This window comes from Denticeps clupeoides, chromosome 7, assembly GCF_900700375.1.
Source record: "Denticeps clupeoides chromosome 7, fDenClu1.1, whole genome shotgun sequence".
In the NCBI taxonomy this organism is placed as follows: domain Eukaryota; kingdom Metazoa; phylum Chordata; class Actinopteri; order Clupeiformes; family Denticipitidae; genus Denticeps; species Denticeps clupeoides.
Window position 1 is genome coordinate 16,365,402 of NC_041713.1, and position 233,234 is coordinate 16,598,635.

Here is a 233,234-nt window from a genome sequence, read left to right on the forward strand (position 1 = left end):
TCTATAGGGAATCACATCTATTCTTTTCCATAACAGGAGTTCAGGCTAATGGAAAATTCCTCCGCTCACCATCATCCAAAGGTGTTTGCATATGTGTGCTTTTCTCCTTTTGGACCTGAGTGTTCAGGCTTTCCATAAAAAAGAGACCCTGAAAGGATTCCCAGTCAGTCCATTTACATGATGACTGAATAAAAGCGTTTAAGGGTCAATAACAGCCACACCATGCGGAGCATCTGCTGCATTCATCTGCCATTACAAAATATAAAAAGGGTGGCTGGAACATAATAACAGTTAGTTTCCATGCAGGCAGAAGTCAGATTGGTCCCGGTTTGTTTTTCTTGGTCACCAGGCACCCTTCCTACAGTGTTTCTACAGAGGCATCGTGAGGCTAAGAGGAGTTCATGGCTTTTTCCAGACAAATTGCTGCAGTTATGTCTGATATTGTCATCATCTGGAGTATGAGGTCCTACTGTGTGTAAATAAGGAGTAGCCGAGGAGGAGAGGGGCTTCATTTTGTTCCACGTCCACTGGCATGGTGAAACAGTGCTGGTGCAATCATTCTTTCCTCTAGCCTTTTGTTGGCCTGGCCTGATGGGTTGTTGGCCTTGCCCCAGGTCTCTGGAGTGGATAAGGGCCTGTGGTGGAGAAAGGTGGTGATCCAGCTGGAGCAGGTGGGTTCTGGGCATTCACACCGAACATTTGTGCAATTTGTGCTGCATGCAAATACACTAGAGCACTCCACAATGATCCAAAATAATGAAGGAAGGAGAATTCCCAGCATCCAATGGGTATTGTAACATACCAGGCCTCTGGGAATTTAAGGGGACAGTCCCCCTGGAGACACTCTGAAAAGTGTCTTGCTCACTGACACAATGGCAATAAGTGGGGTTTGTTAGTGTGTTACCCACTAGGCTACGAACACCCTATTTGTTAGGGTGAGAACTCACTCTTTGGTTACAGATGATGTTGGTTGCCCATTGTTCTTAATATTTAGGCTCTTACTTCACGACTCTGGAACACATCTTGATAGACGGTTATCATTTTTTCAGCCGTTTTAATGAAACTGTGAATGTGAACATGGACAATGAATAATAGCCTGGCTTGTTTTGGACATGCACAACGGAATAAACCTTGGCATGGTTGTGCTTCCTCACTGTGATACAAGTTTGGAAAACCTACAGGAAAGAGTGATCATCTGTGCCTTACATATCAGCAGACCCCCTGTTTTGGTTAAGCCATTAACTTGAATCAGTGTGAACCAGGATTACTAGTGCAGACTCCTCTGCTCTTCGGCTCTGACTGACATCGTTTGATGTGATGGGAATGGTTTGTAATGGCATCCATCTGGTCCCTCCTCTCCCCTTATAGTGAGATTTACAGGGTCTGTTGACAGGATGGGTTGCCTATGCTCGAGGGGCTGGATCACCGCCGTGCACAGCTTTCCAAAAATCTCTCACTCTGATATGTGAATCCTTCCTGATATGACATCCTCATATTGGCCCCGACTCAGCTTGTCTTTAACCCTTTCCTCAGTTCCATCATATCAGGACAATTTTATTAGACATGTTATTACACACTAAAATAAAGAGCCCTATAAAAGATGCAGTGTGTGGGGTTTGTTCACTAACGTCAGGCCAAGTACATCCTTTACATAAATTGATAGATAAAAAGAAAGAACTCCTTTTTCATGATCAGACTCCATGGGAGAATACTGACAGATCAATTTTCATAATTACGGATGACTTAAACCCGCTGCCGTCATGTTACATCTGCAAAGTAGTGCAAGAAGTGTTGCCAGATACCTGATTTATTCAGCCCAGTTTAGAAATTCACACACATAACTTATTTAAACTACTTTTCCCAAAATATCATATACAAACCTACCAATACTACCATACCCATGCAAGATCCTGTCTGAATTTGAAGATCACAATTTGATCTTCGTTATTATCATGTCTGAGCCATTTTGGGTAACCAACCACTTAGATATTCAACGCATTTATTAAAGAACTAGTAAATCTGACATCCATGAACACATCCAATGTGCTATGTCTTATTGATGCATCCAGATATCTCTCAAAGTCATTTAAAAAGATCACCCACTTCGATTTTCCTGTAGCTCAGTAGATGCCAGATTGATGGAGCAGCAGATGTTGCAACAAGATAATTAGAAGCGAATGTCTAACACTGCCATTAATGATGATAAAATATGTGGTACTAATTAATGAGAAGAAATAAAATAAATGAATGAATAAATCAGGGTGTGGCAAGGTCAAGTGTCAAGATGAATAAAAATGTGTTTTATTTATATTGGGAACCTTTTAAATGATTTTTAATTTGCTTTTAAAATGCTTTTTAATGTCTGGGCATTTCCTTGATGTCACAAATTGATCACTACCACACCAGATGTTCTGAGCATGTATAAAATCTTAGCAGACAGTTCAATGTTAAATAAAAAACTTTTTGCAATTGACCTACTTTTAATCAATGACTGCTAGATTTCAAGCCAGCTCAAGTATAGAAAATGTGCTCCACACATGAACTCTGTTCTTTATCTAAACCGTTTATGAACAAAACCCTCAATTCTTGTCTGCATTTTTTTTTTGCAAATGCCAAAAGAAACAGCCCCCCCCCCCCCCCCCCCCCCCCCCAAAAGATGAATGTTTTCAATTCAGGAATACATGACGTCCAATGGCGGCTTTCACAGGCACTGTTAACATTAGCTGAAAAAAAGATGTCCAGCCACAATCTTCCTCACGCGTTGAGGAAGTTGAGGTCAGTTCAGGGGAAAGAGCCAGTCACCTGTGAACATGCTTGTTTTATCTCATCACGAAACTCTGGTGCTGTGCATCATTTTTCCCTGTGAATCTCACATTACCTTGAAATGGCGCATTTCCAACTTGTGACATGAGACCACAGCACGAGTTTTGAGCTGATTAAAATCCCCTCCATGACCACAGAAAAACAATACGCAGTTTGCTTTGCTGCGATTAATATTTAAAAATGGCCATCCTGAGACTTCGTGGACAGATGTGTCCTGAGCTGAGGATGAAACAAAAAAGTTTTAGAGAAGCTGTCACTGGATGTCATTAAAAAAGTTTCAGTTTGTCAGTACACACAGGATTTCAACTTAACCCTTACAAGCCAGTGGGTGATAGAAAAGATCAAAGCTGAGGAATCACAGCCAATGGAAGAAAAGGAGTGACTCCAATTTTTTTTCTTTTTCGTCTCCCCCATCTCTTTGATGGATAATTACAGCATCTCCAGATGTAACTCTTACATCATGAAATGCCACCCCTTAAAATATGTTTTTTATTCTTTTATTATTGTTAGTCGGGAGTAAAGTGTCTTCCTCACCTGATGTTTCCATTGGGGCAAGAGTCATCTTGTGAACTGAATCTGTGAACTGGATTTTGGTTAAGTTCACTAATTGCTACATCAGCCATGTCACATGATTCTCTGGGAGACCCACATGCAGTAGGTCAGTCTTCATATAGAGAACAGTCATTATGGAGCAGTTGGTAAAATTGGTTCAATGTAAGTTTTCCATAGGGATGCTTCTTCCTAATGCAAATGGTATAATAACAAATGATCAATTCTTGAGACTGCATATGAAAGAATAAACAAGCTATGCATCTAAATATGCCTCGGCTGAAACTCAACTCAAATTTTGAGATCCAATATATGCATTATTGCTTTATATCATTGCATAATAACTTAAGGTGGAACAAATGAAAAAGTAAATCAAATGAATTATTGTTAAAACTGTCGTACTTAATATTGTACGTCAATGCACAAAACCTTTTTATGACTCTTTACTCACCGTGTCACATGCTTGTGATTCAGCCTAAACTATGATGTAAGTCATTTTTGTGTTTTTTTTTTCCCCAACAGTCTGTGTCGTGGCCTGATTATATCTTTATGGGCCGCAAGAGCACATTAGCAGTGCCACGCTTTCCAGTTTGCACTCTGCCAGCGTAACCTCTCCCAAAACGGAGCAGGACCGGCACAGACCGGGTTCAGTCGGGCCCAGATGTTGCGCAGGCGGTTGTGACAGGTCACAGGAATGCAGCGGCTGGGTGAGAGAGTGGCTGTGGTCTGGTGTTAAACCAGTACTGGACTGGACGAGAGATGTAAGAATCAGCCGTTTTGGACCGAGAGATATATTTGGTGTGCATGCAGATGTTGCGGGTTTTTTTCTGGGTGAGTGGAAGCAGTGTGTGTGTTTGTGTGTGAGACTGTGTGTAACTCTTTAGTTAGAGGTCACCTCATTATGGGACTGTGGGCGGGAACGGCTTGCGGGATGGGTCAGGAAGCACCTATAAAAAGAGCTTCCTACGTTCGGCTCTTCCAGTCCTGCAAAGCAGCTGCAGCACCCGGGACTGCAATACGATTGGTGCAACAGATCCGCCCACTCAGGTACGCATCCAAAGAATATCATTTTATTTAGGTTCATTAAAATGATTATCTTGGAATCTGAATATGGTCTGACTGCTAGGAAGTACACCAGGGAAATACACCATTCCTACATCAGAGAATTCACAAATTTGATATTTAAAAAAGCAGAATATGTCTCTGTTGCGAGCTTTTTTATTTTACTGCTTACGTGTATTTTATGCAAGCCGGGAGAGACTTGTTTTAGATATTTTAGACTGATCAGTGGTCTTGTGTAATCGGCATGACATCATGGTTGTTTTTACCGATGAAGATGATGATGAGGAGGACCCTGGCCCTTCTGTCTTTGGCCTCGCTGTGCTTGGCTCAGAAGAAATGGACACAGGAGACGGCTGAATGGGAAGAGAGAGGTCAGGCCGCATCTGTTCACTGAAGAAAAGCTGCAAAAAAGATGTTCAACATCAGTAAACATCCGCGATTTGAATGTGAAGAAATGAACTGCAGGGTTCTGCATCTCTTGCAGAAAAACCCAACGGGAAAAGCTGCTCCAACCTGACCCAGGTTCTGGATAACTGGAAGTTCGCCATCATGACCCAGGTGAAAGACCTGCTTGTCAATGACCATGAATCTGTTCTTCCTGAATATGTGAGGTACGTCCCATTCAAATGAAAATTGAAGTTGTTGGGAGAATTTTAGAGGAGTGTAACTGTGGGTATGTGTGTGGGAATGTGGATAAGTGAAGTCCCAAGTATTACTTTACCGATGGAGCTTTGATGTGATTTTTAAGGACAGCTCTAGTCCCTGTGTCACAGTGTTTGATTGAGAAATGCATGGCGGCATGATGTGTGTGTGTGTGTGTGTGTGTGTGTGTGTGTATACTCTGTTGCTACAGTGAGCTCATTTTGGAAGCTGAACAGAGAAGAACACGTTCCAGATCCCGTGAAAACTGAGCTGGTTTCTGGAGAAACAGGGAGAACTTGAGGGGATCCAAGAGGGGCAGTTAATCTTCATATTTTAGATTTTGTCCATATCCATGTGTGTTTAGGAAAGACACCCATTAACTTTTATCTAAATTTGACTCACTTTATACCCCTTCATTCTGATGGTGAAATCTAAAATCTCCCAGAGTCTGCAAGGATTATACGAGGAATTAATCTTCCTCAATGGAACACAAAACGCACACTTTTGTAGTTCTTCCCAGGAACTAATGTCCTTTATAACATAGCAAACGGTCACTGGCACTCTGCAAAAAGGCAAAATTCCAAAACAAAGAGCGGATACAAAAGGCAAACTCTGGTGCAGACTGTGTAGACACTTGCTCAAAGGACAAAGTGAAGCAAAGACTAAGGAATCCAAAGCACCATCTAAAGATGAAGGGAACCCAAGGGACAGGTGATTCAGGTCAGCATAGTAGGAGGCCCAGTCAGACCAACTATCACAGGGATTATAAATAGCGACTACTAGTGGCAGGAAGCGCCATGGCAGGGTGCAATTATGTTTTAAAATTATGCAACATTTTAATTACACCACTAATATGACAATTTATAATTCATTTGGTTTAATGGAATCTGAAAACACGTTGTTTTACTAAAAAGTGTACAATTTTTTTCTTTCCTTTCTGCTTGGTGCATCTTCATTTATTCTTACTGAGTAACTCAGTAATAGTGACTTATATTTCTGTACTAATGTAAAAGTTTTACATTTATTTTGATACTAAAATAATACAAGTGCTTTTTGCATTTGCCTAGATGCATTTTAATGTTATATTAAAGCTGTTACTACGCATAGTATCAGTGTCCATAATAATTCATAATTAATCATACAATTTGCCAATTATTTTAAATAATAATTTATAATTATAAATAATTCATTTTTTGTGAGCAGCCATGAGAGGCAGTGTGCGGGGATGGTGCTTTGCTCAGTGGCACCTCAGGCACCTTGGCAGGTCGGGATTTGAACTGGCAACCTTAACCGCTAGGCCACCGCTGCCCCAAGTGTGTGTGATGTGTTGAGTGTGATAAAGCACCACTTGATGGCACTGTTTGATTGATTATTGGGTCAGACTGTGTCTCACAGCAAAACAGTATTTCACATTCATTTCTGTTCTCTGTTCTTTGAGCAGGATCAAACCACTGTCCAGTGCCCTGAGTGATCTGTATCAGCAGTTCAACTCACTGAAGGAGAACCTGGTCGCGCTGACTACCAAGTTCGACAGAATTGAGGCTTTTGTTGATGACCTTCAGGCAGGCAAATTCCCCAAGCCAAAGCCCCCAGCGTGGAACGCCCCACGCCAGCCAGTCAAGAGGGTACCGGGGCGTTTATCCCTGAGAGCCCCACTGAAAGCCCAGAAGGCTGGACCCTTGATTCAGAGAATGAGAGGCCAGAAACCCCCAGGGCCTTAGCATGAAGAAATGTGCTGCATCCCATCTCCAGTGTCCGATCATAAAGATAAGCTGTACATATTTGTTGTCCGACTTGTGGAAATGTCTCATCATGAAAAGACATGTGCAAACTGCACCTCTTATCAGTTTTCTGTTACTCAGTGCAAAGGCTCTTTGCAAACTAATGAATTAGAATGAAAAACATATTTAAAGGTGATACTTGTGAGTGTTCTTTAGATCTTTTTATGCATAGAGTTACGGATGTATGGTGTTATGAATTGTTAGAAGCATACAAGGGCAGCTCCCTGTTCCAGAGGGAACGAGTAAAACAGTATCAGAAACTACAGTTATACATATTCTGACCAAATGCCATTCCTTTAATCAGTCGTTTTCATAACTAAAAAATAATCCTAAGAGACCATGGTTGTTCACATAAAACTGAATGTAAGAATAACAGGAATTTTAAAAAGCTGGAGCATGTTAAATAATATAGTCCTTTACAAAAAGAAAATAACACATATTTTTCACTATCTACTGGTCTGTTATTTTGTTCCTACATAATCTAATGCATATCTTGAAGTAGAACTTCTGCATAACTCATTGCTAATGAAAAGAGTGCTAATCACAGTTTGTACAGGAGATTTCACTTTTACTCATTGCGAACACCGGTGAGTTTTTTGTCCTTGTCAGAACTGAAAGCAGATAAATGAAGTTTCATATTTACATAGAGCTATAAATACTGATCAGAGAACAGCAGGTGTATCCTGAATGAGTGAAAGACCATATTCTTTTCAAAAGAAAGAAAGTCCAGTTAAGGGAAATTATTTCAATATTACATTCTATGTGCTGTTCTATGTGGTCTGTATTGTACCTTTGAATATTAAAATCCATGATACGTTGGTATACGAATGCTAGCAATATGCTCTTTATTAAAACAATTTTAATAGTGCAAAAGAGTTATTTTAGTTTAACAAAAAGCTTTAAAATGTGCAGGTAGCATTATGCAATAGAAAGCAAAAACTGAAGGAATAAATAGCTGAAATCAGGTGCTGCAGTCAGATTTCTTCATCTTCTTAGAGGCACTTGTCCCAGCAGCAGACACTTCACATGAAAACTCCTTGTCGCTGCTCCACTCGGACGTCTGTGTGGTCAAATAGGTGCTCATTCTGAACTTTTTGTTGGGCTGCTGCTCAGCAGGACCAGTGAAGACCCCACTGGTGACTGGACTCCCACCGACGGTCCAGCGGACATCGGCGAAGCCCACGGACACGTCCTGAACCAAACACACCAGAGTGACTTGGAGTGACTGGAGATCCTCACTGGATGGAGGGAAGAGAGTCACAGCAGGAGCAGGAAGTGTGGAGTCTGAACAAAGAGAGAAACGAGCTCAGAAACAAGATTTAACAGCATTTTACTCCACAGAGAGTTATCATGAAGAAAAGTTTAATACTTAAAATCTAATCATGAAGAGTAAAGAGAATAATTATATTATATATACAATAAAAAAATAAAGACAAATTGGAACCTTTGCAAGAAAAAAATAATAAAAATAAAATTGTTCATTATTGTTCAAGAATTTCAGTGATCACAGCTCAGTAACACAAGTGTAAAAACCATTAGAAATAAAATTTCACTGTAATTTAAGTAAAATATTATTTATACAATATACTGGTTAAATTTATGTTCTTTTTAATCTGTAACAGTAATTGCTGCTCTTTTTAATGCCTTTTGACTGTTTTTCATATATTCAAACATTTCAGAATTAATTCAGATTGTAATAACAGACCAAGAAGGTCTAAAAGTAGAATATATATCATAAAGTGAGAACTGAAATGAAAGGGATGAGGTGAAAAGTGAACTTACCCGTGACAAACAGCTTGGTTCCTTTGCCGAATACCACAGTGATTCATTTCATATCTCCACCCGTACAAAAACCTCCTCACGTTCAGAACTGAGAGGAAGAAGCTGAAGCCTCCAGTTCCCTCCAGCCAGTCACTTTCTCTTCTAATTCTTCTCATCACAACTCAAGCTTCATTTTCCTGAACACTCATCCTTCTTCATACAGGACTAGTGAGAGACGATGATGAAGATGTAGAACTAAAAAACAGCAGGATGCTGCTATGGTGGAGGAATCAGATTGTCTCCAGCTGGAGCATCAGCTCATCCTTTAAAAGCATCAATTCTCTTTTCTAATGGATTGTTCAGAACATTTACTGGTGGACTGAAGATCCCTGCATCACATGAACATCTCGCAGAAGCAGAACTGTACAGAGCTGCTGGCTCTGCAGTCAGGAGGTTTTTGTCATGCTGTCAATCACTGTGATACAGCAGCACTAGCAGAGCTGTCCCATGTTCCACAGTAATACACAGCAGAGTCTTCCACCTCCACATTACTGATTATCAACTGGTAGTCTGTACTTGATGAAGCTTTAGATGTGAAGCGACTGGATGAAAAGCCAGTTCCATAAAGATCAGGTGAGCTGTGAGAACGATAGAACCTCAACACAAACTGAGGAGCTTCACCTGGAACCTGCTTATACCAAGAAACATAATAGCCCTCATCTCTTACAATGTTGCAGTGAAATTTTGCATCAGCACCAATCTTCAAAGAAACTTCTGGTTCCTGAGTTAAAACTTTCTGACCGCTGACGTCTGTGGGTAAAAACAAGACATTAAAATTAAAATGAATCCCAACATACAAAACATGTTATATTTTTGTGGAAGGGACTCTATTCATGTATTATTACATGTAATGTATACATGTTTAAATGATTTAACACAGCAAATCTTGGATTTAGGCTACTTCTATGAAAAAAAATCAGTAAATCTGTGACAAAATATGTTTTATAACATGTAGATCTGCACAAAAAAATAATGAAATAAAAAATACACTGATCTTCTTACATGCCAGAGCAGTGATGAGGGTGCAAAAGATCCCCAGCATGTTGCAGCGTGTGGTGTGAGACCTTCTTAAGATGCAGCTGAGAGATGAGCAGCTTGGAGTGAGGAGAGGAGACACTGCAGGGTCTCAAATAAGGAACCAATCAGGATGTAGTGGGGAGGAGCTTTACAAACAGCCAATGAGGTGATTGTGATTCGTTCCTGAAGTTTGTATCACACACAGGTAGACAAAATAGAAAGAGCTTGTGTGGGAGGAGATGAGAAACCCAATTATGAACATCGCAAAGAGGTGAGTAAATCTCCACCAGTTTATTCTGTGAGAGCGGGGTGAAGGACATGAAGGACAAGACGAGGATCGACACTACTGGGTTTTGAAGTTCTAGAGAACAACACAATGAGGGTGGTAGTAGCCTAGTGGGTTACACACTCATCTATGAACCAGAAGACCCAGGTTCAAATCCCACTTACTACCATTGTGTCCTTGAGCAAGACACTTAACCCTGAGTGTCTCCAGGGGGTGACTGTCCCTGTAACTACTGATTGTAAATCGCTCTGGATAAGGGCGTCTGATAAATGCATTTTGTACAGAAAGTTTTCTAAAGCTGAGTTGTTCAAACAAGGTGTGAGAGAAGCAGTTTTCTGCAAGATTGAATGACCCTCATTAAACAGAGAGACATAACCTATCACCCATTTACAATGCGGTTCTTTCAACTGTACCCAGGCAGTTTCAAAGTCCTACCCTGGTTCAGGTGGTCTCATAAACAAACATTAAAGCCAGGGAGAAGGACAACCCACAGGTGACCACCAACTACCATCTTCAGGGCTCCACAGGGTTAAACCTGCTTCCATGACCAGTCAGTCCTACTTGAGAAAACCCTCTGGAATGGAAACGTTGTCAAGGATCCATAACAAGTGTAGTAGTGCTCGGTTTTGTTCTTCTGTGCCACTTTTTGAAATGTTGGAAACGCGAGCTATCAGACGAATCTGCCCTTATCTGTCAACCCAGGCCACCCAACTACTGGTTCTTGATCGCTTCATCGATGGTAACTTAAGCACGTTGTAAGTCGCTCTGGATAAGGGCGTCTGCCAAATGCCGTAAATGTAAATGTAAATGTAAATGTAGTCCAGATCTTTTGTATAAAAAGCGTTTACTTGAATGAACACAAAGTAAATCTGGCAACTCGGTCAAAAATTGTGTTGCTTCCAACGTCTCTAGTTTCTAGTGAACTAATTACAAATGACGTGTTACTGTCTACCGGAAGCTCAAAAATAATTAAATAAATAAAAATACAGCAACACATATTAACTAAATCATTTTTATTTATTTATTTATTTTTTTTATAACTTTGCCCCTTTTTAATGTAATTATCACCCAAATGCATTAACCAATAATTGGCTCGTACAACAAGTCCAGTCGCCATGTTCTTCATAGTTTTCTTGCCTTTTTATGCCCTGCCAAAGTTACCCAGATCCACAAACCCCACGTTTCCAGTCAGCCAGATCACCTTGTCAAACCAGGACCTTGTCATTCCGTGATTTTTGTACCAAATGAATCTTGGGTGTTGGTCTGCCCTGCTGTTTAAGTCTGAGTCTCTCCTTGTGAGGAAATTTTCGAAATTAACCTGCCAAATGCAGGTTAACAATATTAACACCGTCTACCATTATGTACGGCTTGCTAGCCTGCTAGTTTCCCCTTCCACTAGATACTTTAATTATGTTAATAATTTAACTTTATAATGCTGACACAAGGAGCAAAGTCAAGAATGCTATAATACTGTTTTTATTATTTTTTTATTCAAAGAATGATTTTGTACCATCCCAAATGGGTTATATAACCAGCATGCTGTCAATCACAAGGGGGTTCCGCCCTTTATATAGACACAACAAAATGTGTCCTCTGCTTTTAACCATCACCCTTGGTGAGCAGTGGGCAGCCATGACAGGTGCCCGGGGGGCAGTGTGTGGGGACGGTACTTTGCTCAGTGGCAGGTCAGTGTCACCTTGGCAGATCAGGATTTGAACCGGCAACCTTCTGATTACGGGGCCGCTTCCTTAACCTCTAGGCCACCACTGAGATAGTCTGTTTAAGAAAGATTCTATTAAATTAATTACTTTGTGTGTCTTCTTTGAATAGCTTCTATTATGCCTTTAATGACATTAAATAAAGTGACCTTGTTTCTCTCAGTACATAATGTACACACTGTCTACATGTTGAAGGTTTCTGCATCTTCTCTTGTGTTCTGAAAGCAGAAGTGAATGTGAGCAGTGAGGAGGTTTTTGTCATGGTGTCAGTCACTGTGATACGTACTCCTCAGCAGAGTCGTCCCATGTCTTACAGTAATACACAGCAGAGTCTCCCACCTCCACATCATTAATTATCAGACTGTAATCTGACTTTGATGTGTGTTTAGAGGTGAATTTAGGAGATGAGAAACCAGAACCATAAGTTGGAGCGCTATGAGAGTGGTAAAAGAAAAGCACAAACTGAGGAATTCCTCCAGGAACTTGTTTATACCACCGAGCACCTGAATTAGTTACTGTCCCCAGATTACAGTCCATAGTGACCATTTGTCCTTTACTCTTGGTGAGATCAGGAGGACTCTGTGTCACCACAGTAACACCACTGATACCTGGGAAAGAACAAGACGAAGCGTATAACAGGCAGATCTCACACATTCAATATAAAACCATGTTCAGTCGTCCCTTACCTGCCAGAGCAGTGATGAGGGTGCAGAGTATCCCCAGCATGTCGCAGTGTGTGGTGTGAGTCCCTCTTAAGATCAAGCTGAGAGATGAGCAGTGAGCTGAGGAGACACTGCAGGGTCTCAAATAAGGAGTCAGTGCGTTAAGAGGGCGTGGCTTTTGCATTGAGGACATTTAAGAGACCAGTTCATCCCAGTCAGACACAGACCAAGATCCACCAGCTGCACCAGTCGTAGAGTCATATGTTTGTTTCTGTAAGAACTGAGAGCAGATAAATGAAGCTGCAAATTTACATGGAGCTATAAATACTGACCAGAGAACAGCAGGTGTATCCTGGATGTGAGAAAGAGCAGTGGAGTGTGTGTCATCATTACATTTTCATTTCATTATAGGATACTTGTTTTAAAAGACAATTAATGATTCCAATACTAATATCTACTTGGTTTTTAATATTTATTTACTTTTATTTTCAATTAACTCCTATAAGAAAAAATGGACTGGAAGGTGTGACATTGGTGGCCCATTGAATGTTTAATGTGTTGTGACTCTTCAAGAGGTGGTTTTATTTAGGACGTCTTTCAGCCACTGTGAGGCAGCAAAACTCCTGATCATGAGATTTGAGTATAAAAACCATCTGTGGGGTTTTTGATCAAAATACTTTAATTGAGACAAAGCAACATGTTCAACAGAACACGAACAGCAACAAACACTCAATAGGAGACAAGAGCAAATCAACAAAACTTTACTGCAGCAGCAGCAACTGAGAGAATAAAACGGTGAAATTAGGTGCTGCAGTCAGATTTCTTCATCTTCTTAGAGGCACTTGTCCCAGCAGCAGACACTTCACATGAAAACTCCTTGTCGCTGCTCCACTCAGACGTCTGTGTAGTCAAATAGCTGCTCATTCTGAACTTTTTGTTGGGCTGCTGCTCAGCAGGACCAGTGAAGACCCCACTGGTGACTGGACTCCCACCGACGGTCCAGCGGACATCAGCGAAGCCCACGGACACGTCCTGAACCAAACACACCAGAGTGACTTGGAGTGACTGGAGATCCTCACTGGATGGAGGGAAGAGAGTCACAGCAGGAGCAGGAAGTGTGGAGTCTGAACAAAGAGAGAAAAACAAGCTCAGAAACAAGATTTAACAGCATTTTACACCACAGAGAGTTACCATGAAGAAAAGTTTAATATTTACAATCTAATCATGAAGAGTAAAGACAATAATCATATTATATCTACAACTTACAACGGACTTACCCGTGACAAACAGCTTGGTTCCTTTGCCGAATACCACAGTGATTCATTTCATATCTCCACCCGTACAAAAACAGCAGGATGCTGCTATGGTGGAGGAATCAGATCGTCTCCAGATGGAGCATCAGCTCATAATTTAAAAGCATAATTTCTCTTTTCTACTTTATTTTTCAGAACATTTACTGGTGGACTGGAGACTCCTGCATCACATGAACATCTTGCAGAAGCTGAACTGTACAGAGCTGCTGGCTCTGCAGTCAGGAGGTTTTTGTCATGCTGTCAATCACTGCGATACAGCAGCACTAGCAGAGCTGTCCCATGTTTCACAGTAATACACAGCAGAGTCTCCTACCTCCACATTACTGATTATCAACTGGTAGTTTAGGCTTGATGCCAGTTTAGATGTGAAGCGACTGGATGAAAAGCCAGTTCCATAAAGATCAGGTGAGCTGTGAGAATTATGGAACCTCAACACAAACTGAGGAGCTTCACCTGGAACCTGCTTATACCAATAAACATAATTATTATCTTCTCTTCTAATGTTGCAGCCAAATACAGCTTCTTCACCCTTTTCATTGACCGTCCTGGTGTTTGAGACAAAACTTTTTGACTGCTGGCATCTGTGGAGTAAATTATAATTTTTTTAATACCACATTAACAGAACTGACAGAATCCAACTAAAACCACAAAACTGATCTCCTTACATGCCAGAGCAGTGATGAGGGTGCAGAGGATCCCCAGCATGATGCAGCGTGTGGTGTCTCTCCTCTAAGGAGAGATGAGCGAGAGTGAGGAGAGGCGACACTGCAGGGTCTGAAAAAAGGAACCAATCAGGATGCAGTGGGGAGGAGCTTCAAAAACAGCCAATGAGGTGAGTATGATTTGTTCCTGCTTTTTGTAAGATGAAATTATTAACAGAAGATCTTTTGCATAGAGATCATTGTAAAACTGATGAGTGGTGACAATGGTAACATTGTACTAAACATTTGTTTTCATTAACAGTTTAAAGTAAATTTACAAAAAAGTTAAAGGTATTGTAGCTAACGGCCTCTATAATGGCTACAGCATTATAATGTTGCCAGGTCACTTGTCATGTGACTCAAGTCATGTGACTGTTCAGAATGTGGAACCGGGTGACACTCTCAACATTTAAATCATGCACATTAGTGCGGTGTTGGCCGCTTCGGGTGGCATACGTCCACAGATTAAAAGGTGACACGCTCTCTCTCACTCTTCTCCATGTTCCCAGCGTGACAGAGTCATTAGGCCTAATATTAACCCAGCAAAATTAGCGCCTTTATGTGATACGATATCACAACTGTTTCTCTCATTTCTGAGCACCTGAATCCACATTAGAGACATGCCTTCTACCTTTGAAGCCCTTATCCAGCTGGCTCTGTGGATCGATCTCCACCTATGATCACAACCCAGACCGGTTACAGCCGGACCAACTGTGCCTTCATGATGACAACAGCAACTTCCTTCACCACCACAAAGACCCAGGACAGCTCATCCAAAGCCCTTGGGGGAACCCATGAAACTCAGGTGTACCACTCCCACCACAACCGAACGGAACGCCACAACCGGGAAGGGCCCTGTGCCTGTGGTGTGGCATGACTGAATGGACCCCTCGCCACAAACACCCCAACACCACTGTCCCGTGTCATCTTACCAGTCACCCTGACATGAAGGGCTCCATCATGAAAAGACCACTGCCATTGTGGATTCTGGTGCAGCAGGTAATTTCATGGATTGGGAGTTCGGCAGATGCCATAGATCAGATCTTTCACAATCACCTTGGTGGATGGTCAGCCCATGACATCAGGCCCCATCACGTTTCAGATGTCGAAACTCCAGCTACAGGACACAAGGACACCTATTACAAAATCATCCTTTTTTATCAACATCTCCTGGGTCAACCCTGGCTGGCCATCCAGGGCCTGGTGCTGGAATGGGGACCCCCACCAAGCCCGCTGGGCCTTGTTTTTGAACAATTAAATTTCCACCTCTCTTACTGCCCAGGCAGTCAGAACACCATGGCATATGCCCTATATCACCAGCATGCCCGAGACACATCCCTGATCAGCCCATTGCCCATCCTCCCTTCATGTCAGCTGCCCTACATGACCATCGCTGTCTGGTTTGTTTTCTGTTTTGGGTTGGTGACCGGATCTGGTTGTCCACCCGAAACCTCAGACTCCTTTCAGAATCCAGGAAACTGTCCCCCGGTTCAATCCAGTCCCTTACTGAATCCCTCCCTTCTCTCTGAACCATTCCCGTCTTCTGGATCCTCATATGTGAGTACCAGCAGTGCTCCTACTCTGTCCCTGGGCTGTCGGGGGTCAGCCCTGGAGGGGGAATACTGTCATGGGACCCTGGTCATGTGATGGTTGAGAATGCAGACACTCTCTGCATTTAAATCAGTGCCAGCCAGGTGCTGTTCAGTCATATTGGACTTTTTAACAAATCTACTAAGACTGATCCTGGACTCCTTCACCTATTAATTTCTCCGTACACACAGCCTGCACTCTCGGACATGAACATCACTGTGGTATTCGTCCGTAGCTTAAAAGTCAAGTACTCACCCACTGTTTTGCGTCTTACTGCAATTTGGTTTTACGTACCTCGCAACACGCGCTCCATGTTCCCCATATAACAACAATAGATGAAAAAGATAAAAGAACAATTATGATAGCAATGCAAACTGTCAGGATTGCCTGCAGCTGGGCTCCACACCGGAATCCAATCCTGACGCCCCATAAATGCCGGAAGTTTCCGCCCGTTCGGGGTCGCTGGCATTTTCGTGAACTCTCTGCACGAACTTGACCTGATTTAGTTTTATGTGTTTTGAGTTCTGGCAATCGCCACACGCCTACGGGTTTGTTTCAGTTCATTATTTACGTTAAACTGTTTTCGGCCACCGCGCCATTGTTTATTTGTATTTCGTTATTGTTTGTTATAATAAAACCCCTTCCCAGCATGTCAGACCTCTGCGCTTCCTTTCCCCGTAAGTCCGTAGTCGTGACACAAACATTATTAGGTATCGACTGAAATTAGAGTGACTGGGAAAGGTTTGCTTTACAATTTGGAATGTGGTGAGAAGCTGTGAAGACATTTTGGCTCCTTGAGGCTGAATGATCTACAAAGATCATTTGAGCAAAACAGAGTCAGAAAAAAATAACAGAACAAACAAGGGTGCAGTTCTGGGTGCAACATTAGTGATTAGAACAGATTTTTTTGTTTGAGTAAGAAGTCAGAATAGGATTCTTGAGACAGAAGTTTTGAAAAGATCACCTTATGTTCTGGTTGAAGGGGAAAAAAATCAAAACACAAAACATTTCAGGTAAAGAAATATGCCAAATGGTCACAACAAGCCGGAAGAAGATGAAGCAATGAATAAAATACAGAATGGAAGGTGAAGATGACTGGAACTGGATCATAATCAGGAGTTTCTCTCCAAACAATGGTTTGAAGGTAGAAATACAAGGGGCCTTCACTTCTACCTTTGACCCTTGCTGAAGATCCTAGCTGTTTGTGATGCATGATTTTGTCTGGGTTTGTCCTGATTCACCTGTCTTCCTCTGTGTTGGTTGTTTTGTCCCACCTAATTTCTGATGGTGTGCCAGGAGGATGTATCGTGGCTCAGCTGAACTTCTCTTTATTAAAGTGCTACTGATGTTGACAGATTATTGACTGTGTGAAGTAACAAGAGATTTCTTGAAAGGGAATGAACTTGTTGAAGAAAAATTCAATGAAATCATTCCATTTGTTTGCAGGAGTGTCTTCCATCATCTCTTTAATGAATTAAGTTAAAGGTGAACTTATTCCTTTCATTAAAGTTATCCTATTATGACATTTTATTGCTTTTATATATGTCTTAGTGGTCCCTTAATACTATATCTGAAGTCACTTTCCAAAATTCAACCATGATACACAATTACAGCCACTTTTAACCAGTCCCTCAATGAGCTTTCCCCACAACACATTGTTCAGGTGTGTCGCTTTAAGTGCTAATGAGGAGGAGAGAGGCGGGGCAAGGAGGAGAGTGGCCTGTAGAAGTGAGTAGGCATTTGCGGAAATGGCGTAATCGACACCATTCACCAATCACAATGTTTGGTGCAAACAGGAAGTCATATCTGTGTTTTTATAAAAAAACATCTTGTGTGATGGAACTTTTTACATCCAATCACCGAGCTACGGCAATGCTTCGCATGTTTGGAAGCCATGACAGTAGGTGGAGCATGAGAAAGGGGAGGTAACTTTTTCCCTTATGATGACATTAGGCGAAAAATTGCAGATCCAACCGTCTGAGCTGCCGCTCTACATAGATGCTTTACGTCTACCGCCATTTCTAACCATTGCAGGACTACAGAAAGGCTTGGGGAATTATTAATGTTAAATAATAATAGTCATAATAAGGGAACTTTTAACTGTCATGGCACAGACTACATGGCAGAGATAGTAGGACACATTCACACAACTTTACAAAACAGGGGATTTACTACAGTAATCAGTGGTTGGGGCAGTGGTAGCCTTGCGGGTAAGGAAGTGGACCCGTAATGGAAAGGTTGCCAGAATCCCAAACCGCCAAAGTGCCACTGAGGTTCCACTGAGCTAAGTATTGCCTTCACACACTGCTCCTTTCATGCATGCCCACTGCTCACTAAGGTGATGGGGAACACATTTCGTTGTGTGCACCACATGCTATGCTGCAGTTTTTTACAATGACAATCACTTCACTTTTTAATAAGATTCAAAGACAACGCATGGCAAAATACAGCACAATTACGCAGCACCATGGATCCAGAGATAAATATAATGACAGGGCAGCAACAGGGCGAAAACAGGGTACATTAATCCTGGACACAGCAGGTAAACACACAGGAAATTAGGGTAAAACACACACACACAATGCAAACTCTGTTCTGGAATGCAATGCCGGAGCACACCCCCCAGAGTCAGGATTGTGACCATCTTTTAACTTAGCTAGTGTTCAGACTGACTAGTTGAAGGTTTCTGCATCTTCTCTTGTCTTCTGAAAGCAGAAGTGAATGTGAGCAGTGAGGAGGTTTTTGTCATGGTGTCAGTCACTGTGATACCCACTTATTAGCAGCCCATGTACTACAGTAATACACAGCAGAGTCTCCCATCTCCACATCATTAATTATCAGACTGTAATCTGACTTTGATGTGTGTTTAGAGGTGAATTTAGGAGATGAGAAACCAGAACCATAAGTTGGAGTGCTATGAGAGTGGTAAAAGAAAAGGACAAACTGAGGAATTCCTCCAGGAACTTGTTTATACCACCGAGCAGTTGAACCAGTTACTGTCCCCAGATTACAGTCCATAGTGACCGTTTGTCCTTTACTCTTGGTGAGATCAGGAGGACTCTGTGTCACCACAGTAACACCACTGATACCTGGGAAAGAACAAGACGAAGCGTATAACAGGCAGATCTCACACATTCAATATAAAACCATGTCCAGTCGTCCCTTACCTGCCAGAGCAGTGATGAGGGTGCAGAGGATCCCCAGCATGTCGCAGTGTGTGGTGGAGTCCCTCTTAAGTTCCAGCTGAGCAGCTTGGAGTGAGGACAGGAGACACTGCAGCACCTCCTATAAGGTGTCAGTCTGGGTGTAAAGAGGGCGGGGCTTTTGGAACAGCCAATTAATGATAATGAATTAAACTGCTGAGCACTAATAAATTCTAAAAATCTCACTGAATCACAAAGATATAGACAACATTCAGTCCCTGTAACAATTGAAAGCAAATAAACGAAGCTGCACATTTACATGAAGCTATAAATACTGACCAGAGAACAGCAGGTGTATCCTGGGTGAAAGAAAGAGCAGTGGAGTGTGAGTGTCCTACACACTCATCATTACATTTTCATTTCATTATAGGATACTTGTTTTAAAAGAGAATTAATGCTTCCAATACTAGTTTTAAATCTGGTTTTTAATATTCATTTACTTTTATTTTTGATAAATGGACTGGAGGGAATGACATTGGAGGCCCATTGAATATTTAATGTGTTCAATTGTGACTCTTCAAGAGATCAATATTATTTGAATTTAAATATCTGCTCTTAGACATTTTTCAAAATGCTGGGCTGATCCTCTAGTTGTATATGAACCTGCTGAACATTTTGATGGTTTTATTTAGGACGTCTTTCAACCACTGTGAGGCAGCAAAACTCCTGATCATTAGACTTGAGTATAAAAACCATCTGTGGGGTTTTTGATCAAAAGACTTTAATTGAAACAAAGCAAGAAACATTCAATAGGAGACAAGAGCAAATCAACAAAACTTTACTGCAGCAGCAGCAACTGAGAGAATAAAACGGTGAAATTAGGCGCTGCAGTCAGATTTCTTCATCTTCTTAGAGGCACTTGTCCCAGCAGCAGACACTTCACATGAAAACTCCTTGTCGCTGCTCCACTCGGACGTCTGTGTGGTCAAATAGCTGCTCATTCTGAACTTTTTGTTGGGCTGCTGCTCAGCAGGACCAGTGAAGACCCCACTGGTGACTGGACTCCCACCGACGGTCCAGCGGACATCAGCGAAGCCCATGGACACGTCCTGAACCAAACACACCAGAGTGACTTGGAGTGTCTGGAGATCCTCACTGGATGGAGGGAACAGAGTCACAGCAGGAGCAGGAAGTGTGGAGTCTGAACAAAGAGAGAAACGAGCTCAGAAACAAGATTTAACAGCATTTTTCTCCACAGAGAGTTATCATGAAGAAAAGTTTAATACTTAAAATCTAACCATGAGTAAAGACAATAATCATATTATATATACAATTTTTAAAAATTGTGACAAATTGGAACCTTAATAAAAATTAAAATAAACAAGTTCATTATTGTTGAAGCATTTCAGTGATCAGAGTTCAATAAGTGTAAAAACCATCAGAAATTTAAGCAGTAATTTAATTAAGCAGTAATTTAATAAAAATATTATTTAAATAATGTAATGGTTAAATTTATATTCGTTTTAATCTGTAACAGTAATTGCTGCTCTTTTCTGCCTTTTGACTGTTTTTCATATATGTAAACATTTCAGAATTAATTCAGATTTTAATAACAGATTAAGTATGTTCAAAAGTTGAATTTACAGCATGAAGTGAGAACTGAAATGAAAGGGATGAGATGGAAAGTGGACTTACCCGTGACAAACAGCTTGGTTCCTTTGCCGAATACCACAGTGATTCATTTCATATCTCCACCCGTACAAAAACCTCCTCACGTTCAGAACTGAGAGGAAGAAGCTGAAGCCTCCAGTTCCCTCCAGCCAGTCACTTTCTCTTCAAATTCTTCTCATCACAACTCAAGCATCATTTTCCTGAACACTCATCCTTCTTCATACAGGACTAGTGAGAGACGATGATGAAGGTGTAGAACAAGAAAACAGCAGGAGGCTGGTATGGTGGAGGAATCAGATCATCTCCAGATGGAGCATTAGCTCATAATTTAAAAGCATAATTTCTCTTTTCTACTTGATTGTTCAGAACATTTACTGGTGGATTCTTGCATCACATGAACATCTTGCAGAAGCTGAACTGTACAGAGCTGCTGGCTCTGCAGTCAGGAGGTTTTTTGTCATGCTGTCAATCGCTGTGATACAGCAGCACTAGCAGAGCTGTCCCATGTTCCACAATAATACACAGCAGAGTCTCCCACCTCCACATTACTGATTATCAACTGGTAGTTTAGGCTTGATGACAGTTTAGATGTGAAGCGACTGGATGAAAAGCCAGTTCCATAAAGATCAGGTGAGCTGTGAGAATTATGGAACACCAACACAAACTGAGGAGCTTCACCTGGAACCATGTTGCAGCGTGTGGTGTGAGACCCTCTTAAGCTGAGAGATGAGCAGCTTGGAGTGAGGAGAGGAGACACTGCAGGGTCTCAAATAAGGAACCAGTCAGGATGTAGTGGGGAGGAGCTTTACAAACAGCCAATGAGGTGATTGTGATTTGTTCTTGCAGTTTGTATCACACACAGCGCTGGTAGACAAAATAGAAAGAGGTTGTGTGGGAGGAGATGAGAAACCCAATTATGAACAGCGCAAAGAGGTGAATAAATCTCCACCAGTTTATTTTGTGAACATGAGTCAACCAAAGCTGCAACCCCCACCGGTGAAGGAGGTGAAGGACAAGACGAGGATCGAGCCTTCTGGGTTTTGAAGTTCTGGAGAACAACACAATGACTGAGCAAATGACAGCTATCACCCATCAGCTTCAATACCGTGTTCTCCTGGTCAGTGCAGTGGTGCAGTGGGGCAGTGGTGGCCTAGCGGTTAAGGAAGCGACCATGTCATCAGAAGGTTGCCGGTTCGATTCCTGATCCGCCAAGCTGCCACTGAGGTGCCACTGAGCAAAGCACCGCCCCCACACACTGCTCCCTGGGTGCCTGTCATGGCTGCCCACTGTTCACTCAGGGTGATGGGTTAAATGCAGAGGACAAATTTCACTGTGTGCACTGTGTGCTGTGCTGCTGTGTATCACATGTGACAATCACTACACTTTACTTTTATGTGCACGTGATCAAGTGAGAGTTTGTGGAAGTGAATTAATAAAAGAAAGCATTTTGTACAGAAATCATTGTAAAACTGGTGAGTTTTCTAAAGCTGAGAGAAGTTAGCTGCAAGATTGAACGACCCTCATTAAACAGAGAGACGTAACTTATCATCCATTTACAATGCAGTTCTTTCAGTTTCGGGAGAAGGCCAGGGAGCGGGACAACCCACAGGTGACCACCAACTACCACCTTCAGGGCTCCACAGGGTTTATAAACCTGCTTCTATGACCAGTCAGTCCTACTTGAGAAAGCCCTCTGGAATGGAAATGTTGTCAAGGATCCATAACAAGTTTAGTGGCACTCAGTTTTGTTCTCCTGTGCCACTTTTTGAAGTGTTTGAAATGCGAGCGAGTCCAGATCTTTTGGATAAAAACATTTAGTATTATTAAATGTTAGATCCCTTACACCTAAAACGCTCATTGTCAATGAAATTATTACAGACCAGGGGTTTGATGCACTGTGCCTGACCGAAACTTGGTTAAAACAAAACGAATTTGTAGTGTTAAACGAGTCTAGTCCTCCTGGATACAGCTATGTACACCAACCTCGCTTAACTGGAAGAGGAGGTAGCGTCGCAGTAATTCATAATGATAACCTCGGTATTACTCATAAACCCGGACATGGATTTAACTCTTTTGAGACTCTACATACTAACATAACCCATGTAGTCTCACAAAATAAAAATCATAAGTTAATTCCATTGATTATCATTACAGACCCCGAGTTTCTTAGTGAATTTACAGATTTTGTCTCCAACTTAGTTGTATCTTTAACATCCACTGTGATAAATTAGAGGACTCACTAAGAAAAACATTCCTGTCTTTACTAGACTCAGTTGGAGTTAACCAACATATAACTGGACCTGCTCATGAAGGTGGTCACACGCTCGATCTTCGGTTTAAATACCTTCGGTTTGTTGTGTCTCAGACACAACAAACTCAACCCCCCTCGTTATAGAGACAAACGGACAATTACATCAAGTACAGAGCAGAGGTTTATTAATACCTTACCAGATTTATCAACGCTGATAAACTCACCGTCAGACCCCGTTGAATTCGACCAAGTGACCAAATGTCTAGAATTAACACTGCGTAGTACATTAGATAAAGTCGTTCCCCTCAAAAGGAAAATAGTAAGAAATAAAAACTTAATTCCTTGGTATAATGATCACACGCGCTCACTTAAAAAGACCGCCCATAAATTAGAACGTAAATGGCGTCGAAGTAAATTAAACGTATTCAGAATAGCGTGGAAGGAGAGCCTACTTAACTATAAGAAGGCTCTTAGTGCGGCTCGATCTACGTATCTGTCCACGTTAATAGACAAAAACTAAAATAATCTCGGATTCCTGTTTAACACTATAGCCAAGATAACCAGGAAGAAGACAGAAAAGGATACTACCACTCAATATCATCATAGTAGCGATGATTTTATGAATTTCTTTAATACTAAAATAGTCACGAATAGAGATAAGATTAAAAACACAAAAAATAACTCCACCGATATTTCTATGGAAAATAATCTTCAAATATCCGACCACCGATTAGAATGCTTCAACCTTATTAAAGAGCATGAATTAATCAAACTAATCTCATCATCAAATCAATGTACTTGCGCTTTGGATCCGATTCCAAGAAGGTTCCAACAAATAGCACCCGATATTATAAATTCTATCCTCAGAATTGTTAACTTGTTGCTTAGCACCGGCCACGTACCAAGTTCGTTCAAGGTAGCAGTCATTAGACAAAAAGCCTGATCTTGATCGCAGTCAGCTTTCAAATTATAGACCGATATCCAACCTTCCGTTTATATCCAAAATCTTAAAGTCGTAACCCAGCAGCTGAGCGCATACCTAGACAGCAACAATATCCAAGAAGTATATCAATCGGGATTTCGACCTCATCATAGCACTGAGACAGTGCTGGTTAAAGTGGCCTGCTGTTGGTTTAAGTGACCTGCTGTTGGCCTCTGATCAGGTACGCATCTCGCTGCTTGTCCTGTTTGATCTGAGTGCAGCGTTTGACACTATCGAACACGCTATTCTCCTTGACAGGTTAGAGAATGTTATTGGGATTAAGGGAACAGCCCTTGAATGGTTCAGATCATATCTGACCAATCGGTATCAGTTTGTGGACATCAAAGGTGTTTCGTTTTCACATAGTAAAGTAGAGTTTGGTGTTCCACAAGGTTCTGTTCTAGGTCCGTTACTTTTTTCTCTATACATGTTATCTTTAGGTGACGTCATCCGCAAACACGGTATTAGCTTTCATTGCTACGCTGATGACACACAGTTGTATCTATCAGCAATGCCAGATCAGAGGCAGCAGCTGAACAGAATAGAGAATTGTCTGAAGGACATTAGACAGTGGATGCTCGCCAACTTTCTCCTGTTAAACCCTGACAAGACAGAAGCTCTTGTACTTGGGCCTCAAGCAGCCAGACATAATCTGGCTGACTACACCATAACCCTGGATAGCCTTTCCATTTCACCAAGTATTGAAGTAAAGGATCTAGGTGTCATCATTGATGCAGGTCTCTCATTCAATTCACACGTAGATAATGTCACTAGGATAGCATTCTTTCACCTTAGAAATATTGCGAAAATAAGAAATATAATTTCAATGCATGATGCAGAAAAGTTGGTCCATGCATTTATTACATCAAGGTTAGATTACTGCAACGCATTACTGTCTGGATGCTCTAGTAGGTGCATAAGTAAACTCCAGCTAGTTCAGAATGCTGCAGCCAGAGTTCTAACTAGAACTAGTTACCCACTGGTTACCCATCAAATTTAGGATTGACTACAAAATCCTACTTTTGACCTATAAAGCTCTAAATGGTATTGCCCTGCAGTACCAGAGTGAAACTTTTAGTTCTTTACGACCCGCCATGCCCCCTTCGATCAATGGGTGCGGGGTCAATACTGGTACCAAAAGTACAGAAGGTCACAGCAGATTCTTCTCATATAGAGCTCTGCAGTTGTGGAACGGCTTGCCTGTCAGTGTCCGGGACTCAGACACAGTCTCAGTATTTAAATCCAATCTCAAAACCTATCTGTTTTCTCTGGCTTTTTGTTAAAGTCCTAGACACTCATTTCACTTCACTTTGACACAGTGTCAATTATAAAGTCCAGTTTATCACAGAGTCCCCCTGTTAGACACAGACAAAGTTAAATTAACCCTAGTTAGGCTGTCCTAGTTAGGGTACCGGGCCACTGTAGCACCAATATACCACTATAACCACATATTTTAGTATCGGTCGTACAGTGCAACCGTCTGCCGCTGCTTCTGTTTGTTTTTTTCCGAGACACGGAATCAAGCACCCAGACTAATGGCAGACCCCAGTGAAGAGACCAGCAAATAAATCCTGGTTCCTGACAACTGCTAAACGAGGACATAGCATGAAACAAACCAAAGGGTCCTCACAGCCACCACCACCGTTACAGCTACAGCTTCAGGGATCTTCAAGTGGTTTGTAGAATCATTATGGACACGTAATCTAGACCATGACAGTGGACTACATTCTGGATTTCTCCAACCCTACAACTTTAGGACTTATTATTATGTTTTTGATCTTTCTTTCCTATTTTACAAATCATAACCAACCCTGCACTGACACCATTTGCAGGCTCACTCTACCCTGGGGGGTTGCCTTCCCCAGGTTTCTTCCTTTCTTTTTTTTCTCTCTCCTAGAGTTTTTTGTGTGGAGTTTTCCTTGTGTGCAGAAGGGTCAAGTGTGGGGGTGTCAACTGTAGGGCTTGTCAAAGCCCATTGAGACATACTGTATTTGTTTTTGGGCTATATAAGAAATAAATGTTGTTTACTTGAATGAACACAAAGTAAATCACTCTGGCAACTCGTGTTACTTAACTGTGTTAACTGTGTTGCTTCCAACGTCTCAAGCTTCCACTAAACTATTACAAGTGACGTGTTACTGTCTACCGGAAGCTCAAAAATAATAAAAAATACAGCAACACATAAATCATGCAATTCAACAAATACAATCATTATGTATTCCCACAAATGATCCCCCTTTTAATGCATTTATCACCCCAAATGCATTAATCAATAATTGGCTCGTACAACAAATTCAGTCGCCATGTTCTTTGTAGTTTTCATGCCTTTTATATGCCCTGCCAAAAATACCCAGATACCCTTAAACCCCACATTTCCTGTCAGCCAGATCCTTGTCAAACCAGAACCTTGGGTGTTGGTCTGCCCTGCTGTTTAATTCTCTCCTTGTGAGGAAATTTTCTAAATGACTTTGCCAAATGCAGGTTAACAAAATTAACTTCGTCTACCATTATGTACAGCTTGCTAGCCTGCTAGTTTCCCCTTCCACTAGATACTTTAATTATGTTAATGATTTAACTTTATAATGCTGACTCAGTCAAGAACGCTATAATATTGTTTTTATTTTATTTTTTTATTCCAAGAATGATTTTGTACCATCCCAAAACAACACAGAGTGCAGCAGTTTGTCTTACAACTTAACCTGCAAATCTGCATAAAACTGAACTCGATTTGAGTCAGAGTATACTTAAAACATGCTTCCAAACATGCCCACTGATCCACTCACACCCAGAGACGCTCAGATTATCCGATATCTGCTCAGTTATCTGCTGTGAAAAAAGCTCTTCTGTGTCATGAGGCCAAAATGTACAGACCCTCAGGAGTTACAAAATATTTTCCTAAACTTCTTCCCAGTGTTTGCAACATTGATGAAACTTGATATGATCAAACTTTTACTAATGCTATTTAGACCAAGACAGAGTCATGGAGTCATGGAATTCTTCTTTCTGTAATTTCCTTGTAATTCTCCGTATTTGCTGATTCACTTCTCTTCACAAGGCCCCTGAATAGTAGAGGCTCATACTAAAGGCGAAGGCTATACTGCCATCTCCAAACGATTCACAGTGTCTACACTGAGAAAAAAAAATTGTATTTACTTAATTGAATAATAGACATTGGTTCTACATGATTCATTTGATTTAAGCTGTCCAAATTTTTTTGCATTATTTTAAACCACGCATATTACGTTATGTCAGTGTCACGACTACGGACTTACGGGGGAAGGAAGCGCAGAGGTCTGACATGTTGGGAAGGGGTTTTTATTAACAAATAAACAATAAAGAAACACAAATAAAGACTGGCGCGGTGGCCGAAAACGATTTAACTTAAATAAAGAACTGAAACTAACCCGTAGGCGTGTGGCGATTGCCAGAACTCAAAACACATGAAACAAAACCAGGTCAAGTTCGTGCAGAGTCCACGAAAATGCCAGCGACCCCGAACGGGCGGAAACTTCCGGCATTTATGGGGCGTCAGGATTGCATTCCGGTGTGGAGCCCAGCTGCAGGCAATCCTGACAGAGCCCCCCCTCCAAGGGCTACGTCCTCGGAGCCCCAACAGTACCATCAGTGGAGGCGGCGGGGCGGACGGCGGCAACCACAGGGCTCCTGCCCTGCTGTATCCTCCCCTTGGAGGACCCGGTCCCTCGGGCTGGCTCCCGGCGTGGTCAGGCGTGGCGGCCCCGGTCCCTCGTGGCTGGCTCCCCGGCGTGGTCAGGCGTGGCGGCCCCGGTCCCTCGGGCTGGCTCCCCGGCGTGGTCAGGCGTGGCGGCCCCGGTCCCTCGGGCTGGCTCCCGGCGTGGTCAGGCGTGGCGGCCCCGGTCCCTCGGGCTGTCTCCCGTGGTCAGGCGTGGCGGCCCCGGTCCCCTCGGGCTGGCTCCCCGGCGTGGTCAGCGTGGCGGCCCCGGTGCCTCGGGCTGGCTCCCCGGCGTGGTCAGGCGTGGCCGGCCCCGGTGCCTCGGGCTGGCTCCCCGGCGTGGTCAGGCGTGCGGCCCCGGTGCCTCGGGCTGGCTCCCCGGCGTGGTCCCGCTTGGCGGCCCCGGACCCTCGGCCTGGCTCCCCGGCGTGGTCCCGCTTGGCGGCCCCGGACCCTCGGCCTGGCTCCCCGCGTGGTCCCGCATGGCGGCCCCGGACTCCCGTACCTGCACACAATAATCAGGGCCGATCCATCTGGGTACGTGTGGGCCCTGTCTCCACATGTCCCCTCTGACACGTCTTGTGTCACCCCCTGCACCGCGCAGGGAGATTGTCCCAGAGCCTCCGGCGACTGTTCCAGGCACCCCAGGCTGGTGCCTCTGGGACTATGCAGCCCCTCTCGCTGCACGGCCCTGGTGCCAAGGGGGGGGCATTGCCAGACCATCCGGCTAGCCCCCTTCTGCGTCCGTTGGGACAAGCAGGCCCTCTTCCTGCCTGTCCCAGCTGGGTCCTCATGCCTACCCAGGGGCTCTATGGCGCTCCACCCCTCTGGAGGCAGACGCAGGCCCATGCCTGGCCCGCCCTCCTCACTGGCTACCGGAGGACCCAGCTCCATCGCTTCCCCACCTCCCCTCCCCTCAGGAGGAGTCCCCAACCCGAACTGCACCCCCCCAAAAAATTCTTTGGGGGAGCACCCCCCCCCGGCTGGACTTAGGGGTACCTTGGGGCTTGTCCACCTCGCCTTGGACCAGCACATTCGGGTCAGGAACCTCCTCCCTGGGGTTCGGCTCCGCGGCTGGGTCGCCATCTGGTGGACACAAAGAGGGGAAGTGGGGGCGACATACGGACACATATGCCACACAGACACACACAGACAGAGACAGACAGAAGAGAGGGTCGTCTGGCTCCCTCTCTGGGCTCTCCAGGACCTCCTCAGGGGGCACAGCCAGGATCTCGGGAGGAGCGACCTTCTCGTCGCCCACCAGTGCTGGGTCTTCTTGCCCCGGATCCTGACTGGCACTGGATGTGGTGGAGGGGCAGAGTTCGATCCCTGGCTCAGGCCGATCAAACTCCGCCCTCAGTCTCTGTTGGAAGTCCCGAAAACTCCTGTCTGTCTCTCCCTGCTGCCAGAGGGTTGTGCTCCAGCCCCATGCTGATCCAGTCAGACACGTGAGGATGGTAGTGATCTCGTCTGTGTCTGCTGCCCCACTGAAGGGTCCCGGGACAATTGGGCGGTCCCACACGGGGCTGGGCACGTCGCTGGAGATGGTGGTAGGTGTGTGGTGTGGAGGGGGGTGGACGTCTTCTCCAGCAGGTGTGGACGCTGGTGCTGCGCTGCCATTTTGCTGGGGAACGTCCGGGCAGAGGGAAGGCGGGTCGGCGACTGGAGCAGGAATGGAGGATTCCCTGCGAGGCAGTCCCGGCAGCGCAGTTGCTGGCTGGCGACCTCCCGTCGCCCTCTTCCACCAGCTTTCCTCACACTGCTGGGAGGGACGTGGGTCTCCACGGACCTCGTGACGCTCCTGGATGGGCGCGATGGGCGGAGCCATCCCGGCACCGACTGCCCAAACGGCGTCATCCTGGTCGTCGTCCGTGTCAACCTCGTACCCCCGGAAGTCACATGGGTCATCACGGACGCCGCGATGATCTCGGACGCGCACGCTGGGCGGAGCCATCCCGGCACCGACCGCCCACCGAAAATCCACGTCATCATCGCTTTCGTCATCCGTGTCCTCCCACCGGTGACTCCAAGGGTCGTCCACCCTGCGGACATCCTGGACCCATGGCGCGATAAGCTCCCATGGGCAGTACTCTGGCCATTCGGGCTGGAGGCTGCCCACCTCCTCGCTGGAGGAACGCCGCCGTTGTTGTTGCCGCTTCTCACCCCCCTGGAAGTGACGTGGGTCCCCACGGACCTTGCGACGATCGCAGACTGGCGCGATGGGCGGAGCCCAACTCTCGTCTCCCGTGCTCTCATCGTCGTCCGTGTCGTCCACGGGGAGCCTTGCCAGCAGAGCGCAGAGTTCTTGGCTCGACATGGCGAAGATCGTGGGGGTCGCATCTTCTGCGCTCGCTGCCCACGTCACTTCCTCGCTGCTGCCGACGCCAACGTCCTCGCTCCGCCCACTCACCCGCCGACGTTGCCGCTTCCGGGTTTCGCGGAGTTTCCCGGGGGTGACGTCATCACGCGGCGCCGCGTACCACGGCTTCTCGGGGAGAAAACGCTCCACCAGAACGGGCGGCGCGTCTCTCCCCTGGCGGCCGCGTTCGCCGCGCCGGGCTGCGTCCTTCGCGGCGTTTCTTCTCCTCTGCTTTCCACCTCTGCGCTTTTGGGTGGGTCGCTGGCATTCTGTCACGACTACGGACTTACGGGGGAAGGAAGCGCAGAGGTCTGACATGTTGGGAACGGGGTTTTTATTAACAAATAAACAATAAAGAAACACAAATAAAGACTGGCGCGGTGGCCGAAAACGATTTAACTTAAATAAAGAACTGAAACTAACCCGTAGGCGTGTGGCGATTGCCAGAACTCAAAACACATGAAACAAAACCAGGTCAAGTTGTGCAGAGTCCACGAAAATGCCAGCGACCCCGAACGGGCGGAAACTTCCGGCATTTATGGGGCGTCAGGATTGCATTCCGGTGTGGAGCCCAGCTGCAGGCAATCCTGACAGTCAGCTTGTTTTTTTATGAAAGAAATTATTTTATTAAGTTGATCAAACACGATTTGGCATTGAATGTAAATTGAAACATAATATTCCCACCTTATCAAATGTATTTCTTTTAACTGCGGTGCAAAACTGTGAAATGAATCCATGACCTATGACTAGACTATGATCAGATTTTTGCATATTCTCCCTCAAAATGTCAACATAAATATTTTGCAGCTTCAGGCACAGAAAGCTGTCCGGGTGCATGGAGTTATGCTGACATAATGAAGGAGAATATGCCAATATCTTTTCATAGTCTAGTCATAGGTCATCAATGGGTCTTCCAATAAGACAATGACCTATACATTGAAATGAGTCCAACATTGTGAAACACTGCACAGCACACAGTGAAACAACGAAATGTTTCCTCTGCATTTAACCCTGCTTCTTGGTGAGCAGTGGGCATCCATGACAGGCACCCGGGGAGCAGTGTGTGGGGACGGTGCTTTGTTCAGTGGCACCTCAGTGGTTCTTTGGGATATAACAATTTTCTGTACCATGGTCTGTGGCTTCAGGACAGTTATTTAATACTTCTAAATCTGACCCCACAGATTCCTAACTTCTATTTTGCTTTAAGGCCATTTTCTCTGCACTTAATGAACATCTACTTATAACCATGCACTTTCCCCAGACCATGTAAATGTTCCTGGATGGAGGTCAATAACGTGAATGTTTCATCCTTCTGTCGGCTGAGCCTGTTATCTTTCAAGGAGCAGAAGGACAAAACAAGAATCAAGCTTACCGGGTTTTGAAGAGGCCACGTCGAAGTTCTGGAGAACAACACAATGACTGAGCAAATGACAGCTAGCGCCCATCTTTCATCATGTGCAGAAAATGAGTGCGGCTGATTACAGTCCTGTGTCTCTGTGCAAGAGCAGCAATTATTTCATTGTATGACATTCCAAAATGAAAATAAAACTTAATTAGCTGAGTCCTCTCCATCATGAGGTGTGTATCTTTTTTAGATATGTAAATGAATTTAGAGTAAATTATTTTAAATAACTTGTGCGCAGTTGATGGTACTTTATGGTGTCCAAACACTACACCTTAAGTCTGTAGATCAGTGAACCAGCAGTATCTTACTAATGTTAATTTGACAAATATGCTAGAAAAAAAATTATTTAAGAATGTCAGTGGCCATTTAAGAGCCAAATGTCCATTGTCTTTATTTCAAAGCAACGGACCATTACATATTCAGGCCATATTCATAGCTAACCTGAGACCTCTGTTCATGGTATAAAAGACTTGTGAACATCTTTCTCGTATCACTTTAAAACGATCTCCCTTTAATGTGTATCGGTCTCTGTCTCCATCTGGGTCCCCTCCAGTCTCAGTAATGTCTTATCTCGGTTTAGGCAGTCTTTACTACAACACTAGAAGTGACAAGAGATTTGGGACAGATAGAGAGATAGAGTGAAGTGATTTTCATTGAGATACACAGCAGCACAGCACACGGTGACACAACAAAATGTGTCCTCTGCTTTTAACATCACCTTTGGTAAGCAGTGGACAGCTATGACAGGTGCCCGGGAAGCAGTGTGTGGGGACGGTGCTTTGATCAGTGGCACCTCAGTAGCAGCTTGGCAACCTTCTGATTATGGGGCCGCTTCCGTAACCGCTAGGCCACCACTGAGATAGTCTGTTTAAGAAAGATTAAATATTTTCTTTGAATGGCTTCTATTATGCCTTTAATGCCTTTAATAAAGTGACCTTGTTTCTCTACCTAATGTACACACTGACTACACGTTGAAGGTTTCTGCATCTTCTCTTGTCTTCTGAAAGCAGAAGTGAATGTGAGCAGTGAGGAGGTTTTTGTCATGGTGTCAGTCACTGTGATACCCACTCTTTAGCAGAGTCGTCCCATGTCTTACAGTAATACACAGCAGAGTCTCCCACCTCCACATCATTAATTATCAGACTGTAATCTGACTTTGATGTGTGTTTAGAAGTGAATTTAGGAGATGAGAAACCAGAACCATAAGAAACAGAGCTCCGGTCATAATAAAAACGTAACATGTACTGAGGAATTCCTCCAGGAACTTGTTTATACCACCGAGCACCTGAATCAGTTACTGTCCCCAGATTACAGTCCATAGTGACGGTCTGTCCTTTACTCTTGGTGAGATCAGGAGGATTCTGTGTCACCACAGTAACACCACTGATACCTGGGAAAGATCAAGACGAAGCGTATAACAGGCAGATCACACACATTCAATATAAAACCATGTCCAGTCGTCCCTTACCTGCCAGAGCAGTGATGAGGGTGCAGAGTATCCCCAGCATGTCGCAGTGTGTGGTGTGAGTCCCTCTTAAGATCAAGCTGAGAGATGAGCAGTGAGCTGAGGAGACACTGCAGGGTCTCAAATAAGGAGTAAGTGCGTTAAGAGGGCGTGGCTTTTGCATTGAGGACATTTAAGAGACCAGTTAATCCCAGTCAGACACAGACCAACATCCACCAGCTGCACCAGTCGTACAGTCATACGTTTGTTCCTGTCATAACTGAGAGCAGATAAATGAAGCTGCAAATTTACATGGAGTTATAAATACTGACCAGAGAACAGCAGGTGTATCCTGGATGTGAGAAAGAGCAGTGGAGTGTGTGTCATCATTACATTTTCATTTCATTATAGGATACTTGTTTTAAAAGACAATTAATGATTCCAATACTAATATCTACTTGTTTTTTAATATTTATTTACTTTTATTTTCATTTAACTCCTATAAGATAAATGGACTGGAAGGTGTGACATTGGCGGCCCATTGAATGTTTAATGTGTTGTGACTCTTCAAGAGATCAATATTATTTGAATTTAAATATCTGAATTTAAATATATATTTTTCAAAATGCTTGACTGATCCTCTAGTTGTGTATGAACCTGCTGAACATTTTGGTGGTTTTATTTAGGACGTCTTTCAACCACTGTGAGGCAGCAAAACTCCTGATCATTAGACTTGAGTATAAAAACCATCTGTGGGGTTTTTGATCAAAAGACTTTAATTGAAACAAAGCAACATGTTCAACAGAACACGAACAGCAACAAAAATTCAACAGGAGACAAGAGCAAATCAACAAAACTTTACTGCAGCAGCAGCAAATGAGAGAATAAAACGGTGAAATTAGGTGCTGCAGTCAGATTTCTTCATCTTCTTAGAGGCACTTGTCCCAGCAGCAGACACTTCACATGAAAACTCCTTCGCATTGCAGGCTCCAAACCACACAGTGATGCAGCTAGACAGGATGCTCTCGATGGTTCCTCGGTAGAATGTGTACATTCAACACAAACTGAGGAGCTTCACCTGGAACCTGCTTATACCAAAAAACATAATTGGCCTCATGTTTTACAATGTTGCAGTGAAATTTTGCATCAACACCAATTTTCAAAGAAGCTTCTGGTTCCTGAGTTAAAACTTTCTGACCGCTGACGTCTGTGGGTTAAAGCAAGACCTAAACATTAAAATGAATCCCAACATACAGAACATGTTATATTTTTGTGGAAGGGACTCTATTCATGTATTATTACATGTAATGTATACATGTTTAAATGATTTAACACAGCAAATCTTGAATTTAGGCTACTTCTGTTTCTAAAAAGAACAAAATATGTTTTATAACATGTAGATCTGTACAAAAAAGTAATGAAATAAAAAATACACTGATCTCCATACATGTCAGAGCAGTGATGAGGGTGCAGAGGATCCCCAGCATGTTGCAGCGTGTGGTGTGAGTCCCTCTTAAGATGCAGCTGAGAGATGAGTAGCTTGGAGTGAGGAGATGAGACACTGCAGGGTCTCAAATAAGGAACCAGGATGTAGTGGGGAGGAGCTTTACAAACAGCCAATGAGGTGAGTATGATTTGTTCCTGCAGTTTGTATCACACACAGCGCAGGTAGACAAAATAGAAAGAGCTTGTGTGGGAGGAGATGAGAAACGTGAGTAAATCTCCACCAGTTTATTCTACGAGCATGAGTCAGCCAAAGCTGCAACACCCACGGGTGAAGGACAAGACGAGGATCGAGCCTTCTGGGTTTTGAAGTTCTGGAGAACAACACAATGACTGAGCAAATGACAGCTATCGCCCATCAGCTTCAATACCGTGTTCTCCTGGTCATGTGAACGTTATCAAGTGAGAGTTTTTCGGAGTGAATTAACAAAAGAAAGCATTTTGTACAGAAGGTTTTCTAAAGCTGAGTTGTTCAAACAAGGTGTGAGAGAAGCAGTTTACTGCAAGATTAAACAACCCTCATTAAACAGAGAGACATAACCTATCAACCATTTACAATGCGGTTCTTTCAACTGTACCCAGGCGGTTACAGTTTTTGGCCATCATGCCCTGTTTCTTTGTGTTTATTAATAAATCCTTGTTTATATTATGTCCCGCCTCTGCGCTTCCTTCCCCCATCAGCTCGCCGATGTGACAGCCAAGGAGAAGGACAACCCACAGATGACCACCAACTACCACCTTCAGGGCTCCACAGGGTTTATAAACCTGCTTCTATGACCAGTCAGTCCGACTTGAGAAAGCCCTCTGGAATGGAAACGTTGTCAAGGATCCATAACAAGTGTAGTGGCGCTCAGTTTTGTTCTCCTGCGCCACTTTTTGAAGTGTTTGAAATGCAAGCGAGTCCAGATCTTTTGTATAAAAAATGTTTACTTGAATGAACACAATGTAAATCACTCTGGCAACTCGATAAAAAACCAACGTCTCTAGTTTGTAGTGAACTAATTACAAGTGACGTGTTACTGTCTACCGGAAGCTCAAAAATAATGAAATAAATTAATAAATATACAGTAACACATATTAACTAAATCATGCAATTCAACCAATACAATCATTATGTATTCCTACAAATTTTTATAACTTTGCCCCCTTTTAATGTAATTATCAACCCAAATGCATTAAACAATAATTGGCTCGTACAACAAGTCCAGTCACCATGTTCTTTGTAGTTTTCTTGCCTTTTTATGCCCTGCCAAAAATACCCAGATCCACAAACCCCACGTTTCCAGTCAGCCAGATCACCTTGTCAAACCAGGACCTTGTCATTCCGTGATTTTTGTACAAAATGAATCTTGGGTGTCGGTCTGCCCTGTTGTTTAATTCTGAGTCTCTCCTTGTGAGGAAATTTTCTAAATGACTTTGCCAAATGCAGTTTAACAATATTAACACCATCTACCATTATGTACAGCTTGCTAGCCTGCTAGTTTCCCCTTCCACTAGATACTTTAATTATGTTAATATTTTAACTTTATAATGCTGACACAAGGAGCAAAGTCAAGAACGCTATAATATTGTTTTTATTATTTTTTTATTCAAAGAATGATTTTGTACCATCCCAAATGGGTTATATAACCAGCTTGCTGTCAATCACAAAGGGGTTCCGCCCTTTATATAGACACAACAAAATGTGGCACGTCAGTGTCACCTTGACGGATCAGGATTTGAACCGGCAACCTTCTGATTACGGGGCCGCTTCCTTAACTGCTAGGCCACCACTGAGATAGTCTGACTAAGAAAGATTCTATTAAATTAATTACTTTGTGTGTCTTCTTTGAATGGCTTATATTATGCCTTTAATAACATTAAATAAAGTGACCTTGTATCTCTCAGTACCTAATGTACACACTGTCTACACGTTGAAGGTTTCTGCATCTTCTCTTGTCTTCTGAAAGCAGAAGTGAATGTGAGCAGTGAGGAGGTTTTTGTCATGGTGTCAATCACTGTGATACGTACTCCTTAGCAGAGTCGTCCCATGTATTACAGTAATACACAGCAGAGTCTCCCACCTCCACATCATTAATTATCAGACTGTAATCTGACTTTGATGTGTGTTTAGAGGTGAATTTAGGAGATGAGAAACCAGAACCATAAGTTGGAGCGCTATGAGAGTGGTGAAAGAAAAGCACAAACTGAGGAATTCCTCCAGGAACTTGTTTATACCACCGAGCAGATGAACCAGTTACTGTCCCCAGATTACAGTCCATAGTGACGGTCTGTCCTTTACTCTTGGTGAGATCAGGAGGACTCTGTGTCACCACAGTAACACCACTGATACCTGGGAAAGAACAAGACGAAGCGTATAACAGGCAGATCTCACACATTCAATATAAAACCATGTCCAGTCGTCCCTTACCTGCCAGAGCAGTGATGAGGGTGCAGAGGATCCCCAGCATGTCGCAGTGTGTGGTGGAGTCCCTCTTAAGTTCCAGCTGAGCAGCTTGGAGTGAGGACAGGAGACACTGCAGGGTCTCAAATAAGGAGTCAGTCTGGGTGTGAAGAGGGCGGGGCTTTTGAAACAGCCAATCACTGATCATGATTTAAACTGCTGAGCACTAATAAATTATAAAAATCTCACTGAATCACACAGATATAGACAACATTCAGTCCCTGTAAGAATTGAAAGCAAATATGTGAAGCTCCACATTTACATGAAGCTATAAATACTGACCAGAGAACAGCAGGTGTATCCTGGATGGGAGAAAGAGCAGTGGAGTGTGAGTATCCTACACACACATCATTACTTTACATCAAATGGGTTTTGATTCAACTTTAAGCCTGTATTAAACTGAAACTAATCTACTAACATTCAGACTTCTCCTTACTGTCACATAGAATCAAGGTTTCAAGCGTCCTGAAAAGAGAAGATTGTAAGAAATTTTGAATGATACATAGAACATTGAAAGATAAATGAATGCAAGAAACCAGTGAATCTGGCGCAAACCATGCAAAACATAAGGGGAAACAGACAAAACTCCAGACAACTAGTGGAGTAGTTGGAGTATTACATAATGTGTTGTGACAGAGCCTTGTTCACCACCACAGCCTGTACACATGTGTGAACTGAGGAAACCGGTCATATGGAGTTTGCTGGAAAAAGGAATCTTGTCTCATTCTTGCCAGATGTAGGATTGCAGTGGCTCGGCAGTGCTGGGTCTTATCCTTCATTTCACCACGCACCAAACGTTTCATTCAGCGAAAGGTCTGGACTGCAGGCAGGCCAGTTCAGCACACGGACTCGTCTATTAAGAAGCCATGCTGTTGTAAGACATGAAGTATGTGAGTGGTTGAGAGCTTTTTAAGAGTCACAGGGCTGAAATTTGTTGTCATTTGCTGCTTCATCCTTTTTTAAAATCTATAACACGATGACATCAGCGTTCTCTTTTATTATCGCAAACTTGTTCCACTTCTTTAAAATGGCCAGGTATTAGTAGTGAAAGAATTGGGAAGGCCTGCAATAGAAACCAATTCTCGTTCGGTTTCTATTGATTTTGAGTTTAAAAAACTAAGAGTCCTGATAAGGCCTAATTTGTCAGAAAAAGAACATGGTAGGAAATTGTTAAGTGCTAGACGAAATATATATTTTGTGCAGTGTGTGTTCATGTGCATGTGTTAGTGTTTGACTCGTCTGAAATACTTTTTGAACAAGTGAGTTCTCAACTGCTTCTTAAAGGTGGTGGTGGTCTCGGCTAGTCGAATGGAGCAGGGCAAGTTGTTCCACCAGCCAGGGACAACAAAGGAGAACAGAGTCGATTGGGATCGGAGACCCCGTGTAGAGGGAATTTTCAGTATCATTTCATTTGCAGATCTGAGAGGGCGTGCAGGAGTGGAGCTAGCTAGTAGTGTATAAGAGGGTGCACTTCCATTTACAGCCCTATAGGCAGCATCAAGGATTTGAACTCAATGCGAGTGGCTACCGGGAGCCGGTGGAGAGAGGTGAGAAGAGGATTTTAATCCAATGTGAATTGTAGTAAAGTGCTGTTCATTGTAATGTGTGTGGTGGGAATTGTTTGGTTTCAGGAAGCTTCTTGGATTCATCAGTATTGCGAGTGAAACATTTCTCCTCACAGCATTTTAAAACGAAGCCTTATATGTTAGTGGTGAGAAGTCATGTTTACGCATTTTTTTAACAACTAAAAAATTGCTTAGGTCCATACAAGGCTATCAACAGAGATATTCCATTCATGTAATGTTAATATGGAGCCTAACCAGGTATGATTCTGACAGCCAACTGTTTATTAACTTAACATTTAGGATAATTTCCTGTAATTGTAACTGTTGACCCAAAGAAGCATATTGTTGGCAGCCTGACAACTAACTAAATGTGATATCAGATCCTCAGGTCTTGATAAAAGGTATCACAAGATCACAAACTGATGGCAGGATGCAGAATGTCATCAGCTTTCATGCTTCCATGATTGAATACAATATATATAATATCTGACCTCATGCCACCAATCACTGTTATTATGAGGCGATTTTTTTTTACCTTACCAAGCTATTCTTGTGCCAAATGTGAAACAATCTGTCAGATGGGGGAAAAAAGATGGAAAGATTAAAATAAATCCCAATATACAAAACAAGTGGTATTTTTGTGGAAGGGACTCTATTCATATACTATTACATGTAATGTATACATGTTTAAATTATTTAACACAGCAAGTCTTGATTTTAGGCTACTTCTGTTTAAGAAAAAAAACAGTAAATCAGTGACAAAATATGTTTTATAACATGTAGATCTGTGCAAAAAATAATGAAACAAAAAATACACTGATCACCTTACATGCCACAGCAGTGATGAAGGTGCAGAGGATCCCCAGCATGTTGCAGCGTGTGGTGTGAGACCTTCTTAAGATGCAGCTGAGAGATGAGCAGCTTGAAGTGAGGAGATGAGACACTGGAGGGTCTCAAATAAGGAACCAATCAGGATGTAGTGGGGAGGAGCTTTATAAACAGCCAATGAGGTGATTGTGACTGCAGTTTGTATCACACACAGCGCAGGTAGACAAAATAGAAAGAGTTTGTGTGGGAGGAGATGAGAAACGTGAATAAATCTCCACTAGTTTATTCTGCGAGTGCGAGTCAACCGAAGCTGCAACCCCCACCGGTGAAGGAGGTGAAGGACAAGACGAGGATCGAGCCTACTGTGTTTTGAAGTTCTGGAGAACAACACAATGACTGAGCAAATGACCGCTATCGCCCATCAGCTTCAATACCGTGTTCTCCTGGTCATGTGAACGTTATCAAGTGAGAGTTTGTGGGAGTGAATTAATAAAAGAAAGCATTTTGTACAGAAATCATTGTAAAACTGGGGAGTTTTCGGAAGCTGAGTGGTTCAAATGAGGTGTGAGAGAAGCAGTTTACTGCAAGATTGAACGACCCTCATTAAACAGAGAGTGTCACAGGGGGAATTCGATGACGCACTTGCAGACATACTATGGGCGTGGGCATAAGCCGTCGTACCGGTAGAGGACACTGGGCGAGGAAGCCAGGAAGTTCCGGTCGGGATCCTTTCGTGGTTTCCAGGGGATCAGGCAATTCTCGTGGGCAGGCGAAGATCGTATTTCATGAATCACAATTATCTTGGCTGTGGGTGAGAGAGCTAGCGTCTCTGGCGAGTAATCTCATACAAAGAGTGGGTGTGTCTCCTTGGGGTTACCTCACTTTTATACTTGCCACTGCTCGTTTCCATTTCCTCTTCCGGGTCGTCGTCTCCCAGGCTGGTGAGGCGCCCTCTAGCGGGCTGGAGGTGCGTTGGCCATGACAGAGAGACATAACCTATCACCCATTTACAATGCAGGTCTTTCAACTGTACCCAGGTGGTTTCAAAGTCCTTCACACCCTGGTTCAGGTGGTCTCAATAACAAACGTGAAAGCCAGGGAGAAGGACAACCCACAGGTGACCACCAACTACCACCTTCAGGGCTCCACAGGGTTTATGAACCTGCTTCTATGACCAGTCAGTCCGACTTGAGAAAGCCCTCTGGAATGGAAACGTTGTCAAGGATGCATAGCAACTGTAGTGGCGCTCGGTTTTTTTAAGTGTTTGAAATGCGAGTGAGTCCAGATCTTTTGTATAAAAAAAGAATCACTCTGGCAACTCAGTCAAAAACTGTGTTGCTTCCAATATGAAATTCAACAAATACAATCCTTATATATTCCCACAAATTATCCTTTATATATATAATTTGCCACAAATTATCCTATATGTATTTGTATTGTATTTAATTATTGCATTAAACGGGGGCAAATTATATATATAAAGGATAATTATATATATATATTAGTGGTGGGACATTATTGGCGTTAACGTGCTGCGTTAACGTGAGACTCTTATCGGGCGATAAAAAAAATATTGCCGTTAATCTATTCACAAAGTTGGGTTGGGAGCTGGGTCTATACTACGCAAGCTATGATGACTTTCACCTTGATATTTTAGCGCGGGTGTATACCTAGCTGAATTGTGAAATTACCACATCAAACGTGACGTGGTAACATGGATGCAGCTATGAAGCCACCGTGTTTGCTTCAGGGAAAATTGTAGGAGTTCTTCCAGTCTCAAGTACCACCTAAACGCAAAGCATCCATTAGCTAATGCGGAGGATGCCGGGCCAAGTACTGATGTAGTGCAGGGGAAGAGTCGTCGTCAAACTACTATGTTTGAGTGCAACCGAGGCAAGCCCGTCAGCACAGCTCTATCAGCCAAGCTAACTAATCTCCTCACTCAATGGATTGCCACCAGCTGCCGGCCTATTGGCGTGGTTGAAGATGATGGGCTCGAGCTTGTTCTCCAGGCGGCCACAGGTGACTCATCTTACAAACTACCTGCGAGGCGAACTATCATGAGGAGAATACATGACCAGCATGCCGCAGAGAAAAGACGAGAAGATGGTAGAGGCGAGGTGTGTAGCACTGACTGGGGACCATTGGACATCTATCAACAACGATAACTACCTCGGCGTTACTGTACACCTCATCGATGCCAGCTGGGAACTTCACTCCTTCGCTTTAGGTAGGCTACGTTATGTAATTTTAAATGACATAATTTAATTACTTAGCCTATTAATTACCACGACACCACAAATGACCAGCACATTATGTTTGCTTCTTGATGACTGCTAGTTGTTTACTACTAGTAGTAAACTTATTCTGATCTACTTTGTCTGTCCGTTAGGTGTTACGAAAACAGAGGAGCGTCACTTTGCAGAAGCGTGTGCCAGGCAGTTTCTCGACGTTGCTAATCAGTGGGGGATAGCTGACGAAATCAGCACTATTGGAACAGACAGCGCTCCTAATATGGTGGCAGCAGGGAGGATACCGTCATTCAAGCATTTGCCCTGTTTTGCGCATGTTGTACAGAGAGCTATTGTAATGTCACTTAGGAAAGGTGGTTTTGATGGTGCACTGGCCAAGTGCCATAAAGTGGTCGGACATTTCAAACACAGTCCGGCCAACTCAGAAGAGCTGAATGTCCAGCAAACCTCCCTTGGACAAGTTCAGGAGCCACTCATGCAAGATGTTCCAACACAGTGGAATTCCACCCTTGAGATGATCAAGCGCATGAGGCGCAACACTGCACACAATGCTGTCTCAGCAGAAGCACAATCTGGCCCTCCCAACAAATGCTGAATATGAGAATTTGGCAAAGCTAGATAAACCGCTGGAGCCATGCAGGTATAGTCTACAAATATGGCGTGTTCTTAAATTGGCATACAAATTCTTTTAAATGTCACTTTGTATTTAAGAAACACATGCCCTTAAATGTAATGTGATTAAGAACTTTAAAAATGTGTAATCTGAGTTAAATGAATCAGTCATGAATTATTTATTGCTCTGTTTCTGTGTGTGTGTCTGTGTAGGTACATCACTGAGCTCCTTGGTGGGGATAAGTATGTATCCTGCTCTGTGGTCCTACCTGCCCTGTGCCACCTCCAGCACACGATGAAGATCTCAGATGATGATCCTGCCTTTATTGGGTGATTCAAGGCTGCCTTCACCAAGGACCTCAACTAGCGGAGGGAGAATATAAACCTGGAATGGCTTAAGGTATGTCAGACTGACCAGAAGATAACTGCATTGTTTGACCATTATAGACTGCTCTAGATCCACGATTTAAGGACCTCAAGTGCTTGCCCAGAGCAGAGAGGGAGCCAGTGTGGGCAAAGCTAAGTGAGTTGGTGAAGGGAGAAGAATCTGCTCTGCAGCCACTTGGGGAGGAGAACCCTGAGCCACCCAAGAAGAAAACAGCCCTGCTACTGATAAGATCAGACTCAGAATCAGAATCAGATGAGGAGACACCAGAAGACAACACTGTGGAGAGGTGTCAGTGTCCACTGAAGTGGTGGTCGGAGCACACTGCTGTCTATGGTAAGATGGCCAACATTGCCCCTAAATACTTGGGGACTCCTGCCACAACTGTCCCATGTGAGAGACTTTTTTCTTTAGCAGGCCATATTGTGCAGAAGAGGAGATCTACTTTGTCACCAGAAAATGTGAACAAGCTGGTCTGCCTGAGTGACTGGTGGAAGAAGGAGAAATAGAGCTTGGACTGATTGACACAAAGCTACTGACAGTAAACAGTTCATCATGACCTCTTATGTAGGCCTACATTTCAAAATTCATGTTTAACTGAATAAACAGTCGGTAAACACAAGTACATCTTATTGAACATAATTTATTTTCATCACCAATTATCATAGTAGAACAGCTTTCTCAAGCAGTTTGTTAGGTGCTAGATGAAGAAAAATTATTATGTATTATACATTTTTGTATTGTTTGTGCAATTTGTACGCATGTGCGTGTGTAAGTGTTAGATTTGTCTGTAATATTTTTTGAACAAGAGGGTTTTCACCTGCTTCTTAAAAGTGGTGATAGTCTCAGCTAGTCGTGTGGAGGAGGGCAGGTTGTTCCACCAGCCAGGGACAACAACGGAGAACAGAGATGATTGGAATCGGAGACCCCGTGAAGAAGGAATTTTTAGTCTCCTTTCATTTACTGATCTGAGAGAGCATGCAGGAGTGTAGCTAGGTTAGAAACTGGAGTTCCTAGAATTTAGTTTGTTTGTTGTTTTTTGTTGTTTTCATTGATTTGCCATGTTCACCTTATATTTCAATATATATTTTGCTTGTGGGGGTAGAATTACTGGTCACTCTGGCTACAGGTTTTGAGGGTTTTGTTGAGTTCCCTTCTGACGAGTTGTTAGCAGAGTTAACAACGGAGCAGCTACTGGGTGTAGCTGACTTTTATGACATTCCCATCACCAGCACTGATACAAAGTTGAAGGACTTATTAGTAAAAGCATTAAAAAAGGGGTTGGTAGAAAAGGGGGTCCCGTGTGGTAAAGGCTTTGATTCTGAATGCCTACGAACTTGTCCAGGAAGTGTACCGTCAAAAGTTCTGGAAATCTAGGAAAGGTGAGCAAATTAATTATTTGCCAGAGAGAAAGAAGCTTTGTTTAACCGGTGGTGTTTCCAGTAAAGTCAGTACGTGGGAACAGCTTCGCGAATTATTCCTTTCGGAGGAATTTAATATCTGCGTTCCTGAAGCTGTTGCCACTCATCTGAACAACCAGAAAGTGTCAACGCTGGCAGATGAATACGTGCTTTCTCATAAAGTTGTGTTTTCTACAGTCTCACGAAAGCCAGATCGGGATGGGAGTATTTCGATCCTCGCCCGTTTCATTTAGTGACGGTCACGCATGTTTTTATTGTCATGAGACCGGCCACCTCATCGCTAAATGCCCAAAACTTATAAAAAAGCATATGGTTCACCTCCTAAATCCTCACCAAAAGGGGTTTGGTTTGTTCAGTCTGCTGCGAGTGACCCCACTATTGTCCATTCTGTTTACGACTCTTTTCTTCTTCCTGGTACCATTTCCACAGCTGCTGGAAACAGCAGTGCAGTGCCAGTGTGCATCTTATGAGACATCGGCCTCTTCAACTTTTCTGGTGATGTTCTGTGGCTCTCATGTATTGGTGCGGGGTATTGAATTAGGCATCGTTAAAGTGCCACTGCACGTTGTAAACCTGCACTGTGCTTTATTTTCAGGTTTGTGCAAAGTCGCAGTGCGCCCCGAACTGCCTATGCAGGGAATCGATTTTATTCTTGGGAACGATTTAGCTGGAGGGAAAGTTCTTCCCCTTCCGGAGATCATCAATAACCCTACGGTTCCACCCTCTTCAGTGGTGCCGGGTTCTGAGTCTGTTTTTCCTGCTTATGCAGTCACCCGAGCACAGGCGCCGGCAGAGTACAGATGATTTGTGTGATACGTTTATGGCTGCTTCTGACCCTCTGGTCTCCCGTGCAGCGCCATCAGATGGCGGAGAGGTGGAGGGAGCACCGCGGCCACACCCTGTTACTGTCCAGTGTGATGAGACAATATCGCTGCCTGAGGAAGTGGAATCCTCCAACTGCTGATGAAGTAGGTTGGAATTCAGTATATCAAGTGGTGGTTCCTCTTAAGTTTCGGTCTCAGGTGCTGTGTTTAGGGCATGACAACGTGATGTCTGGACACTTAGAATTAACAACAACATATAACCGGATTTTGCGCCATTTCTTTTGGCCTGGTTTGAAATCCGATGTTGCTCAATATTGTCGATCGTGTCGCGTTTGTCAGTGGGCTGGTAAACTGAACCAGTTGATTCCACCCGCGCCACTGTGTCCTGTGCCTGTCCTAATCGACACCTTTTTAATTGTAGATTGTGTTGGTCCACTTCCTCGTACCTAACCAGGTTTTAAATACTTGCTGACGATAATGTGTAGTGCCACACGTTTTCAGGAAGCAGATACGCTGACTAAAGGCTAAGAATATAGTGAGGGCCTTAGTGAAGTTTTTTCTACTTTTGGACTTCCAAAATTGGTCCAAACGGACCAATTTCCTGTCTCGCCTCTTAAAGCAAGTTTTGGAACAATTAAAAATTAAACATCTGGTATCAAGTGCGTACCATCCTCAGTCACAAGGAATATTAGAGCGTTTTCACCAAACTCTGAAGTCAAGGCTCTGTACTTATTGCTTAGCTTCGGTTAAAGAATGGGATGAGGGTCTCCCACTATTGTTATTTGCCATTCGTTCAGGAATCCTTGGGATTCAGTCCTGCTGACCTTGTGTTCGGTCACACCATGCATGGTCCTCTGAAGCTGCGTAAAGAAGCCTGGGTAGCTGAACCATTTAAGACTAATGTGCTGGATTATGTCAATTCCTTTCGTGAACGGCTTCATAAGGCTTGTGCTATCACTCGAGCTTCCTTAGAAGGGTCTATGAAAGCCCAATATGATCAGAAAGCAGTCTCTCGATCTTTTCAGCCGGGTGATAGAGTTCTGGTTTTATTAGCACTAATTGGGTCTGCTCTCCAAGCCAAATATTCAGGTCCCAGTTGAGTGACACTGATTATGTTATTCGCACTCCTGACCAAAAACATAAAATGCATGTGTGTCATGTGAACATGCTCAAGAAACACGTTATGAGAGACAGTAATGCAACACAGGACAATGTAGATCCACCGGGAAAATGAGCTGCTGGGTTATCTGTGGCTTCTATACCCCTGCTGGATAAATATTCTCCCGAGGAGGATGGGTTACAGCTGGGAAATGTTCCTGTGTCTTCGCCCCGATTATAAAACAGTGCGATCTTGCAAGACTTAGACGCTCATCTGTCACATTTACCTCTTAACGAACAGGAGCAGGTTATGAGGTTAATTCTGACATATAAGGTGTTGTTTGGTGATGTTCCATCATCTGCTACAGTATTGAAGCATGACATTGATGTTTGTGAACATGCCCCAATCAGACAGCACCCGTACAGACTAAATCCCACTAAGCGTACGGTAATGCAGTCTGAGGTAGATGACTAAGCCTGATGGTACAGTTCGTTTCTGATTACAGAAAAGTAAATGCAATAACTAAGCCAGATTCATTTCCATTTCCCCGAATGGAAGATTGTGTTGATTGGGTTGGTTCAGCTCGTATTGTCAGTAAATTAGACTTGCTTCGTGGTTACTGGCAAGTTCCGTTTACTCCCAGAGTTGCCGATGTTTCTGCTTTCGTCACACCGGATAACTTCTTGCAATACACAGTAATGCCTTTTGGGTTACGTAATGCGGCAGTGACTTTTCAGCGTCTAATGTCCAAAGTGCTTTGTGGAATTCAAAACTGATGACATTATCATCTATTCGTCCACTTGGTCCGAGCACATCCACACTGCTGTGTTCCAGCAGCTGCAGGATGCATCGCTGACTTTGAACTTGGCAAAGTATGAGTTCGGCAAATCCATACCTGGGTAAAGATGTGGGTCAAGGCCAGGTGAAACCTATGATGGTTATTATTCAGGCCATTCTTGCCTTCCCAGTTCCCACATCTAAAAGGGAACTGCGCCGATTTTTGGGAATGGCTGGATACTACTGGGTTTTTTGTAAAAACTTTTTGGAGGTAGTGTGTCCTTTGACTGAAATGCTGTGGGGCAGTGTACAGTTTAGTTGGATCGATGAATGCAAGAATGCTTTTGTTTCTGTGAGAACCCTTTTTTGCAGTCCCCCTGTTCTTGCTACTCCTGACTTCCAGCTCCCTTTCAAGCTGGAGGTGGATGCCAGTGCTGTTGGAGCTGGGACTGTGCCGTTACAAGAAGATGCGGATGGAGTTGATCATCCCATCTGCTTCTTTTCAAAAAAGTTCTTGAAACATCAGGTGAACTACAGCACCATCAAAATGTAGAAGAGGTTGTTGGTGAAGTGGAGATGTTGTTGGTGTGAAGCGAAGGATTGTGACCAGAGGACAAGAATAACATATACTTGAGTCATAACTCAACGGACCAGACCTGTTTTGTGTGTGTTTTGTTTGTATATCTTTGTTTGTAATAAACTGTTAGCCATAAGTGCTATTGCGTAGTTTTGGAGTTTCTGCTCCTTTATCCCATTTGCTTTGTCCCTGACCCTAGACAAGGGACGTAACAATGTGGAGACTGTGTTTCGCTCAGTGGCACCTTGGCGGATCGGGATTTCAACCGGCATCCTTCTGATTACGGGGCCGCTTCCTTAACTGCTAGGCCACCACTGAGATAGTCTGTTTAAGAAAGATTCTGGCTTCTATTATGCCTTTAATGACATTAAATAAAGTGACCTTGTTTCTCTCAGTACCTAATGTACACACTGACTACATGTTGAATCTTCTCTTGTCTTCTGAAAGCAGAAGTGAATGTGAGCAGTGAGGAGGTTTTTGTCATGGTGTCAGTCACTGTGATACCCACTCTTTAGCAGAGCTGTCCCCTGTACTACAGTAATACACAGCAGAGTCTCCCACCTCCACATCATTAATTATCAGACTGTAATCTGACTTTGATGTGTGTTTAGAGGTGAATTTAGGAGATGAGAAACCAGAACCATAAGTTGGAGTGCTATCAGAGTGGTGAAAGAAAAGCACAAACTGAGGAACTCCTCCAGGAACTTGTTTATACCACCAAGCAGCTGAATCAGTTACTGTCTCCAGATTACAGTCCATAGTGACCGTTTGTCCTTTACTCTTGGTGAGATCAGGAGGATTCTGTGTCACCACAGTAACACCACTGATACCTGGGAAAGAACAAGATGAAGCGTATAACAGGCAGATCTCACACATTCAATATAAAACCATGTCCAGTCGTCCCTTACCTGCCAGAGCAGTGATGAGGGTGCAGAGGATCCCCAGCATGTCGCAGTGTGTGATGTGAGTCCCTCTTAAGATCCAGCTGAGCAGCTTGGAGTGAGGACAGGAGACACTGCAGGACCTCCTATAAGGTGTCAGTCTGGGTGTAAAGAGGGCGTGGCTTTTGGAACAGCCAATTAATTATCATGAATTAAACTGCTGAGCACTAATAAATTATAAAAATCTCACTGAATCACAAAGATATAGAAACTGGGACTGTAAGAATTGAAAGCAAATATATGAAGCTGCACATTTACATGGAGCTGTAAATACTGACCAGAGAACAGCAGGTGTATCCTGGATGTGAGAAAGAGCACTGGAGTGTGAGTGTCCTACACACACATCATTACATTTTCATTTCATTACAGGATACTTGTTTTAAAAGAGAATTAATGCTTCCAATACTAATATCTATTTGGTTTTTAATATTAATTTACTTTTATTTTTGATTAACTACAGAAAATAAGATAAATGGACTGGAAGGTATGGACTTCACATTGGTGGCCCATTGGTGGTTCAAGTGTGACACTTCAAGAGATCAACTTTATTTGAATTTAAATATCTGCTCTTTTTCAAAAAGATTTTTTCAAAATGCTTGATTGAACCTCTAGTTGTGTATGAACCTGCTGAACATTTTGGTGGTTTTATTTAGGACGTCTTTCAGCCACTGTGAGGCAGCAAAACTCCTGATCATTAGACTTGAGTATAAAAACCATCTGTGGGGTTTTTGATAAAAAGACTTTAATTGAAACAAAGCAACATGTTCAACAGAACATGAACAGCAACAAAAATTCAATAGGAGACAAGAGCAAATCAACAAAACTTTACTGCAGCAGCAGCAACTGAGAGAATAAAACGGTGAAATTAGGTGCTGCAGTCAGATTTCTTCATCTTCTTAGAGGCACTTGTCCCAGCAGCAGACACTTCACATGAAAACTCCTTGTCGCTGCTCCACTCGGACGTCTGTGTGGTCAAATAGGTGCTCATTCTGAACTTTTTGTTGGGCTGCTGCTCAGCAGGACCAGTGAAGACCCCACTGGTGACTGGACTCCCACCGACGGTCCAGCGGACATCGGCGAAGCCCACGGACACGTCCTGAACCAAACACACCAGAGTGACTTGGAGTGACTGGAGATCCTCACTGGATGGAGGGAAGAGAGTCACAGCAGGAGCAGGAAGTGTGGAGTCTGAACAAAGAGAGAGAAACGAGCTCAGAAACAAGATTCAACAGCATTTTACACCACAGAGAGTTACCATGAAGAAACGTTTAATACTTAAAATCTAATCATGAAGAGTAAAGACAATAATCATATTATATACAATTTTTTTAAAAAGTGACAAATTGGAACCTTAATAAAAATTAAAATAAAATAGTTCATTATTGTTGAAGCATTTCAGTGATCACAGTTCAATAAGTGTAAAAACCATCAGAAATTTAATTAAGCAGTAATTTAATTTCACAGTAATTTAAGTAAAACATTATGTATATAATGTAATGGTTAAATTTGTATTCTTTTTAATCAGTAACGGTAATTGCTGCTTTTCATATATTTAAACATTTCAGAATGAATTCAGATTTTAATAACAGACCAAGTATGTTCAAAAGTTGAATTTACAGTATAAAGTGAGAACTGAAATGAAAGGGATGAGATGGAAAGTGGACTTACCCGTGACAAACAGCTTGGTTCCTTTGCCGAATACCACAGTGATTCATTTCATATCTCCACCCGTACAAAAACCTCCTCACGTTCAGAACTGAGAGGAAGAAGCTGAAGCCTCCAGTTCCCTCCAGCCAGTCACTTTCTCTTCTAATTCTTCTCATCACAACTCAAGCATCATTTTCCTGAACACTCATCCTTCTTCATACAGGACCAGAGAGAGACGATGATGAATTCTCTTTTCTACTGGATTGTTCAGAACATTTACTGGTGGACTGAAGATCCCTGCATCACATGAACATTTTGCAGAAGCTGAACTGTACAGAGCTGCCGGCTCTGCAGTCAGGAGGTTTTTGTCATGCTGTCAATCACTGTGATACAGCAGCACTAGCAGAGCTGTCCCATGTTTCACAGTAATACACAGCAGAGTCTCCCACCTCCACATTACTGATTATCAACTGGTAGTTTAGGCTTGATGCCAGTTTAGATGTGAAGCGACTGGATGAAAAGCCAGTTCCATAAAGATCAGGTGAACTGTGAGAATGATAGAACGTCAACACAAACTGAGGAGCTTCACCTGGAACCTGCTTATACCAAGAAACATAATTATTATCTTCTCTTCCAATGTTGCAGTCAAATACAGCTTCTTCACCCGTTTTCATTGACCGTTCTGGTGTTTGAGACAAAACTTTTTGACTGCTGGCATCTGTGGAGTAAATTATAATTTTTTTAATACCACATGCAGAACTGAACAGAACTGACAGAAGCCAACAAAACTGATCTCCTTACATGCCAGAGCAGCGATGAGGGTGCAGAGGATCCCCAGCATGTTGCAGCGTGTGGTGTGAGACCTTCTTAAGATGCAGCTGAGAGATAAGCAGCTTGGAGTGAGGAGAGGAGACACTGCAGGGTCTCAAATAAGGAACCAACCAGGATGTAGTGGGGAGGAGCTTTACAAACAGCCAATGAGGTGATTGTGATTTGTTCTTGCAGTTTGTGAGAGTGATTAAATTATGATTAAAAAATAAAGATCATTTGTACAGAGATCATTGTAAGACTGAGTCTTCTAAATATTTCTAGTCACATTGTACAGAACATTCATTTTCATGGACTTTTTCAGGAAAGTTCAAGTTATAATAAAGACCTCCAGGTCAGAGAGGGCCAGGAAGGGGCACAGAGTAGATACGTGACTGCCAGGGTGGGTTAATGGCTGCAAAATGCCATTTAACCGTGTAGGACGTCCGTAATGTGATAATCGGCTCAAAGTGGCCTATAGAAGTGCACTGGCATTCCTGGAAATTACGTCATCATCACTTCATCAGTCCTGCTTTGCACTTTTGGAAGCCATGTTTGTTGCAACGTTAGCGCGTCTGACTCCCCAAAAGGATACTGACCCTGACGTGAACAAATTTGAGCAAAGCACCGTCCCCACACACTGCTCCCCGGGCACCTGTCATGGCTGCCCACTGCTCACTAAAGGTGATGGGTTAAATGCAGAGGACAAATTTCACTGTGTGCACCATGTGCTGTGCTGCTGTTTATCACAAGTGACAATCACTTCACTTTACTTTATGACGGTCGGTGGAGATAATGTTTTAGGGGCGGGGTGGGAAATTCTCTGGGTGGACAAGGCATGAGAAAGGGGAGGTAAACTTTCTCCTTATGACGACATAAGAGGAGACATTCCATACCAGACCGTCTGAGCTGCCGCTCTCTGAACGGCAAAGCAGAATGACCAAAATGCTTTTTAAACATTTCAGCATTTCTAGCCACTGCAGGAACACAGACAGTCTGTGTTCTCACTGAATCACAAAGATATAGAAACTGGGACTGTAAGAATTGAAAGCAAATATATGAAGCTGCACATTTACATGGAGCTATAAATACTGACCAGAGAACAGCAGGTGTATCCTGGATGAAAGAAAGAGCAGTGGAGTGTGAGCGTCCTACACACACATCATTACATTTTTATTTCATTATAGGATACTTGTTTTAAAAGAGAATTCATGCTTCTAATACTAATATCTATTTGGTTTTTAATATTCATTTACTTTTATTTTCGATTACAGAAAGTAAGATGGAATGGAAGGTGTGACTATTTTGTGATATTAAATGGCTAAATAAAATACATCAAATGATTAAAGCAAATGTAATTTTGAATAACAGCTTTTGTTTTGGTGAATTTATTTGGGACGTCTCTGAGCCACTGTATGGCAGCAAAACTCCAGCAAAAAACTTGGTGAGAAAGTATAAAAATAATCTGTGGGGTTTGTAATCAAAGAACTTTAATTGAAACAAAGCAACATGTTCAACAGAACATGAACAGCGACAAACACTCAATAGGAGACAAGAGCAAATCAACAAAACTTTACTGCAGCAGCAGCAACTGAGAGAATAAAACGGTGAAATTAGGTGCTGCAGTCAGATTTCTTCATCTTCTTAGAGGCACTTGTCCCAGCAGCAGACACTTCACATGAAAACTCCTTGTCGCTGCTCCACTCGGACGTCTGTGTGGTCAAATAGGTGCTCATTCTGAACTTTTTGTTGGGCTGCTGCTCAGCAGGACCAGTGAAGACCCCACTGGTGACTGGACTCCCACCGACGGTCCAGCGGACATCGGCGAAGCCCACGGACACGTCCTGAACCAAACACACCAGAGTGACTTGGAGTGACTGGAGATCCTCACTGGATGGAGGGAAGAGAGTCACAGCAGGAGCAGGAAGTGTGGAGTCTGAACAAAGATAGAGAAACGAGCTCAGAAACAAGATTCAACAGCATTTTACACCACAGAGAGTTACCATGAAGAAATGTTTAATACTTAAAATCTAACCATAAATCTATTACTTCAATGAAAGAAAGTGTAACCAATTTTTTTTTTTCATATAAAACAGTCATTTAGCTGTTTTTTTTTTTTATCTGTAACAGTAACAACAACTGAATGGTTTCCACAAATTTAAACATTTGAGAATTAATTAATATATTAACAATGGACCCAATATTATTCTAAAATGTAACTTTAAGTATAAAATGAGATCTGAAATGAAAGGGATGAGATGGAAAGTGGACTCACCCGTGACAAACAGTTTGGTTCCTTTGCCGAATACCACAGTGATTCATTTCATATCTCCACCCGTACAAAAACCTCCTCACGTTCAGAACTGAGAGGAAGAAGCTGAAGCCTCCAGTTCCCTCCAGCCAGTCACTTTCTCTTCAAATTCTTCTCATCACAACTCAACAATCATTTCAAAGCCTAAACTCTCATCCTTCTTCATACAGGACCAGAGAGAGACGATGATGAAGGTGTAGAACTAGAAAACCGCAGGATGCTGCTATGGTGGAGGAATCAGATCGTCTCCAGCTGGAGCATCAGCTCATCCTTTAAAAGCATCAATTCTCTTTTCTACTTGATTGTTCAGAACATTTACTGGTGGACTGAAGATCCCTGCATCACATGAACATCTTGCAGAAGCTGAACTGTACAGAGCTGCTGGCTCTGCAGTCAGGAGGTTTTTGTCATGCTGTCAATCACTGTGATACAGCAGCACTAGCAGAGCTGTCCCATGTTTCACAGTAATACACAGCAGAGTCTCCCACCTCCACATTACTGATTATCAACTGGTAGTCTGTACTTGATGAAGCTTTAGATGTGAAGCGACTGGATGAAAAGCCAGTTCCATAAAGATCAGGTGAACTGTGAGAATGATAGAACCTCAACACAAACTGAGGAGCTTCACCTGGAACCTGCTTATACCAAGAAACATAATAGCCCTCATCTTTTACAATGTTGCAATGAAATTTTGCATCAGCACCAATCTTCAAAGAAACTTCTGGTTCCTGAGTTAAAACTTTCTGACCGCTGGCGTCTGTGGGTTATAACAAGACATAAAGATTAAAATGAATCCCAACATACGAAACATGTTATATTTTTGTGGAAGGGACTCTATTCATATACTATTACATGTAATGTATACATGTTTAAATGATTTAACACAGCAAGTCTTGATTTTAGGCTACTTCTGTTTAAGAAAAAAAACACTAAATCTGTGACAAAATATGTTTTATAACATGTAGATCTGTACAAAAAATAATGAAATAAAAATACACTGATCTCCTTACATGCCAGAGCAGTGATGAGGGTGCAGAGGATCCCCAGCATGTTGCAGCGTGTGGTGTGAGACCTTCTTAAGATGCAGCTGAGAGATGAGCAGCTTGGAGTGAGGAGAGGAGACACTGCAGGGTCTCAAATAAGGAACCAATCAGGATGTAGTGGGGAGGAGCTTTACAAACAGCCAATGAGGTGATTGTGATTTGTTCCTGCAGGTTGTATCACACTGTCACGTCTACGGACTTACGGGGAAAGGAAGCGCAGAGGTTTGACATGCTGGGAATGGGTTTTATTAACAAATAAACATTAAATACAAATAAACAGCGGCGCGGTGGCCAAAACAGGAAATAAAGGGGAATAAACTTAAACAAACCCGCAGGCGTGTGGCGATTGCCAGAAATCACAACATAACACATAAAGTCTAGTTTGTGTAGAGTCCACGAAAATGTCGTCCCTTCCGAAGGGGCGGAATTCTGTGGTCTTTATGCACCGTCAGGATTGGCCACCGGTGGTGAGCCCAGCTGCAGTCAATCCTGACACACACACACAGCACAGGTAGACAAAATAGAAAGAGTTTGTGTGGGAGGAGATGAGAAACGTGAGTAAATCTCCACTAGTTTATTCTGCGAGTGCGAGTCTACCGAAGCTGCAACCCCCACCGGTGAAGGAGGTGAAGGACAAGACGAGGATCGAGCCTACTGGGTTTTGAAGTTCTGGAGAACAACACAATGACTGAGCAAATGACAGCTATCGCCCATCAGCTTCAATACCGTGTTCTCCTGGTCATGTGAACGTGATCACGTGAGAGTTTGTGGGAGTGAATTAATAAAAGAAAGCATTTTGTACAGAATTAATTGTAAAACTGGTGAGATTTCTAAAGCTGAGAGAAGCAGTTTACTGCAAGATCGAACGACCCTCATTAAACAGAGAGACGTAACTTATCATCCATTTACAATGCAGTTCTTTCAACTGTACCCAGGCAGTTTCAAAGTCCTTCACACCCTGGTTCAGGTGGTCTCATAAACATACATGAAAGCCAGGGAGAAGGACAAGTGACACCCAACTTCCCACAAATGATAATTTTTTTTATAATTTTGACCTCTTTTAATACAAATAATCACCCCAAATGCATTAACCAATAATTGGCTCGTACAACAAGTCAGGTTGCCATGTTCTTTTTAGTTTTCTTGCCTTTTATATGCCCTGCCTGTCACGACCATGCAGGCATGGCAGGTCAGTGTCACCTTGGCGGATCAGGATTTGAACCGGCAACCTTATGATTATGGGGCCGCTTCCTTAACCGCTATGCCTCTGAGATATTCTGTTTAAGAAAGATTCTATTAAATCAATTAATTTGTGTGTCTTGTTTGAATAGCTTCTATTAAGCCTTTAATGACATTAAATAAAGTGACCTTGTTTCTCTGAGTACATAATGTACACACTGACTACACGTTGAAGGTTTCTGCATCTTCTCTTGTCTTCTGAAAGCAGAAGTGAATGTGAGCAGTGAGGAGGTTTTTGTCATGGTGTCAGTCACTGTGATACGTGCTCCTCAGCAGAGCTGTCCCATGTATTACAGTAATACACAGCAGAGTCTCCCACCTCCACATCATTAATTATCAGACTGTAATCTGACTTTGATGTGTGTTTAGAGGTGAATTTAGGAGATGAGAAACCAGAACCATAAATTGGAGAGCTATCAGAGTGGTAAAAGTAAAGCACAAACTGAGGAATTCCTCCAGGAACTTGTTTATACCACCGAGCAGCTGAATTAGTTACTGTCCCCAGATTACAGTCCATAGTGACCATTTGTCCTTTACTCTTGGTGAGATCAGGAGGACTCTGTGTCACCACAGTAACACCACTGATACCTGGGAAAGAACAAGACGAAGCGTATAACAGGCAGATCTCACACATTCAATATAAAACCATGTCCAGTCGTCCCTTACCTGCCAGAGTAGTGATGAGGGTGCAGAGGATCCCCAGCATGTCGCAGTGTGTGGTGTGAGACCCTCTTAAGATCACTCTGAGCAGCTTGGAGTGAGGACAGGAGACACTGCAGGGTCTCAAATAAGGAGTCAGTCTGGGTGTAAAGAGGGCGGGGCTTTTGAAACAGCCAATCACTGATCATGATTTAAACTGCTGAGCACTAATAAATTATAAAAATCTCACTGAATCACACAGATATAGACAACATTTAGTCCCTGTAAGAATTGAAAGCAAATATATGAAGCTCCACATTTACATGAAGCTATAAATACTGACCAGAGAACAGCAGGTGTATCCTGGATGAAAGAAAGAGCAGTGGAGTGTGAGTGTCCTACACACACATCATTACTTTACATCAAGTGGGTTTTGATTCAACTTTAAGCCTGTATTAAACTGAAACTAATCTACTAACATTCAGACTTCTCCTTACTGTCACACAGAATCAAGGTTTCAAGACTGTAAGAAATTTTTAATGTAAGAAATTTTGAATGATACATAGAACATTGAAAGATAAATGAATGCAAGAAAATGCAACCCGATATTTGGGGTTGTGAAATATTGCAAATATTGTTATGTTTATTACAAAAAATAATTACATTCAACCTTATTCTACCTGGTCATTACCTGGTGCCTTAAATGCTTGACTGGATCTGACCAAATAAATAATACATGTTTTGGATCACTAATCACTAATATCACACATTTGGCCTGACTGCACCACAAGGGCTTTAGATTTGGGTTTTGGTTGTCCAGATTTTATTGCAAATTACATAATCACAGAGGACAGTAGAAAGGAAACTAACCTCCAGTTAAGAGGTAAACATCCACCAAACCTGCATGTTCTTAGACTGCGGGAGGAAACCAGTGAAAAACATAAGGGGAAACACACAAAACTCCAGACAACTAGTGGAGTAGTTGGAGTATTACATAATGTGTTGTGACAGAGCCTTGTTCACCACCACAGCCTGTACACATGTGTGAACTGAGGAAACCGGTCATATGGGGTTTGCTGGAAAAAGGAATCTTGTCTCATTCTTGCCAGATGTAGGATTGCAGTGGCTCGGCAGTGCTGGGTCTTATCCTTCATTTCACCACGCACCAAACGTTTCATTCAGCGAAAGGTCTGGACTGCAGGCAGGCCAGTTCAGCATACGGACTCCTCTATTAAGAAGCCATGCTGTTGTAAGACATGAAGTATGTGAGTGGTTGAGAGCTTTTTAAGAGTCACAGGGCTGAGATTTGTTGTCATTTGCTGCTTCATCCTTTTTTTTTTTATCTATAACACGATGACATCAGCATTCGCTTTTACTGTCGTAAACTCGTTCCACTTCTTTAAAATGGCCAGGTATTAGTAGTGAGAGAATTGGGAAGGCCTGCAACACTTGATCCCATTGACTTTAAAATATTTCCCATAGTAGAAAAAATGATAAAACCAAACTTCATTCATGTCCAGGTCATAGACAAATAATCTTAAACACAAGAAACAAGCATAAATGGTAGACGTAACAGTACACTTTACACAATGACTAAGGAATACCTTCCATATAGAGAATGTGAAGTTGAATTGTGGGTAACCAACTTGATTAATGGAATTAATTAATACATCAACAGGTCCACTGATCATCATAGAATGATGAAACGAATGCGGATATGAGTGAAATGCAGTCTTTAACACAACACGGGTGTGACCAGAGAAGAAGGCAGCCAGTAAGCTCAGTGCAGACTGTACAGGAAATATAGACACATATAAAGAGGCTAATCATAACCATGAACCAGTGGCGCCCTCTGATGGTCATGGAATGCCAGGACATCACAATGGAGCTGCTCCTGGAATTAATCTTTACTTTACTTTACTTGGCAGAAGCTTTTATCCAAAGCAACTTACAAGAGGATGACACCAGCAATTCTTGTTCAGTTTCTATTGATTTTTAGTTAAAAAAAACAACTAAGAGTCCTGATAAGGCCTAATTTGGTAAGAAACTGTTAAGTGCTAGACAAAAAAAACAATTATTTTGTGAGTGTGTGAGCATGTGCGTGCGTTTGAACAAGTGAGTTCTCAACTGCTTCTTAAAGGTGGTGGTAGTCTCGGCTAGTCGAATGGAGCAGGGCAAGTTGTTCCACCAGCCAGGGACAACAAAGGAGAACAGAGTCGATTGGGATCGGAGACTCGTGAAGAGGGAATTTTCAGTATCATTTCATTTGCAGATCTGAGAGGGCGTGCAGGAGTGGAGCTAGCTAGTAGTGTATAAGAGGGTGCACTTCCATTTACAGCCCTATAGGCAGCATCAAGGATTTAAACTCAATGCGAGCCAGTGGAGAGAGGTGAGAAGAGGATTTTAATCCAATGTAAATTGTAGTAAAGTGCTGTTCAGTGTAATGTGTGTGGTGGGAATTGTTTGGTTTCAGGAAGCTTCTTGGATTGATCAGTATTGCGGGAAAAGCATTTCTCCTCACAGCATTTCAAAATGAAGCCGTATCTGTTAGTGGTGAGAAGTCATGTTTTTTTAACAAGTAAAAAATTGCTTAGGTCCATACAAGGCTATCAACAGAGATATTCCATTCATGTAATGTTAATATGGAGCCTAACCAGGTATGATTCTGACAGCCAACTGTTTATTAACTTAACATTTAGGATAATTTCCTGTAATTGTAACTGTTGACCCAAAGAAGCATATTGTTGGCAGCCTGACAACAAACTAAATGTGATATCAGATCCTCAGGTCTTGATAACAGGTATCACAAGATTACAAACTGATGTCAGAATGTCATCAGCTTTCATGCTTCCATGCTTGAATACAATATATATAATATCTGACCTCATGCCACCAATCACTGTTTTTTACTTTACCAAGCTATTCTTGTACCAATTATGAAACAATCTGTCAGATGGGGAAAAATGTTGGAAAGGCCATGTGAAAAGTCCAGATCAGGTTAAGTCATTATATTTAGACATAAGCAACATGGACAAAATCATGTTGTTGTCACACCCACCCACCCACCCACTCTGTCCTCATTATTGTTTAATATTGTGGTAAAAATGGTCCCACCTCATTCTATATGTATTTTATAGTACAACAAACCGTTGCACAGTATCACACCTTTTTTTTGCTCAGGTGTGGGGAGGGACGGTGAACACCAATGTAGGGGAAACATAACAGAGTTTATCTGGTACGCACTGAATCAAGTCCTGCTGGTGTGTGTCAGGGTGGTAGTAGCCTAGCGGGTAACCAGAAGACCCAGATTCAAATCCCACATACTACCAATGTGTCCCTGAGCAAGACACTTAACCCTGAGTGTCTCCAGGGGGGGACTGTCCCTGTAAATACTGATTGTAAGTCGCTCTGGATAAGGGCGTCTGATAAATGCTGTAAATGTAAAAAGTCCTACGCCTTTGTAGAGATGATGTGCTGATCCAACAAGGTCAGGACTTCAGGGGGATACAGGGGGAACAGCTCCGGCTGCGTGTCGGAGATCTGCTCTGCCCTATCTGTGGCGCCGCCTGGTGATATGGAGCCCCGATCACGCCAATGGTAATCAGCGTCAGCCTCCTCCTGTGGCGTCCAGAGGAAGCTGAACGTCACACTCAATCATCATCTCACCTGCACTTTCACCCACTGCTTACTTTAAATTATATATTGTAGACTGAATAATTAATTTAAATTTTACTTATATTATATATATCTTTTTGATAACCCTAGTTTAAATGTGCATCTGCTGGTTTGCTCCAAACGTTATCTCGCTGTAGTTGTATAGCGACAGTAAAGGCATCTATCTATTTATGCATTGGTTCCTGATGCCCATATGTTCCTTGGAAGGTTAACTCATAGATTTTGGGTCATAAAAACAAATAAAACTAAAAATTGCAGGTAAAATGCAGGTCTAAGCTGGTGTGAACAGGTATGTAAAATTATACTTTCAAAGGGTCAGCAAGACCGAGTGTCAATTTTACACTTAAAAAGTTGATTTTAACACCGTTTTCGATAGCATCCCACTTAAAATTAGAGTAAAATTTACTCTATGGCCAGTGTTGAGTTAATTCTACTCAATTTTGTGACAAAATTAACTATGAAATGTATAAAAATATTTAACACTGAGGTAATATTATTACACCGTATAGTTTTTTTGAACCCCCGAAATTAATTTAATAATAACACTCTAATGTGTAATTATATACCATTTTTATTTCCCTGTAGTGTTAGTGCAGTAGGGCAGTGGTGGCCTAGTGGGTAAGGAAGCTGAGGTGCCACAGAGCAGAGCACCGTCCCCACACGCTGCTCCCTGGGTGCCTGTCATAGCTGCCCACTGCTCACCAAGGCTGATGGTTCAAATCAGGGGACACATTTCATTGTGTTTCACTATGACAATCACTTCACTTCACATATTTATCATATACTACAAAAGGCCTGTGACGAAACCTATATTTTGTAGCATGTCCTCACTTGACATCAGTGAAACTGTTAATACACTTGTAGGACAGGGCAGGAGACTTTGTAGGAACAAGTCCATTTTTACTCCATTTTAGGGTGGTAGTAGCCTAGTGGGAAACACAACCGCCTATGAACCAGAAGACTCAGGTTCAAACCCCACTTACTACCATGCTGGTACTAATCCACGCTGTGTACAGCCGAATCTTCACTGTGTGTCTGCAGAACTTTACACTGACATTTAAATCGGCTGTTAGAGTTGGTTTAATCCTCATAGACTTGTAAACAGGTTTACTCTGAACTAGATGAGTAATAAAATTCTGTACATTATATGATGCGGCCTTCACACAGTGTTTTTGAGAATATCTCCGAATCCAACATCTGCAAATACATTTTGAGTCCGGAGCTGGAAAGGGGCTCCCAAGAATGGCTAATTATGTACTTACATTTAATTCATTTAAAAATGAACTGGAAAATGAATTTCACAGAAAGACGGACTTCCAAATAGTTAAAAAAATATTCTATTAATCTCTTCAGCTATGTACTATCTAAATATATTATTGTTCAGACACTATAGACTTGTTTTTAAAAATAATGATTTTGTTCTATCTATGCATATTTTATGCTAAACAGCTAATAATGTTAAATTTATGCACAGGGTGGTAGTAGCCTAGCGGGTAACACACTCGCCTATGAACCAGAAGACCCGGGTTCAAATCCCACTTACTACCATTGTGTCCCTCAGCAAGACACTTAACCCTAAGTTGCTCCAGGGGGGGACTGTCCCTGTAACTACTGGTTGTAAGTCGCTCTGGATAAGGGCGTCTGATAAATGCTGTAAAGATATTTTTACTGCCTAAGACGTCGTACAAATCCATTAATCTCGCGACGGGTGTGCTCAGGTGGTGTCACCCCAAATATTCGAGGCGGCCCTGGTTCGGTTCGATGCAGAAGATCCATTCGCCAAAGTTCCCCGCTGGTGCCAAGCTGTCCAGAAAGCCTTCAGATGGCTCCTGGCGCTCCTTCCACGGAGGAAGCGTGTGCCAACGTGCGCCTGAAAGGTGGCGCTGTCACGCTGTCACCACCTCCGCGCTCCCCGAAACCGATTCTGCGCTTTTCTTTTCTTTTTTTTTTTTTTAATTCAATTCATTAGACCCTTGCGTGCAGGATCAGCAAAGCGCACCACCGCTCGGCAGAAGAATTATTCTCCGTTTTATCTTCCGACGTAGAGAGAGAGAGAGAGAGAGAGAGGGGGAGAGGGAGAGAGACACCAGCACAGAGAGAGAGAGAGAGAGAGAGAGGGAGGGAGGGGGGCAATTAAAAAATAAATAAATAAAAAAACGACGCCACCGACTCGCCACCAAACCGAATGGACGCGCGACGCGCGACGGAACCCGGGCCGCTGATGTCGCGACGCGGGCGGGTCGCCGCTCCCGGTCCCCAGCTCCAGAGCCAGGCAGCCGAGCGGGAATGTTCCCCGCGGCGTCCGCGTCAGCTGTAAGCGCCGAGGAGAGCACGCAATGCCGCGCGTCGCCCGTCCCCTGGCCCTCCTCTAGACGGACGAGGCGTCGTGCCACATCGTCGCCCGTCAGCGGTGTCGCTGCGCGGCGTCTTCGGCGGGACGATGAGCGCGTCCGCGCTGGTGGTGGCCATGTCCCCCGTGCTGCTCAGCCCCAGCTTCGCCTTCAGCTCGCACTTCGACTCAGGTGAGGAACAGCGCGGCTCCTTCCCCTGTCGCACTGTGTGACATTTCATTACAAATCTACGTGCGCATTTTTCACGCGTCCAACGCGGCGATGGCTGCGGGACGAGCAGAGGGTTGAGGAGCGTCTCGGAAATGTTTCTCCATGTGATCCCTTCTGCTCTGGGTCTTTATGCTTATTCTATGTCTGTGTGTATGTATAAACAGAGGTTTTTTTTTTTTATCGTGGTCACCCCTGGGAGTGTAGGAAATTTGGTGTGTGTGTGTGTGTGTGTGTTCGGGATGTGCTTGCTGCCCTGCAGCCGGAGGGTCTGCAGTGCAGCACTGGGGCCGATGTGCCAGGGTTTGGAGCCTGTGGTGCTGTAACACGCCGGGACCCCGGAGGGGAACGGGACGGGTTCGGGTATAAACAGGACCCGAGCGGGTCCCTGTTGAGGATGGTGTATGTGCCCGGCATACAAATGATGTTGGAGGCTCTCACTCAGGCGTGGAAAGAAAGGAGTCTCTCTCTCTCTCTCTCTCTCTCTCTCTTTCTGCCCCCTCTTTTTAAAACCGCCGCCCCACCGAACCGGTGCTGCGTGTTGAGGACCCAGGCCGGTGGGGCAGGGAAACTATGCGGCCTGCCTTTATACAAAACCCGCCACTGAAATCCACCGCCGGTCACGCCTGCGGAATTACGGCCGTCCTCGGCTGCCTGATTAAATCTCCCGCAGGCATCCAGCTCCTCGGGGGGACAGGGGCCCCCCCCCTGGAATTGCGGGAGGCAGGGCCGGGGTCCGCCGTTTCGGATTCCTCGCACATTCGTCGGAGTGCGACCCTGTTGGCGGCAATCTGTCACCCCGGCCGGTCGAGTAATAACACTGGCAATCAATGTTGCCTAGGCGATGGATGGGAGGGCTGTAAGAATCAGTCTCACGCCGAGCTCCTCCCACCTCCAGCCCGCTTGGAGAGCGAATGGAGGCTCATTCGTCACCGTGGTCTCACGGAGCACAGATTTACATACAGCTAAATCATAATGAATCAGTTTTATTTAGTGTCACGCATCATATGGCTTCAACTTTTTCGGCTCAAGTGATGAATGTCGCACAGTTAAGTGGGACGACCAAGCGGCCAAAATGATTGTACGCCAGATTGTTTTTTTCCACTTCATGCTCACGATTGTGAATCCAGTATTACACCGACACAGAGTTAGATCAATTAGCGGTTTTCATCAGATTTTTATACCGATCGATTTTTGTGTTGCTGAAGTTTCAGTGAAAGTCTCTGCCTTCGCTGCAGTGTTGCTTGAGAGCATTTGTGGCGCTTTGACTGAAGCCGAGGAAACCAGGGTATCCACGGCAACATGCAGCATCCAGTCTAATGCGAAATGCTGGGAGGCAGGCTGAATGAATGTTGTGCTGGAGGAGGTAAATACTGAGGAGGGGAACTTGCAGTAAATTTGCAGTGCCTGACATAAGGATGCATATCTTAATTTGAGACGTAATACAAAGGGAATTAATTTTTTAATAGTTGTTTTAAAACAGGGGGGGGGGGGAGTCTGGTCGTTTAGACCAGAATGAGTTGGCCAGTTGTGATTTTGGGTGATTCGGGGAGCCAGGTACCTGTGCAGATTGTGTGCTGAGGTGATGGAGCTCATCGGGATGGCCTGGCCACGCTCCAGACTGCAGGCTGATCCAGTTCTGCTGTGCCCGGATCAGACATGTGCTGCTCCCTAAACTGTAAGCCCAAATATGTCATCTGAACTAAATAATACACATGTCTATACATCATTAAAAAATATACATAATTCAATAACTTCATGGAATAAATGATCATTATACTTAGTTCCTGGTAGTGATAATGCGTATGTGAAGGACTGAGGAGGCGCAAGCGCTTGACAATGACAAAAATAAAACCCGGTAGCATGTGAACTAACCGTCATGCAACATCAATGCAGGAACAACCCGTGAGTCCTGCAGGGAGAACTTTAAAGGGTTCTGATCACTCGAGCCCAATGTACAGTGCTGTGATCTTTCAGGACACAATAACCAGGCAAACAGGTACCAGCTGGAAAAGCCCAGTGGCACCCGGGCATCACACCTATTAGAAAAGACACACACAATACTCAGTGTTGTATGTGTGTTGGGCAGCAGTGGCTTAGCGGGTAGGGAAGTGTACCCACAATTGGAATGTTTCCGGCTCGAATCTCGAACCACCAAGGTGCCTCTGAGGTGCCACCGTCCCCACACACTGCTCCCCGGGCGCCTGTCATGGCTGCCCACTGCTCACCAAGGGTGACGGACACATTTCGTTGTGTCACCTTGTGCTGTGTTTGCTGTGTATCACAATGACTTTCACACATGCACACAAACGTTCTCTTCCTCCATCTCTCTCTTGTTCTCTCTGTTGTGATGAGGGTTGATCCTTTTTTTTTCTATGTTAAAATAATAATAGAATATTGTTCACAAGTATAATCAGATTTTATCCAAATAAAATGAAATGCACGAATATCCACATGCACAGAAAATCTGGTTTGTTTTGAAAGCAAAAGACCTGATTTGCTTGATGAATTTGAAGCAGGATGAACCTTAAAAATCCCAAGTGATTTGAAAATCAGATTGCACCTCTTTCTGTAGGCTGCTCCGAAACACACTTTACTTCCTTAGACTCAGTAATTGAATGCTATTGATTTATTCAGGTATTCATATCTGCAGTTGGGCTCCGCCAGGGTCCTCAGCAGTGGATCAATGCTAACTGTGATGTCAGTGAGGCCAAAGCAGATTGATGGACCTTATAATACTGAATTAAATATGACAGAATACACGCACCCTCACATAACAAACAACCACTTACGCTTTCGACACACACACACCCACAAAAAAACCCCTAAAAATTCACATATATTCTAAAAGTCTGTTTTTGGAGCCTTGTCCAAATGGCACTCCGTCTCCAGTAGCATTTCATCCTCATATGCGGTGACGAGCTGCGAAATGTCCCCACAATTTCAAGAGATTCATTCTAATTAAGTCACACTAAGATACATTTAAAAGCACACACTAATCCCACAGAATACATTCACATTTTTATTTCGATGGTTTCAATTTTTTCACAAATAATAAAAAACTTGGCCAGACACACAGAATCGCAGCTATGCACAAGCTGAAAGGGCTGTATTTCCCTGGGTCTGTATTACAATTGGGGCGTATTTCTTTTTTTTTTTTTGCAGAAATAATTAGATACAAAAAGGAGCACTAACTACCTACCGAGCACATTTTTGTTAATACTGTAATTAATGAAGAATTGAGTCGTGGGGGGAGGGGCTACCTTATCATCAGCACCATGGACAGCAGACGGGGTTGCGACGTCACACAACTTGCCTACGCTGGCACGTCAGCACCACGGTCTGGTCTAAAGCTAAAAGGTGGGGCCGGGATGGTTTGAGGGCATGTGTGGCGGAGCTGAGCCGCCAAACTTCGCAGCTGGAAACAATTCCGATCTTAAATCCAGGGGGGCGGTGCCGAGGACTGGAGGACAGGTGCTGGTGCCGCTCATTCCATTCCCCCACGGGCCTGCGGCCTGAAGGAGAGGAGCAGATGGGTCTCGTAATTCCCTCATACTCCGGCCGCCATGCCGTGGCATTACGTAAGCCCACTTCCGGGCCTGCTGGAACTGGAATGGAGTGGATTCGTCTCGGAAGAGGGAGCAGGAGCGAAAGAGGGAGTGTGAGACGGGAGAGGGGTCCAGACACGGTAAACGGCGGGTTTGTTGACGCCGGAGATGTGTCACGCCCGGTGCGGCAGCCCAGCTTCTGCTGTCTTTTCGGCATCGCAGAGGCAGATGAGCTCATGCAGTATTTAACACGCCGCCTTGGCTGGGATCATTTCTGCCCAATCACAGGTTCCCCTCTCTCTAACTCACCCAGGAGCTTGAGCCATGTCGCAGAACACAGGCAACAGAGGCGGGAGCAGATGTGCTAGGACAGAATTTTAAAAGAATTATGGCCTGCAGCATCCATGAACAATGCTGACTGGTACTCATTATCAACATTTTTCCTTTAGAAAATGTTAACATATTTGACAATTTTAACAGCCATATTAACAAAAGCACATTAAAATATTTAGCTGATTCATTTACATGATTAACAGCTTTCATTACTTAGTTTTTTTTTTTTTACATAACAGCTTGGCGAACTGAGACATCAGATATCAGGAACAAATGTCTGCAGTTAGTATTTAGTATCCTTGGTGGTATCCTATGTGAGAAAATCTATCAAATACACAACAATGTGCTTTACCATTCCGATGTTGCATCGGAATCTGGCGACTGGGGCAGAATTTGTATCACATCCAAAAAATGTTCTTTGCAGTGGAGTCTTTTTTCCTCCCAAACATTGTTGCATGAATTTGTTCTCGGAATGCTCCAGTGAAAGGGGCATGGAGAGCAAGCAGCACTAGTACAATATTTATCAGTTTATCAGTTAATGCTTGTTTATTTCCATATTAAAATGCAGATATTAATTGATCTTCATTCTATGAATTTTCATATGATTGATTCCTGAACAATGAATGTATTTTGACACTTGGGGCCAATACTGTAAATCATAGGGGTGTTAGAAAATATTGATACAGCAACATATCGTGATATTTTATGTGGTGATACTGTATTGATACAGGGATATGTTGGTTTGGCTGAATTATTAATATAATATGATCCACACAGATCATACAAAATGTTTTTACATTTTCAGTGAACTGTAGAATATCGCAATATGTTCAGTATCACAGAATATCAGAATATACCAGAAAGGGAGGGAATAGATGGATGGTGTAGGATGTGTGAAAGATGTATTTAAAAGGATTTAAAAAACCTAAGTGCATGTTAGAATTTAGAAAGAGGCTGTGTATGTGATATCTGTGTGTGTGTTGCTGTTCCTGATCTCCTATCTGTAGCACATGTTGTTCCCAGGGAAGCGCTGGGTATGTAAATGCAAGCCGAGCACCTCTCCATCCTGACTGTGGGGCTGAACGCGTTCTCAGGCCGCTCCGTAATTCCGGGTGAACAGCCCTCTGTGGGGGTCCTGATATAAACACAGTGCTTTAAAGGCAGGAAAATGGGCTGCCAGCATGAAATCCGGCGCAATCACAGGAAGCAGGAAATCCTGTTTTATTTTGGTCCTCTGTTGGTGTAGTTTATCCTGTTGTTTTTTGAGTGTTTATTCTCTCAGCGTGACTTCGAGGTAAAGACCGTAACATTAGCAGAAGAATGGTAGTAATTGTAGGAGCACACCTGTGCCGAAAAAAGCCTCTTCCTCAAAAGTCAAGTCATGTCAGTGTCTATGGCTGTCCGGTTACCATGGAACTCTCTCTCTCTCCCTGTGTACACCCCCCCCCCCCCCCCCCCCCCCCCCACACACACACACACACACACACACTCACTTCTGTTTCCATCCTGCCCCCACATCTGCTGTTGTTCTCTCCCACCATTGTCTCTCCTCACCTTCACCGTCTTTCACTTGGTCCACCAGATCCCCCTTCGGGCCGCCTCTCTTCGGCGTGTCAGAAGCCGCCGCGCTCCCTTTCGCTGCCGTTTTCCCCGCTCGCCCTCTCGGCGTGTATGTGTTTGACAGACGGCTGCTGTCAGTGCTGCGTCTTCTCCAGGGGAGCAGGCGGGATGAGCTGTGGAGTTTTTCCACTGAGGCAGCACATCGCTCAGCAGCCATTTAATGACGAGCCTTGAGGCCTCACACTACCAGACAGGCCAGCGGACTGCGCTCGGCACAGCCACACACTCGTCTCCTCGTCGTTTTCTCTTAACTTGGGTGGATTGTCGTGATGACCTTGGTGTACGTGGCACAAAAACGATCAAATGTATTTTACCATACTAACCAATGTTGGTTTTTATCTGCTAATACTGCCTGTTTGAGAATGTGTCGACTGAAGCCTGAAGAAACCGGAGCTAAGAACATGCACACACTTGGTTCTACCATAATGGCCGTCAGCTTTGAACGGTAACTTCCGCTGCGTTCACCTTTCTGCTCTTTTCTCATTTTACTCAGACTATGAACAAGTGTGACATGTATATAGTACTTGTCCTGTTAAGGTTAGTTCAATACAAAGTTATGACAAAAGCCATACAAGCAGTTAAAAAACTTGCCATGTGATGCTCGGGTTTAACAAACTAGTCTCACTTGTTAAAACCAATAGCATTAACAAAATAAAATGCACAATAAAATTGCGTGAACTCTATAAGCAATCAGACTAAACTATTGCACAAAATGTATAATGGGCGTCAAAATTGCGCAACATTTCAATAAAATAATGTTTATGCAATACAAATATATGCAACTAAAATGTCGAAGATGTTTTGATGCACAGGACAACAATGTCCCCTGTCTAAAAGCTACGTGAGAAATTGAAAAAGGAAAAATTTAAGCTATATAAAAATTAACTATTTACAATTCCAAGAGTCAATGGAATAAATGAACCATATCTACATTCTTGTGTTTCATGCCATTGCTTAAGTGAGGCACAGTGGCACCTTCCTCTTTCTGCAGTGTATGGCTGTTCTTCGGTGCACAGGAGAAGCTCTTCATCATATGAAGATTCAACAGGACAAACTGCTGTCCTGCACCAGAATATCCAGCACCTCCTCAGTCGTAAAAACTCGCCTTTTTGCCGTGCGGTCATAGTTCTTTCAGAATCTACAGAAACGTCTGTCGCGTGTTCTGGACTGTTGTGCGTTTTACCTGTAATTCTGTGGTGTGGTTTCTGCATTACTGATTGGATCCTGACAGTTGAACTTTATTTGTTGCACAGTGCACATTGTGGACATCAAAGCAATTCAAGAAACTCCAGATATTGGGGCAGTGGCGGCCTAGCGGTTAAGGAGCGGCGTCACAATTAGAAGGTTGCACCGTTGCGCTGTGCTGCAGTGTATCACAATGACAATCACTTCACTTTCACTTGACTATTTCACTATTGGTATTGGAACTCAGAAAACCGGACTGGTGCATCCCTAACTAAAACCATGTGATCATGTACAGAAACCAACTCAAACCAATTTTACTGATTATTTCATGTAAATTTCTTCGCGGGTTTACCTGATTACCCCATTGTGGTAACTTGATGTTTGAGTATATATGTATTCTGTTGCCACCCTGTAATAGCTGTATCTTGTCGTGTTATGTGTGTCGTTGTTTCCTGGTTGTCCAGTAAATCCCTTATCCTGTCATGCGAAGGCGTCTTTTTCTCTGCCACGTATCGCACCCTGACATTATCATGAACAGGACTTGCTCACCAGGTTTGCCACTTGGCCCTAAAGTGGAGTGGCAGATGAAATGGCCGATATTGGTCTTATACTGTATATGACAATACCTGTTTTCTATTTCTGCTTCAGCTGCAGATGCTTCTGTGGTTTTTATTGTTTCATTAGATATACGTTTATAACATTCAAGATAATATTCTCCAGTATTCTTCAGTAATAAGGCCCACACCATCTGTCGTGTTGTCTGTAATTCACAATATAGTTATAAGCATATATATATAAGCATCTTAAAAACCTGAAATGTCCCCATGGATCTCAGACCTCCTGAAGATGACAACAAAATGGCAACACTTTTTATCGTTTTTTACTCTCCATAAAATCTTATTATACATTGCTATATATGTTTTATTATTAACAATGAATATTTATTTATTGCAAATAAGATGATGGTGAATTGAGGCCCCCTTGTGGTTGGAGGCCACAGTCAATTCTGTGAGGACTGTTGGAAATGGCTGTTGTGAGGACATTTGAACGTCCAGTGCTGAGACATGTTCATGTTTTATTAGTCCAGATGTGGAGACCATTGCATACGGTGCTCAGTTTGACTACGATGTTCATTTCTAGGTGCAAGTGTTTCTGCTCGTGAGCAGTTGCGGTAAATGACCCGTGTATTTGATCGAGGAGTGACTTTTGTTTTTGATGGCGGTCAGCGCTATGCGTGAAGGCCAGGCCGCTCAGCCAGCTCCCGCTCGGGCAAAATGCCAGCTGCCTCTCCATGGCAGGCCTGCTGCTGTTCCCCTCTGACAGCACCCAGGCACGTTTTAGCTCAGAAAGGTCAGGGTGGCCCCGGCGTGGTAACCCGAGCGCCTGAACGTTTTCCCGTCCCTGCACCGCTGTTGCGCGTACATTCTTCTGGTGCCTGTGTGGTCAGCGCCAGGATCAGTGTCAGCCTGGTCCTGCAGTTCTTGGACCTTCTCCCCCTGCCGGCCCAGCCTGCTGTGCAGACGTCGCCGGTCCGCTGCTGCTCGGAATGTGCAGCCGCCCCTCCACTTCCACTCTCTCTCGCGGGGATTTGATTGCAGCAGTGTTTAGGCTGGTGCAGCGCCTGTTCTGCGGCACTGTCAGCACCAGGTCTTCTGAACTTAAGGGAGGAGATCTGCGATTGGTCCAGAGAGGTTTATGTGGAGAACCGTTGTGCTGCCTCCTTTGTGTCCGAGAGCGTAGCACTCAGCTGCATGTCTGTGTTCTGTATGCCAGAATCGGGGACGAGGAGAGCACCAGTGGGCACCAGTGGGTGGGCTTGAAATGAAAGAGAACACAGGTGGTCTCTCCTCTCCACTTCTATCCGAGCGTGTCACCTTTTCACTGTCCACTGGTGTGTGAAGAACCGCAGCGAGAAGGAACCCACAGAGAAATACAACAGTGAGGCATCTTTACACTCTGTGTGTGTGTATGTGTGTGTGTGTGTGCACGCATTCCCACCAGCCCGTCTTCTAAAGCCCTCTTTGTGTCTCCACATCTCTGAGTGGACCCTGACAGTGTATCTTTTGTGTACATGGAGTAGGAAAGTTCAGGTTATTCGCATGTGATGTAATGAATGGAGTGAATATCTGACACTGTTCTCCTAACTCCGCTGTAATGCGCGCCGTACGGATCCTTAACAGTGCACTATTCTTACCCAGGGAGGGGCATTAAAATACTTACCTCACATGTGATCCTCAGTTCAGGACCTCCTCTGTCCATTCATCACAATGCTGATTCTGATAAACTGAATCAATAAACAGGATTTTTTTTTTAGGTCAATTACAGTCTCTTGGTTTTGCGTCAATTCCTGCAAAACCAGCATGTATTTTTGTGAAACCAAAAATTTTCAAACCTATTTCACAACACCTGCTGGTGGCAAAACAACACCGCTGTCACTGCCGAACCATTTTGACCAGGCGTTTGTTTGAGCTGTTTAAAAATTTGTCACATCATGGGCATCTTATGCGCCTGTCCACTCCCAGCTGGGTGGGCCTGCCTGAAAGTGTTGTGCAGTATCTGCACATCAGCTCCATCTGTAGGACCGGGGAGCTTGACCAAACCCTGCTGGGCTGGTGCTTTTGACCCTAATAATGTTGTCCAAAAAAAATCGATTCTCAGATACGTATCAATACTAAAATTTCTTCCAGCACTGGTATAAATATTCTGGAAATCAACCAAATGAACAGGAAAAAAACAAAAGATGTGGACAAGCCCATTTCAAGAAGTGCTTCAAAGTTGTCGCTATTCGCCACACCGAATTATACGCAGTTTTTTTTTTGTTTGTTTGACTCGGACATTTCTTTCATTTGTTTGTTTAATTATTTATTTGATTGTTTTTTTTTCTATTTATCAATTGATTTATTGCGCATTTCGTTACGTGGTGTGTGGAAACTGACATATCGCTGCATACACGCTGACTATTCTCCCTGTGTCCAGTCAGCCCAGTACTCGTACAGGTGGTGGGCATGCTTGGACTATTTATGGAGGACGGAGTCTCTCCTGGGTGCAGATGGGATTTATAGAGACGGAGAAACCGCTGTCGCATTGGGAACACTGCACAAAGCACCGACGGTCAGCCAGGCCACAGCTAAAAATACCAAAGCACTGTGGAAGCGTACCTGCATTGAGGACCCGTGCTATGTTACGCTTTAGGACGCTTATTGGACAAATTCTGCATAGGATTCTGGGATTAGCTGTGGTGATCGGGGATGCAGTGGGAAAATCCCACACCAAATGTTTATAGCGGAGTAATAGTGTGTGTGTCTGTGTGTGCGGTTAAGATATGTGTGTGTATATGTAAGACAATAGGATTTTTGTGCGCTTTTATGCTGATTCTGACTCACTCTGCCCTGATGCGGTGCAACCGGATGTCTCATCCCCTCCCCCGCTTCCACAGATCTCCCTCCCTCCCTCCCTCCCTCCCTCCGTCTTTAAGCACATGCCTCTTCCTGCTCCTCCGCAACTCTTCCTCCTGCTACTCCACCCCCCTCTGCTTGACAGGCGCTCCTTCCTCGCTCTGTTTCTGGAATGTCACCCATTTCCCTAACGGCTGCTCCGTAATGACATTATCCCTGAGTGGCTCTATTCATACCTTCACCGCGGAGCAGGAGAGAGGGAGAGAAAAGCTGTAGGGGGACCAGCTGTTAAAGCATCAGCAGAAATCTGGCAACATGTTGTGAATAAAAAGGGGGGTGGGGGCAGATTTACTGCACCGTGGAAGGCGAGCAGATATGATGGGTCAGCCATCCCGTCTGTTGCCATGGTAACATGAGAGATAATAAAAGATTGTGGCTTTAGTCCAATGCACTACACATCCGTGACCTGCCATGGTGGAAGTCCCTCCCAGTTATGACACACACACCCACAATCCATAATCTATAACCATAGATATTTTGCATTTACATTGTGGGTTTGAATATTTCAGGAAAAACTGCTCGACAATTTAAGTATTCCACTTTAAGTACTCATAGCAATTAAACACCCGTCATGTAGGTTTAGTCGTTTCGTGAGATTACCTGGGAATTTTCAGATGATCTGGGGACAAAATCAACTGTCAGGTATTTGGTAACACTGAGCGCCTTTCCCACATCCCACTCAGTCCCACTCCGCACACTCCGGGCCCGAGCCGGGATTTATAAAAAGTGGTACAGCACTGCTTATTTAGCACTGTTTTTATATGTAACACACCGAATTACTGAGCGGTGAGTGTTATCTAACTGCTGAACTCGGTCCCGCGTCATGTACTACATGTCCAGCGGACGTCCTACTGCATGGGGAAACCATCAGCCAAAACAAAACAGTTTTTCCCAAATTCTGACAAAAGTATTCGTAAAAACTCTGTTTGTGCTTTTCTGAACACCATATTTGGATTTGCCTCCACGTCTAACACACACACCACAAGTGTTTTGTCTGGCCTGGCTATTACTTGTGTTTTCCTGTTGTTCTGTGCCTCTTTACCACATTTGGTGTAAACAGAGTTAATCTTGGACAGCTACACCCCCCATCCCACGTGAGCTGTTACGTCGTGTTCCCCGCTGTGTGTGTCAGAGCTGCTGTGTGTTGGTACTTTATCAGGATTCTCCAACCACACACAAATCTACACAAATCCCCAAATATGACATATTGTATGTTTGTTTGTGTGTGTGTGTGTGTGTGTGTGTGTGTGTGTGTCAGTGTTGTTTGCTGTCTGTAAATCACATTCAATCTAACCGTCCCGATGAATGACACATGACCCTGAAACCAGTGTGGCAGCGTTCAGAAAGTGTCCACCGTAGCCACGGTCACCGTCACCTGCCTAATGTGACCTACGTCACCTCTGTCATCACTGGTTAACACGGTGCTAATCAAAGCCTGCTGTCACTCGGTGCAGGGGCTCCTCATTAAGCACCGTGTAGCGGCTCTTCAGTTTTAATAAACCCGTCTGAATAAGTGACAACCGTTAGCGGATAATGAATATCACACACACACACACACACACACACACACACACCCTGCGGTGTGTATACCACCGCAGGGTACACACACACACACTCACTCACACACTCACACCTATGGTATGAAGTGGTTGCGTGTGTGTGTGTGTATACCCTGCGGTGGACTGATTAGGATCCAGACACCATGGATAGATGAGTGAGTGAGCGAGTGAGTGAGCGAGCGAGAGATATATATACATTTAATATTGCTCATTGCATACAGGCCATGGCCGCAAAAACTCAAGTCCTCCACGTATGGCGTTACACGCCCCCGCATTCAGTAAACAGATGACACGAGCCGGACTGAAATGAGGGTACCGCGTCGTTTTGGAGTCATTATTCTTTGTGTCCTGCAGGCGGCGCCCCCTTGAGTGAGCTGTCGTGGCCGTCCTCGTTGGCTGTGGTGGCCGTCTCGTTCTCGGGACTCTTCACCTTTGTCTTCCTCATGCTGGCCTGCCTGTGCTGTAAGAAGGGTGACATCAACTTCAAGGTGAGTGTTTTTGTCTTCTTCTATGATGGGGTGGATGTCAGAACCCACGTGTATCTGCTCCACCATCAGAAATCAGGTATTACAATCGATTGTCATCATATTTCACATTCTGTGTTCCTCACGAAGGGTTAGCTGGATAAAGTGAGTCACACTGACAGATAATTAGAACATCCTGTTCTGTGGGAGTCTGTGACGAGCAGACGTGAATCGCAGGTTATCAGCGCAACATGGCAGCACTAAAAAAGATCATAAGACCACCATGGCACGTACAGGGACATACAGACCGAAAGAAGGTGTGAGATCTTGGAGTGGAGCACACACACTCCAGCATAACAGCATCGTCTTTTGGGGGGATTTAGCGCTCAGTTGTAGCAGTGAGGAGCAGATAATGGACGGGCGCGTGGTTGCGAATGGGGCTGAAGGCGTGGATTACAGCGGGCGGGGGATGGAAGTCGGAGCACTTGGGTTCATGCTAAGACACTCAATGCTTTCAACTCTGGCAGCAGGTGCCTGATGCATATGGTATCGGCTGTACCCAGCATGCATTCTGTCTCATTGGCAATATTCCATTGAGACTGAGGACGATCCGGGTGTGTCTCGCTGACGGCTGAGAGGGGAACTGGTGGGAATGTTGGTAGCACAGCACCCCAGAAAGCCATTAGAACATTGTTATATCTACATCATTACATGTAGATACCAACATTAAAGAAAAGTTGTGATGTTTTCTGTTTTGCATTCGAAATGTTTTGCAGTGGCTTGAATGTAAATATGTTCTACTATTAAACCATTCTACTGCAGCCTGCAATCCATATCATCAGTAACTTTTCATGTAGGATTTTAGTTCGGTTTTAATTTGCTGTTCTTTCTTCCCCCATACTTTTACCATAAAGTATGTACTGTAAAATAAAATGTGACCAAAGAGATTGAAATTGCACTAGATTTAGTGACAAAGTTGGAAACAATGATGAAGCTATGTCATCTAGAAAGTGCAGAATCCATACGCCATATCAACGCTAATTGGAAATGAGAATTAGAGACAGAGGATAATAGAGCTGGGTGGTCCAGAGCTTTTTGGTGACTGCTGTCTAGATGGCCGTGCCTGCGATGTCACAGTGCCACTGATAATTACGTTCCTTAGCTGCACTGAGGGACAGAGATGATATTTCTGGTTCAGTCTTTACTGAGAATAGCGTTCTATTGTGTGTGTGTGTGTGTGTGTGTGTGTGTGTGTGTGTGTGTGCAGACAGTACATTAATTAAATGCCCTTACCAAGTGGAAGTGCAGAGAGAATAACGAATGTGAACGTGTGGGAGAGTGTCATGGCGGCAGGAGAGGGAAGAATACTGATTCCTTCTCTAGTTCTTCTGCCACTTTTACACCAATCCTGACTGAAACATTTTGTGGAGTGTAGGGGTGGATATGATTTTTTTTTTGCATTTCTGCCCATGAAATTACTCTGAAAGCCCCCACAAAAAAACATGGGATGAAACCATTGAACCAATGGTGGCAGGAACCCTACATTTTTACTTTAGGTCTATAGGACGTGTGTTTGCATCATGTATCATGCCAACGCAGAATTCCTTTTTAATGGTGAAAAGTGAAGTGATACACTGCAGCACAGCACACGGTGACACAACAAAATGCGTCCTCTGCTTTTAACCATCACCCTTGGTGAGCAGTTGGCAGCCATGACAGGCGCCCGGGGTGGGGATGGTGCTTTGGTCAGTGGCACCTTGGCAGATCTGGATTCAAACCGACAACCTTCTGATTACAGGGCCGCTTCCTTAACTGCTAGGCCCCCACTGCCCCCTACGAGCAATTCAGTTGCAGTCTCAAAAGTAGATAAATTTGGTCCCCAGGCCTACTGAGGGGACCTTGTGTAGTGTTTGGTGGCTCAGCATCAGCAGAGACAGCCTTGTGTGGTTGTTCTGTGTAAGGCACGATGCTGTGAGCAGAGGGAGGGCTGAGGCGACATCTGTGCTCTGAAAGTGAAAGAAAGTGAAGTGATTGTCATTGTGGTGGAGCTGTGGGGTGGCTGGGGGTGGCCGCGGCCACCTCACGCTTAATCCTGGCCACCTCAAGCACCGCATCACAGCCATCAATGTGTTTTTTGGGGTTTTTTTTTCCACGGTTTGACAAAAGGCTTGACTCGGGGTGGGGTCTTCGTGTTGTTCCCCAAAATCTGTTTATTATTCTAGTCCAAAAATCACCACCTAACTGGCGAGATGGTCAGGTGTACAAAGATACATTTGAGATCTTGTCAAGACTGACGTTTTGACATGTGACTTGCGTCAGTCTGACTTACGGATCACTCACCATTTCGAAAAGGAAAAATGAGTCAGTGGGGGAAGGGAAGTGATTGTCATCAATCACAGCGGGCACAGCACACGGTGACACAAAATGTGTCCTCTGCATTTAACCCATCACGCAAAGTCCCAAAACAACGTCTGCTGCAGTGTGTTAATTGGACTCTGGGATACTGCCCTGGCTCAGATTCTGTTTCTCAGGTGGAGGATGGCTGGGTTCCATTATTCACACTTAGCGCTTTATCTGCACTTAATCACATTTCTGTAAAAACCACAGAGAGCTGCTATAAGTGCTGTGAGGCACAATGCAACACCTGTACCTGTGAGTACGAGGCTTCGGCCGCCCATCAGTTCCATCAGAGAAATTCATACTAATACAGCACACATCACTGTGGGGCACACACACCCATCAGCCATAACAGTAGGACAGGTTAAGTTAATGGGATAGGGTGGGACATATTTTACACCTGGTGAACATCTTGATGTGTTGGAAGCTAAAAAAGCTAATTGTGATCTTCAAAACTGGAGAGCTCAGTCTGCAGTGGACACAATCTGCCAGAATCTGCCATCCAAAGAAGGAAGAAACACTGGAGAAATTTGTCCTTCCTGGCTTGGTAAGAAACATATTGGGGAAATTGTGAGAAATATAGTTTAGACAACGAGCAATGAATTGAAACACAATAATTTGCTTAAGATTTTTTTTTTATTTTACCTTGGTCAATGGAGTGGACATCAGACTCTGTCATCTAAATAGACAAATAGCCTATATGCAGACACACACAGTACTGGGTGTGTGTGTTTGTGTGTAATGGCTACAAGTTGTCATTCGTCCATATTTTAATCAAACGTGACAAAGAGGCACAAATCATCTGACTTCGCCTTGTTTGACTACCTGAGGACGTCACTGACAGACTGCATGAATACGGATCCGAACCAACATGCATAGAGAACCTGTAGCGATGAATGCTGCATCTGGACACTCATCTGTAGATCACTGTACTGTTTTCCATTTTCAGGCCAATTATATTTTCAGTCAACCTCTGTTATTCATATGTTTTTGAACCCTTCAGAGGAGATCAAGATCCTATACAGCAATGTCGGTGTTGCATCATCCATTATGAGTTATGAAACATCCGCATACAGGAAATATAATGAATTTATGTTCCTTTTCAGAAAACTCATGGAATTAATTATAAAAGCATTAAGGTGCATTGAGTGTGTTAGACATGCATTACACGTGCTTTAAGTACCTACTGTAACCTAGTCCTCTTTAGGCTCTGCGGTGATATTAAAAGAAACAATTTCTCTCCCACGGTTGTGAATGATTACAGTCAGGAAATTGAGGTCATCTGCAGGAAATGCCTGTTGCTAGAGAAAATGGCCCAGTGCAAACAACTTATAAAAGGTAATTTCAGATGAGACATCACCGTGCAGTGAACGGGTTTGATTTATGAGAGTTTAATAATGAGTTTACCCCCCCCTCCCTTGAGTGGAATATTGAGCAATATTTTCTGTAGTACAATGTCAGGCTTCACCAGATAGGCATTTATGAATAAGAACGTAAACGCTGGAGATAAAGTCTTGTTTTTCCATTATAGCTACTACTATTTTTTAGGGTGGTGACTGTCTGGTGAAAAGTATATTTTTTCTTTGTTATATTTGAATATACCAATAAATACTCTCATTGACCATAACTGCTGAATCGCAGTGAGGGTCACACACCCACTCACACACACCTTAGTCACCAATACACCTAGTCAGCCTACCTTCGGGTGGTGTGAGGAAACCGGATAACCGAGAGAAAACCTGCATGCAAATTCCACACACACACACACACACACACACACACACACACACACAGCTTGAACTCTCAACTTTGGAGGCGTGAGGACACGGCATTAACTGTCACATCACCGTGCAGCCCCATCAATAATTCATTCATATATTGTTCAACTTCATTATATAAAAAAGTTCAACGTCACAACTCATATCCTAACAAAGGATATGCATGATATGTAGGTGGTGATGGGCAGTAGAACCTGCTGCTTCCATACATGATGCAGAATGTCACTAACCATTTCACTGTCCATTTTTAAAATGAATTAATCCTAAACATAATTAACATTTCATAGTTGTGTCATTAAAACAACGTATGCCAATAACACTGGATTGAGAACAGTCCTATTTTAAGGGCCAGTGGTGGAAGCGGCCCCATAATCCAAAGGTTGCCGGTTTGAATCCCGATCCACTGAGGTGCCACTGAGCAAAGCACCATCCCCACACACTGCTCCCCGAGCACCTGTCATGGCTGCCCACTGCTCACCAAGCAGAGGACACATTTTGTTGTGTCACCGTGTGCTGTTCTGCAGTGTTTTACAATGGCAATCACTTCACTTTCACTATTTGGGCCCAATATTTAATGCATATTCATTGCTCTATGTGATACAAACATCCCTATGTGATTTTAAGGGCATTTTGACTCCACATTACGAATTACGGCTTCTGTGTTTTTGGTTTGTTCAAATGTACCATGTATCTTGGTACATTTAAATGAATATTTGTATGTGTGGTCTGCCCATGTCCTTCAGGAGTTCGAGAACACGGAGGGAGATGAATACCAGGCTGACATCTCCACCTTGGCATCCCCAACCTCTCAGAATGGGCCGGAGGTCTACATCCTTCCCCTTACCGAGGTGTCCCTTCCTGTGTCCAAACAGCCAGGTAGATCAAGTAAGAATGAAAATATAATGAACAATAGAATTTGTTTATTCTTTTCTCACTGACCACTTTTATTTCCATAAATTATTCCATATAACAGTTTTCGGTTCTCTGAACTCATACCCTGGCTTTTATGATCTAGGTTAAAGAGCACGAAAGGTCACTTATCTAGGAAGAGTTCCTAATCTGAAAGGAGCTTCAGCAGCACAGTCAACAAAAGGGCAGGCCTTCTATTAAAGCTCTTGTATCATAATGTGTTGCATTTAGAATGGAGCTCAGGGTCAGGATCACTCAGGGTCTAATTAAAAAGCTGAAATGGCTCGTGAGAATTAGCTTTGCTTACCAGTAGATTTTCACTGGGAACAGTTCATAGCATTTTAATTTAACATCAGCCACAATACTACAGAATCCTGTGTTCGGAGTGGCTTTGCAACTCCATTGCAACTCCCGACTTATCAGATCATAGGGAAGCTCCTCCCCCTCAGAGGTGAAGATCAATAGGTGAATTTATTGATGTGAAAATAGAAAACTGCATGAAAGATCTGGTAATGATTTATATTTATGGCATTTATCAGATTCCCTCATCCAGAGCGACTTACAGTGAGTAGTTACAGGGACAGTCCCCCTGGAGACACTCGGGGATTTCCTGCAGCACTTTATAGTTCAGGTGCGTGTCCAGAAAAAAATAAATCCTTCTCCACAGCAGCATCGACTGGTTAAATATGCTACTGCACCATTCTGTTGCAGCCTGTTTTAAAACCAACTCCAGCCTGATTGCTACTGGGTATCAGCTAGAACACAAAATAAAAAAAAAAAACTCATACTCATAATGGTTTTTAGAATAAGATCACAGAATAAGAATAAGAATAATATCACAGATCCAGATCACAGTCATGAAAGTACAGTGGAACTTATTTACATTTATGGCATTTGGTATACGCCCTCATCCAGAGCTTTGAAGCCTTGATCAGAGGCATTCACTGGGACACAGACTAAAACAGGGAAGCGATTAAGAACGCCAGCAGACAATGCGTTTTTCATGTGTTGACAAAAGACTTTTTTTATACGTATGTATTTTACGAGTAGAGAAGACAGCGTGGCCTTGTGCTGCCATAAAAAAGAGCGTCAGAAGTGAGAAAAAAAACGAATTTCAGCACCTTTCTTCTCGGTCATATACCCTGAATGAAGAAGTTTCTGGCAAGGGAGGGAATTCTTCACTGGTCCACCTTGATCCACTGCACTCGTGTGTCAGTTCTGTTTTTTTTTCATCAGTATTGTGTGCCAGTATTATGTCAGAATTACTACATCTGTGAGAGACAGACGACCTCCTTACCTTTTAATCCCTACTATGTGGACGGAATGCGGCTGCAGCAGTGCGGTGTGTGTGAGGCGAGGTGTGTGTTTGGAGCCTCTAGCTGTCTGCGGGGGAACGGACGAGCCTCGCTTCTCCTTGGACTTGGAGCGTGACTCACCCACTGCTCCCCACTATGTTCGTTCGCAAAGGGGAGGAAGGGGACTTAATAATAATGGGGGAAAATAATAATAAATGGAGGTGAGAGAAAAGAGGCGGGGCCTGTGTGGACGAGAGAGCACGTCACACTGCAGCCAATCGTGTCCCTCTCTCTGCTTTCCTTAGTTACTGATCTGCAATTGGTCCAGGTGTTGCAGGGCGACCGCGCGAATGGTGAGACTTTAGTCAGACCGACCCCCCTCCTCTCAATTGTCTGAAGCTAGACTATAGAACAGGGATGATTCACTTTTTTCTTTCATTACCCATAAAGCAGTGGGGCATTAATATTGTGAAATGAAAGCAACCCATCATGGTCACAGTCCAAGAGCGAAAGACAGAAATCAGATCCGGCTCAAGCAATATTGGCACTTCTGACGCATTTAAACATGACCTCACCCCACATTAGAAGGTTTAAGGATGCTGACCGGATGTAAACCCGCTCTGGTCGTCTGATGAAGGGACGTTTTTCCCCCTCTGACCGCGTCCATCTGCATGGGAGTGGAGGACCTCTCTCGATTTCGGTCCAGCATGGCGCCGCTCGGTAGCCGTCTCTTTAATGTGATGCCAGGCACTGGCTTCGGCTGTGCTGGGAATGCCAGGAGTGGGCTGGGAATGCCAGGCTCACAGATTCCACTGGCATAAAAAAAGGCTTTTTTGTGTCTTCAGACATGGATGGGGCGAGGAGGGGGATTGTCTTGAGTCGGCTGTTGTTGTTGTTATCACTGTTCCAATCCGAATCCCAGAAGAGCGGAGAATGGGCCTTGTGTCCGAGCTTGTAGCCCGGTACCAGGCAGCGCCGCCTCTGGGGACAAAGGCCACGATTTAGATGGCGCTGGGAGCGTGAGCGTGCGCCCGGAATGACTGGCCTCTGGAACAGTGGGCCGGAGGAGGGCTTCTGATTGACATGGTATGGGGTGCCGAGGGACGGGCTGTGTGGGGGTGGCTGTAGACCTGGGTGCAGGGCGGGGATGTGAGGATGGCTCTGTTTGTATGACAGAGGCCATTCTGAGGCTCACAGTGGTCTGTTTGTTTACTGCCCCCCCCCCCCCTCCTTTCCCCACCTCCTCCAGTCTTGAGGCGCGCTGGCGTGCCGGTGACAGGACAGGACGGAGAAGAGAAAGGGTATTCTGTGGTTGGCTATGTCACTTGCAGCGTGTCTGTGTAGAGGACCAGAAGCCGTTAGCAATCGGAGGGCTGCGGAGCCGACATCTGGAGCCGAGCTAAGGGACGATTCTCAGAGACGGTGGGTGAAGGTCCTGGGACAGGGACTCGACCCACAGCGTGAAGATGTGTCGAATTAAGGACGAGAGGACCAGAGACGGCTGCTTTCTCAGCTGCCTGGGGGCTTGGAGGGTTAAACCCCAGGCGGACGAACACGCAAACATACACACATACACCATCCGCACCGAGACATGGGAACTGAGGCATGGGCTGAGAGAGCGGTGGCCCTGGGACCCTGTCTCCTGGACAGAGCTCAGAATGGACATCCGCTCCTTGTCGGTGTCCTTACCATCAACGTCCTCCTCCTCCATTTCATCCTTAGGCTAAATCATGAGGATTAGTCAAGGTATTTGGGTTCCGTCTGTCTTCTGTCGAATTAAATACAAAATGTTTTTTTTGCATTTCTGCTTCAAGGATTATATTTTTTTGCTTTTGATATGTCCTTAAATCCTGAGACTCTTCTTTTTCACCTGTAACTTACAATATTATCTTATCTTAAACTCTCTTATCCGGTCTCTCTCTAGTTAAACTCCTGAAATCGGCAGACCTTGGACGACACAACTTGTTGTATTTGAAGGAGATTGGCCATGGCTGGTTTGGCAAGGTGAGCGACAAAATAACATTTAATATACCATAATTCATATTTTTTTATGGTTTAAACTTGCCACAATGTTCACTTTTGTAAATAACCTAATTATTATATGTAATGTATAATATAAAATGTAATTATTATATGTCAATAGTATAAAGTGGGCACATTCAAGTCAACCAAAAAAGATGATCATTGTAAACTTGCACTAGAAGGAGAAGAATGCTAGAGCGAGTTGGCAATTGTTTTTTTGGAAAATGTGATAATTACACAGAATTACACAGCAATATCTGTCTAATGTGACTAATCTGTCATTCATAAATTAATAGATTCATTAATGAATACATTTCATGATATTCACAAGGTCCTTCAAGAGGCATTTTTGAAAGATGTCTCTGGACACTAAAATATTTAAATATTACACAAATCAGTCAACCATGTAGAAAAATGATAAAAGATTGTATGAAAACTGAGAACCCAGAATACAGAAACATTATTATGCCAGTTGAAAATTCCAGAGCGCAGCTGTTTGTGCAGCACAACAAACTAATATCCTCTAATATTCACAAATCTTTAAAATCCTCATAACTGCACTTTCATCAAGTTTCTCACATAGAAATACATTTTAATTTGGTTCTGGGGCCAATTTCTGAAACGCAGCGCAAGCTTTTATTATACCCGGAATGAGAAACCTTTCTAGCTGTCAAGCTAATGCTATGACTATTAACTGAAGGTGCTTGTTTTTGTCATTCTGATACAGACAGCACAGCACATGGTGCACACAAAAAAATGTGCCCACTGTATTTCACCCACCACCTTTAGTGAGCAGTGGGCGGCTGTGAAAGGCACCTTGTGTGTTCAGGAATTGAACCCTCAACCCTTCGGTTACGAGTCCCTTTTCTTAGCCGCCAGTCCACCACTACCCCTGAAATACTCTTTGTCACCTTGTGATTGTCACCTACGCTCTTAGTTTGGCACCAGGACTGTGATAACAGTGCTGGTATTGTGACAGCTAGTTGAGTTGTTATGTAAGGTATGACACAAAATATGGATTTTTTTTATTCATTCTAGTTATTCAATCTCTATGTTTTGAGGCATATAGTTAATTCACTCAGTTGCCCTTCCATTTATTGCAGTCTAGAATGACGGTATTCACAGAGCACAAGGGCTTGAAGGCCTGACTGATCAATTTCAGTCCAGCAGCTCAGTCTAGTGGTGCTACATTATATGACACTGATTTGAATACCAATAAGCCTTCGGCTCTTGAGTGGAGTGTTCAGGATTCTGAAAAGCAAATCGAGAGATTAAGATGATGTTCACTTTATTCCCTCTCGTTCCATGTACTCTGTACGAATCTTTGATGTATGCCGTTTGACAGGTTCTGCTGGGGGAGGTGAACGTTGGTCTCAGCAACACCCAGGTGGTGGTGAAGGAGCTGAAGGCCAGTGCCAGCGTGCAGGACCAGATGCAGTTCTTGGAAGAGGTCCAGCCTTATCGGTGATTCTCCAATTATTCCTTTCGCTCTTCCTTTTAGACCTCAGACTGCGGACTGACTGGTTCTGGTTGTGTGTTACAGGGCGCTTCAGCACCCTTCTCTGCTGCAGTGTCTGGCTCAGTGCACCGAAGTCACTCCCTATCTGCTAGTCATGGAGTTCTGCCCTCTGGTGAGTAGGACACCCGACTCAGCCCACTGTTGAGTTGTCAGGCATTGTGTACACTCGGGGCGGTAGTAGCCTAGTTGGTAAGACACTGGCCTATGAACCAGAAGACCATTGCGTCACAGGTTCAAACCCCTACTACTACCTACTTGTGTCCCTGAACCTTGACTGTATTTAAAAAAACATTACATTATATTCACTCAGCAAAGCAACTTTAACAAATATGATATTTTAGCTGTGCAACGTGCGGTTGAATCTCAGAAGTAAGTTTTGAACTTATGGTCATCTGTGTAAAAGAAAACCCCCTTTCAGTCAAGTGTGCTTTGTTTAAATGTGCTGGTTTGAATGCATGGTGTCCCTCTTGTACAGGGGGATCTGAAGGGCTACCTGCACAGCTGTCAAGCATCTGAGACTGTAACCCCGGACCCTTTGACCCTGCAGCGAATGGCGTGTGAGATAGCTTCTGGCCTCATGCACCTCCACAAGCATAACTACATTCACAGGTAGGCAATAGAGAATTGGGATTTTTTTTTCTTTGATGTCATTAATCCATTCCAGAGACAGTACTGGATTGGGGATTGTGGGTAAAGTGCCACTAGAAAGATGCTATTGGTCTTTCCCCGGCAACAATATCCTGGTGCTGCCTGAGTGCATGTCGCAGACTCCAGCATCAGTGATTTTGTTGCCGGTGGGGAACCTTTCTCTCCCTGGATCCATCAGCAGCAGCCAATCCTGTGGTTTCCACGTGCAGGAGTTGCAAAGAGGTACATAAGTGTCTTGAAAAAATGGAGAAGAAAATTGCATTCAGGGTTTTTTTTAGATTGGCTTTGACTAGCTGGGGAGCCACAGGCTATAGGACTGTTTTTGTATTATGCTGCATTATTGCATTGTAGTTTTATGTGCCATTAAATGCTTTATGCCTAAACTTTACAGAGCAGAGGAGCCAGGATGTCAACATATTGACAAGAGCATGTGTAAATGCAGAAATACATATTTGAGTTATGACTATGGGAACCTCCCAATTAAAAGAGCATCCTCCACTTGGATTTGAAAATAATTACACACAAACATGAAAGGGTGGCTAACCTCTCCAATATACAGATAACTAACAGCCTGTCCTTTCTTGGATGTACAGTTGTTTATGGCTGCCTTTAGGTTTAGTCTAGTCTTTGAGTCAAGCGGTCACTTTAGTTACTATTAGTCTTAATCACGTTCGTATTCGTGCACTTCTTGCATGTTTTACATTACAGAACACAACTGAAGGCACAGGACTATGAAATATCTTCATGTTTGTTATTTCATAAATAATAGCAAAACGTTATTTGAGGCTCTCCAAATCAGGGAGCTTTTGCTGTGATGGCAGCATTTCACACTCTTGGGTTCTCTCAACTACCTTAAGTGAGACAACGGAGATGGTTTTTAGCAGTCCTGAAGGTTTATGCTGAACACTTCACTCCTGTCATTCACTCCTGTTAATGAGCATCTCATTAAGTGACTTTTGATGATGGCAATAGTGAACAAAGCAGTCATGAAGGTAAAAAGAGGCGACTGAAAAAAACCCCCAGATTCATTAAACATGCTCCGCTTTCTCCTGCTACAAAAAAGTATTACATGTGTTTCTTGCATTGGATTCTCCAAAATAGCCTCTAGCTTAGGCTCCATAACTGCCACAGAGTAGGCATGACCAAACTTGGAAAATGTACATTTTTGAACTGGCAATTTTAGTCTTGATGGGTGATCACTGATATTTAAGCTTTACTACTTCTTTCACCGCGAACCACCTTCAGTGATCTGGCCCTGAGGAACTGTCTGCTCAGCTCCGAGATGACTGTGAAGATCGGGGACTATGGCTTCTCCCACAGCAGGTACAAGGTAAGGCTTGAAGACCTACATGTTTTTTTGTCCTTATAGACCAGCCCTACACTGTCTAATGGGGTGTTTCTCTTTAGGATGACTACTTTGTGACTGCAGATCAAATCTGGGTGCCGCTGCGTTGGATTGCCCCAGAACTTATTGATGAGGTCCATGGCAACCTGTTAGTAGTGGACCAAACAAAAGCCAGCAATGTTTGGTAATGGAACAGACACCAACTTTTCTTACCTTACAGCCATAGCAGTCCAAAAAAACACTTCTATTTACATGTGACAATAGTATTTTCATCACTAATTATGAAATGAATTTAATTGTATATTTGTTGATATATTTCCCATGATATTTTGTGAAAGTAAATTTTGAAATAGTTAAATACCATTTTGTGGTGCTCAGGCTAAACATGAGTTGGTGTAGATAAGAAATATAACCCGCCAAAAAAAAAGTGTATATGGGGTGAATTTACTGAAGTAATAGAAAGGACATGGCTGTTTGTTTAAGGGATAAACAAATTAGTTTTCCTTGTCAGATTTTGGTTTTCCATGTATGGCAGAATTTAGCTCATCATAGCTCATTTGTTGCACTCAATCAGGCATTGTTCTATAAGTTTCACCATAACATCTACAATTCAACATTCACTTTTAAGATGGTCATTGTAACACAGACAATACTGGATGAGCTATTCTGTATCTAGTCCCCCGTTGACACTCATTTTAGAATTATATTAGAAAAGTTTTAGCTGCAGTGTTTGATTGAAGTTTTATGTCTCTGCAGGTCCCTTGGTGTGACAATCTGGGAGCTGTTTGAGCTGGGCAATCAGCCATACAGGCATTATTCTGACAGGCAGGTACTGACATATGCCGTGAAGGAGCAACAGCTAAAACTGCCCAAGCCACTGCTGAAGATTCCCCTGTCAGAACGCTGGTGAGTCCCTTAGTTGCTCTCGCTGGGACACCAAGCACGGCCACTCATTACTCACAACACTCCATGCAAACAAATTCAATTTTTGTTACCTTTGGCAAATCATAACTCTTCTAAATGCAAAAGAAATCAATGTCATTTTAACCACAGGTACACCACAAAATCATTAGGTCTCTTTCTTGGCAGGAGCAACAAATCAATTGCTCCTCTGCCTGGTATGGGTGATCATTAATGCCTCTCTTTTACAAAATCATTAATAATATATTCATCCTTTCCTAAGGGCATGCCATCGTTATTCCCCTCTCTGACACACTACCAATCATTCTCTGTTTAATTAAGCAGTGTGCTAAAGGCAGATATGGCATTGCCTCCCCTTCGGCCTGCCCGCTAAAGACTATTCTTTAGCATTCACTGGCATTATTCTAATCTTTTTGGAAGAAAACAGAGGAGTGTCTTGTTTTTTTAATACAAGTAATTTACTAGGACTGTCAACCAATTACAAATCTTATAACAAATTAATCACAATAGCTATAATGCACTCTTAAACCTATGACAGGGAGAAGTGTGGGAAAGTGGCCAAAATGTGTCACAAGTTACTGTGTGCATTCAAATATTTTCATCTGGTCATGCCTGATACCCACTGTGAAGTTGAAAAAAGACAAATACAGACACACTGCAAGCACATTGCTCCTGTGTTTGAGCCATTTGAAGTGTCTATTTGAAAATAATGCACATGCACATAGTATAGTATAGATAAATCCACCCTAAAACTCTCGCTGTCCATCTCCATCTTCATGTACTGACTATCTGAAACACATTAGTAAACATTAGTTTAGAATGATTTATTTTGTCACCTGAAATAATTATGAATTTGTCACTGTGATTAATGTGTTTAAATTGACAGCCCTATTATTTATTTTTACCACATGTAACCAGGTACGAGGTCATGCAGTTCTGCTGGTTGCAGCCAGAGCAGAGGCCTGTTGCTGAAGAGGTGCATTTGTTGCTGAGCTACCTGTGTGCTAAGGGGGCGAGTGAAGCTCAGGAAGACTTTGAGAAGCGCTGGAACTCCCTCAGGCCCAGCCTGGGCAGCAACAGCAGCAGCAGCTCCCATCATGCTCCAGCAGTGGAACTGGGCTCTTCTGCATCATCGTCCTTCCCATTGCTGGAGAACTTCACTGCTGACAGCTTCCACCCTGAAGCTGGGGACGACATCCTGACAGTCACAGAGACCAGCCATGGCCTCAACTTTGAGTACAAATGGGAGAAGGCAAGAGCCGAACAACCCTACTGTGCCTCATCGACTACAGGTACTCTGGGACAGAGCAACCCAGAGTATCAAGACATTTACTACCCTCTAGGTAATGTTGCAGGCAGCTGCTCCCCACCTGGAGTCTCCCCTTCCTACTATAAGTCAGACCATCCAGGCGTTGTTCCCGTGCTGAGTGCACACAGTCCATCAGTGAGCAGCGAGTACTACATTCGCATTGAAGAGCCGGTGGAGTGCAATATAGACCTGGAAGACAGGAATTTGGACTTTAGCCCTGGGATAGAGGCAAGTAACAGAAACTTTTCCATGGGAGGCAGGGAGTGCATGGCTGACGGTCAATCAAACATGTACTGGTCAGCGGCAGATGGCTGTAAAACTAGTGCCTATGACTCAGATACAAGCCCAGATATTTCTCTCAGCATGGAGTCTCTCCATAGACGTGTGTCAGGTGCTAGTGCTGGAGAACAGTCCATATCAATGCAGTACTTTACACCCAGAGAAGCTGAGAATTTGCACATTCTACAGTCACCACAAGATGAGGAGGATGGTCAATACACAAAAGATCACAAGGGGACCTGGAGGTCCCGCAGTCACACTGAAGAAAAAGGGAGTCGGGAAAGCCCTATGGTGGACCGTCATGCAGTCAGCAGCCCTGGTCTGGAATGCTGTGATCCATACTTAGAGGGAAGCCATGTTGATAATCACATTTCCAATGAAGGCTACTATGACCTTATGGGCCCTCTCCAAAAGTCTGTTCCCAGGTCTCATTACATCAGTATTAATTCCAGCACTGGAGATGGACTTCTAGTTACTCAAGGCAGCAGAGAGTCAGGGGACAACGATGATTTTTTCATCGAGACAGAAGCCTCCAACTGGTCCTCAAACCGTTCTGCCAATAACAACAGCAGTCTGGATGGAAGGCAGATAGGTGGTTCCCAAGATGTCTATCTTGACTTGCATTACACTACACCATCTCCCAGTGTAAAAAGCTTCATGTCAACCAAATTTGACTTCAAAGACAGTTCCATGGTTCATAACTCCAACTTGCTGTCTTACTTGGAAGCAACAGGAAATAGCAGTAGGACATCCAGGAGAAAATCTGCAGATTCTACTGCTGAGTGTGGCACATACATCCATTTGTGCCAAAATAGTGGCCAAGAGGACACATCATCTGTCATTTGTCACCCAAACATAAATAACTCCCAAGCTCATGAACAAGTCTCACATTCTGTGGAAAAAAATGCCCTAACCCTATCTGTGGAAGAAAACATGTCTCTTCTTGGAGAAAGCGTTAAATCCAAAGTGGTTCAGCCAGGAAACCTCCAACCCTCAGACGACTATACAGAGCCTGACAACAGCCATACTCCACAAATGAGTATATCTGAAAGAGAGAGGAGAAACCTTTGGGGGATCGATGGCCAAAATGCCAAGCTCACAGCAGCTAGTTCTGCCCTTCTTTGTAGCAAGAAGGTGTCTCATCCTGAAGTCTTGTCAGAGTGCATCTCAGTTTCAGATTGCAGTAGAGGAGCAGACAGTGGGGTGGAGGCGGGGGGCTCCAGCATCAGCCTGGTGGACGTTTACGATTGCAGTGATGATGAAATCACTGATGTGGCTTCTGGAGTCTTTGCAGATTCTCCCTTGGACTATGCAGGGGTTGGAGAGATTGGTTTGGTCCAACGGTCCATGACAAGGCAAGTGAGAACATCTGGCTCTGAGGACGCCATCAATCTGGCATCCAGTAGCAGTCCCTGTGAAAGTTTCAGTCCTGATTCCTTCCCTCCTATCCAGCCCAAGTCCCTGGACAGTGGCTATGATACTGAGAACAATGAGTCTCCTGAATTCATCTTTAAAGACCTAGAGGCGAAGCCCATGCTTTGTGGAAGCCTGGAATCAGATGATCCTGAGATGGTCCTGCAGCTTGATTTAGATGAGGGCATTGACAGGGTCCTCTTATCAACTTCAAGTGATGGAGACTTTCATAATGAGAGGAACAATTACAGAGACTCTGCTTATTTCTCGGACTATGACAATGAAAATGACAGGAGCCCCTGTGATACTGTTGGCAAGTTCTTCAGCACCCAAGAGGAGGACACCCAAGAGCTCAAGCACAAAAGTGAAAAAGAAGAATGTGTCCAGGAGATGGAGAAGCAGGGCAGATATAATTTTGCAGGCCTGAAGAACATCAGAGGCACAACATCAGTTGAACAGGCATCCACCCTAAGAGACATTGAGTCTGGTACATCTCCTACGTCAACCCCCCGCATCAACACGCTGTCCCCATTCCCCCCGCAGATGGGAGGCTGTTTGACAAAGGAATCTACACCAGATGACGGTCTCGGCCTGGAATCCGAACACTCAGCCGAGGAGGCCACATCAAATTGCTCTACCTCTACACCATCTGAGGGCTCCTCTTCATCACAGGAGCCCTCAGCTTCAGTGGAGGACCGAGCCACTGAAGACTACTCCCCAACTGAATCGCTGGGCTCCAACTCCACCACTGTGGACTTGGAGGTTTACAAAGAGAGAGAAGAGAGGGAGGATTGCACAGACGGCGAAGAGAACCCCGTTTTGCACGTAAAGATGAAAGAGGAGAGCCATCTGGAGGACAAGGATGGAGAGAATGAACAAAGTGAGGAACATCATGGCTTTGAGGCAGTATTAAATACAGTGATGGATGGTCCTCTGGAGGCAACTCTAGCCTCTCCTGATGCCGGTCTTGATGTGGTACCAATAGGGGATGGGGACGAGGCAGACGAAGAAGACTCTGATGACAGCGAGGAATCTGACGAAGAGCTCCGCAGCTACAACATTCACGAGCAGAGCGATGAAAGTGAAGAGGAGTTCACCACGGTGCCTGTGGTAGTGAGTGAGCGCGCCAGCGCTCGCCACCTGCGCAGCCTCCTCAAGATGCCGTCCTTGCTAACACAGTCGTTCTGCGATGAGCTGGAACGCAAGAAGAAGGCCGTCTCATTCTTCGATGACGTCACTGTCTTCCTCTTTGATCAGGTCGGTCCTCAATGCGCTTTTTATATGCACCTCGGTGTACATCTAGCATCAACCATCGCCATGTGTACTTCTTTATAGGAAAGTCCTACTGGTGAACTAGCAGATTACAGCTTTCCATCCAGCACAGAAGGTAATGGACACATCCTAGAGGAAGGACAAGCCCAGTCCAGTCAACCAGAGAGTCTGTGTGTCTCTGATAAGACAGAAACTAACATCTCAGAAGGTAAGCGTCTGTTTACCAGTGGGCATTAAGAACAGCATCTCTTCATTTCTACATGAGTTTCTGTCATGAATCTGTTTTATTATGTATATATGTGTGTATGGATGCTTGTATTTATCTTCTCCCTTCAGGTGCTGGGTTTGAGTGGGAAGATGACTTTTCGTTTCTGTCCATTCCTGAACCAGACCCTGATTCCACGGTACCACCACCTTGTCCACCCCCTAAGGCTGCAGAGGAAAAGTCGGCAGTGCAGTACTCCCGTTTCAGCGTGTCCCGTTTCTCAATTACAAATGTTTCTGACACTGACGTGGGTTCCATTGGAGGTCAGAACATTATCTACCCAGAAAAGATAATTTCCCCATGTGCATGTCCAGCATAGTGGTTAATTAGTCTGTAGGTGATTGTCTTACTTGAGATAGTTTTGCTATTTTATTGAGCAGTTGTTCTATTTTGCAACTTCCGTTCACGTTTCTACCATGTAAGAGCATTGTGCAACAGTAACAATAATCCATGCTAAACAACGTCACGTAAATCGCTTCAGCCCTAATCCATTTATTGCTTTCAGCATTAACAGAATCAGTGTCAACGCTAAATTGGCACAAAAATGAACTCTTCCTCCTTATCTTACAGGTGGCCCTGAGGAAAGCATCCGGAAGTGAAGAAAGATTCCAAGAGGCTGGCCACGGCTCGCCCTCAACTAGATTTTTAATTTTCTGAACATGGGGTCCCCTGAACCTGGCAGGCCACTTGAAGACAGTGCCTCACATCGTAGTGGAATGCCATTAGCCACCATTACCACCGTCTTCACGTCTTCAGTGAGAGACAGTGATAGCAGCGACGTAGTCTGATGTGGGACAGCAGTTAAAAAAGCAAAATGAATATATAAGATTAAAAAGTATTATCTATTTATTATAAATATGATATGTATGCAGAGTATAACTTATTTGCACAATTCAACATTCATTGGTAACAAACCATCTTTTTATGGAGTACATAATGTTTTCCGGTGGAGGAAATATGAATTTGGCTACATTGCTGCTCTTCCCATCACTCCCATCCTCGACTCGTTCATTAGTCAGATCTTCCAGAGGACCGTCATTGTTCTCTGTTTTGTTTTGCACTGCTTGAGCCAATGAACAGAATCCTAAGTTGCTGCTGTGGAGACCCAAAGATGACAATCCCCTGTCCTTTCAGATGAAGGAGCATGTGGGGGCAGTGTGAGTGGGGGGTGCTCTCTGTGGAGAAACACAGCGACCCGACAAAATCTCAAATTAACCAGAGACATACGTCTCACGAACACATTCAATCAAAATCACACCTAGATAATGTGTGCCGTGTGACATTCAATCCGGTACTGTTTAAGTCTTCTCATCCCCCCCCTTTCTGCTGCTACCTATCTTTGAGAAATGGTGAAGACTCTGGTACACAGTACCTGGTGGTTTCTATAAAAAATTCTATCAAGCCTTTTCACTCATTAAGCATTACCGTATATAAATATATATATATATATATATATGTCTTCTTATGGTCCAGAGATTTCAAATATATTTATAATTTTTTAACATACTGTTACATAATTCACTGAGTGAAACCCTCAGCATGTTACTTGTTTCTGTTCCACTTCCCCTTTGAAAGAGATAAAGAGACTTGTTATGAGCAGACTTGGCCGAGTTGGTTCCAAAGTAGCAGCCGTCCTTGGTCAGAAATGGTCGCAACATGTATATGACACCATACTGTGGAAGGAAATGTGTTGTTTCTGTGAGTCTCAGACCTCCTCGGTGAACAGTCCAGATCACTGGCACCGTCAGTATATATATATATATATAAAACGTCGGGAAAGGAGACACGTGGGAAACACAGCGAGTAGAGTCATGCACCTCATCTCCTCCACAGCGCTCACACTCCTGTTCATGTGTGGCTCCTACTGCAGTCACCTGGTGTTTCACAAAGAGCAAGTCATGGTGTGTCTTACATTGCAAAAAGTGTATGAATTGTTATTAGAAAAAAAAAAAAAAAAAACACAGAGTTACAAGGACCTGATTTTACTAAAGGGGCAGCAGACCTTCCCACTTCCCTTACGCTTCCTAAAACAGCCACTGTGCCAAGTCCAAAATTTAGCCAGGATCCCGCAGTTGTTCCTCTCTGTCTTTCGAGGATTTTATATTCTGCCAGATGCAGCATTGGCTACTATTTGTTTCATACCTGACAAATGAGGAAACATTTTATTTAGGACTAAATGTGCCAGACACTCTTGAGTTAATGGTTGCCAAAGAGCTCGACGTTGGCTCAGTCACTTTTTGGGGTGTGGGCGAGCTGGGTTTGTTCTTGCGCCTGTAGTAATCTCATGGTGGTGTCTCATCCTCCCAGTTGCTGTACTATTAAAAAAAAAAAAGAAATGAAAAATAATAATAATAAACCAGACCAGAATCTGTAATTGTGCTTTATTCTTTTTTTTTTTTTTTTAATTAACAAAAACCTTACTCACACATTTTGATCACTTACTTCTGATGCAGACACATTTTCCATTCTTAGCAATCACAATTAAATTCACACACGCATTTTGTGTTCAATTTCATGAAAAGTACATCTTCATTTTAGGTATTGGGGAGAAGAAAAAGAAAAAGTTGTAACAGATGGATAAAATGGATCTGAACTTGCAACAGTCGAGTGGTTGAAAGTGAAAAATGCACGTTCCTGTATTAGTCCATCTCTCAACATGCACAATATACACAAACAGTATCTATGGGTCTAACGGTTACACATTTCTGGTGAGAGGTAATAAAGTATCATATAAGACTGTCTAAATAATTAAAAGAAAGAAATTGGCTGTTACTTGTACTCTAATTTGGCTCTATAGCCTTGCGGTTCATAAACAGTATTATTTGAGCAAAATATTTACAAGGTCCTCAAATGTAGATGAAGATAAATGAAAGAATAAGCCTTAGAAAGGAAATAGAAAAGACATACGAGACATTCTAAAACAAAAAACACAAAAAACTTTTTTTTATAAATACACATCCCCTTATCTTCTTCCTTAAGGAACTCTGAAGAGACCATCGCAGAAGGCACAGTTTCCATGAACACTTTTACATAAGCACTGAGCCACTGTGAAACAATCCTGGTATTGCAGTGGAGTCACTACAGCCTACGAAGAAAAGAGAGCTGGAGCAAATACTGCTGTACTGTAAGCATCGGGAAAAAAGGGTGAATGTGTTTGTTTAATTACAAAAAATGTAGATGTACATAAAATGAAAATGATCCTCGGCATTTCTGTACATTCAGCAGAGCGCTATGATTGTTACTTTGATACCTAAAGTGAATTCTACAGCAGTCTCTTGAATAAAAGAAAGCATAGATAATTATTTTGGTGAATGAAACAAAAAAAAAAAAAAATTACAAAGTGATTAGGTCCACATTCAACTCCAATTTATATATTAAAAAGGAAAAAAAAAACTGCAGTATTCATCGTCCACATCTTGAATGTTTTTAAACCTTGCCATGAGGGGCCAACTCTCCACTACAGGGTCACTTCGGCTACATACAGGCAGATTCAACAGGCTCTGGGCGTCATAAAGTGTCACCCCAAGCGTGCCACGGAGAGGGCAGGGCGCGGCGCCGGCCTGGTTTTTAATAGAAGAGTGAAGCGGATCGGTCGTCGGTGTAGGTGGGCCTGAGGTAGACCTCCAGACAGCGGTCACTGCAATCAGAGATGAGGGGAGGGGGGTTTGGGAACACATTACATTAGGTTCCATTTCCATTACCACACATGCAGGAGGGACCCCTTTGGCTGTTTTTTTTTTTTTTTTTTCTAGCTGTGGAGGGGATAGGACAGAGCACATCTAGCTACATCTAAAATTCTAAATTTGAGAAATAAGATTTTTTTTATTCTCCTTTTTTTGACTGCTTAGAAGGCAAACAATGTTTCATTTAACATATAATTATGAACTATGGGCTTTTCTATGGACGGCGTCTGAGGCAGCATGCAGATGGTGAAAGAAACCCCTGTTTACTGTGATGTGCATGCAGGTGAGGTTTTTTAGGGTTACCTCCAGGACTAAGTGCCTCCCATGAACAGATCCCCTGCAACCAGGGCTCCCTGATTGGTTCTCATTGTTCAAATGTTAAGAAAAAAAAATTAACACTCAGGATAATGGCACCAAATCATAGGGACCAGTGGCTGCATAAAAGAGAAAGAGTCCACCACCCTCCCCAAGTTAAGCAATGGGAGTCTAGACAGAGAGCAGAAAGAGAGCGTGTGATTGGCGGACAGTGAGGATGGAGGCTGGTGACTTACGGAGGTCCTGCCCACTCAGAACCGGGAAAATTCTGGACCCAAACTGGAAGGTAAAGAGAGTCCTTGGGTTTGTACCTGAGAGCTTATATGTATGGCTACACACTGGCAGGAAGGCATTCACTGCCGCAGCTGGTTAGTATTGTGAAATGACATTAGTTCACTCATATTTTAGTGACATGACAATAAAGTCTCTGGCAGCAAAAAACATGAGTGAAGACAAAACACTCATGTCTGTAAATGAGCAATATTCAGAGTTCAAAATATAGTGTGAAATGAAGATTCTGCCCGGAGCAGTGACATTTCCTCTTAAGCCTGAAAGAACTAATTAGGCTAAATATTTCTAATCTTAAAAGAAAGGGAAGCACATTGGGAATAGAGTTGGCCAAGTCGGAAGAAATAGAGAATATCTAGAACAGGGGTGGGGAATTTTATCAGCGAAGGACCAATGGGCCTGAAGGTTTTTTTTTTTTGTTCAACTACCAAAAATGTTAATTAAGGCCTCAGCCGACTGAGTTTAAATGCCTTAATTAATGGATAACTGAGGCATTATCCATAAAGAAAAAAAACCTACACACACACTGGCCCTTAACCATGGATAAAATAATCCACCCTTGTTCAAGATGGAAAAAAAAAGAAAAAGAGTCCCTCCACACAGACCTACAAATCTATATCTATCTCTCTCTATATATACATAAATGCATACATACACAAAAATAAAATGCATTCATATAAAATATATTTCATTCATTAATGAACAGACAAAACATATAAAAAGAAAAAAAACCAAAAAACTCAGAAAACGAGGCAGGAATGCAAGCAACGAGCCATATGAAAGCTCTCTCACACACACACACACACACACACACACACACACACAAACTGAAAACACACCACACACTGTACACACAATCCAGGGGACATGTGGGGAATGTGGGCCATCCGGTGGGGGTGGTGGGGGTGTAGATTTCCTGCTAGCGAGGGCAGATGGAAAAGGCAGAAAACATTGGGCCATTATATTATATTATATTATATTATATTATATTTCACTATAACAGCTCTAAGGTCTTTCAGGCCTTTCACCAGTTTATCTCCCCCCAATCAATTTTCTGTTGCTTGGGTCAGATAACAATATTTAGCCAGCGCTTAACTGTTTGTTGCAATAAATCAACATCGCCCACTACCATTTGTGAATGGAATCTTATCTTACTGAACGTAGACCAGATAAATGTCAGCTGAAATCGATGTGTGTCTGACAGGCCGACAGGCGGCAACAAGGCCGATGCTTGCAGGAAATTGATGCATCCCTAATTAACAACAATCTTCAGTGTTAAATTTAAAATAAGATGGTTTTTTCTCTTTCGAAATAAATATTCAGACAAGTAAGGAACAAAACCCTCTAATTTGAACAAACTGTTTATTAATATATAGATATATATATAATATATATATAACCTTTTTGTAAAAATTCACCATACATTCAAAAGACAATTTTCATAATGATTCTGATCATGTTCCATTGCATGCATATCTTGGATGTTTTTAATTCTTTTAAAAACATTTTCAACGCAATGACTCAAAAGTACACGGTCACGGTTGGTAACGTTACACCAGCAAAGCTCCAGAGGATTTGTCATCCATCACTCGAATAAACCAAGAGGCCTGGGCTTATCTACATCAGCGGACCCCCGGAGATGGAATTACGGAGCCTGGGTTGAGTAAACGAAAAATTATGGGTGTGCAGAGTGACCCCCGAGGCAGAGGAGACCTCAGGGCTGGGCTGTCGAGGTGGTACCGGCCTTTTCTTTCATGCATGTATGGTAACCTGGTGCTGACATCAAATGTTTTTACCTAAATTTTGTGTGTTCTTTGAAACATCACAAAATGTTACCGGAAATTTGACTGGCCAATTACGTAAGGAAATCTGGCAAAGCATGACACACCCTCTGGGCATAATAAAATAAAAGAATAAAATTTCCATGTACGACGTGAAGCAACACAAAGCAAAACGGCCTGCAAGAAACAGTGAGAGAGGCGTCCGCACAGCTGAACTACAAAAACAGATTTTGGAGAGAGAGAACATTCCTTGGTCAGCAACTGGATTGTGGCATCGTGATCTGTCCACACAGGCTCTTAAATTTACAGGAAAAAAAAAAAAAAACGACATTTTAGCACGACATCCTTTAAAGACAACTGCTGCAGGTTTACCAGCATGGCTCTTTTTTTTTGGCACTTTCACGTTTGGGGAAACAAACAAACAAGAAAAAAAAAAAAAGAAGTCTATTTTTGTCAAAAAGACAAAAAGAAATGCTTCAGAAACTTTGTACATGCATGAAAGACAAGCAGAGGTCAGCAGTCTCTGAAGAGAAGACATCCACTGCAACGACGTCACGAGAGAAGAGCCGGAGTCCGAAAAGCTGCAAGCCGAGCAGACGGGCTGCGATCGGATTCTACAGGTGGGCTGCGATCAGGTCGTCCCCCTCAGTGTTACCCCCCGACCCACCACACACCACTGCCAGAATAGTCCAGACGGGGGGAGGAAGAGGGGACAGAAAGGAGGGATGAGACCGGCCTCTTCTCCTGAAGAAGGAGGGCTTGCGTGGAGGCGGGGGGGTTAGGGAGGTAAAGGGGGGGGGCGTGGACTAAAGAGAAGCAGGGGGACGGGCGTGACACCCTTGTGCTATCCGGAGCTGTCTGTGTCTGATAGTCTGTCTGTTCTCACACGGTCGAAATCAATTTGCCATCGGAACTGTGGAATAAAGAGAGAAGGAAGCTTGCCAGGTCGGACACAAATCAGAGAAAGAGGAAGAGAGAGAATGATAGAAAGGGGCATGGTGAAAGACAAGACAGCCACAAGAGGGCAGGAGAGATTTTCGCGAGGAGAGTTGGATGGAGAACAAGAGAGGAAGGCAGACCTCCACCAATCCCTCTCAACGTTCTCCAGCATCCAGAACATACACTTCCACCCGATTTCCACTTCCGCCTAAACACTCCTCGGCTCATGTTATCGTGGATAAGTGACGATTGGCCTCTTTTAATCAAGAGGTTTGAATCTTAACAGCTAAAAGGCTCCTAAAGGCTTCAAAAAGGAAACAAACATGGAGGAGAATTTCAAAAGACCAAATTGGAACAAGGATGAACACCCATTTGGTTTCAAGACACCGTAACCTGATTTCACGGATTAGCCAGTAAGCCAATGAAATGGCGAGCATGGAAGGTCATTTAAGTTTAAAGACTTTGTCATTGAACACTCATACATAGTACAACGAAATTGAGGTTGTACTCGATTTGAAAATTGAACCCATCGGAAATACCACATTTTCGTATACAAACACCAAAAGCTGTGGTAATTTAGCATTAAGACATTAGTGCATTTGCATAGAGGGATATGTAGTGAATGTGGAGTGGTGTAAAGGACAAGTAGGTCAATTTTATAATCAACGATGATGGCACACAGTGGTTCAAGGCAAACAAATTCACTCAAGGTCACAGGTTTTTGCCCCAATCAGAAATGTATTCAAGGTATTGTACCATGTTTTCCTTCCTCTTTTTACCCATGTAGGGGCACTGTTAGCAGCAAAGACGTAGCTGAACGGCATTTGATTTCATTGTACGACTGCACTGTGATCTACAATGGGGCAGAAATGAAGACACAAAACTACCGACAATAGACCCCCAGTCATACAAGGATGTCCAGATGACAAAAAAAAATGGACGTTACTCTCCATAGTGACATATATAAATGTACCCCCAGGTTTTCTCACTCACTCACTCACTCACATAAAGACATAAGGAGACAGACAGGCATGACAGACATGTGCAGATTAAACCTCTCCACCCAATGCCCCCAGGGTGATTTTGGGCAATTTGAGGACAGACTAATAGAGGGTAAAGGGAAAACTAGTGGTGCTAATTTTCCCTTAAATCACCTCTTATTACTGAAATAGCATCAGTAGAGCTGGAAGCACAAGCCGGCAGGAGCTGAGGAGGAGTGAAGGGGACGAGAGTTTTGCCTATCAGGGCCACTAATTTCAGTAGCACCTTACACATCTAAAGATTACGAGAAACTAACTTACCTTGTGACAAAGCGATTGTCATAGTCATCAATTGGGGGCTGAAATGTAAAAAAAAAAAATTAATGACTCCAGTTGAACATTTTGCAAAAGCACATTTACAGCATTACTTGACATAAATGGGAGGAAATCCAGGCGCATTTCCTACCAACAGAGGGCGCTCACACTACACACTGAAACCACAGTTTCTGCCAAATTACTCATCAATTAGGTAAACTTCTCCACCCCCTCTTGTCTGAGCTCCCATCACCCAGACTGAGGTCGACGGGAGCTTTTCAACTTCGGCCAATTAGGCCGACATCCAGCGTGGCATTCGGAGAGTCACATTCTTGTTGTGAATTTTTATGTCATGACTAACAAAACCGCCATTTCATTCCGACCCAATGCTGAACAAAACCCACATGGGCGCAGCCCAGACATGTTTCCTGCTTAGCAAAAAAACGTGTGACAGGACCTGAATTATTTAGAGTCAGGCCTCACCATACCTGGCTCAGCAGATCCACCACCCTGCACGACTTTTTACTGTTTTTACCGTTCACAAACAGCTCCTTCAGCTTACAAAAACTCTAAGAATATATGACTTATATGATTATGTGATCAAAATAAATAGTAAACCATATTTATATGACTTCTGTGTGAAAAAAACATAAATAAACTATCCACATAATTATGTATAAGTATTGGCTTGTTCCCATGAATTAGAATTACAAATACTATATTAGCATTTCTCTCTCCCCATTTTTCTCACAGAACACACGCACATATGTATAGTAATTGAATCCTAACATTAAATATGATTAAATAAATATTACTTATGAAAAAAAAAAAAAAAAACAATAAAAAAAATCCAGTGCAGGATAAAACAATGAAAAAAATCCCTATAATTGTGGGAATTATTTATTATGCCCCATTCCTCATTTAAATGAACATGCACAACTGAGCACATGCATTTACGTGATGGCATACCAAAGTAATCTAAGAAAATTAGATGAATTATAAAGGGATATCTGTACACTACACTATTTGTGCCTCAACTATTTATTTTTCTTTGATATTCATATTGGAAAACATTATATGAGAGTGAGAATAAGAGAGACACTGAACCCCCACCTGTGTGAAGCCGGCCATGCTGTATGGACGCGAGCGGCTCTGTGCCAGCAGACGGGCAGTCAAGCCATAATCAGGGGTGGGCAGTGAGAGGTCGTCCCTCTCCAGCAGGTTCCCTGTACTGCTGCTCTTCCCATGGTGCAAACTGATGCGCGCGCACACACACACACGCACACACACACACACACACACACACACACAAAGGAGAAAATCATAGAGGTGCACGTATGTTTAAAACATACACTGGCACACAGGAGTAAAGACTATCCACTGGTCTGTTGATGTGAATCAAACAGTCAGGCAAATTCAACCTTGGTTTTGTTACAGGTTACTATATATATATAATTGCATTGTTATTATTGATTAATGTGCAAAAGAAATACTATTGTAAACCAATTTTTGGTTTAAAGAGGAGGCATTTTCAAACTAAAACGATTTTAAGCAGTCTATAACAGGTAAACATCACAGCCATTTTAAAACAAAAGAAAGAACAGTCATACATTTAATTGTATGTAAAATAGCTTTAAGAGAGCACTAGTAAAATATATATAATAATAACAATAATAGTGATAAATTGATCTTCAATATGACATCTAAATGAAATTAATACATTGTTTTCTGGTCTGGACAGAAGTTAATATTTTATATTATTTCATATACACAAATAACTGGGGCTGCACATGAGCTTGTTTTTGGTGCTACTTGTACTTTGGCTCACATATTTTGTCCCAATTCTTCAGAACATTATTTTAGTTAGTTAGTTGATTGTTTACCAAGAATTGACCTGTCAGATTTTTTCACGTTATATTCAATAAACATATATGTTCATAATAGTTCATACATGAGTTTGTGCCATAAAAGGTTTCAGTGGTACATGACTCTGTGGATATTATAATGGAATTTATTTCCTACAGAAAATATCAAACCTTTTGACTGCATAGCTAATGTAATCTTTGTAATATTTCTTCATTCATGTTGACAGTCGACCCTTAGGTGCAGAAATCATGTTATTTAAAATGACTTACCATAAAAAAGAATAAGTGTTCTGTAAAACTAAAATTAAAAAACCTCCCAAAATCAGACATAAACCATTCTACCACACCCATTTTTCCATTTTTAATTGAAATTCAAGCAGATTAAAATCTCTTGCAGTTCACAAATTACAAGAATTGAACAAAATTGGCTTTTGCAAAGAACAAAAATGGGTTAACATCTTAAAGCTGTAACAATGGAGTTCAATTAAGTTGATGCTACCAATTTCTCCTGGAGTGCCAACTGTTCTTTTCTTATAGCCCCATCATTCTAAACAAAATCTAGTGGAACCTACCCTTGTGAGCATTATTTGAACAGTATTACACTGCAAAAGGCAATGTGTTGCTATAAAAATATAAAAAAAGTCAGTTCATGGAAGAGAGACAGACCATCATAACACTCAAAAACGTAGGAGAATCCGTGTAGTACGGCAAGGTGTCAGGTAATATAGTCTCCTTCACCATAAGAAACTGAGGGAAACTGACAGGAAAAGGTCCATCAGCCCCAAAGCCACAACATAAGTAGAGTTTCTGAGTCACAGCTTCGCAGTGGTCATAGTAAGCGGAGTCTCAGTTTGAACTCTACAGCAAGAAAGCCACTGCAAAGACATCAGAAAAAAGCAAATAACACCGACAATGGGCTACTGAAGACAGGAAGGTGTTATGGACAGATTCATCAAAATTTGATTCAATTTCGGATGCTGCCGAGCAGGTGAAAGGATGGTTCCTCTGTGGGACATCAACTGTCAAAAATATGGAAGAGGAAGCATGATGGTCTGGGGCTGTTTTGCCGGTTCCCGGATCGGTGAGTTGGACAGGGTGAGAGGCACCCTGAACCAGTACCCTCTGGTGAGCGCCTAGATGGTCAGGGGGTCATCCTACAACAAGATAATGACCCAAAACATAAGTCCAAGCTATGCTAGAACTACCGAATGAAAAAGATTTACTTAAAAAAAAAAAAAAAAAAACATAAGCTTGAAAACATGGAGAGAACAGCAGAGTCTCCGGACTTAAAACTCATCGGGCTGGTTCGGAATGATCTGAACAGAAGAGTGAAAGCAAAGCGACTGGCAAACGCCACACATTTATGGGATCTTCTGTAACCGAGTCAACAGTTTAGAAAAGATTTTGGTTTATGGTTGGGTTTCATGATTTCAACCGTTAATTTGATTATAAATACATTTCAGAGTACAATGCAACTTTAAACTGCTTGAATTCCAAAAATGGGTGTTTTCTAAAAATGTTTCACCGTTAGGGTATATATACACACACACACACACACACACACAAATATTGTGCAGCAGAACAATAACCATTTCTACACATACTTGACTCTCAGCTTGTCACTGTCACTCTCTGGCAGCACACGTGTGTAGGAAAATGGGAACCATCCACGCCTGTGGGTAAAAGTGGTGGGGAGGAAAAAAAAGGTGAATGTAAATTTACATTTCAGCAGAAGGAATTTGTTCAGAAATGTCACTTTCATTTAAAAAATAAAATAAATAAATAAATTACATTTTGTTCTTCTCGTTCTCGCCATAGTGCCAGCCATCACGCGCCTCAGGCACCAGCAAGGTGATTATGTCCCCCTCGGTGAAGCTAAGCAGGGTGCTGTTGTCCCCGGCGGCGTGGGAGAAGATGGCCTGCACACGGCTGCGCCCGTTCCGCTCCAACCCTGCAGCCATGGAGCTGGACCTGGGCAGGGTGCGTGTCTCTCCTGCGGAAGATTAACATCATCATCATCACCAGAAGCACCTCCCTCCTCAATCCTGCCCATAAACACGGACGCACAGACCTCAGCACTGAAGCTCCTTAATAATACTAATAAAAATAATAATAATAATTTTCCCCCCATTATTTCAGATGGGAATGTATTGTGATTAAGTACTATTATAAATTAATTATATAATATATTTCTGACATGCCTCGGCTGCACAATAGAATTCACAACTGAACTAATCTAGTAAAGAACTTACTAGTATAACTTTTGCGTGATTCCAGTAGAAAGGATACTTTAAGTGAAGCAATTGTCATTGTGAGACACAGCACACGGTGACAAAACGAAATGTGTCCTCTGCTTTTAACCATCGCCCTTGGTGTCACTCCCTGACAGTCACTTGCAGCTCACGTCACAAAGTTGAACAGGTTTGATTGGGTTCTAGGCTATCGAGAGAAGGTCCCTTGGGGGTAGTCGGGGGTGACCATCAGGAGTGGAACTCCTCGGGAATAATGCAATAAATATTCTTGATCTCCGGCTCCCACGATTACATAAAAATTTGTATTCGTGGCTCGTCCGGAGGACGGTGGTTCGGGGCTCTTACCCACGGTTGTCTTGTTCTTCGCGGGCGCGGGCCTGCGGACGGGCAGGGTGTTGGAGTAGACGTCGCTGACCTGCCTCTGGGGCTGCGTCTGAGGCTGGGGCTGAGGCTGAGGTGATGGGGGGCGGACCACACTCCCCTCCGACCAGTAGTCATCGGCGGGCACCCCGGACGTTCCATTCACCATTGACATGCCATCAGGACCCATGAGCCTCTGCAGGGCCACGCCACAAGGAAGTAGTCACACATACAGAATAACACACACACACACACACACACAAGCAGGAAAGGGCAGCACGACTTCCAAACAGGACTTAGACGAGTTGAAACCAAGTTTCAGCACTAAGATGCTTGTCTGCATCTTGCCACACAAAAAAAAACACACCACGTGTTGCAACGTGCACCTGGACTCATCGCTCCACGTGCACCAAACCACCATCCCTGACGAGCAGCGGCACTCACCCCCTGGTGTCCCAGGCCACTGCCCATGAGGGAGGCCAGTTCTGGGGGCATGGGCAGTGGCTGGGCTCCTGGGATGGGGTCTGAGATTACCAGGTTGCCCTTGGAGGAGTGCAGGGGGCTGGAGAGCAGTGTGCCCGTGCCGGCCATCATCTGCTGGACCAGGAGCATGGCGCGCTCAGGCAGCTTGTTGGGGTCGGAGCACGCCTGCTGCCAAACCGGGATCTTCTGCGTGAGCAGGTCCTTCCCCTGGAGAGAAGAATGCACAGGAGCGTCAAAATGGGCGTTTTAAAGCGCAAAGCCGTGGGCGAACACAATTCTGCTGTTTTGGTGCAGCTACCCTTTCAGCGAACTGTTGCCTTGGCGACGTGTTGTATGCAAGCTCTGTCCTCTGGTCCCTCATTGGCTCAAAGGAAAGTTCCATTTTTTTGGTGTGTTTCTCTCCTCTATGCAGAGAAGCTTCCTTTCAACAATCTGTTTATTTTCCTATGATCTCGTAATATTACCGTCTGACCATTTCAATCCTGTGTGAATGCTGGGAGGAATGTTCTAGTAAGATCTGGTCTCTACTCGCTGCTAACCCTCCTCTCCAGACCTCCCGCACAGTCGATGGGGTGTGGGGGCGTGAGGGTGCAGAGGTCTGCGTCTGAAAACACCACACACCCCCTCTACCAGGTGACTCAAACTGTGTGTGTGTGTGTGTGTGTGAGCGCGCATGTGTGTAAGCTTACGGAAACATCTCCACACACAAAACACACTCATGCCAGGAAGAGAGCTCTTCAGCGCGCCCTGAGCAAACCCTGCCCACACACACCCACATGCCGATTAGCTGCTGGACGGGATGTTCTTGGAAAAGAATGGGACGGCTTCTCTGACTCCCTCCGTTTCATCTGGACTATCAGCATCAGAGCAGACCATGCAGACATCTTACTGAACAGGTGTAACCCCCCCCATGCACACACACACACACACACACACACACACACACACACACACTCGGTACATAATACGCCAGTCTTCTCCCACTGACACAAATGCATTCAGATGGTTTCCAACTTATTGAGAGGGGAAATCATGGGACAATGATGGCAGTACAATTAGATTTTACACTGGCAATTCCTTAAAATGTGCATGAGGGATGACATTCTAATAAATGTGGACATATCTGGCAAGTCCTTCATTTAATATTTTATTTAGTAGGAATCTATTACAGGAGCAGCACCATACTGACAGGTTAGGGAGCTTAAAACCTGAAATGCATGGAAGTCATGAATATTAGATTTATTTTAGATGGTACTGTGTTTGACACCTACAAACCTATTCTTAAATTGAAAAAAGTTACAACATCTACCAGTTCTGACGCATGGCAGTGCTAAACATTCTCTAACCTCAAACAAAAGAAAAGCCAATGAAATTGCAATATATTGGAAGCAATATTCCATATTGGAATGAGATTCCAACTACTACGGTGTAGCTGTAAATTCATTTTGTTAATTTGGTGTAATGCCAGGCAAAAGGTGGATGGTTATTCATGTACTCTGTGCTTTTGTCAAAGGTGAATTAAATAGAATTATAATAGCTTATAATACTTCCTATTAGACCATGTGCCAGTCAGTGTGACAAATAAGAACAGTGTAAATAATTATGATGCAGAGTTATGTCTCATTATGAAAAGGCACATAAAACTCTCAATATGGGATGCCTTTTGAAATCCATGGAAAATCCTTGTGACCAGCCACTTTGATTCATTGCAGGCCAAAAACCCCAAACCTGTGGTGAAGGGTGAGGGCCTCGGCGCTCACCTTGCCGTGGTACGCACAGTTGTTCTTGGCCACCGCACACTGCCGGTCCACCAGGAAGCAGTAGCGCCGCCGCTCCTCCGACAGCGCCGTCTTGTAGCCCTCAGCGATGAAGCTCTCCAGCTCACCCTGTTTACTGCTGATGGTCTCCACGAACTGGGGAGGGAAAAAAATGAACAAGAAAAAAAAATTATTGCTCAATTAAATGAACGTAACAAAACAGAACAAAACCAACAACTATTGGCACACAGAGCACATCTAACAATTCAAATAAATTAAAAATGTGAGGATGGAGTGAAAAACGGCGTGAACGCCATGAAAGCCTGTGTTTATTGTGCTATCAGTGCGGCTCAGATGAGATTCCCCCTCGCTCTCGCAAAATGTCAGCGGCATTATGAAGCTCATTACCGTAACACATCCAGGTGTTTTGGTGCTTTAATGCAATTTACCCAGAATGCACGTGGGGCTCCCCGACGTTGCTGCGTGTGTGTGTGTGTGTGTGTGTGTGTGTGTGTGTGTTATTATCGATTTCAATCACCTCGAGGTACCGGAGGCGGCACGTCGCCCAGGGAGAAGGAGCCATGTCTTAATGAGACGGAAATTAATAAATAAATAATCCGGCCGTCGCCACGGCAGCAGTCAGCAGTACCTAACAACTCCGGAGAGGTCGGAATAAATCCCGCAACAATGCGCAAAACAGGCGACAACCTTGGGCTCCGGCGTGACAGCATTAGTAGTCATCTAATGAGGATTTTTCCTGGTCAGATGAAGACAGGAAGTGGAGGGGAGACCTGGCCTCTGGTCTACCTCCACCTATTCCAAACAGAACTGGGTTTTCCATCCCGGGTACGGTGGTGATGCCGAACACTGCGGTTTAGGTAGATGCTTCTGGCTCCTCAGTCTGATGAAATGGAGCGAAACGGCCGCTCTGTAGCAGCAATTAAAAGCACTCGCATTTCGCCTGTTTGAAAGACAGGTTTAGAAACGTCTCCTCGGTGTGGCAACTGCAGACATGTGCTTAGATATGAGTGGAATGTCTCATCAAATCCATTTAAGCGAACTGGCTACAGAGGACTGAGTAAATAAGAGAAGAAAAAAATAACAAGAATGAAGTAGCAATTACATTCTGACAAATGTATAAGAGATTATTATTGAGCATGGACATGACCTAACCCCCCAGACATTTCTTCACCCCTGCACAACAGTACAATTCACAAATTTGACGCAAAACATTTCAAGCACAAATTCTCAAAGAAAAATATTTGCACATTGGACTCATTCCTCTTTCGTAATTAAGAAAGGAGACACGGCTTGTGGACATTCTTCTTTCCTTTTGTGTAATTAAGTCATATTACTTGAATTTTGTCATTTTCTTTAAAAATATTTTTCTGCGATTCTAATCAGGCAGTGCATCATGTGACCCAGGATGGAGAGATTTGATTTTTATTTTCAGCACAAACTATTTAAACATGATTCATGAAGAACTGTGGCTTGATTATGGTTGATGACTTTTCTTTGCATTTAAAAAACTGGGCTCTGCCTCAAATTGACTAAGAAGATCAGCACTGAGTTCTAAATTAATACAACTATGCTTTAATATTAAGAACATATGTTAGTCATTTCACTATGGGACAGGACAACCGGTGGGACCTCCCAAAGTGTTACTGAGCATTTTGTGTACGTGCAAAAAAAGCACATCTAACATTACTGATACTATTTTAATACAAATTTTAAATATTTGAAAGCAAACCTTAAAATCTGAAAAACACTGTAGAGATCAGTATATGTTGCTATTGGATTAATAAACTTTGGAGCACTGCTCATTTCCACCACCGGTTGTCACTGTCCACAAAACTACAGGGATTCATCCTGGAGAAGGTGAAGCTGCCTTGAACAGAGGAGGTAGTGCACAATTAAAAGAGCCGGAGCTCGAGGGGGGATAAAAAAAAAACCAAAAATCACACAAAGACGCAGTGTAACTGGATGTGATGGCGCCTGTGGCACCAGAGCTCAACTCCGCTGATCCCAGCAAAGCCTAAGCTGCTTTAAACATCTTAGCTGTAGCTGTTATTTCCCCATCTTTTCCAGAGCTGAGCAACACTGTATCAGGGATTACTACTGGGGTGAAGGGTGCGGGGGTAAAATACTTGGTTTAGGAATGAATGAAAAAGCAGACATTGTCAATATGGAGACATTACTGACAGACTACTTCCACCCTCCTTTCTTTAAAAGAAAAGAGAATGTTACGGGTAGTTGTACATCATGACTCATGAATCACAATGCAGCACTCCGTGTGTATGTGCATGACAGAGGCAGACGCAGGAAAAGACAATGATAGAATGGCATGCGCATTAGTACACTAGAGGTCCGAAGCTCTGCGCCCGCAGCCGCTTTCTCTTTCCAGAAAAAACAACAACAAGCCACACATAGCAATAAACTGAGTCATGTAGCATGGAGCACTGCGGAGAAATGACGAGAGAAGCCAGCAGACACCATCTCGTGCTTGAGACGTTGCCCTCTAATGCACTTCTGCAACTCCAGATACCAAGGCTTGGGCCACAATCAGACAGATGAAGGTCTGAATTGGACACACAGCCTCTGACAGACAGACTCGCATAAAGGAGGGAGGACAGAGAGAGCTCCACATCATGGTCTGTACACCCTCTGTGACTGTGAATGAGCCCTGATCATTATTACGTTTTGAACATCAGAACATTTGCACCTAAAATTTTAAAAATCACCTTACAGCACTGCTTCTGCAGACACTGCAGGTTCAGTCCAAAGCAGAATAAAGTTTAAAGTTAAAGTGAAGTGATTGTCACATGCGATACACTGCAGCACAGCACACAGTGCACACAGTGAAACTTGTCCTCTGCATTTAACCCATCACCCTGAGCGAGCAGTAGGCAGCCATGACAGGTTCCCGGGGAGCAGTGCGTGGTGCTTTGCACAGTGGCCCCTCAATGGCACCTTGGCAGACCGGGATTCGATCCGGCAACCTTCTGATTACGGGGGCGCTTCCTTAACCGCTAGGCCACCACTGCCCCTGACCAGAGAATACCTCTGACAAGTGTAGCAGGGTGTATTATCCATGCTATAGACCATGCTATTCCAACACCAAGAAGGTGTGTAGGTGGTCAGCAATGCTATTTAGTAGGGATGTTGAAATTCACCTCGTAAGCGATGCATCGCGATGCAGATGTAGACGATGTTGCATCGATGTAGCGCAGAACCTAATCGATTCGATCATAATGACGTTGCTTGGTGAATTTGTGGTGGCGGAACTAAGTAGTGTTGCTGGTAGTAACTGTGGCTACAGCGCCGCTCCAGGTAGAAGTTTGGCCTCCTCAACACCAACACCCTCTGAGCGCCATTACATGTCTTTGCTGCACTTCATATCCGCGTTTGACTGCAGTTTCACTGGCATTCGCCTTATGCTGTTTAACGTCAGGATTTCGGCAGAAATTGAGAACGTTGCACGCGGTGTTTAGTTGACACCATCCGGATGCGCATATGACCGAACGTTGGTACGTCTAGTAGATTCAGTCCGCGCTCACCTGACTCCTCGAACACCAGAACAATGTCTGGTTCAGATGCTAATAATTGTAACTGAATCCAAACGTGAGACCAGTGAAGGTGCAGAGAGAAGGAAATGCAGAATTTTACCTACGCAGAGGTTGCCAAAATGACCTTTGTAAATATTTAATGTATAAAATCACAATAATCCTGTACCTTCATGACTGGTTTCACTGGTTTTTAGTGCGGTCTTATTCGTATTCTGCTATTTTTGCACTTCACGTCTTGCACTGCCTGTGTCCCGTGTTTGCACTTTATCTAGCCGGCTTGTCACACACGTGCACTTTATGTCAGTATGTAACGCTGTATAATTGTTACATGTAGCACCAGGTTCCGGAGAAACGTTCTTTCGTTTCACTATGTACTTTCTAACATGTATACAGCTGAAATGACAAGTTCAAACTCTAGTATCAGCGGATTGTTGACGAGTTTATAGAATATGTGTGAAAAATCAATGATTCTTTCTACCTGCTTCTGGGCATCCAATGACATGTGGTGCCCCTCTAAGCCATAAATCACAAAAAGCTTGCGCGACAACTTCTTGCACATGAACCAATTTTGTCTTGCACATCCTTGTCAAAAGCTCATTCATATTGTTCTTTTATTTCACACATTCAGCACTTTTGTTTTGCACATCTCTGTCAAAAGCACACACACACACACACACACACACACACACTACTTTTATTTCATTTTGCACATACACTACCTGGCCCCACATAAACTCTAAAATGTAATTTGACATAAACGTGTTATTAGTATAATTAATGATGTGTGCGTGAGGCAAAAGTGGTGTGTGTGCGCATAATTTTTTTTTTCATTAAAATTTTACACAGCATCCCAAATTTAGGGTTGCAGAGTACTGCTAGCAGTCAACACTAATCCTCATCCTCCTCCTCATCATCATTTCCCCCTAATCAATGCCACATCTCCTGAGGCAGTCTGCTTTTTACCACGTCGGTCATAATTCAATAGCAATAAAACACAAGGCCTTGCTCTCAAATAATCATAATAATAATAATGATAATGCCGCTCCGGAGCTGCTTAGCTCGACAGTTCCTCTCCTTTGACATCAGCACTTCTTCAGCCCCTATAACGTACCCACCACCCCCACACCTCCGCACCGCACTTCAGCCCAATGCCGGCGGCCTGTTTGTGTGTGTGTGCGGTACACAATCACTGTGCTGAGAGGCTACATTCCTATACTTGCGGGGTGAATACCGCGTTCGGTACAGTGTGGTTACACCAACGCGGTGTTGTTACACAAGTGGCTGGTTGCAATGCCTGTGCCCACCTCGCCCACCGGAGACAGAGTGCAATGCTGCTCCACGCGTGACCAGTCGGCTGAACGAAATAATTAGCTAATTAGCATCTTCAGAGGGTCTTTAACGTTTAATGATCTTGGAGGCAGCGGGAGCTTGTGAGAAGAGGAAGTCAGGACAAGGAGGAGAAAAAAAAAAAAGCGGAGTCGTGGCAGAGGGTGAGGGAGGGAGGGAGAGAAACGGTAAGAAATAAAACTAATTATCAATACGGTACGCCGTTTTCAGCATTGTGAGTAAGTAAGAGTGTGGGTACAAGCGTGAGTGTAATTCTGCTGGTAAACACAACGCACTCCTCTTGTCTCTCCATTTGCCCTCAAACCTCCCAGGGTTCTTGGGTGTAAATGAGTCGATCTCCTGTTTCCTCTCCCAGGGCTGTAGTAATATTTACATTAAACCAGCAGGCCGGTAAAATGAAAAGGGGATATAGAATTTTTACCCCGGCGCCGGCGGGGGCAGGCAGGGCTGTGGTGGTCCCCCCACCACAGCTGTACCCCATCTGCTGGAGGTGCTGACAGACCAATCACCTCCCACAACCTGTAATCCAGCCTTGGCAACAGAACAGGCAACCAGAAGAACCTACCGCTCGAGGATGAGGAATCTTATTCATTTGTTTATTTTTAAAAAAGTTTCCCTATTATTATTATTATTATTATTATTTAGCTGTTATATAGGTCTTAGTGGTCCCCTAATACAATATGTGAAGTCACTTTCCGAAATTACGATGTGGTGCAGAATTACAGCCACTTTTAGCCAGGTCCACGCCGTGTCAGTGTCTGTAGTGTCGGTGTCTGTGCAAATGAGGAGGAGGGACGAGGAGGAGAACGGCCTATAAAAGTGAGCGGGCATTCGTGGAAATGGCATTTCCTGTTTGGTGCAAACAGGAAGTTGTGTCAGCATTTTTTTCAGAAGAATATGTAATTAGCACACTGGTTCTCTGGTGTCTCACATAACTAAATAAAAAAAAATACATCTGTGCTCATTTTTATTTCCAAATCACAGACCAACTGCAACATGTTTTATAGCTATGACTGTCCATTTTAGGGGAGGGGTGGGACATTTTCTGGGTGGACAAAGCATGAGTAAGGGGAGGTAACCTTTCGCCTTTATGACGACATAAGGGGATAAATCCCAGAACAGACCATCTGAGCTGCCGCTCTCTGAACACTGCAGGACCTCAGACAGGCTAGTGGAACTATCATGGATAAATAATCTCACAAAGTGACATTTTCATAATAGGGGACCTTTAAATCAACTGTAGGTGTGTAGACCGGAGAGAGTTTACTTTCTGGACTTGCTTCAGCCATGAAAGTAGTATTCACTAAAACAGCACTATTTTCACTATTTCTAATTAAATAGTAAACCACTTTATTGGGGCTGACTGTCAGATCAAATCAAATTCAACAACATGTCTGTGTCCAACACCGTTAACATGGTTACCACAAACAGTTAACACAACCTGGTTAATATGTCAGGAATAAGTGTATACATGTAAAACTTTATGATACAAAACCAGCATTTCATTTAAAATTTCCTAAAAAAAATAAAGGGAACGAAAATTAAGACAATTATGAATGAATGAAATATTCTTATTAAATACTTTATTCATTACATAATTGAATGGATAAAGAAACAGATAAAGAAACAGCATAGTTATCAAAATGTCCCTTGCATCACATCGAGAGGAGTCCATGTTTTCAACAGCTATTCGTAGGGTGAATTTATGGAATATTGAGATTTCTACAACGGCAAACATATATTACGTTGGCCTAATTTTGCAGGATGGCTCCAGAACTCCCCTGCTACATGGCATCCCACAATGCAACACGCACACTACCACTACACTCTCACATTTTATCAAAGCAGAAGGCAACAGCGTTAGCAAGAATACATTTTAGCACAACGACTACTTTTATAAAGACCTAATAATTTACCCTACCAAACACTTGCCTCTAGAGGCAGCTCAGTTAATTGTCATCGCTAAGCTAATGAGCTAAATGACCTTTTAAGATAATTCTGAGATTAGCATTCACCAGCTAGCTCATTTCTTGGTGTAAATACATGGTATCAAAGTCAAGAAGAAACATCTCCAACAACAGAAGTCAGTTTACAGCATCACATTGTATGCAGAGGAGCCAAACGCAACATTTAGCATTAAACTGAACAGAGTTGAATTTTTGTATTGCTGAAGTGACTTTTGGAGCACAAACTGGCATGGGGCTTGTTCATGATTACATCAACAAAAACTAAATATGATCTTTAATGATGTATGCACATGATGTGTTGAAATCCAGAGTGATGAAGGACCGTGCTCGAGAGCACTTAAAATGCTTCTCCCCATTTTAAATGACATTTGTCAGATTTTCTGCAGGTTTAAGGAAGCCAAATTTAAGACTTTTAAAGACCTTTAAGGCCACGTTCATGAAATGTAATACCCTGCACCGAGGGTAGTTTGTTCCACCTCAAATACAAGAAACTAGAAAACGTTTTTTATTCGTATTACACTTTTATTCAAGCAAATCCTGAGTCCTACACTTAGTGTGCAATACTGTGGTTAACTTCGAAAAATAGTGCCCTTTGTCTCCACCCCCAAACCCACACAAATTAGATACCCACAGTTAAGGGAGGGGTAAGGCATAGGGGGACATTAAAGAGCTACACAATCACCCCGAAACGGGTGACGTGGCCGGCGAAGGCTGGCTTTCATAGCCAGTAACCCATGAAAACACTGGTGAACCCAGAGCGAGAGCTGCGCAGCATGGAGAAATCAGGCTTCAGATCCTCACTGAGGGGGACCGTAATAGAGAAGTCACCAGCAGACACTCCCTTCTGTCTCTCGCTCTCTCTCTCACACACGACATTTACAGCACATGTACAGACCTGCCCTACTGCACACCCCAAGAAGGTGAAGACTCTGTTTAACCAGCTACTTCTACACCTCCGTTGCTGACATGCCCACTCAGCAAACTCTCAGAGAGAGAGAGAGAGAGTGAGAGAGAGAGCACAGCTGTAGGCTGCTTCATGGTGTGAAGCAGCAGTGCTTATGTACCCCTGCCTACGTGCTGCTGCCCACTCGCACAGAGTGGCGCATAAACCACACATCGCACTCCGCACAACCACCACAACAGCGCACCATTTACTTTCCAATGCCGCTTCTTCACGATCACGGAGGGGGACGTACCCTGGTGGGTGGCCAGCCCACCACTGCAAGTATTACTATGGCTATACATATCGACGTTAGTCGTAAACACAGTCTGGACATCTTTCATATTTCACTTACATGCCCACTTTGGTCTGAAAAATGCGTAATTATATTAAGGATGGTGATCAAGTATTTTATAGGAGTGATGCGCATCTAGATACATGGGTTACAAAACGATTCAAGCCTTATACTACCAAACACTGTATGTTTCTAGGTTTTGCACAATGAAACGGGCTGCTGAGGATATTCATATCTTGGCTCCTTACAAATATTTTGAATACAAATGTCTGTCCCGCCTTGTCTGCACTACTAGCCTTGTCATTGGCTATTTCACCATGTTCTACTACTATTGTGCTTTAATGCTGTTTTACACAAAGTATTGTTGCCGTAGGGCATGTTTGTATCTCCCTAAGAAGCAGAGAGTTAGTTAGCTTAACATTCCTGTCACTACTTTTACAGAAGGTGAGACTGAGGAGACCACCAGCCCTGGGTTACCTGTAGCTCCTTCTCGCCGTACTTGGCCGGGTTCTTGCTGCCCTGGCTCTTCCTGCGGAGCTTCTTCAGCTCCGCCTGGCATTTCTCCAGACTCTCCCCTTTACTCTTGTGCTCCATCTGGTATTTCTTCAGCGCTGCCTGTAGGAGACAGCAGAGAGGCAATGAGAGCAGACCGATGAGAAAATGCTCGGCACAGCCATGCACCAACAGGTCCAAGACTGGGAGATCCTTCACAACGCTTTGATGTTGGGTTTTCTCAATCTGACTTCGTTCAAAATTTATTTAGCGGATTTACGTGCTTACCTGAGGCATGGGGTGTTTAATCTGCATATTTCACAATTGAATCATTAATTTAGAGAAGCCACACCACCGATGTACTCCTCTGGATGAATAACCATATGCTCATTTTTTATGAGATTGAATGTAAGTCTTAAGACTGGGGGAGGCAAAGGAAGCATTCTAGAAGATTCTCCTCATTAGAATACTGCATCGCTGCAGGCTCAGGTTCACAGTAGATCACATGACATTAGCCATTGTCAGCCCTATATTGCCTAAATCCATAAGCATGGGTTTCAAACAGGACGGGGTTCCGAAGCCCCTTATTACAGCACCAGCGGGAAGACGACATCAGACTCCGCTAACAGTTTGTGCGCTCGAAATGCAACACTTTGCATCGCAGGAATACGGCCAAGAGCCGGCATCTGCGAATAAGCGGGCAGTGTCTGTCGCCAGACCAGGAGCAGGGCTGCATTTGTCAGGCAGACGGAGGAGGCTTTGCCTGATTCTGATTCGCTCGGCAGCGCGCCTTGCTTTTCATTCTGCAAAATGACTCATAATGCACATTAACACATTAACGGGGCACTGCACACAAAAGCCACAAAAAAATGGGAGAAAAGAAAAATAAACGAATAAATACATACAAAAAATAATGAGAGAACTATCCCTAATAACGGAGTCTTTAGAAGGGACATCAGTCTTTGGGAATTCATTTGTTTGAATGGGAGACAATTTTACATTCAGAGCTGGCGAAATGAAATTGCAAGGAGGAGGGAAAGAAGACGGTCTCCAAACTGCTTCTTATTACGCCTTCAGAGCGCTCACGGATTCAGGAGGAGATTATTTAACCAATTCTGAGCCACTGCGAAAACTGAAATAAATAAAATAAATGTTACCATAGCAGCAAAAATAAATAAAAAAAATACTTTGTCGCAGTCAGGAACACAAAGCAGCATTTCATTACTGCGCACCACTGATCTGGAGTGTAGTGAAATACCTCTTTACCCTGATTCGTAGAAACACAATGGCTGCACAATTCCCCCCTCCCCAAAAACACAGCGGAGCCTCAGCAGGGCCGTACACCAGCCCACTCGTTCTAAAGATATCGCTGCCAGGCCTGCTTTACACGTACTCACAGCTCTCGTACAGACGCCGTAACTCCGAGCGCCTGCGCCCCCCCTCAAATTCGTAATGATGCCTGAACATGGCAGGTGTCAGAGGATGCATGTTGCAGCCTTTTATTGAAACAGTCAGTCAAGTCGGCCGTCAGGGCTAATGCACCTAAAAGGGTGTGTAATTTAGAGCTGGTGCCAGACCAGCTCTGCCACGGTGGGTTTTTCTTCTCTTTTGACTAGGTCCATTGCCTGATTGGTTATTTAAGAGAATGCGCATGTATGAGAACTTGACCCTTCGGTATGTTGGCGGCCGATAGATTTGTTCATGCCACCGATGGGTGGGACAGGCTCACCGTCAGGTATCTGGCATCCAGCTCTACCTTCTTCTCCAGTTCGGACAGCAGCTCGTTATGGAAGGACTTTAACTGAAGGGAGAGAGAAAGAGAGAGAGAGAGAGAGAGAGAGAGAGAGAGAGAGAGAGAGGGAGACAGAGAGGAGAGAGTGAGAGACAAAAAGGCCTCAGGGTGTTTTTGTCATTATCAACATCACCACCACAGCTTGCTATTCATCTTCATTGTGGTCACCAGAGAAATCTGTGTGTGTGTGTGTGTGTGTGTGTGTCAGTTCACCTGTTATAAAAAATAAAAGATTCAAACCAGGGTCCCAAAGCACATGGCTTTCAACTGGGCGGCCAGAGTTTATAGCATGGTTTCAATTGGCTGACCTTTCCTTGACCCCAGAAAGAGAGAGCAAGAGACCCACCATTTCCTCCAACTGCACCTGGATCTGTCGGTGGACCTCGGCCATCTGGAAGAGCACGTCCCCTGTGAAATACAGAGTGTGAGAGTTGCAAACATCAAACATCGGGCTAGAAATGGAGTGTGAAAGAAAGAGAGATAGATTAGAGAAGAGAGAGAGAGGGAGGGAGAGAGAGAGAGAGACACACACACACACACAGAGACAGAAAGAGCCTGACTGTTTCTGCAAAAAAAAACCTGACGTGCAGAGACATCATGCAGTCACACAAGAAGACAGACCAACTCAGGGGACAGGATGGGACATTACGTCACAACACATTAACAGACACAAATATGCAATTTATAAAAAAACAACAACAACAACAACAAACAGACATCAAACAGGGTGACAAGTGGATGGGGGTCTCTGAGATTGAAAGCTATGAAACGTGTAGGTCAAGCCAAGTGCTGAAATGAAGGGGGAGAGAAATCAAACTTCTCAGACTTTCAGAACTGCAATTTCCGGAGGCTGAAACGATGCCTTAGCGGGTTTAGATTTTTTTTTTTTTCCATTTTAAATGTGACTAATGGAAAAGAGTCAGAACAGCATAAAACCAAGAACAAAACCAGAGAGACAGAAAGAAAAAGTGGAGGAAAAAAAAAAAAAAAAAGAGATCCATGCAGCTGGAGGAAATTGTGTTTTTATATCTGTAATTTATTTTATGTTATACCTACATGCTGCCTCTTCTGAATGTGCAGCGCATTGTAAAGAAAGGAACAGAAAGATAGAGTTTGAGCCAGAAGCAGGAAGAGAGACCTTGAGAGACTGTGTGTGTGTGTGCGTGTGTGTGTGTGTGTGTGTGTGTGTGTGTGTGTGTGTGTGTGTGTGTGTGTGTGTGAGTGTATGTGAGCGTGTGTATGTGAGCGAAGGAGACAGAAAAAGAAAAAAGAAAAGCAAATGGGAGAGACAACAGTACTTTGGACCCCATCCCAACACGTCCTATGTCCAGCGGTGGAACTTCATCACTCTCGGGTCTGATTAAACATACTAGGATTGAGCAGATGACCCCTTTATTCATTTTATGTTTCATCAATGCTAAATATCTTGTTGTGGCCACAGGTCAAAATTCATTTTTAGCAGACTTAATACTGACTAATCAAAATACTGAATATAAAAATCAATAATGGGCACCTATGTGCTGTTTGACGTGTCCAGACCTCATTATTCTGTAACTGCAGTGGTCATTGATCGGCTTCTCGAGAAAAAGGTCACTGATGCATCTTATTAAAATAAGATTCCGCATTGCCACACTGTCATGTGACCGGTTGCTTCATGAACAACTGAACTTCTAAGCCTTACAGTTTCATAATCACAAAAGCAATAAATCGATACCGAAGTTACATGTGCTTGAAAAACAAGTACGCGTTGAAAACCAGACCCGAATTCCTGTCCGGATTTACGCATTACAGCCCCGGACTGAACCGGGCCCTCTGCTATGGGGTAATAACAGCAGTTTTCATCTCACAGTCTTTTCTGCTGAGGTCGTACCATTGAGGTTGTGACAGGTCTCTTTTCTAAACAAGTGCATGTAATGCAAGCTGCTACGCGCAGATGACACTTAAACTGAAGCGAGCGGCTCAGCAGCACACACTTAAGTCATCGGCTCCACACCGAAAATAAAACCCAAAGTAGGACAACCTGGGTGATGGAGCAGCAAAAGCTGGCAGTGGTTTTTCGGGGAAATGGAGGACAGATGGAATTTCACAGCGACAGTAGACAGTAGCGCTTGTTCTCGGACACTTCTGTGGGAGGCGCTGTAAAACCTCGCGAGATGAACGACAACTGGAGCACTCGGGTGACCGCTGTCCTGGTCCTGTGCAGAGCTCTTCCTTCAAGAGAGTTTGGGCAGGCCGAACAGAGACGACCCACAAAAAAAAAAAAAAAAAAAAAAAAAAACCAACAAGGAGGCCATGTTACCCTGCCAGCACCCAGCAGCTTCTAAGCCTCTTACACATAATCAGTCTGATCACAACTCACGGGGCTTAGAGACCAAAACGCCCTGCTGACTCCTATTAACGGCCCGGTCAATTAACGGTCGCTAAACTGGTCCAAAACAACGAAAGGCTCAAACATGCCGTCCTCCTCCTTGTCTTAAGTGATGATATAGGTGTCTAACATGTGTCTAAAATAAAAAGCATTTGAAGAAATTCTCAGCAGGCTTTGAAATACACGTATAGGATTGTGTGTTATGCCAAAACGACCATTAAACTACAACGCTGACTTCTGTGACTAGAGATCATGGTTCTAATTCTTCCAAAGGATGGAAGTTAGGGGCACGATGGGGGCCGAGCAGGTATGGAATCGGACCCATAATTGGAAGTTTGAGGGTTCAAATCCCAAACCACCAAGATGCCACTGAACAAAGCACCGTCCCCACACACTGATCCCCGGGCGCCTGTCATGGCTGCCCACTGCACACCAAGGGTGATGGTTAAAAGCAGAGCACACATTTTCGCTGTGTCACAGAGTGCTGTGCTGCATTGTATTTACAATTTCACCAATTAAAAAGCATTGCTACTATGGTACATTCCAGGGACTGCTAGGACACACACACACACACACACACACACCGGTGATTCACAGGCCCTTCACACTAGTGCAAGAATAAGGAAGGAGCCACACCCAGAGAACAATGGAGGCTTGTCCAACTGTAGGAGAACTCAGGTGAGTCAGCGCCTGCAGCAGTGCATGTTGGCACGTGTGTGTGTGTGTGTGTGTGTGTGTGTGTGTGTGTGTGTGTGTGTGTGCAAATATGTGTGTGTTGCTACACCTTTCTCTTCTTTACAGCACGCCCTCCCTACCTCACCATGGATACTGTGTGCTGCGGTAAACAGCTTGTACTGTTTAAGGTCATTTATCCATGGGTGTGTGTTTGCGCATTTGTGTGTGTGTGTGTGTGTGTGTGTGTGTGTGTGCATGCTTGGAACAAAATGAAAGGGAAATAGGGAGAAGACAGAAGTCAACAGGACAGACCAGTCTGAAAGGGAGGCGTGTGGAGGGAGTGACAGAGTGAGGGAGAGAAAAAGCAATGAAGGTCAAATGTGTATCGCTGCCGTTGTCATGGAAGCAGCAAAATGCCCATGCACTGCCAAACGCCGAGACGCGCCGCTCGTCGGCACAAAATGGAGGCCGCGCCACCTCGCCTTACCACCACAGAATGAGCGCGGCGGAGGGATGAGAAAAGATAGCAGGACAATGGGAAATAATGTTAACTGACGACCTTGCCTCAGATCCCATGATGCACTGCTGGCGTGTCAAATCTGAAAACGTGACGATCTGCAGCGCAGTGACTACGGGCCAGAGGGCAAAGTGTGAAACAGACCTCCTGGTGTGTTCCTCCTGGGCGGAAAGTGGGCTGTCAGAAGACTCTCATTCTCCCTCCTTCAGTGTCTAGAAATGTCCTGCAAGGTGACTGCAGTGAAGGCGTCCCAAGAATAATGAGTATATTCACTGTACACACACACACACACACACACACACACACACACACACACACACACTTGGCCTTTAGCCAGGTCAGACACCTCGGCCTACTGACCCACTCTGAGGATCCCGTGTGTGGCGTCATGGCTGCCACATGTAGGCCAGTTGCTGTGAGGCCTTGGGGGAGGGGGGACGGGGGTTCGCCCACACGGCACAAGGCCGAAAACCACCAGCGACATCGACAACGTTGCGCTCACCCAGAGCAACGTCCAGTACACACGCTCCCGCAGTAGTGGGCGGGTGCGAGGGAGACAGATGGACAGAGCGACAGGCCGATATATAACACTCTGTGCAAATACATCAATTCGTAAAAACCACAAGATAAGAAAAGATATTTGGCAAAAATACTTTTTTTTTTTGTTTGTTTTACACTCACTGACACAGAGAAATGTTACAATCTATCCCTAACTATGAACCCGAATAACCAACAACAGGGTGCAATGGGTCAAAAACACAGAACGTAACCTGGCCCATTCACAGCACCGTGCAGCACCATGCTGGACGTGTTAGGTCAGTGAAGGACTTTAATGCACTCGGTTGACGAAAATCCATCAGAGCAATGGAAAACTTTAAATCCATGCATACATCGGCGAACCACAAAATCAGCAAAAAAGTTGACATCCATCAATGGTCGTATCCCGAGTTGATTTGCTGGGACACATCAATACCGCACTGGATGAACTGTGGCCCACCCGGCTTCAGGGTCCGTTCTCTTATGGCTGTGACAGCACATGCATTCGTATCAAATGGTCACAGCTGTGCACATGCAGTCATACGGAGAACACACGGTGAATGTGTGGAACCAAATGAACGCGGAAACCAAATTTCCATGCGCGTTTCACACGGAAACCTTAAAATGACAGCCTTTAGCCGCAGGCTAAGCAGCAGGAATAGAGATGATATTTTACCAGATTCCGGCAGAGACGGTAGGGAAATGTTTGGTACCACTGCAGTAATGGAGGAGTGATGGGTCTGAATGAACTGAAAATGCCCATAGCACTGCTTTTCAAAGTCAGGCAGCAAATAGATCAAACACCATAAACCAGACTACATTCCTTCATAAACTGTTCAAAAAGTTGTACTTCCTGCATGCCATGTGACGTGATGGCAGAGTAGTGTAGCACAAATGTCTTGTTCGGATTTAAAAACGAGCATGATTTAAAACAAACAATGCACAATGTACAAAGCTCTGCTGATCTAAATCGGCCCCACCCCCTTTCTGTTCTAAAGACCGCCTTACCATCGACATACATGCATCTGAGACTATACTTGTTTTGTAAAGTTCTTATATGAAGCTGAACATTGCTAAAGTTAAGGATAGTAAAGGTCAAGCAGAGGTATTTAATTTACCTGACAATATTTCTCCTGTTCCTATAATTAGCAGGTTGTATGGACAGACACATTTTTAGAGCCATACCATGTTCATTAAAACAGAATGGGGGAAGAAAAAAAAAAAAAAAAAAAAAAGAAGAAAAACTCCCAATTGGACTTTAAAGCCAAGGTATGTACCAAACTCAAAACACACACACACACAGATTTCTGCTGATTTCAATGGAGACAGACAATGAGGTCAAACAAGCACCTAAACAACAGCCTATACCAGGAGACCAGACAGTTACAGGTTGGGTGGTGGGAACCTAGTGGGTAACACACTCACCTATGAACCAGAAGACCCAGGTTCAAATCCCACTTACTACCATTGTGTAGGGGGGTAAGAAACTGTCCCTGTAACTACGGATTGTAAGTCGATCTGGATAAGGGCGTCTGAGAAATATTGTAAATGCTACAGGTTAAAACCCCACTTACTACCACGGTGTCCCTGATTGTCTCCATTTACCATTTACCTAAATAAAGTTTCTAGGCCACATAATGCATTGACGTGGGTTTTTTTGAAAGGTCAATAGTCCAGTGCATTTAAACACTTGTTTGTACTGGTGTGTACTTTGGGTTGAGCAACCGGGTCACCTTCCTGGGGAATGAACTAACATGGCTGGTACATTCAGGCAATCCTTAACATCACATCAAATTTTAGTCTGGATAATAGGGATAATTTTTCAATTCGTTTTGAAATTGGTCCAGAAATGTCCACAGATTGGACCCTTGGACAGATTGGACCCTTGTTAAGCTGTAAGCGCCAATGGGCAAAAAAAATGTCCTCCCCATGAGTTCATGTCCAATCACTGTTGTGCCTCCATCCACTTGCCTCCTCTTAAGACTGTTGTAACTTGAGCTGAGCTGGAAGTGCAACTCGCACAGATTCGGGAAAAAAAGACGAAAAGAAACAGGCATGGCGAGTACTGGCGGAGGAGCTGAGAGACGAACGCTTGAAGGAGCGCAGTCAAGTCGTTCAAAAACGGAACGGCAGCGAAATGGCAACAGTCTTTCAATGATGCTTCTGAACAGGCCTAACGTGGCACCTTGTACCAAAAACTAAAAAAAAATAAAAAATACCGAGGTACAGACCATGCGGTGCGATACCTGTACCATCGCACCCATACTGGATAAATGCACAGATATTTAAATACGGGTCATTATTAAGTGGCATTTAATAAACATGTTATTTACTGTCGTAATTAGACGCACTTTACAGTGCCCAGTACACTTGATGCAGGCCTGTTACAGCATCACGATTCAGACAGCAGGAATGCTGCAGCGCGTCTTCTCACAGCTACACAGCAGCCAGTCGATTCCCCGCCGAATACTCAACGCCAGCATGTGGAGTCGGGCAGAAGTTGGGCGGTTTTGAAGACAAATGCACCAGAACATGACCTCCGGGCGGATCTGCACCAGCACACATACACTCACATAGCACACAGAGGGGTGGAGGAGGCGGCGGAGAGAGTGGAGGGGGGCATAATAACTGTAATTATGAAGGCAAGTGTTCCAAGTCTAAAAAGCTGCACTGTGGTGGAAAAAAAGTGCACAACAGCAAGTCGGTCCAGATATAAGATGATAGATTCTCTAAAACAAAGGAACGTTAATTTATACTTTTGTACCAAGAGCCTTTTTGGGCACCAAGTGTGGGGCTTGTTCACTAGTGTAATGTCAATGGTGCCCACAAGATTTATTAATCTTGGGCAGGGGTGGCCTAGTGGGTAAGGAAGCAGACTTGTAACCAAAGGGTTGTGTGTTCAAATCCCGAACTGTACAAGGTACCCCTGAGGTCCACTTAAGCAAGAGACCGTCCCCACACACTGCTCCCCGGGCGCCTGTCATGGCTGCCAACTGTTCACAGGGTGATGGTTAAAAGCAGAGGACACATTTCGTTGTGTCACCGTGTGCTGTGCTGCAGTGTATCACAATGACAATCACTTCACTTGGTAGTGTTAGTAGGAAATAACTAACGGGTAGTTGTCTGTATCCTGCCATCTTTAATGCTGTTAAGAATAGAAGGAGCCCTTTCACACCATACTTCCTCATTCTGAATGATTCTGATGAACTTTAATGATAGGTCAACGTCAAAGACACGATCGCTTTACATTCTATTTAATCTATGCAAACCCTGGGGACACATTTGACCTTAGACTAATCAAACAAGCCACATTATTAGCACCAATCTGTGCACCCTAAAAGTTAACAAAAAGGTACATCAGCTTTTTAAAAAGCACCAAAGCCTTTAAAATCCCCAAAACCTCCACACAATGAAAGACTGTCATCTGTAAGCGTTGATTTTCGCGATGTGTTTAACGTACACGTTCTCGTACGTGTCAACATTTGGCTCCAATGACTTGTAATGATGTTCTCAGATCCGTTGTTCGGATGAAACGTAGGTGTTTTAGCCACAGTTCAGTTTGTATCACTTTTTTTCCCTGTTCTGTGATAAAGCAAAACTATTTCCCCCAAAAGCCATTCACGTCAGAGGTATGAAAACGTTCCAAACATGTTCCAGTTTAGGCCCAAGCCTGGTTCCTCCCTGGTTCACACGGTGAAATAAAATTAATTGTTCAGCACCACTAGTCACGACAGCCAGCTTGTGCTGCGCTCATTTCTAAATAGGTCACTAAGCTAGAAGTGACAGCAAATAATGTTTAGACCAGAGGAGTAAAAACTTAAACACGAGTCATGAATCAACAGAAACCCACACAAACATCGAAATATACCATCACAGACAGGTTTTACGGCCTAATATGATGGATGTTTACACAGAGGTTTGGTGTCGGGTGTGTGTGCGTCTGAGCACACAATATGTATAAAAAAAATCAAGGGCATTGCAAGCCAGTGTGTAGGCCACCGTGCTGCTCTCCCAGAATGCACTGCAGCCCTCAGAAATAGACCAGGAGAAAGCAGGGCTCCTGGGAGCGTGACGCTGGGCTAAGAAAAGAGCCTCTCTGCTCCCATTCTAACAGGGCCAGGTACCGACGGAAGAGTAGAGCAAAACACACACACACACACACACACACACACACAAAGTGCTCATTAGACACAGCTAACCCCCCACATACATTAACCCACAACACACAATTATGCTCGATTTTTTTTTTTGTGTTAAACCCCTTGTGTTAAACCTCCATTCTCATAAAGTAATTACAGGGGATGCTATTGGATTTTGCTCTAATGTTGTTTCTCTAACGTTGCTTCCTCAAGACATAAACCTCATGGCCCTCACAAAAAATACTGTGTACGAATGACTACAAAAAAATGAACCATTATCCTGGTGGGTAAAACTATGAACCAGAAGACCACAAAGTCACACGTTCGAACCCCACTTACTACCACTGTGTCCCTGAGTAAGACACTTATCCCTGAGTGTCTCCAGGGGGACTGTCCCTGTAACTTCTGGTTGAAATTTGCTCTGGATAAGGATGTCTGATAAATGCGGTAAATGTAAATGTTACAGAACACCACATTGCAAAAATAATAATGGCATAAAAAAAAAAAAAAAAAGTGCCATTTGCTTTGGGTGGATCGTCATGGCGCCACTCTGGTGACTGACAACACAAATTCACATGGCTGTCGCTGGAGGTCACAGACATGCCTGTGGTCACTTGAACTTCCTGTGCATATTCCCCTATCCAAAGCAGTCACTGAAAAGGCTATGACTATAACGAAAAGGCCAGAAGAAGACAGTCCGCTGGGGATCGGGGGCGATCCCTGTGGAATTCTGAGCGTTTTCTGGAACGCTGATTGAGCTAAATGAGGTGTGGGAGATCCAAAGGGAAAAGGGTTCCTCTTAAGAAGAGGCTCGGGCCCAGAGTGGAGAGAAGCTGAACCAGATTGAGAGCACTGTGTTCCAGGCACCCAAGGGGTAATGCAGTGGAACCACAGAACACAGCAGGGACATTGCAGGAACTTCTTCATGGCCACCTAGGACAATCAGTAAACAAATGTGTTGTAAATGTCTAACAACCTGTATGTAACGTAACCAACAGTCAAAGTTGGTACGATACGGACACTGGTCGGGAGGAGCTAAGGAAGGAGGGTCTGACAGGTATCTCTATTTAGAGAGCGTTAGCACTGCTTTATTTACTTTGAATGTTGAGGCATACAGAGTCAGCATAATTTTTTATATGAACAAAAAAATTGCAGTTTTGTCTATATTTACACCAGCATAGCAGGGTTTCGATACAGTGAAGCAAGTCCTATCGCTTCTATTTAAAGTGTCCAGTATGTGTATGTATATGTATGCGCATCAGTGGTGGCTACAATGGAAGCTCTGCTTTCTCTAAGAGGTCAGAAAATAAATAAAGATCGTATTTATATTAGTTTTAATAAAAGGTTTGCTAGAACGTGTTCATGACGAGCTTGTTCAGAATTCCGAATTTATTGTAGATCGTTTGAAGTGCAGCTTCACTGGACCTATTTGGCACAGCACAGAAGAGCTTTTATGCCAAAAAGCTGGATGATTACTGGACAAATGCACCAAAATAGTGACTTCCAGGGAATCTCAGCATCTCTGGGTGTGAGTGGATCAGTGGGCGGGTCAGGATGTTAGGCTGCTACATGATGATTAATGATTGACAGCATGTTTAAAGTATACACCAGGACTTGGGTTGAGCCGTTTGGTCAAATGTGGCTTGGGGATGTGTGTGATTTTGACAGGGCATACAAAAGGCATGTTAAAAAAGTTCACATTTTGAGACAAGCAGCTGCCACTGATTGTATATATTAGTACAAGTCAAAAGTTTAGGGACACCTATTCATTTATGAGTCTTACATTACAAAACAAAACTGTTGACACAGGACTATGAAATAAGACACATAAGATTATGTAATAAACTTCATGTTTCATGTTAATGAGCATCTTATAAAGCGGCTTTGGATAATGACAATAGTGAACAAAGTAGCCATGAAGACAAAAGGAGGCGACTAAATTCAAAAATACTTCTCTTTGTCATGCTACAAAAAATAAAAAATAAAAAAATACGTTTCTTGCTGTGGATTCTTATAAATGGCTCCATCCTAGTGTCCATAGCTGTCAGAGTGGATGCGTCCAAACTTTTGACTAGCGGTGTATAGATCTAGAAAATGTCATGGTTTCCTATATCAGTAAACTACAATGACATGTGCGAGACCACACACACACACACACACACACAAACACACACACACACACACACACTCGCCTCACATCCAGTTTCTCTCATATCAACCCACCCACAGTCAATTCTATACCTTCAGACACATGCGTAAAAATAGGTCAAGGTAAACGATATCTACAGTCTGAATAGTCCATGTAGCATCACTCGTACCAGCGCAACCTTATTGGCCGTTTCAGAGCCGATCAGGACAACAGACAAAATCCTGCCTGCCAGAAGGCCAGATTACACAGCAGCCTGCATGTAAAAGACAGAGAGAGCAACCCACCAGTTGATAGCAACGGAGTGAGGGAGAGATGGGGGTGGGGTGGAGGTGTGAGTGGGCGGTGTGGTGACAGGGAATCATTATTCCGAACAGAACATGGAGAGAGTGGGTAGTGGGTGTGTGAGGGGACGGGGGCAGAGAAAGAGGAGGTATTGTAAACACACACAAAGAAAGAAATTTGGATTACACCAGGGACAGTGGTTGGCCTAGCGGGTAAGGAGAAGGACCCTTAATCGGAAGGTTGTCGGTTTGAATCCCTTGGGTCCCCACACACTGCTCCCCGGGCGCCTGTCATGGCTGCCCGCTGCTCACCAAGGGTGATGGTTAAAAGCAGAGGACACATTTTGTTGTGTCACTGTGTGCTGTGCTACAGTGTTTCACAATGACAATTATTGCACTTTCAATTTCATTGTGTCAACGTGTTGCAACTTTGGCAGAGCCCAAGAATGACATTTACATGATATTGAAACATGGACTGGGAGAATTTGAGATTATTAAAATATTCCCTTATGAGCTAAAACGAATGAAATGAAAAAGTTTAATATAGAAAAGCAGAGAGAAACTGCACAGAAAAGATCATAAAAAAAGCATGACCGAGCTAGGTTCAGGTGGCGTGAGATCTACCCGTCCTTCACATGGACTTAGTTGACAGTAGTGTTCGTGAAAGTCAGTTCAGACAAACTCCATGTGATCTGGGCCTGAATAAGAAATAAATGTTGCATCTTGCCTAGCCTTCCCTGCGTTGCTCAGGCACTTCAAAGCAACTTTTTTCTCAGCGTTTAAGATGTTTTGCCAATCAGGGTCAATTAGATTGGAATGGACCAGATAGAAACATTTGAATTTATAGTACTATTTGACTGATTGTTCATTGATTGATAGCCCTCATTTTTACATAAGATTTCTTGCCTATGTAGGCAACATCGCTGACATTTGCCTGATGCAGTCACTGTGCATAATGTTGTCATCGCTGTTGCACAACAATTCAGCAAGCATCTCGTGGCAATATGTTCAGACGTTGAATTAGGTAGTCTGTCATATTTAACAGAAGCTCATTGATGAAGAAAATAACCTTCATTTTGTTTGCACTAATAAATGCTGCTGCCTGCAACTTGCAAATTATGAAAAGTCATAAATAATGTTATACATTATTCATAAAACTGTGGAACAATTTTGAAGTCCCTAATACAAATCATATCATATCAGCTCGGAGAGGGAGGCGGGGCGCAGATCACCAGCGGTTTCGGTGCCATTTCAGATGTGTGGGCGGAAGTCATTTACAGTCCGTCAGCAGAACCCCCTCGGCTCTCCTGAGCGCCAATCAGATAACAGACAAGTGCAAATTGGCCAGAAGAGCCGGTGTTGTACAGCGCAGGGCAGCGCCACTCAGCACGGCGGATCGTGAAACGCCCCCAGATACAGCATCCTGTTCTAGCCTCACAGGAAAACTCGATTCAAAACACACACACACACACACACACACACAATCCAACCAAAGCAAGACAAGCTTCCCATCTTCAGCCACAGCAGGTTGGAATGGGGGGGGGGTTGTGCTGTTTGGGTTTGCTTGGTTGTTTAAAATGGAACGAAAATGTTGGAACATGAAGAGAGTTTCTCCCCAAGGACCGAAGCAAAGGAAACAACCCACAGAGAGGGGTGTGACCATTTGGACGGGACATTGTGATAACACTGTTACTGTGCACGGCATATTAACCCTAACAAAGCAAAAGGTCAGTCAGAAGGGCAAATCTGCAGACTCTTGTGGTGTCTACACTCTGAAGCACAAAAATAATAATTTACAAATGAATAAATAACTAAAAAGAAAATACAAGGAGCACAAATGTCACACACGTGGTTAGCGAACATCATACAGGTTCAGTGCCAGAGGGATGTAAACATCAGTCAACTTGAAGCTAAAATCCACAGTGGAAATATTATACATGTTATATGCGGATCATGTCCCACCGCTTACGGTGCTCTTTACAATCACCTTTTCAACGTTAGTAATCTGTAAACTCAAACCTTAGTAAACGAAGGTGGACTAAAGTGGACTAAAAAACTATGGGTCACTTTCAAATCCAAATCACAACACAAGAAAAAAAATCCTTTCACAAGTAATAAATGTTTGGTAAGCTGTAATAAACTAATAAATAGGTGTTAATATTTGTGAGTATTTATTTGCAACACACACTTTAATTATATTTTTTTGACATACCTGCACTTAATTCACTGTTTGTATGTCTTATTGATTACTTCTCAAAAATAACCATAGAGATTTTGGGGCGTCATTCATACGGAGCCATGGCTCATCCACTACTGCGTTTGAGTGCATGGTTGGAATGCTGAAGAATCACTGCTGTTCTTCATTTAAGTGACACCACTCTAGGTCTGAGCACGATTTCCTAAATTGGCATCACAACGCATTGAGACGTTGATTATAAAATGTTAAAAACCAGGACTTGGCATCTAAAAAACAAAAAGAAAAGCAGCAATGCGCGGCTTGTGGTTGTGACTTTTGATGTGCATGAGTAAGATTGTTCCGTTGGTAGTTCTGAAGCGAGCGTCAGGGAATAATGATTTCATGACTCACCGCTCCACTGAATTTGCATAAGAAAAGTGGAAACAACTGCTAATTACGCAATAAACGTGCAGCTTCAGCCATAGCATGATCCTCACAACATTTACTTGTGACTACACAGCCTTACCAAATTCATATTAAAATACAACATTTGTATGTTTATGTCTCAGCCCTACATCATGTTTATTTATGAATAAATTAGATGATTTTGTCCGAACAGTCATTGTTCTCATGAGTACAGCACACACAGGAACCTCTCCACCATTCCAGACAAGACTGCTTTACTGTGGAAACCGAACTGCGGCAGTCTGACACCCGGATCATCATACCATCATGAATGATGCATCGCTCAGCGCCTGCCCAGGTATAGAGTCCAACTCCGTGCTTCAGTCCGAGGGCTTAGTCTGTGCACGTGTGTGAGAAACGTAAAATCCCCCCCCGCCTCCCTGCCTGCGTCTGCCCGAGCACAAACAAACAGCTCAGCAGGGAATTTGATTTGGGGCTTAAAAGGTCGAGAAACAAAAGGTAAACGGAGCCCAAAGGGACATTACAGGGCAGCACAGTCCCATGGGTCTGCTTGCCTAAAACAATCAAAGCGGCAGAGGCGTGTCAGCATGTGTGGACGGTGTTTGGAGGGTCTGGCAGCATCTAGTCTGGGGGGGATGCATCACTCACCTAAGTCTTTAGATCCTTGGCTTTCGCTGGCCAGCTCTCCCATTCGCACCAGAGCATCAAAGTAGCCCTTCGCAGCGAACGTCACATCTGCAGAGATGAGAGACGACTCACAGTGAACCAGAGGACGACAATCGCACAGACACACACAATTCTGTGAGAATTCTGGTAATAGATGTGTCTTTTTTTTTTAACTCCTTTCATTTCCCCCATTAACCCATATAACACACTGCCTTTAGCAAATCCTCACAATGATCAAAGCTGACACACCTTCACAGTTCATAAATGTCTTGCAATAAGATATGTTAGAAGCCTGTGAATGTGTGTATGGGAAATTGGACTCAGACTAAACCTAAACTTTAAGTCAGGTGAACAACCTTATGGATCCACGGTAACTCACATGTACAGCATGTCCAGAATGTACAGAGTTGCATAACATCTGCAGATCACCCACATTTATGGTCAGTTTCTCCATTCGTGGATGAAGCCTAGTACTAGACTAAAAGCATTTTTGAATGGAAAACTTCACTGAAGTTCTTTTTAGCCTAAGACTACGATTAATCCATGAATTATAAACTGACCTACGATCGATTAATTACAGTTGTAGACACCCACCAAGGAATAAAGCACCTTGGTATAATATAACTGTTACTACGTGCTCTTTTTCTTTATTAATGGTGTAAGATGTTCGCCCAACTCACTCCCAACTCTGAATCATTCCCTACTTGCAAAAAAGAAAAAAAAAAAAATTATTACAGATAATTACAATTACAAATCTGTACAAAATAGCAATATCACGTTCACACATACAAATGATTGTGGACATTTAGATAAAGAAATCTCTGTTCAAATGTTTAAGAGTAAGGTCAAAGGGTGGTAGTAGCCTAGTGGGTAAGACACTCGCCTGTGAGACAGAAGACCCAGGTTCAAATCCCACTTACTACCATTGTGTCCCTGAGCAAGACACTTAACCTTAAGTTGCTCCAGGGGGGGACTGTCCCTGTAACTACTGATTGTAAGTCGCTCTGGATAAGGGCGACTGATAAATGCTGTAAATATAATGTAAATGTGACTTATTTTGCCAGAAATTATGCACACAAATCTCAGCTAATCTGCACCAGCAGCCTGTCATTTTTTCAAAAGCAGATCTGAGGGTGACTGGGTGGGGCAGTGTGAGATGGAGCGCTGCATGCCAAGCGAGGCGCAGTGAAAAGCCACTGGGCCTCAGAGAGTCACAGCCAGATAGACAATATATACACAGGATGAACATTCTTTTTCCATAAACACTGACGAAAGAAAATAATTATCAACAGATGCTTGTGGGTTTATTTATAGTATCAGGAGGACAAAAATGAAGAGGAAGTCGCTAAAGTTCTGGCACAAGCCGAGCTGACAATTCATTTAAGGTGGCAGCCGTCCTGATAATAAAAAGTTGGAGACAAAGTTGGTGGCTGCCACTATCCCCCCATGGGTTATTATGCATGTCTGAATTGAGGATGAATTGTGCAGAAATCTGTCTGACAGATGGGGCCGTTGCCTGCAGACGCCCGCGAGGTGAGACGGCCCGACTTCCCATCACACTTGTCACTTGTTCAGTCTCCCTCTCGATCTCTGAAAGATGGCCGTCAGCCCACAATGACAGAGGGAAGACGACCCGTATGTTAATCTCTGCAGCAGCGAATGCTGAGACTACAGCTGGCAACACTGCGTCCGACGCACCAAGCAGAACAGGATGGAGAGCCGCTGGATCTCCCCAGGGGCAGTGGTGGCCTAGCGGTTAAGGAAGCGGCCCCGTAATCAGAAGGTTGCCGGTTCGAATCCCGATCTGCCAAGGTGCCACTGAGGTGCCACTGAGCAAAGCACCGTCCCCACACACTGCTCCCCGGGCGCCTGTCATGGCTGCCCACTGCTCACTCAGGGTGATGGTTAAAATCAGAGGACAAATTTCACTGTGTTCACCATGTGCTGGGCTGCTGTGTATCACATGTGACAATCACTTCACTTCACTTTAACAGTCCATCATGGAGGTGGTCTGTGTTTGTGGAAGGATGAGATGGGGGGGTGTCTGGGTACTTGGATTTTGTCAGCTGTAGAGCAGTAGGTCCGGGAAGGGGGGTTTAAAGAGGATTTAGAGCTCAGACTGAACACAGACACACAGAAGGCTTGAGATCGGGGTAACCCTGAACAACCCCCTCAACCATACATTCATTCTCGTATTGGGGGAGGGGGTGGAGACGGCCGCCGCTCACCAATCTGCCGTTTCACAGTCATACAGAATTATTTCACTGTGACAGAACTTCAGGTACAGCTAGAACCGGAATACCGGGGTACCACACCCAGTCTGTGCACTACAGGGGCATGGACTAACATGGACCAGGCTGCAGGGCAATGTGCCTCCTCACCCCTTCATAACTGGGTATTCAAATCGAGACAGAGAGCGGGAAGCTACTGGGGGAAACATTTAAACCAAAAATAAAAATGCTCCCATGAGCACGAGTATTGCATATTACAGTAATTAGTTAGGTCCACTTACAAAAACATTACAAGGAATAAAAGGACCATGGTCACTTGCACTGATAATAACTACTCTTTAAACAACTAATAAGGGTAGGTTAAAAAAACTAAAATCATGATAATTATTCCTGATAATCCTATTATAGTATTAATTTATAACTGAAAATGGCGCAGAAAAAGATTGTATAAGAATTCATGACCAAACGCATTGGCTTGGCTCATATTCAAATGTAAAGCTGTGGCTAATTCATATTAATTAGACCCATTAGGTATAAATAAAATCAATTATCAATTAATGAGAAGCAATGCACAGAAAACGGCCAGATGATCAGATAACTACTCAGAAAGTTATTTGTTTTTTGTTGCTTTTATTTATTGAAATATAGACTGTGAAAAGTACTAAATAAAATCCAGCTTCTTGTTTATTTTTGTTATCTAACAAAAACAATGTACATTTTAATTAGTTTTTACACAATGTTGTCTGGAAAAAATTAATTACAAATTCATCTAGAGCTATGAATGTGCTCTAGCCTAAATTCATAAAACAGAAACTTGCCATGCATTAAAGTTTCATCTGAACAAAAGACCCCCGCACAGGGGGTCCTGTAAGAGACATTATATTTAATTACATTTTAGAAAGCCATATTTGTTTGTATCGGACCTGTGCAACATCATAATAAAATGTACGACCCTCAACCCTCACATTTGTAACCATCAGCTGTTTCTGACACACGTTCAGAACAAAGGGAAGGTCAAAACGACATGGACATGGATGTCCTTGCCTGTGTCTGGAGACCATGGTGGTCTTACAGAGCTCCTGAACTAATCTAGCTTCGTTTATCAGAGCCTCCACAAAAGCTTCATGCGGCATTTTATCTTATCGACGGTCAATCGGAAAGGGCAGAGGTTATTATCTGCGCTCGTGAGGCTTCTTATCGTGTTTTCGGAACGTTCTCTGTGAGAAACAGCCTCTCAGGGGGATTGCAGCTCATGTTAGAGGTGCCCGTGGCAGGGTGATAAGAGGTTGCAGCTATCGGTATAGTGTGATAAATACGGTCTTTTAGTGGGGGGGGGGTGTTGAATGAAAGGACACAAAAGAAGCTGGATGTTGGCAGATTGGTCAACTGCCCGGCAGCCCTGTGAGGGGGTGGCGGTGAAATCTGGAGGTACTTACTGGAGAGGGCCTTCTCATACGTCTTCCCCATGGCAACAAAATTCCGCAAGCAGGGGTTGAACTGCTCCATGATGGACTGAAAAACCCAGGGGGGGAGAGAGAGAGAGAGAGACCAGATTTAGCTGTCAGCAGTGGAGGGAGGCAATGGCAGCAATGAGAAAAGCAGTGACAACAGCATGCATTTTACACACACACACACACACACACACACACACACACACACACAACAAACACACAAAATATGCATCTGCTGCAGTGTCTCTGAGACTGTGCCATGGCGGCTGCAGCCTGCTGGGTTGTTCCTTGCTGGGTGCAGTGTGTTGGGCTGTAATTGGTCCTGTCAGAGGGGTGGGCAACACAGGCAGCTGCTAGTGTTGGAGGTGGAACGACAACATCACACACACAAACACACACACTCCACTGGGGCCAATAGACATGGATGTGTGTGACAGTGCGAGCTGGTAGGAAAATCAAATATTATAAGATTCACACCTGTGTGTGTTCATACACTAAATCACATGATGAAAACATGAAAGGAAAAAAAAAGAGAACAAAAAAATGAGACATAAACATGTTGTGTCATGTCAACATCCCACAATCCAGTGGGGCGGATGTTCAGTCAACCAGACAATGTTCATAAACACCCACACCTCCATCCACACTCACTACAGGCCTCCCTTCAATTACAGCAGCTGTCTGGGAACACAGGGTTAACACACATGCCGGGACGCCGGGACGCCCTCCGCTACGGACCAATTTGGAGTAAATCCCACCAGAGTCCGCTGGCCTCCACCTCCTCACTGCCTTCAGTTTACTAGATTAATGAAGTGATTGTCATTGTGATACACAACACAGCACATGGCGCACACAAGAAAATGTGTCCTCTGCTTTTAACCATCACCCTGAGTGAGCAGTGTCTGGGGACGTGTGTGGCACCTTGGCGGATCGGGATTCGAACCGGCAACCTTCTGATTACAGGGCCACTAGGCCACCACTGCCACACAGCAGAGCTGCATTGGCCGGCAAGCTGTCGGCCCATCCAAGGCTGGGGTCACAATTCAACTAAATATTGGGGGTGTGTATTGATACACGGGTCACCATACATTTATATCACAATTTATTGAAATTCTACAGCTCGCTGAAAATGTAAAAGCAGAGCTTAAATACAAGATGCTGTAATTGGTCGGTCATGTTCTGCAATTTCACTCTGCCTGAAATGCCAAGTAATTTTAAGTACCCAGCTGTACAGCGCCATCGACAGGAGGGGAGGTTGCAGTTGCACGCCCATTCTAATCTCTGATGACTAAAAATGTTTGACAGATATCGATAAAAATGTCAATATTTGATGTACCTGTATTGATACAATGTATTACCATGTAAAACATTGTGATATGTTGATGTTTTATCATGATAAATGTCATATCGTGACAATCAATTTTAATGCACAGCATTAGGCGACTTACAATTATAGAAGTCTATATCAGAGCTGTAATTGTCCCAAAAAATTAGACGGGGCCCGACTGTTATGCTGTGCGGGGCATTTAACTAAATGACAGGCACACAGCCAGCGGTTTTACTGCGCCATTTCTATACAGCCATAACCCTGTGAGCTCTCGCGATGTTCAGCTTTTTAAAAACCAGGCATTCTTAGCGCAGGCTATGGGCAGAAAATTTTAAATACATTGCTCAAAAAAAGCAAGACATTCTAGATCTGAATTAATGAAATATTCTTATTAAACTCTTAGTATGTGATGAAAGCCAAATTGTCATCATGTGACAATGTAGAAAATGTATGGGATGCATCGTTATGCATCAATATCGAGGTACTGATAACCGTAATCAAATTGAATCGTGAGGCCAGTGAAGGTTCACACCTCGACTAAGCATATAGCTAAAATAACGAAGGCGTGGCTTCACAACAACTCCATGACCATTCTGGAATGGTCCAGCCAGAGCCCTGATTTAAACGCAACTGAGCATCTCTGGAGAGACCTAAAAAAAAAAAAAAGTTTACCATCCCGATCCACAAGGAAGAATCAAATCTAGGTGTGAAAAACCTGTTGCATCTTTCCCAAAAGAAAAATGTATTACATCAAAAGGGCGCTTCTACTAAATACTGAGCAAAGGGTCTGAATACTTAGGACCTTTTGATATTTCAGTTTTCTTTGTTAGTAAATCTGCAAAAAGTAAAAAAATTCTGTGTTTTTCTGTCAACATGGGGTGCTGTGTGCACATTAATGAGAATAAAAGCAAACGGCTGCAATATAACAAAGTGTGGGAAAAAGTTAAGGGGTCTGAATACTTTCCGTACCCACTGTAGCGGTACATGGTAATGGCATTTGTAATATCAATCCACCACCAGCTTTTTTTCTTTCCAGTTGACTGGCTGGGTGCAGTTTTGGGCTTTCCTCGTGTTCCATTTCCTATGCATGCACACATAACGCCGCAAAACAAGATCAATTGTCTTTGTCCTTTTCAAAATGCTCTATGGACAATGCAGAATGACTCACGATGAAGTCCTTCCTTCCTGTGGTGGGAGATGCTCAGTTTTAGTTTGGACACGATGGTGATGAATGTGCTAAAATGTACTGCGGCACATGATAAAACTGAAACAAGACAAACAAGTAAAAGCCAGTCTAGTCTAACAGGCTATTTAACAAACTTTTAACAGAAGATAAACTGGCAACATGGAAACATGAGATGGAATTTCCTTCATTGATGTTTGTTCTGTAGAATAGATGTAGCTCTGTGATTTGTTATGTTTGTTACACAACATAACACACGAATCTCTATTTATACGCCAATCCACCGTATTTCATTTGCTGTAACGTGACAAACATTGATTACCTGCCTGACTGCTGACTGAAGGATGTTGCTTAGCAACAATAACAACAGCTGGATTATGTGTGGAAGTATTTCATCATGGAGCTGGAGGCTAAAATATCTCAGCATTTTTTCCGTCCCTTCGCCGCATATCTGTTCTTACATATGATTACAATGGTGCAAAAATCAATCAATCAAAACACAGACCGATACGAAATACGGTCTTACACTGAATGGTGAACGAATGGCTTTAAATCAGCCATTGGTAAAGACTCTACAGTCCACATAGGTTCACCTACGAAAACACAGTGGACAAATCTTTACTTGGACAGTCTCTGACAGTGGAGGGGACATCAGAACGGTTTGGATTGGGATTTCAGTCGGGTCAGACTACATAAAAGAGATTTTTTCCTGAAAGTATATCTGGCCATGTTATCAAAGGTGACAGGAGAGAAGGGGGAAGAAGTGTATACATTTTCTAGCGCTGCTCTTGGAGCAGCACGAGCAGGAAGGTTTTCATTCCAATCGGCGCGGTTTACAACCTTCCGTCCACGCTCATTATCGGCCCATTAAGGCACGCCAGGGCCGAATTAAGGTCAGGCTGGAGTGGTCCTTCAGGAGCAGGGCTGAGAAATATTTTCAGGCTGAATTTATTATGGCGGCTCTTTCACATTAAGCAACACCTGGGCTGAAAAAGTCCATCTGAAGGCTCCCGTGTGACTTCAGCCAGGAGAGCGAAGAAGCTGCCGCTGTAAAGCTGTTTGCTCAGGCCAGCCGCTTGCCGAACGTCCCCGTTAAAGGGTCACAACCAAAGGTCACCTTCCCTCATCTGCCAAAAGTTTCTCTCTGTGCTTCTGAAAGTGGGTCTGGCCCTGACGGGAGCTGAGGAGCCTGTGGTGACCCAGCATGTGTGAGACAGAGAGTATAAAGCATGCATCAACATGTTCCAGAAAAGAGGAGGGAAGAAAAAAAAAAAGCTCTACATTTAGGAGGTGCTTCAGAGGAAACCCAGATTAATCAAAAAATGTGTTCTGAAACCGAGGGACTGTGTGGTCAAAAAAAGCAAATAAATAAATAAAATATCCAAAACACACACACACACACACACACACACACACACACACACATATATATATATATATATACATCCAACAATTTCTGGAATTCTCTCTCCCTTTCCCTAGTCTACTCTTTGTCTCCTGCCTTACATAATTCTTCCTCTCCGGTCTATCTCGTTGAGGTGGTCGGCTGCAGGAGGACTCGGCGCTGAGAGCTCGTTCTCCGGAGGTGGGAGGCTTACGTAACACGCAGGCCCAGGTCTATGCAGCGTGGCGGCAGGCAGAGCCGAGCCACAGCAGGAAGCAGCTCGACAGAACACGGCTTAGTACACACACACACACACACACACACACACACACACACACACACACACTCACGAAAACAGAATACATATTACACAGGTGCATGTACAAGGATACTCTGTAACACGTATTACACTTCCATACACATGCATGCTCACACCTGCCATCATACACTTACATGCACACTCACTGGGGCTGCAGCGATGCGTAAGCGAAGACCGAAATTGCGACTTAACCGTCCACGGTCCCATGTCACAGCTCCGGGAGACAGAACTGGGACACATGCTTCCCATGTCTTATTATCACTTGAACAAACGTGCGTTTGAGTTCTGTTATAGCCCTAACACTCACACATGCACAAACTACGTCTGTGCTTGGTAATGGAAAATGTACTCTTATGATGGGTGACCCCATGCGTCGCAACACTGGGTGCAAATGTTCGATTCTAGTGCACAGCTACTAATGCAACAAAGCACAAAAGCCATGATCTCGTCGTGATGGTGGTTTCTTTCAGCGCCGTCTAGATTCCAAAATGCCACTCCTTCATTAACACAAGAATCAAGCGGACAGCCTGGTGTCAGGAAGCATATGTTTATAGAATGCAAGTTCAACCATGAACCGTAACACAGTTAGAAATCAGTTTAATGCAGCTGATGTACCGAGTGCCTTCTCAGTGTGTAACGCGTCGGACAAACAAAAAAAACTTGGGGTACTTCTCAACTAGGGCGGGGCAACGACCACAACGATATAATGTATTTAACCAGTTTAAATATATTAAATATACGTTTTTCTTCATTTACATTTAAGGCATGTGGCAGACGCCCTTATCCAGAGCGACTTACATCGTGCTTTCATGTTACAATCAATGAAGAGATCAATTCTGGTTCATTGGGACCCCCAATTATGAATACACTTATTCACTCTGTTGTAGTTTCTATACATAAATAAGACAATAAAAAGGTTACAAGTTAATCTAAATATTCTCTAAAGAGAAAGGTCTTGAGCTGCCATGACTGAGCTGTTCTGACCTCGAGGGGAAGTTCATTCCACCACCGAGGGGCCAAGACGGAGAAGAGTCAAGATGAATGTCTTCCTTTTACCTTCAGAGATGGAGGAACCAGGCGAGCAGAACTGGATGCTCGGAGTATACAGAACCAAGTAGTCCGAGTCCATCTCCAAATAATGTCTTAAATCTCCACAGAATCCCTTCTCTCCGCTGTTATTCTGGGCGGAGCGGCAAATCCCAAAGTACACTGTTGTCCGTTTAACAAATTTACACTCAACGTTCACTACACAGTCACGTGGAATAAGCCGCGATACGTCAAGAATATTTTGCCCACTCCTAATCTCAGCATTCACATGAAATGGCAGACAAGGAGGCTCGCAGTACGGCTCGGACATCTTTCTACAACTCGACTTGACGGCCCACGTCATCGTGCGAGACCTAAGACCACTGTCCTGGCAGTGTCTTGGGCCTCGTTTACACTGCAGGTCTTGATGCTCAATTCTGATTTCTTGCCAATATCAGATTTTCTTTACCTTCTGTTTACACGTTTTCGTTCATTGTGACCCATATTTGATTATCTTGTTTACACTTGCTATAGAAAAGTAGCAAAGATGGGTGAACGCAAAATATGCTAGCTCTGCGACGTATACAAAATTCACCAAATAATACAATGATTTTGATGCGGAGGAGGAAAAGGGCAATTATTGCAGCCTGCACACATGCTTCAGTTGTTATGGCCTCGACCATTCAGAGGAACGTCTGGGTGGAAGAATATTGTGGCGGGCTTTAGCGGGGAGTCAAAAATTTTAGAATGCCAACTTTCGATTTGCCGTGTCAACGTTTGTCCGCATTCCTATCTTACAACACGACATGTCGCCGGGCCATCCCTCTCTGGTGGCTTGCAACAGGTGCGGCCTTTTGCACATTGGCGCATCTGTTTGGGATGTACAGATGTTCGGTAATGACGTACAGAACGCAATGCCTAGGAAAATCCGATCTGCCTGTTTACATGACCGTCGCAGTGGCACGTATCGGATTTATTTCCACATATAAACAAGGCCTGAAACTTCACTTCACAAACCGATCTCAAAATGTCAGAAAGAATTCGTTTTTGTCCTGTTTACGCGGTCATGGAACAGATCCGATCTGTGTCACATACGAGCAAAAAATCGGAATTGGGTAACATTTAACTGACAGCATATACGAGGCCTTAGAGTACAAGCCAAACTGAACACGTCCATACAAAAATGTTTGTGGCTCCTTGAGCCACAATTCATGATAGATCGTCACGTACAAGTAACTTTCATTTGATGAAAAGAAGCATGTACATTCAGATGCCCACTCCCTGCTGCAACAGAGACTGGGAAGCTCGTCAACAGTAAGCGTCATAGATGTTTTTAAAATCACATACATCTTCTCACGAGCAGAAATTACAGAACGCGTCACTCAGAACAAGTATCAGGGGCTCAAAAGGAGCGGCGGGGCAAGAGAGGAGCGGAAAGAAAGGCAGGTTTGCTTTTCGTCATTGTTACTAATTTTGCCATCCCAGTTCTCTTGTGCTACATCTGCCACCCTAATTGTCAGAAGCTAATTGGAAACGGGGGCTGGGAGGCACTTGGTGACAGGGGTGGGTTATTCCTGACGTTCAGTAAGGGGAGCATGCGAGATTTCGGTGACGCGGCAGGAAAAAAAAAAATGTAATAAATATCTAAATAAATGTAAAAAAAAAATGTAAAAAACTCTGTGCAGCTCCTGAAAACCAGAGGCCAGGTAGAAGAGGCTCTTAATTGTGCTTCAGGTCTGCACCGAGGCGGCTGACGTTTCAGCTCCTGTTACTCAACCTGAAAGGTCATTCATGGCCGTTGGAGGAATCCCAAAGGGGGAGGTGTTCCTTTTTATTACCCCTTCATTTTTCATATAGGATTGTGCAGAAACAGGAGAGGAAAGGGCAAAGGAAACGGGACAAAGCTTTCAATGAATAAAACACTCAAGCTTGGGAGGGAGGAATAAACAAGCGGCAACAATTGTGCACAGTTAAAAGTGCTCCTCTCAAAATGGCTGCTCATCAGGGGAAATCGATCAGCTATTGCGGTCTTCAAAAGCAAACTACTAAACACCAGGTTTCTTCCAAAAAAAAAAAAAAAAAAAAAAAAACTTGCTTTTTGGGTAACATCTTGGGTAAATGGTATAAGAACGTCTGAATGGGTTCGTGTTGGTGCAAATTTGGATCCCAACCAGCATGTTCGTCTGGTGAAGAAAAGATCCTGTGATGTCAAAAAAGGTGGGTGGAGCAAATAGTTTTAATAGAAAAATAAAAAAAGTTTAATAGGCTTGGCTTTACCTGGCCTTTTCTCTGTTGCTCCCAAATTCGGCACCAGCTACCTCTTTTTTCCAACTCAACTGGTGCTGGCTCTGGTGGATCCATTTATTCGTTTTGTTGTACAATTCTATTGTTCAAAAGAGACGTTTTTCTTGAGAAGAAGACATAAGCTTATAATCAGAATCAACTAAAAGAATGGAGAAAAACAGATTTGGAATATGACGTTTTGCTTGATTCTTATATTAATTAATAATAGTTAATTTTAAATGGAAACATACCCAGCAAAAGCTGAACATACGGCATTACTTTTTATGTAAAAGCAAAAACAAAACGTATTCCGGCGCTATCGGCAAACCTTACTTTATCTTGTCTGGTTATACAAACTCAATGGATTTAATGATGGTGGGGAAAAAAAACTGGTCATTCTGCTATATTAACTCTGGAGAAGACACTTTGTCTGGAATTCCAATCAAATAGTTTGTCTGCTGCTCGAACATGAGGGTGTTTGGCTAGAAGATGAGTCTTTACAGTGACTGAAATCACCGGTCTGCACCGCATATTCGCTAAACCATGAGAAATATTTCTATTACTTTAATCTCAGTATCATGCAACTTTTAGACAGACAATCATCACAACTGCCCTTTTTAAGAACTGAGGGAGGGACCAGACACGATAAGAGCCGTACAACAACGATGATAAACTGCTCTCTCCCGCTGGCTCCAGAGTAGAAGAGTTTCGATTTTCAAGTTGCATGCTGTGCACCTTGCCTCCCTCCCTTGTAGGCCCCATTTTCCTACAAGTCCTGCAATTCATTCTGATTTGTGAAATGAAAAGCCCTCCTCCTCAGAGAAAGCGATCGCAACAGATGGGGAAAAAAAAAACATCTATCTGCGCCGTGGTAGTAAATCCCGCAGCGACTGGTGAAAGCAGCGCTCTACAGCTGGGGAGGGCGGGGCACGTGGCACATGTACTGGAGCGAATGTGAGTTAATCAGCGAGGAATGCAGGGGGGGGGTTATTGGGCTGATGATGGGCACGCGGCGGCGGAATACGGTTCTGCGTCCCGAGCTGAAAACAACAACGCAGAACCGAGCACGAGTTAGTTGTTATTATTAAATTGCGGTGCACAAAAGAATTGTCTGAAAAATGCATTTGTTCACTTTGGAAGAAAAAAAAAAAAAAGTTAGAAACATAGAAACTAGGGGCCGGGTGAGTTAATATGCCAATAGGACAGAAACGCAATTCTGATTCAAATGCCTTATATCACTGTTCCAGGAGACAGGATTGTGATGCAGACTTCAAGTCCCCAGTGTATTCAGCTATCTTTAAAACACCAGTGCGCGCGCACACACACACACACACACACACACACACACACACACACATACATATATATATAAATATGAATATAACATTCATACTGTAACGCTTAGTTAAGTAAGGGGAAGGTAAAAAAAAAATGCATCTGAACGTGAAGTGATTGTCATTGTGAAACACTGCAGCACAGCACAAGGTGACACAACGAAACGTGTCCTCTGCTTTTAACCATCACCCTTGGTGAGCAGTGGGCAGCCATGACAGGCGCCCGGGGAGCAGTGTGTGGGGACGGTGCTTTGCTCAGAGGCACTTCAGTGGCACCTTGGCGGGTCGGGATTCAAAGATGGAATCCAAGCATTTTTTTTTTGTGCAATCAGTTTTCAGTCTCCTAGATCTGGAGTATCGTTATACATGAAACACAGCGAATAAAAACACTCTTCTAACAGTTCTAGATGACTTACTGTTACCCGTGTAATTCTGTACGTACCTTTTTTTAAAGGCTCACGGGATGTAGTGCATTTTTGTTGTGACATTGTTTTAAGGTTAAATGTGGACCAACTTCACTCCCCAGAACCGTGTTTGGTGCGTGTCGCCCCGCGGCCGAGTGACAGCGTGCGGGGGTTAATGAACTCCAGCACGGGAAGCTGTGTTTACGAAATGCCTGTGGCACAGTCGGGATCTGAGGGTAAAACTCCACTGCTGGTTGCTCCGTGTCTGCATGTCGCTGGAGCACAAATGGAGAAATGAGCAAGTTTCACACACTTGAGTGTGAGCACGGTGTATTTTTAGGATTTCTGCCTTCAGTCTGGCTGCATTCCACAAGATCCAAGATAACAAATACCAAAATAATATATCACTGTAGCCATGGAAGGGGACAGAAACTGGAAAATGGCCCAAACCGAACAAATATGCACAGCGGCGTGGATCGTGCAACGATAATATCGATTAAACCCACAATATGAACAAAATATTTTTTTCAGAATATCCTGAATGTTAAAACTGACCATGGGCAGGCCGAACTCGTGACTTACTTGGAGATAACAGACAGCAATGAATATGGAACCAGAATGAATGGTGTTTCAAAATCCTAAACATACCCACACACATTTAGGCATATTTCCTCCTCATTTCCTTACTTAAGGAAATATCACGTTTCTTTTGGAGATGCAATGATACACACAGAGCATATTTCTCTCCAGCAATTAGCACTTTCATTTAACCAAATCTCAAAGCAGCTCTTTATTTCATCTCGATCTCTCGCCAGTTGACACCGAAATGGTGGGTGCGGTGCCAACTCACCTCCCGTACCCAGCAGCTGAAGGACACTCGGCTCAGTCATTCTGCTCAGGAATGCTCCACAACGCGTTCAATGAGGAACATAGAACACTCTCTGCCTCACAAAAGAACCAAGATGCGCATGGTGAGCGGAGGAACCACATCGGCCAACTCTCATAACGGAGGAACATCAGTCTTCAAAACATGAATTGTTCCTTCAGGATCCTGTCAATCCGTACTACGCCCTGGTGTCATGGAAAAACCCATCACCTCCTTCACATGTTCTCTGTGTCCATGACGCCGCTTGTCCACTTGACATTACAGCAACAAACTCTGCTGTACGAATCTTGGGACCACACCCACAGTAATCCCATCAATCCAGGCCTTCCTGAATCTTATTTTCCATTCGGGTTCGTTCTGAACAGAAACACGTCTCTTTCCAAAATTGGTGTAGAATTGTGTATCATGGTGTAGAAACACCATGACTGTAGCTTTAAATACTAATGAGGAAGAGAGCAGCCAATAGAAGTTGAGGGGGCATTCGCAGAAATGATGTCATCAACACCATTCACCAACCACAATGTTTGACGCAACCAGGAAGAAACGAGGTATAACCTTTCCCCTTATGATGTCATAAGGAGCCAAATTCCAGAGATGGCGATCTGAGCTGGCGCTTTCTGAATGGCAGAGCAGAATTACCAAAGTACTTTTTACACCTATCTTCCCATTCTTTTTTATTCTGCTGACAACCTGCTGTGCTTGTTTTGAGTGTGACCGACGAATGGGTCATTATGCAACGGGAAGCAAAGCAAGGGTTAGTACTACGGATTGTAGTTTGAACTCAAAACTGAATGTTGCGTAATCAAAATTTAGGATTAGGGGGACGAATAAGTATCATTGCCCAGTTGGTGCATATGTAACTGCATGTTCTAACATCCTGCCAATCCTACAGAAGCTAATGCTGCCCTCTTATTAGTCAGTGAACGGACACAGCGATAGGCTGCAGAATGGAGCTGAAAGGCACCACTCGTGCGCACACACACACACACACACACACACACAAAGAAGGATCATTGAATGTCTTTATTTCTTACAGCAGTGAGCCTGTCCTCTGGTAAAATAAGTTTATTTTTACAGCATGGCCAAATCTAGCACCTTTAAGACACTCTTGTTCACGGAATATTATACCATATTAAAACATCAGTACACATAAAAAAACTGAACTTTATACCCAGATATTTGTACTGGTTGTCATGTTCTATTGCTTCTGCAAATGTATATAATTACGAAGAGATATTGTCACCTCGTCCTTTTTAGGCCGTGTCCCTCAACCCAGCGAAGCCGTGAATGACCGTTCTGGATAGTCACCGCTCTCATACCACATCCCATGAGCGCGTATGCTGCGCTGCTCAAGGCCCACGCTATTTGTTTCCATGGGAACCCCTCGTCCGTGTTTCATCCTGCCTTTTTACTTTGATTGATCACTTTTCTTTGAGCCGTTCATTGAGCGCTGATCTGGAATTGATATCTCCTGCCTGGTGGCTTATGAAGTCTACTGAACAAAAGGACTTGTTAGAGTCCCAGTACACGAGTTGAAATATTTTGAAATATTTTGAATGAGGAGACACCGCAATATATATTTAAAGAGGTGTACATGTGCAGATTGCGCTCACATAAACATCACAGCTTCTTTTGAAATCTTTCTGTGCATCATTGTTCGGTTTACGGTAGCTTCTGGATGGAAGTCCAATCAACACTGCTGGTCAGAAGCTACCAAAAACTGAACAATGAAGCAGCGGAAGATTTCTTAAGCAATAGACAAATGAAGCTGGGTTGTGGTCTCTAGCTCTATACACACACACACACACAAACACAAGCGTTTCTAATAAAGTGGCCAGTGCATGAGACTAGACTTTATTCTGCCCAGTGGGTTTGGTCCAGCGCAGCCTCCATTCTTCTCAAATCAAGATGAAAGCATTACTGTACAGTACAAGGTTAAAGCCGACTTTTCAGAGGTCGCCTCCTGACCCCTTCTCCCCCTCAGCTGCTCATCAGCTTCGTCAAATTCCCGGGAAAAGGAGAGGACGTCTCAGGTCCAACAGCAGCCCACTGGTCCCCTGGCTAATCACAGGCCTGCATTTCTCATGTAGTAATTAGAGGGCATTTCTACAAGGACGGGGACGCCTTTTTCTCTCTCTCTACGGTGCAGACATGCACACATACACAAGGAGAAGGTCTTGTTAAATACATCCCTTGGGGAGATCACAGAAGAGAAGGAAAAAGTGACCTTTATCAGAAGGGGCGAGCCGTTTGTTGTTTAAAAAGACGGCCCTTCTTTTAAGGCACATTACTGATCATCCAGATTGAAAAAAAGACAGTAAAGTGCGCGGGAAAGTCAGAAAATGTAAAATAAACGAATAAATATATTATGAAATAAAAAGTCTGTTTGAACGAGTGTTCGGAAAAATGGCTTTCCAGGCGCTCGTAAAATCTGAATCCGCTGGAGCGCCTTTCAGCGCCAGTTCTTTTGAAGAGAAAGCACTCGACAATGAGACGAGCGCAAAGCCTCCCGAGCTGCCCGCCCCCAGAGTCTGCGAGAAGGTGGGTGTGAGGAGGCCATCTTCACCTTGTCTTACCAAGCAGCCACAGCACAAATCGCACGGAACCAAAAATTAATACCACCACGCTCCTGACACGTACAGTTTTGCAAAAGCCTCAAGTCGCTCAAGATAAAAAAAAGGGAATTAAACCACGAACACACACGCGCAGACTTTCATCTGTTCTAACACAGCTCAAGTGAAGGTCTGAGAACCAAGGATCAGGCCTATGGTGATGGTGATGGTGATGGAAAGGCAGGGCTCCCAGGAAGACAAGCAGGCATTAAGAAGCGTTCTGAGATGATTAACAAAATGTCTGGTTTCTCATTGGTTCATAAAGAGAGTGGGAGTGTGACCCACGCCTATAAGGAAGCTGCTGCATACTGTACACTCACACACACACTTTTCACAGTCTACTCCATCACAGTCCCTGTATCTCACCAGGGTGACATGACAGAATTGCTTAATAGCATGTTGTTGCTAAGAAACCACCAGTCCAGATCACCCACAAAAAAAAAATAAAAAAATAAAAAGATAAGCAAAGTGCAGCCCTCTCAGCACTGGAGAAAAGGGGTGGAGGAGGACGTATGAAAATGAAGGAACTACTGATGGAAATCGGGCCAGGACGCTGCGGACGGGAGCGCAGTGGGGGAGGTCGTCGGTCTCGTAAGACTCCGCCCACAATAACTAGATTTTGGATAAAAATGAAATAAATGTAAAAAATGCGGGGGGGGGGGGGGGGGGGGGGGGGGGGGTAAAGTACTCATTGTACTGATGTCGCAGGTAGCACTTCGACTCGACGGGAGCGGAGTAATATTTGCCTGGGCAGACACGCCTTAACCACAACAGGATGGGAACGCAAGACGACTCCGCCCTACTGGGCAGAGAGAGGGCGTGTCTTAAATTCTCTCTCGGCAGCTCACGGTCACTCGCAAGTAAGTGGGAGCATTTAATTCCCCTCCTCCTCGTTTTCATGTCTGTGACTGTAAGAGGCTCGAGTCCAGGTGGCGAGTCCGGGTTGCCATCGTCACAGTCACTCACCTGCCTATGACACGGCATGACGGGGAGCTGGTGTCACCTTTAGAGCACTTACCAGCAGAACAAAGAGACGGAAAATCAGAAAAATGAATAGGAAAGGGAGCGAACTGGAATCTAGGATGCAATGTTTCTCCTACATTCAGAACTAGGGTGTGTACACACCTCTCTCATACACACACACACACACACACACACACACACCCCTGGACCTGATCCATGAGTCACAGTCCCGTGTTCGGTGCCTGATCCTCCGCCACAATTACTCAGCAGCTGTTTGACCATTTCACCACGTCCCGGTCTCCGGCCGTCCTACGGACAGTTTACGCTCGTGCTCGGGTTCAGGACTGATTTCTAACCGCCAGGCTGGCAACCGGAACGGACATTTTAAAAGGAGGTCTCACTGCACTTAACTCAGCTTGCACGCAGTAAACTCTGACGATCAAAACAGCGGTTGGGGCCACCATACTCACTGCCTCTGGGGTAAAATAGAGTACAAGTACACACACCGCGGCGGGTAAGGCCATCCACGCTTGGTTACACCCAGCCTGCTGGTGAAAAGGTAGGGAACCGAACAGACTTTCAGGAGGAGGACTCACACCCACACCAGTCGTGAAAGGCCCAGTCTGATCAGGGTAAAAGAAAGGAAGCCATGATCTCCTTGCTTTCTCTCGCTCACACACACACACACACACACACACACACACCGCCCATGCAGAGGCGGTCCGAGAGAGCAGAATTTCTGATAACTGTGAAATCGACTCAGCGCAGACGTCTAGGAATCGAGCGGAACGTAAAAAAAAAAAAAAAAAGGCCCCAAAAATGCTGATTCCAGGTCAGGGCCCCAGAGGCGACATTCCCCAGAGCGGCTCGGCCCTGCAGGACACGCGGATGATCCCAGGCCAGATGGTGGTCCTAATTCCACTAGTCTCATGGGTCAAGCAAGCAAGTTCCTCAAAATAAAACGACAAGAATTAATTAAACCCGGGGCCATCCAAAACCCCCAACAGACGACAAGGGGGCAGATCCACCTCTGCAGCTTCCAAGCCACCCTGGACGCTCCTTAAAGGTCAAAGGTCACAAACCACGGAGTACTTATTCTCGGGGGGCAGTTCGGAAAAAAAATATCTGAGGCGGTTCTCGGGCAGGACGAGTGACCACTGAACGTCACACGGCGTTTCGGTGTTGAAATCGCAGCCGAAAATCCTCAGGGCAAAATCGCTGCTGTACCTGTTGCGACATGGCAGCCAGATTAAAGCCCGGAGGGAGGGAGGGAGACCCCGCAATAACCCCACGGCTCTTTACTGGGGGTGCAAACAGTTTGCTGCGAGTTCACCTCGTCGCCCCGCGAACCGAACACACGTCCGAATGAAGGACCTCCGGCGGCGGCGCGTCGCGACAGGGCGAAGGAACGAGAACGCGCGAACTTGGTTTTGGCGGCATATTAAAACCACGCGAGCCCGACGCCAGCAAATCAAAACACCGCGAAGGAAACGCGACGCAGACGAGGTCCTGATGCGCCACATTTAGGCGACAGATTTGTTTTTTCGTAGAACCCACGTCAACACGGCGGTCGCTTCTCACAAAATAAATTAAAAACTTGTTCGGACACTTTTCTTTTTACCTTGTAGACATTCTCCGTAACGCGGTGGACCTCGTCGGTGCGAGACATTGTGAAATCTTCCGCCAGAACCATAAACGTGCTCAACTCCGGGGTTCGGGGGGGACGTTTGGTATCCGAGCCGAGCGCAGCCTGCGGAGGAGCAAGAGGAGCCTGGTGCCTCGTCGGAACCCGCACCGACTATCCGAACCCGCGTCTCTCCCGATTCGCGGCGGACACGCCCCTCGCGCAAGCCAGGCCACGCCCCTCGCTCCGCCCACGCCGCCGTCGGGCGCGTTACCTCCAGGTAAAACGTCATTTACATTTACAGCGTTTACCAGACTACGCCCTTATCCAGGGCGACGTACAAGCAGTATTTACAGGGACAGTCCCCCCCTGGAGACGCTCAGGGTTAAGTGTCTTGCTCAGGGACACAATGGTAGTAAGTGGGGTTTGAACCCGGGTCTTCTGGTTCACAGGCGAGTGTGTTACCCACTAGGCTACTACCACCAGAAATATCAGAACGCTTTTGGAATTTTCTGCGTGTAAAGCCATCATCCTTCACGCCATGGCCGTTTTTATCAGAAGCAGCTCTGACAGCTGTGTCATTAATGATGAACTTATTGAATCGGTACATGTGTGTGTATGTGTGTGTGTGTGTGTGTGTGGCTGCACCCGATAACTATTAAGTAGGGCATTCGTGCAACGCAAAGTAGGGTAGAGCTCCTGCTCTCCACCTCCGGTGCCCTGCGCGGTGAAGGCCGGACAGGCGGCGATAAATAACCCTTCAGCAGTCTGTCAGGTGGGTGGAACGTTGCTCTGTTCTTCCTACGCCCGAGCGTGACTCCTTAGCAGTGTGTGTGTGTGTACGGACAGTCAAGGAAAAGTACAGGTTATCACGCTGGCTGCGGTCTTCTGTAGACGTTCGTGTCCATCAGAAAGTCGCATGGCCCTCAGTGGTGCATGCTGGGAGCCCGGCTGCTAATAAACCGAAGGAACAATAAAAAATAAACACACACACAATTAAATAATTATGTTTACCAGGGCAAAAAATGGTCTCTACTAAAGCAAAAAAAAAAAAAAAAAAAAAAAGAACGGCGACTTTGCCCTAATAAAAGCGATCCGGCAGAGCAGGAGTTACGGGTCGCTCCCTCCCCCTTTCAGACGTGTGCAGTTAACGCGGTAAACGCCAATAAACACCACGTACAGATTTAAGACATTTTGCTAATTTCCCTTTGGAGGCCAGCGTTCTCGTATTTGTTTATATTGTTCCGTGGGTGAGGAACCTGCGGTGGATAATTAGCAATTGGCATTAGGCGCCTGGCGCATGTTAATTAAACTCGAAGTGCTCGCGGAGGGCAAAGCAGATTATTATTATTTTTTTCTCCAACAGAAGCTTTTAGGCTCGAGCGAAATTTCTCTCCCACACGTGGAACAAAGCGGGCGCTGAAGAACACGGACGCAGAATCGTGTCAGCAATCAAGCAGTTCATTAACCGCGGGGGCAATTAGGGGAAGTTGCCTGCAATCAGGCCTGCCTGCACAATAGGGCGCGCATAGTGCGCCCCCTTGTGGCCACACTCCCATGCGTGCCAAAGTTACAAAAAATGAAAGAATGCAAAACAAGGCTAAAATTATTTATTTTACAAAATCTAAAAGGAGGAGCAACGTATTATTAGTGTATAAATTAAATGTGTATATACAATATGGTTGGACAATGTTTTTACAGCTTGTACATTCTCCACCTGGAGAAAAAAAAAAAAAAAAAAAAAAACACGCAGACACACAGCAACTGCAATCACATATTTGTTATGTGCTTTTTTTTTTTTTTTTTTAGAAAATTTACAATTTGCAGATCAGTCTTTAAGTCTGATAATGGACGCTGGCTGTGAATGGGCTAATCGGTCTAATTTAGTTTTAAAATTGATCATGTGTGTTGCTGATCTCTTTATATGCAACTTGTAGCAAAAACAAACTGTAGTCGATGGAAGAAAATCATTTTGTTTTCTGATTGTTAATAACAGTAGAAAAACTAAACGTGTGTTCATTACATTTCTGCTTCTCTTCAGAAAGTTGTCCTTGTAAATCCTTTGCTAGTTTTTTTTTTATCATCCCATTCAAAATAGTTAAAACTATACTGATTAAATGTAACGGTTAATCGGCTGTTAGCAGAGTGTCTTGTTTAGGAATAAAATGCGTACTACACATTACACCGGTGATGTCTGAACAAAACCATTACGTTCTATAGTTTCTGAACTTTCATGTCCCAGCATTTTATATTTTTTGTTTACACCAGAGGTGCCATAAAGCCAGAGCAAAGCGCTTATCTTTCGCTCTGTAACTCTCTGATGGCTACGCTGCCAGCATCTCTGAGTTGGGCTTGATTTGTGCTCGTTTCCTCTCTGAAAGTAAGACAAAAAGAAGAGGAGAAAATGGGGTCAAAGCAGCAGAGAGAGACTGGCAGGACATGCTCTGCACCGTGAACTTCAAAGGGGATGCAGAAGAACAGATCTGGGTCAAACCTGTCTCAGCACCCTGGGCTTCAGGTAGCGGCTCAGTGGGCACATTTGGAAGCTCGACATCTTCTCCCTGTTCGCAACACAGAAAAACACACAAAAAAATAAAGCAAAGGAGAGGGTCATCAGAGAACATGAGGTATCTATTACTAGAACATTTAGCGGCTGTGTCACAAGGTCTCACACTGGGCCAAATCCAGAAGGGAGAGATGGTGCCATTCCTGATTTCAGAACATACCTGAGTAATGGCCTCCAGCTCCAAAAGAACAGCCTCTTCATCTTCCTGCGTCAGAGAGCCTGCCAGCAGATCGTCAATTTGCTGCCAGGCCAAGCATTTGAATGAAAAATGATAAAATCAGCAAGAGCAAAAAAAAATAATAAAAAAGTGAAAACTATGAGACAGACTGAGGAGAGATGAGTGGCACCTTTTGATATTCAATAGCATCATGGGTCTCTTCCATGATTCGCTCGACCTCCTCAATGGACATAACCTGGGGGCGATGCATTCAAGTTTAGCAACATAAATATACACAACGGCTCAATTTGTTAACAAATGTATTTTTTCAAAAAATAAAAACAAGAGTCATTACAATGTAGGAGTGGGAGTCTACGCATACCTCATGCATTTTCTTCAAGCAGTCATTGCCAGCCTTAAGCCCTTCAAGGACTTTCATCTCAATCTGGGCAAATTCAATGTCTTGGACCTAGAAAAATAAAATAAATAAAATTATTACTTGCATAGGTAATCTATAACGTAATGCAGAGAAACGATCAGACAAACCCTCACCAAGCGTTCAAGATTTGCTATCTGGTTCTCTGTCTTCTCCAGCAACTGGTCTTGATAACGTTTCTTCTTGAGCAAGAGAAGTGCTTTCCTGTGAACACAATATATATATATATATATATATATATGAATAATTTTCATGCAACAAATTTATTTTATTTATTTTTTTTAAAGGGGATTCTCATCGGTCTCGACTCTGCTTTACCACCTGGAACTCTTAGTTACAACTTGTGTCTCACATTTTTCCAGCCAGTCATCTGGGCTGCATGGATATTTCTGGATGGTGACACTGACACTGAAGTGTCACCAAATCCACAACCGACGAGCATGTGATCATCGCACATGTTTGGAAGAAACACTCTGGGAATTCTGGGAAAAGCACATCTCGTACGCGTGTGTCATCACACAACAATAATGAAAAGGGCAGCTTTAATATAAAGGGGCCTAATGGGCTGGACACAGCACAAAAATAAAAACTAAAATGGACATGATGAACTGCCTTACTCTTTCTTTCCATCCTTGAGGAGCAGCTTGGCGAGATGCCGCTCTCTCTCCAGCTGCAGCGTGATCCTTTTCTGATACTGCTTCAGCTTATCTCGCTGCTGTTTCAATTGCTGAATGTGATCAGGGAAGGAACGCAAAAGAAATAATTTAAACAACTAAAAAAAACAGAAAAATCAGAAGAACAATAATGGCGGCAGCGAGCAGAGCGACAGCGCCGGATTACCGACGACCGCTAATCTCCGTTCGCGCCTTCAGATGAGCGAGGAAGAATACAAGTCTCACCAAAACTGCCCGGTCCTGCTCGGTTATCCGACTGGGGCGTCCCTTTCTGCCAAAAACGGCACCCATTACGCAGCCACATCCCCGCCGCCGCTGCTCGGGAAACACGGCAGCTCTCGGCACGGCCGCTGCAACCTTTCCGCAAGGACCAGGTGACGAGGGGGGGAAGAGAGAACCGCCTTCCCACCAGCCTCAAGGAATCCTGTCTGTTTAGCGGGCGCCCACCTCCAAAACAAGAACGGAGGCTGAAAACCGACACGCCGCGGCTTCCATAACAAACGAGCTCTTCTTCTTCTTCTCCTCCTCCTTTTCCTCTCGATGCCGTTCAGCGCCGCGCTGTAGTGCTGACGGGCACCACAGCGCGGTGCTGCCGCCTAGAGGACGGGAGGGTGTCCAGCGCCTGGAGATTTCTGGGTCAAGCTCTAAATACCTGCCGCCTCTCCCACTTGCTCGCTTTAAGCCACCGCTTAACACACTTGGGTCGTGGGTGCCAGAGCCGGTCCCTGGACACGGCAGCTCACCACAGTACCAGGGCGATGGTGGCCTAGCGGGTAAAGAAGCGGTCCCTGAGGTGCCACTGAGCAAAGCCCCGTCCCCCACACTCTGCTCCCCGGGCGCCTGTCATGGCTGCCCGCTGCTCACCAAGGGTGATGGTAAAAAGCAGAGGACACACTCCATTGTGTCACCCTGTGCTGTGCTGCAGTGTTTCACAATCACTTCACTTTACACTTTTACCCACTTAATCCTAATCATCGTCACAACTGTTAAAGCCATGGAGACCCACTCGGGGCGGCTTTATTTCTATCTTATTTTATATTATTGTATTACATGATATGAAAGTGATTGTGTTTTGTCATTGTGATACACAACACACCGCATGGTGGGCAGCCATGAAAGTCAATCGGGGAGCAGCGTGTGGTGCCACTACCTGGCCCATAATAGATGAGGAGCTAAAACCAATATGAACAATTTATCAATTACACTTTTATCTTAAATTATAGGATATTAAAAGTGATAATAAAACAGGAGTAACACGCAGAATTGTTTCACAGTGTGATTGAGCACAATTGTGCAAATGACATTTTTTATAAATGCCTGTAAAAGTCTAAATGAATGAATACTGTGGTAACCCTGTAACAGGTGTACACTAGTGGGGCAGTGGTGGCAGAAGCAAATAAATACAAACACAACCACTTACATAAAAAGGACATTTTAATTTGATGCATACAGAATAATTACCCCCAAAAGAAATATAATGAAAGACAAGAAAGAGAGAAGAGTACAGCTCTATGGTTTGGACTAAACAGCATTTAGGCAACACTGACACTACAAATTCTCTCCCACCAGGCGGTCCTGAGGGACTTATTTTACCATCAATTTAAAGGAAAACAATTTCAGCATGAACAATGACACGCATTTTAAAAGTTGCATTTCAGATATTTACAATTTACACATATAATCGATTTTACACAACTTAATTTCCACTCGGTGACATTATGTCAGTGATTAAAATTCACCAGGAACACCCGACATTGTCCATTCATGCCCATCACGCAACGTATTTAGATCACAGATCAGTTTCTACACTTGAAATCACTGGTGGACATTTCAAGAAGGAGCAGGAAACAGACTTACAAAGATCAATTAACAAATCAGGCACAAGGAAGCATGCTCACATGTTCTTCAAACTCTGACGGAGCTGACGGAGGTCCGCCTTGTGTTCAAGTTTTCTGTAAAAGCTGTCGTGTAAAACATGTAGTCAGGCTGGTCTTAAATGAAAGGAAATTGTACTTTTAGAAGGCTAGTCTAATGTGAGGATTTTCAGCTCTTTCTATTCAGAAACGTCTCAAAAGGTCTGTGACAAATTCTCATCACTGTACTATGATCATGATAATGTAATATAATCACATATTCAAACATATTAAACGTTTTTGGGAAATGTTTGATGTAGATATTTTATACGTATTAACTTTGAATTGAGTAATGTTCTCAAATTCTCTAAATTTCTCACACTTTTGTTAGCATAAAGATGACAAAGTTTTAAATTGCATTCTGAACTGTTTACAAAAAGTACTTAAAGAGTAAATGGAAAGTTCCGCCTGTTCCGTCTTCAGTATTCCTCGCACGGTCCCAGTAAGCGGTATTCACAGCATAGGAAGTAAACAAGGTTTGTATAGCACAGAATATTTAATGGCTCTTCATTTATGAAAGAGAATATTTTTTTTCCATACAATTCAAGAGGGAGTATATATGTTCAAGGACATAATAATTGCCGCTTTGCTCAGACAATCGTGCGTAACGCAGAGTCCTGAAGGCTCCCGGCAGCATGTGGCACCACACGCCGTTTTTGTTGTCTTGACAGACGCTTGTTTCCTGCCAGCGTGTGTGCAGAGATCAGAGGAGCAGGATGAGAGGATCAGAGAAGAATAACCATGAACACAGCCTTCCTGCCAACTGTGTCAGTGGTAGCATGTACAAACACACACACACACACACACAACTGAGATTTTCCCACAGGAGGAGAGGAAATGGATGCATTTACACCTGGAAGTCCGTCCCAAAGTGTCTGATCTGGGCATCAGTCATAGATAGGTAGGCGGTCCTCATGCTGGGTGAATACTGCAGGAAGGAGAAGAGAAGCATGGTCACTGGGTTGACACTGAAACACACACACACAACTGTCACAGACTGGCCTAGACGTCCATGCATTGGATGAAGATGTGAAGATGCGTGTTCCCGGAATCACGGCCCTCGGTTTTCAGCACAATAAAGGAGCGGCGCAAGCACGTGTGAAGAGGTGAGCTGAGGTCACGTGAGAAAGAGTCCCAACCAGGTAAAGGGTGCGATGGCACCCTGGGATGGGGTGGGGCGTCACACAGCTGAAGCACGGCACTCGGATGCATCACTTCAGCATAATGACCTGGCAAGATGTTATGTGCATTACCGGGAGGTGGGAGTGCAGCGAAACGGGCGTCAGAGCGCCCAGGGGCAAATGAGATGGGGTGGATGACAAAGACGGGAGGTTTTTCTGCACCACTTACTGTTCTTAAATGTCTGAGGGTATATCTCCAGAAAAAAACGATATGAATAAAAAAGATGAAGAAACCAGAAAGGGAAAAAAAAGAGATACGATTAGCATCTGGTTTGTAATTTGATATGAGCAAAAATTGCCATTAAAGTGGGTTCCTTTCAACATCAAATAGTAGATTCCACCTCTCTAATGCCGTAGTAACCTACGCTTTCCGGCAGGCTAGAGGTGGGTGATGTAACACAATCGCAACAGAGGGCCAGACAGATAATACCTGGCAAATCATCGGCCCCTAAATAGCCCACAGGAAGTAATCCTCAGCCCGCGGGGAGGACTCGGGCCGCACCAGGCCTTTCCTCGGCCGTGGATTACACGTGTTCGTCTTTAATTCAGCCATCTACCCAGGAGACGGGGAGCACCTAAGGACTATCACCAATCCCATTAACCCTGGAGCTCATAAAGCAAGGAGGCGAGCGAACCGACCTCATGCAAACTTGACAAATTACAACAGCATATCGGACCATGTATAACGATGATCTGTTTCAAACTGCGAAGGATCTTGAACACTTGTTACCGGGCAAATATCTTTACATAACAGATCATATAAAATCCTAGATTTCAGAGCCATAATGGTACATCACCAACCGAAGCTGCATTGTTCAAAAATTGCTTTCCTCATTTGCTACTTATTTAAATTTAATATTTTACAGAATAATGCACTGTGATGTGGACACTAGTGTGCAACATGCAGATATGAGGCCAAAGGATTTTTATGCAACAGTGAAATAAAAGGTTTTGCTATGTTAGACAGCAGCCGGTCATGTGACACTGTGGCCATAAACAATGTTAAAAAAATAAAGGCGAGATGAGAGATGCATAAGAGTGCCATTACTGTGAGATATTGCTGTGCTCAGAACTCCTCTCAGCAAATGAAAATATCAGCTGGGAACTGAAAATGTGGATAAAAGCTACAGGTTGTGTGAGACAGCAGGGGGCAGTCTAGTTCCAATTCTACATGCCATCGAGAGCCAGGTCGATGATTAAGAATTAAGCTGAGCTTTTTTTTTCTTCTTTCAGATGTTCATGAGAATAACATCAGAATCACACAAAACAGGATGAACATACTGAAGGTGGCGGCGAACCTCGGCCAATCAAAGGAACGTTTTCGTATCGAGGATTCCCTCCGAACAGCATCGACTGATTCCTGATGAGGCAGATAAGGAGAGAGGAATTGGCAGCAGCATCTAACCACTTATGGCAATGCAATGATGTAATATCACATGCACACACACAGACACACACACAGAGTGATACAGCATACACCTACATCCAGTCAGGAATTGTGATTAGATGTGAGTGTGAAATAAAAGAAGGGCACACACTCACATGTACTCTGAGGTGGGTGCGTTGGAGGCTGTCTGTGGGGAGGGGTGCAGGCTGTTCTGGCTGCCCAGGCTGCTGCTGTAGCTGCAGAAACTGTGGATGTTGGCCCTGTTGGGGTTGTAAGGTGCCATCCGCCTGGTCTGCGGGTTAAACGGGTCTTCCTCGTCTATGTCATCGTATTCCTTGTCCCTGCTGTTGCACAGAGCCAGTGTTTCTCAGTCTGCTTTTGTATGGACAGATGTGCAGGTTGATAAAGGGAAGGGGGCGGGGCCAATACCTGTTGGCCATAAGAGTCCAGGCGTGGGGGACGGCGCACAACAGGGCACAAAAGGCACTGCCTGCCAGGAGGGAAAAGAGGCACAGGTAGAGAAGACCCTCCACACCGTCATAACACATGCCCATCAGAGCATCTAGGTAGTCCTGCAACACACACACACACACACGTTACTCTGGACTGTAACACCATACCAAATCAGACAGCACTTGAAAATGCTCAATTATGTGCTGAAATTGTGAATTTTGTGTATTTATAAATCATTGTCAGAATTCGGTCCGGAAGGGTTTCATGTTCATCCTGTTATGTTCCCTGGTTGTTTTAGCCTGTGTCTTATTGTATAAAGCTGCCCAGTTTGTTCGCCATCGGGTCAGTGTTATAGGATGTCTCCCCTGTCCTGTTCACTATGTATTAAACCTGTTTCGTGACATCACGTCCTTCTTCCACGTCCTGTCCAGCCAGTGTGTCAAAGTATATATGTAATCCAACTACCAGTCGATGCCCACCCACACCAGAATATGATTAAATTGCATAAAAAAAAACATGATTCCAGATCAGTCACATTTTAATGTGGACTCTAATATGTGTGTGTGTCTATATACTGTACATACACACTGCTCTCTTTATGTTACATTGTGCATTATTTTCACAAGCAACATGCATTTTTCATAAAACAAATGAATGAAATGAAATTTTTGAAAAATTGAAAACAATTTTCATGTCGCAAATTATTTTCATGTAAATTTGTGACAGTGTCCATGCTAAATTATTAGATCAGATTTCCAAATGATTGCCAGCATCATCCCCTTTGGAAGGTTTTCACTTCATGCTGGGCTCACATGGTTCATCAGGTTTTTAATCTGTGGAGGCCCTGCAGAGGCTCTCATTAAAGCAGCATGGGGACCAAACGTTACAAAAATTCTCATTACCTTTAAACATCACACAGAATTTGCTAATACATTATATTGTTAACCTCAGACATTTGCTCCCCACAGCACATAAAACTACATAATGGAGATATTAAAAGACGTTCCATGAATGAAAGTGTTACAGGCCGTTAGGCAGACGATAATTACACAGTCTGATCGCTCACCTTGTGCAAACTGCGACAGTCAAGCAGGGCAGTCAGCTGATGCAGATTAAACTCCGTCGAGTTCAGGATCCGCTGGATTCCCAACAAATCCCTCTGAAGAGCAATCAGACAAGACAGACAGAGCACACGCTCATTTCAGTTTAAATAAAAGGCCTAAAGGCTTCAACGACAATACAAATGGCTTGGCAAGCAAGCGCCCGTCAATAGCCAGTATGCTGTTATAGTACAATTTGACTTTAATAAAGATTTGCCCATATAATATATGTTCAGATCTAACTGCAGTTAGGTGTTAGGTGTCACCTCAGCCGTAGGGAAAATGGGCAAGGAAAACTGCAGCAGCCCCTGGACCTGGATTTGCATGGTAGTCAAGGATCTTTGGAAAAGGGTCAGCGGCTGCAAGACACAACAGCCAACAATGCAAGTCAATCAGCAAACGACTCACAGTACTTGTTTTTATTATTGCAAATTATAACATGAATCTGAAGAAGACACGAGTAGTTTGTTGTAATAATTAGTATGGAGTCATCATCGCAAAAAAACATACATTTGGTCTATGCAAAAAATATATAAGCAATATCAAGTTCGAGACTGTATATGTATGCTTGTATCATACTGCAATATTTTCACGTGTAGTTTCACCCAGTCCAAATGTATATTTGCATATAACATCACACAAAATTATACAAGAGAATTAAATGACTGACCCATAATCCTAATGTTCTTATTATCTTCCCAGCAATGACATATTTACATCTGTTACTGGAGCCCAGATTATTATCACATACTTAAATAGAGTAAATAAAGCTCTTAATGGGTATGGATTTTACCCATAAATGTTGCTCTTAGAGGCTTTAGATTTTGCCCACAGGGATGTTTGTTTAATATAAAAAAAATCCATGTTAAATGTTTAAATAATGCAAAATGAATGTATGAATATGTATCACTGGAAGAGCACCACAGGCGGCATTTGGAAGCTCAACACAGCTAATCAACCAACAGACAACAGAGATTCACTTTGATAAACTTCACCTCAACTCTGACTAATTAGATTAGCGTTTGAAGCATTTCAGTGCCGTTAAAATGGATTTTACACTTTGTCTGTTTCTTCATAATAACTATTTAATAATTATTATGCAAATCTTACAGTCCAGTATTTTTATGTCACAGGATCAAAGAAAGGGTGATTAAAGAAATGAGTGGTGTAGGCGTACCTGCTGGAACGGGTTGACCTGACTCTGAGTGCAGTATAGATAGTAATGGGCAATGTCTGCAAAGCAGGAAAGGGGCAAAAATGAACAAAATGGAGCAATTTTTAAGGACAGCAATATGTCAAATTAGATGAGTGTCTGTATTTCTTTTTTTGGCAGATTCTGTTTATTTGAGGAACTGAACAAAAATACACTACTCACAATAAGTTAGGGATATGGTTCTTTAGATGAGTGCTTCTCCTATTTGCTCTGAATTTTAATGAAATAAAATTCCCTTTGATATTACTAATTATGTATGAGAAGAAACCTCAGTTTCATTAGTTTAATATTTATTACCCCAAAAAATGAGTGTGTCTATCACCCCAATAATTGCCTCCCTATCCCAAAAATGTCTGAAGTGAAACAAACACTAAGTCTGTCACAATGTCCCTAACTTATTGTGAGTAGTGTCGTTTCATTTGTTCCTAATGAGGCAAATATGCATCCATGTCAACTTGCCTGCGCTGAGAAAGTCCTGGGTGTGGTTCACTATGAACTTGTCCGGAGAAACACAGAAATCACTCGCACCCTGCAGACGGAACAACACATATGCAGCACAATTAGAACATCACACCGATTCACACTATTCCAGGGCGGGGTGGGTACACCAGGACCAGGAAAAACTGATTGCACAGTAACATGGCGATTCCCAGCATGTGTGGAGATTTTAAAAACCACACCTACACGCAATTTAGCATTCGCACCCCAAATGACATGTCATCAGTTCATTTATCTTGCCACGATGGTCATTACTCCTGCTGGAAAGGCACAAATGACTACAAAGACCGGGGAGAGTTCTCTTGGGTTGGGATGAGTGCGGAACATCTGTGAACTTGCACACATGGGTGAAATCTGTTCAGAACGGCAGGCACTAATGCTGAATGACCTCAGTAATCCATTTAGCAGAGTTCATGGGACCAGGTCTGACTGTGCAGTGTGTTCATGCAGGCTAATTTCCCAGTGTGTTGCTGCTGCCAGGCCGCACCTAAACAATTACCAAAGGTAGGAAAGCAGAAAATTAATGTTTCCTGTTTTTAAGGGAGTTAACAGACATGGCGTTGTCTTTTTAAGAGGGCAATAGAACAAGAAGCATGGGGGCTTCTTGTAGGGGTAAAGATACAGAGGACCCTTTAGAGAACTACTGTGATAGCTCACAATGAACTAAAACTAAGTACAAATATAAACAAAGTAAACACAAAATGCAACACAAACTCGGAGATGCAGTGGGAAGCAGGTGCGTGAGGCACACACACTCCCACAGGACTCCCTCTCAATACCCGGAGCCATCTCAGTAATCCACTTTCTTCTGTGTCACTGACCCCTGACTGCCGCCCCCCCCGGCGACACGAAGCCTTAACATCCGGTTGACAGCCGGTCCCCGGTGTCTGGACAGTGTCTGACCTGCATCAGACCAGTCAACTCTGTTGTCACCTGAGCGCCTAAGCAGCTGCATGGGCAAGTGCCAGCTTCCCCGATCTCAGGCATATCCTAATCCGCACGACCCCGGCCTGGTAAATGTTGTTCGTCATGTTGCAGCAGATCAGTTTTAGTGCTCAGTTTAGACTGTGGACTCCAAAGTGCTGAAGGGGAGAGTGTTAATGTGACGTCTGAGGATATCAGTTTTCCTGCATTGGCAGTCTAATGGTCTCAAATGAAAACTACTTGTGCAAACTGGAGTTAAAGTGACTTCAAAAGCATCCTAGTTGGCTCTGATTACAAATTTAGGTACATCTATAACCTAAAATGAACGTTCTTGAGCAATTAACAATAAAAACTGTCTTTAATATGTGACTAGGATTTTTTTATCTAATTAAAATGTTGTTTATAAGACAGAGAAGTGTTCTAGATTCACAGACGTCCTGCTGACAAATTCAACAATCTAGACAAAAGTCCAAATTTTGAGTAAAAGAAAAGACTAAAATAAAACAATAAGAACTACGACTACAATTATGAAATTAAATTAATTAAAAACAAACCATGAAAATGGTCATGCAGTAATGGAAACACCAGAAAGCACACCTACAATTTGGATGCACAAAAGTGAAAGTGTATTATTGTGATACACCTCTGCATTTAACCCATCACTCTTAGTGGGCAGCTACGAAAGCCGCCCGGGAAGCAGTGTATGGGGACGGTAGCTTGCTCAAGGGGACCTCAGTCTGGTTCAGAATTCAAACATGAAACATTCCGGCTTTGAGTCAGCTTCCTTATATGAAATACCATGCAAAGTAACAAAAAAAAAACTTTGTGGGAAGATGAGTATTTCTTATCAGGTCAAGACAGTCTCAGCTTTACTGGACTCTTGGTCTAGCGTGGGAAGACCCTCTCAATGGGGACCTGTTCACCATCTTAAAACGGAGCCTCACAAAAAAACCAAAGGGTCAGAGAACAAAGTACCGATGGAAGTAAAGGAGTCTCACAGAAAAAGAAAGGCAGACATAAACAGATGAACAGATTGGCCTGCTTACTGACACTGAGGCCAGTCCTGTTTACAACTGTGCAGTCAGCCCAAAGCCCAAAGCTTAAGGTACAACTCTGGTGGCCAGAGGGGCCCGTTCCAAAGTACGGCTTAAAGTGAATTATGGTCACTTAGCCGGGGGTAAGCTGGCATGTGACCAGCACTCCGCCGCTGACCTAAAAACAACACACACATTGTGCTTAAAACGTTAAGACTTTAAAAGGACTCGGCAAAAGGTCACGCCTTACAGTAACGTAGCTGTGTGCTTAGTGATTTTACAGTATGCTCACTGGCATCTAACTCACCACGGCTGTGGCAGTGCCCGCTCCCAGCGACGCCCAGCTAAGAATAAGGGTCAGGATGCCAAACACCATTATCCTGCAATCAGATAAAGATAAAAACAGATATATATGGATATAATGATTTGGAGAGAGAGAGAGAGAGAGATATCTCTCTCTCTCTCTCTCACTGCAATATTTACACCTCATGGGTACTGTTGTTAAACTAAGTGCTAAGCGTACAATCCATGGAATCTATTGGACTCAATCAACGGGATCTGTTGCTAAAAGAATGGTATGTAGAGCAATAAAAATGCTATCTGCAGATATAAGATTGAATTGTGTCTTTGTGCATGATTGAGAGGTGAAAGACAAAGGGCAAGAAAGAGAGGATAGGCCGATAGGACAGCGGTCAGAATAACTCAGGAGAAGAAAACGACTCCCAAATGAATGCAAAAAGCTGGCCAAGGCTTCCCTCTCCCTACTCGCTCACTTGCTTGATGGTCTTAAAAGCACCAATAAAGCAGCTTGGAAGCACTTAATAATTAGTTAAGGGCGCACGCGTGTATCCTGGCACAGGGGTCGATAGGCATTAGAGGGGATAGTAGGAAGAGCTAGCATGTCCTCCAGCCCGCCAGGCCAAGAAACAGCCGAACGGGATGCAGCCAGCATCCCGGATTCATAATACGCCCCAATCGGTTCCACAGAGCAGCCAAAAAAACGCTGCCTTTTTCCCATTTTAAAAGCGGCAAAACTGTGCCAGCAGCATTGTGTTGCTAAATGCTGCGGTGTTTTATATCAAATCTTAAAAGGGTCTTTATGCTGTCTGCACTATTTAAAGGCTTCTGCATCACTGCTAGGATGCAGGCGGCGGGGCAGGCGTGGCCAAATGATTTGGACTGGTCCCACATCCCCAGACACTACAAGACAGAGAGAGTAAATGGGCAGGGATGGAGTAATGTGGCGGCCAGACTGGTGCCAGGGGGTGGGGGGACTGGGTTTCATTCATTCTTTAATGTGTGACATTTAATCCAGAAAATTCACATGAAGCTAAAAAAAAAAAAAAAAGACCTTAGGGCTTTAGAAAGAGCTTTAGAAGGCAAACCAGCTCTAACAAACCAATGGGCTGGCTGTAACCCCCCCCCCCCCTGCCCAACAGTGCACAGACTTAATACCAAAATGAATAAAGATACTCACGTTATAAGCAACCATCTCGACTGCTTAGCCAGGCCTAGACATGCCACAAGGCAAATTGCCAGATCCAGAATGAGCAGCAGCAAGTACGTCAACCATCTAGATGAAGACGAGGTAATCTAATGTATTAATGCTTTTTAAACACAGCAGCAAACACACATGTAAGACACAGAAAGGCGTTATGAAATTAGAAAACATTCAACAAGGGCACGGTGCATCAGCGTTTATTATTTTCTTCTTCTATTCCAGAGCAGCACAGGGTCAAGGGTAGTATGATATGTGAGGGGGGATGTGAACTTTTGACTTTGAGGGTCAGTTAGTTGCTAGGCAACCAGGCTGCACATAGGGCATTAAGATTAATTCTGAACACAGAGGAATATAAATAGGTTATGTTCAATATTTCATTGTAATTCTGTTTAGAGAAATTAACATGAACTTGATTTTCATGATATTTGGTTTGGTCGCCTCTTACTGCATGGACTATGGTATGGCATGGACTATCTATGGTATCCATGTATGATCTGAGTGACATTGTAATGGATTCTGGGAAATCGTATGTCATTAGCACAAATGATATGGTTACAGGTCAGATTTCTACAACTTGCCAGAAAATGAATTGATAATCAGTGCATATACATGACATTGTGTGTGTGTGTGTGTGTGTGTGTGTGTGTGTGTGTGTGTGTGTTTAGAATATGCCCTTTGTTTACACTTCAGCATGACTCCATTTGCTCCTCGTCACTTCCAGTCCAGTCTGTTAATAATTAAACAGAACAAATCCATAGGAATGAATATTTCATGAGGGAAGCGCATGGACAGGCTGCTGGAGTTTCTTGTCGACACACTGTCCCACACGAGTCACCGTGTCCTTCTACATTCTAAATGCAGCCGGTGAGGGACAGCCAAAACCCAGCAGGGTCCCAAAACAGGACACGGGACAGCAAGAAAGTCCTGCAAGTCACAGTAGTGAAAGCAGGCATGCACGGGAGTTGATATGTAATTTTACTCCAGGAGAGAAAGGGAGGAGAGGACAGAGAGGTCAGTGATTAGTTACGTTGGGGTGCTGGGAGACAGCACGCACTTCCACTCAATACACCCGGCTGTGAAACACAAGCTCTACGTCCACGACCCTGCTGCTCATAACACACTGACCTACAAATGGAAAACCGATCTCCTTGGCGGATGTGTAGGTACGACTTGGGACCATTTTAATGTGGAGGAGATCAGAGGGCAAACTCGGAAGGCCCTTTCACTGACTACAACAATGTTCTCTTGGCTTCTCTCGCTCACACGGTTTTGGAAGAAGTGGCCAATGTGAAATGAAAATTGTTCTTGTGAGAACTACCAGTCCAACATTTAAAAAAAAATGTAAAAATGTATGATTACTGAGTACGATTTTTCGCCAAAACAATCCAGGTAGTTGCTTTTTGTCAGTGCACAGCTCACCTGTAGTACTCAACATAGGCCAGCTTGTCTGCAAAGGCTCCCAGGTCCACCTTCATGGCACCGAGGTCCGGCAGGCTGGTGAGTTCCCTGACTATGTTACCAGTCATCTGCTGCATGAAGGTCAGTGTCTGGAGGTAGTCCCTCCGCGTGGAGAAGATCTCCTCCAGCCGGGCGAGGTGCTCCTGCACACCCTTCTGCATGCTGTCCAGTGAGCCAGTCACCTGGGAATTATTAAATCATTCAAGTAAAGAGGACGTCATGCAGTAACAAACTCTACTTTGCAATTTTATTTTGATTTTGATTATTTTGAATTTTGATTTTTTTTATTTAAATGTTTTTGACATCTATAAAGTTTTTTTTATGTGTGTGAAAGTGCTGTTGTCTTACATTTGGAGTCTAGACAAACAAAGGGAATATTAATAAACGGTATACATGAAAGGCACCTGCATCTTCATCACTTGTACATTATTCATCAAAAAGATGAATAAATTCATACAAAATATGAACAGAATTGATTTAATTGTATCTTTTAAAGGGTGTTACAAACAACACCATGCCTTATTACCTAAAATATATTTTCTGTATAAAATATTCTTACATGTAGGTCAACACTGTAAACTGGACTCACATCATTAATTTGTGTCCCTCTTGGTACACAAACTGCAGCACTATTCTGCAACCATAAAGTGGCATCAAATGACCAACCCTCTGGTTTTGTCCCATTTCCTGGTACACATTGAATCTTGGGATATAATGATACATGCATGACAGAGAAAAGCAAGGACACATTTTCGGAATGAATCTGGGTTGTAAGTGTTTAGGCAGAAAAACTGACTGACCTCATGCTTTTCTTCCATAGCACTGAGCGTAGTGTGTGATTCAGAGGAACATGAAATTGTTTTAAACTTTGTATAATTTCACTAGATTTGGGAATTTCCTTTGTGACAACTTGTCCAAAACATTCATGACCCACATGCCCTGTGGCTCGACTGTGGCATGTGAATTAAAGTGATTGTGAAACATGGCAGCACAGCACACGTGCACACAACGAAATGTGTCCTCTGTTTTTAACCCATCACCCTTGGTGATCAGTGGACAGCCATGACAGGTGCCCGGGGAGCAGTGTGTGGGGACGGTACTTTGCTCAGTGGCCCTATAGACCTAGGCCTGCGCTTGAGGTCCAGTTCAAGTTCTGTTAGTTCTTGTTTTGAAACGAACCTGAAAATCCAGCAAGAACCGCTGGATTCCTGTCATACCTCCCTGGACTGTGTAATCGTAATCATGAGAATGAAGGCTGATCTACAGTATAAAGGGTCTCTCTAGGGCCTGGCTGCCAGGAATGGCAGGCAGCACCCCAGGGCATCACATCTTCACACATAAACAAGCCCTCTTCTATTAAAGGTTGGGATGACAAAGGACCGCTTAAAAAAAGTCACCGGTTTGTCTGCACCTCCAATTAAACCACTCTTTAAAAACAAAAAAAAGCAATCATTTTAATGAATCCATCTAGACACGTAGGGGGAATATTCTCACTTCCCCTTCGTGTGACAGCTTGCACCTGACAAGTTTATTAACACAGCGGTGGTGTTCTAGCGGTTAAGGAAGCGGCCCTGTAATCAGAAGGTTGCCGGTTCGAATCCCGATCCGCCAAGTTGCCACTGAGGTGCCACTGAGCAAAGCACCGTCCCCACACACTGCACCCCGGCAGAGGACACATTTCATTGTGTGCACGTATGCTGTGTTGCAGTGTATCACAATGACAATCACTTCCCTTCACTCAAAGAAGTGCGCGCTAACAGGGACACTATTTACAACCCTGTTGGTCAATACACTCTGGGGATGGAATCCAGACTGTTTTATCACTTCAAGTTGAAAACAAACCTTTCCTTTCATTATTAGTGTTTGAATAACCTCACTTTTCTTCTCATCTTGGCTGAGGTGGGGAATGTGTGTTCAGCACTCATGAGAAATGGAGTGATAAATGGTGACTTGAATACCTTCGTTGCTTTTCTGCAGCAAGGTGACAAAAGCCAGACAGAGAGAGAAAGAAAGAGTAGCTCTGTGTGTGTGTGTGTGTGTGTGTGTGTGTGTGTGTGTGTGTGTGTGTGTATGTGTGTACTAAAGCAGGTACTTCAAAAAGTTTATAGGGCAAAAGCAAACTGGGGCACACTTCATTTTACAAGACCTAACAAAAGGTTACTCAAGTTTCCTCCCATCGACAAAAATGCTGGCAAAGTATGTGGCCAAATGTGTGCCACAGCGGATCAGCACACCCCTCCCCATTGACCCCAGGTTTGGGACTGGCACCAAGTAGTACACTGTCACGTGCCTCCCCAGTGCCTTGGTTTCCATAATGAATCATTATATTTTATTTTTGTCTAAAGTAAGGTTTATGTGTCTCTCTATAAGAAAATGAGAAGAGGGCATGCAGGGTTTGTTTTTTTCCTGCACTCAATGCCATTTTCTTTTTAAATATCCACTTAAACAACACAATGTAACTCGAAGTCAATCACACTTCTATGAAATCAAACTGTCCACTTAAGAAGCAACACTGATGGACAATCCATTTTACATGCTGTTGTGCAAATGGAATAGACAAAAGGAGGAATTATAGGCAATTAGCAAGACGTCCCCAATAAAGGCGTGGTCCTGCAGGTGGTGACCTGCAGGTCAGTTCCCACGCTTTCTGGCTGATGTTTTGGTCACTTTTGAATGCTGGTGGTGCTTTCACTCTAGTGGTAGCCTGAGACGGAGTCTACAACACACACAAGTGGCTCAGGTAGTGCAGCTCATCCAGGATGGAACATCAATGTGAGCTGTGGCAAGAAGGTTTGCTGTGTCTGTCAGCGTGGTGTCCAGAGCATGGAGGTGCTACCAGGAGACAGGCCAGTACATCAGGTTTCATGTGACAGACGTGACAGAGTCTGGAGATGCCGTGGAGAACGTTCTGCTGCCTGCAACTTCCTCCAGTTTCTCCACTTTAATTTTGAATGTTGGCCAGTGGTTGGCCTAGCAGGTAAGGATAACCAGTAGGGTTATTACACGGGTAATTGTAGAGCATTCACTGGAAAGCTTTACCCGATTGAAGAAAGTAAATATAGAATGTTGTCATGATCCGGACCGGCAGGGGTTACTCCAGGTCCGGAGTTTCATGTTGGTCTTGTGTAATGTTTCCTGATTGTTATCACCTGTGTAGAATTGTATAAAACTATCCTGTTTGTGTCTGTTCACCGTCGGGTCATTGTTTGGTAGGTTTCCCCTGTCGTGTGTACTATGTATTAGTGTTTCGTGACGTCGTGCGTATGCGTCCTTCTTTTTCGCCATGTCCAGCCATCATGACAGAATGACCTGGGGTTGAGAGAATCTGTCACGCTGTCCATGTTTCCCCTGGCAATTCCGGAGGCGGGGAGTACCGATGAATTCCTGCGGCCGGACCTCGACAGACTTGAGGAGACCTGTCGCGCAGTTCAGGTGCTCCCGTCGTTAACCGGGACGAGGAGAGCGCCGGAACTTCCCAGCAGGGTGAGCCAGAGACTGACGGAGTGATGGGTGCCTGCGGACGGCAGACAGGATGCTGTTCCGCCATGGATGAGGCGTGCTTTGGCCCGGGCCTGAAGCCATCAGTGCAGGACAGCCGCCACTCATCCTTATGGACATCCTCCCCCACTTTCATGGACCGTTTTGTGTGGGGGTAATGTCATGATCCAGGTCCGGAGTTTCATGTTGGTCTTGTGTAATGTTTCCTGATTGTTATCACCTGTGTATCATTGTATAAAACTATCCTGTTTGTGTCTCTTCACCGTCGGGTCATTGTTTGGTATGTTTCCCCTGTCGTGTGTACTATGTATTAAAGCCGTCTCGTGACGTCGTGTGTATGCGTCCTCCTTCCTTGCCATGTCCAGCCATCAGGCCAGAATTTGTTCACTTTGTTGCACAGTATTTTTTTTTTTTTTATGTTTGTTAAGGAATAATCAACAAAGTGCATTCACTGAAAAGAGCGAACAAGAGAAAACTGTCACATGCATATTGACATTATATTTTGAATTCTATGTGAATAACTTTTTTTCTAGATTAACACAAAAGCCCCATTTATAACTGGTTTGGTACATGTGGTACATCAACATGAAGTAATTTAATCCTCAAAAGAAAGTTTTGTCAGAAACATAAAGTCATTTTGTCCACGAAATGCATTTAATCAACAGAAAATCACTTCATCCATGAATATACAAGACCTATTTATAGACCATTTATTGTATTTTTAATTTTTTTTTGTCAGAATGTGAAAATCAAATAATTTAACAGAGGTTCAGTTTGTGGTTGTGTTTGACATGTGTGACTTTACTGCTTTAGATTATGTATGTGGAAAGAGGGAGAGAGTAAGAATGTATCTGACAGGGGGGTAGTGATGCAGATTCAGGAAGTTTAATCGTTATTAATGCTGATGGATAGATAATCCCCTCTGCCTTCTTACTGTGATTAATGCTTTACTCCCAGACTGTCCAGACTGGACGTGTCACAAACTCAGGATCAGGAGAGGGCAAGCTCTGGGGATATTGGGGAGTTAAAACGAGGACCCAGATGGAGTGTATCCCCAGGGGCCGTTCTTTCGATACCTTTTGCATCGAGATCTAATCGTCCTGCTCAATAACAAAATCACATCCACGCAGTGAGGAGGCGAAATTGCATTTCGGAGGGCAGCTCGGCATTACGGGCTGCACATTCACAAGCAGTGACCTCAACAAATGAGGCACAAGACAGTTGAGCTTACCAGCCTGTCGATACCACCCAGGGTGTGATTGCCATTGTAGAGTGAATATGTCAACTGGTACACCCCATCATTGGTCTCGCTGTTTCCATAGAAACCAACACCAACAGCAGAACTGGGAAGCAAAAAAAAAAACAACAAAGATTATTTGTCATATTTACAGAATTTATATATGACAAAAAAGGGAATAGGTCTGAGCCATGGTACATAATATCACATGATTCCTCAAGGCAATATGTCCTAGAAAGGTGGGAGTGAGGAGGGCTACATGTGAGCATGTGACAAGAACATGATCAATATTTAGCACAGCATTCCATAGTTCATATGTAGAAAACATTTTAATTATGATGGCTGTATCTCTTTACCAATAGCTGTGGAACATTTCACACATTTACTGATGAACTACACCAAGAACATATTTTAACATAAGATGGAGGAAATTGTGCGGAAAAAAGACATGCATAGTTATTATTAACTATACAAGAAAAATGGTGATTGGGCTACATCACAATATTTTATTTGAGACATAACCCAGTTCTATACTGAAACAATAAATCCATTAAGTTCATAAGTCCATCCAGTTCCCTTTTTTTCAGTCTGAATCCAGAACAGTGGATTCCTCAGTGTTGGCACAAGTGGACCAGTGACCACAGACATTTTGAGACGTGACCTCAATCAATCACACTGTGGTACATGAATGTGCAGAAGTAAGCAGGGACTCAGACTCTGGATCAGCTATGAGTAAAAGAAACACAATTTACAATCTGCAAAGAACAATGAAATTTGACAAAATTTCGAATGAAATTGGTGGGCTGTAAATAAGAAAAAACTGCAAAACAGAGAGTCTCATCATGTTGCTTTTAATTTTTTTGTCGGGGTAGTGGTGGCCCAACGGGTAAGGTAATCAAAAGGTTGCCAGTCCCGAACCGCCAACGTGCCACTGAGGTGCCACTGATCAAACCATGTCCCCACACACTGCTCCCCCGGCGCCCGTCATGGCTGCCCACTGCTCACCAAGGGTGATGGTTAAAAGCAGAGGACACATTTTGTTGTGTCACAGTGTGCCATGCTGCAGTGTTGACAATGATAATCACTTCATTTTCACTTTATAATACTTATTTTGTCCAGACTATTTGAACAATGAAGTCACTAATATCACACGTACGCAGGATGTAATTTTTAGATCTGTAAAAGTAATGATGTTTAAAATATCAATTCTATAGAGAGTTGAAACAGATTTTTAATGAAAACTTTTGTTTTGTTTTTTAACACACAAAACAAGTGAAATAACCCCCCCCGAACTCACTGTGCCAAGCGAGGAGCGGGGCCCATACATGAGTATCATTAATCACAGACTTGCACGCGTAAACAGGGACGGGACCAAGCTTCGTTCTACCCTGGAAGCCATCACAGGAGGGAGCATCATGGGGCTTAGTGATATCACAATACAAAAAAGGCGGGATGTCCACACCTGGCACAGCCTTACCAAAGATTATGTCTTTATTCAGGTTCTGGGGGATGTCACACTGTTTTCACACTGCTACTAACAAAAGAGGGGGGATAATAAATAAATAAACAGCAGACCCTAAAAATGGGATCTCCACAGGAAGACAATGCAGCTGAGCAGATGGCGCCCGCAGACCGGCTGTTATCGTTCCCCCGCGGAGCGTGTGCTGGTTCGGGGGGGGTATGTACGGATGAAAGGGGACGTTGGCCCACGTCTCCTCCCCGAGACGGAACTGCTTGACGGAAGCTCAGCTGGCTCTTCGCCTCTGGGCGCCTCCTGACTGTGATGGATCCCAGGCCCATGGTCGGTCCGGTTATTCCAGCTCCCTGGGGCCACTTGGGCCGCAGTCCGCATTAGCAAGGCGCACCCAGGATGTTCCTCCTCCCTTTCTCTCCGTCTGTGGCCAGGGAGGATGGTAATGAGGATACATTACCTCACACTCAGCGGCCAGCCTACTGACCACTTACTTCGCCGGCAAATCAAATAAGACATCAGCAGGGGCCGGCCTGAGTAATGGCCAGTGGTTCTGCGCGCCTAGCGGCTCTAAATGAGATAATAACGGTGATGAGGGAAGTCTTGTTTTGTTAAACATGGCGTCAAAAATTCGCCACCGGGCATCTAAATCATCATTAAACCAACAAAAGCTGCATGTGTCCGGCCACTGGGTTCACACTGGGGGGTGTGAACGTGAGGCAGTGGCGATGTCCAGAGTATTATCCACTCGCCAGTTTTAACCTCATTAGCATACCTAAATGCCCATCGTAGATAAATAAACCACTAAATACACCATATGCTGTTGACACAAGCACGCGGAAAAGGGCCAAACGAGAACATCTCCGGGCCACAGAAATGAGGTTGTAACTGACAGCACGGGAGCGGATATCAGCTATAGTGCCGCAGCTGGCAGAATGGGGTCAGTTATATCATTAAAGCTCCAAATGCAGCGGAGGACGAGTAGCTGTGATGTCCCCAAAACATGCTTGTGTCATGGACAGGTTCGTCAGCACCCCCAGCCTCCTCTCATTCGCTGTGTTGATTGGTCAGTTGATCAGACATTCAGTCCAGGACAGGGATTGCACAACCTGGTCCCTGGAGGACCCCTTGACTGAAAGTTCTCATTCCAACAACTGCTTTATTACGATCTGGATCACGTGAATCCTGTCAGGGGGTCCATCAAGAAACAAAGCAGAAGCAGGAAGGATCAGATAGCACCATGCCATTTTAATAATTATAATCATATTTGCTCAGCAAAAAGAGTAAAAACAGGGTAAAGTCAATTGTGCTTCAGTTAAGTTCATTCCAAACTGCTAGTGAGTCTATGCTTTTCATGACAGATAGATGGTTTACACTCCACAAGATTCATACACATCAAACATTACATACAATCAACATCTGTGGTATGCAGGCCTTGCTGTTTTTCATGTGAAATAAAAAAAATCTGAAAATAAGAAGCAGCTTAAGGTAACATGACCCGAAAAGAAAGAAATGCCACTAAACCAGCCACTGAGGTAACTTAATAAAAACCAATAATGTGGCAGCTGAACGACAAAAAAAGATGCTGGTTATGTGTTTTATTAGAGTACTTTGTCACTGTATGTACCCACAAGAGTGAAAACAGCACCCAGGTCAACACGATAAAAAAAAATTCAGAACAGAAAAGAGGTTATGCTGCAAACGTAATGAATCGGCAGAACCGCAAAAACAAGCATACTATTTTTGACAACTGAGGGGTCAGTCACATTTTATATATGGCTAGTGGAAGGTAGGTTCACAGACACCCACCAATAAAAGACCTACATTCTACAACCAAAATACAAAACAGTGGCCACGGCATTCCAGTTCTCACACACGGTTGGAACTAGGAGCTGAAAGATCGTCAGATCCCCCAACCCCCAGCGATACGGAAGGGTTAAGGGCCTCTCCTGTTCAGCAGCATCATGATCATGCTGCAGCACTTAACAGCACAACAGTCCTTGTGTAAGGAGATGGAATGTTGACAGCAAAATAACTCAATCAGGACACGGCACTTAGATGACTGTCACAAGATTAAGCCGAACCCTTCTCCAATTCAATAAAGCAATCCGACAAAATCATTAGTTCCGTCCCTACCTCACATTGTTGCGACATCTGGATGCTTTGTAGATGGCAGAAGACACTAGTAGGCCTGAAATAAGGTGTGCCAGGTCACACCGAAAAAGCACTTCTTCAAAGTTCAGCTCATGCTGATGAAAATGAACTAGTTCACCTTCATGGTATTGATTTTATTTTAGATGCTCTATGCGCTTAAACTCATGAACTAGGTGTGAACCCCACTCACGTTCAACTTCATCAGTTGTAAAACAATTAATTCTGTTCGGTGATCAGTGTTCAATGATCGTGTTCAGCTCATTGATGTTTCATTTTTCGGTGTGGCATGGTGTGATCCTAACACAGTGAGATTATTCTGTGTAGGGTCAGATTTTAAGATTTAAAATACTCACTCGCTAACTAACAAGCCAGCCCATTCAAACTTGGATTTATTTCGGTGTCACGTCCATGCGGGCATGACGCGGCGGGTGTACGGAGAGCAGGACGAAGAGTGACGAGGAATGAAGGACGCTATCACCTGACATCACGAAACAGGGGTTTACTGGTGAATCACAGGACAGGGGAGACATCCGTGACGTTGACATGGGTGAACACGGAACATAACGTTAAAGACCTGACGGCGAACAGAAATGAACAGGGCAGCTTTATACAATTAACACAGGTGAGAACGATTAGGGGACATTACACAGGACAACCATGAACGGATCCCGGACCGGAGTAACCCCATTTCGGACCGGATCGTGACATTCGGAAGGCAAACTCAATGTGACCTTAGTAAACGTGACCTGAACGCTAAACCTTGTTCAGCCAGAAAACTACAGCCCTAACATCAACTTAGCATTACGATTATCTGCAGGTCCAAAACTATTTTCAATAAGATTATATTGCACTACACTAATATCAACACGTCTGCAAAGTATATATCTGTAAATAATAATCACCTGCACAGAGGGCGGTCATAAGAAGCTCTTGTCATAAGAAGGGAAAACATTGTGATTCTGTGCTTGTGAGATGCATATTTACGAAATGTGACATTTTGCAGCAACTGTATATGCAGTTCGTTCACTATATTTCCTACATTAGGATGCAGGAAGGCCGTTGAGGTGGAAGCACAAAATTGTCCAAAATGTCTTGGCATGCTGAAACACTGACCATCAAATTTTACACATGGCACAATGGTGCCATGCAAGTTGCCATTGACCAGGCATCCACAAAGCCTGCACATGTCCATTAGACTTGTCCATCAGACTGAGAGGAGATTCACTCACCGGTGATGTAAGGCTGGATGCTGCTGTTGGGCCATGGAAACTAATTCCATGAAGCTCTCTACACACTATTCTTGAGCTATTCTGTAGGCCACTCATATTTTAGCAACTTCTGCAAACTTTGGCATCCTGCGAGGCTGCTCTGTTATTTTATTTGGCCTACCAATTCTAGTCTGAATTTTTGCTGTTCAATACCACAGTTATAATACCACTTGGTCACAGGTCACTGTGGAATATTTAGCAGCAAGGATTTTTCACAAAGGGATGTTTTTTTGTATTGTGCTGGCATGACAGAAATGCATTGAAACATCTTTCATGGGAAACGGTATAAAGACTTCTTTTTCACCTCTGACGGACACTCACAGGAACATGAGCCAAATTCATGGCTGAATGCACACACACCTTTAGAACTGTCCTCTGAATGACTGGCTTAAAAGATCCTCGGGTGATCTTTCAGCTCGTAACATAGTCCAATCACTAAGCAAATCCAATCCAAGCTGCTGAAAACATTATTAATTTCAGTCAAATATACCGTGCTGTCTGGGAGAACGTCAATCTCTTTATTTTGCCTCCCAGCCCCCATTTACCATTCAATGCTTTTGAATAAAGAGGTCCTGTCTAAAGATAAAGATACCCCGTGTCAGGATTGGCTGCAGATGGGGGCCCAATAAGGACAGTGGTTAAAAGGAACTTTGGAGCAGCCGGTCGGGGCTACGATCTTCTTTTGTGGACCCTGCAACGTATGTGTAGTGTTTTTCTGAGTTCTGGCAATCCTGCGGGTTAGTTTCTGTTCTCCCCTTTGTTTCCCCTGTTTTTTGGCCATCGAGCCTGTTTTCTTTTTCTGTTTAATAAATCATTGTTTTCAGTATGTCCCGCCTCTGCGCTTCCTTCCACCGTCAGCTCGCGGACATGACACCCTGACTACAGGTAAACATTGGAAACAACCTTCAGCACTGTAGCATCTGGACCTTCAGCATTTGAAATTATTGAAACATCATTGGACTTCTGTCCAAACAAGTGACGTGAAATGTTTTAATTGGTGGAACGTCTCATTTCAAGTGTATTTCATGGTCATGTGCATACATTCCTTGTGAGGTTGCAGAAAATCTACTAAAAAACCCAGCATGAATCAGTGTGTGCTGGTTGTGTGGTTCTCCAACTGTGGTACCACCAATCAATATTTTTCTCGTATGGTGCTGGTTTAAAGCTGTCTTTTCCTGATTGTTCATAATATTATACATGAAGCTGGTTCACCAACAGCTGACATCATGCAGAAGTCAAGAAGAGACGTCCACTCACCATAAGATCAAGCCGGTGACCACTGCAGCCCAGGTGACACAGCAGGCATCGTGTCTCTCCTCCTCCCGGCGGCAGCAGCACAGGCAGCTCAGGTAGACGGCCAACACCAGCAGGCTTATGCCCAGGCCCACGACTGACAGGCAGGCCAGGAAGATCAGGGACTGATGGTTTCGCAAAACAAACAAAAAAAACACTAAGCTGGGCAACATTAGGGAAGGTTTCCAGACACCTTATGAAATCCAGGCACAGATACAGACACTGGAATAGCGACTTGGATACGCAATAACCCAAATATACATATATGGATATATAAAGGAACATGATGAAGCATACTCTTTAAAGATTAAGGGAAAAGTAGAAACCGGCACTGTCTCCCTGAATCAGGCATCATGTGACAAGGCTGCAAAAAAGTGCATCAACCCTCCAGTCTTGTGATTCCTGAGCCTAGAAAAGCCTTCGAGCATGAGGAATGGGGAGCGTGGGGAATGTAAACATGAAAGCTCTTATTCTGAGAATGTTTCAGAGGGGAAACGTTCAGTATATTTCCAGCCTAAACAGACAACAAATCGCCTCTTAATAAGGTAGCGTTGCAAAAAAGAAGAAAGCTAATGTTTGGTATGGAGCTAATATTTAGTTGCACTGTATCCATCCATCATGCTGACGGTGAGAGAAACCATGGTACCAATTAACCTCAGTTTCATCAGAATAAGTCTCACGTATCCCTTTATAGCCTCAGTTTCTCCTTAAAACAGCAACTACACAAAGACAAAGACATAGAATGGGTGACGGGGCAGACCAACTGGTCCTTGTCACACTAAGGGGTCAATCTCAATTGATTTGATTAACTAATTATGGCTCTAGAATCAATCCCTAGCTTCTGAATCCCTTCAGGAAGTCCTGCTACTGAAACAGAACCCTTCTCTTTTAGACTCTCTTTAAAGAAAATCTTGTGCCTTGTTGCTGTATTTGTCACAGTAATATAAATCAATCAACATATATTAAATCTATAATGCAATTTATTCATGTGAAAAACTTCACAAATCTTTTTCAATTTCAGCAGTTTAGCTTGATGCCTTGCAATATATGACCAGGATATTCCAGCAACCAGCAATTGATATTCACTGTGTTTTCTGAGGTAAATTTCACAGTTTTAAAACTGGGATTAGCTAATATATAATGTTTAGTTAGACAAACATCTGACTAAAGAAACAGAGAAAACAAGACCTTTTTCATTTTAATATCCTTTTGGAATGCACTAAACATAAATCAAAATCAAAATATTCATCAGTCCTGAACAAAGTGAAAAGTTTTTTTTGATGTATTTGACCTTTATTTTGATGTTTCTTTTGTTCTTTAATTGTGTGCATAACTTTGTGAATTTGATGGCTTTGCAGATGTTTTTATGAATGCAAATCATTCAATGCGAAAACAGTGGAATAGCGGTTCTTGTATTATTAGTGTGGGTTTTTGAGGCAGTTGAGGTCCGGGAAAACGAGCTATAAAACTAAGTAGGAAATTAAATAGAATTTTCTAAGTCTTTCTGTCAACAGCCTGACCAACCGAGTCACAAGCCACATATAAAAATGACCACTTGTTAAAGACATCTATAAATAATGTGCTCTCTTAAGCCTGTGACATCTTATGATCCATAAAAATAGAATGTGTCCAGAAATTGCCCACTGAAAATGCAAATCATGTGAACACTTACTACCCTTCTGCACGTCATAGGAGCCTAACTGTCTCAAATAACCACTTACAATTCAGACATAAATTCTGGCAACATAAAAACATTTAGGCCATAAAAAAAGGTGATCTGATTCATAGTTTTATGGTTGAAGTTCCAGCACTTCAACCACAAAAACAAGTTTTAATAATTAATAGTAATCCTTGGACTTGACATCCATAGCAATTGTATTGTGATGTGAAAATGATATTTACTAACAAGCTTTAATATTGAGTGCAAATGATGTTAAGATATGAGTCCACTGTTGAAGAAAATGTTCATATACTGGATATAATAAATTTACAATACCAGTCAAGACTCACCTACTCTGTAGCATTAATGGGGACTAAGATGCAGCCAGTTTGAAGAATCCAATGCAAGAAACATATTCAGTATTTTTGTAGCAGTAAAAATTGAGGTACGTTTGATGAATCTGTTTTTTTGTCTCTTTTTACCTTCATGGCTGCTTTGTTCACTATTTTTCTCAAAAGCCACCTCATGAGATGCTCATTAACATGAATGAATGATCAGAAAGTGTAGAGCATAAACCTTCAGGACTGTTGGAAAAAAAACACCACCATTGTCTAACTTAAGGTGGTCAAGAGATGCCAAGAGGCAGTGTTTGATTTTTAAAAAATCTTTATTACATAACCTCAAATTAGTTATTTCATAGTCCTGTGTCTTCAGTGTAGTTATATTAATGCAAGACACATAAACAATAGGTGTGTCCAAACTTTTGACTGGTAGAGTCAAGATTGGTACAGTATTTTATATTCTGGACATGTTCTGCACATTTTGCTCAGGCATATTATCCTACACTTCTTCTGAACTTGAAACAACATCTAAAGCCTAAGGACAGACAACCTTACTACGATAAACCATACATTATAAAGTTCCAGAGTTAAATGATGTGGAAAATGGATTTCATATTAAATTTTAAATATAGCCTGCACTCCACCAGCTCCTCAGGTCAGTCTTTGTCCACAGTATACAGGATATCATTACTCTACCACTAATCATGGCAGCACAACACATTTCAGTATCAGAACATGACTCACAGGAATTGCACAATCATTTCTCATAGTTATGTATTCTCGGGTCAAGGCAGTAGTGAGCGGGGCCTTAAATCAGAAAACGAAGCGTTTATGCTTCATACATTACTAACCAATCCTGGGCAAAGGACGCAAAGAGCAAAAGCACATGCTGATTTATTAGCCTGCAACCACCATTTCCAGCAATTATTGCATGTTATTGCTTTTTAAGCAGTGCTGGGGTCAGCAGCCCTGGTGTAAATCAGATTCTGCCAGTCTATCATTTCTTTTTCATTTCATTCAGTCAACTGGAAAGCACTTACGTAGGGAAAAAGGCATCATAAGTAAATTCATCCAATGGTCAACTATACAATATAAACAGTTTTTAGGTGATTATTGATCATACCAGCAAGTGGAAGAAACAAAAACTGTATAAAATTTAGAACAGGGCATCGGTTTCACTCATGTGCCCATTGCTTTAAAGCCTTTCAAGAAGACACTCTAACCAATTATCTTAATTTATGCCGGATCCATTAAAGGTCACTGGCAATGAGGGCACACAGCCTCATTCTGGACCTCCAGACTCTGCTTAGAACTTTACACAGATCATACATATACATAAACAGCATATTCAAACAGACATACATTACATTATCCACTCAATCAATTATCAGTGGTCCCCCTAGAGCAAATTAGTGATAGCAAGAGATGATCGAACCTGCAACTTCTGTGTCCTTCTGGTTTGTAGCCAAATGTCTTTACCAGTAGGCCAATGTCACCCAACCGGCTACCAATTCTATGGAGTCAAACCTGGTTCAGAGTCACAGTGGACTTCTTGTCAAGGTTCACCACACCTTCTCTCTCATTTTACATGATCCCACCCGGTTATGGGTACCAGCACCAATATAACTCAGCATCTAAGCAGCACTGCTTGATCTCGACCTGCCAAGGTGTTCACATCATCTCTCCTTCCCGGCTAAGAATAGCTGCACACATCAAGTTCAAGCCCCGGCTGGTTTGGGAGGCGTCAGCGGGAGTGACCCCAGCCTACATCTGAGCATCTATCAGCAGCGATGGTACAAATCCTCCCTTTCGATTTGCACAGCTACGAGGGGGAAGGTGTCTCTGTGTCTCAGTCTACCGGCCCTTCTCACAGCTTTCTTCCACAAGCAGGTCGAGGAATCAATGCAAAGTCCCGATCAAACAGTTCAATATACACATTCCTTCCTTGACACTCACCACTTCTGAATCTACGTTATCTGAAGACGTCAGTTAAACTGTGAACTTACGTTTCAATGGCTATGAAATCTCTCTTTGCCATCAAGATTACCATGTGTTCTAAGGTTTGCATATGCTTAAAGGTCCCCTGACGTGTCCCTTTAACCCAGTCCCACAATGAACTTTCCCCAGGACGCACCGTTCAGTTAAGTTAGGGCCTTCACGGAAATGATGTCATCAACACCGTTCACCAGGCGTTTTTCCAGAATTTTTTTTTTAAATGAACCCTTCAGTCTCTTCAGACTCTCGTGAGATGGAACTAGAAAAATAAATTTATGCTCATTTTAACATTCAAGCCATGACAGTTGGTGGAGAGAATGTTTTAGGGGAGGAGTGGGAAATTCTCTGGGCAGACAAAGCACAAGAAACGGGAGGTAACCTTTCCCCTTATGGCGACATTAGGGGACAAATTCCAGACCCGACCGTCTGAGCTGCCGCTCTCTGACCAAAGCACTCTTTCTACACATCGCCATTTCAAGCCACTGCAGGACCATAGACAGGAAACTTGTATTAATGTTAAACAATCTCACAAAGTGACACTTTCATGGAAGGGGACTTTTAAGATTGAAAAAAAAGTCCAGGACTGTACTTTTTTTCTTGTTCCAGTCCGAGGGAGCTCCAGATAATTTATTGCAGCGATTATTTTTAATTCACTATATAGAATATGGGACAGCTCTCTTTTCACATTTAAACTTGAAACCCTTTATTCAGCGGCTGCAGCTTGAATCATCTTGACATTCCCCACTCATCTCAAGAAATATATTATCTCAGCATTGCATGCCCTGCTACTATGAGTAATGGGGTGAATAAAAAGCATGTGAGTACGAATCTTAAATCCAGGAACCCGGCACCTCCGAGTGCGAAACTTTGAAGCGGCCTTTCAGGCCGGATTCGAAGTATTAAACCCGGGAACCAAGAAAAAAGCTTGTGGTTATGAATAAAATTCCAGGCTTTTAAACAGGAAGACGCTGCGGTCAGGTGACCGTGCCGAGTAAAGGACAAACGGTAAAAAGTCTGCATTTACACACGAAAGGACTCATTTCAATTTCCAGTATGATCCACCGTTTTTAATATCTTTATTATTTATGACAGTTTCACTCGTCAGAGGACTATGTACTAAATTTTTACCATACGTTTACCAATATCAAGGTTTTCCTATGAACTCAATTGTATTATTATCGAATTATTTCCTTACTGTAATAGTTTTTATGATTATATTGTTTTAATTTGTTGTTAATTTCTTGATCATGTTTAAATAATCATATTTAATCCCTTTTGGTCGGCACTTTGGTGTTGAAAGTGCTTTATATAAAGTATGAATGAAGTGTGCTGGCTCAGGGTAAATAGCCCTTTTTACCCCGGTAAAGGAGGCTCACCTGCTGGTACCCCGCGTCCTCCGGTCGGAACGCGCCGTCCACGGCCTGGAAGCTCAGGTCCACATGCGGGAAACTGTGCAGCCAGTACGTCCACCACGGGGCGAGGTACTCCTGCCTGGCCAGAGCCATCCCGGCCCGAGTGGAGCGAGAAGGGACGCGGCGAGATCGGCTCACGGGGACGCGCGGCACCGCGGGGACGCGCCGGCGACCTCCATGTCACCCCCTCCGACGCGGGAGTGGAGCGGGTGTCGCTTCGCGGCGGCGTATGAAAGAGAGAGAGAGAGAGGGAGAGAGAGAGGAGGGGGAGGCGAGGGCTTCTTCTTCTTCTTCTCCTCCTCCTCCTCCTCCCAGACAGACTCGGATTACCGTTTTAATCCCGCTTTCGTTTCTTCGCTGCCACGTGATCGCACCGCCGAATTCAGGTCAGGTTAAATCTCGGGGGTTCTGGCCGCATTAGAGGTTAAAAACGCGGCCCGGACACCGGGGACGGTGGCGGGACGCATCGCGCGCGCCCCACTTCGTCCCCGGCCACGGATGGACAGTGGACGTGCAGCCATGTTTGGACATCGGACATGGTTGCCTATGCACTTGATGTCGGGGTCAAGCTACAAGGAGATGGAGGTTCGGGGTCGCCAGAAGGCAGGTCGCCAGCTCCCTGTCTCCAGTGAAGTGAAAGTGAAGTGATTGTCACACGTGATACACAGCAGCACAGCACACGGTGCAAACAGTGAAATGTGTCCTCTGCATTTAACCCACCACCCTGAGTGAGCAGTGGGCAGCCATGACAGGCGCCCGGGGAGCAGTGTATGGGGACGGCGCTTTGCTCGGTGGCACCTCAGTGGCACCTTCCTTAACCGCTAGGCCACCGCTGCCCCCTAGAAACAGCACGTCGCGGGTCCATTTTTCATCGCAGCTAAACAATGCGCAACAATGGGACTGTTTTACTTTCCACTGCAGGTTGCTGTCTCTGTCCACCAATCAGGCCCCCAGGGGGACACTGCATCCGCCTGGTCCCTGTTCTGTCCACCGACCACCAGAACCTTCCATGCACTGCAGCAGGGCAGGGGAACATATCAAAATATCGTTGGCCTTGATTTAAACATACAGAAGCATTTGAAAGGTCACAGAAGCACAGTTGCAAATTGTAGGGTTAACATTTTACAAACTCCAGCGATATAAAAAGTTTTAGGTGATTATTGCTCATAACACCAAGTGGAAGAAACAAAAACGGTATAAAATTTAGAACAGGGCATCAATTTTACTCATTTTCCATTTCAGGATTTGGAGTCTGTGTGCACACATGGAGAAAACTGGCCAGGGGAATGGACCCAAGGAATCTCTGAAATTGAAGGTCTGTCCTCATTCCTGCAGGTCACAACTCAAGGCTGACATCTGCTGGAAAACAAAGATAAAGGAATGATGTGTATGAGGCAGATCCAAAATGATGATTATAAAAGGATGTAATAAGCACTAAACAGTACTCACACGTAAAAACTGCATATTACACAAATAAACACATAAACACAGGGGCAGTGGTGGCAGGGGCAGTGGTGGCCTAGTGGTTAAGGAAGCGGCCCCGTAATCAGAAGGTTGCTGGTTCGAATCCCGATCTGCCAAGTTACCACTGAGGTGCCACTGAGCAAAGCACCGTCCCCACACACTGCTCCCCGGGCGCCTGTCATGGCTGCCCACTGCTCACTCAGGGTGATGGGTTAAATGCAGAGGACAAATTTCACTGTGTGCACTGTGTGCTGTGCTGCTGTGTATTCACTTTAAATGAATAGCCTCGAGTAATAAATAGCAACGAAGATTCAATGAACTGCATGATTTCATTAGCCAACATACCATGTCTCTGCATAAAGAATAAAAAATATTTAATTAATACATTTAAACTGAATAAACAGTTAAAATGCATCAAATGACAGTTATAAAACATTCATCTATCATTTGAGACTAGGAGACTTCCAGCAATAATTGTCCATTTTGTGCAGTCACAAAATAGTAATACATACAAGTATAAAAGTCGATGTTTTACATCATTCCTAATCTTCGACAGACACATTTATGATTATGAAGGGCAAATCATGCACTTGGGCACCAAGAGGTGGCAGCACTGGACTGTCGTGTGCCAGCAGTGACTGTGACTGACTGCACTTGTGGAAGCTGAACGGGAGGCCCTAAGTGTCAGAATAAGTCGCAATCGATCATTTTTAATGGCTTCATGAATTCTTTGACTTCAAATAAACGCCGTTTGGCCGTGTACGCGTCAGCCAAGATAAAATCTGCAGCTGAATGGTCAACAAAGCCCCCCGTTTTCGCAAACCCGCATATCATACGGCCTGTGTGATTTTTTAACTATATATATATATATAGTATAATGAAAAAAGTATAATGAAATCATATATATATATATATATATATATAAATATGATTTCATCATACTTTTATGGCTCTGCAGATTGTCCAGCTGGAAGTTCGGAATCGACAGCTTGCGCTCGGCCATCTCTGTGTTTCAAGGCGGCAAAGCGGCTGTAATGGAAAAATGCTACAAGGACCACTGGGGTAATTATGAAGCACATTTCCATTAACGGCAGAACAACAAGGGACCCGGCCGCTGCTACGCTGCATTCAGCCAAACTGATTTTCAATATTTTGGGAGCGATATTGAAAATGGAGTTTGGTTTATTGGTATATGGAGGTTCATTTGCTTTGGTGGTCCATTAGGGGCTATCTAAATGATTGTTGTGTGCGCTGCTGAAGCAGAGCCTGTTTCTGGCTATTAAAGGCTCCACAGAACCACAGCATTTTGTTTAAAAAGAAATGTGTTATATGCTGGGATTATTAAGCTTGTGGAGTTAACACCAAGGGTCATCCGGCACGTTCAAGGTGGTCTGACGCGTCTCAACAGTAAATATTTCATATGAGATTATTTTCACCACTAAACATTTGGGGTTATTAAGAAAACCATTTATCTTTAATACCATTAATTCAGGTCTGGATTTCTGGAGTGAGTTTTTTTTTTTCAGTTCCTTTACAATTATTATTCTTGAGCCATGCAAAAGCTAATGGTCATTTGGAAATGTCACTGTTTTTGATATATATATATATATATATAAAAAATGTTGTCGATTAAAATAACATCTACTTGTCCAGACATTGTTCATGTTGTAAATGAATCTGATTGCTGGAGATGGATGCTAATGGTGGAATTACTGCATGAGTGTAGAGAGAATCAGTATCTTGAGCAACAATTAGTCTCCAGTTCCGTGATGAATGCCCGAGGTCTGCCATACTGTAGCTGCATTCTTTGAAGTAAAGCTATTGTTTAAAAAAAAATATATATATATATATACATATATATATATATACACACACACACACACACACATACACATACACACACACATATATACGGTTTTATTTTGCACATATATACGTCTCTGTGTGTGTGTGTGTGTGTGTGTGTGTGTATGTCTTGCCCCAAGGTCAAATGACAGGCAGTGACCACATTGTTCTCAGAGGATCCAATTGAATTCCACATGTTGAGATGGACGCCCCCGGGATCACGGTCCACTGCCACTCTGACTTCTGGTTGTTTATACACCAGGCCGGGCGGGTCCGGCCCCGGGTTCCTGCAGGAACTGGTAATGGGCTGAGAGGTGGATCTTTCAAGTCATCCTCGCTTTGCTTTGTCTCCCGTGACCCTGTAAACTCACTACAAGCTGTCCTTGAGCCATGCTGAGTGGACCCTTATGAAGTTTATAATAGCTGAGGGGTATGGCCACGTTTCCTCTATGCTTACAAATGCGGCCAGATATCAGTAGTGTTTTCATTTTAATCTTTTTTTTTTCTCTTTTGGATATATTAGGCTTTTTTTGATAAATCCCATCAACTGGGGCTGTTATAGGCTAATCCCACAATTCTTGGTCCAGCTGCTGGGGCGTGTCTTTGATGTTGGGAAACATACAGCATTAGGGGCTTGTCTTCCCTGGTTATTGCATTTGTGGATTTGTGCCGCAAATCCCCCCGTTGCGGAGTGTGAATTATACATACGAATGCGGAGTTTCTACCCCAAGCTCAGAAGCGCGCGCATTATTCAATCGAACCGGGCAGCTCCGTGGCTCTCAATATTACATTTAAGTGTAATACCCGGCGCGGTCCCAGAGCCACAGCTGCCTGGAGATTCTCGGAAAAGCGAGGTCCTCTTCCTCTCACCTTTTCCCAGCTCAGGAGGGAAATGGTAATGCTGAGCAGTGAATAAAAAACGAATTCTTTTGTTCGCCGCTTAATTAGAGGTAAAAAATGACCCCGGCCCACCCTCTCTGTAGGCTTTGTTGTTGCTGCAAAATGCAGAGCAAAAACGAATAAAATATAATAATCTGATTACTTTTCTCTCTTTTTTTCTTGATTTTGAAAAAAATCGGAAGTATTGTCCAATGAGCGCATGAGGCAAACGGCAAGTGACTCATTTTGTGTCCTGTCATCACTGTTCCTTTCCCAGGAACCGATGCCTGTTTATTTGCAGAAGGCCTTGGAACAATACAATGCGCTTTTTTGTGAGTTTGACATGGCCATTACGAAGTGGTCCATTACCCGCCGCCATAAGTTCATGCTGCTACTCACAATAGAGTCGCTCTAATGCATGACTGAATGGCTGGATATTTTGATTACCTTTTACCACAAAAGTAGCAAAAAATGGTGACAGAAGGGTTGGTTTGAATGAAGCCAATTGACTCAAATTGTTCATTTAAGTCCATATGCTAGTTTCGATTTTTAATAAATTCTCCTCAAATTTGACACAAATCTGATCAAACATTATGACAAATGCGAATCACATTGATCTTGTACCAATTACACCTGGCACCTTATTACAATTACACCTAGCAGTAGGTCTGGCCATGTTAGGCAGCAAGTGTTGAAGTTCATGTACTGGAAGCAAAAAAAAAAATAAAAAATTGTGAGTGTCAGAGGATCTGAGTGACTCTGACAAGTGCCAGGTTGTGATGGCTAGACGACGGGGTTTATAGACTTTCTTGTGGGATGTTCCTGGTCAGGACCTACCAAAAGTGGTCGAATGAAGGAATACCGAGCTGGAGACAGGGACGTGGGTTAGCAAGACTCGTTGATTCACATAGGAACTGAAGGCAGGCCTGTGTTGTCTGATCTAAGTGAAGAAAACTGGAGAGAAAAACCATGCTGGTTCTGGTGGAAAGCTGTCAGATCACACGGTGCATGAAGGTTTGTTTTGCTTGGGTCTGTTTTGCCGCAGACCCAGGCTGACTCATGTCCACCACCAAAAGTGCCTACAGTGGGCGCAGAGGCATGGGAACTGGAAGAAGAAATGGACTCTCTTTGCCATTGTGCGGATGTCCGGGTGCGTGCGCCTCGCTTACCTGGGGAGGACATGGCACCAGGATGCACCGTGGAAAAAAGGCGGGCCGGTGGAGGCAGTGTGATGCTCTAGGCGATGTCCTGTTGGGAAAGCTTGGGCCCCGCATTCATGTGGATTTGACTCAGGGCTGTTTTTTTTTTTTTTTCTTGCCTTATTCCATATTCCAAGTGACCCTGACTGGGAGAAACAAGAAAATGGGACGAATAGCTTTCTTTTTGAACTAAACATGATTCATTCACCTACTTTGTTGCTATAGAAAATCTTTTTTTTTATCATCAGGCATACCAGTCTTATCATCCAATATTGATATGGTTACCTGCAACACAATTACAGCAAAGCAAACTCAAGTGGAATGCGGCGTAACTCCATTTCTCCGCACTCGGAACAAATGGACTCACGGCAAGCAGCGGTTTGCGATGACAATCGCCTCAGCATTGTATCGATCCGAAAGAACAATGGTGAGGCCGTCTGGCAAAGGAAGAAGAGAAGCCTAGTCGGAGAGGATTGTTGGGCTGCAGCTGAGAAAAAAAATGTTTGCAGGTGTCTCTGGGATTTCCGAGATCGCTGGAAATTGAGAAAAACAGGAGCGAATTTTGTGGTAAAGCGAAAGCTGTGGGATTTGGCGGGCAGATGCTGTTCATCCTGCGTTTCCTCTATATGATCCGGCCACTGAGGGGAGGAGGAAGGGAGCGCCGTAGATGGTGCAGTGCAGCATTAGATTGCATGCTGCGGGTGATTATGGAAAGTGAAGTGAAAGGTTTCAAACGTATCTTTGCCAAATTGATGGGTCTGAATGCAATCTGCCATTCATGATATCCTGTTAAACCCGTGCTATTACGAGAGAGATTCTGATAGCCCCCTAATGGTCCCATTCTCCATTGCCAAGGCGCGAGCATGCAAGGGGAAGAACGCAAATGGCTCGTTATGACTAGGATGCTTCACATATTCAGATTTTTGTCTGCGTCCACCCCTAAGGACCCGATCGGCAAAAAGTATGGCCGGAGGACCTTGAAAAAGATGTTGAATTTCTTCGAGTTCCTCTGTCAGAACCACGGCGACTGAAGGGAATAGCTGTTGTTCCCCAGTTCATTATTTCCGCTTTACGTCGGGAAGTTCTGCAGCTATTGGCCTTGTGGTCACAGGCCGTGAGGATAAAGAAATAATAGTCAAGCATATTTTCTGCACACCTGACTCTCCTGCCCCCACTTACAGCCCACGTTCAATTGCAGCACTCGTGGTGTCGCGGCGAATGGCAGAACTTTCAGCAGACTCACACTGACTGTGTCCCTTGTGTGGTGAGCGTAGCGCTGGACCTGAAGGTTTTGTATGTGTGTGTGTGTATATGTGGTTTTTTTTGGGGGGTTTTTTTTGTGTGTCATTTTCATTCTAGAGAGCTGGCAGCCATTAAAGATAATGGCTCCGCCATTCAAGAAGGACAAGGTTTTGGATTTATTGTGTTAAGTGCTTTTTATTTGAGTCTGAGTTTCAGCCACATTAAGCCACACTGGGGAAACTGGGGGCCTTTTAAGATAGAGAGGGAAGGGGAGAGAGATAAATCAAGTGAATGAATGTGGAGTGATCTTTGAATCAGCACCACAGGTTTTGTTTGCTAATTTATGCAACAGTCGCTGCTCCCAAATCTGCTGATAATATTCAACTGGCATGAATCGCTGAATTTTAAGCAGTTTATCCACGTTTAAAATGCAATGAATTGTATAATTAAAATAGCTAAGAGTGTAAATCAATGGTCTGGAAATGCAGTAGGTAATTAAACAGATTTTCCCTTGTGGAATAAAGTCCAAGTGTCTCAAAAAAAAGAGAACAAATGTTGCTGCGCAGCAACAAAGCTTTAGCAGAGAGAAAAAAAGTCACAGTCAGGAGAAAATGTTTTAAATCATTTTACTTTTCCCCGTCATTGTTCATCAAAATACATACAAAAGTACACAGTCTAACCAGGCAGCTGGATGAAAAACCGCAGAAACAGATAGAAAAAGGCAAACATATGGATTCATATACATTTGATTAAGTATAAGACAATTTGGAATACAGATCAAATAGATGCCTCAGATGTTCAAAATAATGAAACCAAGAAATTAATATGTTGGTTTATGCATTATCACAAGAGGTAAAATGGGTTTCAGTAAACAATATAATACTAAGGACAGGCTTGCTCAATAGAAAGAAACTGGGCACTAGCTTGGGACTTGTGCGCTACTGTTTGCTAAAAGGCGTCCTCAGGATTTACATAAATAAATTGTAATTATCTGTAATTCTGTGACTGACAGCTCTAACACAACCTACGTCATTCTAGATGATTGGAACCCAGGCTGGCCGTACATCACATGTGCTTGTTTCTCTCTTTCTCTATGTATTAATGTAAATTCTGAGGACGCCTTTGACCTTGTTATCAGGATGCCATATTATCAAATCCCAGAAAACACCAACAATAATATGAGAACGTACATGGACGGGAAAATATAAATAATGCATACCTGCCTCCTTCCTGGACTGTTCCGTTGGGTGCACTCCAAATGCTTGCAAGGAGCCTTGTTTCTGAAGGAATTTGACTTTGAGGAGCACCCATTAACTGTAATAGTTCTTTATACTGACTGAAGAATGCTAGCTGATGGAAAATACCCACGTCAATGCCATAATATAAGCTCTTCAAATGTTGGTGTCGCCATATGAGAGGAAACATGAAATTAGCATAAGTCTACAGCAGTTGAGAATTCAAATACATTTGGCACGTGCCAAATATATTTTCTCACAAGGGCGGCCAAGATCAGTCTCAGTAATGACAACTTTAAAACTATTTAAACTGAATTCTGCAGATCCGTCTGTAACCTGCTGGGTTGGTGCTTGATCTGAAATCCATTCTCAGCCATTCATCAATGCCTGATGTGTTCCAGATATCTTTTCAAGCGCAAGTGAATGCCGACCGGATCGGGCACACAATACGTGTCACTATGGAGATGTCATGCATCAAAATCCCATTTGCCAATTGTTCCCTGTATACAGCTGTATAATATTTTGAACGAGTGTTCGATTACAGGTCTGGTCACTGTCTGCCATCTAGCTCTCGGTGCTGACCTGACCGAAGAGCACAGGACCTGAGCTGAATGCTGGTGAGCGTTCCACTTGGTGAAGAGTCGTAACGCGTCACACCGAATCATAATTCACTATCAATTTCGAGGCCTGTAATTGTTTCTTTCTGGCTGGGAGCAGGATGGGGAGCTCGCAAGCTTGATTTAGTGGGGCCCTGGAACGCGGGCCGCTCTGGTATCTGGACGCGCAATTTAGATGGAGCAGATGGAGGCCCGGCAATCAGGGAGAGGTGGTAATCAATTTCTCCTGGTGTCTGAAGCTTGGAGTGCAGCCATGGAGAAAAGGCCCGTGGACCAGGCATGGCTCAGAATGCGATAAGAGGCACTGCTCCGTAGAGGCGGCGTGACCGCGCCATTGTGTTACGTGGTTGTAGGCATATGCCTTTCCTTCGGCCACTTCTCTAACACAGCTATACTGAGCACAGCTCTGTGTGGCTTGTTTTCTTTTGCCCGTGGCTCTTTGCTTGCAGCAGCCCTTCCAGCCAAATTCCAATATTAACGCTCAGCCTGCATTTTGTCATGCCGTAAATTTTAAATGCAGCAGTGGGGTGTGTTGGAGACTGTATTGCAGCGCTATATGTTTTGATAATATCTGGCAGGAGCATTACTCAATGTCTTTTTAACAGCAATGGGAAAATATGGCCGGAAAAAAAAACATTCCAGGTTATTTTCAGTCCAAAACGTTCACATTTAAATAATTCATTATTTAAGATGAAATGGACGGGATTCATAAGTGCCAATAGAGGCGCAACCATTTCCCACCACATACAAGCCTGAAAAATAAAGTGCTCTTGAAATATAAGATGCAAATTCTTTCCTTTGTAGCTGTGAGAGTGTGTGAGTGTGGGGCTGATACGTTTTGAAATGGGAACCTTGGGACCATAGTTTGAAAAAGAAAAAAAAAAATCCAATCTCAATTTGAAAATGCATCGGATTGGTTACACTTTTTGTTGCTGTTGTTGCTCGTTTCTGTACTTAAGTCCCTTTGGCAGATGAGCCCATGTTTGTACTGGGTTTCGTGGTGCTGGTAGAGAGTGTGGGGAAGATGAATGGCTTCTCGCCAAGGAGTTGGTTTTCACCTTGAACATCCCATCGCTCTTCCGACTAATCCCTGGGCCGGTGAGCTCGGGTGGTGCCAGGCGTCCTTTACTCAGTGGCACATGGAGACATGGGCAGTGTCTGGGATATGCTGCTCACATACATCAATCACCGGGGAAAGCTCAGGGGAGCGCTTAACAGGGCTTAGCGGTTTCTTAAGCGTGTGAAATACCCCATCAGCCCGGCAGGTATACAATATCTCCCCGGGCTCATCCATTGTTTCTCCTACCCAGGGTGGTAGTAGCCTAGTGGGTAACACAATCGCCTGTAACTACCGATTGTAAGTCGCTCTGGATAAGGGCGTCTGATAAATGCCGTAAATGTAATGGGGGGAAGAAAGTGTAGTGTAAAGCTCTCCATTGTCCCTAGGGCACTTACTTTCCGTTTCATTTTTGATGCTTGCTATGAGGCCTATGGGATAAACATACATTCATCATGGGCATAAATGTAAACAAACAAAACAAAAAAGACGGGTATTTGGTACACATATTTAAATGTATTCGGAAACGAAGACAAATTATACACGTCCCATCGAACGTTGCACTTCACTGCTTTGGCAGCCATAAACAAGACTCTAGCAGAATTGGTAGGTTGCATTTGTAGAGATTGGCAGAATTGTTTAATTTTTTTTTTTGCTTTTATCTATAGTCCACAAATTATTCAGAGGGTCGAGGTCAGGGCTTAATGTTTTATCTGCTTTATGCATTCCAGCACTAGTTTGTCAGGAATCATTATCCTTTTGGAACACCCAACTCTGTCCAAGATTCAGCCGTCTAGCTGTTGAAAAATGTATGAATTGTTCATTATTCCATTCACTTTGTTTAATGTACCTGGACCAGTGGCAGCAAAGCAGCCCCAGAGCAGGACGCTACCACCATGTTCCACAGTTTGATCTTAGGTCTGAAAAAAACTGGTCACACGGGACAAGAAAGTTCTCTCCCAGGATTTCAGTTGATCTTGATGGTGTTTATTCAGGAGCTTCTTTTCAGGGGCTTCTTTTCTTCTTTTGCGTGCCTCAAATCTTGATTAAATAAATCACTTCACTGTAGACAAGCGGCCAGACCCCATGTGTTGCTGTTATGTTCCTGAACATTCTAACCAATTTCCTGTGTTTTCTCACAGGTTTTGGCACCTCTTAATACATTGTAATTTCATACAATTTGTGGAGCACAAACAAGTTAAGAACACTTGTTTCTTAGATCTTCACTGAGTTCCTTGGATTTTCCCATTGTTATGATTGTTGGCCAATGAAATCCCAAGAGCACCACGACACTGTGAGCGTATGTTAATACCTGACCGCAGCTGTACGATAAAACCGCAGTATGGATGTAATGAGCCGAGGACTTTTTTTTTCTGACCGGCGTCAATAAAACCGACAGCAGGGGCGGCGTACAAGGGGTGTTGTCAACACTGCGGAGCAGAGACAGAATCATTGGGCACCGTGACAGACAGATGAGGGAAGCAGCTGGTGATGGCCTTCACCGCGGCCAGCCGAGGGGCTCTGGTCTGTCAGGGTTATTTTCATTGTCAGTGAAAGAATGGAGGGAGAGGGGAAAGTGATGAATGTGTGATGGGAGCGCTTTCACCATCTCGCCACGGCGAGTGGGGCTAGTGGACCATTGTGTTCGGGCAAGGTGAAAACGGCGGACTCTCGAAGTTACTGTGCAGGGTCTTTATAAGTCATTAAATAATCCTTGGCCACACAAAAGCTCCATAGTACGTTAAAGGCTCAGGCGTAATGGGGTTCCTTCCAACAAGATATGCACAAGTGGATGATTTCCGTCTGCCAAAAGGATACTGTCAGAGTTTGCACATGTAATTCAACATACATAACCACACCCCCCCTCAAAAAAAAAAAGCAATCCTGTCACTTTCCCCATTATGGCTGATGCACTTTTTGGCAGGGCACCTTGGACACGAGCGAGTGGGATGTGATAATGGCAGCCAGTCCGGGAAAGCAGCTGGTGATTGTTCGCTGGCAGATGACGGCTGATGAAAAGTGAGACGTGAGCGCAGAGACGGACCAGAGTGGCTTCATTTCATTACGTCCCCCGGCTTTACCACTGTAAGGGAAAGAAGTGTGAAATCTTTTATTCCCTGTTAATTATGCATGTCTTCCCTTAATGAGGCATACACGACGGGGCCATTTAGCACATGTTCAAAGAGGGAAAAAATGTGGCAGCGTGGTGTTTTATGGGAATTCTTGGGGCAACGGAAATTTCCCATCATGCAATCCTGGTCGTCTCACCTGGGTTCCATCTTTAGAGGTTAAGAGCGCTGCGTACGTGAAGAGATCCGACTCCCGCTGACATGAAAGGTTAAGAGTTTCCACAGAGGAGCCGACTTTGTACCTCTGAGACGGAACGGAGGCTGAGAGAGGGAGCGGGGAGGGAGGAGAACCGAGGTCTCGCTGCATGCGGCATCAAGCCTGACACCCCACCCTCCGTCTCGGACCAGTCATGGCAAGAAAAATGTAACAAATCGAGGGCGAGACGGAAGAGAGGCGCTGACCTCTCAGTGGTCATTATCAGAGCTGCAAGATGCCCCGAGACAAAGGCACTAATGAGATCCCACCCACACAGTAATGGATTGGACTCTTGGGACAAAGAAGACCTGCATAAATTGCTTTGTTTACAAAGAGCAGGAGCGTCCAGACGGACAACGTTTCCGACAGAAAAGCTGACTGATGCCTTATTACAGCGATCAATCTGCTCCATCTCCATCCACTGGCCGTTAAACAGGGTTAAATCCCTTTCTTTCTTTCTGTCTTTCTTTCTTTTTCTCCACTCACTTCGACGTCTTCTCTGCCACATTGGTGGCCACAGAGACGTCTGTTGAATGAGGGCCAGTCGGTGGTGGCCGTGGGCAGGTTGTCGGTGTCAGGAGCCGAGGTGCGGTGAAGGTGTTGACCCCTGGGGCGTGGTCTAACCCGCCCGGCCAGCACCCCGCCGCTGGCCCGGCCCGGGGTTGTTGCGACTTGTCACGGACGCATGCCACGAAAGGGGGAGCCCTGGAGCGCTTCTCCCGTTTTTTTGATTAATGGACCTCTCTCCCCCCCTGAGTGAGCAATTATCAGAGGGTCGGCAGACTCGTTCATCACTGTTACCGAGCCGCGCGGCCACGCCTCGGAAGCGGCACGCCGGCCCGTGAGCTTACCTTCCGCAGGCCGCGTCTGCGGAGCTCCTCGCCGAGGAACGGCAGAGCGGCAGAGGAAGAAGATGAAGTTAATTTGTTGGAGTGGGAAGCGAGGGTAGATAAGATTTCCCCAGAGGAGCCGCTCAAATGGCCCTGGCATGAACCCATCGCCTGGCTCCCTGATTGAGTATTGTGTCCCGTTCCCCGGCTGTACTCCCTAATTTTCCGTGGGATTCAGCCGCTGGTCCACGCGGTGCTCACAAGGCTCATGTGGCGTCAAAGAATACAGGCAGCGTGGCAGCAGAATTACCATAAATTGGGCTGTAATGAATTGATTTATTTCACTCCAATGCATAACTGTCTAGCGGATGAGCACTCACCTTATTGAAAAAGGATTCCACAGACAGTCCTCAGTTGGCCTTTGGATCTCTGCATTCCGATGACATTTGTCCCAGAACCACTTCTGATCATGACGTTTATGGCAGCAAAGTGTGAAATAGCTGAGTGGTCTGAATTGTAATCTAATAGCATGCGTGCAGTGGAATAGAATGGATCTAATTTTGGATGTTTCAACAATGGAACCACCAACTTTACTTTTGTCGCCGCGGCACAGAGTCACTGCATCCTTTATGTCATTTTGAAAATGAATTTTGTCCAAAACTCTCCAGCTCTCCAATGGAAGTTGCTTTTGATGTGGAAGTCACACAACAGCCCGAACCATTGTCACTACAGACTGCAAATATCGAAGAACGTTGAAGACAGGTCCCAGAGTCCTTGGTCCTCGAGTGAAACTGTTGACTGAACGATGTTGCTAAGCAACAGATCCAGTGGCGGGCAATTTTTGGTATGGTCAGAAGCGAAGTTCTAACAACCATGCACAGTTATAATAGTTTTGGATTTTTCATTAGTTTTAGTTTTTATTTCGTTTAGATTTTTTTTTTCAAATTCAGTTAGTTTTAATTAGTTTTTAGAGGCAGATTTACTAGTTTTTATTAGTTTTGATATTTTGAAATTGCTTAGTTTTAGTTTAGTTTTTATTAGTTACAGTGTTAGTTTTAGTTTTTTTTTTTGTAAATTAGGATATTTGTCAGGTGCATGAATCAAAATCACCAGAATAGCCTTATCCATCTTAGCTCCGATAAGGTTATTGACTCTTGCAGCTCCGGGTGTTTTGAATTTTGGTTCGAGTGAAGTGGTGAACTTTTTGAAGGTAATCGAGTCACACAGTCGTGTAGACATTCCAGTCTTAATAAACATATTTACCAATGCTTCTTCTCATTTGTGGTGTTCCTGCGTATTTACTAGCCAGCAGCTACTTGGTCCATTATGGATGCTGTCGTATCACGTTCCTTTCCCATGTTACCTGGCCTGGCTACCGCTTCTCTTTCGGGGGAGGGCGGGCGAGAGGCTAGCTTGTTCAGGTACTCTTGGTTCGCCTTTTTGTGTGAGCTTTTCAAATGGACTTTCAGATTCGTGGGGTTTTTCCCCTTGAGACGTATTCCACATATTGTATCACCTGCTTCTACAACAAGGCACTTACTTTTATTTTTGCCACTGTCATAATCAAAGAAATCCCAAATAGGACTTTCTTCCGCTTTCTTCCGACTTTCGCTGCAGCCATCACCCTAGCCGGCGGCGTCACAGACAGACTATGGACACGTGACGTCACAGACCACGTGTTACCATAATGGTCAAAAACCTGGCTTAAAACTGGCAGCGTGAAGTAAATAGATTTTAATTCAACCCAAAAGGCTTATTACAAAGACGAAAACGAAGGACGTTTTTGCTATAATATTAGTTCGTTTAAGTTCGTTTTGCATACACACAAAACAGTTTCAGTTAGTTTTCGTTTTTTTTTTTAACTCTTTATTTCAGTTAACGAAAATGCTTTTTCAATTCTAGTTTTAGCTTTATTGTTCGTTTTCGGTAACTATAATAACCTTGCAACCACGAAGAATTATTTACAGGAAAGCTATGGCACCATTTCACCTACCAATTCATCCATCCTCCAGGCCTATGTATCCAGGTCATGGCACTGGGAAGCTGGAGGTGGTCCTAATAAATCTCCGGGCAGGATCGGGCAGGCCATCATGGTGTCTGCCATTTGAATTTTCTGTTTGACTCAATTACAGCCACAGTCTCAGAAATATGATGCCTTTTTTCTTTATTTTTCAGCCAGACTCCACAATTTTGTAATATTCTGAAAAGAGAAAAAAAAAATGTCTTGAATTTGATAAATTCAAGCTTAGCTGCAGGTGTTGCAGGGACCTTCTGATAGAGAAAAATCGTATTACCTTTATCTCTAAAACTGCTGTGGACAGCTGGCAGTATTGTGTATGAATCTATAATTCGTGGACTGGGACAGCTTTATTAGATTGCGAGTGAGCAATCAAAAATCCCAGTGACGTATGATCAATATGTAATTTGTTGAAGTATTATTTCTCCACTGCGGCAACACATTAGAGTTTAGCGTAGTTTGAATAAGACCTGGCTAAAATAGGAGCCGATCGCAGAGGAGATCGAAGGGAGGCGGGGGGCATTAATGAAATTAATTCACGGTGGTTCCTCCACTGTCACCCAATTAGTTGCACATACTGATCCGGCCTGTCTGAGCTTTTCGTGTCAGGTAGATGCACGATCATCCAATTTCACCCCCCAATTTACATGAGTTGGTTTGAGGAACTTTCTCGCCCCCATCTTGGAATTTTTTCCACGTCTGAGGCCATCATTATTTTTGGAGGAAATTACCATTTCTTCCAATGAATCATGCTTAACAAGGCTCATGGTTAATAGCTTGGAAGATTAATATGAAGTGAATGAGAATTAATTGTCCCACCATCTCTGCTAGCGACCGGAGCCAAGTGACAACACTTTCATCTGCGGTCTATTATTGTCTTATAAATATACTATAAAAGACGTCACAGCGTGCCGCCGAACCCTACAATTTACCTGCTATTTACCTGAAACTATTAGTCAATTACGGCAGTGTCTTCAGTGCGACCCCATAAGTTAATGGGTTTGGGAGAAGGCCAGGATCTGATTTCTTTTAAACACAGTCTAATGGGCTGTCTAGCATTGCATTATTAATGTCCTGCACTGAACACAAACCACCTCTCCTTGCTATTAGACTCTTTTTCCTTCCATCGATTTTCCCCCCTTTATGTTTGCGTAATGATTTTTTATTTTTTTTTTTTTTACAACGCAGCCTGATTATGTATGCCGTTAAATCCCTTTTATGGGCTGTTGAAAAGAACACAGACGGGGATGTGTTCATTTGACTGTGGATTAGATGAGAGGCGCGGCCTGTCTGCGCTCTTTGGTTTTACAGTGGGACGTCAGCTCAGCGGTTGACCCGCTCTAGGCGAAGGGGGGAGCGCTAATGAGCCAGACGACTCGCTGCTCTGCTGGAGAACCAGGCAGATGTCTAGAGATTCAGCCAGTCCACCCATAGGAAATGCTTAGTTTGCCGCGTGATGTGATTCGCCCATATGCTACAGAACGCAAGTACAATCCATAGAAACCCATGTCCCAAGAGAAAAGAAGTGTAAATCAGCACCAAGACGCACTGTAAGTCCACCAGTCACTCCACTACTCGCCGATTTGGCTCGCTGGTTCTATAAAAGCTAAGGCATTCTGACACATTACCTAATAAGGTTCTCTCATTCACTTACCAAAACCAGAGAGACAAAAACAGATTCCATACATTTTCATTCATGGCACCAGTTCACTGGCAATTTGAAGGGCCAAGATGCATTTTAAAACCAGGTGTGGTAGTAGCCTTAAAAAAACAAAAAAAACAGGTGGTAGCCTAGTGGGTAACACACTCATCGATGAAGCAGAAGACCCAGGTTCAAATCCCACTTACTACCATTGTGTCCCTGAAGAAGACACTTAACCCTGAGTGTCTTCATGGGGGGACTGTCCCTGTACCTACTGATTGTAAGTCACTCTGGATAAGGACATCTGATAAATGCTGTAAATGTAAATGTAGGTGTAAACAGGCCTGGAATCAATGGAGAGTGTGACACAGGTCCTTATAAGACATCACCTCTCATCAGACATCTAAGTAACACTCTTGGCCAAATATTTCAAGTTCAGGCCTCACTTTCCGTGACCTACTCAGGGTCACAACTACCAGAACCCATACTGAATGCTGGGTGCAGAGCGGGGAGTCAACTTGGGTTCAAACACTCCATTCACCCACAGAGTCACCAAATTCACTTAATGTACATGTGTCACGGTGGCTGGACATGGCAAGGAAGGAGGACACATACGCACAAGGTCACGAGACAGACCTTTATTACATGGAGCACTCGACAGGGGAAATATGAGGAAATAATGACCCGATGGCGAACAGAGTAGATTCAGTTTAATTAAAAAGAAATCAAAGCTAACAGCTAAAGGATGTATAATAAAATGAAAACAATATAAACAGATAACTGAATAATGCAAATGTGAAACAGAGAATTTCTCTGTAATCTGCAGTGCTTTTTTTATAATGTTAGGGGCAATTTCCATAAATTTCTGTAGAAGATCCCTTCGGTGAAGCACCTCTTACTTTGTATATGAACCCGTCTGTTTATACCTTATAAAGTGAGAAACTGTTTAATGGAAAGCCCCTTTACCTGGACATATAAATTTTACCTACTACTGTGAAAAGTAATTTTTTTTGTTGGAAAAAATTTGTGGGAAATAAGTACACACAGAAAAAGGGAAATTTGGGTGAGTGGGTGTGAATGGCAGCAGGTTGTTGTTTTTGAGGGAACTCAACAATAAATGGCAGAGATTTCTTTTCTTTTCACAAAGGATGCTACACTAGTGATGTAGCATGACCAGTGAGGGAGGAGTCATTACTGACTGGTATTTCAATGTTGTCTATTTCTCTGCATGATGTACGCAATGTCTGTGGATTATGGTTTTTTAGATGTTGTGCAAGTGTTCTTTTAAAATTCCCTCTCACTCTCATCTCTAGCTCACATCTTTATTTTGCTCCAATTTTCGGACACTGAGATGGAAATTGAGTAAGGGGGCAGGAGAGCCGGATCAGATAGAGGTGTCTTGAAAAAAGTACAAAAATAAAACCCAATTCCAGCAGTACTCCATACCCACCGCCACACAACTCCAGGAGGGCAGGCGCTACATCTCCAGAATTTCAAACACTGTCAGGGAGGACAGTCATTTGACAGTCTACACAGGGCTGAAATGTGACAGCACACGCTGCCGTAGGGTCCACTGCAGCATGAAGATCACTCATTTCGACGTGGCTAATGCTCATAGATATAAACAAGGAAGAATAGGAAAGAGAGAAAAATAAAGATAGTTACAGAGAATGATAGACAGACAGACAGACAGACAGACAGACAGACAGATAGATAGATAGATAGATAGATAGTACTAATTCTCTAACAGAGCCAAATATAAACTTTTGTCTATGTCACGTCTACAGACTTACGGGGGAAGGAAGCACAGAGGTGTGACATGTTGGGAAGGGGTTTTATTAAGAAACAATGGTGCGGTGGCCAAAAAGGATCTAAGCACAGGGGAGAACTAAAACTTACCCGCAGGCATGTGCCGATTGCCAGAACTCAAAACATAAATACATTCACTCATGGAGGTCAAATTCATGCCTTCGTTCACGAAAATGCCGGAGATTCCCAAGGGGCGGAAATCTCCGAGTTTTAAGCATTGTCAGGATTGGCCACCGGTGATTAGCCCAGCTGCAGTCAATCCTGACAGTCTATGTGTAAACTTCTGTAAATGTGCTTCTGTCTACAACCCGTAGTCTAATTCCAAATGGACTCAAACTAGAATGTCTACACAAAAAATCACGACAAATGTGTGCAAATTTGTGCACAAATTGTTGGTTATGACGGCACAATGCTGCACCTTCTACTGTACATTCCTGGATCTTGTAGGCATATGATTTTTCAAAGAAAAATGCAAAGTAAGAAAAGGTCACGCTAGAAAGAAATGAGGGCTGCGGAGGGACATAGGAGAAAAGGCTTTCACACCACTTTGTGAAGGATCCATTTTGATGTGAGTCCATAAGTCCATGGGCCAGATTAAAAGTGAGGCCCCCGTCTGGCAGAATGATCTGCCAGTGAATCAGCCCTCTCAGGTGTTCTTTGTAGCTGTGGCCATGATGACAGCAAATTACTGTGACAAAGTAGCACCAGGCAGCTGTCAGGGATGGACTCTCATCAGTCACTCGCCAGAAGGAAATGAATCTCTTCCTCTGATGCACTCCACGACCCGGTCAAACCTTCCAGAGGGTTGCTGAAAGCTAATTCCTTGTTGAATCATTTAAAATGAGGTGCACTTTTTAGGGTTGATCCTCCCTGAAAATGATTGGTTTCATTCTGAGATGTGAGGGTTGCCTAGTTAATGCAGAATTTGATGAGTGACCCCATCTTCTTTTAATTAAAAGTGTCTGCTCAGGGGGAGCAAATTTTGGGCAATGGAGACAGTAGTTTAATTAAATTCTGCAAATGCAAAAAATAAAAGTTTGGAAACATATGGTTATATTCTATGGTTAGTTTGTACCCGCAGAATGTATTTTACAGATGTGATATAATCATGTTTAAGATCATGTCTAGGGACTGGAGTAATGGTTTTTGCTTCTTCAGAAATGCAAAAATAACAAATACTGCATATTGTGCATATATACAGTACAGGCCAAATGTTTGGACACACCTTCACATTCAATGTGTTTTCTTTATTTTCTTGACCATTTACAGATTCTTACTGAAGGCATCAAAACTATGAATGAACACATGTGGAGTTATGTACTTAACAAAAAAGGTGAAATAACTGAAAACATGTTTTATATTCTAGTTTCTTTGCTCTGATTACTACTTTACACACTCTTGGCATTCTCTCGATGAGCTTCAAGAGGTCGTCACCTGAAATGCTTTTCCAACAGTCTTGAAGGAATTCCCAGAGGTGTTTAGCACTTGTTGGCCCTTTGCCTTCATTCTGCGGTCCAGCTCACCCCAAACCATCTCGATTGGGTTCAGGTCCGGTGACTGTGGAGGCCAGGTCTCCACTTTTTGTTAAGTACATAACTCCACATGTGTTCATTCATAGTTTTGGTTCCTTCGGTAAGAATCTACCAATGTAAATGGTCATGAAAATAAAGAAAACACATTGAATGAGAAAGTGTGTCCAAACGTTTGGCCTGTACTGTACATTGTATATTTTGGATTATGATCATAAACGATTCATTAAAAAATATTAAAAGCATTTCTGTATCTTTTCATCTTGTGACTAACCAGCTAATCATGTTACCATGCTACTTTTCTACACACAATTACTCACAGCAGGGCCCATGCACACACACCCCAAACCTTCTGCATGTGAAACAAACTGGATATAATTTGCAATACACTGTGGGTTACATGACATTACTACCTGTACCTACCCTCAGGTGGAAAGTGAAATATCAGCTAAAGGTCCTACAGTGGGACAAACAAGACCAGCCACTCCAGCCCTGCAATAAGACCTTTACAAAGATTACCCAAACGTCTGACCAACCGTGGTGCAATAAATTTACATTAACACTTATGCCATTTGACCTAAAGAGGAAGGTCTAAAGATGCTGTTTGAAAATAGTCAGCAACTGTGCTGTTCTGATGACAGGCACCCAGGGAGCAGTGTTCTGCTCAGGGGGTTCTGCTCAGTGGCACCTTGGGTTTGGGTCTTCAACCCACAACCTTCTGATTACAGGTCTGTTTCATTACCCGCTAGGCCACCACTGACCGAGTACTGAGCCCTGAGGGACAACAATGGAGAGAGAGTCTGTGTGAAGCAGATGTGGATCCTTTCCAAGTAACTTGGTCAGACTGCTCATGAAGGTATGAAGCAATACCATTGCCATGCTGAGCCCTGAAATCCAAGTCTTTTCAGTATTGACAGGAGAGTCTTGTGGTTAACTGTATCAAATGCTGCAGAGAAGTTCAGGAGAATAGGAGTTTGTTTTGAGACAGATGAAGTGATAGCTGATTATAGACACAGTGCTCAAGGACTTTATAAAGAAATAAGAAAAGAGACACTGGTTGTAATTGTTGATGTCTGCAGGATCAGTGGTGGGTTTCTTTATTGAAGGCAGTTGGCACATGACCAGATGTAATTGAACCATTTATGACGTGAGAAATGATTGTTGTGGAGGGGATTGAATCCAAATGACTGAATACCAGTTCCAGGACCTCCATTATCTCAATTTCCTCCTTAATATTAACAGCACCTTTTGATTCTTAGATTTTTGTTTTATTTGTTAATGATCAAGTGAATAAAAAAAATACTGCAAATGCATACAATAATAAAGAATAAAACATGATTAACAAGGCTTCGTTTCATTAGTTCGGATTTATTACATTTTGTGAACATTAGTGTTTTTTTACCCTTAAGAGTCTTGAATAAATATAATAAATACATCTCAGAAACACAATGTGAATGTCTGGATAGATTTAATTTCTTCCATTCTTCCACTAGTTCTGATGCTCACGTGGCCATTGTTAGCAGTGCACATGACTCGACACATTTCTAACATATTATTCATGTCATAATATTCTGGCTGATCAGTGTGTTGTTGTTCTGCTGTTTTCCTCATGATTTTTTTTTATTTTTAAATGAAAGTCACATTTACTGACTTCCCTTATTCTGCAATTTGTGTGTTGAATCCTCAAATCACCTTTAGCCATCACAGAAATAGTTATTTTTTTCCATAATACAAGATTAGAATTAAAATTAGAAACCAAAATGGATTTATTCTTGTTCGCAGGGCTCTGATTAATCAAAATGCAGCATTTTCCGCAATCCGGCACCCCTGCTGCTCCACCATGAAACATTCACCCAGCCATGTCATGCAGCTATGTAAGAAAATCTTCTGGTATACAAATCTGTGTTTTTTTGGAGACGTAAGACTCAGTGCCACAGTCTTTCAAAATCAAAGTAAAAGTCAACTTTATTGTCATCTCCCCATATACAAGAACGAGATTGTGAAGCTTCGGAGATTCACAGTATGCAAATGAAATATGACAAAGGACATTGTGGACATAAACTAGAAAACCAGGATATATTTTGTATATAGTATGAGAAAAACGTTCTCAAGTTTTTTACACACTTTCAGCTGTCAAAGAGCCATTCTTGACATTCTTGAGAGGGGTAATTGTGGCGTAGGCGGAGGTTCTGATGGTGTTCAAAAAGTCTTCTGATGTCAGAATGGTGTCATCTGTGTTTGCCCCTGTGGCACAAATAAGACTGAAGCTTTGATAGCACCTGACAAGATTTACGGCGAGTCCTCTAGAGACAATCAGCAGACCATGTCATAATGTCACATTATGTCTTTTGTCCTGTGATGTCAACGGCATGTTCACTGGTAAAAATCTGCAAACTGAATGACCGCATAGTTAATTCGCTGCCGTGTATTAAAGCAGTTTTCTTTTCTCAGCACAAAGATCAATCCCACAGATCAGCAACTACATTTCAATAATGAAGTAATTGCATGGACTACATACATGAAATGGGGGTCTAGGGATGATGTGCAATGCAGAGCAATAGCACTAAGGGGACTTTCACCGAAATGGAGCAAAGTACAGCACTACATGATAAGCCTGGGTCTAGTGTAAAAAGCCTGTCCGTCACCCCAACAACAAAATCCAACTCGGATGTGAAGGGTGGACATCAGAAATTGCATTGACCTTTTTAATATGACTGCATTAGTTGTTAGCAATGTATTTTAAGAGAAAAGGAGAAAAAGATGCAAAGGGAAAGAGTTATCAGTCAAACTCCAGACAGGGAGCCTATGCAGTATAGTTGTTTTGGTGACCTGTCTTAATTTTGCATCAAGCTGTCATTTTAGTCTTCTAAAAAGTCTTCTAGTCCACTAAAGGTCTGAGCATTTTGCTCATAATTTAGTTCGTTTAGTTCATTATCCATTAATATTTTAGTTTTAGTCTAATTTTAGTCAACAAAAATGCAATTATATTTAACGTAGTCAACATAGTACAAGCACCTAGTAGAACAGACAAAAACTAAAAACAAGTAAACCAGAGAATTAAACGATAGTAAATTGTAGTGTGGTTTTTATCTTGTAAACCAAGACAATCTCATTTTATTAATCAACAATATAACATGGTATATTTCATAATAGTTATGGCCACATGACCATTTACGTCTCGTCTCATTTAGGTTTGTTCTCAGCTACTCATCTAGGTTAGTTGACACAGACATTTTGTCTTAAATTTTGTTGATGAAAACAACACTTCTGTGCAGAAGATGGGGAAAAGAAGAAGAGAAGAACCCAGACACTTGGGGAGAATAACCTACAGCAGCTTGGGGGATGAAAGAACCCTGGACATTGGGCTTCTTTCTTGGCTTGGTCTGTGACAACCTTTCTTGGTCAGATTGTCCTTTGATGTTCCTGCTTTGTCCAGAGAGAACCCCTGATTACAGTTATGCATTTGTTGCCATTTTTTCTGCATGGTGATATTCCTTATTTGGGAGGGGAAGGACACATTTTGGGACCTCATCATCCAGAATAAGGAAGTACCGTGCCCGAGAGATACCATTCATCAGGTCCCTCCCATTTGAAACAGTTTATAGTCTGTTCATGAAATAGGAAATAAACAGAAAACAGAAACAACATGAACAAAATGGTACTGTCAGTGCTTTGGAATGGCCATAGCAGAGCCATGTGTACACAGCAGAGAAGGTGGCCAACGAACCGGATTCAGTTACACCAGTTCCGTCTGGAGGAATGGCCTCAATTCCAGCAAACTGCTGTGAGAAGCTGGTGGAAGGATACCAAACGCATTTAGCCCAAGTCGTTAATGTCAGACAGTCAGAAAAACAGGATAAATGTCTTTTCATGCAGTGCACATAAACGTCTGGTTTCAACTGTATGTAAGTCCTTACCTTACCTTACTCTAGTGAAGAAGCCACACTCTACGCTCTATGCTTAGGGCACAATTGTTCCTTAGCTTGAAAAGAGTGCCCTAAATTCCTGTCTCCAACTAGACTGCACTAGATGTCAACACACACACACACCCACATACACACACTTTATTCATATATATAACACTTTATGGATGAGGTCCCTCACCATGGACATATTTCTAACTATATAAAGTTTGTCTGGTGCCAGGCCATGAATTCATTTGAGACTGATAATCTGTATTCTTTTGATATTTTGCATCACAAATTTGCTGGTTATCATGGCTGGTTATACAATTGTAGCAGATCTGTGATGAAACCCTGTGCCGATACAAAATATTTTTTGAACTGAACAAATGCTGGTAGAGTTCACTAAATGAGCCCATGTGCTTAAAAATAGAAACCTCAGTGATGAGTCACAGGTTTACAGTCCTGTTACAGGGAGCAGCACAATTTAAAAAGAGCCTCTCAGAGCAATTTGTGCTGCACCTTCTCTGATTCACTGAGTGCCCACACCGACCCCATTATTATCACACGCCTGTAATCAATGCGAGGAGTCAAAAGTTTAATTAAATGGCATTCTTTTTTGTTATGACATCAATGCATGATTACTATCATAATTTAATTTTTGCTCTGCATTTTGGTCACACCCACAGACCCGTTCTTGTAATCTCTTCACTCCGCTGCCTTCTGAAACTTCACCCAGGAGCTCGGCGAAGGAACAATAAACACAACGTGGAGATGATTTCTTAAAAAGCGTGGCCTAATTCAATTTTGCATTTCCCTCCTTTTAATCCGGTGGAATGTGTTCTCCTACTGATATAATTTGTAGATTATTGAACTCTTTAGTAATAGGTTTCTTGTGGAGCGTTGGAAATAGCCTTTGTTACACTAAAAAGAGAAGAAAATCAAGGTTCTTCATTAAAAGGACCCCCTAGTGGTCAGTGCCAGCCACAGGAGAAAAGTTTTGCTTTTAATTATATGCATTGCATTATTTATTATATTTTAATGAATTGGCCAGTTTGCGGTAGCATTTGAAATATTTTCATTGTGAATGCATTGGTCATTTATTGTCATATAGAAAATATAATTATTGGAAGCTGTTGAGCCAACAATGAAGGGAAATAATATCCCTGGGAAATTTGATAGATAATTATGTCTATGTATAATTATAGAAAAACAAAATAATGATATTAATATTAATACTTAAAAAAAGTTGCAGCTTTGTAAAATAATGGCTTTGCACAGTTCAATGGAAACTGCTTTTTGTTTCTGGAAGATTCCCAGGAATCATTGCCTATTAAATGGATCAGACCCGAGAACTGTATCAGCCTGCATATGAATCCAGAGACAAGTGTTTTAATTTCATTTTAGGAACAACGGATAAATAGCAAAAAGATAAAAGATGCAAAACAATGTAGAAGGTCACTTGCTGTGACCAGGGCAGAGCATCCAGATGATAGTGTACAAAGCACAGAGGACACAGGGTCGGGGGGCAGGGACTACAAAGGCATTAGACCAATTACTGCACGTTTTTCAAAGGCACAACTTGGTTCTGAGAGAAGTTTCCAGTCCCTTCTGTTTAACAACTTAACCAATCAGAATTCATTATTCTCTTATATCGTTCCTGTTTAAAAATGTTCAATAAAGATCATGGGGGATTTCTGTATGATTTAAAATTAATACTCACACACATATAATTATTATTATATATGTGTGTGTGTGTTTTAGGGATTCATTACTGCAGGCTACATTTTAGCTTGTTTGCTGAAGTCTTCTGGGATTTTGGAAACAAGTACACATGACTGAGAACATGCTGAAGTGGCTGCCATAGCTGGGAGAAGAGGGACAACAAACATTGCATCTTGGATCTTATGATGGTGCTAGGAAGCATGCCTGTAGTCCCAGGCCAAAACCATTCGTCCTTAGAGCCAGTGAGGCATTTATGTGATAATTCTATGTTAGTGTGGTATACGGTGCGTGGAAAACGCTGTGTTATTTTGTTCCCGAGGTTCCCAAGTGAGACGGACTGAACCCCTCTGCAGTCACCATCCTCTGTTCTTCAATAATGCATTCAGCCAAGAACCCAGAAGCTTGAAGCAAACGGTGTTAGACAGCAGTTTGCAGGGAGACGTTATAATGACGGTGCTCCTCCGGTCCGCACTCGGGCAATTAGCATTCGCTCCTTAATTCTGATGCAACGAAATGTAGTGAGCAAATTAGAGGAAAACGCTTAAATATTTTACAAAAAAAATAACTCTGTTTCACTGGCTCGTACCGTGTCCTCCTCTCTCACACACAAACTCAGGAGTGTCACTTCCTCATTCCAGGCGGCATGTTGTCCCCAAGTGGAATGCAGCTCTTGGTTTTTTGGAGCTGGAATGCAGAATATATATATGTGTGTGTGTGTGTGTGTGTGTGTGTGCGTCTGTATATAACTGGGTGGTTTTCGGGTCACTGGGTTCACCGGGGACTTTAGATGGCGTCAGCGAGAAAGCAGGTTTTCTTCTGAAAAGGGAGGCAGATGGTCCGCCATGTTATTGACATGATGGTTTAAGGATGAGAGTTGAGCGGTTCGGTGAGAGTAACACACTTACATGTCCACATGCGGATGCACATGCCACACATGGCGATGACGTTGGCAATGCTGAGGGCGCGGCCGCACTCTGGACTCATCACGCAGTTCCTGGTCTTCAGGCAGCACTGTCTGCAGCCGTCGCCCGAGGACTGCTTGCTTTCCTGCTTGTTGGCGCTCTCAGGCTGGGTCCGCTTCACCTCCTCAGTGTACGCCTGCTTATGCATGTAGTCCGGATCCATGGCTACGCTCAGAGCAGTGCGTCACACTGTGCATGAAGGACATTATTTGAGTCTGTGTCAAGTTCTCTATCTCTTTCTGTTTTTGAAAGAAATGCAAGCAAACAAAAACACTGGGCGGGGCTATCTAGCCAACCAGGCCTTTCTTGTTAGGCTGCATTCAGTTTCAGTAACTCAGCTGATGCTATTATAAACACTCATAATGATGAACAGCACTTATACCAAGAATTAGCAAAAGAATCTTGTGAATACCTGCAAGTTATGACAAATGACGCTGAATTATGGACATAATATGGGGATGACGTGAAATCATTCATTCATTCACACACAAGACCTACGTCTCAAAGTAAACTGATTTATCTATTAAATGCTGCACAGCAACATTGAAACTGGTTTCAAAGACCCAACTGACCATTCTTACAGCATCAAGTCATTATTATTAAAGAAGTGACCAGTGGTGCTGCTTCCAGAGGAGAGGTTTTTCAGGATCTGGCATCATGATTTTCTTTTTTTAGTTTCAATATAGCTTCACAGTATTTTTGTAGTTTTTTACAAGCACAAATATGTAAAAAATCTCTTAAAGTGAAGTGTGAGGTAATGTGCAAACCCACGGAAGTGGAACCTACCCCAAATTTCTCATTACTGGGGAACAACAGTGATCCTGGCCGTTGAGCCAGGTCTGACATCAATGAAGGTTTGTGGTGTGAGGAATTTAGAGAGGAGAAGCTGGATAAAAAAAATGTTTTGTATTACCTGTCCGACGAGCCTCTGTTCTTTTCACCGTTCTCTTCTCACTGTTCTTGTCTTTTGTGACTTCCGCCTCCGATTATTTGGCTTGCAGTCGTCCAGTCTTTACTCTGTGTGTGTGTTTTCTCCCTAAAGAGACCTCATCTGCACTTTTTAATTTGTGCCTTTGCTCGTTTGCATCAGGGTGTGAGTTCAGGTTCTTCCGGTCTGAATGGCACAGACTTCTCAAGGCACCAATAAGCTGCTGAAGTTTACTCATTCGGAATGGTGAGCGCTTGAAAAACTGTCGGTATGGCTTCACCTTGCTCACACGGCAGCACTTTTTAAATTAATTCACAATACAGCGCATATAAAGGCATTTCTGTGTAAATAGCACAGGACTGTGAGGAAAATTACGTTGTGAGGGGGAGACGCTTTTTTCTTTTCTGCTCACGCCGTGCAAAAAGACATAACTGCGAGGGGGAAAAAAATGTTTTTTTTCGATTATGTTCTGAATTAGATTTTTATATAGAGTCCATGCTTGAAAAGGCTCCGCTCTGTCTCTGCTGTTCTCTGTGAATTGAAGTTCTTTTACTTATGCTCATATTTATTCATTTATTCCATTTTTGAAAAGCAAAGCAGTTTTTTGTCCCTAAAATATATCCAAATGCGCTGAAGAAGTCCACTTGGACAAGACATTCCATGAAGATTGTCTCCATCAGTCCTCTGGGATTAGGATCTGTTTTAGTCCAGATAAAATGACGAGTGTCTCTACTGATGTTCTTCATTTAACCGGGCATCTGAAAAACATTGTAAATATATCAAATGTGGAATTCCAGGGCCTGGAAAATACAGCAGATATCAACTGAAACAAGATGATCAGTGCCTGCATTTCTGCGTTTGTCATTTTTTATGAAATATGTTAATATTGTGCCCAACAACCTTACAAGTACTTTCTTGTTCAGCTGCATTCATTTCCAGGATCTCAGCTACTGTAAAACTTTTAAATGATTTCATTCAATTCAAATTCAAATTTTATTTGTCACATACACAGTCATACACGGTATGATATGCAGTTAAATGTTTCAGCGACTGCTAAAACCCCAGTATTGCAAATATTGCAAGTATTGCAAACATAACCAAATATTACACTTTTATGTTTTTAACGTAAAATATGTGTAACAGGTAGGGTGAAGGTGTGCAAATGAGTAAAGTAAAACATTTGTGCAAGAGTAAAAAAAAAAAAATTTTTTTTTAAAAATTGTAAATTTGTGCAAGGATTCTGGGGGGATTAAGTCCAGAAATGATTGAAAGTGAAAGTGCTGGAGTTTATTAGAGTTCTGTCCAATGAAGTGTTGTTGTTGAGAGCTCGTAATCTCAATTAGACTCCTGTCAGTATTTTTAAAGAATTGTTTTTGGTGGCAAGATAATTGGGATTTGATGATAGAGTAGTTCACACGGATTTGTTTAGGGCTATTCACAGAGTTATTCACAGCTTATGGATGTCATATTGTAACTGATGTCTTTTTTTCATTTAACTTTAAAAATTAAGTTGAAGTTTACATTCTGAACAAGACTCCACAGAGGATCAGAAGACCAGCATGGACGTTGCCATGGATAATTGCAACCCAGGCAATTGAACCAGGTCAGGCATACGTGAAAGTGACCCTTCCATGAAATTTACTGATTATGTATATGTGTAAAAATAACACATTAGGTTTCAGCTGAAGTCAAGCTGGATCTTTCAAAAACCATAAATGGAGATTGTAGAAAACAACAGAAAAAAATTTGTTAAATCATCAAATTATTTTTTTTTCACACACAATTTGTCACATGACAAAAGGTCAAATATTCAGTAATTCTTAACCTAAGGCATTGGCGAACAGCCTAACAATAAAATTGTTACTAAAACTAAAAGCTGGTTTGTCCTGTTTAATTCTAGCAGGGGCCACTGCTCCAGTGAGCAGTAAATTATGCCCCAGGGTGGTAGTAGCCTAGTGGGTAACACAATCCGCATATGAACCAGAAGACCACAAAGTCACAGGTTCAAACCCCACTTACTACCATTGTGTCCCTGAGCAGGTCACTTAACCATGAGTGTCTCCAGGGGGACCGTCCCTGTAACTACTGATTATAAATGCTGTGGATTGGAATGTAAATGGATTGGAATGATGTAAGCAGCACAGGTATGGAGAGGACTCACTGTGTTGCAGTGTAGTGGCATGCTGATCGGACACCAGAATGGAGCTCAGATACTGGACCAGGTGGGTGCACAGGGTGCAGAAGGTGTAGCGGCAGTCATGAGGACAGATGCAGCAGCAGCCATCCAGACAAACCTGGCAGCAGAAGTCGCAGCAGCGATCGACGCAGAAGTCCGTCCGATGGCAGGGACAGGAGCAGGATGGGCAACAGGTCTCCCCACACTGGGGACACAGCGCTCTGAACCACCCGGTCCCCATGGCTCTCTCACACACCGACACACAACTGCACTCTTACAAAACACAATCACCAGATGCCTACAGCCTGACACACGCTGACAAAAGTAGACACACGTGTTGAAAAATCATGGAATCCCACAGCAGAGCTGCAAAAATACAGAAATAAGAAAATTATTAAATACAGAAAAGAAAAAAACAGCCGTTCTGTCCGCAGCTGCCTAGTATGCATTCGCATTAACAGCAGTCGTCGAAACAAACAACTTTCTGTCTGATCTTTAACCCTGTGTCACATGATACCCATGTCCAACTCCCACTGTGAAGAGTCAAATTTTAGACCGAAGGACCCAAGAACGCAGCTCTGTTCAGGCAGATAAGAAAGAGCCCTTAGTCCAATTCAGTGCTTCAGAGCCATTCGTTCAGCACCATGGCAACCATTTAAACCTCTGCTCATTCATCTAGCCTTACTGAGCAGATCTAAAAACCCGTTTGCTTTCTTTATATTTTTTGTATATTTATTGTCATTTATAATTACTTTTTTTTTTTTGCCAGTCACAGCGTCATGGCATTTTCTTTTTTTTTATTTTATTTTATTTTATTTATTTTGGGTGGAGGGAGGGTACTTTACACTTACTGCAGGGGTGATTCTGTAACTAATTAAATATGCGCTAGGTTGCCGAGTGCATTATTTCCATTTATACCAATGGAGGGTAAAGTTAAACACCCACATGTGGAAATTGTGAGCCGCAATTTGACATTTAGTGCAGCGTTGATAATTAAGTATAATGGTACTTCACAAACAGACTAATTGAAATCACAGTTACTGTCAAGTATAATTGCTTTTTGTAATTAAAAAGAAAAAGAAATGAAAATAGAACACAGCTCTGTTCTGTTTTTTTTTTTTTTCCACCGAACTGGATTCATTAAAAAGAGGGAATTAACAAGGAACTCATGGAACTTTCAGATGTTTTACAGTTTCTGACCACACACATCCCTAGAGCTGACCTTGGCCATCCCAATAAGGAAGAGGCGGTAATAAAATGCCCGAGTGTGCTTCTTGAGTGCACTGTAATGAATGGCATGACATGGCTGCGAGATATAGGTGGTGTTGGTGGTGACACAGGCTGGATGGAGGGAGGTTGACAGGCAGGGACCGGTCCTCTCTCTCACCCTTTGATGGGTTCTTGGTTCAGCCCTACCCAAACCTTACACTGCCTGAGTGCTGCTTTTACAAAGGAGCAAATCACCCCTTTGTGAAGCCCTGGGCAGCGTTTGATAGGAATGTTGGGGCAGGGCTTCCTCTACCTCGAAGTAGCACATAAGATTACAGTCAGTCATTCACTAGACCTTTGGCAAAAAAGAAAAACTGCCCATACTTCCTTTAAACCTAACTAGTGATGAATTTAATTTTCTTCTCCCCTTCACTTTCTCCTGATTGGTTCTGTTGGAATGTATTCTCAGCCACACTGTGAAAAGCCCATGCTGGCTGAATAACAGTGAATATGAAATGCCTGCACCCTCTAATTGAAATTTCAGATCTTGTTTGATATAAAAATCTCATTGCACTCAAACTGAATTATTCAAAAGGGCCTATGCTTTTAAGAAAACAAAGCTCATTTTTCCCAAGATTGTTAAAAAATGTTCCACAGATTCTAAACTGGATTTGTGATCTAGGGCCTTATTATTCACTCTGTGAATTTAGGGAGGGAAATCTTCACACAGTACAGGCCAAAAAATTGGACACACCTTCTCATTCAATGTGTTTTCTTTATTTTCATGACCATTTACGTTGGTAGATTCTCACTGAAGGCATCAAAACTACGAATGAACACATGTGGAGTTATGTACCCATCACCCTGAGTGAGCAGTGGGCAGCCATGACAGGCGCCCGGGGAGCAGTGTGTGGGGGACGGTGCTTTGCTCAGTGGCACCTCAGTGGTACCTTGGCAGATCAGGATTCGAACCAGCAACCTTCTGATTATGGGGCCGCTTCCTTAACCACTAGGCCACCACTGCCCTAAATATATATATATATGACAAAAATTTCCTGATGCTACATAAAACGTAGTGCATTGGGAGTGTTCGCTCATGTCAGTCTATGGTTTCAACACACATTCAAGATGCCATTCATTTGGGGTTTGGGGTTCAATCACTTTCAATCACTTACAATCAAACCTCACCACACTATTGGGTGAAACCAACTGGTAAATATTTGACCAACTGTTCAGCTGAGGATAAGCCTTGTTCATCGCAATATATATGTTAACATCTGAACTAAAAAATATTTCCAGTCCAGAAAAAGTCTCAATGTGCAATAAAAAATTTTTTTTAGGGCATTCATTGAATGTTTGCAATGGTCAATGCAAATAAACATTTTCAACTGAAAAATAATTTAGTTCTTCAATTTCTATAAGACAACTTCAATAAGCATGATAAGACAGGATTCTGTGTTTAGATAGGTTTTAATTCTGGATTACCATGGGGTAAATATCTTACGTTCTCCACATCTTAGTTATAATGGGTTCTTTAACTGAGCCACTGTATGACCAATAAACACTAGATCAAGCCTATTAGAAAGTTTGTCTTCACACTTAAGCTAAAACAAATTCAAAATATAGATTATCTTATGCTTTCATGTCTGCCACTCTGCATTCGGGCCCTAAATAATTTCCTCTTTATTTCCAGTGTCTCATCAGTCGCATTTCACATGCTTATTGTCAATAATACACCACACTGCTTGTCATCCATTCATGTGCAAAGCAGGTAAGACTGTGCCCGAGGGTAACTTTCATTTGCAGTCTTAACTTACATAGACACACACTCACACCGCCAACTTTCACACTTTTTACGTGCAAGTCAAGCCGATCCAGAAGCCCCAGAGAGGCTGTTATGCAAATGGATTAGCTCACCCCCGATTTGTTCTGTACTTCGGCTCTCGCAGCAGTTTTGGAGGTTATGGCATGACGGAATGTCATCATTTTGGGTATCCTAATTTCATGCCGTAGTACAAGTGTTGAAACTGACTGCAGAGCCACTGCCAGTTATTCAGTGCGGGTGATAAGCGTTCCTGAGCTAATAAAATGCACTTCTCTTGGCTGAAATGCTACACCCTTAACGCTGAGGCGATGGGTTTATGAGCTGATAATTACTTCATCACATCTTGGCACCGTCAAACTGCAAGTTTATCACTGCTGTTTTCTGTACTTTCGTGGGCTGAGCTGGGTAGCTGTGAACTTTGACATGTGACCATCAGAGGTTGCATGGAAATACATTTCATCCATTTATTGATCCATTTTTGCAGACTCTCTTTTTAGACCCAGTTAGTCATTCACTCATTTTTAGTGACTACTTAATCCACAGTAGAGCCACAGGTCGCAGGGGGGCAGGGTGAGGTCGTCTTACTCACAATCACTCGTAGTCCTGGAGCCCAGTGGCATCTGCAAAACTTTACTCCAGATGGGAGTGTCTCTGCGCGTGGCGCGATGAATAACAGTTTTTACTGTAGAACGGAGCCAGATTTAGTGCCGCTGTCAGGCACGGCATCAGCCGGTTGGGTTGAAATATGACAGAGGAGGTGGGGGGAGGGCACCACGTGTAACCAGCCACCACGCCAGCATTTCATTTGGGCTGGCAACAGGCCACCAAGGCACTCGTATTTTACCCCATCGTTCCTGGGGGTTGTGTTCCAGAAACCCGCCATCACACCCATGGGATTGGTGGTGGATGGACTCTCAAGGATGGAGAGAGGAGGAAGGTGGAGGGCTTTGCCTTTAGGAAATGCTCCTTTTTTGACAAACCTCCCAATTCTGCCATGTTTTGTGCAGAGGCATAGAAGAGCTATAGACAGAGTGAATCTTTATGGAACACATGTCTACGGATGTTGTGCAGAAATATAGCACTGTTGCATTTTCAAGGTAATGGAGAGATGACCCAATGGCTGGCCTCCAGCCTTTATAACCCATCCTAAATCTCCCCTGTTTTCCTCATGAATGTGACACGGGTTATACTCAACCCAGTGTGTGTGTTTGTTCTCATGCCTTTGGCATCATGCTTCATTTGATGTCTCTGAGTCATTTCCCAAACTGAAATGTGGGGGAAAAACAAAACTGTTAGTACCCAGGCACAAGTAGCACAAATTCTTTATCACAGAACGTAGTGAAGTGTTACACAATTTCACAAGAGTGGAAATAGTTTACACCTCTGTCGGATGTAGTTTAATGTTCTGCTATGTACTAATCCATGTTAAATTAGTATATTTACTGCAAACTGTATACTGCAAATGATATGAATGAATAACAAATAACTATAATACTTGCAATACCTTTATGTACTTTAACTCAAAACTCTAAACCTTTGTCACAAACCAACTATTGACTATAAAATGGATATTATATTTCATTTATAATTTATGGATAAATAAAACATTCAGAATATGAAAATTATTGCTGCTTGATTGTTGGTAATATTCAGAAAAAATCACATAATGGATTGTATCCATATAAAACACAAAAGGAATTTTTCACCTATGTAATGTACACAACACATTAGTACACAGACACTTACACCAGGGTGTAAATAGCACAGCCCACATTATTTATTATATACCCCGGAATGAAAATGTTTTATATTGCTGTTCTATGCCAGTGCAAATGGGGAAAAAATGAAATCAGTTGCATAGCCTTTGGCTAATTTCTAGATGGCTAAAGTGGTTTTTGAACCTTAATAATTTCTCAGCATTAGCCCTGACAGATGCTGAAAGGCTCTGTTTGAGCTGTAAGTCTACCCAATGGACTTGTTAATGTTTGTCGACACCCAGATTGATGGAGAATGTTTCTGCAACTTATACTTCATTAGCCACAAACCAAAGTGATGTGGATTTCACCCAGTGCCATAATGAACCGTTGCCTTAAAAAGCTCCCGCTGAACCCGCTTTACTCTTCACGAATGTTAATCATGTAGATTTACACGGACTGACGGCTTCATTAAGTGATATGGGGGAGAGAAATATTTGCATGTGCAAGTGGCAAATGGAATCCCTCTTATACAATAAGAAATAAATACAAGTTATTCAGTAAATACACAATTAATTAGTCAAGTATATACAGAGAATATACAAATGGAATGGACGTCTGATGGAGTGAATCCAAGAGTGGAGAAATAAATCAAAAACTGAGCCTTTGTGTCTGATGTCTGCCAATGTGGCTCTGCAAGTGTGGCCCCCTGCGTACAAAAAAGAAAGACTGACTGCAGTATCTTCCATGCATGGATTTGTATTAAATCGCAGCAGCACCATCCTGCAGCAACTTGAACTATGGAGGCAGCAAGTTCTTCATCCTCAGCTTTGCTTTTCTCATTTCAACATTGTTACTGGCACAGTGGGTGTTCTATGTGCAATGCATCAGATTGGAAAAGAGTAAAAAATATATATATATATATATATACATATATATAATATAGTGATAACTCTGAATATATATATCAGTGCATATATATATATATATATATATATATATATATATATATATATTTTTGCTGGTCAGTGCAGTCATATTTACATTTACAGCATTTATCAGATGCCCTTATCCAGAGTGACTTCAGTAGTTACTGAAGTAGTTAACAGTAGTTACAGGGACAGTCCCCCCTGGAGCATCTCAGGGTTAGATGCACACAATGGTAGTAAGTGGGGTTTGTACCTGGGTTTTCTGGTTCATAGGCGAGTGTGTTACCCGCTAGGCTACTACCACCCTGGAAAATATAGAGTTAACACTGCCTTTCCAGTTGTTTTTTATTGCAGTTCTTCTGATTTGTGCAGAACCTTGTTTTAGAGGGTGATTAGCTCATTATTCCACAATATCTAAACATTTGTCCATGTGACAAAATTTGGAAAATGACTCCAAGAGGTTGGTTTAAGAGTAATGCAGCTGAATAATGCATGAATTCTTTGAATACGCCTTATGAGCAACTAATGTATGAATGGGTTATGAAAAATAAATGACTTCTAATTGTGTTCATATATTTAGCTAAGACGCCCCAAGTGTTAAGCCTTTTGTGTGACGCATCGTGCCGACCCTGGAGAAGTTCCTAGACACCCACTGCCCTTTTATATAATTCTTTTTGTGCTACATTAATAGAATGTACTAATTACACGATGGAATGTGTTTAAACAAGGGCTGTCAGTGGCACTGATACTTTGACTTAATAATACCCGTTAAAATGCATGCCTCATGGCTCCATGCCCTCACAGCTACATGGCCACCAGAAAGGGGAGTATTCATCTCCCCAACTCCATAACTGACTTGTTTTATTTTTTGAACTTGAACTGTAACATTCAGTTACAGCAAAACACTTCATCACTTCAAATCTTTTAGTTTATGGTCACATTGCTGCATTAATTTTGATGTATTTGGAAAGGTTTTTTATTTGGAAGGTTTTTGAAAGGTTTGGTCTAAGTATATGTCCCTTGTGTCTTGTCAGGTACATTTGCTTGGTTTGGTTCGTTTTTCTGTGGGTTTGGATCTTAGCCTACTCTGACTCTGTCGAGTCTGTGTTTGGGTCATTATCTGTTTGTATGTACTTACACCTTGTTTATCATGTAAAATCATGATTTTCCATTGGTGACACTGACCCATTTTATGATTGATTTTCATGAAATAATTACCTTTATATTTAAACTCTCATGTGATATGCTATCATCACAAGTTTTCATCTCTTGACCTGAGACTGACTGATGTCATGGAAATTGTCATGGTTCTGAATCTTCCTGGAACTTTATAAACCCTCAATTTTATTTGTCATCTTGCAGGGCACTGTGAGCTGGAAAAACTCTGCATGCTGTGAATCGTCTAGAACTGAAATTCAGAGCAACGAAATGGGGCAAACACTGCAAAGTTCCTGACTGGACTCTGTGTTACAGAAGGAAATCTCTGTGCAGAGGACAGACCCAAATAAGCTGACATGAAAAATTATGACTTGTTTACTTGTTTCCCAAGCAATTACCCATTATGTTGATCCCCTCTCTCCCCCTAGCCACTGCAGGACATTGCTTCTGAGGTGTCAGCAGCTCCCTCACCTCATCCATCAAAGAGGGAAGAGCACACTGATACTGAGGGGATTTACGCCGGATGCAGGTAGGAGCCGAATGGCCCCTGATTTATGAGGGATGACTGTAAGGAGGCAGAGAACCTGCCACCCCACACGTGTAAATGTGGGGTCAAGAGAGATGGGGACAGAGGAGCGCTGGGTCGGGGGTCTCCTGTCACATGACCTGCGAACGCAGCCTCCAGTGATGGCGAGACACTGCAGAATAACCCAACTTCCATAATGTCAGTGACAAGTGCAGTACAGCACACACCGTGCATCTAGTACTTTGTCAGTGTGTGTGTGTGTGTATGTGTGCTCTCTCCTGTCCTAGTTTATCTGACATGATTTTAATGCCCTGTCCGCCAGACCCCAGGCTAACAGCGATGATTGGTGCCTGGAGATGGGTGAAGTCCTGCAGGGAGATTTATAGGTGGTGTAAGTGGCTGTGGGCGATGCTTGCAGGGTAGGGGATATGTGCTCAGAGGCATGTGTCTAAGAAACCAACAGCAGCCTGTGCCAGGACACCGGCTCAGGGGGGAATCTGTTTGTGCATCTCCTCATTTTCATGCAAAATTCATGTCCGGTCCTGGCAGGTGTTTCACATATAAACTGCTGTAATACCTCTGTTTAATCATTACAACCAAATCAACCCTTTTTTTGGAACAGGCACTAAGCCTGGCAACCTCAGGTGTTACATAAATACATAAAGAAAGAAAGAAACACATGTTTGCACATGTCTTGACTGGTGTGATGGGCACCAGAATGATGTGACGTAGTAGTGTGTGACGTTCAGCTTCATCCACAGGGGGTGCAGGCGCACCTGAAGAACAAGCCATTATCGTGCCCAGCTCGTGCAACGGTTCTCCAACACCCAGCCCGAGGTGCTCCCCATGTGTTCCCATGTTCCCCTGATCTCCTGACCCGTGCTGTGCGTGACTGAGTGTGTGTTCTGTCATACGGGAGGGAGAGGGAGCAACTTAGGGTTAAGTGTCTTGCCCAGGGACACAATGGTAGTAAGCGGGATTTGAACCCGGGTTCATAGGCGAGTGTGTTACCCACTAGGCTACCACCACCCTACATCTCTTTAAAGGCGTAGGACTTGTGAAGACTGAAAAGAGGACCTTCCCTTTGTTGCATGACAAGAGGACAGTTTTCCCTTTATTGCATGCGTCCAAAAAAGAAGTTCGATTATTAGAGGTGTGATCAATTTCTCAGCTGAATCTAACAAAAAGAGAAAAAAAACAGACAATATTCGAAGGGACATGTACCATGTGTGATTTTTCATACTGACCTGTCACCTGTTACGTCCTTTAGGCCGTAGAATGGCTTGGGGGGTGCTCTGTGTTGTGCATGTTTCTATTTTAGGCTGTCTGCCGGGGCGGAGATTTGGTTCCGCCCACCAGTTCCCTCATCAACTGGCAGCCAATCAATGCACAGAACCACTTAAGGACCATTCCATCCAGTGTTCAAGGCTCATTATTGTGGATCCGGAGGAGGAGCAGGAAGCGAGAGGAGAGTTTTGAATTTTGAGTTTTGGATTGTTGTAGAGTTTGAGAAGCATTTGTTGAGTGTTAGTGATTAGTGTGGTTAGTTGTGGCTTTGTTGTGTATTTGAATAGTCTCTCCTTTCATGGATTGTTGAAGTGGATCTAGCACTTTAGGATTGGTTGGTTATTCACTACTCACTGTAAATAAAAGCACAATATTTCACTTGGGCCTGGTATCTGTGTATTCCCACCGCACACATTCCCCTTGTTTGTTGTCATGTTTCCCCACCCCTAGCCGGGGACGTGACACACCTAATAATTCTCAAGTATTACGGAGGAGGAAGCGAAAAGCAAATCTTGGGGTTATTAAAATGCCTTATTTACTTATTCCCACCCCTATGGCCATGTATGTGATCAGAGGAACAAAGGTGCGACATCTGTAACCCCCTCCATCCAACCCTGCGAAAAGAAAAGAAAAAGTTTTTGGTTTTTTTTTAAACTGATGCAAAAAAAGTCCCCTTATAATCCACAGGCAATTAAATGTGATGGAGGAAACAAGTGTTTCAAGCGTCATTAGCAAGGCCATCATGGTGCTATTAATGCACTATGCTCTGTTCCCCCTGTCCTATTAAGGGCTTTTTACAGCGCTCCCTTCAAAGGTTCCGACGAGCACGAGCCCGCTCTCTGCGCAGATTAAAGCTTCCCCGCCACATTTTATAATCCCAGGGATGTTTAGCCTCTGCATTCGAACAGTCTATTAGACAAAATGACGGCTTGTTGGATACGATGCCTTTTGTTTGGAGAGTTTGTCCAGAAAAAAATAATAAAATGAAGCCAGAAAGACAGACAGAGATGGAGACAACATAAACACTTGGGAGTTTTAAAGCAGGTCTCATGACGGGGCATCTCTGGTGCAATTCTTTTTATTTCGTGCTTCTGGGGAAGCCTCACGTGTCAAATCTCTAAAGTCCTGGACTAAAGGAAAAAGGCAGACAATGTCTCGGCACACTTTGGCCTCGTCGTTGGCCTTGCGGATCGGATGCCACTGGATGAGCCAGCAAATTGCCAGGGAGCTCTGGGATATTAATGGCTTGGCATTTATCAAGAGTCTTTTCATCTGTTTTTTCGATGGAAGAGTCTTGCGCCAGGGCATTTCTCGGGAAGAAAGATGCCCCAACGTGCCCCGGCCTGAGCTGATGTCACTGATCTCCCCGCTCGCGCAATCGGTGACGCAGGAGACAAAAAAAGGTCACGCTGATAGCGCTCGTCTCCAGCTTCATGGTTTCATTAGGCACGATGCTAATTGCGTGTTCTGGTGCTCCGTGGCCTGTTAGAGGGCACAAGCTCTCCATTTCATTAGTGAGCACAGCAAGCGCTTCATCTCGGCTCCAGCACTTTCTCACCACAAAGAGCTTCATTAGAAGCAAAGCCCGGCTTGCAGGGCTTAGCCCCCGCCGACCTCTGGAGTTGCGAGAGGGTTTGGATCTTAGCCTGCTGCCTCTGTTTGAACCCGCAGCGGTGACTTGCTTCTTCTTCAGAGCGAGTTCCCCCGAAACACACGTCTCCTGCCCGTCCTGGAACATTTTGAAACAGCCATGCATGCTGCGAAATGCCATACTTTGTATTGTTGGGTATAATTATAATATAATTACGTGTCTTCATGTGTCGCGCCACCTGCACGTGGGCTGTTGAAGCTGCCACAGCATACAGCTTGTGTCGTCAGTCTTCGGCGCAGCCGACCGGGGTTCAAATCCCGGCTTCGTCAATCCTAAAATCTTTAGAGGGCAGTGGTGGCCTAGCGGTTAAGGAAGCGGCCCCGTAATCAGAAGGTTGCTGGTTCAAATCTCGATCCGCCAAGGTGCCACTGAGCAAAGCACCGTCCCCACACACTGCTCCCCAGGCGCCTGTCAGTTTGGTGGCAACCGACATTTCTGTCTGTCATCCTTGCTGGTGTACGTCAACCGTAGAACTTGTAATGTTATACATAGTAGAGGGCGGGCGCCGACTCTTGTACGTTTTAGAGGGACAGGTCAGCCAGCCCAGGGTGTCCTGACTACTGAAGTATAGGGGGTTATGTTAGGGAAAGACGAGTTCTTTCTTTCCTTTAGCACCACCCTGGGTCTTCGCTGCGGTGGTTTTCCACGACATGGTAGCAATGTACATTTTTTCCCGGTCAATAAATGGTTGTCACTTTTTCTCCACGTTTTCTGTGCCTTTATTTGCTTGTCCCAGTAGTCCTGCCATGTTCTCTCCCCTGACCTAGACCAGCGGGAGGGTAACAAGATGACAAAGTCGTGACTTACCATTCATGATTTTCGGTTCAAATCATTGTCTGTGTGTAAGGAGGAGGTCAGGAGAAAGTTACGGTGAGTGTCTGTCGCCATCTATTAAACATGCTGGAGCTTTGGTGCTTCATGTCAGCCAGTGGTGTAGTGAAAAGTACTGTCAGATTTTGAGGCACCGTGCTGTATCAAATACTGCCTTGTAAACGTAATTTATTGCAATAAAATTGAATCTGTTGCAATAAATCACTGTATCAACTGCAAAAAATTTAATTATTATATAACTCTATTATATAGTCGTATAATAATAACAATAGTCTAATAATATACTTTTATTAGGCTAGTATTACACAATTCTGCAACTCTTGGTTTTTTTAAATCAAACAAATTATTGGCACTTTTTATTTGTATTTTTTACAGATACTTCATGTAGATAGATAGTTTGTTAACTGCCTAAATGTTTAATAAAAAACAGTGTAAAAAATATATAAAGACACTCCATCTGTACAGAAACATCAAGTTTGATCCGCCTACGAGTTTCTACGTTGTTTGCTGGACTTGCCCCTCGTGGGAGCAGCTAAACACGTTTGGGCAGTTGCTCTTGAACGATTGTACCGCGTTATCTTTTCTTATTATTATTTTTTGGAAGTGATTAATCTTTTCCTGTACCTGCACCCCCTTGCAGTTTCTTGGGAGTTTTGCTTTTCCCCCGATCGCTGAAGCTGGCCGCAGACAGTGTGATGTAGCACCAGCACGGAGCTTTTAATTAACGCTGAGACTGGAGCTCCCGCTCCTCCACGGGGAGCGAGCCTATATTAAATTCAAGCAGATATTGATTGCCAGCTCGCTCCTTGTTGTTGTTTTACTTATACGGTGTACTGTATATTTAGGGGCAGACGATAAGAAGCTGAGTGTGATGTTCTGGTGTGAGAAGATCTGACAGGTGAGGGAGAGAGAAAGAGAAAGTGAGAGAGATGACATCAAATAGCTGTTAGAAATTTTCGTATTTATTTTGGCCGGAGATGAAAGCGAAGTAGAGGGGGGTAGAGGAAGTAGACGAAAGGGAAAAAGTGAAAGTAATGTGAAAATTGAACTATGGATCCACCTCTGGGAAAAAGAAACAAACATAAAAGACAACTTCAAGAAAGTTCTATTCTGTTTCTATGGGAGAAATGCAATGGCCATTACTTGGCCATGAATTTCAACACTCTCACGCCTTCTTCAACATAATGATTATGTGGTTACATGGTCAGCTCAATCAAAACCCTACAGATAAGTAAAGGTTTGAGACTTTCTTTCCGTGTTTCAACATGTTAAACTATTATTGACACATTATTTAATAGTGGGTTCGAACATATTTACTTAGTTATTATTAGTTTATTTATCATTACTGAAGCTAGTGGCTTTTTTATGCAATTTTCAATTTTGACTCAAAATTTTTGTCAGCAATTTATTGGATAATATGCTCAACATTTAACAGGGACAAAACCCTAGTGAAACGGAGTATACGGTGCCCATCTGTGTGTGTGTGTTTCTCTCAGTTATGCATCATGTTCATCTGGGACGCGTTGTCTCCAGCACCTGAACGATGTGATACGCGGGTGATGGATGTACTTACCGCTCCCTCCATCTCAGACTGTGTCATCTTTCCGTAGAACCGCAGTACAGGTGCGTTTTTCCATTACCGAAGTGCTGGAGCAGGGGCTGGCGACGTGCTGTGATAACGTAGTTAGTAAAATGACAGCGGCTGACAGAGGCGTCGGCAACTCGGCAGGTTCGGCCGCCCAGTAATTTGCACAAATGTGCAAATCAACCCAAGGAAGACGTTGGACTTGTGCCATGGGGGGGAAGAATGGAGGAGAAAGAAGTCGTGCCATCAGGCTTGCACGGCTCCCATTTACAAAGGCACCGCTTTAGCTACTCTGAGAAATAGTACAACTCGATATTGCTCCATGAAGCACTTTAACGTGGCCATGTTTAATAAGCAAGTTGCTGATAGGAAGCGAAAAACTGCCGCGTGTCACTTCCTCTGAGTGTTTATCGCATGTTGCCTGTATAATTCTCATAGAGAGCAGAGAGGAGAGGGGACAGGAAGGAAGCCTCCAGCCTCATTTTCCCCTGATATCCCCACTCGCTGCAAACAACATGGCAACACGGGAGACTTCAAACGCAGAATGTACTTCAGCGAGAGGAGGACGCGGAAACGGAGGAAAGGAGTGAGGGAGATAGAGAGTAGGGCGTGGCATGGGGACAGTAGGGCATGGCATCGTGGAAGGTGGGGTAACGTTTCCTCTTGATGGAATATAGCTGCAGGTAATGCAGCGGCTCCCCGAAGAGGAGCTCAGCCTGGTGACAAAACCCAGGCTCTCTCGCGCCTTCCGACATTCTCTCTGAGGCGAAGAAAGAAAAGAAAAAGAGGGAGAACATGTGTGAATGTGTTGTTTGGCTTTGCCGTGCCTCTCAGGTATTCTATTTAACCGTTTTCGTGATTAAATGGGATTTGGAATCTCCGGCTCCTCTCGAAATAAAGCCTGCTGTCTGAGTCATCACTGTGGAAGATGCCGGGATCAGCGTCGAATGATGTCCCTGGTAGGGCATACAGAGCGAGAATAATACAAATTCTCAGTCCAGGGCAATAACTTTAATGAACAATGCAATAAATTGAACATTTTCCTTTGTTCTGTTACAAAGAGTTCCAGTGACTATATTTTGTGATTCACACTATATTGCACGAGTATCATGTTCGTGGAACCGATAAAAGGCAAAACACAGGCCTGTCATATGGGTGGTAGTGGCTTAGTGGGTAACACACTCGCCTGTGAACCAGAAGACCCAGGTTCAAATCCCACTTACTACCATTGTGTCCCTGAGCAAGACACTTAACCCTAAGTGTCTCAAGGGGGGACTGTCCCTGTAACTACTGATTGTAAGTGACACTGGATAAGGGCGACTGATAAATGTAAATGTAAATGTAAATGTAAATGGTATTATAGATGGAGTTTTTCAAAATCTGTCTCTCAAGCATTGAACACATGACTCATTCAAACGGTTGTCAAGTCCTCAGGCCAAACTTGCCATTTCTTGCAATTAAGATAAAGTAAGCTGCTAATATAAAAAAGGGTATAAAAAGGGTGGAAACCCTTGAACCCTTAACGCCCCAGGAGTCAGCACCATGAACAGCTCCTTGTTCATAGCCAGATCTGGGTAGCTAATGAGTATTCAATCTGAACAGGAAATTAGCCCAGTCAGTCCACAGGTATACACCAATTATTTATAACATCATGGGACCCACAATAGGTTGATTTCAGGTGCCATCAAGGCAAGGCGCGAAATTCAGGTGGAGGGCAGGAAGTGACGTGGTGAGGATATGCCGCATAAAAGGTTGCCCATGCTTTGTGTAGTTTTATGGCTGATCAAGTTGTTCTAACTGAGAAAAAGAAAAGTGGTTACATCTCACAACCTAAACATCAAAAATGTCTCACTGTCGCGGCAAGATGTAGGTTGATATGGGGTGTGACGAGTTCCCACCGAAAGGTCACCTGACACTGAACACACAAAGGGGCATCACCAGGTCAAAGACCCCGAATAAAAAACGCGAGCATTATCACATGTGGTAGGTGGTAGACTAAACGCATTTTAGTTTAAGTGGAATAATTAATAGTAAGATAATACATTAAACATGGTTTGATATAACCTGATTAGAATTATAGAATTTAATTGAGTTAATAAGGTTAATCATTTTTGATTAAGGGAGTTGGAAACAAAGTATAAAAATTTCCTGACAAGATAGCTCTCGGGTGTTTATTTTTTAACCTTTTATGTCATGTAATGAGTTAACAGTTAAAATGTAATTTTTTTAGCGAGTTTTTCAAGGCGGAATGAGAGAATCTTCAAGAAGCATTAAGCTTAACTCCAACAGAAAACAAGAACCTATACACACTATGTGGACATAAAAAAGCAAAAATTGAAAACACTGAACTAAAAATTTGGAATTTCGGTTGTAGTTGCATAGACAATTTATGCATATACAGTACAGGCCAGAAGTTTGGACACATCTTCTCATTCAATGTGTTTTCTTTATTTTCATGACCATTTACGTTGGTAGATTCTCACTGAAGGCATCTAAACTAAGAATGAACACATGTGGTGTTATGTACTTAACAAAAAGTGGAGACCTGGACTCCACAGTCACCGGACCTGAACCCAATCGAAATAGTTTGGGGTGAGCTGGACCGCAGAGTGAAGGCAAAGGGGCCAACAAGTGCTAAACACCTCTGGGAACTCCTTCAAGACTGTTGGAAAACCATTTCAGGTGACGACCTCTTGAAGCTCATCGAGATAATGCCAAGAGTGTGCAAAGCAGTAATCAGAATAAAGGGTGAAGAAACTAGAATATAAAACCTGTTTTCAGTTATTTCACCTTTTCTGTAAAGTACATAACTTTTTTTGGACTGTACTGTAAATCATTTTTGTGTGTATATGTTTATTGTTTTTGTAACACCACTCCTGTGTGAGAAGCTTTGCACACAAACATTTCTCTCATATGCACCGTGTATCGGTGTTATTTGATGTGACAATAAAAGCGATTCGATTTTATGACACTTTTTTTATGTAGTCTCGGTAAGCCGTGTAATTCAGTACAGTAACATAGAGGAGCAATGATTTGTAAACTGTGGCCCACCGCCTAAACTATCAGCCATATATTTAATGAAGGACATGTTTTTAAGTGTAATGCCTGTCAGTACGGAAGCCGGTGAACAGGAAAACTGTAAATACAGATTGTAAAATGTCTCTAATAAATGCTGTAAATGTAAAGAAGCCTCAACAACCTCAAATATTGCCAAATCTTTGGGTTCTCTCAAAAACTCTAATCATCTCATCTCAGCTTGAAATACGGGACAATACGGGATTTGGACAATGGCTCTAAATGCAAGACTCTCTGCATCACTTTCCTCCATAGACGTATCCTCCATTAAAGTTTAAAGTGAAGTGATTGTCACATGTGATACACAGCAGCACAGCACACAGTGCACACAGTGAAATTTGTCCTCTGCATTTAACCCATCACCCTGAGTGAGCAGTGGGCAGCCATGACCGGCGCCCGAGGAGCAGTGTGTGGGGACGGTGCTTTGCTCAGTGGCACCTCAGTGGTACCTTGGCGGATCGGGATTCGAACCCGCAACCTTCTGATTACAGGGCCGCTTCCTTAACCACTAGGCCACCACTGCCCCTGTGTGAAATCGTGCGCGATCATAACCACGTGACTGAAATCAAGCCGTTCACCTGGTGCACATGCCTCTGGACGGGAGGAGGAAACCAGAGAACTAAACACACACAAACTCACAAGCTTGGACCTGCAAGGCCACACTGCCGTGGAAACACTGCTGGAGCTTTCCACAGCGACCTCAATATTTTCCCAAAATCTCAAGCACATCATACCACATTAGTGACATAAACTAAAGAAGATTGTTTCTGGACACGTTTAAGTCTACAAATTCTTGCATTATGGGTCCTTGTGGGTAATCTGACTGAGAAGATGTACAGTCATCAGCGAATGTAAAAATATGTCTTTTATCGGTATGCCACAGTACTTTCTCGCCTTAGCTTGATTTAGCTTTTTATCCATACAGCGTTTACTACGAGTTTGGAAACGAGTACCAGACGCCAACAGGTTTTGCAAAAAGTTTCATCAACATCATCGAGACTCATTCAAACTTGTCATTTCTCTCTTCATCCATTATACCAGAAATTTGAACCCAGGAATAAAATATTCTGACAAACGTCCAGGAGCAAATGGGCTCTTGTTGCCTTTGTGGTTGAACTTGGCCGGTGTTTCTCTGCGGTTGAAAAGGACGGGCGAGTGAATGGCTCCTGTTCTTCGTTTTTACAGTATCTCTCCCCATCTCCAATTTGAATAGCGATTCATCCAAGGACTCGCCATCGGGCCGCGCCATTGTGGCTTTCCTGCGCATCGCTGGTTCGGCCCATCTCACATCAATCGCACACAAATCAAATATCAAATAGCAGCGGCGTGCTCAATGGGACTTAGGAGAATGACATTTTCATTTCTTTTCCTCGCGGTTATACAGGGAGCAAGTGTTGTCACTGCACCGCCTCACCGCCGAATGCTCTTCCAGGCCACTTCCGTCTTGTTCGCAACTCACGGACGACGCCGGGAGTGTTTTATCATACAGAAGCGCCATTTTTCACCTTTCAATTTCCAGCATGGCTTCATAAGCATCTCAGGGATGCTGCTGTCGTCCGCGTGAGGGATGATCCTCTTCCGAGGGGAAATCTGATCCCCTCCACCGCCAGACGGCCAGTGCAGGCACACAGTAATGCAGCGGAATCAAATAATCACCTGCTAGCGTGTCGGTGTTGCTTTAGCGTCACACATATGGCGAGTGGGTCGCTCTCTTGTGAGCACAGTTTCCGCGATGGAAGCATCTGCAGCACATGGCAGCCGGTGGAGCCCAAATAAAAGACTCCCCGCGGGTCGCGGTTAACTACACCATCAGCCGCAGCAGCAAATCAGGACATCATTACCGCGCCGCACTTTATCTGATTGAAAACACAAGAAAGCCACGCATTTGCTTCACTGTGTCGGTTGGGGAGGGGTGTGGCGCCGGTGCGAGCCCGCTCGGCCCAGGCGATTTCTGCCGCCAAATAACGCCAGAACTTAATGGTGTTTGGCAGCAGATTCGCCTGTTTATAGCGCTCCCTCAGGACCCCTTTCCCCGGCACTGCAAAACGTAATTTGATTAAGTGTGACGCGGAAATTGTCCCGGATTGGTCATGCTCGGATTGGAAACGCCACTTGGCTGCCAGGCGCCGGCTTCCATTCCGCATCCCGCGCGGCGATCTGCATTCGCACCGCGGCGCCGCTAATGAAATGGCAGAAGCTGGAGGTGGGCCGGACCGTCGTGGTTCCTGCCCTCCTGCACAGCCGAGCATGGGGAGGCGTCCTTATCCTCCACGGTCCCCCAGGATGGGACGTGGAACGTGGAGCGATGGACCCAGGAAAGTGGCGTATGAATCATGGGCCACGCTTGTATTACGGATTCCTGCGCCGCATGGTTGGCTTTGATTAAAGTGCAAATAATTGCGCCCGAGCTGGTGGCGTATTTTAACACCGTGACGGATCTTGACGGATCTTGACGGATCTTGACGGATCCGTTAGGCTTTGGTGTTGTGCTGTGCCTCGTGCTCATGAGGGGTCTCTCTCTCTCTCTCTCTCTCTCTGTCTCGGCCTCGCTCAGACTGTCTCTCGCCGGTCCTTGTTCGGCGCTGCCACCTGCCATGTCTAAATGGCGGATGTGCGCGGCGGGGGGCGCGGAGCTGGTAATTTTCCCCTGCATGCGAATGAGGCTGGAGAGCGGCGTGGCCGGCCCGGGCGCCTCATAATCAGCACATCATTAGTGCAGGTGAGGAGACCGGGCTCGGCCGGCCCCGCTGCACCCGATTCCCCGCCGCTCACCGTCTAGAGTGTGACAGCCGCGCGCGCACACACACGCACACACACACACAAACAGAAGCAGGTATCTCAGCCACACATGAACACACAGTGAAGCGGTAGCAGGCATGTCACACGTTCATGTCACATGCTTCTGAATATACAGACTGACACACACACACACAGACAGCTATATTAGCCTCCCACACACACAAACAGAGCACATTTTACACACACACACACACACACACACACAAACAGAGCACATTTTACACACACACACACACACACACACACACACAAACAGAGCACATTTTACACACACACACACACAGAGCACATTTTACACACACACACAAACAGAGCACATTTTACATACACACACACACACACACACACACAAACAGAGCACATTTTACATAAACACAAACAGAGCACATTTTACACACACACACACACACACACAAACAGAGCACATTTTACACACACAGAGCACATTTTACACACACACACAAACAGAGCACATTTTACATACACACACACACACACACACACACACACAAACAGAGCACATTTTACACAAACACAAACAGAGCACATTTTACATACACACACACACACACACACACACAAACAGAGCACATTTTACACAAACACAAACAGAGCACATTTTACACACACACACACATACACAAACAGAGCACATTTTACACACACACACACATACACAAACAGAGCACATTTTAGACACACACAAACAAAGCACATTTTACACACACACACACACACACATACAAACAGAGACATTTGCATGTTTGGACACACATGTGAGGACAGCAGTAACAACATCCTCTCTAAAGCTAAACTCCTAAGCTTGATTTTAACCCTACCCATCCTACACCCTACATTATAAATATTCATCACCCATAACATAATAACCACTGGTGGATTAAGCGATTCACAATGATTATTTTATTGCAGTGGGTGCAATATGTCAACTTTTTGTTCTTGAAACTGATGAGTTGGAAGCAAAGCAAACAGTCAAATTGTGACATGGACCCAATTCTGATTGCTGGGTCATGCCATCTCCAGAACTGCAGCTCATGTGGAATGTTCATGGTCTGCAGGAAGAAATCAAAACAATAGCTACTGTATCTGAAATTGCTGAAATGTCAATGCAGGTTCTGATTGGAAGGTGTCGGAACAGACGGTGCATCAGAGTTCGCTGTGTTTGGGGCTACATAGAACACTCAATGGTGGCACAGTCAGGACACGACACGACATGACCAGAAATGGGATCTACTCAAAATTAGGTGGAATGTCATGTAATGGATGATTGGTGTATGTTCATTTTAAATTACATTCCTACCTTGATGAATATTTTTGATATTGATCAAGGGCACAAACATGGGCCTAATGGGTAAGGAAGCGGACTCACCACCGAAGGGTAGAGGGTGTTACGTCCTGGAGTTTTGGTGTGTTTTTGTTCTGTGTTTTTTGTGTCGTGCTGCACGATGCCCGGTGATTGCCAATTGAGCCCATCTGGTCCTGCGGGCAGCCACTATAAAAGGGGCCTCGGTTTCCTTATTCGGGGCTGAGCTTGCCATGCCATTCACCCCGACCGCCTCCCGAACATTTCCTGTTTCTTCCGGTTTTCCCTGTGCTTCCCGCAACTTGTGGTGTCTGGCTGCTTGTCTGTGATTGTCTTTCTTTCTGATTTCTTATGTATTTATTTGTAATCATTTATTTCTTATTTGTTGACTGATCTTTTTTGTTAATAAATTACTTGTTAAATTGCTCCGTTTTGTCTCAGTGGGTTTTGTAGACTGGCACATAACAAGGGTTCAAATCCTGAACTGCCAAGGTGCCACTGAGCTGCCACTGAGCAAAGCCCCGTCCCCACACACTGCTCCCTGAGCGCCTATCATGGCTGCCCACTGCTCACCAAGGGTGAAGGGTTAATTGCAGAGGACAATTTTCATTGTGACACACTTTTACACATACCGTAAAGACCAAAGGTTTGGACACACCTTCTCATTCAATGTGTTTTCTTTATTTTCATTTACGTTGGTAGATTCTCACTGAAGGCATCAAAACTATGAATGAACACATGTGGAGTTATGTACTTAACAAAAAAAAAGGTGAAATAACAGAAAACATGGTTTATATTCTAGTTTCTTCAAAATAGCCGCCCTTTGCTCTGATTACTGCTTTGCACAGTCTTGGCATTCTCTCGATGAGCTTCAAGAGGTCGTTCACTTCACAGATGCGCCTTATCAGGGTTAATTGGTGGAATTTCTTGCTTTATTAATGGGGTTGGGACCATCAGTTGTGTTGTGCAGAAGTCAGGTTTCTACACAGCCGACAGCCCAATTGGACAACTGTTAAAATTCATATTATGGCAAGAACCAATCAGCTAACTAAAGAAAAATGAGTGGTCATCATTACTTTAAGAAATGAAGGTCGGTCAGTCCGGAAAATTGCAAAAACTTTAATTGTGTCTCCAAGTGGAGTTGCAAAAACCATCAAGCGCTACAA

The 233,234-nt window shown here is 43.6% G+C and overlaps 8 protein-coding genes, 2 long non-coding RNA genes and 1 gene segment (V, D, J or C); 1 reads left to right on the forward strand and 10 right to left on the reverse strand.

The window, feature by feature from the left end:
• Window positions 1-7,626: 7,626 nt before the first annotated feature.
• On the reverse strand, window positions 7,627-9,765 carry LOC114793980 (immunoglobulin lambda-1 light chain-like). The gene is made up of 4 exons (XM_028986205.1): window positions 9,681-9,765; window positions 9,103-9,428; window positions 8,640-8,673; window positions 7,627-8,141 (listed from the first exon to the last, which is right to left on the reverse strand). The coding sequence occupies exons 1-4, from the start codon at window positions 9,718-9,720 to the stop codon at window positions 7,819-7,821; spliced, it is 723 nt and encodes a 240-aa protein (XP_028842038.1). The 5' UTR covers window positions 9,721-9,765; the 3' UTR covers window positions 7,627-7,818.
• Window positions 9,766-13,109: 3,344 nt separating this feature from the next.
• Window positions 13,110-19,209, reverse strand: LOC114793982 (immunoglobulin lambda-1 light chain-like). The gene is made up of 4 exons (XM_028986206.1): window positions 19,133-19,209; window positions 18,736-19,054; window positions 13,639-13,673; window positions 13,110-13,485 (listed from the first exon to the last, which is right to left on the reverse strand). Exons 1-4 carry the CDS (start codon window positions 19,170-19,172, stop codon window positions 13,163-13,165), a joined length of 717 nt encoding a protein of 238 aa, XP_028842039.1. The 5' UTR covers window positions 19,173-19,209; the 3' UTR covers window positions 13,110-13,162.
• A 667-nt stretch (window positions 19,210-19,876) lies between these two features.
• LOC114793745 (immunoglobulin lambda-1 light chain-like) lies at window positions 19,877-38,004 on the reverse strand. Of its 3 annotated transcripts, none has more exons than XM_028985880.1 (5): window positions 37,276-38,004; window positions 36,825-37,159; window positions 36,421-36,746; window positions 20,804-20,837; window positions 19,877-20,309 (listed from the first exon to the last, which is right to left on the reverse strand). In XM_028985880.1, the coding sequence occupies exons 2-5, from the start codon at window positions 37,003-37,005 to the stop codon at window positions 19,987-19,989; spliced, it is 864 nt and encodes a 287-aa protein (XP_028841713.1). In that variant the 5' UTR covers window positions 37,006-37,159; window positions 37,276-38,004; the 3' UTR covers window positions 19,877-19,986. The 3 variants fall into 3 exon arrangements, with proteins under 3 accessions (XP_028841713.1, XP_028841714.1, XP_028841712.1); XM_028985881.1 differs by lacking the exon at window positions 37,276-38,004 and having other exon boundaries at window positions 36,825-36,957; window positions 37,140-37,166; XM_028985879.1 differs by having other exon boundaries at window positions 36,825-38,004.
• A 10,946-nt stretch (window positions 38,005-48,950) lies between these two features.
• Window positions 48,951-50,762, reverse strand: LOC114794235 (immunoglobulin lambda constant 6-like). The segment is given in 3 exon segments: window positions 48,951-49,326; window positions 50,375-50,503; window positions 50,587-50,762. Coding segments are annotated over 3 exon segments (492 nt in total).
• Window positions 50,763-52,071: 1,309 nt separating this feature from the next.
• Window positions 52,072-55,929, reverse strand: LOC114794233 (immunoglobulin lambda-1 light chain-like). 2 transcript variants are annotated; one of them, XM_028986645.1, is made up of 4 exons: window positions 55,852-55,929; window positions 55,448-55,773; window positions 52,868-52,901; window positions 52,072-52,528 (listed from the first exon to the last, which is right to left on the reverse strand). In XM_028986645.1, the coding sequence occupies exons 1-4, from the start codon at window positions 55,889-55,891 to the stop codon at window positions 52,206-52,208; spliced, it is 723 nt and encodes a 240-aa protein (XP_028842478.1). In that variant the 5' UTR covers window positions 55,892-55,929; the 3' UTR covers window positions 52,072-52,205. The 2 variants fall into 2 exon arrangements, with proteins under 2 accessions (XP_028842478.1, XP_028842479.1); XM_028986646.1 differs by lacking the exons at window positions 55,448-55,773; window positions 55,852-55,929 and adding exons at window positions 53,335-53,660; window positions 53,914-54,218.
• Window positions 55,930-61,627: 5,698 nt separating this feature from the next.
• Window positions 61,628-93,925, forward strand: aatka (apoptosis-associated tyrosine kinase a). Of its 4 annotated transcripts, none has more exons than XM_028987487.1 (14): window positions 61,628-62,021; window positions 74,112-74,245; window positions 79,140-79,281; window positions 82,525-82,604; window positions 83,968-84,086; window positions 84,166-84,253; window positions 84,617-84,750; window positions 86,035-86,119; window positions 86,197-86,318; window positions 86,891-87,040; window positions 87,974-91,313; window positions 91,392-91,536; window positions 91,665-91,856; window positions 92,164-93,925. In XM_028987487.1, the coding sequence occupies exons 1-14, from the start codon at window positions 61,940-61,942 to the stop codon at window positions 92,190-92,192; spliced, it is 4,842 nt and encodes a 1,613-aa protein (XP_028843320.1). In that variant the 5' UTR covers window positions 61,628-61,939; the 3' UTR covers window positions 92,193-93,925. The 4 variants fall into 4 exon arrangements, with proteins under 4 accessions (XP_028843320.1, XP_028843322.1, XP_028843321.1 ...); XM_028987489.1 differs by having other exon boundaries at window positions 91,719-91,856; XM_028987488.1 differs by having other exon boundaries at window positions 79,140-79,272.
• LOC114794738 (uncharacterized) lies at window positions 73,939-81,392 on the reverse strand. The gene is made up of 2 exons (XR_003750374.1): window positions 81,205-81,392; window positions 73,939-74,217 (listed from the first exon to the last, which is right to left on the reverse strand). It is a non-coding gene; the product is annotated as an uncharacterized LOC114794738 (long non-coding RNA).
• A 35-nt stretch (window positions 93,926-93,960) lies between the features above and the next one.
• baiap2a (BAR/IMD domain containing adaptor protein 2a) lies at window positions 93,961-150,173 on the reverse strand. 7 transcript variants are annotated; one of them, XR_003750373.1, is made up of 15 exons: window positions 149,969-150,173; window positions 134,612-134,687; window positions 130,927-131,013; window positions 117,357-117,418; window positions 116,948-117,019; window positions 115,204-115,341; window positions 106,615-106,767; window positions 104,816-105,061; window positions 104,357-104,567; window positions 103,551-103,752; window positions 103,364-103,432; window positions 101,008-101,149; window positions 99,901-99,938; window positions 95,828-98,573; window positions 93,961-95,230 (listed from the first exon to the last, which is right to left on the reverse strand). XR_003750373.1 is itself a non-coding variant. In XM_028987493.1 (15 exons), the coding sequence occupies exons 1-14, from the start codon at window positions 150,038-150,040 to the stop codon at window positions 95,843-95,845; spliced, it is 1,596 nt and encodes a 531-aa protein (XP_028843326.1). In that variant the 5' UTR covers window positions 150,041-150,173; the 3' UTR covers window positions 93,961-95,230; window positions 95,828-95,842. The 7 variants fall into 7 exon arrangements, 6 of the variants coding, with proteins under 6 accessions (XP_028843326.1, XP_028843328.1, XP_028843324.1 ...); XM_028987493.1 differs by having other exon boundaries at window positions 95,828-95,870; XM_028987495.1 differs by lacking the exon at window positions 95,828-98,573 and having other exon boundaries at window positions 104,906-105,061.
• Window positions 150,174-151,760: 1,587 nt separating this feature from the next.
• chmp6a (charged multivesicular body protein 6a) lies at window positions 151,761-154,333 on the reverse strand. The gene is made up of 8 exons (XM_028986986.1): window positions 154,030-154,333; window positions 153,748-153,857; window positions 153,247-153,334; window positions 153,077-153,163; window positions 152,885-152,950; window positions 152,698-152,778; window positions 152,466-152,532; window positions 151,761-152,345 (listed from the first exon to the last, which is right to left on the reverse strand). Exons 1-8 carry the CDS (start codon window positions 154,093-154,095, stop codon window positions 152,296-152,298), a joined length of 615 nt encoding a protein of 204 aa, XP_028842819.1. The 5' UTR covers window positions 154,096-154,333; the 3' UTR covers window positions 151,761-152,295.
• An 887-nt stretch (window positions 154,334-155,220) lies between these two features.
• Window positions 155,221-183,126, reverse strand: ttyh2l (tweety homolog 2, like). 3 transcript variants are annotated; one of them, XM_028987469.1, is made up of 15 exons: window positions 182,760-183,126; window positions 177,352-177,512; window positions 171,196-171,307; window positions 166,428-166,648; window positions 164,985-165,080; window positions 163,815-163,887; window positions 161,511-161,580; window positions 161,016-161,071; window positions 160,105-160,197; window positions 159,805-159,897; window positions 158,715-158,857; window positions 158,441-158,629; window positions 158,180-158,258; window positions 157,068-157,092; window positions 155,221-156,645 (listed from the first exon to the last, which is right to left on the reverse strand). In XM_028987469.1, exons 1-15 carry the CDS (start codon window positions 182,886-182,888, stop codon window positions 156,605-156,607), a joined length of 1,581 nt encoding a protein of 526 aa, XP_028843302.1. In that variant the 5' UTR covers window positions 182,889-183,126; the 3' UTR covers window positions 155,221-156,604. The 3 variants fall into 3 exon arrangements, with proteins under 3 accessions (XP_028843302.1, XP_028843301.1, XP_028843300.1); XM_028987468.1 differs by lacking the exon at window positions 157,068-157,092 and having other exon boundaries at window positions 182,760-183,123; XM_028987467.1 differs by lacking the exon at window positions 155,221-156,645 and having other exon boundaries at window positions 156,659-157,092.
• A 21,091-nt stretch (window positions 183,127-204,217) lies between these two features.
• On the reverse strand, window positions 204,218-212,507 carry LOC114794998 (uncharacterized). 4 transcript variants are annotated; one of them, XR_003750411.1, is made up of 5 exons: window positions 212,164-212,493; window positions 209,988-210,760; window positions 209,018-209,263; window positions 208,699-208,928; window positions 204,218-204,729 (listed from the first exon to the last, which is right to left on the reverse strand). It is a non-coding gene; the product is annotated as an uncharacterized LOC114794998 (long non-coding RNA). The 4 variants fall into 4 exon arrangements; XR_003750410.1 differs by lacking the exon at window positions 204,218-204,729 and adding an exon at window positions 207,764-208,612 and having other exon boundaries at window positions 212,164-212,487; XR_003750408.1 differs by lacking the exon at window positions 204,218-204,729 and having other exon boundaries at window positions 207,764-208,928; window positions 212,164-212,507.
• Between the last annotated feature and the right edge of the window lie 20,727 nt (window positions 212,508-233,234).

Excerpts from the sequence above, each read along its gene's own strand:
- LOC114793980 (XM_028986205.1), bottom strand. The coding sequence starts at position 9,720 with ATGCTGGGGATCTTTTGCACCCTCATCACTGCTCTGGCAT. Across the intron at positions 9,429-9,680 it reads CCTCATCACTGCTCTGGCAT|ACGTCAGCGGTCAGAAAGTT; the intron begins GTAAGAAGATCA and ends TTTTACCCACAG. Across the intron at positions 8,674-9,102 it reads ACAGCTCTGCTAGTGCTGCT|GTATTCGGCAAAGGAACCAA; the intron begins GTATCACAGTGA and ends TGAATCACTGTG.
- LOC114793982 (XM_028986206.1), bottom strand. The coding sequence starts at position 19,172 with ATGCTGGGGATCCTCTGCACCCTCATCACTGCTCTGGCAG. Across the intron at positions 19,055-19,132 it reads CCTCATCACTGCTCTGGCAG|GTATCAGTGGTGTTACTGTG; the intron begins GTAAGGGACGAC and ends GTTCTTTCCCAG. Across the intron at positions 13,486-13,638 it reads AACCAAGCTGTTTGTCACGG|ACTCCACACTTCCTGCTCCT; the intron begins GTAAGTCCGTTG and ends CTCTTTGTTCAG.
- LOC114793745 (XM_028985880.1), bottom strand. The coding sequence starts at position 37,005 with ATGATCAGTGATTGGCTGTTTCAAAAGCCCCGCCCTCTTCACACCCAG. Across the intron at positions 36,747-36,824 it reads CCTCATCACTGCTCTGGCAG|GTATCAGTGGTGTTACTGTG; the intron begins GTAAGGGACGAC and ends GTTCTTTCCCAG. Across the intron at positions 20,310-20,803 it reads AACCAAGCTGTTTGTCACGG|ACTCCACACTTCCTGCTCCT; the intron begins GTAAGTCCACTT and ends CTCTTTGTTCAG.
- LOC114794233 (XM_028986645.1), bottom strand. The coding sequence starts at position 55,891 with ATGCTGGGGATCCTCTGCACCCTCATCACTACTCTGGCAG. Across the intron at positions 55,774-55,851 it reads CCTCATCACTACTCTGGCAG|GTATCAGTGGTGTTACTGTG; the intron begins GTAAGGGACGAC and ends GTTCTTTCCCAG. Across the intron at positions 52,529-52,867 it reads AACCAAACTGTTTGTCACGG|ACTCCACACTTCCTGCTCCT; the intron begins GTGAGTCCACTT and ends ATCTTTGTTCAG.
- aatka (XM_028987487.1), top strand. The coding sequence starts at position 61,940 with ATGAGCGCGTCCGCGCTGGTGGTGGCCATGTCCCCCGTGCTGCTCAGC. Across the intron at positions 79,282-82,524 it reads CAAACAGCCAGGTAGATCAA|TTAAACTCCTGAAATCGGCA; the intron begins GTAAGAATGAAA and ends GTCTCTCTCTAG. Across the intron at positions 84,254-84,616 it reads TCATGGAGTTCTGCCCTCTG|GGGGATCTGAAGGGCTACCT; the intron begins GTGAGTAGGACA and ends CCTCTTGTACAG.
- baiap2a (XM_028987491.1), bottom strand. The coding sequence starts at position 150,040 with ATGGTTCTGGCGGAAGATTTCACAATGTCTCGCACCGACGAGGTCCAC. Across the intron at positions 131,014-134,611 it reads GTATGAGAAGGCCCTCTCCA|ATGTGACGTTCGCTGCGAAG; the intron begins GTAAGTACCTCC and ends TCATCTCTGCAG. Across the intron at positions 117,020-117,356 it reads AGGTGCAGTTGGAGGAAATG|TTAAAGTCCTTCCATAACGA; the intron begins GTGGGTCTCTTG and ends CTCTCCCTTCAG.
- chmp6a (XM_028986986.1), bottom strand. The coding sequence starts at position 154,095 with ATGGGTGCCGTTTTTGGCAGAAAGGGACGCCCCAGTCGGATAACCGAG. Across the intron at positions 153,335-153,747 it reads CTCAAGGATGGAAAGAAAGA|GAAAGCACTTCTCTTGCTCA; the intron begins GTAAGGCAGTTC and ends TTGTGTTCACAG. Across the intron at positions 153,164-153,246 it reads TAGCAAATCTTGAACGCTTG|GTCCAAGACATTGAATTTGC; the intron begins GTGAGGGTTTGT and ends TTATTTTTCTAG.
- ttyh2l (XM_028987467.1), bottom strand. The coding sequence starts at position 182,888 with ATGGCTCTGGCCAGGCAGGAGTACCTCGCCCCGTGGTGGACGTACTGG. Across the intron at positions 161,581-163,814 it reads CGGGCACTGCCACAGCCGTG|GGTGCGAGTGATTTCTGTGT; the intron begins GTGAGTTAGATG and ends TTCCGTCTGCAG. Across the intron at positions 160,198-161,015 it reads AGGTCAACCCGTTCCAGCAG|CCGCTGACCCTTTTCCAAAG; the intron begins GTACGCCTACAC and ends TGTGTCTTGCAG.